Here is a 256,129-nt window from a genome sequence, read left to right as displayed (position 1 = left end):
TCACCAAGGTAAGAGCTCATCTCTGTCCAAAGCATTCTGAAGATTGACAGAGGGATGAGTGCTCACTTTTAGCCTCCTATAAGGACCACAAGACTTGACCTCCATGAGGATGTCACAAACTACCATCTTCCAGAGCTCTTTGCTGCTGCTGAGTTGAATATTATGATACATCCATTGTTTCCTTTAACTCAATTCTGAGAAGTCAGTTCTACGGGCAAGTTTTTATAGAATAAAAACTTAGGTCTTAGATAAGTTAAGTAACAAGGGGATATATGGCGGCCCTGGGATTGAATTCCAGGTTTCAAAGATCGTACTCTATTTACCATGCCACACTGGTTCTACTTCATCCAGACACTCGTCTATGCCTGCCCCACCTCCCCACCCGTGTTCTCCAGCCACGCCTTCTCAGGATCACTGGTGTCTTCTGCCTCCATTGTGGAGCTCTGCCTTGTCAGTCAACAACTGGGCTCGCCGGCCTTGCCCTCTCCCATACACTTCTGTAGCTCATGTGTTCTCAGGACACATACTTTTGAAGACAACATGTGTCCTGGGAATCATAATAAGTTGGGTGTCTAGACCCTGGACTCTGATCCCAACCATTCCGTGAACCAGTTACACAACCTTTGGAAATATTCTCTCTCTGATCTTCAGTTTCCTTATCTGTAAAATCGGAGTCGGGGTTGAGTGATACCATCATTTCCTGAGCTCCTTTTCAGTTTTAACTTTTCCTGAGTCACCTGATTCCCGACCATACTTTATTATCCACATATCACCACATCCCTTTATTAGCAAGTTATGGGAAGTTATTGCTGCTGATAGGCCAAGAGAGGCCATGGACCCTGAACTCTGCTCTACGGTACATGATGAAAGAGTCTATTGATAAACATAGCACCCCTGAAGTGCCAACTGGTTGGCACATACACAAGCTCATTTAAGAAGAAATTAACCGACAAAAGACGCCAACTTGATCTTCCACCAAATGTACAAACTAAAGAGGGTAGAGAATGAGGCATTATGGGGTGGAGAGCTCTGAAGTGACAGCCAATTTTATAAATATCTATTAAGCATCTACCATGTGCGTGTTAGCCAAAGGGAGTAGAGGTGGATATAAAAAAACCAGGTAAGACTGAGTCCCTGCCCTTGAGCAGTTCACCATCTAGCGGGTTATAACCAAGGAGCTAATAACAGCAATTTAGGAGTAATAGATATGCAGGGATCACTAGCAATGAAGTTAGGAGATTTTTGACCCACCTGCCTCCATAGAGAAGTAGGCTGAGGAAACTGGTTTTACTGTGATGCTTATCAGTCTGGGGACACAGAGAGCCTCAGGGGACATGAACGGCCTTGAAGTTCCATTATTCCTGAAGGTTAACTGACTTGGTTCTCTAGATACAAGCAAAGTGCTGGGGGACAAGGGAGCGAGAAGGAAGTGGCTCTCTTGTTTTTTGTTTTCGTTTCGTATTACTTCCTTAGTGTAAATCTCAGGGAGTAAAATTACTAATTTGAGGGGTAAAAATTTTAAGGCTTCTAGAAATTGTTGCCAAATTATCTTCTTAAAGATTCGTATTAATTTACACCCCTGCAGTTTTCTTCTCGCCTATCAGCATGAAGTACTTTCATTTTAAAAAAATAGGTTTCTTCCTACCATGGTAGGTGAAAAATGATAGCTCAGTATTCAAGTTCTCATTTATTTGACCACTAGTGAGGGTGAACATTCTCCATATATTTGTCAGGTTATTTGTAGTACCTGTTCATGACTTTTGCCTGTTGTTTTAAGGGATGGGTTATTTATAGTGTACTAAATAAAGTGTATGAGTTTTTATCTATTTTATAGATTAAAGTTACTAACCTTTGTGGGCCCTCATTTTCACCTGACCCTTCCCTGTTCTAAGTCCAGACACATAGGCTCTCACCCACAGTAAAGCCCTCCAGCCAGTAGCCTCCCGTCCCGGTGTCACCTGCCAAACGAAACCTCAATTCTGGGTCAACCCTTTGGCCCCTTCTCTGCTCTCGTGCCCACCACTGAGTTCTGCTAGAGTAAAATTATGTTACGTGGCGATTGTTGCCCCCACAAGTCCGCTGCTTCGGGTCTGTCCAATATAACTGCACGTCCTGAATCCGCTTCCTCCCGGATTCCCACACAGCTGTTTCAGACGTTCTCTCCTCCCCTCCTTCCAACCCCCACTTCCCACTTGCTTTCTCCTTTAGAAGACTTTGTCTTCTTTTTTTTTTCAATTAAGGTATAATTCACATATAACATTCCATTAGTTCTAGGTGTACAACAGAACAATTTGATATCTGTTTATATTGTGAAATGATTACTACAATGAGTTTAGTGAACATCCATCACCACATGTAGTTACAAACAATTTTTTTCTTCTGATGAGAGCTTTTAAGATCTACTCTCTTGCAACTTTTGTTATAACGTCTATCTTGTTAGAATGTGATTTTCAACCTGTTTCGTAGTTTAGGAGGTTGTCAGGAATATGATAAAAAAAGAAACATGGCAGTATATGAAACTGGTTACCTAAATCATGAAATTGAAGTCATAGTTCAATTGATTGGTCCACAGTTTGAACTCCAAAATGCTTTATGTTTAACAAACACTTACATAGCACTTAACTATATGTAAAAAACTGGTGTATGTGTTTTATAGACATTGACTCATTTAATTCTCATCACAACTCTAAGAGGTAGATTCTATTATTATTACATCTGAGGAAACTGAGGCACAGAGTGATTAAAAATAACTTTCCCAGAGCCACAGAGCTAATAAGTGGGGATGTGAACCCAAGAAGTCTGCATGAGTGGCCAGGGTCATCTACCCTGTCCTACTACCTTGTCAGCCTCTTTCTTCTCCCATCATGCCTGCAAGGTGGCCAGAGAGAAGGTCGTAGGGATGAGCAGGAACCTCTTTCTCCTCACACATTTTTCAAGTGAGCCTGGGAGGTTGGTTATGGCTCACCCTGAGCAGAAGAGCCTGTGCCCCCAATCACTGGCGCCTCTTTGCACCTGGAGCCCAGCCGGTCTTCATACAGACCCTCCTTCCCATCCTCAACTCTCTCATCTCTCCTGCTTAGCTCTGCTCAAATCTGACCCTGCACGACCCTAACCTCAATCCAGTTCCTTCACCCTTCCAAGTTCCTTGCCTCTCTGATGAGGACTCTGGTCCAAGAAGGGGGAAATAACTGGGTTGAGAGTAGGGAGGAACTTTCTAACAGTTGGAGTTACTGAGATACGCAGGGGGCTTCCTCAAAGCAAAGGAGCTCCCTGCTCCTGGGACATCTACTCAGATGAGAGGGAATTTAAGCACTTTTTTTAGGGTTGTTGGAATAAATGATGGCTAAGATCTCTTCCAAACCTGAGATTCTGGGATTCCATATTTTATGTTTCCTAGATTTGTTTTAACTCGTATTAACATTTTTTAAACTGAATGTTCTCCTCTCTAACGTCCTGAAACATATCTCTCCTTCAACATATCAGTTCTGCCTTTCGTGCTGAAGCTTACCACAAAGAAGGGTGTCATTTGGAGAACTTTCCCTATATCTTCTTCTACTAGAGACACTCTCTTCATAAATCCTCAATATCTACTTCCTCTCAGGCTAAGGGTCATTTTTGACGCATTTTCTTTCTTATCATGTCCAAGTCAATGCCAACTGCTGATAATTCTGCCTTCTGGCACCATATGTCGGGTGACGTCATGTGGAGTGAGAAGTTCCCTTTGTCTCTCCCCTCTAAGTTACAACCAGTCAGACGTCCATTGACCAACAAAGGACTCCCTGCATAGCCCACCAGAATGCCTGAGAGTTCCACGCATCCACACGTCACCACATGTCATTGATTTCCATGAAGTCGAATCATACATCTTGGTCATTCAAGGACTTCCTTCAGGTCCAGGGCTTCAGCTGAGGTGGGTCCTGAGGGTGAATTGAAAGCACACAAAGGTGGGAGTCAGACAGGTCAAGGCTTAATTCAAGGTTCACCTCTGAGTGGTTGGCAAATTACTCAGCCTTCCGGAGCTTCAGTTTACTCATTTGTGATATGGAGACAATGACTATCTTCCAGAGACAATAATGTGTAACTATGATTTTTTTTTTACTGGAACCATATTTTAATTTTAGAATGATATATTTTTCTGTTATAAAATATATTTTTAGTAATATATTACAAATAAAATTTGAAAATAAAATAAGGAGGGAAAAAACCCATAATCCTTCTACCCCAATATTGTTGATATTTTGGTATATCTATTTTCAAGCTTTTCTCTTACCTATTTTTACTTATTTTTTTAAAATTATAAAATCTTTATGAAAAAATTTCAAGAATACAGAAATATAAAAAGGGAAATCTTCCTCATTTCTTCACTCCTTAATCCTGATATCAAGAGGTATAGGTTTAAAAAAAAAACTATATGAAATAATATTTTCCTTTTTACTTCATATTTATAGAAAATGTTAATGATGTTATATAATATTCTATTAAGAGGAAAATAAACACTTGCCAATTTAGTTACATAAGTCTAGACATTTAGGTTATTTCTAATTGTTCACTTACAAACCCACAATGAACATCTTTTTGCCTGTAACTCTTTCCGTGTATTAAATTATTCCCCAAGAGAAGGTTCCCCCAAAGTGGAATGACTGGGTCATTGGAAATCAACATTTTTACGGCTCTTAATAAGTACTAACAGATTTAAAGGATTTTCTTAATTTACTCACCTGCTCGTAGTCTCTTACAAGAAGGAACTTTTCCACCATGTTCTCATCAGCATTGGGTTTTGTCAATTTCGTAGGTGAAGAGTTTGGTTTGATCAACACTGATCACTAGAGAGGCAGCCTGGTCAGTGGAAAGACCCTGGTCTTTGAAGCCTGACAGTTACGAGTTCAGTGCCAGCTTTACCAAGTGTTCTTGGTCAACAAGTTACCAAATCCTTCTGAACATCATTTCCTTATATACAACAGGCAGATTATGGCATCTAACGTGACTTGGTTGTGAAGATGAAATTTTTATCCATGCAACATGCTTGGCCCCCAGACAGTGGTAGTCTCCCTTCCTCCCCAGCTATAAGTGAGAGTTAACATTTTTCATATTGTGTGTCTTCTTGCACTTTCTCCTTTGTCAATCATCTGGGCATGCCCTTTGCCTACATATCTATTGGGTTCTTGGTGTTTTCTCTTCTTTTTAAAAACTAATTTGTATGAGTTTTGGAACATCAAGATATATTTACCCTCTTGTTATATCTGCTGTAAATCCTTAGTTTACCCATTTGATTTTTAATATTTTTCTTTATACACAGTTTATATTTTTATAACAACTCTATCCCTCTGTCAGAGAGAATCAAGAGGTCTCTGATAACACTGTTTACATTGGATAAGGGATTCTTTCTCTGAGATTTTAGAATTTTATGTAAATATATTTCAATAAATCAGAAGAACCTTTGAATAAGTAAGGAACCAATTTACCATAATTTTCAAGTGCTCTTAGGATGCTTTTGGTCTTCGGATCCCCAGGCTTTGTAAGGGATACTTAGGAGGCATGCCCAATGGTGATTGCCCTGTTTGAGTCTGCTCAGCATCTTTGACCACCCTTCCCGTATGTGGGAATCTCCATCATGAGTCCTACCTCTCTAAGGTACAAGCCAAGACCTCACTTTCACAGCCTCTCTTGTCTTTGGGGTGCAGGCTATGACTTGGAGCCAGAAACTAGAGGCACCTGCAGAGGACTTGTTTAGAAGACAGACATGAAGGGAACCAGTGCTGGATGGAGTTCACATTTCTGGCTTTCAGGGGCAGCAGAACCTGAGGTGCCAGTACCCTGGCCGGAGTCAGCGGTGGGAGCTGTGTGGTCTGTACTGAGCAGAGTGGCAGCAGGGTTGTCTCTACTGGAAGGCTCCTGCAGGGTGATCTGGCCATTGTTCCTGTCTAGAGAGCTTCCAAGTCTCTCCTGGAGATTATGTGAGCCACCTGTTATCCTTTAATAAACCAACCAGGGTGGATGCCCATCTCTGCAACTAAGAACCTCAACTATTGCAGGTGACTACAGTCAGGATTTAAGGCTCTTCTTCTCTCCAAGAAAGCAATAATAATAATATCTAGCATCTATTTAGTGTCTACAATATGCCAGGAACTGTGCTAGGCTATATCTATATCTTTCTATCTATCTATCTACCTATCTATACACACGCACACATCACTATATATATACACACACATACATACTCTTTCAACAATTTTGAAAGTTATATATTGTTGTCCTCATTTTATTTTTTAAATTAATAATTTTATTGTTCTATTAAAATGACATGCTTATTAAAATAAATTCAAACAACATGGAAAAGCATGAAGAAGAAAGGAAAAGCCACCCACAATCTAGTAACCATTGTTAACGTCTGTGGACACCACATGAGATATCTCTCCATGCATGTAGACTAATAGAAGGAGAGAGAATAGATGGAAATAGATAGATAAGCATATTTTTATAAGCATGAGATCACAATATAGATGCTATTTTTCAATTGGAATGACACTTAGTTGGCTTTTTTTTTTTTCAGCTTCAGTACGTGGTTGTATATCCTAGTTGTTAGTTTTTTAGTTCTCTATGTGAGCTGCTGCCACAGTATGACAACTGACAGGTGAGTGGTGTGGTTCCATGACCTGGAAACGAACTGGGACCTCAGCAGTGAGAGTGCCAAATCCTGACCACTAGACCATGAAGGCTGGCTCAACACTTAGATTTTAATTTGAATTAAAAGAAGAAAAATCAAGTGAAGTGAAAATGAAATGATGGCCAAACTTCAAAAAAAGGTTTCTTTACTGTAAGAGATAGTAGTTCCAAAAACATTCCTCTAAAATCAAGAAGAAAATATTGTGAAAACCCTTAGTAAGATATGCTATTTCAAAAAACTTATTTAACTTAAACAGCATGAATTGATCTACCTGCTATGAAAACGAGAGAGAGAGAGAGGTCAGCCCTGTGGCAGAATGGTTAAGTTCTTGCGTTCTGCTTCAGTGGCCCAGGGTTTTGCTGGTTCAGATCCTGGGCACAGACATGGCACTGCTCATCAGACCACGCTGAGGCGGTGTCCCACATAGCACAACCAGAGGGACCTACAACAACTAGAATATACAACTATGTACTGGAGGGCTACGGGGAGAAGAAGAAGAAGAAAACAAAGATTGGCAACAGATGTTAGCTCAGGTGTCAATCTTTAAAAAAAAAGAGAGAGCATCTCATTCTCTCACGTCTCCTGTTTTTTTTTTGTTACGTTATTTTTACTTTGTCATGGTTTTGTAACACTTGTATTCTATTTCAAAATCTTATTTCTTTCATTTTCAGTCTTAGTTCTCTATCTAAACTGACCCAAAACTTATCCCTCATGACTTCATTCCTAAATTCGGTGTTTTGATTCCTCTTTTGGTTGGCAGGATTTCACCACGTATAGTTTTTCTTGGGTGCTGGGTTCCCCGAAATCTTTTCTTTTCTTTCATGATGAAACGAATAATCTTGCAGATATTGCTTCACTGCCTTGAAGCTGTGCATGTTGCAGTGAAGAAGTCTGAGACCAGCCTGATTCTGTCCTCTTGAAGGGGACTCCGTTTTTAAACTTGACGCTACCCTAGTTTTAAAAATGGACAAAAACCAAGGACGACTAAGATGGGAGGAATGACATGGCCCTACCCTAGGAGCAGCTCATTGGAGCCCAGGAGTTACATCCAGATCTGTCTCTGAAGCCTGCACTCCTCTAGCCCACTGCATGGTGATGCTTCTGTCTTCAAAATACAAGCAGGGACATTAGGAAACTTTGGGAAAAGCAACTCAGCCTCATTGGGCCTCAATTTCCCCTTTTGTAAAATGGCAGGGCTGGACCATGTTAGTGGTTTCCAGATTTAAAGGTTTTTTAAAAACTAGTGATGTTTCCCAAACTAGTGGTGTGGAGGGGGACTGACACAGAGGTGCTTGTTGACTAAGCATGGGTACCAAAAAATAAAAGAAAACTACCATCTGCTATCACCATTGTTTCATAAAGTAAAGGACATTTTTATAACTAAAAAAAGTAGGAAGGACATTAGCTCATGAGATTGCATTTAAATTGAGTACATTTAGCTTTTTTACGTGTGAGGAAGATTGGCCCTGAGCTAACATCTATTGCCCATCTTCCTCTTTCTACTTGAGGAAGATTGGCCCTGAGCTAACATCTGTGCCAATCTTCCTCTATTTTGTATGTGGGACACTGCCACATAACGGCTTGATGAGCTGGGTATTGGTCCGTGCCCAGGATCCAAATCTGCAAACCCTGGGCTGCTGAAGTAGAGCCCAGGAACTTAACCACTATGCCACCAGGCTGGCCCCTTAATTTAGCTTTTTGAAAAACTCACTACTTATTTCATGCATTTGGCCTCAGCACAATGATGTCTTCTTCCTGGACTAGCACCTCTCCACCGGTGGGTTTTGTAAACCACTGGCCTTGATGACCTCACTGAAAAGCCTTTCAGGTCTCACATTCTACGATACCATGAGTAAAGGTGACCCAGTCCCTGGGTCTTTAGAAAGGAATGAGCCTCAATGTAGACCAATCAATAAGGAAGTGAGAGACAAGATATTCCGTGGTAGGGGTGATGGGTGTGGACAGTTAGGAAAGGTTAGGTTCCTCAATTAACCTAGTTATCACTGGGCTAAATATAGCTCAGGTTCTCCATGGAGTGTAAAATTAACAGTGTATTGCCCAGAACAACTTTTATCTTATTGACCGTACTAATATCACAGTGATAACGCCTTACAATGGGATTTGACAACAACTGTGAAGTAAGCAGGAGAGAAGGGCAGAGGAATTAATATTCTAGCTTTATGTGAACAAGGTAGCTGCTTCAAGCATGCCTGCTACAGAGACCAACACACATTTATTCAACGTCTGCTTCATCCTGGGCCCAGAGCTAAATGCTGTGTCCCAATACTCAGATATACTTTAGAGACATCCTATCATTTAATCTCCCAACATACCTCCAAATTAGGAATTATTGTTTTTATTTTGTAGAAGAGGAAACTAATGATCAGGTTGGTTAAAGAAATTCACCACGATCTCATAGCTAATAACAGTAAAGGTGAATTTCAAACCTGGGTCATTCTGGTTCAAAAGCTCATCTGTGTCACAAAGCCTCACATAGTAGGCTTGGCAAGTATTAGCCACTCAGTAAGTATTTCTGATTTGAATTCTTCTAAACAAACTTAAAACAGCTTAGTTGAAGAATATTAATGGTAATCATAAATGTCCCACGGCATTGAACGAGGAATCAAGCAATTCATATGAACTGCAGTGACTAGCGTTCCTTTTGGAGAGTTGAGCTAGTCAGGACGGGCTAAGTAATGCTATGATAAGCGACTCCTAAACCTCAGTGCCTCAGCAAAACAAAAGTGTATTCCCAAGTCCGGTTAGCAAGAGGCTATCTTCCTCTTAGTCATTTAGGGCCCCAGGCCAACAGGGGTTCCATCTCAACATGTATTTCCACAATTGCTGAGGCAAAAGGAGTGAATATCACACACTGGCTCTTAAAGTGTCTTCCCAGAAGTGACACATTTCACTTCCATTCATATTTCTTTGGCCAAAGCAAGTCATATGGCCGTATTTCAAAGAGGGTGGAGAAGTGCATACTACCCTGTGCCCGGAAGGAAGACAGATGGAAATATTTGGTGAACGGCAGAAATCCCCTTCCTCACCTCCACGTAACCAGTCACCTATTTTCAGTCCCTATAGTTTGTCTTTTCCAGAATGTGATATAAATGGAATCATACAGTATGTAGCCTCTCTTTGTCTGGCTCTTTTCACATAGCACATGCTTGTGAGACTCATCCGTGCTGCTGCCTGTGGCGGCAGTTTGTTCCTTTCATCTGCTGAGTGGTATTCCATTGTAGAGTTGTTCCACACGCATCAGATGAAGGGCTTTCTAGGGTATCTTTGGTGTTTAGTCCGCAAATGCCTGCTTGAGCTTTGCTATGAGAGATCTTTGCTAAGGGTTCTGTTCAGTTACATGTCATGGCTAGATATTTATCTGCCATCAGCTAGTCATCAGCCTGCAGCTACTTGAGGGGCTGGATCTCTGGCACCTTCAACTTCAACACATTTATTCTATTGGATGATTCATCTACCCACTTACTCACTTATTCTTTGTTTTAGTGAATGCCTATGAGGTGTCAGGCACTGAGCATATAATGTTTAACAGGACAGTCTTGAGTCTTATCCCTACAGAGTTTATGATTTTGAGTTCTTTAATCCCTCACAATATGGGGAGCAGGTGGGAGCAAGAAGGAAGGGGAAATGACAAGAACACTTTGACAGCAAGTCCAAGGTCTTCAGGACCAGTTAGTAGTGAATCAGCATTGAATTGATTTTTTTTTAATATTTTTAATTTTTTCATTTTTCTCCCCAAAGTCCCCCAGTACATAGTTGTATATTCTAGTTGTGGGTCCTTCTAGTTGTGGCATGTGGGACGCCGCCTCAGCGTGGCTTGATGAGTGGTGCCGTGTTCGTGCCCAGGATCCTAACTGGTGGAACCCTGAGCCGCTGGAAAGCGGAGCATGCGAACTTAACCACTTGGCCACGGGGCCAGCCCCTGAATTGATGTATTAATTTTGCAATTGTCTTTCTTTTGGTGACAGGAGGGCCCTGTTAAAGAGAACCAATAGCGTTACGTTTCTTTGTAGTTTATAGAGTGTTTTCATATGAATTCTCCCGTTTAATCCTCACAACAACTCTGTGAAACAAGAATTATTATCCCCACTTCACTGATCAGGACACTGAGGCTCAGAGAGCTGAGCAGACCTGACATCACTATCTGGGAAAAACAGCCATGAAACTGTCAGAGAGTGTCTTGCATCAGCTGTCAGAGCCCACGGCCTTCTGATGGTGCTATAAGTTTTTATGAGCTTATAAAAAGAAAGAAAACCTCATTTACAGTGGAATTACGAAGCCCTGAAGTGGGAGCTTTCATGCATGTACCGCTCTGTTGCAGCCTGTATAACCACCAGGAAGAAGGAAGACAAGAACGATTTCGACAAGCGAGGACTTGTTTCGCATCGGAATTTTTTTTTCTTGAGGAAGATCAGCCTATTGCTAACATCTGCTGCCAATCCTCTTTTTGCTGAGGAAGACTGGCCCTGAGCTAACATCTGTGGCCATCTTCCTCTACTTTATATGTGGGACGCCTGCCACAGCATGGCTTGATGAGCGGTGCCATGTCCACACCCAGGATCCGAACCAGCGCACCCTGGGCCGCCAAAGTGGAACATGTGAACTTAACCGCTGTGCCACCAGGCTGGCTCCTACTGTAGGAATTTTATCTCCTGCGTCTAAGAAAAGGAAGGAAGCTTCCTGCCTGCCCCAGCAACAATGCACTGACACCCCCTCCCCACTTACAGCCAATGAGAAACCACCACAACCTGCAACTTTTGTTCTCCTCCAATGAACTTTTATTCAAAACAACCCTCCCCAATTTCCTCCTAAAACCTGAGAAAAGCTAACCTTCCCCTTGTCTCTTCAGACTTGCCTATGGTTTGCCGTAGCTACCTTGTCCTGAATTGCAGTTCTCTGCTCTTCTTGAATAAATTCATTTTGCTGATAAAATAGCTGGCTATTTTATTTTTGAGGTTGACAAGGTCAATAAAAATCAACGTAAATATCTTTATTCCTGGCTTCTCTCTTGTATCTTTCTGGTCTGAAGGTCATGCTTGTTGCGTCAGGTGGCTGCAAGATGCCATGTGCCAGTTCTGGGGATTTACCACCGTCTTGGCCATTCAGCAGCCACTACAGGAGGACTCTGGACAATCTAATCTCTGTATTGCATCCCTTACCTTTCCAAGCAACTGGAAAATGACTTAGTGTGCATTGCTGAAGTCCTTTAAGTCCAAGGGTCTAAAAATATTGTTTAGTTCTTTACTTACCGGCAACTCAGATCCAGAGGTGAAGGCTCAACTTTGCCAGGTCAGAGGCATGAGCAGGACAAGCCCCCAGGCCAGCTTGTCAGTGGACAGCAGGTCCTCCCACCTGAGGCCCTGAACAGTGACCAGGGGAGTGTGGGTCTGGAAATTCTGTGATGCTTTTAAGGTCTGGCTGAACTGGGCAGGAACAAGAAAGGAATCAGTACTGGGTTCCTGTTACATGGGGACTGTTAACAGCTGAGTGGGAGGGAGCCGGTCAGGAAAGGAGAGCGCTGCTGGTCATCTCTAGTAAGGAATGTTTGATGGGCAGCCACCCTGATCTAATCTGCCAAAAGGTCACCTTCATGCCCCAAGCTGTCATCAGTGGCTTCTCCTATTGCCAAGGTTTCTGTAATAAAGCATCTGAGAGGCACCTCTATTGCTCCCACAAAAGGCACCCAAGGACATAAATCTAGCCAGGCAGCCATATTCATTGGCCACCATAAGTGTAAGGCCCATGGCCCACCATCTTAAAGTTCCACAGATTCCCCCCACCACGTAGACAGGCTTACTTCCTTCTCCTCCAAGACATGAGGAGCTGGTATGGAGTGGGAGTGGGGAATTGGTTCCTCATGTTCTCCAATCCACAGAGAGAAGAGTAAACAAAAGCAGGTGTTAAACATGACTTATCACGTAGGTCAATCTGTCCATCCATCCAACCTGTGTATTTCCTCACTGTGCTGGGCACTGAGGATACAGAAACGACTCAGTCCCTACATTTGCCATGCAAGAGGCCACTGTCCCACTGTTTAAGTGATGCCCGCATGAAAAATAACGTTGCACTCTGGTCTGGTTTGCTTGTTACAGAGAAAAACACACCATGAAAATATTTATTTTATTGCATCATTTTACTGACTAGAACGCCAGACTTATAGTGGATATAAGTATAAAAATAACCGAATTCTTACAAATAATACTTTGCTGCTACAGTACTGAATAATTAGTGGAGGTTGCAATTATAATACAACTTTAAATAACATTCTCATAATGGATTTAACACAATCAACCAGGGGCTAAGGTTTAAAGGTTTGCAAAGAGAAATTCAGGACAATGTGAACACTCAGAAAGTTAATATTCCAGCTACATGCTCCATTTAACCGTACATCTAGCAACACAAACATTAACAAAACTCACAGCAACCCCTGATAAAAGATCTTTTTTTAAAGAAACAGGCCAGGTAACACAGAAACCTGGGTTAGTTCCCCAGGTAGACTGGTTCCATCCCATCCCTGTCTGGTCCCATCCTTTCTACCCAGAGAACTCTGCACCTAAAGTGCATTATTACATGTCCAAAAAAAAAAATAAATAAAACCAGAATCTAATATGCAAATCCTTTGAAATCACCTCTTTGAAAATGCCGAGGGGACAGAGCCAGAGTAAGACCTCTATTTAGACTGTAATTGTCCCCTTCGGTTTTCACAGGCCTTTCTGTGAGCAGTTTACACTAAATAGGATGGATTGTAACACTATTGAAAAGAGACTTTAGCACAACAAATTAACTGACATGGAATACTTTAATGTTCCTAGTATTTTAACCAGTTTCCTTCTCTGGGGATTTAAGAAAAGACAAAGAGTGAAGAACACATATTCAAAAGCCAGCTCTACAAAACTGTATCTCTGTTTCCGAAAATGCACACAAGAACCTCAGAAGGACGCTTTGTCAAGGAGGAAATGAAATGTCCCTTCTAATCCCCACAAAAGTTTTCACATAGAAAAAATATCTCTGATTTAAATAAGATATAAAACACTGAAATACTGAACTTTGCATCCTTCCTCTCTCCAAAGAAGTGCTCTAGTTTCAAAATCAGTGTCTCTTAGAACTGTGGGTCAAAATCCTAGTTTTGGGCGTGTTAGGTTTAAGTAAGCCAGGAGCAACTGGACTGACAGCTCTAGTCTCTTCAGGTGAAGTTCAGAGTTACAGGGCACTCGGGCACTTCACCAGTGGGCATGATGGGTTAACGGAGGCCCCAAAAAGCCACGTGAAAGGATGACCGTGACGTGTCTGCCCTGGGAACCTTCACATCACATCATCACTCAAAGACATTTTCCTCGGCAGCCATCCAGCCTTGTATTGCAAAGGTGCTGCCCTCCAGTTTGGGCCAACTTTAAGCGTTACCTCTTCAAGAACTTAACAGTCACGTCTTAGTTTTCGACCTCCATTGCTATCAGCCAGCTTGATGACACCATCCATTCAGCAATTTTGGCTCTAAATGACTCAGCTGCTCCTGAAAATAAACTTCTGTCAAAGGGGGAAGATTTGTCAGCATTTAAGACATTTGACTGAATATGTTCCTGACTCTGATGATGTTCACAAAAATATGCTTTCAAGATGTGGGAGCCATGGCCTTACCACGGCAACCAGGCAAAGCGGCCCTCAGATGGACGTCTAAGTCTGGCTGTGTTTGCCAAAATCTCAGGTCATCACCTTACACCTCCTGCACCCAAAGCCATGTACCACTATGCTTCTTGCTAAGCACGAGCCAGCTACTATTTTCTTATTGATGACAAGTGTCCAAGAAATATACGTGACAAGAAACCTGAAAGGACTTTTTCAAAAGGGGATTCAACATTTTTTTTGCACTTCATGTCACTAGTTTAGTTACTGCTTAACAAGATGAAGGTTCTTTCAAAAAACATTCAAAGCCCACACTCTCATGGCCTCTTTGACATTTAAAGTACAAGGGATGGTGGAGCATCTGCCAGGAAGGTGAGGCAGGGAGGTACAGTGGGAAGTGCAAGCCAGGCACAAGAGTTTGAATCCTGGCTCGGCAAGGCAAAGCGTTTATCCTCTAAAGGTTCCCCCGTCCGAGAAGTGGGCGCTCTCATGCCCACCCCCCCAGGGTGCAGTGGGGCCAAGTACAGAGTGTGGCCGTGGGAGGAACAGTGAGATGCTAGTTGGGGCTGTCTAGACTTCCTAAATTGTCTCCAGTGCCCTGGGCTAGCTCATGGGGCAAAGGGGAAGGAGATGAGAAACAAGACCCTCTGAAGCCTAAACAAAACCCACAGATGCTGGGAGGCCAGCAGGCAAGCACCGCCTTGCTCTGAGCCACTGTGTGCTCTGGTATGCTATGGGACATATGGATCCCTTTGGCCCTGCTCTTCCCTACAGAAGTTTAAGCGTCTCATGGGCAGTTGAATGTCACGTTTCCCTTCCTCCCACCTTCCCCGAGTTGTGGGGCTCCAACGCAGGACTGTGGCACTTGTGTGTGCATGAATCCCACCTTCCAGGTGCGAGGCTGACACGGAGCACCTGGCCAGAGCTGAGAGCTTCTGCTTGCTGTGGTGCAGTCAGCCCTGTCCCCTCAGTCCAGAGGTTGCGCTGCCCTACCAGTTGGTTCCCCTCAGCCCAGGCAGGAGCCTTCTGGAGGTATTAGCCCCAAGCAGGAGTGAAGCTGGCCTCTCCCTTCCTCACTCCGGTGGGCACCTGGCACTGGGGAACAGTCCTGCTGTTTCCAGCCCTTCATCTTAGACCCTCATGTTCTTGAGATGCACCTTCCCCACCCCTACGAGCCTCCTAGTAATTGCAGACATGATGTGAACGCAACCTTGCAGGGTGCCTCCTTGTTTCACAGTGAAAGAAAAACAACATTCTTAATCCACTTCACGTGCACAGAACAACATTCTTAATCCACTTCATATGCACAAAACCCATTCACAGGAATGCATTCTGGAACTCACAGGACACTCTTTTTTGGACTTTAGGATTCTTCTCTAGAATGCTTTCAGGACAGATACTTCATTTTGTGGAGCTTATAGCTTCTGGCCTTGACCCTGGGGACGATTTGTCACCTGTGAGGTCAGCTGAAGGTGGCAAAGGTGTATGGCCGGGAATAGCCCCCCGCCATGGCTTTGGGTCCTGGGGATGAGTAAGGATCTGTGTCACGAGCCAGGAAGCTGGGCCCCCTGACGAGGGATCCAAGTCTGTTGGCTCAGGTGAGCTGAGGGCAGGAGCTCGAGCACTCCAGTGAGATGCAAGGCCCTGAGGCACAAAGAGCTCTTTGGTTCCACAGAGAGACGCAAGACCCACGATTTCAAAAAGGTAATAATGCTCTGAGATTTTAAAGTTGGCATCCACTGACAAAAACAGAATTCTTTTTATATCTGTCTCACGAGATGAGTGCAACTGAACCAGTAAGAGGCCTCGCACCTGACTAGCGTCCCTGCTGCAGCAGGTGGCAGTGACTGGGGGAGGCCACGGGACACAGGAGTTCGCACTTCAAACTGTTCAGACGAGGATGACATAACAATACGGATGAAATACACTCTGAACAGATTAGAGACCCTTGAAGAAACAACCACGCCCACGACAGAGCTGTTCCCAGAGGCTGCACCATTTCCAGAAATGTGGGTGCCACTGAGCTCCAAGCTTCAGGGTGGGAACAATCCTTTTACCTGTGTTCTCTTCACTTCATCCCAAACCAGGATGTTTCAAGAGCAGATGACGAGAACAATCACAGTTCCACAGGAAGCGGTTAAAGACACTGAGCACTGGATACGCGCCCCCCCCCCCCCCCACACCTTACAGGACCCACGTCACAGGCACAATAAATAAGACCCGGGGAATTCCCTTCCCAAAGGCAGACTCTTGACTCCCTAACTGGCCGGGAGTCTTCAGTTCTCCAACGCTGACTTGAATTATAACCACGTTTCTGTAGGGAACTATGTAGTAGTACAAAGAGGTACAAATCACTGGACGAGAGAAAATAAGTTATTTCTTCAGTGAATAAATAGCTTTGAGTGGTCGGCTGACAGTTCATACTGAGTGTGTGGACAAGATCAGGGAAAGAGTCAAAGATGCCGCACTAGCAGGTAGGCAGACTCACGTGTGGTTCTACCCCAGCTTCCTCAGGAGTCCACACAGCTTCCTAAAGCACTGGTGTTTTGGGAAACCCAACTTGCCTATTCTGCCCACTCCTCTGAGCACATTCAGCTGCAGCGACTACATCATGCTACTTTCCTTTAGTGGTGAAATACCAGCTGAGACCCAACCTGCATTCAGCTTTCCACTTCTACTCCATACGAAGCAGCCTCGGCCTCAAAGATGGAGGTCAGTGTCCCCGGCACCAAGCAATGTCCTCAGGGATGCCAAGCGCCCCACCGCCTGCGGCTGTCAAGCTTCCACCGGGGCCGTCGCCCAGCGCCAGCGCCCTCTACTGCCTGCTGGGCCTCTCCACGGGGCAGCTGGATGCCTTGAGCTAAAACCAAAGGGAAGTGGCTTTGCCCTGATCCAGACTTATTTGAATAAGTGAGATTTAACTGCAAAGGGAAAAAAGAATCGTAAATGTGTCACTCTGACCAAAAAAAACTGGAGTTGTGTGCTGTGCCCCACAAATTTCAATTCCTCATTTTGGGGGCTGCAGCACAAGAAGACCTAGCAACATACTAAAATACTGTACGTTAACCCACAGCATCTCCAAACCTTAGTGGTATGTTTATCAACATCATCGGCTGTTGGTTAGCTTGTAGGTACTGGGCAGAAAAACAACTAAAGAGCCAGTATTTTGCTGTAAATTCATCACCAAATTGAGGCCTACGGAAGTGTCTGAGGAAAAGAGGCCTTCTGCCTGGAACAGTCTTGAAAAAAAACCCAAAAAGAGACCTCCCTACTCAGTTTACTAAAGTGCAAACTAACGAAGAACTGGGTCCTTGCCATGAAACCTAGTGATCTGCCCTCGCTAACTGTCATCCATCGACTGGTGGCCACGCGCGTCACTCAGAGTCTCTCCTGGTACTGGCCCATGTTCACATTCACAGTAACAACGAAGGTGCCAGATGAGCAGCCTAGGGTTCCACGTCCACAGGTTCCATCTGTCCTCTTGCACGGTGTTCACGCCCCTCACGCCTGTCCCACTTTCTGCCTGCCACTCAAGTGTGGCTCCATAAATCATGGGGGCAGCCAGTGTTTGGTGCTCCCCCCCGGGTGCAGTCCTCTGAGCAACAGGGTCCCGGGCAGTCTGCTCAGAGCAATGGGTCCCTCTCTCTTCTGCACTTAAAAGTAGTCTCTTCTCCTGCTCTCATCACTGATGAAAGATGGGTTATACTGTCCAGGGAAGATGCAAGAATGCCGTGACCCCGGCAATCCAGTGTAGGCCGGGTAGAGTCCATTTCGTTCAAGTTCAGGATTCCTTACACTTGTGGGCTGGTGGCCAAAGAGAAGAGAGAAAATGTCAATTTATCAGTCAAGGATGGGAATTTAGTAGTTTTTTTTTTTTTTTAAAAAAAGAATGCTACATTTTAGTAAACCTAAGATGGAGGCAGCTATAGATAGCAGAGCAAGGTCTAACCTAGAAATCTGGACCTCCGGGTTCATCTCTTTGTAGAACCTTTGCCCATATTTTAAAAGGGGATTTAAAAAAACATTATTCAAGGGCAGCCCAGTGATTTTAGACCAACAGAGGAAAAGACCCGGGTTAATTATTATGTTGATTGTCAAGATTAATTATGTGATTATGATCTTGACTTTCTAAGAAAGTGTCTTTCTCTGTGGAGCACAAAGTCTTTAAATCCTCTCCGGCATTTAGTAGAAGGCTACTGTCCCTGCCATGAATGGCGACTGACCTTCGCAAGGTCATACGACCACCTGTTGGAGGTGGAGTCAGGACCTCAAGCAGGAGGCCAACAGCAATTCTCAGGTGTCTCGGACCAGATCCCACTCAGTGGATCGGGACTACCCATCCGATGTGCAAAAGCAGCTCCCTGGGAATGACAGGGCTGCTGTGAGGAGGCCCTTATTCAGGACCACCAGGGGCAAACACTTGCCTGGCAGAAATAAAACACTAGATATTGCATATAATAAACACAAATCCTGGGGAGCCCGAAGTACCCCTGAAACCCCTGTGAGCGACAGCTCTCTCCCTCAGGGAACAGCTTCGTGCCATAGCTTAGGCTCTCCTACACGCTGCTCAGCCTATTTTTGAAATGAAGACGGGGTTCGTTTCAGTTCTTGGCTATATCTATTTAAAGGCACTCTCTAGCTAACGCCATGGAAACGCGCAGCGCAGTCGGGTCCTGTGACGCGGCAGGCCTATTGTTGCTAAGCGATCTCGCCAAGCTGGGCCTGACACGTCCCTGGCAGAGGTGTGAGTGGTGGGCACACCTGGGTAAGATACCTCTCAGCTATGGCTGCCATTCTTAGAGTCAAAGGACTTTCCTGACAGAGACAGAACAAAGCAAAGCTCTTCTGCAGAAATATCAACGGAAGCATTTGAACCAGAGCTGAGCGGGTGCCTATGTTTATCGATCCCCTTGTTTCTTCCTGTTCTTCCTCCAGTTCCAAAGTTTGAGAGTCCACTGAAACAGCAGCTTCCTCCGTGTGAACAAACGCGCCCCTCCCATCCAAAGTCTGAGGCCTCGCGGTCAATCCCATAGCAACCAGAGGGGCTGTGGCTTCTGTCGCCGGATCACCTAGAGCAGTTAATCCCAGAGGACGAGGTTTCGTGTTTACTGCTGTGCCTCAAACAGCTCCCCACGGCCTGAGGAGTCACCTAGCATCTGTTTATTTTGCAGCTCAGATACTCTGCCTGTGTTTGCTTTCTGGCTGACGCCATGCGATGTAAAGTGAATTGGGCAGCGATGGGAGTAAGACATGGGTTATTAGAAGAAGCAAGGGTTCAACGTTGTCTCCCCTCTTTCCAAACGACACAGCCCAGGGCTGGACACAGCCAATTATTAAAGACCTACTGAGTCTATCACCTAAACCTCTGAGAAGTACTTGTTGAGGATGACACTGAATTGTTCTCTTTGTACCTTTTTTCCAATCTCCGGTTTTAACTACCCAACCACAGGAGGCAAAGCATGGCTGACCAGAGATAAAAATGAAGGGCCAAAGGCCAAACATCGCTAAGTTCTTTCTCTCTCTTTCAGTTTCCCAGCCTATAACTTTAAAGCAAGTTCAGTAACCGGTGGGTTACTGCTACAACCCCATAAAAGTAATGTGCTCTGCAGAAACACCTTTCATATCTCAATGTTGAAACTAATAAACACCAAGCAAAGAGATGGTAAGGAAACTGAATATGAAGTTACGTGAAGAAGAGGCTCATGCAGTCATTCTCTTTAACCATTAATTAGCTGTAGTGGTTTCACTACAACAAAACAGACTCCTTTTACTTCACAGAGAAAACTGGAGCCTTGAGGTCGCCCCGGCACGGGATACACACCGAGTAATACACATCTGTCATCTGGAGGAGGTTTTTGGTGCTTCCATTCTCATGCATCTCAATGGCTTCTCGGCCCCACTCTTGTGAGCGAGGGTTCTTGGGGTACTCAGCATATGGGGACATCTGGAAATCCCCACTTTTGAAGATGAGTTTGCTGATGTCATTTTTATTCTTTCTGTGGGGTAAAAAATATTTGAAACAATGTAAATGAATGAATTCTGGAAGAAATGGTATTTGTGAAAGCACGATCCATTACTTTACAAAGTAAATTAGACTCAAAGCTACCATTATATTTCTTTGGAGCTGTCCACCGAGGAATGTTATTATTTTCAGTATTTGCCTAAAACAAGTAAAATTTGCAATGAGATGCAAAAAAAATCTTCCAACTCAAAGGGACAGGTTAGAGAGGCAGAGAGGACAAACACAGCTGCAGGGAAGGAGAGGCAGATGCTCCTGGGGGATGGAGATTGCTGCATCTTGGGGGCAGCCCGGGAAACAGGAGTTAGAAATTCCCAGAAGGCTGGAGCTGGAAGGGCTTTCAGGATTCTATCTATCTATCTATCTACCTATCTATCTACCTATCTATCTATCTATCTATCTATCTATTTATTGAGGAAGATTAGCCCTGAGCTAACATCTGCTGCCAATCCTCCTCTTTTGGTTGAGAAAGACTGGCCCTGAGCTAACATCTGTGTCCATCTTCCTCTACTTTATATGTGGGACGCCTGCCACAGTACAGCTTGCCAAGCAGTGCCATGTCCTCACCGGGATCCGAACCACTGAACCCCGGACCAGTGAAGCAGAACGTGCGCCCTTAACCGCTGAGCTACCGGGCCGGCGCGGCAAGGTTCTTTAGTCTAGTGGTTCCAAACCTACTTGAGCATCAGAATTGACACAGAAGCTTCTAGGTCTCACCTAGATTTACTAAAACAGCAGCTCTGGGGATGGGGCAACTCTGGCTTTGTGATGACTTGTTCCCTGGGTCACATTTTGCTACTAGCAAAGCTGGGACTAAAACTGAGGCCTCCACCCCCAGCCAGTGCTCTTTTACTGTAGGAAGCAACTTCATAAACCATGAAAACCAGACCTTTTGTTTTGTTTGCAAAATGCACCTGTTTGCAGACCTGTACATATTCTCATTTCAGCGGATTGGGGAAACCCTAGAACAAGCTCCTGTCTATGATGGTTCACTGACTGAAAAATTCACCCATCTAATGGGCCTGGGGTCAGGTATGTTCAGTCATATCTGCCCCAGGTAACAGAATCTGAAGTTTCTTCCTTCTACTTCACTTTCCCATAAGTAAGCTTTTCTGGGGAAAGTTTCAAATGATTCAGGGTCATAAAACCAAATGTCCAGCATGTGGCTTAGGCACTGTCCCTCCTTGCAAGTTCAGAACAGACCTGCCACTGTGCTGCTCCCTGGAGGGTGGGCATCCGGTCTCAAACAATGACTTACTAATTCACAAGTACCTTCCATTCCCAGTGACCAAGAGTCACAGGCCTCTTCCCCTGGTACAGGACACTTAGCAAATACGAGGCTTACGTCCCTTGGGCACTCAGGTTTTACCTCTCTTCTTCTAGTCTCATACCCAGAATTTTATTTCCACTCATGTAGTTTATCTTTGATGATCTGATGGCAACTTTGTGAATAATGGCAAACGCTGTACCATGAGGCCTGCATTCCCGAATGGGTAGTTAGGGCAAATTGTTCTCTGCAGACTTACTGGAGACAGAGGACATCTGATAACGTCCCTCACAGCAATGGTTGAAGATAACTTGCTATTTGGTAGGTTCCCTCCATCTGTTATGTTGGGATAATTGGCACCATTTATTATCATCTAAGTCAAAGGTCATAATTTTCCCTTATCTGAACAGATAATCACAGAGAAAGGGGATCAGCTTCTTCCTTTCGCTTCCTTTTTCAGTAGAAACCCAATCCCACTGGCTTCCAGGAAGCTCAGAGCTAACTACACTGCTGAATATCTGTTTATCCCACATGCCTGCTACAACTTCTCGACTGCTAAAATATGTCAGGTAACCCCTTTCATCTTTGTCTGTTTCTTAATTTGCCCATTTAAAGTGTACAAGTCAATGGTTTCTAGTATATTCACAGTTGTGCGACCATCATCACAGTCAATTTTTAGAACAGTTTCATCACCCCAAAAAGAAGTCCCATACTTAGCCATTACTCCCAATTCTCCCTGCTGCCCGCCAAGCCCAAGGCAACCACTAGTCTACTTTCTGTCTCTATTAGATTTGCCTATTTTGGACATTTCATATAAATGGAATCATACAATAGGTGGTCTTTTGTGACTGGCTTATTTCACTTAGCATAATATTTTCAAGGTTCATGCACTTTATAGCATGTAGCAGGATGTTATTCTTTTTAATGGCTGAATAATATTCCATGGTATAGATATATCACATTTTGTTTATTCATCAGTTGATGGATATCACACTTTGTTTATCTATTCATCAGTTGATGGATAGTGGGGTTATTTTCACCTTTTGGCTCTTATGAACTTTCAAGTACATGTTTCTGTGTGGACATGTGTTTCCATTTCTCTTGGAAGACAGGTAAGAGTGCAAGTGCTGGGTGAAATGGCAACTCTGTTTAACTTTTGGAAGAGCTGCCAGACTTCTTCAAAGTGGCCGCACCATTTCACATTTCCACCAGCAGTGTATGAGCATTCTAATTTTTCCATATCCTCACCAACACTTGTACTTTTCTTTTTTTTTTTTTAATAGCCATCTTAGTGGGTGTGAAGCAGTGTCTCATGGCGGTTTTGACTGCATTTCCCTGATGGCTAATGATGCTGAGCATCCTTTCACGTGCCTACTGGCTGTTTGTATATCTTCTTTGGAGAAATCTCTATTCAAGAACTTTGCCCATTTTTAAATGGGGCTGCCTTTTTACTATTGAGTTGTAAGAATTCTCTATATATTCTAGATACAAGTCCCTTACTAGACATATGATTTTCAAATACCTCCTCCCATTCTGTGCATTGTCTTTTTACTTTCTTGACAATGTTCTTTGAAGCAGAGAAGTTTTTAACTCTGAGGAAATCTAATCTATCTCTTTTTGGTTTCTTATGTTTTTGGATATTCTTTTCTAATAAAGAATAAAGTCCCATTTGCTGTCCTTTTCTTTCCTCAAAGGCACTCCCTATCATGAATTTCTCTTTCTCCTTTTTTTAATGGTTCAGTCACATATTATGATTTAATATTGTAAACCACCCCAAATATTGTTTAAAAGAGTAAAAACTGACCCTTGCTCAGCACAGGCAAAGAAACAATTATAACGTGAATTCCTGTCACTCACCTGCAACAGGTGACAATCAGCGCAATGCCCAGGATGAGCAGGAGCCCGCCTCCGGCTGCTGCAATCACCACGGTGATGAGCTGATAGGCTGCACAAGTGGACAGCAAGGGAGAGGGAACGAATAAACAAATGAATATGTAGGAATGCCTCCCCACCGGACCCCACGGCAGCACCTCGGCTGGTGACCTCCCCTTTCATTTCCCGGGCCCCAGGCAAGGGATCCTCAGAGGCGCCTCCACATTTTCTCTGTTGAAGGGTAGCAAAATAGGCCACCCCAACATATTCCTCTCTGGTGTATTTACTGTTTTAAGCTGATTATTTTTGAGAAACTAGGGACCCAGCAGAAGCTCTGAAAACAGAGTGGAAGTTACCCTTTTGTAAGATTTTCATTAGAAAGGCAGCCTGACCAGGAAGAGAGCTGGTACCAAAGATAACTTTTCACCTGAGAGACTTGTCTGCCAGGCAGGGCTGCCTCTGTTTACCAGCATCTCCTCCTCTCAGCTTCCCACGAATCGCCTTCCCGCCTCTGAAGCCCCAGCCCCCTACGAGCACGTTTGACATTCTTTGGCAGTCAGGTTACTGGAAACTTGTGATGAGCTTATGGACAACACAACCCACAGATCTTTTTTTCTCATACCTGCTGTCAAGTCAGTTCATGAACTACAGCTAAACTTTTGGACCTAAGCACTGACTTTAGATTCATTACGAGGCCACGTGATGATGTCCAAGTCCACGGGATTTGAATCAATACCTACTGTAATGTTTACTGATCTGTAGGCGCTCTGAATGTCTATCAAGGTGAGAGAGAAGGCAATGAGTGTTGTCTTTGGTTTGTCTCTCATCCTTCCTCCTTTGAAGAGATTCTCCAGAATGATGAACTTGAAATTCTTAGTTTTACTTTCTCTCTGACATTTGCTGACATTTCATAGTCTTTCCCAAGCAATGGCTCTATCTTTTCTTTATTCTTCTTGTGGTTTGATCATAAGTTGATGTTGCTGTCATTGCTGTTGGCATTTTTCATTAAACCAACGCATTCTGGGCCTTAGCCTTTCCTATAAGCTATATTTGTCCTTGCTTACATGCGTATTTGGATGGAATCTACTGGACTGTCTGCTTAGCCAACCCCCTTCTGGAAACTGTTCACCCCGCTCCATGTGCAGGTTACGGTGGGCGTGGTCATGCTTGTACATGTAACCCCCTCCCCTGGCCACAGGGCATTGGTCTGGGAGTAAACACATCATCCAAGCTGGATCAATTAGTTCCTTCCCAGGAATGTCAATGTGGGAAAGAGAGAGACAACCTTCTCTTTCAAAATGGCTGAATGAGTGACTCACACTCGAAGCTGTCTGGCGAGCCTATTTTCCATCATGTTGTCTTGTAGGGAGACACTCGTGATGCGGGAATGCCACGACATACCCCAGAATCCTTCCAATAAACTGTCTTTGTTCCTCAAGCTAGCTAAGGCTATTTAGTCCAGAAGAGCCTTCGTCAACGGTGATATTGCGATTTATAAGTAATATACATCTGGTCTTTGTCCTCCCTCGCAGAGTTCCTAAACCCCCTGGAATTTCCTAAGTGTCGAGAGCAGAAAAGGTGTCTTTTGTTATGTTAATGGTGACTTTGGCAAGCCCCTGGGTAACCTACGGATGAAGGCTGGTTGCTAGGGGGAACCAACCACGTGATCAGAGCAGTGGAATTTTCAGTCCCCTCTCTGACCCCCAGGCAAGGGAGAGGGCCTGGAGACTGAGTTCAATCACCAATGGCCGATGATTTAATTATCCTGCCTGTGTAATGAAGTGTCCATAAAAACCCAAAAGATGGGGTTTGGAGAGCTTCCAGGTTGGTGAGCACAGAGATGGGGGCGAGTGCTGTGCTGGGAGAGGCATGGAAGCTCTAAGCCCTTTCCTGAAACCTTGCCCTACGCATCTCTTCTGTCTAGCTGTTTCTGAGTTATATCCTTTCATAATAAACCAGTAATCTAGCGAGCAAAATGTCTCCCGAGTCCTGTGAGCCACTAGAGCAAATTAATTGAATCAAGGTGGGGGTCATTGAAACCTCCGATCAGAAGCATAGGTGATGACCTGGACTTACAAACAGTGTCTGATGGGGGACGGGGCAGCCTGATGACTGAGCCCTTAACTTGTGGGGTCTCCCTGGAGACAGTGTCAGAATTGAGTTAATTGCTTGGTGATGTGGAGAAAACACACAGCAGAATTGGTGTCGGAATCATATAAACCAATACACTTTCCTTTAAAACTCTTAAACTCATTACAGACCCTTCCGAGCAGCCACATTAGTTTTATTTTAAAATTCACTCAGTTCTCCCCATTTTTCCCTCACTGATCAGGCTCATTAGTGATGTATGATTAAAATTTTGCCTTTTATTGATTTGATTTTATTTTGGTGAGGAAGATTGGCTCTGAGCTACCATCTGTGCCAATCCTCCTCCATTTTGTATGCGGGATACCACCACAGCATGGCTTGATGAGTGGTGTGTAGGTCCGCACCCAGGATCTGAACCTGCAAACCCCAGGCCACTGAAGTGGAGCCTGCAAACTTAATCGCTATGCCACCAGGCCGGGCCCAGAATTTTGCCTTTTAAATCTTCCCACTCCTCTTGCATCATCTTTCCTTTAGAATCTCTTTTCACAGCATTCTTTTTTTCCTCTCTGTACCTTTCGAATTTGCCTTCCTCACGTCTTCAGGCTGTTTGTGAACATACCTAACAGGGGGTACAGAGCAACAGTCCCCTCTCCCCAAGTCCTGCTTCCTTTCCCTTCCAACATGAAGTGAGGCCCGTCAACACTGAGTGAGATGCTTGCTCTTAGCTGGATGAGACTTCCACTGACTTCTGGATAGTTAATTATCTCTTCTTCCTCCTAAGCAGTTTAGTGCTGTCTTCCTGGATGTTTGCTATGAGTGACTCCTGCCAACACACAGCATCTCCACTGGTATGAATTTTTTAAACTCAATGTAACAACAAGTTTAATAGCATTACACGATACTATACACCTGCCACCGGACTAGGGGTTGGGGTGGGGAGACAATGCAGATGATCTTTAAGTTGAATGTTCTGGTTTCACTGGAAGAGGAGGAAGAGGGCCACACATGAGGAAAAGTGGCTCTACATCCTTGCTGGCCGGGCTGAGAGGCTAGTGGGGAAGGAGGCTCCACTGGAGAGATGCAGAATATTTGAAAGGAAAGGATGACCTAGAAAAGGGCATGTTGTGAACAAGAAAGAGGGATGGAAAAAAATGTCTGCAGCCAGAAAAAGGTAATCTAGGAAAACTATGTGAGCTCTGTAATCACAAAGTGACAATAACCACAAAACAGAAAAATGACTTAGAGGATGGGACTATAAAAAAAGATTCTAAATAAGTAATAAGAGGGGAATGGTTAAGTAAATTATGGTATATCTGCAAGGTAGAACTCCACAGAACTATCAAAAGTGACATTATAAAATTACGTAAATGAAAACACTGCACAGTTCACTAGGTTTAAAAGCAGGTTACAAAAAAGTATATTCTGTGTGATCCAATTTCTATTGAAAAGATACACACACACCCACCTCTGGTATAGCGCTTCCTAAACTTTAATACGTATACAAATCTGCATATTAACCAAATCTAGGGTTCCGGTTAAAGTTCAGATTCTGATTCAGTAAGTCCGGAGTAGAGAGGCCTGAGACTCTGTACTTGCAAACAGTTCTTAGGTGATGCTGCTGGTCCATGGATCACACTTGGTAGCGAGGATACACAGGTACAAGGATACCAGGGTATTAACAGTGATGTTTAATGGGTGAAGAGACTGTTTAGTTTTCTTCTTCCCTTAAGTTATATCTATTTTATAATTAATTTGGGTCAACAAAAGGAAAATTAACGGGTATGGGTTGTTTTGTGCTATGAAAAAACAAGATGCATTTACTGTAAAAAGAGAAAAGAGGGGCCGGCCTGGTGGTACGGCAGTTAAGTTTTCATGTTCCACTTTGGCAGCCTGGGGTTCGCCAGTTCAGATCCCGGGTGTGGACATGGCACTGATTGGCAGGCCATGCTGTGGCAGGCGTCCCACATATAAAGTAGAGGAAGATGGGCACAGATGTTAGCTCAGGGCCAGTCTTCCTCAGCCAAAAGAGAAGGATTGGCAGCAGATGTTAGCTCAGGGCTAATCTTCTTCAAAAAAAAAAAAAAAGAAAGAAAGAAAACTAAAAAAATAAAAAGTAAATAAAAAGAGAAAAGAGGTGAAGCAAACCAAGATGTCATGGGAGATCTTACAATGTGACATTCACGCCCAGGAACGTACGCCTGAAGAAAGGCTGGGGGCGGGGGAGGCGGGGGCATCTCTGATAACAAATCTGTAAGAGAATTCTGGGGCTGTTGGACAAGTGGGAGAAGAAGACAGAATTGTTGGAGTCTGCAGTATAAACAGAGTCATATTTTACATGGAAAGAAATGAAAAGGAGAGCAGTGATAAGACAGGTACAGATCTCAGCTGCCAGATGTAGGTGGCCTGCCAGGTACATAGGGAAGTCCAGCTGGGCCAGCACTACCTCAGGGCCTAAAGGACTTGAGAGAAGGGCTCGTCCTGCTCTCTCCAGTTTGAAGGATAGTCTCTGTAAGGAGTAAGGAGTGAAACCTGGGCACACCTAGAAAGCTAACAGGAACTTTTAGAAAGGCAGGTCATAGGTTATATCCAAACCCAGAACACAGTGGAGTTGGATGACTCCCAGGATTGTAGGAGTGAGGGAAAAATCTCAAGACCATGTGCTCAGCTGGACAAAGCTGGGCTCCCATCTCATCGGGCTTGGGTAGAGTGTGTGCCCCAAGAAGTCTGCATAGAGACAAGCATTTCTTGCCTATAAAACATCCAACCTGAGCCGCAGCCCCAAGAAGGCACTTACTGTCTTGGTGGAAATAGCAGAAGTGACAGCAGTGGGTGGTCAGGGCCCTGCTATTTGGCACATAACTCTGAGTGACAAGCCACAGACTTCACTGGGCATTATGACCACAGATGGGGATGAGATTCAGGTGTTCCCATTTCTTCATCAATACCCACGGCCAGTCTGAGACCTCAGAGAAAGGGGTAGGCGGCAGGGGGTGTCTATTATCAGCCACTATGAACCACTTTGCAACGCTAAAACTGACACAGATATCAAAATCATAAAGTGATATTCACACACCGCCACAGAGTTATTAACAAGTCACCAACAAAAGGTGGCGAGGAGCTAGCTAGCCATCCAGACAGGAGTCTGCCCTCTGCTGGACATAATGATTGTGACTTGGAAAAATGGGGAGGAAAAGAGTCTCGGGATCACAGAGAAATCCTGGCTACTTTCAGGACTCCATAAACACAAAGTGGAGACACAGGAACTCACAGAACAGCCAGTGGATGTAGGAGTATATCTAGGCATATATAGTATTTCATGATCTCTGAAGAAAAATCACTAAATGCCACTGAGAACAATGCCCTGCAGCTCACTCCCCTTTCTTCAACTTTTATAGGGTTTCCCCTGTATCCATCTTCCCTCTGTGGATCACGCTTCCATTCACTGAGAAATATGAAGCACTTTCTGGTAAAACCTATTCAGAGGGATGCTTGACCAAAGCAAGTCTGAGGCACTGGCTCGACCTGTGAGAGGCCTGTCAGGGCTGACGCCCCAGGAGGACTGTGCATATGGCATCTCTCGCCTCCTGCTCCCTGCTCACCTCAGAGCCGACCAGACCTCCACACTCCTCGCCTGTCTCACTCACTCTCTCCTTGCCTTCTGATGGGATTGTATTCAGATAAGTTTCTTGCACAAGTGGTACAGCTCTGCTGCACCTTCCTAGCTTCCTCAAATTACTCTGAAGCCATCATCCATGATATTAGTTAAGCCTCTGTTTTTAATACTTGGAATGTCTTAAGATAAGGTTCCCAGGCTTGTGGTGCAATCGCTACTGTTGTAGCCACAGGCCCTCTAAGACCAGTTCAACTGACCCCATCTTATCAACAGAGTAGTTAAGAGAGGTTTTTCTGGAACTCAGAAACAACCCCTTGTCCATTTCAGGCTGGTTGAGATCACCAACCCATCAACTGGCCTGCGCAAGCGCCCAATAAGTGACCCTTTTGACATTGAGGGGCTGAAAACTCCACCCTCAGATCATGGTAACATCACATTTTGTGAGCACGCGCCTATAAAGAGCCATGAAGCTTGACTACGCTCGCACAGACCATCAATTACCTCACTTCTCCTCACCGCCAGTCATCTATCTCCACACTTCAGACTGCCCTGCCCTTCATCCCATAAATTTTGCCCCAAGCCCTGGATCAGGGAGACAGATCTCAGAGCTCACACCTCCTGTCTCTGTGCAGATCGATCTTGCAATAAAGCCTTTCTTCCCTCAAAAGCCGGTGTGACACAGTGTTGGATTCTGGGCACATCGGGTGGCGAGCCCTTGCTCCGTAACAGTGTCAGCCCTAAAACTCTCCCTTCCAAAAGACTGTGCCGTTTAGTTCTAGTGTCCCGGCATTGGTGAACACGTCTCAAATATCTTCAATGTTTTGTCTGACTCTTCAGCCTCCTTCTTGCACATGGGAAAGACCCAGGCTGTCTTTGGTCAGTTTGTGTGCAGCAACCCCGTTCTCTGAGCGGTTTAACGGTGCGCTATGGTTCGGTTCCTGTTAGGAGCGAGGAGTGAGTCACACCACAAGGTGAGCGGAGGTATCTCTGTACCCCAGGCAGCCCCTTTAAAGCACAGATACCTTCCTGAACACAAAGGTACAATAACCCTGAGCCCAGCTGAGAAACTGGCTTGTCTAAACAGTGATTTTCAGGAGAGCACCTATCCTGCTACCCAGACAGTTTTATAGAAGCCAAACCTCCAAAAAACTGAAGCCTACTCTTTTAAGCGCTGACACCTAAAAAGAATTTTAACTACTTTTTAACTTTTAAAAAATGTAAAGTATGATGACTTTATCACCTTATTAAACTGAGTACCTGTGATATATTAAGAAATATCTGTCTGGTCTTTGTTCCCAGCTCCTGGCATAAGAGCTTCTAAAACCTTTGGAATTTCTGAGCAACGGGGGTGAGGGGAGCATCTTTTGTTATTCATAACGGGCCCCTTTAAATTGTCCCTGAGTTTATGCTAATGAAGTGACTCTTGGAGGATGAGGGCTGGTTGCCAGAGAAACGAAACGTGATTAGAGGGTTGGAACTTTCAGCCCCACCCCTGGACCTCAATGGCCAATGATGTAATCAGTCAATACCACGTGATGGAGCCTCCAAAAACCCCCTAAATGACGGAGTTCAGAGAAATTCTGGGTTGGTGAACACAGAAAGGTGCTGGGACGATGGTGTGCCCAAAAGGGCATGGAAGCCCTGAGCATCCCCCCAGTACCTTGCCCTATGCATCACTTCCATTTGGCTGTTCTTGAGATGCGTCCTTTATAATAAACCAACAATAGTAGGTAAAAGTGCCTTCCTGAGTTCTGGGAGCTGTTCTAGCAAATGATTGAAGCTGAGGAGGGGGTCATGGGAACCCCTGATTTATAGCTGGCTGGTCAGAAGTACTGGAGGCCTGGACTTGGGATTGGTGTCTGAAGTAGGGGCCGTCCTGTGGGGCTGAGCCCTTAACTTGTGGGTTCTGACACTAACTCTGGATAGTTAGTGTCAGAGTTGCTTGGTGTGAGGAAAAATCCCACACATTTGGTGTGAGAAGCATTGTGAGTAAAAACCGGGTCATATAACTGGGTAACAGTAACAGGGAACACCATTTGGTGTGTTCATCTATGACTCTGGTCCATCATAACAAACACCTGTGCTTAAATGGCTTTATGGCACCAGGGCATCCTTAAGGACTACTAAAGAGTATACAGTTGTTTATTCCACCACTCAGTGGCCTCCGGTTATGCTTTTTTTTTTTTTTTTTTTGGTGAGGAAGATTGGCCCTGAGCTAACATCTGTTGCCAATCCTCCTCTTTTTGCTTGAGGAAGATTGTTGCTGAGCTAACATCTGTGCCAATCTTCTTCTATGTTGTGTGCGGGATGCTGCCACAGCATGGCTTGATGAGTGGTGTGTAGGTCCACACCTGGGACCCAAACCTGTGAACCTGGGCCGCCGAAGTAGAGCGCACGACTTTAACCATTATGCCACCAGGCCGGCCCCAAGGTTGCTATTTTTTTTTTTACTAAATGTTAATGATGTGGGTTCCTCCCCTCTATTCAGTATGACTATAAATATATTAGGTTCTAGAAGTGTTTCCCTAGTCTTTCTCTTAGGCTCTCTACTGTAACCTCTTGCTTTTTTGCAGTCAGGACAAATCAGATGACCAAAGTCACCAGTGATCCTAGATGGATCCGTAATTCCAGATCTCCAGACTCTGGCCTGAGTGGCTGCATGCTGAGTACACTGAGAGCTTTATGTCAGTTTTGTACTCAGGATTGAATTTGTTTTATGTTATTTTATTATTTACACTTAAAGGAAGTTCAATAATGAAACTTGCTAATAGAGAAGCTTTACGAGCAAACAAAATACCACTGAGGACATAGAATGTAAGGTGTACCACTGGGGAACAGAAACTGGGGACTTCTGCACATGGCAAATAAAATCTTGTCTAATTTTGGTCTAGTAAACTGAGAATAGGAACTGTTGGCATGTTCATCTGTAGAAAGAGAGACAAAGCTGTCCTAAAATAAAGTATGGAGTGTTATTATTCCCAGTACATCCTATATCCCAGAATTTCTTCCAATAATTTTGAGGGTGATTTCAATTTCTTGGGATTCAACATAAGAAAATGTCAGTGAAAGTGGTCTTCAATGGAACACAACTGTTTTCTCAAAGGACAGGATTAGATTCCATGCGCACGTCACCACCATCCTACCCTCTGTAGTTCAGGGTGTGTCCACATCAGCTGGGAGCAGGTGACTCCGGGTCTGTCTCTAGCCCTGCGCCCCAGCTGGGACTTTGCTGCAAGTCTCTAACCTCCCGTGGTCCCTTCTGGCCAGTCCATCTTCCTCACTGCGGCCAAACCTGATTTTCTGCTTTCCTGCTCCAAGATGCTTGCTAGTTCCACATGGATACTGATCAGAGTCTAAACTCTCAGGCTGGCCATCAAAACTCCCAATGGTTTGGTCCTCATAGATTCTGACAACCGATTCCCCTTCTCTCTGCATTCCTCTCTTTCTATCCTCAGCCACACACACTGACGCACTGTCTCTGGAATACCAGGGACCCAGGCTGCCTCCAGACCTTTGCTGAAGTTGTTCCCTCTGCCCGGATTCCTTCTCCCTTCATGCCTGCCAGTCAGTCTTCCAAAACCTCCAGTTCCATCCCCTCCAAGAACTCAGAAGGTTCTATTTGCCATGGGTGTGGTCCCTCCCTCTTTGCCTCCCACCTCCCGCCTGATTTATCAGATCAGCATTCTGCAGTCAGGGCTGTGGAGTTTATCTCCCATAGTGTGTTTACCTCCCCTGCAGACCTCAAGCCCCTGGACTCTGCTTTCTCCACACCTCCCAGCCCAGGAGCTGTGAAGACGGCGGATTCGAACTGAGGGAAAGGGGAAGACCCTGAGCGCCAGCTGCTGTGCCAGGCCCCCGCCCACGCGGAACTCGAGACTTCTGCACACTTACGGTTTCCACAGTTGAGACCACCAAGGCCGAATGGGCAACTGCAAGCCAACAAAGAAAAAGAACAAGAGTTAGTTTCAAATATCAAAAGAAATAACTGACGCAATTTACCCAAGGAACTTCTAAATAAGGTTTGTAACAAATTCGTCAGAATAAATGAACATGGAACCTACCTCATACAGGTTTCATTTTCAAGCCTGTATCCATCTTCACATGCTGAAAAGAGAAAAGGAAAATCCATGAATGTGTCTATTCACCTCCCTTGACCCAAACTGACGGTTATTAAACACCAGCCACCCTAAAATCCACAAGAATATTCTAGAACCAGAGGACTACAAATAGCTTTAGCATTATCTATAACCTGGCCTAAATACTGTTGCCAGCTCAACTCAATTTTATCAAAAATATTTTCTTAATTTCTTAGTGGCTCTCAGTTTCCCATCTATTAAAAAAAGGATAATAATAATAATAACAATAATAATAATAATAATACCTACTTTATAGTTTCTTAGAGGAGATTAAGTAAAATAAGGCATGCAAATGACCTAACCTGGCACACAGTAACCATCAAATCAATGTTTGTAGTCGTAATTATTATGCAACAAATGCAATTCTTTTTGGAAATTCCCTTGGCCCCTGTGTAACATCCTTCCACAAACACACAGACAAATGCTTCACCTTTTTTAATGTAAGTCAAACCTCAAACCTGCTGTTGGCCCCATCAGCCCCCTTCCACAAGGAAGTGGGAGCTGCGACATCTTGTGGGCCATGGTCCTAGTGGGTGCCTCAGTTTTCATAAGAGAATGCTCACCCTATAGTCTGTGCAGCAGATTCTGGACATATCTAGATGAGCCCTAAAGGGCCCGTCACCCGAGAACATAACTTTGAACTCTGATGGTGCTGCTCATGGGCCGCTGCTTCCGTGAAGGGCTATGGCCCCGCCATTCCCCTGGATCAGCAGTTCCTGAATTTATTTGATCAGGGAACACTTTCAACACTACAATAAGCTGGGAGAACACCATAAGCATAATGCATGCTCGGATGAAAGCAGACAATAAAAAATGGCCTCATAGACAAAGTCACTGCTGCAAGGAATGATAAAAATCTGATTCATGATTAATGTACGATATGCGCTGCATAAAAGATCACAGGTAAGAAAAGCTACACAGCACAGAGCAGCAAGCCCTGAACAGACAGCACACACCCTAACGGCAAGATGTGAACACCAGCAGCACGCATGGCTCAGCAGGGTGTGCGCCCTGCAGGCTGGGTGGGCAGAGCCTTCAGACTTCCTGCATCCTCTGTTACACATTAACGCAGAATAACATTAACTACTAGATGTGCTTACTGTCCTTCTTCCTTCTGTTTTTTAATGTTAGACAGCTAAATGTGTCTAGCATCTATTTTGTCATAGACCACTGACGTATCATTAGAGTTTTGTAGAACGGTTTGGAAAACGTTGTTCTAAATAATCCCTAATTCTCTCACAGCAGATCCTTAGAGCTGTGAACCTGGGCTGCACTGTTTCGGTCCACGGAATCACTTTTCCTGAGCTACACTCTCTTATACTAAGGGCTACTATTAGCAGTTGTGGGCAAGTCCCTATGGTATTTATTGCCGGATGTCATGGACCACACTGCTCCACTACGACTCTGTAACCTTTTGATGAGGACGGCCCAGAGAAACTTCTCTCAGGCCCCAGGGCCTAGAGAGATGGGGATGTTTCTAAACTACTCTACTTTATTTATGATCCCTACCTATTTTCAAAATCATGTTTCTCTCTTGCCTCAGTGTCCAGGAAGCTCAGAACTTGAACGAGTGGCTTATCTTTAGCAAACACGCAGGTCCTTATGGTACATCTCTCTGTATTTTCACTTTCCTTCCAGCCTAAACAAAGTAGTCATTTTATTTCTCCTTCAACCTGATTTACCTTTTAAATTAAATCTCATTTCTGTTACAGGAATTTTCATTGGGTGCTTCAAGTCTTTTTTGCAATGAGGTGGAGCATAATCATATCCCATTTAGGAAAGGAGGAACCAGGCCCCTCTCTGAAATCGTTGAGCCCTTTGAGTGCTCTGCTGGCCTTACCCACACAGGGCCTTCTCTAAGGAACAAGCTGAGCATTCTTGCCTCCCCGGGCGTGGGACACACCGTGCCCTGGCAGCCCTCATGCTACGGCTGGCCAGGTGGCGGGAGCGGGAGATGCCACCCCCGGATGACCCACAGCTCTGTCTGCAGGGCAGCTACCCAGGGACTGCTGGCACCCCCAGTGACTCATCCCCACGCATCTCGGCACTGAGGCCGGCTGATGTCGCACCAGTGTGTTCTATCCTGAACACTTCTTCCTGGAAATGTTTTTACATCAAATCTCCCCACCCAACCCTCATCTGCTGGGTGGGGGCTTTCCACCCTGTGGCTGTCATCTCGCCAGATGTGAGGTCCATCTGTCATCCTGCCTGTGAGCTGATGGGTTGGGCTGTTTTCACTTAGCTTCGGAAGTGGCCTAACTCCTGGCGTACTGATATTTCTGTATTTCAAATGGGCTCGTTCCATTGTTCATCAAAGATTGAGTGCTAGTGTGAGCCTGGTGCTGTTCTAGGGGCTCTTAGAGGAAACCTTATTACAAGGCACTCCAGGGCACCTTAGGATCTAGCTCCTCATTGCCACACCCTACAGTGGCTCTCACCCAGGGAGCACTGAAGATGAAATCAGTGTGACAACAGCTAGCATATACGCCCAAACTGGGCTTCTCCTACAGACACGGAACACAAATTCAAGTCTTCTGGCCTTTTTAATAAAATAAGTGGTGGAATCTTAAAGACTCTTTCATTCCCTTGTGGGAAATTAATCAAGACCTGCCAATCATGTCCTATCATATTTGTTGCCCTATTATCCATTTGTTCATTCAACAGACATCTGTCGAACCCCACAATGTGCTAAGCATATTCTAGACACAGGTACTGCTCTCAAGACGTCTGTGGTCTAGTGAAAGAGACCTGCCAACGACAGTTGGAGTTCATCATGATGCCTGCATGATGGAAGGAAGCTAACACACCTATGAGAAGGACACCTTCTTGAATTTTATACGATGCTTTGAAAGTCTGGTAAAGACACTGTAAAGACATTTCATGTGAGACACTCAGAAGGGTACGTGTGTGTGTGTGTACAACAGAGAACAATATAGAATTGCAAAGGTTTAGAAAACACACACCCACACACCTCTATCCTCCATTTATACAGAGGACTGATTCTGGATTTGAGGTGTCCCAAAGGGGACTTGTTTTAAATGCTCCTGTGCCCCAGCACAATGGCCAGAAGATGTCACTGCTAACCCATCAGAACCCAGCCAATAAGGCTGTGGCCCAAGGAGCTCCCAAATCCATTCATCAGAAGCCTGATGGTCACCGATGAAAATCTAATCCACAAAGAGAGTGCAGAAAGGAGGCTTTTCAGGGCCTCGGCAACAAGCCCAAAAGCTAACCAAGGTTTCCTTATGCTGCTTCTTGGTTCGTTACCTGATAAACATAAGGTTGTTGGTGTCTGTGTCATTGCATTTGGAAAATTTTTGGCAGGTCTGCTCTTGCTAATGCTAGTCTGTAAGTGACGCAATTATGAAATCGCTGACTTGGAATGGAGGCAAGCGGCTCGGGCAAACCAAAAGCAAAGGTGGCAGGCCATTCCCAAGGCCGAGAGAAACCCCCGAGGCACAGCATGCAGGGGCCACCGCTCCTACGTGCCCGCACTTCTGCCCATTTTGCCTTTCTTCCCCCCGGCTGCACGGCACCCCAGCCCACATGGATTTTAGCAGAGGTCAATTTCCCACACGAAGCAGGGCTCAATGCCCCAGTTTCTAAGAAGGGCAAGGAACACTCTGTATTCAACCAGATAAGATGGAATTAGGAAGCATCGCCTTTTGCATCAAAGTGGCAGCCTGACATGGAAGTGAGAAACGCCATGAAGCTGTCATGCATCAGGACCGCTGCCCAACACAGAGTTGCCCCTCCTCCTCCAAACCCCTCACAGGGCCTGCGCGCAGGGCTGAGGGTGCACACTTCAAAGCCCTCTGTGCACACACCTAAGTCAGAGGGTCTGAAGCTCAGGAGGAGCGCATTGCCCTGAAATGTATTTTTATCCTCTCTCGGGAAGTCCTGACAGAATGAGTGGCATGTCACCTTGCCCCGGTATGCGATCTTTACTCAGATTCCAGTACATCTGTTACCAGCAGGCGTTGACTGAGCAGGAAAACTGTGCTGCACACGTTCTGACGTGAAGCAACGCTTAGAGCTACATTACAGCCTTTATGCTGCCAGTTTTTCTGGTGATCGCAAATCCTGGCAGCCTTTTATAAGTCAGGGCACACAGTGCTCTGGACTTGAATTAATGTTATTTTAAAGCAGCATTCTTGCACTCCACTCCACTGAGCAGCCTTTATTTCAGAGTTACTGAATTTAAGCCTCACCTAAAAGGTTAGTAGAATTAGGTTTCTGCCCTTAAATCCTTCAAGAAACCTTTAAAACTGGAACTCATGAATTCAACAACAGCCTGGGTAAAATACAAGAGCAAATACTGATAGTTTACAAAGTACCTCCATGTACACTGTCTTCTTTAATTCTCAGAATATCCACTAAAGTATCACTGTACCCATTTCAGAGAAGAGGAAACTGAGGTCCCACAAAGCTTGCACAAGATGACAGGTGGGGCAGAGTTGGGCTCTGACTCGGGTCTCCTGAGCCTCCTTGGCACCCTGTCTACCACCACTGAAAGGTATGGGCCTGACTCCATGCTTGTATTTCCATTTTAAAAGATTAGCAGACAATAGAATAAAGCTTTGGGAATTAAAACAGTGATTTTTCTAACTTCCTTTAAGTGGAAAAGAAAGAAAAGGCGTTGCTGCCACAGGCATTCCATTCTCTTTTCTTTTCCTTTGCATCTGATTGGCCAGACCCGCATGTACCAGTCAGAGATAACGCTATTATTCCAAGGAGATAACGTATTCAATCCGGCTGTGAGCAAAATAACAAGAACCAGTTGCCCCCAGTTTAGAACAGTCACACCCAGAGCAGAGAGAGAGCCTGGGCAGAGGAAAGCATCTTCCCTGGTCTAGCACGGACCACAGAAACCCTGGGGACCCTGCCAGTACCTCGGCAGGAGTGATCCATCTTGTTGAACTGAAAGTACCCCGACTTGCACTGACACAGCGCCACGCCGTCCAAATCAGTGCAGATGGAGGTCTCTTTGTCACATTCCGGAGTCTTCCGCTTGCACAAGCTGCCCGCTGAAGTGGAAAAACAAGACAGTGAAACAAAACAAAACGTCCTCCGCTTCAAACCTTAAGATGTATGGACTTTCTATTTCAAGAGGCTCTGAGAGCGGTTTTCAAAAAGGTCTGCCTGGGGCAATGCTCCTTTCAGAGGTGCATGCAGCACTGCCTTCTGCCACTCCTGCCCGGGTCAGCCCAGGGCAACTGACCGGAAGTTCACACGGTGTGCCACGGGGATGCAGAAACCGGACTGAGAAGAAAGAGTGCTGAGCCCAACTCCAGCGTCCATGCAAAGACGACGCCGGACGCTTGTGGCGTCTCCTGCACCTTCATGAGAAGGCACCGCAGTGGGAGAGTCTGCACAAACCCACAAAGCGTGACGCCCCGTCTTCTCAGGAAGCAGAGAGACTCAAGCTGAAGTGCTTCTCAGCTCTGGGTCTGTGCAGCCTACAGGGTCACGGCACACTCTTGGGGCAGGGCGGCTTGCTGCCTAACAGGCTTATTTGAAGGAGAGGTGTGGAAGATAACCGGCTTCCCTGGGACTGCCGTGTATTTATGTCACCCGTCTCCCCACTGTGCTGACAGGCCTGATTCATCTCTGCGTCTCCAGCGCGGTGCACAGAGACTGGGCCACACGCAATGCTTGATACGCACGTGCTGAAGGGGCGGTGGGACCATCAGTCAGTCCCCAGGCCACTACCAAGGGAGACAGGCAGGCAGAGGAGGAAGGCATCTTTCAGCCCAGTTACCTCCTTTACTTCAGGGCCTTGCTTCTTACCTGTACATCCACCTGGCTTTGCCCAGCCCTGGACACGTGGGCCATGTTCATTTCACGAATGACAAAGAACCATCTCCTTTATTATGAAAAAGCATTCATTGTTGGAGATGTGGTCCCCTCTGAGGTTGTATACAGTGGACCCCCTCTGAGGTTGTATACAGTGGACACAATGAGGGTGCATTTTACCATCTAAGACAGGCCCGACAAAAAAGACACATGTAAATGGGGTACACAGGCAGTAGGAAAAAAAAATGAAACCAACTGGATAGTGAACGGTAACTTTCTCACAGCCACCTACAGGCAAGGCAAGCCAGATACACACTGTTGTTGGTAGGCACGAGCGAGTTCAGATAGGGAAAGACGCATAAGGGCAGTGCGTAAATATTGTGTAGTGAGGCATGATCTCCTTGCCCACCTTAAGGAAGACATCAATCTTCCAGAAGATTCTGGAATCTTCCTGGTTCCAGAAACCAGGTACCAGCTCTGAACATGGCAAGACCGCCCCGCCCAGGCAGGTTCCGGTGACCTGTGCAGACACCAACACAGGGGTCCCAACATCTGTCTCCTTTTCTGAGCCCTGAGAACTGAGACCCAGTGGACGGCCTGGTCCCAGGGAGGTAAGTTTAGGACACAGCTTTAGTTCTCAACGCTGAATTTCCTGTCTTTATCAGTGGAGGCTGGCGTGTTAAATCAGACGTCTGTTTGTGTGTGTGATAGAATTTCCTTTGTTTATTGTGAAAAGTTTGTATTTAAGGGAGAAAAATAAAAAATGGAAAATCTCACCAGGCAAACAGTGCAGAGCTGGCACCAGAGAGGTTCTAAACTTCCACAATCCCTTGTCTGAACTTTCTGAAGGCTTCGCCAGTCCTCAAGCCTTCATGTAAAGAAATCACTCCAGGGCAGAAGGCTGCCCAGGCCAGCACTAGCCTTGTCCAGCAGCCAGCCTGAGTTGCCTGGGCTGATTAGATATTTTCTGGAAGGCCAATGTCGTGTTTTCCCCCCATCCTGCCCATTAATCCAGCGTTGCCCTGCTGAAGCCACCCTTCCCTGCACAGAAGCAGGTTCACGCAGAAGCAAGAAAAGCTGGCCCTGCCTCTCCAACACAGGGATCAGTCCTAAAAATTCTCAAAGAACATTCTGTCATAAATCCATCAAATGGAACCACGTATAATCCCATTTTCATTTTAAGCCTGGCGATGTGAGTTTTCTACATCCATAATTCCCATGGTCTTTCCTGGGCATAACATCCGCCGAACAGACAATGAGAATTTATGTCAATCTAAGGCCGAGACACTCCCTGGGGGATTTCCAAAGACTCTAAACCTCTAGAGACACTCGAGCTGCAGTTCTCCGCAAGGCGAGGAAGTGGATACTTTGTGAATCGAAGGGGAAAACCCGCCTTTCCAATGTCAGCGCCCAGCGCTGCCCACATGTTGGAAACACCCAGGTGTCAGAAGCTGACAGCTACTGCCCGGCAGGCCCACCTCTCTAGCGTTCAGAAACATGAGCGAGAGACAGAGCTGCGTGTGTTGGCAAAATCTGGAGAAGCCTGGGAGGAAAAGCAGAGCAGTGAGCCTGTTTTCACCACGATGCACGGGCAGCTTTGCTCTCACGTGCTCTGAAAGGAGAGGTCAAGAATGGGGACCAGCAGGTGCGGGGACAGGGGTACATGGGAAATCTCTGCACCTTCCTCTCAATTTTACTGTGAACCTAACACTGCTATAAAAAAAAAAATGAAGCCTTAAAAAAAAAAGAATGAGACCTCAGCAAGGAAGATGGGAGCTTTCCCAAAAGCCGCATCTGAGCAGCGGGAAGGACGCGGCTCAGAGTGTGCACAGGGCTCTGAGCTACGGGCAGGCTCTTCTAAATCCAGATGTCTGGGCACTGGATTTGCAAGGCATGAAATGCATGTACTGGGGACAAAAAAGCAGCCTGGCATGATGCTGCCCACACAGGATGTACTCCGTAAGTGTTTAGTGAATTGAAAGGCCCCCTTCCTACTTGCTGGGGTGGAAAAATTGGGACCCTTGAATTGCTGGCAAGAGAAACAAAGTAAAACCAAGGAGCTCTGGCTTCCCAGTCTAGAGCACCATATACCAGGCCATGAACTCTTTAGCTAATTCTCCAACGATGCTGAATGACAGCAATCTCAACTCCAGAAAGTTTAGCACCTTTTTTTTTTCTTTTTAAAAAACCCTGAAATGGGCCAAAGCTGCCGCATTTATCCCAGAGTGAAAGGTTAACTCCGGGCTCCCAGGCTCTGTGATGTCTGGCCCATGAGGAGAGCTCTGGGGACCAGCATTCACAAAGCACTGAGATACCGCAATGTCCTGCATCTACCAGCAGATAGAGCACCAAGCCTGCTACCGACATCTCTTGTGCAGCATCTGGACGCCAGATGGGGAGGCTCACACAGCCTGACAGCCTTCACCAGTCCTAGCTGTGCAGTAAAAGGAGCTACCCGGAGCCCCTTCTGATCACTGATGAGACGGCAGCAGGGAAAAGCCTCCTTGGCAAGGAAGCACTTTTGACTCCAGCAGTTTTCCCATCCCAGGAGCGAAACCTCCCCTCCAAGACCCAAATTTGCCTTCCCAACTTGTTGTCTCTAATCTCTTTCTTCAACTGCTTCACACTAGATGCACTGTAGAAGCTTTTGACAGCACAGATAAAGCAAGGACAAGAAAAGGGAAATGATCATGAACAGCACGGTGAGCAGTCTGGGCCCCATTCATCCAGTCTTGTTTCTGTGCATTTATAATTTGCAAACAAACAAAAAGACGGGTCACACCGCACATGCTTATTTTTACTTAACGGTATATCACAAGGAAGGTCTGGGGTCATTGACAAGCATGGACATTCTGTGTGTGAATTTCTGTCTCCCCAGAGAGAGAAGCAAGTTTTCAAGGGAAAGAAGAGTGACTTCTGCTTCTTTACGTCAGCTCCCATACCCCTTCCTGTACCAGTGCTGCAGAGCAGACACAGAAGAGGGAGCATGCCAAGGACCAGGTGACTTCAAGGCTGTGTGCACAGGACTGTGTGTGTGTGTGTGCACACACATGTGCACAACGCATGAATACACATGAAGGCCTTTTGCTTAACATCCCTTTCAGAAATAGGCTTGCCTGTGATGAGTTCTTGGGCCTGAGCCCCGAATGCCTTACATTTCTACCCCAGGTCTGTGCCTAACTGTATGGGGGGGGGCAGTCCTCCTAGAGGGCCTCTGTCTTACCTCTAAAGAGCCTCTTCTGAGATCCCAAGAGCTGACAGACCTCCGCGGAGGACCTGCAGGAGTTGACACACTTCTGCATCCTGTCAGCCAGGTCGAACAGCGTCACGTTGGAGGCCAGGGAGAAGGTGGTTTGTAGTGACATGGCCACCGCGCTGGACTCCCTATGGGCAAAGTGTGTACATTGTAATTGTCCTAAAATGACCGGTAGGCCCCAGAGTCTTTGGGAAACGAGTGTCTCCATTGTCCAGTGAGGGCATGGGAGAGCGTGAAGGTCCAGTGACCTTGGCCTGGATCACCCCAGGGTTCCATCAGAACAGGGCCCAGTTTTGCTGCTATCAGTCGTGCTGGAATGTCCTCCCCCTTCTAAAGACTGGTTCACAAACAAACGTGATTCCGTCACTTACCTAGAAGCGTGAACTGTGGATCGGGTATAACCAGGTAATGTGGAGAAACACAGATTTAACTGAAAGGAAGAACAGGTTTGTCGTTAACTGGGAGTTAAACAAAAGCCTTGGACCTAGAACCAATTTCATTTTTTAAGGATAAAATAGGCATTTTCCAGCCATCAAGTTACCAGCAGGCAGCTTTGCATGGGAGTGGTGTCCTTTTTTTGTTCCCTTCTTAAATGCCTTTCTGCTCTTACTCTGTTGTTCCATGAGTACAAAGGGAGAGAGGCACACAGTAAATCAGTGGCGAAAATCTTGGCAGGAAATGATGTTCAGAACAGCACCCTTGGATGCAAAAACATCTTCAAAGACCCACGGTTTCAAAAAAGTCAGAGGCAACTGTTTATTTGGACTTCGCATAGCGAATGGCCTCACTGAAAAGGCTAGGTTCCTGTCGGCTACCCTGGATCTGGCAGGCCCTACACAGACCTCTCATCATCTACAATGAGTTGACCTAACTCAAAGATAGGTCCTCCCGACAAAGGCTCTCCATGGGAAATTACATTATATGGGTCAAGTGCCCTTTTGTTGAGAGCAAATTAAGAGCGACTCTCCCTGTGTTTGCCTTGTGCCCTCGAAAAGAGCAGAAAACCCCTCTAGGGCCTGAAGGACCGTTCCTCACTCCCCCCACGGTAGGGGCTGGGGATTCCTTTCAAGCAGCAGAGGGTCTTGATACCTTGATCAATGCAGACTCACCTGTCTTCAAAGCCAGTGTGTCAGACACATCTCACCCTTCACAAGATGGATTCAGACACGGGATGCTATCAAACCCTTTTGGCTTTGTATGACATTCCTTTACATTCTGATAGGCCATGATTTATTATTATTTTACTTAAACTTTTTCCCCAGGTAAAAACAGAAATGGTACATTTAAGAACAGGATGGCGTGTTGGGAAAGGCCACTTGAGTGGTTTCTCCAGTCACTGCCTCAATCGTCATTATTTCTTGGGGGTGGGGATGCCACATCACTAATAAATTATATGCCGATACTGGGTAAAAAGTGACAAGTCAGAAAAGTCACTGAGCACTGCATAATGGGAAGGAGTGCACCTCTGCATGGGTTCTAAGCCCCTATACTATTTTGGAAGGAAATGTTGACCTACAGCACAACCACCAGGCAGCTGTGATGGAGTGACAAGGATACCAGGTATAGGGTTAGGAAATGTAAACCCCTGCTGTACAATAAAGAACTTAACCTTGCCCAAAGAGAGGCCTGGCCCTCAGCTCCTGGGAGGTAAACTCTAAGCCTTTGGAATGTCCTGTCTTTGTTTACCTGGAGGCGCTGGGCCACTCCAGGTAGTCTAACAAAGTGATTTATGGCCAGGGAATTTGGGTTACAAGATATCAGCTTGACCTCCAGAGGGGCCGGGGACTAAGCTCAGCCATGTGGGCAGTTGACTTTGCCTGCATGTTGGCTCTAGACACCAAGGCTCGGGTGAGCTTCCCTGGTTAGCAATACTCCATGAATACTGTACGCATCGTTGCCAAGAGGAGTTAACACTGCCCATGACTCCATGGGGAGAGGACAGTTGGAAGCACAGAATTTGGAAATCTCCTGGACTCTGCCCCATGCATCTCTTCTCTTGGCTGATTGCAACCTGGATCTTTTTAGTGTAATAAATGACAACCATGAGTATAACAGCTTTCAGTGGTATCTGTGAGCCCTCCTAGTGAATTATCAAAACTGACGGTGGTCTTGGGGATCCCCAAATTTGCAGTTGGTGTCAGAAGTGAGCATGGGCTTAGTGGACTGTTCCCTAAATTTGCACCTACTCTGTGTGCACTCAGGCAATGTCATTAACTTCCAGAGCCTCCCAGTTTTTCCTCTGTAAAGGTGTTGGCAATACCTCTAACAGGAGTGAGGCATCTGGTAAAGTGCCTATCACAGATTAGATGCTTAGTAGATAGAGAAAAGGAAGGGGAATCTAAATTTTACACAAATAAAATCCATAGTCCTATAAAATCCTATAGGCTTGGGCTAGTACACTAACTCTTACCCATAAACAACAAGTAAAATTGAAGTCAGAAATCAGTTAATCTCTAAAATTTATTTTAATGGCAAATTTCAATTTTCTGAACACCAAATCTTAGACGCAGGTAGGAACTGGGATGCAAAATTTACTATCTGAGCTTCATTATCATCTCTTCTTCCTTCCTCTCCATTTTTCTTTTTCTTTCTTTTTTTTTTTTTCCTGACAAAAAGTAAGCAAAAAGGGAAGGAAGAATCCAAGGCCCCTCGATAACCTATGCAGTGGATTCTCAACCCTGGGTGACGGGACGGACTGTTACGGCTTTGGCATTCTCTTGAGAAAAAAGGGCATCATTCTGCCCAAGTTCTGAATCACAGGGAGAAAGTGACACAGCATATCAACAGCAGATGGGACAGTAGGGTTTTGTGGGTCTTTCCTCGTCACCAACAGCTCTTGTTGGTACGTGTCATCCCAATGTCTTGACTATGAGTCAGCACATGGAAAAGAAACGCCAAGGCACTGACGAAGGAGGCACGTGAAGACACATTCAAAGAAACGCTTCCATTGGGCACCGCTAGTTCTCAACACCTTCCTTCTGTTTCCAAGAGGCGTTTTACTACATCATGAAGTTTACATTCCAAATATCAAAGAAAGGAACAGCCCAGGAGACACAGCTGATCCCCAAGAAGCTTCCAATTCTGAATAAAATCTGTTCTAGAAAAACAAAGGACTAGAAGGAAGATGCTTTTCAGGAAACTTACTGTTCTGGTGATCTCCTTTTCAGCTTCACGTAGGTCTGAATACTTTTCCACTGTGGTATTAAGAAATGTTTTCTTTAATTTAAAATCTGTCACGAAGGTTCTAACTGAAAATGAGAACATAACCCGTTAGACCACACAACAGGTCAACCTACGCAAGGCCAGGCTATGTTTGTAAATCTCTGGGGCATCCAGCTTCATTCCACCTTACAGGACAATCTCAATGTGTTTCTTTCTCCTTGAGGGTGGAGACCACCTCTCCCTCTTCTGGGCTCCTCTCTAGTAAAGTGAGCACCTGCTGAGTTGAGCTGAAGCCTCAGACAGAGTAAATCTCTGGACGAGAGGTTCCCAGGAGCCTTTTGTGTATGTACGAGGACTGCTGAGAGAAGGAGCCTTCTTGACATCTCTCTAAAAGCCTCCCACATAATAGATGCTCACTAAAGCTGTGACAAAGAAGAAAAAAGAGCTGGCCTAAAGAACATAATCCTACGAGGAGAGGAGGGAGATGTGGAGCCAAAAAATGCTCGTTGGTCCCTATAAAGCTTTAGAGGAAAGCTCTTGGTCTCTAGCTCTTGTATCAAGCTAAGTGCTCAGTTTCGAGGGCATGCTTAGTTTTCCTCTTCTCATCAGAGTCACCCCCACCTACCCCTCGTTCTCTTGCTCAGAGGAAATGCCCATTTTATCATTGACAAAAGAGGCTTCCAGAAGTCAGGTAACTTCCCAAGATTATCCAGCTCCCAAGGGCCAAAATTAACATATAAGGTCATGTGTGCCCATCTTCCAAGTTCTCCTTCCCTCCAAACACCCGCAGCCCCTTGAGGAATCTGATATTCTTAGGACAACCATGGGGCTACAGAGAAAGCTGCCAAACATGCGTAGTGGGACCCCGCTCCAGGGGGCTGCTAGACTCCAATGAGTATAAGCCACATAATGAAAACCACCCATATTTAAGATCTCGTTGGGTCCAGACATGAAAGAAAGCAGTCCCATTTCACACATAAAATCAAATTCTAGTTAACATCAATTTGTGCTGACTGGTCCTGAGGGGAATGGAACTTACAAATGGGCAGGCAACCAAAAATTAGTACGGCCTGCTTCATATCTGGCTCTTATCTTCCTTTATATTAAATTCTTATCTTTCCCTCTAGACAGGAAAAAAAAAAAAATAACCCAAAACACAGAAATCCATGAAGCTGCTCTTTCACGGAAAGCTTGCCTGCTGAATTAAGAAAAAGGCCCACAGATGAGCCAGGGAAAACATTTAACATCTTATACTTACTGTCTAAAGCCCTTAATCCTTATTTAACATCTTTTTGCTTGTTCTACAGTTCAGTGAAGCCAGCTGCTTAGGACTCTTTCTGAGCAGCAGGGAGCTCTTTGAAAACATTCTTGGCCAAATGAAAGCATTTCAGTTTGTGCTAATTTGCATGTTCCTCTGATGTTTATGAACAATGAAGCTAAATGACTTGAAAGGGAAAGATGATTGTTAACACAATAGAAGCACTCTCCTCCTGATCCGTGGTGCCTGTGGGACACTCCACACACAGGCTTCTAGAACCTTCACCCCACTCCTTCATCTTCATCTCACAAGTCTAGGTTGACACCCAGACTCTCTGTATAGAAATATACATATGGTAAATGTTAAGTATACGGATCTCTTCTGAATCATGACAGTAAATGTGGCCTCTGCTTTCAGTGTGACTATGAAGACAGCATCACACAGTGTCCTCTGGGCCCCAGCAGTCTCCCCAGGCACAGTTACATCTTCATGCCTGTACTTACATCATCTGGCTTTAAGGCAATTTTTCACTTCAAATGTAACTGCTGATTTACATAAGTTATCTAAATGACTTTTTTTTAAAGAGTCATAATCATTACTTCATATTCAAAGTCGTTTACTATTTTAGTTGGTTTCAATTCTGGTCCAGGAGGTTGAAGACTAACGTTAAATGATACTTCTCATCTGGAGAACTCTACCATTTTCAAAGCTTGCTCAAATACATATTATTATTATTATTATTATTTTATTGCAGTTTAATTGACGTACGATATCCTGTTAGTTTCAGGGGTACATCATAGTGACTTGGTATTTATGTACATTATGAAATGATCACTACAATAAGTCTAGTTACCATCTGTCACCATACAAAGTTATAATATTATTGACTATGCTCCCTATGCTGCACATTACATCCTCTTGACCTATTTATTGTATAACTAGAAGTTTGTACCTCTTAATCCTGTTCACCTATTTCACCCATCTCCCCACGCCCTCTCCCCTCTGGTGACCGTCAGTTTGTTTCCTGTATCTGTGAGCCTGTTTCTGTTTTGTTTTGTCTGATCATTCATTTTGTTTCTCAGATTCTACACATAAGTGAAGGCATACGGTATTTGTCTTTGTCTGACTTATTTCACTTAGCATAATACCCTGTAGATCCATCCATGTTGTTGCAAATGACAAGATTTCATTCGTTTTTATGGCTGAGTAGTATTCCATTGCATATATATACACCACATTTTTGTTATCCATTCATCCATCAACAGACACTTAGGTTGTTTCCATCTCTTGGCTATTGTAAATAATGCTGCAGTGAACACAAGGGTGCCCATATCATTTTGAATTAGTGTTTTCGTTTCCTTCAGATAAACACCCAGAAGTGGAATTGCTGGATCATGTAGTAGGTCTAGTCTTAATTTTTTGAGTAACCTCCACACTGTTTTCCATAGTGGCTGTTTTCCATAATTTACATTCCCACCCACCATGCACGAGGGTTCCTTTTTCTCTACATCATTGCCAACACTTGTCATCAAATACATTATTTAATGTTATCTTCACAAAAGCCCTGAGTGGGAAGCAGAGCTCTGATTTCACAGATGAGGAAACTGAGGCTCAAGAGTCACGTGCCATAGTTGGTGGCCCTGAAGCTGGAAGCCAGGCATCTGAGTTCTTGGGCAAGTGTACTTTTCACACTGTTTCAAAACAAAATCATTTCCATCTTCCCCATTCTTAAACTGAAAACCCCTGGCTTATCTCTTACAGGGTACCTAAAAGGGACAGTTTCCCCAAAGCAAATAAACTATTAGAATAAGAGGAATTCTTATTCTTATTTCACTGATATCTATATTCCTAGACTTTTCTTTCTTTAAGTAATCCTTTGACATGATGCTTATATTCTAAATAATTTTCAAAATTCTATCATTTAAAAGTAGGGTACCAATCTTCTCAAAAGGTCTGATGATTCCACTTAGCCTATGGGCAGTAGAAATTCATGTAAATAACACTTTTAAAAGACACAGACATTTGGTCAATCAAAAAATATTTACTGAGCACTTTTGTGTTTGAAGCATCACACTGGGTGATTTAAGATGATTCAAAGATGAGTCACTTTACCTACCAGTTTCCTTATCCAGCTTAGATAACAATATGCTCTTCACTTATAATTTCTTCAACAAGCTGTGTACTGAACTTGGCACGCTAACACAGGGTTATACCCTGTGTGCAAGAAAGCCCTGACGATTAACACGTTACTGTGTGAAGGGGGAACTGTGGCCTCTCATCAAGCAGTTGTGTAAGCCTGGCCACTTAGCACCTTGCCAGGGCCTTAGTTTTCATTTGGGTGGTTTGTTTGCTTTTTAATCTGTAAAATGGAGACTACATCTAAAATCAACCAGCTTCACGAATCTGTCAAATTAGGGAACAAAATATTACAAACTGTGTAGTCCAATTACAGCAGCAGCTTTGTAAAAACATATTTGTCTGTGGAGAAGAACAGGAAGATCATTTTTAAACATGAAAAGAATGCGTGAATGTGGTAGGGTAATCAGGGTTTTATTCTCTTTTTTTCTCTCCCTAAAATGTTTTATTTTTTTTTATGATGTGGTTAGAATACCCTCTTGGTATATTTTTTTCCTAACTGCAGGGTGGAATGGTTAAGCAAATAATGTTAAGCACAAATGATGGCATATTTATGCAGTCATTAAGATATCTATATAACATTTTTAATAACATGGGAAATGTTGAAGATATAAAGTTCATACAAATACCGTGATTTCCACTACGTAAAAATATAATGCACACTAAAAAAGATTGCAAATAAGGTGCTAAATCTCTGAGTGGTGGAATAATAGGTAGCATCTTTCACTTCTTTCTATATTCCTTAAGTTTATAACGTGGACAAATATTGATTTTGATTAGGGAGAAAAACAATAAACGTTATTTTGCAAAATATATTGCGGTGCAGAAAACATTCTAAGATAGACTAAGTCTCTTACCCAAATTGCATATTTCTTTTTCCAACTGGTACCCAACCGGGCATTTGCAGGTGAAGGATCCCTGAGTATTGTTGCACGTGGCCAGGGGTGGGCAGGGGTTCAAGAGGCATTCATTCACATCTGCAGAGGCAAGAAAACGAGGCCATATTGAATCTGTAGCAGACAGCAAAACCATAATCCATTACAGTAAGTGCTTACTAAGGGCCAAAAGGCACCAGGTGTGGTGGGGCCCCAGAGCTGAGTGGGACAGGACCCTCGTCCTCAAAGGGCTGCAGTCTACTGAGGGTGGAGGCAGCCACGTATACATCTAACTATAAATACAAGGCAGGATTTGGAAGTACAGAGAAAGTAGCAGATTTTGAAGGAAGGAGAATTAGGACTGTTTCAAATCACATCTGGATTAAGACTAGAAGGACTTTAATAAGCAGACATGGGTGGGTGAGGGGGTGGGTGGGGGGATTCTAGGCTGAGGCACCAGCACAGCGAAGGCCAGGAGCAGGAAACTGCAGGGCTGTTCCGGGAGCTGCGGATGGTCCAGTGTGGCAGGAGGGTAGGGAGCCCACAGAATGGAGCCAGATCATGGAGGCCTGTCAATGTTATTGCCTGATATTATTCTGCAGACAACATACAAGCAAGGTATTAATTTAAAAATCTTACTCCCTTACATTTTGGAGGAAAAAGGAGTTTACTGCCTATCTCAATGTGACATTGTAGTGTAAACCACTGGGGACTGCTCTTCTCTTACCTACACTGCAGTCATCTCCTTGCCAGGAAGGTGAGCACACGCATTGATACCCTCGGCTGGTGGGGTCCACAACGCACTTCCCGTCATGAAGACAAGGGTTAGTGGCACAGCTGTTAGCTAAAAACACATTCCAGGAATAAAGCAGTTAATCACACAGGAGATGGAAAGGCAGCTCCAGGTAAATATTTAATTCTCCCAGCTAATATTTGATTCTTGCTTATTTCTGTTTACTTGCTCTGAAAGGCCACACTACTAAAATAGAACGGGTTCCCAAGAGGGCAGAAGAGATGTGGTGGGACTGGATACCGGCACTAGCATGGGTACACAGACAGTGTTAGACAATTGAGTCCCTGAATGCAACGACTGGTTCAAGTCCAAACGCTGCCCACAGGTCGCCCAGTTCAGGACTGATGATTATACTGCCGTTGTGATACTTACAAAATTCTACCTGAATCAATGGCAACTTAAGACATGTTAAAGGGAAAAAGATCCCTGATCAACCATCCTCCCTCCTGCCAGATTTCACTTTATCCAAAAATCTCAAAATGTAAGTGGGCCTCCACGTGTTGTGCAATCATCTAGAAAAATGATCGGAGTTAAGTAGGACAATGCTCTCTCTCTATATGATGTGACAATGAACCCTATCTGATTCATCCAGGCCCTAATGATGCACAAGCTTCAGTGTCATCTTGGACTCCCAGCTCCTAGGGGCAGGGACCACAGCTCGCTGGAGTGGTCTGTATAACTGGCACCGTCACACTCCAGTTAGTTTGGAGTTCTCACTGTCTAATTCCAAAAGAATAACCCTGAAAACAAATGGGATAACCCTAACGATGGTGCTCCTATTCCTCATTGCTACTTTTATATATTTTAATGTACCTAAAATCACCTGTAGAAGCACAGCCCCTAGATATCCATGAACACAGTCACAAAAAACATATCAACAGCCAGCAACGATGCTCCTGATGATGCTCGTCTATAGTTATGAGAGCAACGGCTATCATTGGCGTTAGGGGAGACTTGTGAATCATGTTCCATCTGGTACTGGAATAGATTTGGCCTCTGGAAGTGAAGGCTTGTGAGCCCTGCAGCAGGGATCCCACAATTGCCAGGAGAAGGATACACCCTTCATCTCCCAGAGGTGCTGGGGCCCCTGGCACACAGGAAGCACTGGGGGCGCTGCGGGGCTGGTGGTGGGGGTGGTCCATGACCCTCCAACCGCCAGGGTGATGATGGCTGACTGGTTAGAACCTAACTGAGCTCCCTGCACTAGTCACTACAAAGCATTTCTCTTCCTTCTTTCTTCTTAAGATGTCAGTCTCTGTTTCACCCCTTCACCCATATCAGTGTTCCTTTCCTGGGTCTGGACAAGCCACATGTACAATTTTGAGCATGACATCAAGAGACACATGACCCTCCTTCCTTCCACCTTTCCTTAAATGATGAAGAATCACGTGGATGGCTTTACTGTTCACGCCCAGCAACGTCAGTGTGGATGTAAAGATAACCTCAAGAGGGACGTGAGGGAGCCCTGGTCACACAGTCACTCTGGGAAAAGGTTAGCTCATCATCCTTGTACTGAACATGTGCCCTCCTCCGCATTATCAATTAGCAACTTAACTTTAGGGGGACAAAAGGCCTGGGGGTATCAAGAGAAGCCTCCCTGGTCACTGGGGAGCCGGCTCACTGACTCAGAAGCTCGGGGCTCTGATCTGGGAGCAGGCACCTAGTGGCTCCGTGTCTCATACGCAATTTTTCCACCTTCCAGTCCCTCATCACTGGCCTGCTCTGGCCCTGGAAGAGTTAAAGGCATGCTTGAAAAGCTCTTGCAATTACGGGGCATTACAGGCTACAACTGACAATCTACTGATGTCACACACGGCCAATAGCATCCTCTCCTCTTTCTTCAGGAAGAATTATGTAACTCAGACGTGAGAAAAGTAGGTGCACCATGACATTATTTGATGCTTTAAGTGCTTCAACAGGAAGCATTTGAGATCACAAAACAGACACTGTACTACTGCAAATACCAGCGACTGTCACACATTCACATGAATCCCGAGCCTGTGGAGCTGTCAGGGTGCCTGTGCAACTGCGTTCTACCTGAGGCTGGAGAGGACAATGCTGTTGGTGACTGCGTGCTGCTCCGAGCAGTGGAGGCAGTAGATTTAGGAGGCAACATTTTAGCTGTAGAGACATCTGTGGTTTGGGGAGAAGGAGATGTTCTGAGGAAATGTGAAGTTGGGGTGTCCTCTTCTGTAATGCCAACCCCCGTGGTCAGTTCTTCTGCCGAAGTGGGTGTACTGGTCAGGGGGACCAATCGGATGGTAGCATCTATACGGACTTGGTTCCTTTCTGTGGTGACAGAACCTTCTGTTGAGATCGGAGGTGCTGGAATTTCAGGACTGGTTGTCAAGAGCTGTTTTCTGGTTGTAGTCTGTACTGTGGGGCCAGCCGTCAGAGCTGCTGTGCTTGATGCGGGGCTGGGAGTGGTCACAGGGGGAGAGGAGGTTTCGAGATAGGTGGTTGTCAAAGCTGGAGACGTTTGGGCTACGCTGGTGCTTGTGGCTGGCAGAGTCTGCTCAGTAGAGGACTCTGTTGAGGCTGGGGACATAGAGATCCCTGAAGTAGACCTCATTGTTACAGCTTCGGTGGCCTCTGTGGGCAGAGACTCCAGGCTTGGTAGCTCTGATTCCGTAATGATTTGCTCATGGTGTGAGTTGCTCTGGTTCTTAGGATCTGCTGTTCGACTACTGGGGAGGATTGTTACAGATGTCATTGTTGACATCCAAACTGAAGTCACAGGAGTGTCCCTTGCCCTGGGCAGGACGAGTGTAGAAGATGAAGGCGGTAGGGTTGTTTGGAAGATGGACTTCGAGGCAGGGGTAGATGCTGTCAGAGATATTGGTACAGGTGGTGGTGAGGAAGACAAAGGTATGGGCGCACCAGGAGTGGACTGCAGTGGGTGAGCAGAGGCCCTGGTTGATGGTAAGGTGGATGAGAACAACTGGTGGGATTGTGACACTGAGGGCAGAGGCAAAGGGGACCCTGATGAAGAAGAAGATGAGTCACCAAGCGAGCCAGTATCACTGTCCAGAAGCACCAAAGGGTCTGACATATTAACGGTGGGTGTATAGGACGGAAGGTTGGCTGTGCGCAGAAGCAGGGAGTGAGTAGAAGGCTGAGCATATTCCCCTTCGTAGGATGACACATTACTTCTTTCAGTCTGAGCCTGAGAAGAGGAAGGGTAGTCTGAATAGGAAGAGTTTGAGATCTTAATAGAAGAGGTCGAACTCTCCCTAACGTCCGAGGATGAGCTGTTGTCTGTGATGGACAGTAATGCCCGTTCTCCTTTGGGGAAAGTAGACGAAACATAGGTGTGGCCTGTGTAGTCGCTGGAAGTTCTCTCTTCAACGTCTGTGCCACTCACTTGATTCCAGGGACTGCCAATTCCAGTGACTACAAATGGAAAAACTAAAGTTAGGTCAACTAAACCAACAGGGAATCTCCTGAACACACACACTATAAAATAGACTCTCAATGTCCTATCCATGAAGCCAGCGGGTGAAACACTTTCTCTGGAGAGTGGTTTTCAATGGGAGCACTGTGGATAGAGACAACATGGGAAGGCAGGAAGGGCTGGAGTCTGCACCGAGTAGATTTACCCTCCTGCGAGGACAGAGGGTGGCAGCAATGGAAATGATAATAAAAGAGACGTGGGGCCAGGGGCCGAAGAATAGCGAATAGGTCCAAATTCCTTCCACACGCCTTTTTTGATAAAAGCAAACGGGTATCTAAAAAACTCTTAAGACCCCAAATAGAACAATTGTTACGCCTAAATGGAAAAAGGAAAACCCTCCCAATTTTCCATTCTGCACAACGAGATATTTCTTTCCCAGGAGACTGGCCTTAGCCACAGTGTGGCTGGTCTCCTTTATTTCAAGCATCCTGGCAGACAACACAGCAAATGCCTGAGGCAAATGGTGACGGGGTGGGTGGGGGGATGCGGGAGAACCCAGAAAGTTCTCTTCGTGAAGAGCTTGTAAGGTACTTTCTGGGTTGAGAGTGAACTTAATCATTCTAGGGCTGTGAGCAAACTGACAGATGAGCTGAAGGAACGTGGGAAGAGATTCTGCTCGTCACCTCCAAGGGCAGGCGAGGCCGCTGGTGAACCCGAGACCAGGTGGGCGTCATCAGTCATGGTCACGTTCCCCTGCTGGGTGGCACTCTCTGTTTCTCTGGGCGCCGCCACAGAGTGCCCCACGTCCCCAGGAGTGGTGCTCCCGTTGGTGAGAGACCTCAGCGTGCGCTCTCCGCTTCCAGTGAAAGTGGCTGAAGTGTGCGGGCTGGGAGCACGGGCTCCAGTCGCCCCCTCGGAAGTCCCCTCCTGTGCCTCGGAAATGACTCTCAGCTCAGGACCGTCTTCAGTGGCTACAAGAAGATAGAAAAGGAGATGGCCAGTCAATGCAGGGCAGAGCAACGGTACTGTGTATGAGTCTCAGGGATAAGCCTCACGTCCTGGACTTCGTTAGCCAAAATGCTCCCCTGAGCTTTCTCAGGGTGTTTATCTGGAACTTGCAACGTGTGTTGTTCTTGCAAACAACAACTTAACGGTCAGTGACCGAACCCTCAAGAGGCTCTGCGGGCCAGCATATCTGTTCAGGTGACTTGGATTTACGGGACAGCTTATTACTTCAGTGGACAGGATCAATACTGTACTTCTGCTTGGCGACACATAATAAAGAGAGTCTCTGTCAGGGAAACTGGGGGGTGGGGAATGGGTGTGAACGGTGGGCAAAAATTAACAACCCACTTGGGGCTTCAGATCCTCTGACAAGGCCCAGGAGGGAGGACCACACCACTCCAGAGGCTGTTACTCCTGGTAGGACCAGCCATACAGGAATTGACACCAGGCCTGTCATTATCATGGAATGTTAGTTCCTGGTCTTAACACATCATTGAGAAATGGTACTGGGATCAGAGATTAAAGGTGGACTGGTTTTTTGTTTTTTTTAATCCATTTGTTTTATTTTCTTGAGGATGGAATAAGGACAGGTAACTCATGAACAAATATCCTTTTCCCCCTTTCTTTGGCATATGCTTTACACTATAAGCTTAAAGTATCTTAGGTTACTATACCAGATTATCAAATAAACCTGTCTTTTCAGAAATGATGGAAATGAGGTTCAATTCTTCTTAGCCTAAATACTTTATAATCTGGCTCTATGAGAAAACAGGCTCTGCTCCCGGTTCTTATTCCTATTCCCAGACCAGGCTAGCTCTTGACACCCCATGGACACACCCTGATGGAAAACTGATGTTCAGCTGAGTGTTGGGTAAGTTCACTTCATGATAGGTTTGCATTAACTGACAGACAGGGATGAGCATGGGGACAAGGATACACAGTGACCTGGAGCAGCACTGAGAAAGCCAAGACCCAGACAGAGACGTGACATGACCCAGGCTGAAGGGCTTCAGAGACCCACGGAAGGTACACCAGGAGAGAGGTGAGAGTTGGATGCATCTGAGCACAAGTTCCCTGGGCAAAGAGGCACTTGCCTGGGATGGGAAGGTGGTAAAGGCTGTGTTAAATGACATGTCAAGCTTACAGACTTAACAAAGTGGAGGGTCATGACCTGAAACAGAGCGGCTGCCTAGGACCTCAAAAAAGGGAACAGCCTGAGAACTGAAAGGCTGAAGGGCAGGATAAGTCAGCTTGGGGTGATTCAGCGGGAACCAGAGAAAGCATCAGATCAACCCAGAGTGAGGTGGTTTCAGGAATGAGGCTACTCCTTATCCAGCTCTTTATAACTGAACCCCAAGATCTGCTCACCCTGAGATCACATTTTCCACATGAACCAACTGAGCATTAATGCAGAGTGAAGGGTACTGAGAGATGGAGAGGCAAAAGGCTATAGAACCTAAACATCTGGTCTGAGAGGGTAAAAATTCTGAGCCCCACAATGGTGAGGGGGGAACATGATTCCTTTGTATAGGAGACAGATAATGTGTTTTCCATGCAGAGCTATATAAGAGCATAAATATCCTCCACCCATACATGTGGTATTGTTTCATGATAAGCACATGCTTTTCCATACCACATGAGTAGCAATAAATGCTACTTTTCCTCATCAATTAGGATGCTCATATGGGGGAAATGCAGCTGCTATTACTAGTGGTGGAGGGGTAAGAATTTACACCTATTATAAGTTTAAATGATAAGTGAATGCATTTTTGCTTTAGTCAACACACACTTTACATTGACAAGCCTCCTGAGAATTGCTTTTAAAAATTAACCCAAAACATTATTAAAAGGAATATCAAAAGAAAAGATTTCCAAAGTTGATAAATTTGACTTCGCCAAAATTAAAAACTTCTGTACGGAAAATAATACCATCAAGAAAGTAAAAAGACAACCCACAGAACGGAGAAAATGTTGTCTGCAAATCATATATCTGATAAAAGACTAGTATCCATAATATACAAACAACTCTTACAGCTAAAAAAGAAAAGACAAATAACCCAATCTAAAAGATGGTCAAAAGATCTACATAGACATTTCCAAAGAAGATAAACAAAATGTGGTCTACCCATACAATGGAATCTTATTCAGCCATAAAAAGGAATGAAATACTGCTACACGCCATAACATGGGTGCAACCTGAAAACATTATGGTAAGTGAAAAGCACAAAAGTATATGGTACGATTCCATTTATATGGGATGTCTAGAATAGGCAAATCTATAGAGAGAAAAAGTAAATTAGTTGTTGCCAGTGGCTGGAAGGAGGAGAGACTGGGGAGTGACTGCTGATGAGCCAGGGTTGCTTTTTGGGGTGATGAGAATGTTCTAGAATTAGATAGCAGCGATGGTAGCACATCACTTTGTGGACATACTAAAACCCACTGCAACACATCGTACACTTTAAATGGGCAAATTGTATAGAATGTGAGTTATATCTCAGCAAAGTTGTTTGAAACAAGGGGGAGGGAGAATCTTCTCTTGATGAATGCCCAGACCTGGGGTGAACAACCATTCATAAGAAGGTGGTATTTTCACCTTCCAGAAGCTGTGTGATTGAGGCAGGTTTGGGGGTGTGGGGTGGGTGATAGGGAATGGAAGGAGGTGGACAGAGAAGTCCCTGAGCTGTGTGTGGGAAGGGCAGGTGGCAACAGCAGCATCTTGGAGATGTATCAGAAAAAACGGGGAATATACAGGTGTATCTGTATCAACCAGCTAGAAGAATGGGCTGGAAATAATGAAACTAGAGGGTCCTCTGGAGATGTTTCATTAAGCCTCAGGAAGATCCCAAGCTGAGGAAGCCCCTCTCCCATCCGTGTGGCACATTCTGGGAAGGGGACACTCACTGGAGCGTTCACCACGTGGTGAGGAGGAATTCTGGTTCTTTGAGGCAGGTGAAGACAAAGTCTCGGTGGCCGGCTCAGAGTAGCCCCTATCACCCAGTGCTGTGTCGCTTCCTCTAGACTGTGGGGCAGAGGCTGAGAACTGAGTCAAATCCGAAGCGTTCACAACATCAGGATAGAAAGTAGAGCTTCCTGTCACATCTGTGAATGTCTTGCTGTCGGTCGAGAACCAGCGTGCAGTGCCTTCTCCATCTGTGACCAATGGGAGTGACCTAGACACAGTCTGAGTCGGAGACATGGGGCTTCTGTTCTCTGCCTCAGAGCTGCTGGCAAGCTGGTGTCCTCTGGAGGCTGTAAGGAGTCAGAGAAAAAAATGCCGTTACATGGACCTGAAGGCGATCCCTCCACGAGGGAGACGTGAGTCTTTTCTAAGAAATGGTCCCCTTTGCAAGGACCTTGAAAAATATTATATGTGTAACCTGACATGCATTTTCATATTCTAAATAATTATTTCAAAACTCTTCAGTGTCAGTAAGACAGCAATACTAAAAATAAAAGTTGGTGCGGGGCCGGCTGGTGGTGCAGCGGTTAAGTGCGCACATTCCGCTTCTTGGCGGCCCTGGTTCACCAGTTCCAATCCCTGGTGCCACGTTGGTAAAAAGCCATGCTGCAGTAGGCGTCCCACGTATAAAACAGAGGAAGATGGGCATGGATGTTAGCTCAGGGCCAGTCTTCCTCAGCAAAAAGAGGAAGATTGGCAGTAGTTAGCTCAGGGCTAATCTTCCTCAAAAAAAATAAGTAAATAAAATCAAAAAAAGAAAAATAAAAGTTGGTGAAAAGGGAAGGTTCTAAACAGCTTGTGCAAAGTAGCAGAGTAACCTGAGTGTTTTATTCTCTTTCCCCAAAAAAGTGGTCAAGGGAGTGAGTGTGTTGTCATGTCCAATGAATACGATATGCCCAAATACAGTGCTTAGAAGCGTTTTTCTAAAACACTTCCATTGTTAGGAAAGATTATTCTAATTTTGAAATATAGCAAACAAAATATCACCTATAGGGGGTACACTAAAATCATGAATTTGGGGAATATATTTATATCTGCACATTTTATTTGTAAAGATGATCTGTACATAAAACACCGGAAGGTAGTTTTAAGAGGGGCCAGATGTCACTTTGAAGGCAATGCGGCAGAGTGACAAGATGCAGTCAACAGGAGGAGCTCCGAGGCTGGGGGCTCCGTCTGCTGTGAGTGAGCTAAATGACCGTGCACTCGTTATGCAAACCCTCCGAACCTTAGTTTGCTCATCTACAAGAAAGCACGAGGAATGATGCCCCTTCAACTAATTTCTCAACGTTCTCAGAAGGATGAAAACCAAAATGAGAGAACGTGGTATGCCAGATAAAGGAGATGGCGTAATGTTATCGAAGAGCACAGCTTTCTCTAGAGATTGCAAATGGTCTTGAAGCGATCCCTTGAGAAAATTCAACAACTTAAAAACATTTATAATAGATCAAATAAACATTGAATACTCACTCGGGGAATCATTTTGCCAAAGTCCCACTGAGACCTCGGAAGATGTAAGGCCAAATCCATTTTCTGTGAATGGCTCAGTGAACTCCCCATGCCCTGGATTCCCCATGACTTCATCGTTTCTTTTCGATTCTGCCTCAGAGGGTGAAGAATGGACTGATGCTGAAGTCGTGGCAATTTCAGAGTCCTCGGGGAAACTCTCTGTCTCGTTTAGAGGTCCCAGACTGACGGTTGAAGACTGGAGCATCCTTGGGACACCATCGGGGAACGTGGTGGCAACAGGCACTCGTTTTGTCTGACTGACGGAGGGGCTCTGGAGCACAGTGGAGCTGTTCACCTCCTCCATACTTTCAGAAGCTAAAATGGAAGAATATATGCTTCAAGACTACTCAGGGGTTTCAGAAAATCAGGGATGTATCTAGATACAAATAATGTTTATTACACTTTGGTAGATAAACGTAGATAATGTGGACCTGATATAGATACACATATCTGACACACTATTCTCTCTCCCACTGGCTCTAATTCTCACCGAGCTAAGTGGAGAAGCACTGAGGACCAAGCACAATGAAAAGCTTCAGCTCAAGCTAAAAGGAAATCAGGAGAAAGCCTTGATACATGATTTGCCGTGGTTTTTATAGAGGAGGGTTAAAAACTTGTACTCTTGAACTCTGCCTTATAGCTTATACAGGACAGACCATGTGATAAGATACATGTTTTTGATCTGTTTTATTATAGAAGTGTAATCCTTTTGTTCAAATGCTATTATAGTTAAAACTCATACATGAAAACGAAGAAAAGTAGAGCTGTTCCAGGATGCCCAGCCCCCAGGTCACCACGGAGGAGGCCGAGGGCTCTGCAGACCATAGCCGGAACAACACTGGCCTAGAACAGTGGTTCCCGGCCTGGTCACTTCAAGGCTTCTTTATTATTTCACACCTCACGGCCACTGTAAACCTCACGTTTTGAAAAACTATTAACTGAACTGCATTAATTAAGTAACAGAGCTTCTAATCAGCAAGTGATCCTCATGTTACCCCACTGATGTGATTTAGTTCCCATCAAAAGCAGGCAGGCTCCATTATTATAGTTAGCCTCTTTAGGCTCTGGAGACCGACTCTCAAGCTTACAGAGTCCTCCAGTGGGGCCTAGGAGATCGAGGACTCCGGGTTGGGAAGAGTTTTTCTAATGAAATGACGGCAGGCACTGGATTAACTGTCAAGAACCTCAAGAACTGAATTATACACCAATGGTCAAAATGCGCGATGTGCTCCACAGATGTATGGGCAGCTTGCTGATGGCTCCTTTCTGCAATGAACTTTCCAAAGGACACTGTAGAGAACTAACCTCCAGAAGGGCATATGGAAATCCTCATTCCAAACAGATAAACTGCAGGAAAACTTGGTGAGTGGGAAGAAACATGGCGGGCAATATGCAAAAGCAAGAAAAAAGAGTGCATTTTTTATTTTTAAGCCAAAAATTTAAAAAAGTACTCTATACCTATATAATGAAAGCCTTCAAAATGTTAATTGTGACCCAGGAAAGAGAAGAAGGAAGTTCTCATTATAAATGGTTCCTTGAAGGCCAGTCTTACGTGCAGCTGTGACCAAAAGCACAAATAAATATAAAATATAGTTGAGAGGGAGAGAGAAAGCATGAGTGCAGGAAACAAAAAGGTTCCTCTTACTCTTGTACAGAACCTAGAACACAGCCTGCAGCTCTGGACCTTAATCAGACAAAATGAAGATGCAGGCAATCCACACAACTAGCAGTTGAAACAAAGAAAGAGAAAGACCCAGACACAAAAATAGAGCCTCAGCCTACTTAAACCCACCCCTACTTAAAGACAAAAACACGGCCAGCCCTGGTGGCCTAGTGGTTAAGTTGGCACACTCCACTTCAGCAGCCCAGGTTCAGTTCCTGGGCATGGACCTATACCACTCGTCTGTCAGTGGCCATGCTGTGGTGGTGGCTCACATACAAAAAAAGGAAGATGGGCAGCAGATGTTAGCTCAGGGCAAATCTTCCTCAGCAAAAACAAACAAAACAAAAAGGCATTAGTCTAAAAAAGGAAAGCTTAATATAGATATGCCCCAAACCCTCTCTCACCCACTTAGCTCCTCAGGCCTACCTTCATTAGAGTTATTATCCAGATCCACCAAATTACAGCCTTGTGGGATTGCTGGGTGCTGTCTCAAAGCACTTTCATTCCCAGTAAACTGTACTATTTCATCGATTTGACGTACAGTGGCATTATATTGGACTCAGCCTGAATACCTGTCAGGCAGATCAGTGGCCACAGAAACACAACCACAAAAGTCACAACAATAAAACAGCTATGCTTTCCCTGCCCCAAGGCTCTGTGGAACACTGCTTCATCTTCTCATTATCATCATTATTAAAAGCTGCCACTTACTGACCAATTACTGTGTGCCAGTACTTTATAGCCACCTTTATACATTGTGCTGAGTAAGTACTTCATATGCACAATCTCATTTAATCCTCACGGTAAAACCACGTGAAGGCTGTAGAGCTGGTGCCCCTTTATTAAAAGGAGGCAATGTTTGGTCAAACTAATCTACAATCACCACTTACACTATTAAAGGAGAGCCCGCTAAATACAGCCAGGGGGAAATTCACCATGTTTCTAATCAACAGGCCAGCATTATTGATTATTTAATAAGTGCCCTTCCTTGCTCATTTCTTCCTTTGAAGCAGCCATTCAAAAACAGGAGGACCACCCATTTGGGAAGAGAAATAAGTCAAGTTCCTTGATCTTTACAACAGGAGGTGGAAAGGATGCCTGCTCATCTGGTAAACCATGTGCGTCACTCTCCAATCACAACGCGAAATACTGGAACCTCAGGCATGCATCCGAAGGCTCAGCCTTGGCTTGACTCCTCGTCAGAATCTGCCAAAAATCTAGCTGAACCGCTGATATTTGAGAAAGATATGCTAAATCTACACTCTTCTGAGTTATTTATGCGCTCTTCCTTTACAAAGTGAAATCACCACAAAGCAATTTACCTAGACCACATTAGCTCAGCTGCCCACAGAAATACTTTCACGAGTTGACCTCCATTATTACACCCTCAGCTCCTATTGAGAATCCTATAAAATATCGCCCTTTAAAGAACAGTAACACAATTTCCACAAAACAGCAATCGACGGCATTGATGGCATTTTCTAGTATGATTCTCAACATGCCTTACATAAATATTCCTCTTAGAATTTACTGCCCCCAAAACACTTATGCCTAGGGATGAAATGGCATCCTTGCTTTATCTGACAACAATCCCGTGCCCCACCCGGTTTCCCTTTGTGCCCTGGTTTCCAGGAAGCTCTGTACTAAATTTAGTGCTTAATTGTAGCCACTCTCACACAGATCAACATACACGTATCTCTTTCTGCCTTCAAAAGAGAACATTTTCCCTGTCAGTTGCTTTACTTACTTTTTTCCCCTAATGACCAAATACTACATGGTCATTATACAAAATACGGAAAGTAGAGAAAGATATAAAGCAGCAAAAGACGCAAAGCAGTGAGAAAAATGATTTCAAAAGGCTTCCCATCTCTTTTTTAAAATCTGATTTCGCTGTCTGGACCTGCGCCTGCTTTCATGCATACATTTATTGGCATACAGTTTATTTTGGGGAGCAGGTAACTCCTGGCTCCTGGAGCCTCAGAAGAGGTTGTGCTGGACGCCGGTTCTGCGTAGCAGAGCGAGGAGTGAACAGAGGCACAGAATACAAAGGCTGGATGTGTCTGGAATAACAGACACTGGAACTAGAAAGGAGCCTCAGGGATCATCTGATCTAACCCCTTCATGTTTCAAAGAAAGAGCCCCATTCTCCCCGGGCCAGGCTCCTCGCTCGCCATCCTAGTGCTCACCTAGTGAGCAGCATCACTCATCTGACTGGTCTAAGTGCCGGAACTTTCACTGGGTCACATTGACAGTGGATGGAGTGGCCCGGCATCAGAAGGCACATGCGCCCACCACATGCCCTCTTGGCTCCCCTTCTTCTACAGAGCCGGCCAGCCGGGCCAGGCGATGCCGGGTCTGCTCTGCAAGTCCTGCCGGCTCTCTCAGCACTCCCGCCGGGGTGCCTGGAGCTCCTGGATGCCGTGCTCAGAGAGGGACAGTAAAACCTCTAGATTTAGATTTAACAGGAGGGAGAAGGCAGATCAGAGCCCTAGTTAGCAGGTACCAGCCCAGCCTTAAAAATCGAGCAGAATGTTGTTTCCCCTGTGGCTTCAGGTCCTTGTGCATGTCCCTCTGCCCTCCCTCAGGGAGGAGTGGAGGCTGGCAGGCTGGATCCAGACGTTCCTAGATGCCTGGCTATCCCCTCACTTAACAGCACCGAAAGCTCCCTCCAGTATCTAAGAGGGAGGTGAGGCTCTGCAGAGCACAGAACACCCCGCTCACTAAGAAGGAAGACAAACGCTCAGTGAAAGACTCAAGGAATAGAAAAGATATGATTGTACTCTTCAAAAATTAGAAGCATAAGATTCTAAAAGGATGACTGCTCAAGGAATTTGAAGGCCAATTATTTTTTTAATGTTGAAAAATGTAGGTGACTATAGAGTCCAGCCCAGTAAAGTTGGAAACGTAGGCTGATTTTCAGATATACCACAGTAATGGGCTGAATTTAAATTACAAATATTAAATAACTCTGACCAGAATCAAAGTGTAGCTTCCTAGAAAACGCTTCCTTTACCACTTAGTAAAGCTGGTTGTAAATCACCGAACCACAGAACTTTGAAGCTAGAAAGGATCACAGCTTTTATCCAGTCTTACCAATGTTTAAGAATAATCTTAAAAAGCAATCTCCTAAAAACACGATCATAAATTATATCCGTACCCAGGCAGCAGGAAACTGTATACAGAGTACACGCAAGAGGAGTCGTCTGCTTTAAAGAGGCATTACAGAAAGCACCTCTGGGTTCAGTTTTTGCTTGGATGACATAAACCCAAACCCCTAGTCTTGCCAAGTACTTCTAAAAACCTCTGACCTATAAAAATTTTGAAATGGTAATTTCTGAAGCAACCTAACCTCTATTTCCCAAGAATGTTTCCACCCCTCTCTGCCCTGCTCCCCATGGCATGGGGATGAACAGACAGGCAGCATGCACAGCCCGAATAAAACCTCAGAGAAGGGAGAGGGCGGGAAGAGTTCCCCACATTCTCTTTGGCCTGTGGCTGGACACGCCCTGTGATATTTGGGCAAATGCTAATCCCCACTGCTTATCGACTGTACCTTGTTCTGGGGCAGTGGGGAACCGAAGACAAGTTACAGACACAGCCTGTGTCCTCAGGAGGATTACGGTCTGTCTGGGCAGACAGGCACTAGACAAGGTGTGTGGCTCAGAGGATCCAAGGGTTGAAAAAGGCTTTGTGGAGATGGAATAGCTGAGCGGAGACTTAACTGATGACCGGAAATTGGAAGAGCAGAAACGTGAGTACTCCACCACCGCAGCCTTGCAAACACCTGCACATGTGATTTTTCAAATGATGCCTAGAAAAATGTATACCTTGAAAGAAACATTTTTGCAACAACGAAGAAATACAAATCTAATTCTAATCAAATGACACAGTGGTCACCATTTCATTCACCGCAGAATGTGGCTTCTTGGGCAAGCACACATACCAACAACACTTAGTCTTTGTTGCAGGTGTATGTGTGTATATGTGGAAGGGAAGGGGATAGCAAGGATTAGTGGACAGAAAGGCCTAGGGCAGCCAGCAGACCAACTATTATTTTCCTCCTTATACAATTAAAGAAAACATACTTGAAAGAACTTCAATACTGAGATAAGTTGTGTGAGTGGTACTGAACTGCCGGATGCGGATGCCGCCTTCCCCAGGCTGAAAGCAGACAGCACCAATTAAAATTCCACCAGCAGACTTCCAAACGTCAGAATAATCTTTTAGTGAGCTCCCCTCTGACCTCTATAAAATAGATAGACATGAGAAGAAATTAGGGGCAATTATTCATTCTATGAAAAATTAACCCCTGAATGAGAGACCACAAACCGAGACAAAGAGGATCTTTGTTTTCTGAGATCACGGACAATGCTTTGCATTTTGTGGTAGAATTATCACAAAAGGGGCACAAGGAAGCTAAGTACCAGATGACATGGAATCAGAGATCGCTTTCTGATCGTCATGACTCATCACTGACATTCCACCAAGTCGGTCCCAGAATTTACTTGAATGAAACATAAACAAAATTTCCAATATCTGGATGACCAACAACGCAGGCAGTGTCATGTGCAGTCTCTAAGCTCTATACCCATTATTCTAGAATGGTACATAAAATATTTTTACATGTACTCTTTACATAACTCAGTCCCCCAACCAGACCTCCTGTCACTACAGTGTGAAACCACGGGGGCATCCTTGACTTTTCATCCTCTCCTTTTAGGCCGTTACCAAGTCTTATCAATTTTCCCTATGACGAGTCCCTGCCAATTCCTTCCTCTCCATCCCTGAGAGCTCCTGGCATCTGTATTTCTGTGTCTGCCTGAGCGGTCCCCCTGACCCCAGGTTCCCTCCACCCCATATCCCACCCCAGACATCTTATACTCACCTGCCAGGTGAATCCTCCCCAAATTTGTTTGCATAATGTCACTGCCTTGCTCAAAAACCTTCAGTGACTCTTCCTTCCACATCAGATCTAAATTGTCTGGTTTTCAAAGTTCTCCATGACTGTCCCTAACCCCACCCACACACTGGTCCTCTCCTCTGTGTGTGACTTACACCCTCCCCCAAGGGAGGCTCCTAGCCTTGCCGCCCCACAAGTAGCCATGCTCCTCTTCTTGCCTCCATATCTTTGCTCACTTGCTCCAGGCATCTCACTCCTCAGCTCCCCCTCCTACCTCACTCAGATACACAGACTGGGGCTCAAATCCCAGGTCTGAAACCTGTTAGCTGTTTGACCTACACATGTTGAATGAATTAACTTCTCTGAGCTCCAGTTTCCAAGTTCCTCAGATGAGAATAATGGGATCTCACTGGTCTGCAGTGAGAACTGAGAGACTAGACATGCTGGTATGCAGTAAGTACCTAATCAGTGTTCGTTTTCTTTGTCTCCCCTTCCTCAATCAAATCCTGCTTATCCAGCCCCAGCCCCTTCCTGAAATGCTTTGCTAAAAATGGCAAACCACTCAGCCGTGCAGACTGGAGCCAGAACAGCCCCGTGAGCCATGTCAACACAAACATGCAGTTGCGCATCCCACCAGACCTGGTACCTCTGAGACTGAGGGGTGTGGCAGGAGCACTGGATGAAGTGCGGATTCAATCCAGCCACGGAATGTAGATTCCACAGGATTGGTCAGGTCTCTCTGCAAATCTGCACCCTTGTCTGGTCCGTACTTCTGACTCCCTTAACCACAGCATGCCACAGACGGAGCCGAAGTCACGGGTCTGATCCCCTGTCCAGGAGCCTGGACGGGCACTGTGGCTCAGGATCGGGGTGGGGAGCAGAGACTGGCAGAAATTTTGTTTTCCAGGACTGGACATAGATGAGCGGAATGAGTATTATCAGCACAGACTCACCCAAGGAGCCGCTCTGGGAAGTCAGAGCTGTCGCTATCTCAGGCCCAACAGAGGAAACGGTGAAACCTGCTCTCCTTGAAGAGTTGTTCCTTCCTTCAGCACGTGCCGTTTTGGGTTGTGCCGTGGAGTTTCCTGGAGCATCGGAAGAAGCATGGCTGTCTCTGGGGGTCTGAGTCTCCACACCCTCGCTGGAGGCTGCTGTCGAAAAGTTCATTTGATTGTGATCAGCAGTGATGTTTTCTACGTGCAGGTCAGTGTTACTTTCTGGCGAGTCGTCCCTTACCGTAGCTGAAAGAATCAGAAAACGGACCCGTGAGAACTTGCCGGCTTCTGAAAAGAGAAGTAAACCTTTAGAAAAGACGCCATGAGCAGATATATCAGTAAAGAAGGGACTTCAAGTAGAATAATCCTACCCTTCTTTGTTTCCCCACCGTAATTATTCTTGCAATCCAATGAAAGAAATTATGAAGCAACTATACAATGTAGGATTAAAATTTACAGTAAGTGGAATAAATGATGAAAACGGATAGAAAGAGATGAACATGGGGGCTCGGGGAAGAGCACCTGCACTGCTGGAGTCTGGCAGGCTTGGAGAGCGCTGCGAAGGGCAGAGCTCGGGTGTGAGCAGAGGAAAGGAGGCACTTCATGAGCACCGAGGCTGGGACCTGTGCCTCCTGGGTGGCAGGAGGGGAAAAGTTGGCTTTTTAATCCTGACACCTATTTTCGTAGGCAGGAGGTGGGACATGCACGATTCTGAAAAAACATGTGAAGGGTTTGGCAATCTTGTCAAAACCTTAGTAATGCAAATAGGCTTGATGCAGTAATTTTGTTTTCTTTGAATCTACCCTAAGGAAATACTCAAGAACGTGGACAAAGATTTAGCTGCACAGATGTTCATCACATTATTGTTTACAATAGTCAAAAAGAATCCGAGGGAGGGAAGAAGGAAAAGAAGGAAGGAAGAAAGAGGAGAAAGAAAGGGAAGGAAGGAAGGAAGAAAGAAAGCAAGCTAAAAATCTCATAGAGATCAGTTAAACCACTTGCAATATATCCAGATAAAAGGATACTATGTGTCATTAAAATATTATAAAATAAAGATATTCTACAAGTATTATTGAGTTAAAACAATAGGCTTAAAAATAGATTTTACAGTATGATCTCATTTTGTTAAAAAATGATAAAAGCAATCACACATGTGTGTATGTGCCAGACAGTGATGTAAGCGCATGACATGCACTTATTCATATAACCCTTGCACGAAGTCAGAGGTCGGTGCTCTTCTTCTCCCCATTTTGCAGGGGAGGCAGAGGAGGCCCAGGGAGCTCATACCCCTTGCCCAGGTCACCAGGCAGCCTCTCCAGCCCAAGCCCCCCAGCTCTCGGCTGTGCTGAGCTGGAAGGATGAAGAGCTGGAGAGGAGTGTTAGAGCAAAGCCTCCTGTTCTCCCTTATGTCCAGTTCGGGGGAGCTGAGGAAATATTGCTTCTTAGTAGGGACTGTTACTTGAAATTCATAAATTAGAAATGAATTCATATTAGTCAGAAAATATGTTTAAATGATCATTTGCTCCTGTATCGCCCAAGATGAAGGCAAAGAGAGCATCAGTTAAAAACGTTGTGAGGATGAAGTTCCACTTGAGGGTAAACTGGGCACAGAAGAAGTCATCTATATCACTGAGTGTCATTTGTTAAGGCAGGGGGTTCAGAGTCAGAGCAGGTGGGTAGGACGCCCAAGTTCAACCTGAGAAAGCTACCCCGTTATGCACATGGCACGGCCACAGCTTGGAAGCCAGAGCCCGGCCACGGCTAGGGGTGCTGGGCCCCTGAAGGATAACACCAAAATCCAAACAGCATCTAAGAGCTGTTTCCCCAAACAGCCAGCCTAATATGGAAGTGAATATGGAAGACATGCTCACGAGTTTAATGAGTTTCTGAGAGAGCAGTGACAAGGACAAGGACCACTGGAAGTTATCACTGATTCCATGGCTCCTTGAAAAACACATTTTCATTTTCCCCATTTGAGAATGATATTTTTCTTTCTACTTAGGATGAGGAGCTGTGGGCACTGTAGAGAAACCTCTGCAGGGATGAATGAAGTCACTTCTATCTATATGAGTCAGGCAAAAATGGCCCAAACACCTGACCAGTCCAGGCTGCTGGCAGAACCTACAGTTTGGCTTAAAATATCACACATGCACACACACACACATACACACACACATAGCCCAAAAGGAACAAGCTATCTTCTAGATCAGCACTGTCCAAGAGATATATAAAGTGAGCCACAAATGCAAGCCACATATGTAACTTTAAATTTTCTAGTAGCCATATTTTAAAAAGTAAAAAGAAACAGGTGAAATTAATTTTAATAAATGTTTTATTTAATCCGATATATTCAAAACAGTACCACTGAAAAATGTAATCAATATAAAAAATTATTGAGATATTTTGCATTCTTTTTCTGGTATTAAAATCCAGTAAGTATATTACTAGCTAAACTTCAAGAGCTCAACAACCACATATAGGCAGTGGCTACCATATTGGACAGTGTAGTTCTAGATCAATGGTTCTCAACATTTTCCCACTCTGGTCCATTCCTACCAGAAGCAGTGGGGTTGGAAGGGTGGTGATTATAAAAACTTCCACAAGAGATTCTGACAAACTTTCCTAAGGGAATCATTTCCTCCCAAAGTCCCTTGAGAATTACTGTTTTCATGCTTCCTATTCTGTTTCCTGTAAGTGATAATTAACAGAAGCTTCCTGAAGGGGGAGGGAAGTTGTCCAGGCATCTGGGTTCCTCTGAGGCCCAGCCCCAGACAGGCAAGGCCCACATTCAGCTGGAAATGGGATGTGGAGGGGTGTTTCCAGGGGAAGCCTCCAAGTCCATAAATTGAACTTGAGACTCTGGGTTTACGGACAACAGTGACCCATGAGGCATGTTCCCTTTGTTCTTCCTATCTGAGCCACCAAGGCAAGTTGCCCTCCTGAGAGGAGGTGAAAGGATTTGAGGATGCTCTCTCTATCCTCTTGGTCAACTGGACACAATGAAAAAAAATTATTCTCAAAAGGAGCCAGAAATAAGTGATTGTGGGGAGGCAGAAGGGACTCAAAACCCACGCCGCAAAGCTGGAAAGCCATGAGCAAAGGCAAGAAAATGAATTTAGCTCTACTAAGCCTTAAGAAAAGTGTGAGACTTGGCCATTGGTGAGCCTGGCTGGGCCTCTGAGGAAGCAGCAATGTCCCCTTCTTCAGGGAACAAGGAGTGAAAGGCCCAGACCCTAGTCAGCTCTAGAAATTCCACTGCAGTCTCCAAAAGGAAAAGAATGGCCACACGAAGACAGCACGTGGCTAACACTGAACCATGCTCTCTCCCTGGAGGGGTGACTAAAGATGGAAGCAGGAAATAAACGCACACTATAAACAAAACCAAAAGGCAGACTATAGTCCTGCAGTATTCCAAATAACCCTGTCACTAAAAACAACTAAAAATGCTGAATAAAAAATTTTGTTTTAAATATTTCTAAATGCATTGCTGAGTTGCCAAGTAAGTGAAGAATCAAATCTTCTGAGGCCAAAAAATGAACCCAGAGCCAGAATTCAGAGAGGTGAGCTCACTGTGAAGTTGGCAGCTGCCCTGGGGCATCTGCTCAATACTTGTGACCTTGAACTTCTGTTCTGATGGTCACGGGGGTGCAGAAGATAGGAGATAAAACTCTCAGGAAGGGAGTCTGAAAGAAAATCCTGGATAAAGCAGGGACCCCCAAAGGCCATACCTTGGGTATAAAGCAAATAGAAACAAAGCCACCCTTTAGAAGGCAACAGCAAGGAAAGCTGGCCCTTCAAGCTTGGTTTTAGGTGAAAGAAAAATAAATCTCACCCAAGAATTTGTAACCATAAACCTAGTCCTCACGTGGGTGTGCAGCACAAATCACATTACCTATGTGGTCTAAACCTTAAGCCAAGAACTTATTTAAAAGTGGCTCTGAACCTTGTGAATATACTAAAAACCACTGAGTTATACACTTTAAACAGGTGAGCTTTCTGGTATGTAAATTCAAATACACACACACACATCCTGTTAACAGTGAGGAAAAAGTGGCCCTGATATACAGTGCCTCCAGATATTTGGCAGCAACAAATTTGAAAGCTCTCTAGATGAACATACCTTCAACCCAATTTTATCACTTACTGATAAAATTCTCAGGAATAAGAGATTACAGTCAAAAATCACAAAACATACAAAGAAAAAAGGCATCCACGAGCAAAAGTCAGCAAACTAGACAAGCAAAGACTTCAAATACTGGAATTATCAGACACTTTTATATATAAAACTACATGAAAAGAAATAAGAATAAATTGAAAATGAAAGAAAAAGAGACTATACATAATGACCAAAAAGATTTGAAAGAAATCTAAGTGGAAATGCTGGAAATGAAAAAATATAATAATTGAAATTAGGAAACTCAACAGCATATTAGATATGGCTGAAAAGAGAATTAAGAATTAGAAGACAGATGACAAGGGAATGCCCAGAGATGAAAATATAGAAAATATGAAAAAGAGGTGAAGAAACAAGGAAGATAGAGCGAAAAGGTCCAACGTATATCTAACTGGAGTTCTCGGGGGGGCGGGGGAGGGAAGGAAAAATGGCAATATTCAAAAAAGTAACTAATGGCTAAGAATTTTCCAGAACTGATAAAAAGTACGACTCCTCAGACCAACAAACCTTTAGGAGGCTAAATAAAAAAGACATATAACCCATATCATAGTGAAACTGCAGAAAACCAGACAAAAACTATGTCTTAAAAACAACCAGAGGAAAAAAATACAAACCATCTACTGAAGATGACAATTAGACTAACAGCTGATTTCTCAATGGCAACAATGGAAGCCAAAAGACAGTGGATAAATACTTTCAACGTGCTGAGGGAGAAAAAACTGGAATGGTATACTTGGCAAAACTATCTTTCAAAAATATCTTGAGATTATCTTTCAAAATAGAAACATTTTTGGTTTTAAATATTTTAATTATATTAAACTCCACTAAAGGAAATTATGGAGAATTTATTTCAAGTAGAAGAAGAGCAATCCTAGAAGGAAGTTATAAGATGCAAGAAAAGGGGCCGGCTGCATGGCTGAGTGGTTAAGTTCGCATGCTCCACTTTGGCAGCCCTGGTTTGCCACTTCAGATCCTGGGTACAGACATGGCATCGCTCATCAAGCCATGCTGAGGCAGGGTCCCACATAGGACAACCAGAAGGACCTACAAGTAAAATATACAATTATGTACTGGGGGGCTTTGGGGAGAAGAAGAAGAAAAAAAAAAAAGATTGGCAACAGATTTTAGCTCAGGTACCAATCTTTAAAAAAAAAAAAAAAGATGCAAGAAAAAATAACGAGCAAAGAAAATAGTAAATATGTGCAAATCCAATGAAACATTGAATTTATAAAATAGTAATTTCTCATTTGTGGGATTAATAAAAGAAGACAGAGAAAATTCTGGATAACAATAGCACATAAGTCAGGAGGGCATGATCAGAATCATGTTGCATAGGAGAGGGGTAACTTTGAGTTGTGTCAAAAATGCATTTTAAGGTTTCTCAAACTGACTGTAAAGAATAGAAATAGAGTGCATCAACTTCCAAACTGAGAGCTTGGAATGATGCAAAATTTCCATAGAGAGAAATCAATGAATATTGCCTAAAACCAAAACAAAGAAATCAATAAATAGCAATATAAGCAAGCTATTTAGAGATATGGACATAATTACTAAAAGAATCAGTTAAAAGGGTTGAAAGGGGTTGATTCTGGGAATCAGAAAATGATGATTGTAGGAGTGGTCAAGGTTTTTATAACAGCCTTATAAAATATACTTCATCTTTCAACTATGTATGAGTTTGATAAAAATTAAATTTTAAAAAAGTTGAATAACAAACCAGGGTAAATGTCTGCAGTACATGATAAAAGTTCAGCATTCTTTTTTTTTTTTTTAAGATTTTATTTTTTCCTTTTTCTCCCCAAAGCCCCCCCAGTACATAGTTGTATATTCTTCGTTGTGGGCCCTTCTAGTTGTGGCATGTGGGACGCCGCCTCAGCATGGTTTGATGAGCAGTGCCATGTCCGCACCCAGGATTCAAACCAACGAAACACTGGGCCGCCTGCAGCGGAGCGCGCAAACTTAACCACTCGGCCACGGGGCCAGCCCCCCAAGAGTTTAGCATTCTTAATACATGAAGAACTTTTTCAAATTCCTACAATGTACATCTCACAGACAAAGAACACGAATGTGCAATTCACAAAAGGAAATATCTGTGTGGAGAATAAAAACACCAAAGTATTTTTGGAAAGAAATGAAATACAAATCCAAACTAGAAAAGACCTTTTTAAATTTTATATATTTAATTCTTTTTGCCTAGCAAATTGGCAAAGATTTTAAAGACGATAACATCTAACGTCATTGAAGGTACAGAAAAGGGCCATTGTCATACAATTTTGGTAAGAATGCAATTGGTATAGTCTTTTTGGTGAGAAATTTAGAAATCCATTGCAAAAGCCCTAAAAATAGACATATATTTTGACCTAGGAATTCCATTTCTGGAAATTAATTCTAAGGAAATTATTAAGGAAGTGCACAACGTTTTAGGTATAAGGAAGTTTATCACAGCATTGTTTATAATCATGACAATTGGAAAAAACCTAAATTTTTGCAATAGGGAGTTGGTGAACTTAATTATGACAACAAAACTTTAGAGGACTGACCAAAGCATATTACTGATACATTTTTAGATATGTATTATGCTCACTTTATCTTGTTAAGTGAAAACACAAATTACAAAATGGTACATATATCATACGACCCCATGTTCTTAAAAAAAAAAATGTGTTCCGTAAGAAAAAGAACAAACAAGGCTGGTATCTTGGTAAAAGGATTCTAGGTCTACCTGGAGCAGCCACCTTGTAATGGGCTTTCTTTGGTCCCCAGGCTGCCCCCTAAGGTAGGTGAAGCCTGTAGACTTTAAACATAAAGTTGGTTCCTGCAACTTGCTAACAACACCGTGTGTGGGTTTAGGCCCCAGTGCCATTTCTGAAACATAAGCATGCGAGTGGCCTTTGACTGCCCAGCTGAAGGACGAGTGAGTGTTTTGCATCTGGGTCCCTCCGCCTCTGGATGCCTCACTACCCTCAGCACCAGTCATGCCTGTAGCTGGTGCCCCAATCAAAGAGAGGTGCCGATGACCAGCTCTCCAGAGCAGCCAGAGGCAAGGCACACCCCTGGTCAGTGCTGCCACTGCTGGCCCTGCTGACCTCGGAAACCTGCTGGCTTGTGGTGTCACCTCCACCCTGTTCCCCTTAGTTACAGGGCCACAGCCGCCTGGATTGGTGAGAAGCTCTTACCTCTGGTGTCCCTCTTTATCCAGGGATCTTTCTCTTTCTTCTCCCAGGAACACAGGAGGCAACACGAAAAAGTTGCTTGCTTTACCCATACCTTGTGAATCTGTGTTCTCTATGCAAAGTCCTCTCATCTAGAAGAAATAGAGCCTGCTTCCAGCTCCAGGCCTGGATCTGAAAATTCAGTTCTTAAGAAGAGAGGCAGTGGGTAACATAACTCGCAGGCTGTGGGTAAAGTCAGGCTGTCTGGGTGAGACTTCTGGCTCTACCACTTACACGCCCTATGAGCTCAGGGGAGATACATAACTTCTCCATGCGTTGGCTCCTTTATCTGTAAGACAGGTATAATAACGGCACCTACCTCACTGGGCTGTAACACAGTGCACCCCTGTGAGAGCTTCGAACAGGACCTGGTACATGCTGAGTGCTACATACATAGCTATCAAATGGATTTAGGTCTTTCAACTTCTAACAAACAGATTTGGGATGAGATTGGCAGGCACTGCTAGTTAATCATGACTCTATCTCTCAATCCTTCTCCAGGCAGCAGGCGAGAGCTGGTCCAGAGGTGAAAGCCCCTGGACCGCCCAGGCCCGCGGGCCCTCCTGGAAGCGAGGTGTGTACTCTGATGAAAGGAGTGAAGCTGGCTGAGTGGCTGTTGGGCAGCTTGTGCCTCCAGCCCTGCTCCACGACATTCTCCTAGGACGCGCAGGGAGAACTTAGGGGGCACAGGGTAAGACGGCGGGGCTGCCTCAATGCATGACAAGTCCCTGACGTCACTGACCCAGGCTTCTGAAAGAACACTGTCCCACTGCCCCCTGTTTAACTCTGAGTGTCCTTCTATGTCTTTTATGGACTATGAACAATTCCTCAGAAAAGGGATTAACAAACCCCGCAGGCTGGGGCAGGCAGCACCCTAGCCCACCACCTCTGCCTCTCAAGGTCTCTTTGATGGTGAACATTCAAGTGCTTTACACCATTCCATGTTGCATCTCCCGGAGAACAATGGCTCAAATGCCAAAATCTTCATCGAAGCCCTAAGGACTAATCCTTTCGGAAGCCCTGAGTTGTTCAGGGTACTGTGGCTCAATGCTGCTTGTGGTGTGGCTCCCTATTCAGCACAAGTGCAGACCCTGAGTAGGAGAATAATTCGGTGGAAAGTGAACAGGACTCAACAGGGACCTGCCACATGCGGAGGAAGGTAGCAGGGAAGCTGCTCTTACTCTTGGTGGAGAGAGAAACGGTCCTGGAGAAACGGAGAGAAGAAGGATGCCTCAGGCCCTGGAGCCTGAGTCAGATGGAGGACAAGAGGCTGTGCCACACTCAGAGGCAGTCTCTGGGGTGGGAGGCGGGAACTCTGAGGCTCAGTGGGGCTGGCCCTCCACACCTCACCCATCCTTCTCCCCAGATGGTCAGGGACGGTTGCTCAAACCCCACTCATGTCCCGTGGCACCTGAACCACACCAACCAGCCTCGTATTAGAGTTTAGATGCCCCAGTTTCTCAGGTATCTTTTGAGCTAGAAAGATCATCCTTCCCCCTGCGCTCAGCTCCCTGTGTCAGGCCATCACTTTCCCTTGTACCATGAATGGAGATTAAATTAACAAGAGAGTTTTATTGCTTTGCTTGTTTTTTGTTTTTTTTTTTTTCCCAGTTGAGAACTTTCACTTCTGTAGTGTCTTAATGTTCCAAAACATCTGTTTGTGAACCAACATCATCAGGGATGCTAGCACAGCCCGGGAGTAGGATTTCCTAATTAGCAGCTGCTACAGAGTCAGCTCCTCGCCACCCACCCCATGATTTTGGGTTTTTCAACTCGCATTGTTTCTGAGCAGTGGGGTGGGCGTGTACAGGGAGTGTGTCGTGTCATCCAAAGAGGCAATTTCCTCCCGGAGGGCCCAGCCCGCCCCCACACTGCACCATTTACCGCTGTAGCAGGCCCTGTGTCAAGTGCTGCCAGCTAACATCTTGTGTTTCTGGGGCACTGAGTTGAAGCATGAGCCCCTTATTTTCACTTCCCTCCATTTAGATTTAGACATCACAAACACCCATTCAGTGCTTACCAAGTGCAAAGTGTTTCACATGCATTATCTCATTTAATGCGCATGATGGCAGGTCAAGTGGGTATCATGGCACATGGAAACCAAGGGGCAGAAAGATTAAGTGTCTGTCACATGCTCAATGGTACAATCTGAACCCAGGTCTCGTTCCATCACACCCCACCTTATTTGGTGACACGGGGCTTCAAGGCACTGACCAGCGAGCAGAGCCAAAAAAAATTCCCACTGGCCTTCAAACTTCAGCCCTAAATCCAACTGCACTGCCCTGTTTTTCCCCAAGAGGAATGAGACAGTGCTTATCACGGGCTTCAGGATAGCACAGACTTGGTTCAGCAACAGCTGCATGCTATTAGCTGGAAGACTGAGCAAGAGGACTTCTAAATCAGCTTCCAACTCAGAGATGAATTCCATGTGTAATGAAAAGAATGATAATAAAGAAAGAGTAGAGGTAGAATGGAGAATGAGTTCGAGGGACAAGAAAAGCCTGTTTTCGAAATGTGAAGTTTGGGGTGAGGTGGTAACTTCCAAGTGGAAGTGTCCAACAGGCAGCTAAAAATTGGGGACTATTGATTAGGAGGAAGGACAAGGACATGGCTTATGAAGGGAAAAGCGAAGGTCAAGGACTGAATTAAGGGAAAACTTGAATTTGGAGGGAGAAGAAGAGCCACGGAAAGAGACACAGATAACAAGAGAAGGATAGGATGAAATTAAAAGTAGGGGCCAAGAAGGCGGCGAGGGCTGAGATGCAGTGGAGAGGCCATGGACACCAGGCCTGCGAAAAGGCCAGAGACTAGTCAACCAAAGTCTCCAGCACTTTCTAGAATGTCACTTGGCAGATGGAAGATGAAGGTCAGATTGTTAGGGGTTAAGGCTCAGGAGGGAGAGGTTCTGGAACAGTAAAACACTGACCCCAGCTGCAAAATTCCCATTCCTACCTCCCCCTTAGATCGTTTCTGGGGTCCTCCACTTGGGAAACAGTCTCGGGAGAGCTGTGGGGCTGGGTGCCCTGTATCTACAACCAAACTAAGAGCTTGTTCTCTGAAAAGATAAACAAAATTGATAAGCCTTTAGCTAGACCCACCAAGAAAAAAAGAGAGAAGACTCAAATAAATACAATCAGAAATGAAGGAGATGTTACAACTGATACCACAGAAATACAACGGATCGTAAAAGACTACTATGAGCAATTACACAACAGCCAATTTGACAACCTAGAAGAAATGGATAAACTCCTGGAAACACACAGTTTACCAAAACTGAATTACAATGAAATAGAAAATCTGAACAGATCAATTACTAGCAAAGAGATGGAATCAGTAATAAAAAATCTCCCTACAAACAAAGTCCAGGACCAGACGACCTCACTGGGGAATTCTATCAAACATTCAAAGAAGAATTAGTACCAATCCTTCTCAAACTCTTCAAAAAAACAAAAGAGGAGGGAACTCTTTCAAACTCATTTTATGAGGCCAGCATTACTCTGATATCAAAACCAGACAAGGACACCACAAGAAAAGAAAATTACAGGTCAATATCCCTGATGAATACAAATAAAAAAATCTTCAACAAAACATTAGCAAACTGAACTCAACACTACATTAAAAGGATCATACACCATAATCCAGTGGGATTTATTCCAGGGATGCAAAGATCATTCAACATCCACAAATCAGTCAATGTGATACACCACATTAACAAAATGAAGAATAAAAATCATATGATCATCTCAATAGATGCAGACAAAGCATCTGACAAAATTCAAAATCCATTTAGGATAAAAACTCTCAACAAACCAGATATAGAGGGAACGTACCTCAACGTAATAAACGCCATATATGACAAGCCCACAGCTAACATCATACTCAATGGTGAAAAGCTGAAAGCTTTTCCTCTAAGATGAAGAACACGAGAAGGATGCCCACTCTCATCACTTTTATTCAACATAGTATTGGAAGTCCTAATCGGAGCAATTAGGCAAGAAAAAGAAACACAAGACATCCAAATTGGAAAGGAAGAAGTAAAACTGTCACTATTTGTAGATGACACGATATATATGGGAAACCCTAAAGACTCCATCAAAAACTGTTAGAACTAATAAATGAATCCAGTAAAGTCATAAGATACAAAATGAATACACAAAAATCTGTTGCGTTTCTATACACTAATAATGAACTATCAGAAAGAGAAATTAAGAACAATCCCATTTACAATTGCATCAAAAAGAATAAAATACCTATGGAATAAATTTAACCAAGGAGGTGAAAGTCCTGTATATTGAAAACTACAACACATGAATGAAAGAAACTGAAGAAGACACAAATAAACAGAAAGATATTCTGTGCTCATGGGTTGGAAGAATTAATATTGTTAAAATGTCCACATTACCCAAAGCAATAGATTCAATGCAATCCCTAACCAAATTCCATTGGCATTTTTCATAGAAATAGAACAAATAATCCTGAAATTTGTATAGAACCACAAAAGACCTCAAATAGCCAAAGCAATCTTCAGAAAGAAGAACAAAGCTGGAGGCATCACCCTCCCTGATTTCAAACTATATTACAAAGCTACAGTAATCAAAACAGTATAACATTGGCATAAAACGGACACATAGATCAATGGAACAGAATAGACAGCCCAGAAATAAACCCATGCGTATATGGTCAATTAATTTACAACAAAGGAGCCAAGACTATACAATGGGGAAAGGACAGTCTCTTCAACAAATGGTGCTAGGAAGACGGGACAGCCACATGCAAAAGAATGAAACTTGATCAATATCTTACACCAAACACAAAAATTAACTCAAAATGGATTAAAGACTTGAGTGTGAGACCTGAAACCATAAAACTCCTAGAAGAAAACATAGGCAGTAAGCTCCTTAACACAGGTCTTAGCAATGATTTTTGAATCTGATGGCAAAAGGAAAAGCAACAAAAGCAAAAATAAACAAGTGGGACCACATCAAACGAAAAAGCTACTGCATAGCAAAGGAAACCATCAACAAAATGAAAAGGCAACCTACTGAATGGGAGAAAATATTTGCAGATCATATATCTGATAAGGGGTTAATATCCAAAATATATAGAGAACTCATACCACTCAGTACTAAACAAACAACCCGATTAAAAAATGAGCAGAATATCTGAATACACATTTTTCCAAAGACATACAGATGGCCAACAGGCACATGAAAAGATACTCAGCATCACTAATCATCAAGGAAATTCAAACAAAAACCACAATGAGACATCACCTCACACCTGTTAGAAGTGCTATTATCAAAAAGACAAGAAATAAGTGTTGGTAAGGATGTGGAGAAAAGGGAACCCATGTGCACTGTTGGTGGGAGTGTAAATTGGTGCAGCCACTATGGAAAACAGTACGGAGGTTCCTCAAAAAATTAAAAATAGAACTACCATATGATCTAGCAATTCCACTTCTGAGTATTTATCTGAAGAAAATGAAAACACTAACTCAAAAAGATATATGCATCCTATGTTCATTGCAGTGTTATTTACAGTAGCCAAGATATGGGAATAACCTAAGTGTCCACTGATGGATGAATGGATAAAGAAAATACATACTGGAATATCATTCAGCCATAAAAATAAAGAATGAAATCTTGCCACTTGCAACAACACAGATGGACCTCGACGGCATTACGCTAAGTGAAATGTCAGACAGAGAAACACAAATACTATATGGTCCCTCTTATATGCAGAATTCAAAAAAACAACTTCACAGATAGAGAGAACAGATTGGGAGTGCCAGAGGTGGGGTTGGGGGGTGGGAGAAATAGATGAAGGGAGTCAAAAGGTAAAAAGAAAAATAAAATACACTGTTGTACGTACCAGCACAGATTCCTATACCTACGAAAGCTATGTGGTTTTTATGTATTTTTAAAGACTTTCCTAAGATTCTAGTGCTCAGACAGGGAGGGGAAAGAGACTTAAAAAAAAAAGGAGACTGTTACCTGCCTCCCTTTTTAATTCTTGTTTTGCTGTAATGAATGACCGTAAACCACAAGAGGAGCGGGGCACTGTCCACAGGAACTCTGACTGCTCCTATGAAATGAAGCTACCCTTTTGAACAGCTTCAAAATGAATTGAAAGGCTCCTATTCTCAGAGATCAAATTAAGACACCCCACACGTTTACAATCTGCAAAGCACTTTTTACGGGATAATTGAGGGGTCCTACATTATCTTCTTAGATCTGGACATTCAGAGTGGCAGGCACATTAGGAATTCTTGCTCCATTTCATAGAAGAGAAGACTGAGGTCACTGCCCAGGGCAACCCAGAAAATAAGTGGCAGAGCAGAGACTAGAGCCCAGCTCTTTCATTCCAGTGTCTTTCCTAATTAACCACACTCAAATAAAAAGCAGTGAGGACTGAGAAGAGAGCGGCTCAGCCGGCTCTTTCGAAACTAATTTATGGCATGCAGCCTGCTTCACTGGCTAGCATCCATAGTGCTTTGCATCATTCACTTGGACGGAAGTCGAGAAATCGGCTGGGTTGTCTTTGGTGCCCCCATCTCTCTCTCTAGGTGATCTCCACCCTTAAGGACCATAGCAACAAACCAGTCTGATTCTCAGATGATAGGACTGGGGCCCAAGAAGCCCTAGCAACAGTTCCAAATCCACACTACAGCCAGGGAGTGGCATTTATGAATTCAAAAAATGCTTACTTTCACACTTATTAGGATGGCTATTATTAAAAAAAAAAAGGAAAATAAATGTTGGCGAGTTCAGGAGAAACTGGAACCTTGGTGCATCGCTGTAGGATTGTAAAATGGTGCAGCCATTGTGGAAAACAGTTTGGTGGTTCCTCAAAAACTTAAACATAGGGGCCAGCTCCGTGGTTGAGTGGTTAAGTTCGTGCACTCCGTTGCGGCGGCCCAGGGTTCGGATCCTGGGCGCGGACATGGCACCGCTAGTCAGGCCACGTTGAGGCGGCGTCCCACATCCCACAACTAGAAGGACGTGCAACTAAGATATACAACTGTGTACAGGAGGGGTTTGGGGAGACAAAGCAGAAAAAAAAAATAAAAACAAAAGATTGGCAACAGTTGTTAGCCCAGGTGCCAATCTTTAAAAAAACAAACAAACAAAAAAAAACTTAAACATAGAATTACCACCTGATCCAGCAATCCCACTCCTAGGTCTACATCCAAAAGAATGGAAAGCAGGGACTCCAGCAGATAGCTGTCCACCCACGTTCACAGCAGCATTATTCACAACAGCCAAAAGGTGGAAGCAACCCAAGTGTCCATCAACACATGAATGGATAAACAAAATGTGGTCTATACATACAACGGAATATTATTCAGCCTTAAAAAGGAAGGAAATTCTGACACATGTTACTACATGGGTGAACCCTGAAAACCTTACAGTAAGTGAAATAAGCTAGGCAGAAAAAGGACAAATATTACAGGATTTCACTTATATCAGGGATCTAAAATAGGCAAAGTCATAGAATAGAGGTTAGCGGGGGCTGGGGGAGGAAGGACTGGGGAGTAATCATTTAATGAGTTTCTATTTGGGGTGATGAAAAGTTTGCGGAAGTGGATGGTGGTCATGGGTGTACAGTATCGTGAATGTACTCAATGCCAATGAATTGTACCCTTAAAAATAGTTAAAATGGTAAGTTGTATGTTATGTATACTTTACCAAAATAAAAAATATATACATTTACTGAGCATCGACCACACAGAAGGTTAGGGGAAGCTGCTTCAAGGAGCATACTGCTTCCAAGAGAGCTGAACCATGTACATCAATCACCCCGATCCTGTGGAGTGTCGGGTGTGGGAAGTGGCCCAACAAGGCAGAGAGGGTGCCCTGGGAGTTTGGAGGGCGCAGGGCTGAGAGCAGAATCTTATTCTCCCGTCCCCGGCTGCTGCCGCCCTCTCTCCAGATCACAGCCCTTCCTCATCAGGGCCCTCCTGGCCTCAGTGCCTTCACCCCAGGAATGCTCCAAATGAGGGGGCTTTCAGGCCGGATGGCCAGGGGTGGGATATTCTGGGGAAGGCAGGAACCTTGCGGGCGTGGAGGGAAGGTGGCTGCCATCTCACCAGAAAGGCAGCCGCCTCCTCGGCTCAGCCGCTCTGGGCCGTGTTTTGAAACGCTGCTGCGGATGTAATGATTCTGGGTGGAGCACGTTCAGGAGCCAAATGAGTTTGTGTGAACAAAAGACTCGGCCCTCGATCTGGACTGTCCAGGGCTCTCGGGGAGTTTCATTTCCTTCCTTGTTCTTACCCTGAAAGGAGCAGCCCCAAGAAAAACCAGAGACGTTGAGAAGTGTTTGGACTTGAGATCGGATGATCAGATTTTTAAAAAAGGCTCCCCTGGAAGGGCCTCTAGGAATGAGAAGTATAAAGTTTATAAGGCGTATTATCCTCCCCTCCCTGCGACAGAGTCGGCTTTTGTCCAGAGAGCATCCTCTGGGGAGAAAGACAGACCTGCAGGACGAAGCGTGACCCAGGGAGGGCTGACCTGGAGCCCCGGAGTCTGGGGTCAGGCTTCCAGAACATGAATTGCCCGCGGTCTGGCCTTGGGGCGCCAAGCAGGGAGGGAGACTGCCCAGGCAGGAGAGAAAGATGATGGATCTTCATGTGACCTCGTGCTCCTCACTTTAAAAATAATTCTATAGGTTTAAATAAAAAAGGCCTCGAGAAAAAGCCCTAGGGTCGAAGGTCAGATGATTCCCATTCATGTGAGCAAGTAAACCGAAAGGCTTTCTGAGGGGGGCCCAGCTCGTTCTAGGGGAATCCACCTGGTGCCTCCGTTTTCTTTGCCTCTCTCATCCTTCGAAAAATAAACACCAGCAGAGGGGCTGAAGAGGAGGCTCTTTAACAAAAGGCACTTTTGAGAAAGAAGCTGAAGGGCAGCTCCTTGTGGCACCGGGAGGTGAAGTGGGGGACAGGGCAGGGGTGCGGGCCTCCTTGTTCCCCGCAGTGTCACCCTAACATCCACTAACACTCAGAGAGGAAGCCTGTGGCTGGGCTCCACCAAAGGAGGCCTGCCAGGTTAGCGAAACAATAAAAAGGCAAGGAAAAACATCCTGGTTCCGAGGAGGAAGGGGGAGAGCAGAGGGGGGCAGGAAGAGCTGGGCTGGTCCAGCAGCCTGGGCGAGCCTAATGAGATGTGGCCCTGGGCTTTAAACGGCCACTCCACACACCGGCAGCCGACTTTCATCAGGTCTGCGGTTAATTTATTCTACAGACCCGTGTGAAGTGGCCCAGGACTCTAAGGAAATCATAGAAACATCATTCGTCCAGAAAGTTTACAATGTTAGAAAATGTACACAGCGGAATGACGTTGGGGCACAGAGGGCCCCAGGGCCTGGATTGGGGAGGGAAGGGGCACAGGTGGGGTGTCACCGTGGGCCCACCAGGAGCCTGCCAGGGTGTATCAGTAAATTCTATTTAAAGAGATAAATTGAAAGTTCACTAGTAGGCTTTTAAAATTAAGATTGGGAAACCTGACACTCAATTCAAATACAACCAAAATTTTTTAAATCAGTTGTTTGCCATAGCCAGTTACGAAAAAGATAAAATAGAGGGAGAAGAAAGGAAGGGGGCCAAAAAGAGAAATAAAACAAAAGAGAGAAACTTGTAGAGGCAGGGAGAAATAAAGCTAGGGAGAATTAAGAAAGAAAAGACAGCCAGCAGAGTAAGGTAATTATGATTATCATTATAGCAGCCCAAACGTGTCCCAGTTCATCGTCATGGCAACCCCCTGAGGTGGGCATCATTCTTGTCCCTGCTTCTTTGATAAGGAAACTGAGGTGTCGAGAGAGTAAGTAAGTTGCCCAAGGTTACACAGCAAATAGCAGAATTGGACCCCAACCCAGGTCTGCCTGACTCCAAAGAAAGTCCAATTTAAAATCCAAAGAAATAGAGGAAGAACGAAGGATATGAAAGGAAGAAGCAAAACGAAGACAGAAAGCTTCAGAGAAACGGTAACACGTTCTGGAAGGCAAAGCAAGACAGGACAGAGGCAGACCTCCTGGGGGGCTTCCAGGATGCCTCCCTGAGGACACCCGGATCCAAAGTGCAGTTTCATGACCCAAATGGGGAGATAACATCCTGCCATCATATGTAGCCCACTCTCAGAATGGAGTCACTGTACTGATAGGATTTAGAAGAAGGAAGGAACAGCGGGAGGGAGGATGGGAGGAAAGAGAGGAGGGAAGAGTCCATGGCGATTACATGTGAATAAGAAAAGGCAGCAAGACAAAGATACTTGAGGTTTTGAATGCGTGTCTGAGAGATTAATGGGACCCTAAAAGGAAAGAGAAGTCAGGTTTTGGGGGAGGGAGGGGTGACAAGTCTGCATTTATAACTGTTGTCTGTTGTGTTGAAAGTGAAGCATGAAAAACACGTGTGAATGTCTGGCAGGAGGCTGAAGGCAGAGGACTGGATTTCTGGAGAGACGAAAGGAAGTTCTGGGAGTCGCCCCCTCAGAGAAAATGGGTGAAGCCATGCTAAGCTTCCCCTCCAAGCCTCTGATCCTGCAGACCTCCCTAGCTAGAATGCCCTGCTCCCTTCCCTGGGCCTTCTGGCAAAATCTGACTCATTTCTCACGACCAGCTCAGAGGCCACCAATTCCAGGAAGCCTTCCCCAGACAGAACTCTCCCCCTCTTGCTACTGCTTCACCTTGTTATCCAGTTTTAACTTGATCACATTTCTATGTCCCTCATGAGAGACTGTAGCTCATAGGAGGTGCTCAAGAAACGTTCACTGAACTGAGCCGGAGGTAGAAGGCCAAGGGCAGACTGTGAAGAACATCCTATTTGGTGGGAGGGAGAGGTGATGGGAGAGTCATGGCAACGAGAGGCAGCTGTGAGGACGAAGAGATGGAGAACTGAAAAGGGCTGCTGAGATTTCCTAGAATGTCCTCCCTCTTTCTACCTCCTCCGCACCTTTCTGCTCATCCTCCCACATCGACCTTCTTCACGAAGCCCCGCTCACTTCGTGTAAGGATGATGCCCGACGAGTTCCAAAGGAAGCATTAAGGACTAACACGTACACGGCACACGCCGGTTTACAAAACCTGTCCACGTGGATTAATTCACTTCACCCCTACAACAACACTGTGAAGTGGGCACAACTGGTATTGCCATCTCTACTTTAAAGATATGGAAACAGGCTCAGAGACAAAACACCCCGTGCCCAAGGTCAGAGTCAGTTCATTGTATTATGACTCAAATTACTTGCTATGTCTACGTTTAAAAGTGCTTTCACGGTCATAATTATATTTGCTCCTCCTCAAAAGCCTTGTTAAGGAAGCAGGTTAAATATTATTACCTCCATTTTTAGCGTGAGAAGAGTAAGACCCAGAAATATTAGGCAGCTGCCCAATGCCACAGAGCTAGAAAGTGAAGGGGTTAAGATCAAAAGCCCTCTGACCCCATCAGAGCTCTTGAGCCACCACTGGCATCTCTCTTTCCTAACTCTGCCAGCGGCTACAGACAGCGGCACTCCGTGACCACAAGGCATGCCTACACCATAAATAATTCCTAACAAACCACAAGAATTCACCTACCCAATGAGTATGATTCTCTTCAAAGAGGTCTCATTAAGACCATACTTATTCTAACAAGGCTGTTATTGCTCAAGCTGTTTTCTAAAATTCTCTAATTTTCAATAGAGCCTGCAGAACATTCTCTTGAGTTTCCCGAATAATGACAAATTTTCATTCGTTAATAATGGGTTTGGATGAATTTGAAACAGACAAAAATTCAAAGCCCAATCTAGTGATTGATGCAGAAAATAGAGAGGGGTGACCCCACTTTGGATTCAGGAGGAGGTTTAACTGCAAAAAAAAAAAAAAAAACCCACCAGTGCGTTGCTTGTGGCCCGCACACCAGCTCTGAAGGTGGCTCTCAACTCCTTCAGACACTTTTGAGGCATGTGTCAACAACCTCCAGAGGTTCTGAGCTGAAGAAGAAAACTCACTGGCCACAGATGTCCAAGTATGATTGATTTTTAAAGGCTTATTATTTGGAGTCACACCTCACACACGGTTCTTACTGAATCCTAATTGCTTTATGTGTGTTAATCTGGTCTCCTTAGATGATTACAGGTGAGAGCTGTGGCACTTAGTTTTTCTGACTTCAGATCTTCAAATCTTGTTCTTTCCTCTCTGCATCTGAAGCTAAGGATGGAGAGTTCTAAAAATACCAAGGGGAAAGGTTGGCACCTCCAAGGTGAGGGAGGACCAGGTAACAGAGGTCCTTGGAAGGTGGACATAAGCCCTTTGAATTCAGAATTTGTCCCCTATGCAATAAGCCTGGAGGGAAGGGGGTGTTGTCATCAATACAATGGTCAGTATAAACAGGCATTGGTTTCAGGAGCATCGTCATGGCCAGCATTTACAGAGCTCTCCTGCCAGGCACAGAGCAATCTGCTTTACAGGGGATACATGACACTATGTTCCCCGAGCAGGGGCCTATTATAGCCCACTTGACAGATAAGAAACTGAAGGCAAAGAGAGGCTGAATAGCGTACCAATGCCCCACAGCTGGCAAGCGGGACTCCTAGGGTTTGAACTGAGGCTGTGTGACCCCCAAGCCAGGACCTGCCCAGGTCTGTGACTGCAAAGCCAACAGGGCTCTCATCCACATCCTGTCAAAAGATGATCCCAGAAAAAGTCTCACCACATGGCAGCAGCAAACATCCTGGTGGCCCCAGGGCCTACAGGAATGAAACTCGTCCCCAAGTAGAAGCTGTTTCCATCTCCGCCTACCGGCCAGGGAAGGAAAATGGAGTGGTTTTCAATACTAGCCTAACATGCAATAATCACTGGTCACAACCTTGCACAAAAACCAAAAAGTCCACCAGATTACAACCAGGCGTCTCTCCTTGTATGCTCACTCCTCCTGCCTCCAATGTGACTGTTTCAGGTCAGACTGCCCGGGATGGCATGGGGTCAGCTGGAGAGCTTGACCTTGGCCTCTGCCCTCTTCTCATCACCTGTCTTCCTCCCTGGTCTTCTTCTCCCAACTTATCCAAGACACTGAGCAGAGACTTGTCAAACTTACCAAATCCGTCTCCTTGCCTCCAGCAGCCTGACTCCCTCCCAGCGCAGAGAGGTGGGGGCTGCTGTTATTCAGGATCTCCAGGGGGGTCAGTCCCTCCTTTCAAGCCCCACCCCACCCCCGACAACACAGGAACAGGGAACACAGGCTTGGCTGCCCGCCACACCGTCTGACCTGCAAGCCTTCTTCAAACACTGCGACATGACGGGAAAGCACCATGAAGTTCAAGTACCCCCAAACTAAAATACAGTGCAAAATGAACGCATCCATTTTGAACAGCCTCTGTAGACTTAGCAGACGGTCTAGCCAGCTCTTTAAGAGGTCTTCTAACAGGAGCCCTAGATCACGTGGTGGTGTGGGCGCGGCGGCAGCACCACCTGGGCAGCGGGTAGCCACAGGCTGGACAGATGCTCCCTGGGCCGAGCGGCTGCGCTAGGTGTTAGGGAACAAAGATGGATAAAAACTAGTGCTTCTTCTCAAGGAGCTGGAGGTCTACAGGGGAACAGGCAGAGCTACCGTGAGGCCCTGTCCTCGTCCCTCACACAGATCCTGAGCTAAAAAGCCAGGTGTTGAGTCTCCTTACACTGAGCCAGCCTCAGGGAAGGCAGGAGGCGTTCAGAGGTGAAAGACGGGCACTCTCAGAAACGGAGCTCTTAGCATGGGATGGACCAACCCATCATTTCATGGAGGTCAGAGGGGGAAGCAATCTGCCCGAAGTCCCTCTGTGACTAAGTGGCAGAGCCAGAACTTGAAGCCAGACCTTCTGGATGGGCGTTCACCTCTAACCACTCCAGGTGACTGGAGCACCATTTCCACCAACTATAGCTCTAACCGTCATGATGATGGTTGTGAAACTGCTTCACTGGTTTCCAGAACCTTTCCAAGAATACCTATGTCTGTGAGCGGCAGCCACCCCATCACTCGGGTGGGAGCGTCTGGATTTGTCAGATAATCTCCCAATCTAAAGTGATCTCGCATCTTGCATCATGCCCTGAGCAAAGAGACCAAAAGTTTCTGAGCACAGAGTGAAATTTACTGACTCTGGCTGGAAATCAACCAGGGTCGATGAGGCAAAAGGGAGGGAGCCCCAGAACTAAATGGAGAGCCTTCTTTTTCCTCCTTGTTTTGGAAATAAGCCTTTCTATCATATAATGAATAACAATGGATCTTTTAAGGTTTGTTCTAACCCTGAGAGTCTAGGATGCTCTGAACATATTCCCAAATGTTCTTATAGACCCAAAACAAAAATCTAATTTTGCTCAGTACGCCACAACTTAAAGGATCAATTATTGCCAATGAAATGGCTCTAATTTAGAAAGATAGAAGGTCCCTGTGGCATTCTCTTGCCCCATCCCGCATTCTGCATTCCAGTTCCTTCTAAAATACTTCTGTTTCCCTTCTGCCTGCTCACTTTGCCAGAGCACTCTGCTCGGTCGCCTCCCTGCCCAGACGTAGTCATTCTCGACACAACCACAGTGGAGAGCGCACCTGACTGCTCTGGAGGAACCCACGACCTCAGCAGTGGCCACCAAGCTTCCTGCTCATCAGACACCCTGCAAAGTCAGTCACTCACAGAAGTATCCTCTCTTCAACCTGCCTCAGACCAGAGGCTAAGGTGGAGCTCCAGAAGCTTCCGGAAATGGGGTTAGCAAAGAGATGCTGTGATTGACCACTCCCCCCGCCCAACAACACCCAGAACACACACCCTATCAAAAGATATCTGGGTGAAAAAGAAAGGTAGGAGGGGGTGCTTTGTTTTCAACAAAATGCCTGGTGACAAACAGGGTATGGTGAGTCGACAAAATTGTACAGTGCTGGTGAAAGTATAATTTGGCACAATTCTAAGGGACTATTTGGTAGTATTGTGAAGAATTTTAAAATTTTCCACATCCAGGAATTAACACTAAGCAAATAATCAGAGACAAATACAACAACTGATGCACGAAGATGTTTCTCCAGCATTATTTATTATAGTGAAAAAGTGGAAATAATCTATATATCAAATAAAGAAATAGCCAAAAAATATATATATGGTATAATGGAACAGTATTCTCGATATTCATATGGATATACACGTGGATTGGAGATATACATATATATATATATCTATATCTCCTATATATTACATATATTTTATATTATATAAAATAAATTTTATATTCCATATAAATAAGAAACAATAACAATTGCTAAGTTTTCAATATACTTCTAGTAGTTGGAATATAGGTGATATTTTATTTGTTGCTTTGACTTTTCTATAACTTCTAAATTGTGTACGAGAAACACATAAGACTTTTATAATTTTAAAAAATGTCATAATTTTTAAAAAGGCAAGATGACATGCAGCTTGGAAATACCACAAGGCTAGCACTTCATCCTGAGCCTGAGTCAGAATGTCAGCTCAAGGCCTCACTGCTGACTGATGGCAAGCCAGGCTTCTGTGGGCAGAGCATCCCTGGTCTGGCGGGGGAAGCAAACGTCAGAGAGGACGGGCCTCCTGCGTGAGGAGGGAGAAGCATCCTTACCCTCTGACAGCTCCTAGGCCAAGTGGGGAAGCAGGAACACAGTAAGCAAAAGGTGAACACTCCAGAGATGTATGTCCTAACCCTTGATTCCAGATCCTCCTGCCACAGCAGCACCCCAGCCCAGACACCCTGGACCAAACTCCACACCAGAGAGAGGATGCAGGCCTCTCTGCACCAATGGCAGCCCCTCTGCCTTCTCCCTCACCCAGAGAAGAAGAGTGTCCAGTCCATGGTCCTACTGCAGTGGGGGTAAAGTACGAGGAAGGTATTGGCTAGTTAACCCCATGTTTTGATGATCCAAGAACGTGAGGGCAGCTCAGTCAGAGAGGTTGCTATAAACATACATTCCTCTTTCCATCTCCGATTTTTGTATCTGGACCCATTTTCCCCTTTCGCAAGCATTTATTCAACAAATACCACGAGTGCTCACCATATTTCAGGCAACGAACTAGCCCTGGCTTCCCACCTTCACTTCCTCTTGTCTTCCCACAGTCTACTCTCCACCTCACTCCTCTGCTAAAATCCCTCCACAGCACCTGGAAGAAAACTGACCTCCTTAGGGAAGTCCTCATGGCCCTCCGTGAGCTGCCCACTATGGCATTCCTTCTCTTCAGTCATGAAACATGGACGCTCTGTCTGGCCTTAGGGCATCTGCAGTTGCTGTTCCCCCTGCCTGGAAGGCTGGTTCCACTATAGGCAGGGGGCCACCAGGCAGCTAGTCTCCGAGACAGGAAGGCGTTGGGCATGTGTAAACAACCGTCTGGTGTGGTTAGAAGTTGGGAGTGGACCACGAAGAGGCCAGAGAGCCAGCAGGGTCAGATCCTGCAGACCCCGTATTCCGGCACGGAGTCTGGATTTTACTCTAAGCACAATGCAAAGCCCTTGGAGGGTTTTCAGCCCCAGAGTGAGGTGACCTGAATTACATTTTAAGAAGATCACTCTGGCATCTACGAGCTCAGATTAGAGGGGGAGCATGAGCAGACACGGGGCAACAGAAAAGACCCGCGGAGTCCAAGAGGGCAGATTCGTGATATACTCTGGAAACAGAATCAGCTGGAGTCGCCAAAAAAAAAAAGGCGTAGAAGGTGAGGAAAGGGAAAGGAATGGAGGGTGGCTTCTAGGCTTCTCATTTAAGTAATGAGGTGGATCATGTTGCCAATTCCTGACAGGGGAAGAGTCAGGAGTCCTAACAAGCGTAGGGGGTGGCAGTCGAGGGTTCTGGTTCTCTCTGATTTCCCTCTTGTGTGTCACTGTTAAACTTTGCCCACAGAGGTCAGCATCTCCCACGTAGCACCCAAGCTTCTTCCTGCACTCTCAAAGAGTCCCTGAACTTCTCAGAATCAAATCCAATGGCCTTTCCTGGGTTCATTCTCCCCATCTTCCCCCCCCCTTTTTTTTTTTGAGGAAGATTGGCCCTGAGCTAACTGCTACCAATCCTCCTCTTTGCTGAGGAAGACTGGCCCTGAGCTAACATCCGTGCCCATCTTCCTCTGCCTTACATGCAGGACACCTGCCACAGCATGGCTTGCCAAGCGGTGCCACGTCTGCACCCAGGATCCGAACCTGCGAACCCCCAGCACCAAAGTGGAATGTGGGCACTTAACCACTGTGCCCCAGGGCTGGCCCCTCCCCATCTCCCTTTTAACTTGCATAGTACCCGGATGAGAGCACAGGTCCCCGCTGATACACGCTAACTCACGGGGACCTTCACAGACCATCGCATTTTATGCATAAACTGTGCTCTATATTCAAGTCATCTGTCAACCGTGGCCAGCCCCCTAACTGCCCAGCCTGCACTGCGCCTTCAGGCTGGGCTGGCTCCTTGGCTGGTGCGCCTCCTGCCCCACCGTCTACCCTGGGTGTTCAGAGTGGCTTCCTCTTCTCCCGTGGCTTCAGCTGCTATTGACGTTCACCCCTGCAGGCTGAAGCTGGCCTTGACTTCTCCCTAGTTCAGTTCCACATTCTCCGCGGTCTGCAGAATACTTCCACTGGGACGTGCTGCAGTGTTTACAGCGACAGCGCCTACCACCGAAGCAGCCTCTTCACCGGCAAACCAGTCCCTCTCCCTTCTCCCGTCATCCCCACAGCCAGGCCGGCACCGTCCTCCCGCCGTACTCCTTTAAACAGCCCTGGCAGTGCTCCCTTTCCATTTCCACAACCCCCATTCTAGCCCATGCCCTGTTTTCCGCCTTTTCCTCCCAATGCATGGATGCAATGCCTGCCAGCGCTCTGATATTTCTGAAATAACTACCAGGCTGCAGTAAGGGCAGATCTGCACGTGGTTCCTCCATGAGGCCCCGGCACCAAGAACAAATGAACACTGAACAAGCAAACTGATGCCTCCTCAAACCATCAGGGGCTCCTGTGTGCAGATGTGACCAGAACAAACGCCTTACACAGGCCTCGAAATCCCTCCACGACCTGCCCCAATCCTCTTTCCAGTCTTGACTTCCATGACTCCAGTTACTCTGGAGCCTGACTAGTGTGCCGAGTCCTCTCCCCCAGCCTGCCTGGCTGTTGACCACCTCCATTTAAAAAGTCTCGAGCTTTTCAGTATTTGGGATTTTGTTGATGTCAGTACCCTCCCCACCTCTCTGCCTATCCACGTCCTAGTCAGCTCCTTCCTTCTCCCTGCAGTCTCCCCGGACTACGGGCACCCAGCTTCTCTCCACCTCTGCACGCTGCAGCCCATCTCCATCCAGACCATTCCTTAGGTCGGCATGACCTTCTCATGACATTTTTTCAGTGATAAATCACTAAGGCATCATTATTTCACTTTTTGCAGTTTTGATGTTTGTGCTCCAACGAGACGGCATGTTCCCTGGGGGCATCGCAGACGTGCCCCGCAACCTCGGTTATCACCTGGCACAGCTCCTCACACCTAGAAAGGGCTCCGCAAATATTTCCTAATTTACAAATCAGTCAAACGAGACACCGACTGAGACATGTGCCACACTCCAGCAAAAGAAGAGGGAAAAGACAGGACAGAAATATCTTTGTTTTTGTCTACACAAGATGAACGTGAGCGGGTAGAACAGGACATAGATGTTAAAAAGAAAACAACTTTCCAGAATCTGAATGGGGTACCATTGAATCTCTCCTCCTACTGAATAGTTATTCATAACAACTGCCTCATAATATCAGCCATGTCCCCAGGAGACAGCCCATTAAGAATGTCACCAACACATTTCAGTTTCGTTGATAATTAATGTGGCTACCTCTGTCATCAATAACCTATGGATTGGCATATAAATAGGATATAATTCACAACTGCTATATAAAATACCATTTTATACATGTGTGAAGACGTGTGCTCTTGTCTTCTTCTTTTACATCTCTGCTTTGCAGGTTGTCCCATTACCACTGCCATCTCTTCATCCTGTCCCTCATCCCAATCCTAGTCCCTAAAAAAGGACAAAAGCAAGGGATCAAGGAAGAGAGGAAGATCAACGATGAGGTGGAGAGAATCTTAGGGATCTAGAACAACTCTCGCCTCATTTTGCAGATGAGAAAAATGAGGTTGCAGGGCCGGCCCCGTGGTGTACTGGTTAAGTTCAACGCGCTCCACTTTGGCGGCCCAGGTTCACGGGTTCGGATCCTGGGCACGGACATACACCACTTGTCAGCCACACTGTAGCGGCAACCCACATACAAAACAGAGGAACACTGGCACAGATGTTAGCTCAGGGACAATCTTCCTCAAGCAAAAAAAAGAAGATTGGCAGTAGATGTTAGCTCAGGGTAAATCTTCCTCACAAAAAAATGAAAATAAAAAAAAATTTTTGAATGAGGATGCATGATATTGTGGAAAGAGCAAATGAATTTGGGCAAAATCGACTTAAATTCTGCCTCCTCCATTTGCTGTGTCATCTAACCTCGCCAGGCTTCAGTTTCCACGACTGCAAAGGAGAAATAACACCACTCACGGGACTATCTTGAGGGTTAAATGGGATGAGGAATTCGAAAGCGCCGATGACACACAGGCGCTCAAAGGCTACAAGTCCAGAGAGGGATCCAAACTAATGTCCTTCCCTGCTGCTTTCCTAGGATTCTTAGAAGGGAGGGCCATTTGAAACACCCAAAACTTCCCATTCACAAGAAGGGGGCTGGTGGCAAACGGAAGCCACTGAAGGAGGCAATAAGTGGCCAAGGAAACTGCAACTGCCATCTGCTCTTTGCTTGCTTTCTGAGCATGTCTGTGACAAGTCAACTCCAAGAACACTGTCTGCAGCCAGCTGGGCAGGGCTGCTGGCAGGCAGAGGGGATCACTGGGAGGGCAAAGGCTCCGTCCCCACTCTCCAGGACTCAGCAGGCAGTAACCGCCCAGCTGGGCATCACACACCTTTCATTCTCCCTACCCACACCATTCAGCTCTCGGGCAGAAAATACCAGTTCAGCCTTTGCACAACCCATCGAAGGAAGCAATAAAAGGGTTCTTGCAAGGTAAAAGGATGTGGCTTTTAAACACCCACGCACACACCATGGAGAGTCCCTCTCCCCACATCCCTCCTTCTATTTGGGGTACCCTCCATCAAAGCAAGAGGGCTTCTCAGGAATCCCCACCCCCACCACCCCCAGCCTCAGGCAGGAAAGAGGCGACACACTCCTGGAGGAAAGCCCCTCTGCCTTCCCTGTGGGGCTGCCTCCTGCCCAGCCCAGGTCCTCCCTGCACAGGGCAACGGCTGTCCCAGGCTAAAGCTAAATGATGAAGTTGGCCCACACAGTTGCAGCAATTCTGGGCACAGCTATGTAACAGCCCAGAAGGGGCTGGGCTCCCAGCGCTTCCCTTCCTCTAGGGAGCTGCATTTTTCTAAGATTATTATTCCTTGGGCCAGCTGCTCAGCCACTCAACGTCATTTCCCCTTTGGGTGGGAAAGTTCTTTCCTTCTGCATTGATTTTCATTATGACTTGAGCCTTTCTTTCCCCTCTCATCTGCAGGTCTCACAATTAAAGCACAGCCGATGGATCTCAAAAATCAAGGTGGATAAACTGAAGCACTCAGCTTAGAACTGTGGCTCAGAAGCCCTGAAATGTTTAAAGCACGGGCGCACACGCGCGCGCGCACACACACACACCCCCCACAAGAAAAAGAAAACCTCCAGGACTCAGCATGCTGTCTCTTCCACTGGCTGAAACACCAGCAACAGACTTCAGCTGACCAGCCAGCAGGGTGATAGGTGGGCACAAAACTTTCACTATGGCTATAAAAATGGGGGGCTGGTGTCCAGGGACTTGCAGCCTAATGCAGGCAAACAGCCCACAGATGGAATACAAGCATGCTTACTCAACAGTAAGAACCTTCAACTCTGCCAAGAGGAAAAGGGCTAGAAATGGCCCCAGGGGAGAAAAGGACATCTCTGGTCCCTGCTGTTGACACCTGTGTGTTTGGAAGCCCTAGCTATGAGGACTGGCACTGACCACCAGCTTCCCCAAAGCAGAAGAGGTGGCAGGCAGTGTCCCCATCCATCAGATGAAGCACATTATTTGTAAGACTCAGGGCTCATTGCCCGCAGGAGCGAGCACATCCCCAAAGACAAAAACAGTGGTGCAGAGCCTGGATGGCCACCTGTCAGGGGTTCAGAGAGGGCAGACGTCCACGTGGGACGCAGTGTGGACCAGAGGGCCGGCCTCTGGATGCCCTTTCAGAGTTGAAATGTTGCTGCCTTAGGAAATAACCGATTGTACCTTGTGATACATAGTGGCCAATCAAAGCAGGCCCAAAGAAAATTCTCAGAGGTTATTAGGAAACTGGGACTCATTGAAATCCCTTAATGCTGGCTTTCTTGTTAGTTGTTTCTTTTTCCCCCTAAGTGACAATGTTTGAGCCACCACCAGAAAACAAGCACAGGTTATGCCTGGATCCTCAGCCATGTGAGTAGCTTCTAGGAGTTTTCAACAAGTCATCAATTTCCTCTCTTCTAATCTCACCTCTCTAACATCCCACCTGAGATCCAGCCTTCACTCAGCTGGAGAGCATATGCTCCTTGGGCACCAGGAGAGACCCTCCGGGTAAGAGAAGTTTTGGGCTCCGGCTCCTGCCTACCTGTTCCCTGGGACTCTCACACGACTCCTCCAGAGCCCCGTGCACCTGAAGCCCCCAGCGCTCCATCCTCCCCAAATGAATCAAACTGGGAGGGTTGCAAAGCCGAGACTAGTAGGATTACCTGCACACCTGTGAGGAAGCGTGCGTCACTTACAGCAGAGGGGGGTCCTGACTAGCAATACTTACCTGCTGAGTCCCCTAAGCCAGTTGCCTCCACTGTCCCTGTCTCTGTCACACCCAGCTCTCTGTGATGTGTGGGGATTCCCAGCCAGAAGGGAAGGAAGGAGACTCACGCACCAGCATCAGCCAGCGCCCTTGAAAGTCAGCATCCCTCCCCGCCAGCCCCTAACAAGATCAGGGCGCCACAGCTAAGAAAGCCTGACAACCAGCCAGAGAAAGCTGCCTTCAGTTCCCTGGTGTCCCCTCTGAAGTGGCCTTAATCCCCTGCACTCCACTTTCCATTTAGAAAACTCACAAAACCCCACACAGTTCCTTAGTTATTTTTCTAGTGAGAGAAAGCCAGGAAATGTTCGCTTTTATATTCTTGATTCCTTCCCGTGGAACTTAAAACAATGCACGTCGTAAGTCATCTACAGTCAGTGACTGCGGGTGTGTCTGGGGTCTTCGGAAGCTTCTTTCTCCTCTCCTTTCCCTTACTGTTCCTCAGTTTCTCAATCTTGCACCAGTGATTTAGAAACTCACAAGGACAAGGCATTTCGCAATGAAGGGAATACTAGTGAATACAGGGTTGAGTTTTCACTGGAGGATCTGATTATTTCTTTTTAAAACTTTTTTCTTATTTAATTTATTTAACCACTAGGTTCAATGAAGCAAGCTAACTGCTATACCAGAAAGTTTGTGCGACGTGAGGAACTTAAAGGATGCGTCCACTAGGAAGATGCAATCTTCTCAAGCTCCCCATCTAAACTCCAAATCAATACGTGGTGTTGCAAGCAACCTCGCTTGTCCGGGGCCACCCTGAAAGAGCGCATGCCCTCACAGGAAGGCAGTGGCTAACACCACCACGTTGCTGACTTTGTTCAAAGCTCTTTTCACTTATTTTTACTTTCATTTTGTCACATCATCACTAGGAGGCTAGGAGGAACAACGATCATGACTTCCATTTCACAGATGGACAAACCGAGATCAAAAGAGGTGACATTCCCAAGTCACAGTGGTATTATGGATGGAATTCCACTCAGTCCTTAGCATTTCTTCCAGACCTAAAGAAGGAACTGGATAAAAAAGTCCAGAGGAGAGAGCACAGGTCCCCCTCTGAGCGGGACAGGCAGTGGCTATTATGCAGCAGCAACTCTCTGGGAAACGAAAGAGGAGGAAAAGGCTCAGGGACAGTCCTGTGTCCGCGTTTGCCTGCCTCGAAGGAGTTCGACCTTGCCACCCTCACCCTACCACGTCGCCCCAGTCCGTGCTTTTCGAGTGAACCAGTAGTGTTTTGTTTCCCACCACATCCTTTGTCCTGTACAACCTCCTGAGGGTTGAGAACCCTTTAGAAATCAGTTATTTATATTTGAAAGTCAGCCTCTGTACCCAGAGAGGCCATTTCTCTATCTATAGGAAAAGAATGGAATTGGGGAAAGGTCGGGCCGGATGTGATCACCTCCGAGATGGGAGAGGCGCTTTGGAGGCTCTGGGGGTTTTTTTCTTTCCTTTTTTTTTTTTTTAAGGGAGATGTGCGGGGAGGGGCGGGGTACACGACGGGAGCTAAGTTTTCTTCCAAGGGTTAGGGGCAGAACAGAACAGTCACACCCCCCGGTCCGGCCACGAGGGAAAGCGTGTAGGAAACCCACTCTCCCTGCCCGCCCGCCGGCGCGCTGCCCCCGCTCCAGCCCCTGGGGCCCCACCGCGCGGCACGGTGCGCGGAGCCCCGGCCGGCCGGGGTCGAGCCGCGCGCGGGGGCCTAGGGCGGGGAGGCGGCGCCCGGGGCCCGGCTACACTCACCCGCGCTCGCGCCTGGGGGGGCCGGGCCCGAGGGTCCCCGCCGTGTCGCGGCGTCCTGCCCCGGGTCCGGCCGGCGGGGGCCGGGCGGCGTGGGCGGCGGCGGCTCGCGCTCGGGGCCCGCATCGGGCGTCCCCTGCAGCCCCGCGCCGGCGAGGGGCGTCCCGCTCGGCGCGCCGGGGGCCGGGGCGGCGGGCGGCAGCAGCAGCAGCAGCGGCGGCAGCAGCAGCAGCAGCAGGAGCGGCGGCGGCCCCCGCGAGGCGCGCGGCGAGGCCATGGTGGCGGCGCCCGCGCTCACATGCCCGGCGCGCGGGGCGGCCGCGGGCCGAGGGACGTGGGCGGCGGGCGCCGCGCGGGGCCGGGGAAGTGAGCGGAGTGGCGCCGCGAGCGCGGTCCCCGCCTCAAAAGTTGTGGGAGCCGCGGGAGGGCGGCCGGGGGCCGGGCGGGCGGCGGAGGCGGCCCCGGCGACGCTCCATGCTAATTAGCCCGGGCGGGTCGCGGGGCGGGCGGCTCCTCCTCGGGTTGACATCACCGGGCGAGCGCGGCCGGCCCGGGGGCGGGGAGAGGGCAGGAAGGGGGCGGGGGCGGCCGGCTGGGGACCACGGGGTGAGGTCCGCAGAGCCGGCCAACTTCGGCTGCACGCGCACGCACACAGACACACAGCCCGAGTCTTCCGAATCGGGAACCAGAATTTCCTAACTCCTTAAATACCCCATCAGTCAGTGATCGGTGAAAAGCAGGTACTGGGAAACGTGATTAGCACTGGCTGGATTGTACAAAGTGCTTTGCTATGCGGGAGGAGGGGAACCTGGTCCCCTGCTCCTCACACCGCGTGGTGGTTGTCCCTTCCTCATTTGAAGGGGCCCGTAGCGTCGCCACCACCACTGCTCCTCCAGGCCCCAGGACTGGTGCTAGTTCGCTGTTGCCAAGGCTAGCGCCTCACCCTGGGGCCGAGGTAGGAGTCATCTTCTTCCCCCCGCGCCTTCGCCTGGATTCCATCCCCTGCCTCTGGCTCACGCCAGAGTTCTGCAGAAATGTCACGGCCAGGACACCCAAACAGGCCGCAGGAAAAAGAAAACTGTGAATTCAGGCTGGGCTCCGCAAACTCATCTTCAGAAAAAAGGCCGCAGACGGCAAATTAAACAAAAGGACACACAAAGATCACTGAATTTTAAAGAAAAGCTTCATGGGAGCGATTCAAAGATTTAGTGTAAACAAATTTTCCTGGTAAATAAAGTTCCATTTGTGTCCACATCCCCTCCCTTCCCAGTAAATAAAGGATAAAATGTCTAACATTTAGGAGGGCAAGTCTCTTCATTTCCAGGTGAAGAAAGAGGGGCTCAAAATGGGAAAATAACTTGCTCAACATTCTGAAGCTGGACTCAAAGATTGAGATTTATCTCGGAGTGACCATGTAGCACCATTAATTCTGGTCCTATAATTCAGAATTGGCAATAATCCAGACAATGTCTCCACTGAAATGAACGCTGGAGCTCCTTGAGGATCTCATCAGTTCTGTTGGGGACCCTGTCTGACCACCAGACGCTCAGGCAACTGAGGATGGACTTCTGTTTCAGGCCTGTCTCTCCACTCTGTTTCCCTCTTTTCTGTTGCTCTTCTCTGTTGCTGTCTGCAGAGCTCCATCACCCACCTCCAGGGGAATGAGCAGATCATGGTGAGCAGGGCAGCTGCAGATGGACCCAGGCCCACTTTCTGGTGACTCAGTCCAAGTGAGTCACTAGGCAGAAAACCCAAAGGTTGCTCTGTATAAACAAGCTCACCTTAAACAACGAGGAGTAGCGATTTTTTTTTTTTTTTTTTTAAAGATTTTATTTTTTCCTTTTTCTCCCCAAAGCCCCCCGGTACACAGTTGTGTATTCTCCGCTGTGGGTTCCTCTAGCTGTGGCATGTGGGACGCCGCCTCAGCATGGTCCGATGAGCAGTGCCATGTCCGCGCCCAGGATTCGAACCGACGAAACACTGGGCCGCCTGCAGCGGAGCGCGCGAACTTAACCACTCGGCCACGGGGCCAGCCCCGAGGAGTAGCGATTTTGTTTTGTTTTTAAAGAACCACAAAACAAACCCAACTTTCCAGGGCTCTCACATGGAATTTCCAGGTCTTTCCAAGAAAGTGCCAGAGAAGGATCTCCCCGTAAGTAACTTGGTTTGCTCTCACGGCCCCAGCTCAGCCTCTCAGGATCCTGTTCTCACATTAACAGGCAGGACTGCCCAGCTGTCCAGACACAGACAGACGAGTCCCAACAAGCCAAGACCCTGTGCTGAGAGGTTCTAGTCACTGCTGCTCCCTCCCTTCCTTAGAGAATGTTTCACATAGCACAGGTCGCCCTCCCAGGCAAACAGTAACATCTAAGTGTCTGATGGCCCTTACAGGCTGCTCTTGTGGACTCAGAGATCCCACTAGAGAATCTGCCTTCGCTACCAAGGCCCAAGGAGCAAACACGCACCTGCCATGTGGCCCTCCCCTTAAGGCACCACAGACTCCTCTCTCTCTAATCTCCTCTCTGCCTTCCAAGAGAAATGACCAAGGTCAGCCAGCGGGGGAGGGCTTAACCAGTGGAGGAGGAGGGGGAGACACAGGAGAACCTGGAAAGGCTGACCACAGGGCAGATGGACCCCAGCACTTTTTCATCTCCTCCTAGGACAGAACAAGAGAAAACAGCAGAGAGCTGGAGGCAGAGAGAGCCTTGGAAAAAGTGGTCAGCTTGGTCTTAGAGCCCTTGCTTCCTCTCCTGACTTTACCACCGTTTGTGTGATCTGGGCCTCAGTTTCCTCATCAGTAAAACAAAGATGGTCCTAGATGATTGCTAAGGAGTGCGCCAGCTCTGCTGCTTTAGGGTTCAGCAAAAGCCTCTGACACAGCAGCAACGAGGTATGAAACAGGTGTCTCAGGACATGTAAAGTGTTTCCTTCCCAGGAGTATAAAAATCTAGACAAGATTTTTGATCATCTCAGATGGCTTAGAAGGGGCCCTATCTGGTGCCGGGGGATAAATCAGATGACGTCTCAGATCCATTCTAGCCCTGGGAGGCTTTTGATCTAGAAGGAAACACGTGGGAAGGCAGCTCAGACCAAATTCCTGGACTGAATGAGTTACGAGTCAGGCATTCCCAACCTCTCCAGAGGTGGGAGTGGGGACACTCCAAAGCCTTGACAGTGAAACAGCATTGAGCCCAGTGTCTCCACCACCAAATGCTGTATGTAGTCAGAGCTTTTGCAGGGGCTTTCCTGTCTCTACTTAATTTGTTAGATTGGGTTTAGGCCAGGCTGCAGTAACAAATAGGCCTCCAAATGCAGCAGCTTTGCGTGATAGATGTTTTCTTCTTCTTGTTCACTCAACAGCCTTAGGCAGTGATGTTCAGGTGGGTGGGATGGCTCTTCTCCACCCAGTCTTTCAGGGACCCAAACCCTGGCAGCTCTACTGTTCTCTACTGTATGGCTTCCAAAGTTGCCCTTGGAATTGACCCCCCAATCAGCCAGAGGTGAAAAGAACATGGAGACGTGAGCATGAGAGGTTTAAATGGGCCAGGACTGAAAGTGACATGTTCCACTTCCTCTTACATCCCACTGGAGAGGACATGGTCACATGGCTCACCAAACTGCAAAGGAGTCTGGGAAATATAGTCTAGCCATATAGGCAACGAAGGGGAGAAGGGATTTGCGTCAACAGCTAGCAGTGTCAGCCCAACACTCAATATCAGTAGGCAGGGAAAGGAAAGTGTGGCGAGGGAGAGTCATCTCTCTGGCCTCAGTTGCCTCCTTTGTAAAACAAGGGTGTTGAATCAGATGATCTCTCAGGGCCCATCTGCGCTGACATTCAGTGGTTCCAAGAGGTGATGAAATGTCCTTCTGCACCAAAGTAAACAAGCCCGCAGGCTCCTGCTGCAGCGCGTCCTCCGCCCGAGTCCTCCTCCTCTGCCAATTGGTCTGGCTGGTGGACCCCATGGAGAGCGCCTTGGGTTCTCTCCAAGTTCTGTTCCTGAGCTGTTCTCACTCCTGGGCCAAGTCAACTGATCTCTGTTGACCTCAGTCTCCCCAGCTGTACAGTGGGGAGAAAAATCCTCACCCTTCGCTCCCTCCCGGGGTTGGTCTGAGGATATGATGAGATCACTGTCCGGAAGGCACCAGCTCTTCTGACTGAAGTGCGGCACACGATGCTCTTATTGGAACCAGAGCCTTTAATAACACTGCATTCTGAACAGGCCCTGCTTGTGCCCAGTTCCTGAGGACAGTGCCTCTGTAGGATCTGTGGCAGGGTGGGGTGGCATTGCCATGGCTGGAATACAGAGGTGACTACACAGCAGTAATATCACAGGACAAGGGTCCCTGAGGGCTGAGAGATCAGTCAATAGACACCTGGGCTGAGCCTCATCTGGGGGCGGCGAGCTGGACCCAGGCATCACTGTCTCCTCTGGATTGCTCTTCTGCTCTGTGCTCACCACCTCGTTACACCCTGGGTCTGTTTACTTATCCTCTCATCGGCTTGTCCCTCCCACCCCAAATCTTTGAGCTGCTTTTGGGAAGTTCTGTGCCTTATTCATGTTTGTATCCCCAGAACCCAGTGTAGTACTTTCCTTTATTTAGTCATTCAACAAATATTTACTAAGTGACTACTCTGTGCCTGGGACTGTGCTGGGTATTGGGTGAGTCTCAGACCTCCTAGAACCTAAAGGTTTAGAGGAGACAGATAGTCATCAAAAGAACATAAATGTAAACTTGTCACTGTGGAAAGAGCTGTGAAGGAGAGAACTCAGGAAGAGGTTTTGGGTTTTCCTGTAAACATGAGATTGAGCTACAATCTGAAAACTTTGTAAGCCATTAATATATAGGCTGTTAATCTGGCAAAGGGGAGTGGCGGGGGGGGGGTGGTGGGCAGGAAGCAAGCCAAGGAACACCAAGGATGGCTGGCAACCACCAGAAATTAGGAAGAGGCAGGGAAGGATTCTCTCTCAGAGAGAGAGAGAATGTGCAAAAGCCCTGAGGCGGGAGGGATTGGAATAAATGTAAAGCCAATGTGGCTGGAGCACAGAGAGCAAGGAAGAGCATGGAGGGAAGTGAGGCTGAAGACTTGGATGGCAACTAGATCAGGCAGACCCTAACAGCCCATTTTAAAGATTTTTGCTTTACCTTAAGCATTTAGAGAAGTCATTTTAATGTGTAAGTTGGGGAGGAGCCTGAGGTGGGAGTGAAGAAGAGAAAGGGGTGGGAGTGACATGATTTGCAATTGGAAATCATCATTCCGGCTGTGATAAGGGGAATCATTTAGAAAGAAACAAGAACTGATGCCTGACTCTTGGAGTCCAAGGAAGAAATTATAATTCTTGGACAAAGATGATAGATACGAGTTCAGAGAAGAATATGGATTTGAGATTGTAGGAGGTGAAATCGACAAGGTACGTTGATGGGTTTGGATGATGAGGGAGAGGTCAAAGACTTCCTAAGTTCCTAGCTTTCATCACTGGATGGATGGCGGTACCATTCCCAGGGAGAGAGAACAGTGGATGAGAACTAGATGTTTGAGGTCAAGATCATTAATTTTGTTTGAGACTTGGGTCTGGAGTGACTTTGAGACGGTCGAGTGGCAATGTCAAGGGTGCATGTAGATCTGCAGCCTTGAGCTGAGAGGAGAGGTCCAAGATCTGCAAACAAGGGGATGAGATCACCTCGGGAAGAGAGTGCTGTGCTAAGTGGAGAGAGCCTCGGAAGGAGCCCTGAGGACACGACATGCAAAGGCTGAGGAGAGGAGACCGAGCCAGAAAGGAGACTGGGAAGGAGCCAGAGCGATGTGGGAGGACATCCAGGGGAAAGTTATGTCACTGGAGCAAAGGGAAGGAGGTTGCAATTAACATTGTGTCACGCTGCGGAAAGGTCAAGTAAGGTGAAGACCGAAAATACCCTTTGGTTTTAATGACATGGAAGTCACTGGTGACCAAAATAAGAAAGGTTTCAATGGAGTCATGGGAGCAGAAGTGACAATGGAGTGAGTTGGGAGGAGTGGGATGTGAAGAAACCAAGCTGGTCACAATAACTTTTCAAGAGATCTTGGCTCTGAAGGGGAAGTGTGAGTTAGGAAAGTAACTACAGGAGAATGAAGAAGTAAGGGGGCTTTTCTTGTTTTTAGTGGGAGAATTTGAACATGGAAAGGGTCTCCTTGAGAAAATCAAAAGTCTGAGGAAGAGAAAAGATGGTTGACCGGATAAGGTTTCTGAGCAGCGGGAGGAGATGGAAGCCATAGTCCAGATGGAGGAACCGGCCTCCGGAGGAGGGAAAGAAGGAAGGGTGGCACAGCGAAGGGGCCTGGATTTCTGTCTGAGGACTTCAATTTTCTTTGTAAAATAGCAATGACAAGGCTGTTTGCTAAGAGTGGAGGGACTGAAGGGGTGGGGCCTGAGGGATTTGAAATTTTGAGAAACATGAATATATTCCTTTCCTGGGGCTGCAGTAACAAAGTACCACAAACTCAGTAGCTTAGAGCAAGAGAAGTTTGTCCCCTCACAGACCAGAGGCTGGAAATCCAAAATCAAGGTGTTGGTTCTCTCTGAAGGCTCTGAGAGAGAATCCTTCCCCTCCTCTTCCTAATTTCTGGTGGTTGCCGGCCATCCTTGGTGCTCCTTGGCTTGTAGACGCCTCCCCACAGTGTCTCCATCAGCACGTGGCCTTCTTCCTTCTGCTGTGTCTGCGTCTTCACACGGACTTCTCACACGGGCCCCAGTCCCTGGATTTAGGGCTCAGCCTAATTTAGTACGATCTCATTTTAGCTTGATTACATCTGCAAGGACCTTTTCAAATAAAGTTGCATGCCCAGCTACCAGGGGTTAGGACCTGAACATGTCTTTTTTGCGAACACAATTCTACCCACTGCAATGAAGAAGTTAGCAAGGGTTGTAGAGAGTGAGAGCAATGTGCCGGAATGACCAGCCCTGTCAAGGGCTTGTAGAGATTCGTGGAGAGGCTCCAGCAGCCCCAGCTGTTCCCAGCCTGCTCCTCTCTGCTGACCAGCACCCAGCATCCTTGGCCTGAGTTGGGGCCCCTCAGCCCCCTCCCACTTCGGGGTAGATTCCCTCCCCCAGGAACAAAGACTTCTGACCTCTCTTGACCCCTCCTCCCTTCCCATCTCAGTCTCGGTCTCTGCATCCCACTCACTCCTTTCCTCTGCCCAGTAAGACATCAGGTACTCCTGCAGACAGAAGCTGCCACGCTGGCCTCGCCAGCACCAGGGCTATAACAGAAGAGAGAGAATTCAAGGCCTCCATGGGGCACTCGCTCCGCTTGCACTGTTTTGTTCAGGGCTCCAGGAAGACGCATGCCTTGGGATTTTGACAAAACGAGGAATAAACCCACCTCCCTATTTTTGACTGTCCCCTTCCTGGAATGTCAGGAATGGTTTCATTTTGTCCAGGCTGAGCTGGGCTGCTCGCTGGAGCCCAAGCCTCGGGAGCCGCTGCTGCTTCTCCGCTAGAGTCCTGGAGTCCTGGCTGGTGCAGGCCTCCAGGGACACTCGCCTGGAGGGCCAAGGTGGGAACGTAAACACGGCAATCCCTCTGCAAAGGGGCTGGGAGCTTCTCCAGGGAGGAAGCCTTGCTCATGGCTTGGCCAGGCTCCCAAGCATCATGTATAGCAACCCTGAGTTCCAACTTAGACCGCTTGGGGTGGGTCCTCGAATGACCTTCCGCTTCTTGTCTGCCCATCTGAGAGGACCATTCCATTCCAAACAACATTCCTCCGATAAAATCGGTTACACACTGTAAACGTCAATAAGCCAGGAACATTCTCCGACGCAACAGGATTCTGATAAAGCGGTCTTATTTTGTAATAGCTTCCAGCGTGAAAAATCCTCCCCAGAGCAGGCAGGGAAATTCCTGGAATGCCAGGACACTGCGCAAAGTGGCTGGGGCCCTAGGGAAGGAGCAGAAACCCCAGAGGTGAAGTTCCCACTGTGGGCAGAGAGGCTGGATTTGGGGGCATTGTTTCATTCCATCAACCAGTCAGCACATATTAGATGACACTTCCCGAGCGCCAGGGCCTGATCCAGAGTCATTGGAAGGCAATGTCTTCATGTGACTGCAGAACAACCCTGCCTTTCAAAAAGCAGTGATAACACGCTCCCCTCACTCCTGGTCCAGGTTAGCTATCTGGCATCATGTCCACACCTTCACCTCTGAGCCGACCCCCACCCCCCATCCTCCTTGCTGCTCCTTTCTGCCTCATTCTGTGATGCTGGGGATTTTCATCTTCCTCTACACCCCATTGGGCCTTCTAGTCTTTTGGCTTTTCTCTATGTCACTTTCTGTCCACAGGGTCTCCTCTGTGGGGTCATTTCTGGGTATCTCAGTCTCTCCTTGTCTTCATGACTTGTGTTGCATCACTGAGGGCCTTGCAGCCCACCCATTTCTCTACATCTCCATCAGCCTCTCTTCTCTTCTCTTTTTGTGCCTTTCTTCCAACCAACTCATGCCCATTTTTTTCTCCTTCTCTCGTCCATGTTTTCTCTTTAACAAACTGTTACACAGAACTAATCACTTTTTCTTTGTATCTGTGAAAGAAACTTTTACATTCTTTGGGTTTAACTTTTAAAATTGATTGAAGAATGTGTACTTCTCTGTGTTGTCTGAATTTCTTACAAGAGCATGAGCAACTATTTAAAACTTTTTATTAAAATATGATGTACATAGAAAAAAGTGCACGTCTAGTGTGCCATAAACGTGCCATGCAGGTGAATGTCACTAACAGAACATTTGTGTCATCAGCACCCAGATGGAAAGATGCCCATGTGCCCTTCCAGTCATTCTCCTCCACGGGTCACCACTGTCCTGACTTCCTACAGCACAGATTGGTATTTTTTGATAAAGTACAAATTACCTGGTCTGTATTTGTATACACGCTGTAATACGCACTCTTTCATGTCCAGCTTCTACTGCTCAGCATTATGGCGGTGAGAGTCGCTCACATTGTTGTAGGTCGTTATGGACTCTTCATTCTCCTTGCTCAATAGTATCCATGGTGGGGCTATCCCACAATCTATTTTCCCTCCTATTGTTAATGGGCATTTGAATAGTTTCCATCTGCAGCTATCACAAATAGTGCTGCCATTAATGTTCCTGTGCGTCTTTTGACAGCATGTACTGCTTTTATAATAAGGTGAAAAAGAAACGAAAACTATTTCCCTTTGGAAAGATGGAGGTGGGCAAGTGGGATGTTTCATAAAAGGACTCTGGAGTAGGAAGCAGAACACAGAAGTCCTTGTTCTGGCTTCTCTATTCTCTGGTTCTACAACGTTGAGTCAATCAATTAAGCTCAGTGAGTCTGTTTTCTCATCTGCAAAAGATGGTCAGTAATAGCTGCCATTGGTAAATATCACTACCTCATGGGGTAACTGTGACAATCAAATAAGATGATGGCTGTGAGAAAAAAGTGTCATGTAAAAATAAGGTACTATTACTATTTCTTTTATTTAAAAAAATTAACTAACAGTTATATTATGAGGCTCTTGATTTATCTGTTTTCAAAATTTGAACTTGTGGCTTTCAGTAGACAAAAGGTGTCCCCAGTCCCTGGCCGTCTGTGGGCAATAAAGGAGAAATGTCTCAAAGTATCCTGCCTCCAAAGGGCTCTGTCTCACATGGGCAAGTGGGAACATGTGGCCTCTGACATCTTTTGTCCCTTCCAAGTGACGTTGCCTTATAGCAATTGGGGGCTCCTGGTCTAGATGAGCAACAAAACAACCCTGTCTGAGCTGTAGGGACCTGAAGGCTAGGCCCAAAGGGAGGGATATGCCCGCAGAGGACACACAGACGGCCAGGACTGAACTCATCTTCAGACAGCAGCCCAACGTCCCGTCCACTACCCTGCACTCTCCCCCGTCATAAGGAGTCAGACAAGAGTGTGAGACAGGAAACAGGGCTAGAGGTTGCTGACCAGCAGAACAAATCTAAGGCTCTGTGCACTCTGCCAACACGGGGTTATTTGTGGTGCAGGGAAGCTGGCACTGTCCACACACTGGTGTGGAGGCAGGCTGGGCACCTGCCGCAAGCTCCCACCCCACCCCGAAACAAAGCCTGTGCTCTGAGGTTCACGCCCTGCAGGAGCTCCCGTGGCATGGGTGGCCCTGTGCTTGGTGCTCTGGGGATGCAAAGCTACTGGGTCCCTGCCCTCATCTGGGTCGAGGGAGAATTGTAGCCTGAAGGAGACAGAGAGCAGCCCAGGAAGGAGGCTGCATGTGCAAGAGGGCTTCTGAGCAGGAACTCATAAGGAGATAGAGGAATGAATGAGAGCCGTGAACACAAGGCACTAGGCTAGTGACTCTCAACCCTGGCTGGACATTAGAATTCCCAAGGGAGTTTTTACAAACTGCAGGTGGGTGGATCCCACCTCCCTAATCAGAATCTCTGGCCATGGGGCCTGGGCATCAGTGTTCTTTAAAAGCTCCCCAGGTGAGTCTCATGTGCAGCCAGGGTTTAAAACCACTGCCTTAAGCTTCGTGCAGAAGGAAACAGACTCAGTGTAAGCTCAGCAGTGGAGGGACTTGATCACAGTGGCTGCCCAAAAGCATTTATTGAGCACCTACTCTTTACCAGCAGTCACTGTGCCAGGCTCTGCATACATCTTAGAAAGGAGGGAGACTTATATAGTCCCTGCCCCTGACTAGCCAGCCGGCAGATTAGGAGAAAAGCCAGATCCATAAATAAGTGTAATGTAAAGTAAGTTATTTTACATAACCATGAACCAGGTGCTCTAAGAACATTGAGGATTTGCTGGAGAAAGCTTTCTTAGAGAGGGGACATTAGAATTCTTTCCTGAAGGGTGTTGAGGAGTTTACAAGTAAAGAAAACAGAGAAAATTCTAAGTAGAAGAAAGAGTATTATACAGGTGCGGAGTCCTGTAGAGACCCACTGTGTTCAGCACAGCATGGGGAGTGTGGTGAGAAAAGGCTGGAAGGAACAGTGAAGGCAAACACAGGGCCTGATCCTATCTGAGCTCTCAGCATTTGAAAAATGGGCTGGAGAGAGCAGATTCGAAAAGAGAGAAGCAGGTAGGGAGACCAGTTACACTGCAGTGATCCAGACATGAGGTGATGAAGGCCTGGACCGAGGAACTGATGGTGGGAATGAGGAAGACCCAAGAGATACTTCCAAAAAAGGCAACAGAATTTGGTAACAGAGCAGATGTAACGAGAGAGAAAGAGAGAGGAGAGGCAGAAATGGCCCCACAGTAACTAATTTGAGACAGCAGGATAACATGGGCTTAGCAAAGATGGGATGCGGGGTGGATCACTTGACTCGCATGTAACGCCAAGACATCCACATGGAGATGTACACAAAAGGCTAGCTGAAGGGCGGAAGTTGGATTGTAGGGGTGAGGAGGGAAAACATAAGTGGAATATCCAGGTATAAACCATCCATACCAGGCATTTGGCAGGCGAAGAAAGGAAAATGGAATGGCAGCTGGCAGATCAGGCACAGGTGTGTGTTTGCCAGGACTGACCCATGTCTGGGTGGAGACAAGAGGAAGAAGGAAGAAAAAACAGGTGGCAGAGGAGCGAGTCCACGCAAAAGCACAGCATCCGACGAAGACAGAGCGGTTACCTTCAGGAAGGACAGGCGTTTTTAATGGAGACACAGATGTCTGAGAAAACTCATTCCAAGGGCGTGGATCCAGATCAAAACTCTCTACAGTGGGGGCCAGGATACTTTTTCCCTAAAGGGCTAGCTAATCAATATTTTAGGCTTTGTGGTCCATATGGTCTCTGTCACCACTACTCAATGCTGTCACTGTCGTGTGAAAGCAGCAATAGACAATATGTGAGTGAATGGGTGTGGCTGTGTTCCAATAAAACTTTACTTTCAAAAACAAGCAGTGGTTAAAATGGTTATTTTTATGTCATGTGAATTTCACCTCAATTTTAAAAAAAGACAGGCCCTGGGCTTGATTTGGCCCACGGGGCTACAGTTTGCCAACGCCTGCACTAGAGGTGAAGGGCGAGAAGGTGTGGACTTACAGAGAGAACAGAAGGTCTCGGCTGGCCTCCATGAGGACTGTGAACAGTGATGAATGAATGATCTCCGTTGAAATCCAGCTCTGCTACTTACTAACTACGCCTTGAGTAAGTTACTTAACCCTCCTGAGCCTCAGTTCCCTCATCTCTAACGGGGGACACAACAAGACCTACCTCACTGAGTTGTTCTGAGGATCGAATAAGACAATGAATACGGGTGTCGAGCGTAATGCCTGGTTCAGTAAAGGTTTTTTAATTTTTTAAGGATTGACCACGAATTGCGGGCCCCCGGCTGCAGGTGGGTGCGGTGACCGTGGCACCCAGGTGGGGTGTGGAGCCCTAGCATCCTGAGAGGCAGGAGTGGAAGGAAGGGAGGAGTTGGGGTTGGGATGGGAGATAAGGGGACAGGCTGTACCAGTGAGTGGCAGAGAGAACAAAATGTGTATACCCTGGTGTATAGATAGATAGACTCACAGCTGCAAACACACTCACAACTGTGCACACACATGCACACCAAGGTGGTGCAGCCCAACTCTGCCGCTCGGTGGAACGAGGTTCGGAAGTGCTTTGTCTCTGGCTGGTCAGTGTGGCCCATGGAGAAGTGCCTCCCTGCAGGGTGGTTTATCGGACCCCAGCATGGAGCAGCCCGCTTCGCCAGCGTGTAGCACACGGAGCTCTGGTCTGGGATGGCAGCTGCCCAGCAGAGAGCATGGAGCTGCTGGATCGGCTAGTCTCAGACCCAGGTCAGCCCAAAGCCCTTCCACCTGTGCTTCTCAAACTTTAGGGAATCACCTTGGGGAGGCAGTACTTAAAAATGGATGTTCTTAGGCTTCACCAAGAAAATCTGAGATACTAGGTCTGGAAGAGCCCAGGAATCTGCATTTGAGCAACCATCCCAGGTAATTTTTTATGCTGGCGAACTGAGGGCTATACTTTCAGGAATAAGGCTTTCCCCGGTCGCCTCTGAAGGCAGCTGCATGATGGAAGAATGGAATCCCCAAAGCCTCTCCGGGAACTGCAGCCGTGGAGCAGGGGCCGCCCCTATCTCGTGCTTCCTCTACTGCTCACGAGGAAAGATATGCTCCGGTTGGGTGTCTTAGGGTGAAACGAGTAATTCTAAAACAGGTGTGAAGATGTTCCAGGGCACTAGGTTTATCCAGGAAGGTAAAACATCAGTCGGGAAAAGAGCTGGTCCAGTGCCTTCAGTCTGGAAGGAAATCTTACGGATAATCCCTCTTCTCAGAACACTTTGGTTGAACCATCCAAGTGCAGCCTATTCCATGCCCAGTTTCCTTTCTTCTTGGCCTTCCAAGAAGTCTGTGTCCAATTCCTGCTGCTTCTCCTACAACACTCTGCTCCCAGCACCTACAAACCGAGCTTCAGGCTGCTGGGGAAGCAATAGTTGTCATCTGGTTTTACAGTTTCTGAATTTAAAAAGTGGCTTTGCACACATGGACCTTCAATAAATATTTACTAAGCGAGTGACTGAATGTGTGATGGGTTGCATACTTGACAGAGCACATAAAAAATACTTAAAATCATAAATTGGAATGATTTATAACTGAAGATACACCTCTCCTACTGAGGCTCTTTCAATCCAGTTGGGCAAAAAATCCCAAAGCAGATCAAGAATAAAACACGGCATGTGAACCAAAACTACAGAGTCACTCACTACACGCACATACACACACACACATGCACACATGCACTCACGCATGCACATGCACACACACACACGCACTCACGCATGCACACGCGCACACACACACGCACTCACGCATGCACACGCACACACACACACGCACTCACGCATGCACACGCACACACACACGCACTCACGCATGCACATGCACACACACACGCACTCACGCATGCACATGCACACACACACACGCACTCACGCATGCACACACACACACACGCACTCACGCATGCACATGCACACACACACGCACTCACGCATGCACACGCACACACACACACACGCACTCACGCATGCACATGCACACACGCACTCACGCATGCACATGCACACACACACACGCACTCACGCATGCACATGCACACACACACGCACTCACGCATGCACACACACACACACACGCACTCACGCATGCACATGCACACACGCACTCACGCATGCACATGCACACACACACATGCACTCACGCACTCACGCATGCACACACACACGCACACGCACTCACGCATGCACATGCACACACACACACGCACTCACGCATGCACACACACACACACACACACGCACTCACGCATGCACACGCACAATTTATCGACATAAATGCTGCTCCTCCATATCAGCACCTTGAGAAGTCTTACAGAATTATTCCCATGACACTGTCGGTCCTCCAAATGTGTTGTGTTGGTATCTCATCTTTGGAAATTGCCTCATGAGTCAGTCTGCTTTATGGTCACACCTCAGTTTTGACCCAAAGAAGATAATTTGGCTTCTTTGGTCCCTTTATTCCCAGATTTGGTTCCAAACGGTTTCTGATGCTTCCAGAAATCAAATGAACCCTCAAAGGATAAAACATGCCATTCACGAGAATATTCAAAGGCTCTGAAGAGAATATTGAAAATGGAATTCCAGGCATGATTTAAGGAATGGCAGAAATCATTGGATCAACCATATAACTTCCCACAGAAGACAGAGCTCAGAAGGGGCCAACCTACTCAGGGCACATCAGGAGACTGACTCACTTGCCATCAGCAAAGAACTCAATCCAGCCGTTCTTATCCTGAGCACAGGGGCGGAGACTGTCCAGGTGCCCACCACACCTGGTTCCTCATCTTCCTGAGCACACAGCTGGCCTGCATTTCTCAGCCAGTCTTTCAATGAGACAGACTATTTGCCTAGTTCTGGCTGGGGGAGGAAGTGATATGAGCTCTTTTAGTCCTGGCCCCTAAAATCTCAGTGGCATCCTCCCTTTCTTCCCTCTCCTGCCAGCTGGTTGCTGAGAATTCAGGGGGAAGACTCTGAGGGCCTAGAAGATATTCAAGCTACTAAACAGAAGGAGCCAGGTCTCTGAATGACAGTGCAGAGCAGAGCTCCCCACCCGCTTCTGACTTGTGTCAAACTGGAACATGAGCCAGAAATGAACTTATAAAGTGTCAAGTCACTGAGATTGGGAGCTGTTTGTTGTAGCAACAAGCCCACCCTGACTAATACAAACGCATAGAGTTACACAGAGTCACCCATCTGACAAGCAGCTTAATTAAAAATTGACACTGCCATTTGGAGCATCTGCCCTTGCGACTTTCACTTTGGGGTTCATATTTGCAAGCAGTTTTGTTTTCTCTGTCTTCAGCCTCTTAACACATATGGCGTATGTCACGTTGGGCAGATCAGCATCCATTGAGCCCCCTTGCTGGCTGCTGGGGGATGACTGCTAATCCTTTGAAATGCCATTTGCCCTCGGGGCTTCCCAAAGTGAATCTGACGCAGACCACATGGCCCCCATTTTAAGCCAGTCTTCACATTTGGTGAGTCCAGCTTCTTTTCACATAATGCCTTTTCTAACAGACACAAACAGTCAGGAGAGTGCACGTGCATGTGCGCACACACACAGGTGTGTTTTTAAGAAACAATAAAATAGGGAAAAGATTCAGGCTCTCCATCATTTTAGTGACTCCCATTTAAAGAACTGCTCCTGCCTCTTTTAGAAGGAGGCTGTGGCCACCCTCACCTCAGTGAATGGTGGCGAGTGGTCAATGGCTATCCATCCTCCACTCATCCCCAGCCCATCAGAGCAGGGAACAGGGGAAGGGCGCCAGCCTCAATGCCGCGAGATGGGCTGCACGCCCAGGAGCACTAGGGACCCCCTGATGCTGGTGGGTCTTTCCTGCCATCTGCTTTGCTTTTTATTTGAATGTGACCTTCCCCCCCAAGAAGAGAACCTTGTCAAGAATCAGGAGCTTATGCCTCCTCTACTTGCTGCCTCAAACTGACCAACTGGCATCCATTTCTGCTCATGAGCCTCCCCAAAGGAGCCCAGGTCCATCTCCCAGATGCGGGGATGCTGAGCAGGGTGTGGTGACTTCTGCATCCCCCTGCCTGTGGGGAAGTGCAAACAGTGTGGAATGACCCGCAGCCTGTGCTACAGATCACGACAGCTGGTCCTCTCCTCTCGGGCATCTGTGTAGACGTCGAGGGGATAAGACATAGCAAGAAGTGGCTTATTTGCTGTAGAGTAAGCCTCGGTTCAAAAAAGCTGGAGAAAGAGGTAGGTTTTCAATGTTTAAGAAAAATTCCCCAGGCTCAGGAAAGAGAAGGGAGAAGCCTGAAGGAAGTAGAATAGGGAGGTGGCCAAACGAATTTGAAAAGCCAGGGCAGGGGGGTGGGGGGAGGGGGGGGGGATGATGCGGGTTCTCCTCGCTCTGATTGGGTGTGCGCAGATTTCCTGCTGGGGGCTGATGAAGGTGTCCCACCTTGCCTGTGGCTGACCAGATACACAGCAGCCTGCTGAAGCCATAGGACTCCACTCTGCTCTGAAATTTCAGGCTGGCAGGTGCCAGGAGTCACTGCAGTTCCCATGGATTTTTTTGTTTCTTTCTGGGTTGCCCACACTAAGTGACACAGAATCAGCAGGGGTGGTGGGAGGACACTTTTATGACACCTCTCCTACCTTTATTTCCTCCCCAAAAATGTGAGTCTCATTTAATTGAGTACTCACAACTACACTTGGAGGCAGGTAGGAATTATTATTCTCATTTTACAGAGAAGGAAATCAAGGCCCAGAGAGGTTAAGAAGCCTGCCCAAGGTCACCAAGCTAGTAAGTGGGGAGTTAGGATTCAGAGATTTTCTTCTCCCTACCGCATGAATTTGCAGCCATGCCAAACTCCCTCTCAAGTGAGCCCCCTGAAAAGTCAAAGGTAGGAAGAAGGGAAGACCTACATCCACTTGCTTTGGTCCTTCTGTCTCATTTGTCTTCCTTTACCTCATTCTCTTAGTTCACAAGCCTTTCCATATCCTCTGATCCACCTGGTTCAAAACCCGTTTCCTCCAAGAAGTCTCCTGGATTTCTTCCTCACTTGATGTCTCCTCAGCACATGTGCATTCAGTTTGCTGCGTGTTGTTTGGCTGTATGCCGTACGCTTTGCAGATCTGCTCCAGCCATTTCCCTGTGCACCTCCACTGTTCCCCCAGCATCCCCGCCCCCCAAAGATGGCCAGGTCCTAATCCCCAGAACCTATGAATAGTTACTTATCCTGCAAAAGCAACTTTGCAGATGTGATTAAATTAAGGGTCTTGAGATGGGGAGATTATGCTGGATTATCTGGGTGGACCCAATCTAATCACATGGGTTTTCAAAAGCAGGAGAGGGAGGGAGGAGAGTTAGAGAAGATGTGATGATAGAAGCAGAGGTGGGAGTAAATGTGATTGTTGATTGCTGGCTTGGAAGATGGAAGGGGCCACCACCAAGGAATGCAGGTGGCCTCTAGAAGCTGGAAAAAGCAAGGAAACAGATTCCCCCCGAGAGCCTCCAGGAGTACAGCCCTGCTGATGCCTTGGTTTGAGCTTAGTGATACCCATTTCGGACTTCTGACCTCTTGACCTGTAAGACAATGCATTTGTGTTGCTTTAAGCCACTAGATTTGTGGTGCTTTGTTACAGCAGCAACAGGAAAGTAATACAGCAGGACTGTGTGTTCTGTTCTTGTCTCCACACAATTCTCCCACCCAACAACCCACACCCACAAGCTGCCGGTACAGCTGCTGCTCAGCACACGGCAGGGGCTGTGTGAACGTCAGATGACTGGTCCCTGGCCCTGCAGCCCTCCTGGTTCCTCCGCCTGGCCGCCCACGGGCTCCGACCCCGGGAGTGGAAGCCGGCACTGGTCCTCTCTCCCCTCTCCAGCTTAGGAGAACAGAAACAGCAACACAAGCATCAGAAAAAGTGTAGATCCGAAGCTGGATTGTTGCTGAGCCTGGATCATGCTCGCTAATTCTTACAAGGGTCTTCTGATAAAGCCTTACAGACTGTTGAGGATGGATTTTTATTACCATTCTTCAGCCTTCCCTCCTCATTGTTGTAGCACACACAGTGGGGTACAAGGCCCAGGTGGTGAGGACTGGCCCTGCCTGCCTTTCCAGTGCTTCTCTTGCCTTGTGCTGCCTCACCCCTACGCCCCTGAAACCCTGAATTACCCATCAGCCCCCACACGCTGTTGATGATGCTCTCCCCTCTATAGGGAATGACCTGCCCCTCCTCTCTGCCCTCTAAGTGCTTGGATGCAGGTCAGATATCTCCTCCTCCAAGGAGCCTTCCCTGACTGTTGTCAGAGTGGCTTAGGGCTCCTCTGCCCTTCCACAGACCCCGCATTTGCCTCTGTCACTGCTTTTACTGCTACTGGGGTCCCTTCAGCTCTCCTTACTGTCCTCCTCTGCCCATGGAGAGGATGGAGCTACCACCCAAGAGAGAACACTTCTGCCCCCACCCCACCTGGTCATCCCACATGTGCTCCTCCCCATGGGAGGGGGAGGCCAATCTGACTGGTCAGAGGTGGGACGAGGTTTCATTGGTGGGCAGGGCCTGGAGTTGGAAGGTAATGTGTGGTCACCTTATGATCTCTGCCCACGCATTAGTGGGTGATGAGACCAACTGGTCATTCCCCCTCTTGATTCCAGCTCCTCTTCCAAGGGTCTTTGGAAGTGGATTCTTAGACTCAAGAGGAAGAAGGTTAGACACTACAGGCCTTGCTTCAACCTTCTGACCTCAGCTGCATTCTCTACTGCAGCTCCTGCACCCTTGTCCAGGTAGTAATACATAAACTGGCACACTGTTTCCCATCCTTCAATAGACTCCCTTAGTCAGAAACCTGGAGGGGAGGCTGATGGAATCCTGAACCTCAAACTTCCACAATGATTTATAATTGTTTGTGCAGTATGCACCTCTTGTGTAGGTTGGAGGACTTGTTAGCATGACTCTCAGAAACATCTGAGAAAATGACCCCTGTTCTGGGTACCAGCCCCAAGTTCAAGAATGCTCAAGAATTGGGTTGTACTGACTCTAAAAGTTTGAAGATGGTGGCTGAGTTCATTTCTGCCTGAATGGCCTGTGATCATATTTTTACATTATAAAGCTTTGAGATTGGTGAGGTGTACCTGGCTCAGGTGAGATGGTCTCAGGCACGGGTAAAGTTGTTCCAGCCATGAATGGGTGGGTGAATGGATGGGTCAGTGGGTGAGTGGGGAGGTAGACAGATGGATGGGTGAATGGATGGATCATTGGATGGATAAATTGATAGCATGGCCCGAAGGGGGACATTCATGGTCCCAGAAGGTCTGATACGACTCTAAATCATTCAGACATTCTCACCTACCACTGTGCACTCCTTGGTAAAAGCTTTAGGCCAGGAATCTGCCCCTCAGTCCATTTTAGCAAAGGTTGCTAGTCTCACTGCCATATATCCTGACTGTGCTGACTTTTTTGAGCATCCTTTAGATAAGTAAACTATCTGTGTCTCATCTTTCTGACAACCTGTACTTACTACTGGCCTTTGTCAATATATGGGCTGTATATGACACCTCTATGACACCACTTCAGAGCCTCTCTGCCCCACCCATCTCTGGGGCCAAGGACACTTGTTCCATCTCAGCTACCACTGCAGCAACCAATTCTGCTGGGCTCCAGCCAATTTCATGCAGACAAACCCAATGGCGCCTCGTGCCCACAGAGTAGCCGCTCCCTGCAGAGCTCACTAGGTACTCACGCAAGTGCCAATCACAAGTGCAGGGAGGGTAACACCCCTCATGGCTGACCTTTGACTCTGGGAAACAGGAACCAGTGGATGAATTGTCATCCGTTCCTCCCACTCCAAGGGGGTCTTGAGACACAAGTGTTCCTATCGTCTCTTAGTAGGGTCCCTCGAGATTAAGCTACAGAGTACATGACACTGAGGGGTCACTAACTCAATGACATGCCTCCTTCCCTGCTCCACTCCTCTTTTCTCTCATTCCTGCCTCCTGGATGCACCCCCGGGAAAGCAGCAGCACATAAACTTCTGCTTTCTGGGAGTCCCCGACTAAGACCTAATTACTGCTTTACTGATTACTATTTTTATTACACAAAATAGTTTTGGTTAAATATAGGATTTTTGGACCTAATTAAAGGCTCAGCACATTTAGCACCTGCCTCCCACACTAGACTGGGAGCTCTTCGTTTGGGGATCCCCAGGACCAAGTAGAATGGTGGAATTCTTTATCATACCCCATCCTTCTCATACTCATTTCCATAAAATTAATCATGCTGGGGAAGTTCTCACCCTGGATACTGGAATCTTCTGCTAGGTATGGTTTTCAAACTCAGCACCACGTTTTTCAGAGGAGTTGCTTTTTTAGCTTGTAATCCAGAATTCATAAAAGCAGAATTAGCAATGGCTTCTGTGGTAGACCAAAAAATGGTGCCCCACGAGGTATCTACATCCCGATCTTTGGGACCTGTGAATGTTACCTCATTTGGCACAGCCTTTGCAGGTGTGATTAGTCAAGGCTCTTGAGATGAGGAGACAATCCTGGATTATCTGGGGGACCCTAAATGCAATCACGTGTATCCTTATAAGACGGGGGCAGAGACTGACTTCACACACAGAGAAGAAGGCCATGTGACCAGGGGCCTTGAGGATGGGAGTGATGTGGCCACAAGTAAAAGAATGCTAGCAGCCACCGGAAGCTGGAAGAGGCAAGGATGGGATTCTCCCCCAGGGAGAGAGCTCCCCTGGAGGGGAGCATGGCCCTGCTAACACCTTGATTTCAGCTCAGTGATACTGATTTTGGACCTCTGGCCTCCAGAACTGTGGGAGAATAAATTTCTGTTGTTTCTAAACTACTTGGTTTGTGTTATTTGTTACATCAGCCACAGGAACCTAGTGCAGCTTCTTCTTAACAAGCGTCCTCAGAGATCACCAACTCAAGCCTTCAGGAACACAGTCCATCTTTAACAACGTTTCTCTTTCCCACAGGACTACTGTTCACTCAGTTTGCTTTCTTTAAGTCATTTCTAATGATGTTCCGAAGTCTGGTATTTGACCAAAACAGTACATAAACAGTACTAATAAACTAGATCTCATTGTGAAGAGTAATCATAAACTAGATCTCATTTTCTAGGAGAGACGCTAAGAGCCAACTGGCCCCTCATGACCGTCCCACCCCCCGGTTCGCTGTAAGCCCGTTCCATCCAACAGGTCAGTGTTTCTCCAAATGGGGTCCAAGGGTCTCCCACGCCGAATCACCTGAGGCACTCGTCTCATTAAAAATGGGAAGTCCAGGACTCTCCCCCAAACCCACCGAATAAAAAGTCTGCGCGTGAGCTGTAGAAATCTGCACTTTTAACAAGCCTCCCAGGTGGTTCTCAGCAGCCTGACTTCTGAGAATCCACACAACAGAAGACGGAGGTCAGAACTGACCCAATAGGATGTCCCCCATGGCTCAGTGGTAAAACCACTGACTCTGGGCCACGGGCTGACCTTATCCGGGGGAAGCCACTGCCATGGCCCCCAGGACTGGCCACTCGTGATGAATGTCACACTGAGCTCATAGAGGAACCAAAATCATCCTGTCCCCTCAGGCGTTCATACCGCAAAACAGCTGCAAAGGTGCTCAGAGAGCTGGGGACCACAAATGCTTTGAGAACATGAGTCACCGCTAGGTAATTCATGGTTATTTAAGTTTCTCATTAGAAAGACTTGCACTAAACAATAATAGCTTACAAATGCATGTACCCTTTGATCTTGCGATTCCATTTAGGGGAATTTATCCTACAGATATAACTTTATGCTTGGACATATGTACAAGATTATTCACTGCAGAACTGATTGTAATAGCAAAAGACTGGAAACCATCCAAATGCCAGCATTGTGGAACTGATGAAATAAATTATAGCACACTCATACAATGAGAAATAATGAGGAAACTGTGTATGTATTGATATGGAAATGCCTCCAAGCTAAGAGGAAAAGCAAAGTGCAGAACACATGTACAATATACTACCTTTTGTGTATAAAAAGGGAGTAATAATAATCCACATTCCTATTTACTTGCATTCCACAAAGAGATGCTGGAAGTATATATAAGGACAGTGGTTACCTCTGGGGCAGGAGACGGGAACTGAAGAGATGGGGAATAAGAATGGGAGGGAGATTTTTCACTATATATATGATTATACTTTGGGATTTGGGAGCATATTATTTATTCAAAAAATAAACAATAAAATAACATTTAAAATAACTATTTATTGTGGCCCTCAGAACAAGCAATCTGGTCCGGTTCTCCACACCTGCAAGTGTTGGTGTCCACGTGGAGCTCTTCAGCCGTTACCCTGGTTACACGTGGTACTGCAGACACAAATGCAGATTTCCATGGTCCAAAATGGCAGTGGGAGGACAGATCTTTGAGCTTCTTACCGGGGATAACCAGCTCCACAAAAGTTCTGGGATTTGGGTCCACTGTACACTCGGCAGCTCCAAGAGAAGAGGGTCCTAGGGCTGCCTAGTACTGAGGGCTCAGTACTCTAATACTCAGGCATCAGCTGCTCCCGACTCACAAGGGAGGAGTGGTGGTAGCGATCCCGGGTGGCAAAGTCTGCATTCTCCTGGGTGAGCTGAGTCATCTCCATGTCAACCCTAGCTAGGGACGGCGCCAAAATTATCTGCTCTTGGGGGCATCGCAAGCTCCTGTGGTGAGAGAAACACAAAGGATGGTCAGAAGGAAAGACCAAGTGCTACCAAGTTCGCAACCGGCGAACCCGGGTCGCCGAAGTGGAACGTGTGAACTTAACCACTGCGCCACCAGGCCGGCCCCTCAGGTGCCAATCTTTAAAAAAAAAAAAAGAAAGAAACATTAGACATCTAATGTTATAAATCTGTGGAACTGAAGCAGAAAGTTTCAACTGACTCTGGAAAAACGTCCTGTTACAGAAATTCAGGGTCACATGACTAAGGCCTTGCAGCTGCTTGATGAGAACATAGCTAAATTAGATAGGTTGAGGTTTTCTGGGAAACGAATTAACTTCTGTAAAGATTGAATCTTCAAGAAGTAAGATTAGGAAGTGACAAAAATGCCATACCAGTCAACACATAAGTGTTTTTTCGAATGCACTTTTTTCATTAATGCTTTAAGGTGAAACCACTGCGTTCTTCTGAGTTCATGGAAATAATATACTTCACTGTCTAGTCTAAAATGGCCTAAGAATTATCACCTGGGCGGTTGCTGGGACTTCGGGAAAGAAGGTCTTCTGAGGGTCAGGCTTAATTTCACATAATTGGGGAACCGTAAGTGGAACAGAGGAAGTAACATAGCCAAATTTCATTGCCCCAACACAAAATATTATTTGTCTTTGGTTTTGAAGAGCATCTGGGGCTAGGGGTGGAAAAAAACTCAAAACTACGAAATAGAAAATGCAGCTACCAATTTCTACTCTAACAGGAGTCATCATCTCTTGGTCCTTTAACCCTCCTGAATAACCACCACAAAACACCCGTCAACGGCCATGGTGAGTCAGCAAGGTGAGGCCAGCAAGTCTGGGGTTGAGAGTTAGCTGAGGCATCCACCACCCACTTCACGAGCCCACACAGCTATGAATAGCGTGGACTGGGTTCTATTTCAACCAAAGCACTATCCTTTCCTAAGAATAATTCTCTTCCTAATACATTCTTTTTTCTACATAGCGCCACAGTGACCTCCGAGGTGAAATTCCAGGAATTCAAAGTGCACCATAAGGAGCAGCGATCTCCCATGGCCATTTGTAGGCTTTGAAACCAGAAATGCCTAAAAATATTCCTGTACGTCAGGCAAGGCCAAAAATTCTCAACCACATACCATTTGCAGCTCCAGAATCTGTAGGCAAATTCTACACAGAATCTATTCCACTTAAACTCAACTCTTCCTCAAGATTATGTGGTAGGAGCAAAGAGACCAGTGCAGGCGTGTTGTGACCTGAGTCACCCAACCTGGTGCCTCAGACTGGAAGAGAGGCAGAAAGGTGACCCCATCCCTCCTACAGCTCCAAACAGGCCGTTCAGCCCAGCTTCCAAGCAGATGGCAGGGAGTGCTCCCCCCCCAGCCTCCCCTCAGCCCTCTCCTGGTTGGTTTTCATAGCACCCGCTCCTTTGTCTTCATCATCCCAGGCTCTAGCACCAAGGTTTCATTTCTTGTGCCAACTTGAACAGACTGGTGCTTATAAAGAGCTGTCTTAAAAAAGATTCTTGGGAGGGAGGAATGGGGAGTTATTGTTTAATGGGGATATAGTTTCTGTTTTGCAAGATGAAGAGTTCTGGAGGTGCATGGCAGTGACAGTTGCACAACGATATGAATGTACCTAATACCACTGAACTGCACACTTACAAATGGTTAAGATGGTAAATTTTATATTATGAGTATTTTACCATAAGAAAAAAATGGAAAAAAAATACATTGAACTTCCATCTGGGATCAGGGGAAAGGGTCCCCTAGTCCATGAGCAATGTCTGGGCATGGGAGGTGGAAAGATTGGCAAGTGCAACCCAGACATCTAGAGTTTCAAAAACAAACCAACAAGATGAAACCAAATAAACACTTGCTTGGGTTCTGCCTGGCGTTTCCCAGCCTGCAGCTTTGGCTCCTCACTGATATTGAAAGGGGAGGGACGTAACTCCTCGGAGTCCTGAGGCCTTCAAAGGGGAGGAAGGACTGGCACTGGAAGGGTGGCGGAGCAGGAAAGAGATTGCGGCACTCATGAACTCTTACGTTCCCTCTGAGGCCTTCTCCTGTGTCTCAGGAAAGTGTGTTCTTCCCTCTCCTTGTGTATTTGAACATGGAGGTCCCACAGAAATCCTCCAGGATCTCTCCTCTCTTTCTGGTCTTGGCCTCTGCAGTTTCGCCAATACAGTCATGTCAACTACCTCTGACTGGAGATGGAAGAATAGGAGTCCTTTTGGCCTTAGTCTTGTGTACGATTATGCAGTGATGCTTGTGTGTCTTAGACCGTGAACTCACTGAGAGTAGTTCCCTTATCACCAGCAATCAGATTCTAAATAAAGCTTCTGCTCATGATTCCTGAGGATAAGAAGCGAAGAGGACATGGGCCAGAGGAAGCTTCTGAATTGCTGAGGCTGGGGGCTGGGTGGTACAGGGCAGTGAGCAGGAGTGTCTGAGTCTCCTCGAGGTTCTCAGTTGTCAGCTTCCCACACAATTCACCAAGTCCAGCTAGGAATGGGACACCCCTTAGCACTCCCAGGGCTGCGGGGCACTCATTCGCCCCGGTCCCGGCCCCAGATTGGCACAGACCTGCAGGAAGGGATCAGAAGAGACCTCATCCATCTGAAAAAGCTGAAGCCGGAGGCTGATCCTGCAGGGAAGACATATACATAAATATTGATGAAGGCTCTACGTACGCATTTAGAAACTCAGTTTTAATAGGGTGGATATACACCTCCTGACACACACACAGAATTAGCCCAATGGGTTTCTTTCCTTTTTCAGTCTAACCAAACAACATCCATTATAACACTCTCTGACAGTGGCCTGCTAAGGACTTCATACTTGTATGTAGTTTCCAAAAATTTATTTCTAAACTCCAAAATTGCAGAAACTGAATATAGTGCTATAGAGAAAAAAGCAGAAGACTTGCTAACTTCAGTTTGGGGAATTAAAAAAAATTTTAATCATACTTTTTTCTTAGATTCATACTAATATGTGTTAAATACATGCTATAAAATCCCCTACGCGACCATACTCTCTTTGAGGACAGGAAACGCGTCTTTTCCATCCTCGTGACGCTCACAGCACAACACGCACAGGACCCGGCACTTGTTAAGTGCATCCCAGCGCTCAACATGCAGAAGGGCTAGAGCTGAAGTGTGAAGTGAGACTATGCTGATCCTGGCCAAACAGACACCACAATCAGAAGAGGGTTTATCAACTTTTTTTTAAAAAAAAACCCATCTCTTTTGGTGTGGCTTTTAAAAAACACACAATAAATTATATATAACTTCAGGAAACCGAATTAAATGTAACTTTATAAAATGCATTTCCAAATTATGCATACTCATTCTACCAAATATATGTATATATGTAAATGGTGGGTTGAAAATTGGTTAATTAGATAATGTTCAATGTATGATCAGGAAGTTAGCATTGTTTTCAGAGGTTTGTGTTAGAATCTTGGCTAACGTCAACATATGTAACTGATAACATGTATTTACTCAGTCTCACTTAGGATTCTTATGGTTAAAGGAAGGATAAATTTTAGATTCGCATTAAAACTTGCAGTCACAAAGAGGAGATTCCTAATGTATTTTGAGATTCTCAAAAGGAAGAAAATAAACACAAACATTTTATTAACTGACCCTACTTATTTGTGATCACTTAGATTCTAAATCACCCTGGTGGTCAAGCGGTTAAGAGTCGGCCTTCTCACCATTGTGACGCAGGTTCGTATTCTGGTTAGGGAACCACAGCACCTGTCTCTTGGTTGTTACACTGTGGTGGCTGCTGTTGCTGTGCCACCGGTATTTCAAACGTCAGTGGGGTCACCAAGGTGGACAGGTTTCAGCAGAGCTTTCAGACTAGACAGACTAGGGAGAAGGACCTGGCCACACACGTCCAGAAAACTGGCCATGAAAACCCTATGAACAGCAGTGGAGTGTTGGTTGATAGAGTGCCGGAAGATGAGCAGATGGTGACAAAGGCGGGGTAGGGTTCCGCTCTGCTGGACACAGCGTCGCTAGGAGTCGGAAGTGCCTCAAAGGCACTAAACAACAAAGATTCTAAATTACCTAAATTTTAGATGAAGTTTGGCCTGAAATTTGATTTCATACTTTCCTGTGAATAGATTTCTGGGAAATATTAAAATTTTTTAACATCAAACTAACTCCTAAGAAATTCAGATTACATCAGTGATTAGTGATGTAATCATTATGTTAATTAAAATATATTCTATCCATTAATTATCTGATATGGGGAGCCGGCCTGGTGGTGTAGTGCTTAAGTTCGCACACTCCGTGAACCCTTGGTGGCCCAGGGTTCCAGGGTTCAGATCCTGGGTGCAGACCTACACATGGCTCATCAGCCATGCTGTGGTGACATCCCACAAACAAAATAGAGGAAGACTGGCACAGATGTTAGTTCAGGGCCAATCTTCCTCAAATATGCACACACAAATTAGCTGATATGAGGACCTCTTCTTAGCATGACTTTTTCTAACGCATTATTTATTTTGAGAAAGATCAGCCTGAGCTAACATCTGCTGCCAATCCTCCTCTTTTTGCTGAGGAAGACTGGCCCTGAGCTAACATCCATGCCCATCTTCCTCTACTTTATATGTGGGACACCTACCACAGCATGGCTTGCCAAGTGGTGCTATGTCTGCACCTGGGATCAGAACTGATGAACCCCAGGCCGCCGAGAAGCAGAACGTGCGAACTTAACCGCTGCACCACCGGGCCAGCCCCCTAAAGCATTATTTTTAATGTACGTGTGATTTAAAGTGTTTAAAGTGCATTTCTTTCAAAAATACACATCAGAGTATTCTAATTCTGAAGACTTTATTTTCAGTTTGCCTGGATTGTTAGGGTTCATCCGATTTACTTAGGACTTGAAACCAATTGCTTCATTTTAAGTTGGGGCATCGTAGAATTTTGTTGAAAAGGGCTCTCAAAATGTTTTTGTTGTTGTTGTTGTTGTTTTGCTGAGTAAGATTCACCCTGAGTTAACATCCGTGCCAATCTTCCTCTATTTTTTAGTATGTAGGCTGCCAGCACAGCATGGCCACTAACAGAGCAGTGTAGGTCTGCACCCAGGAACCGAACCTGGGCTGCCTAAGCAGAGTGTGTTGAACTTAACTGCTAGGCCACTGGGGCTGGCTCTCAAATGTATTTTTTTTTCCTTAGGAAGATTAGCCCTGAGCTAACATCTGTGCCCATCTTACTCTATTTTATATGTGGGACGCCTGCCACAGTGTGACTTGATAAGTGGTGTGTGGGTCCACACCTGGGAGCCTCAGGCTGCCAAAGTGTAGCGTGTGAACTTAACTGCTATGCCATTGGGCTGGCCCCTCAAATGTATTTTTTAAAGACCTTTATTACTGAGGAGTAACTGACATGCAATAACAGAGTACTGACTATATTTTCTTACTTTCTGTATTCTTGATGCTCTAGCATTTGGGGCCTTGATTCTGGAGGTGGTACTTCCTAGAGATAGCAAATAACTCCCCTGTGAGCACCAGCCAGTCCAGAGCCCACGCCCCCGACCACCTCCTTTATCAAACTCTAGCACACCACGCCAATCCTCCCCTGCCTAAATTGCTCCAGGGCCGGGCACCCAACAACTAGAGACCACCCCTATAGTGCAGAGCCTGGCAAAATTGTTCAAACTATCCAATTCTAAGCTTGCTCAGTTACCTGCCCTCTCTCACCCATTCCTTCCCATTAAAACCCCAATAAAGGCCCGGGGCCCCGTTCTCCCCTCTTCCTCCTCTGCCTCCTGACCAACTCTCGTCCTTCCCCATGTGGTCCTGCACGGCATGCTGTGCCTCCTGTTTCTAGAGATCTGTGAGTATAAATTTCTCCCTTCATGAGAACCATTTTGTGTGTGTATGTCTTACCATAGCTGATTAAAACAAACCCAGGGTATATTTTTAGACCAAACTGCATGCATTTAAAGTGTACAGTTTGGTAAGTGTTGACACAGGTATACACTGTGAAACCATCACAACAAGCAAGATAATGAACATATCCATCATCTCCAAAAGTTCCCTCAAGCCACTTCATGAGATCTCCCCCCCAGGCATCCACACCCCTGCCTCCCATCCAAGGGCAACCGCTGATCTACTGTCATGATAGATTAGTTTGCATTTTCAATTATTACATATACGTATGAAATAATACACTATGAACTCTTTTCGTCTGGTTTCTTTCACTCAGCAAAACAATTTTTAACTTATCCCAGTCTACCTTTAAGTGATACATAGTACTTCACATACAGTATCAGAAACTTACAACAGCCTATTTCCATTTCTTCCCTCCCGGCCGCTGCACTATTGTTACCACCCATTTTACTTCCCCATGTCTTATAAACCTCATAGTAAGTTGTTATTTTTTATTTGTTGTCATTTATGTGCATCATATTTTTCCTCCTAGACTGTAAGCTACTTGAAAATGGGATTCACATCTGAGTCAGCGCATTGGCATTTGATAGGCGTTTACGACACATTTTTTTCAATGAATGCTAAAAGAGAAGATGGGAGGTGGTGGCAGAATGGCTCGGCTGCTTACCAAGATGAAGCCCTGGACTGGTCCGACCAATGTAGAAATACACAATGGCAGCAACACCCATGTTAACCAGGGTATAGACCCACTGGATCACAAACATGATGAGAAGGGACCCAACTGCCTGTGGAAACAGAGCAGGAAGGGCAAGTCACCCGATGGTGTGTCCCACAGTAAGCAAGCCACAAAGGGGGGGCCTTAAGGAATCAGAGTCCCTCTCATCCACCTCTGATCACCATAAAAGTCTGAATAACCGAAGTTCACTCACAATTCAAAAAACCACACTGAAGCAGGCTTTTGAGAAGACACACTCCTGAAAGCACTCTCTAGCCAAAACTATCAATAAATAGACATTCTATCCTACCTCCTTGTCCCACTTCTCCCTATAAGAAAAAAATGAGTGAAATTACGCTAATTTGGTGTACCCAGAAATCTGGTGACCCAGAGGTTATCAGAAATGATTATTTTAAAAGTAAATCATTGATTAAAATAAGTGGTTCATTAAATGTAATCTTGCCATATGTAGTCTCATCTAAATTCTAATATAATAGTCAATTAAATCACCTTGCTCCTAATTAAGACTCTTTCCTCCCCCCCAACCCCCTCCACCCAGAGATCACACACCTGAATTATGCCTCAAGGACAACTGAGATCAAAATGAAGTCACTCACCCCCAACAGGGAGACCCAGGGGTTGCACATGCGAGTGTAGAAAGAAGTCGGTCTCCCTTGGACATCTTGTTCCTGGAACCTGGACTTCAAGAAGAAATCTAAAAAAAAAAAATGAGCCAAATCCTTGGTTACAAATTTACCTCTTCTATTTTTACGAGCAAATACCTATTAGCTCCTCTTCTCTAATTTTGTAACTCAGCCTAAAAGACAACTCACCTCAACCATTAACTCCCTTGGCTACACTTGAGGCTTGTCTTTACCAGTAATCTTCCACCTCCGAAATCATGATTCTAATTTCCTCTCAGCCCAACACCTCCTTTTTTTTCTCATTTGCTCTGCTCTCCCCCACTGCAGCTATTCATAGTCCACAGAGAGACCTTCAGTCAATTCGACCTAGTATGTTTTTGCTTTCCATCACCTACTTCCTGTTTTCACTCCCTTTTACCTCTTAGCTAGCTTAGATTCCATGGTCCAAGACTATCTGTGCTCCCTTGCACATATCATCCTCTTCCACACTTCAGCGCTCCTCGGTGATCTTATACCTAGTCAACTCATTCTCTTTCTCCCCGATGTAACAAAACTACATCTCCTCTCAAAAGACAGCTTTCTTATCCTTTCATCACCAAATCTACCAAGCTACATCTACACCAAATCTACAACTTGCATCTGTACCCTCTCCTGCCTTCCCTCCTTTTACAGTGGATGAACAGCCCCAGCTCCTACCGAAGGCCCATCCCTCTACCTGTGTCCCACTCAAAAACTTTGCTTTTGCATCATCAATTTTTCCATCCTCTACTGAATCAGCCCTATCAAATACAACTACACTGTAATTTCTCCCATCTAAATAAATAACTTCTTGTCATCCCCTCGTTTTCTGCCCTATTTGTTTGTCTCTCTTTTAGAAAAATTCCTGAAAAGAATTGCCTGTGGTCTCTACCTCCCATTATTTCCTCAACCCACTTATAAGATTGTATATACCATTCCACTAAAACTACTCTTTGTAAGGTTGCCAATAACTTGTATCTTTTCAAATTCAATGGTCAACTCCCAGTTCCCATCCTACTTGACCTTGCAGTTAGCACCTGATACATATGATTACTTCCTTCCTTCTTATTGAAACATTTTCTTCTCCTGGTTCCTAGGATGCCTCACTCTCCTGATTTTCCTTCTATTTTACTGGCCACTTCTTCTCAGTTCCTTTTGCTGGCTTGCCTCCTCCTTCTAACCCCAAAATATTGGAGTATCCCAGCATTCAGTCCTCAGCACTCTTTTTTTTTTCCATATGTACTCACTCCTAGGAGATCTCATCTAGTCCCACAGCTTTAAATACTATCCACACACTGATGATCCCAAGTACATATCTCCCTTGAACTGAAGTTTTGAATATCTAGTTGTCTTCTCAATATCTCCCTTTAGATGGTTAACAAGCACCTCAAATCTTAACATAGCTAAAGCCAAAATCCATTCTTCCCAATATTTTCATCTGAGTAAATGACACCACCCCACCATTCACTCAAATATCTAAAATTCATCTTTGACTCCACTCTTTCTCATAGTTACATCTATTTCATCAGTAAATCCTGTTGATTCTATCATCAAAATATATTCTGAATATGACCACTCCTTACCACCTCCACTGTTCCCATCCTAGTTCAAGTCGCTTTCATCTTTCATCTGATTTACTGCAGTGTGCTCCTGTAGCAGAGACCAGAGCTGGAGTACACTTCCCAGGATCTCTTGCAGCTATGTGTAGCCAAGTGACTAAGTCCTTGCCAATGGAAGGTGAACAGAAGTGGTGAGTGCCACTTCTGCACCAAAGTCTTTGAGAGAGTAGGTGTGCCTCTTCTCTGTGCCTGAACTCTGAGAATGGTAGCTCACTCTTGACTTTGCACACGGCAAGGTCCTAGGGCATAGGGAAGTCATAACAATGGAAGGTGCCTGGATCCATGAATCAATGCATGGAGGAGAGCCTCCCACTGATTTAGAACACCCTTCCTAGACTCTTAGTTCAAGTAAGACATAAATTTCTATTGTGTTCGAACCACTACATTTTTGATTATTTGTTATAGCAGTTGCATGTACCCTAATTAATATACCTCCAAACTGGCCTCAGTTCCCTTTCTTGCTTCTATACAACCCATTCCTCACAAATCCAGTGATCTTCTTAAAGACTGAATCTGATCATTGCAGCACCAAGCTAGAATATTCCATGGTCCCCTATCACATTCATGTGGCCTGGATGGCCCTACACAGCACTGGCCTCCACTCTTCTCATCGTACTCATCTCCCACCTCTCTCCTCGGGCCCACTCCTCTGCAGTCTCGGCTGCACTTCTGCTGTTCTTGCAATTTGCCAGCCCATTTCCCACGTGCACCTCTATACACGCCATTGCCTCTGCCTGAACTCTCCCCTGACATGCCTGCATAGCTCACTACTTTATCCAAGTCAGTTCTCCACTAAAATAGCCCCTTCTCAGAGGTATCTTTTCTGCCAAACCTATCTGAAATAGCAGCCACTCCCCTGTCTCTCTCTATCCCATTACCCACTCTATTTGTCTTCATTGTGCTTATCACTTACTGACATTACAGTATACATTTGTTTGCTTGTTTATTATGTGTCTTCCCCTACTAGAATGCAAGCTCAGTGACAGCAGAGACCGTCCACATCTATTCAGCATGTTCCCCCAGCACCTAGAACAGTGCCTGGAATGCAGTAAATGTTCCATACCTGTGACTAAATGTATGAACAAAGTCTCCTAGCCCCCGAGAAGTCTTCACCCTCTCAACATATATGTGCCTTCATCATGTGCTCTTTCATACCTCCATACGTAAAGAGGGCCAGGACTATCTTTTATATCTCTAAATGCCAAATCTAGGCATTTATAAGTTTGTGTATAGGAAGTACTCGATAAAGCTCTCCTTATGAATTGTGGATTAAAATAAACTCTGCCAATGTTTATGATTGACTTGAATTGATGGCGCTATTACTTTTTTTTAAAAGAAGGAATACTGTTATGATTGCCATTAATTAAATGTGTAATTTTAACAAGCCCAATGCATGATTCATTTTTTAAATCATAGGCTTAGTGAAATACAGTTGCCCCCCTTGTAATTAAGGAATACTATTGGTTAAGGACTTAGATTTTTACCTCTTTGAGATTTGTCACATGTTAAGCTCACCCTTTCACACTTGATCTTGACCTTGTACAACCTCAATTACACTGTACCTAAGGGAATTGTGTGCGTGTGGGTGTTTTCTGAGGAACTCAGGGGGAAGTAGTAGGAAGGGTGGGTCCTCCAGGCAGGCACAATGCAGTTTCATACACGAGACATAAGGGAGAACTCACGAAAGGATGCTCGATGACTTTGAATAGGTATGACAATACAGACAACTGGTCAAAATTCTGAATTCTGAATAGAATTCTGAATTTGGAATTCTGGTTCCAAAATCCTTCCTAAGTGGCTAAGACTTTTTTTCTCTTATCTAGGATTTCACTGGGAGAAGCAAGTCTTACAGACTGGTGGTGAAAGGGGACAGTTCCTCATGTTAGGAATGCCAGAGTAATAACCAGGAAGGCAGCTTTACCAAGCCTCAGTCACAAAACAAACAGGGAAATAAAGCCACGCATCTGACATGTTAAAAATATCAAATATAATAAACATAATGCATAATCTTAAATTGCCTTTTAAAATCTAGAAATTAGAAAATATAGAACTTACTTAAAATAAATATTAAATCATCTCTGAAAATGCATACCATACCGTTATCAGACTAAATAAACATAGTTCTAATTAGAATGTACGAACCAGGAATGTGCATCGATTCAGTCCACATGAGATCATGCTTCAAGTCTAGGTAGTATTTTATGATGTTAATACTACAATTTGCTTAACCACTTTCCAAATGGTACACATTTAAGTTATTTCTAATTTGTCATTAGCACAAACAATGCAGCTGTGACAATCTTGTACACGTTTTATGGTTTGTTGTTTGGTTTTGGGTTGTTTCCTTGATAGACAGTTCCTCCAAATAGATTTACTAAGTCAGGGCAATTAAACAGTTTTATATTTCTTGCTACATCTTGAAAGATCATTCTCCAGAAAGAATGAACTAGAGAGACTTTCAGCTATGGCAATGTGAAGAGGTCGGTGAATCCTTTCTACAAGAAATAAGTAAACAACTCGACAAAATCCTCAAAAACAATCACTCAGGGCTCTAGAAACTTACCAAATGGAGACGAGTTGAGAAGTGTTTATTTTTCAAAAACTGCTGGAGCTGAGGGTAAGAATAGTGAGAGTCTGTGGCCTTCTTGTCTGGGCTGCTCCCATCCCCACCCCAGTTCTTACCAGCATGGAGCTGGTCAGAAACCAGCAATTTTTCTACCAGAGAGGGCAAACTTGATTTGGAGCAGGGGGAAAAAACCTGTGCCTTTATAAGCTAAATGTGGTGAGAGAGTAGAAAATTGAAGGGGGAAAATCCTCACCTTTGTTAGCCTGAGGTTGTAGACTTAGCTAGGGTGAGCAGTGGACCAGCCAGAAATTTAAAGGGAAGATTCTAGAAAGGAGAAAGCCACAGAGGGACTAAGGCTCCCCACATTTTCCTGGCCAACTGGAAAACTATGCCTATGCCTGGGGAGACCCAAGAGAAAGTGGAAAAAAGTAAAAGCCAGGAGAGACTGGAGAACTGGCTGCATCTTTGACTGTGCTTCCCAACCCACACACAGATCCACTGGCAGAAAGTGGAAGGCTTATGGGCCATGCAGACACAGGGGCAAACCCCTGGGAGGCCAGGCTAAAAATTAAAATAAGAATAAAAAACTGAGTAAAGACATCAGAAGCCACACACCACAGGGAAGACAGATTCTGCAGTTCAAATCCAGGCAATTTACTAAAACAAACAAACAAGAACTCAGAAACACACATCAGAATCAGGAGTTGCCACAACATATTATCTTAATTGTCCAGTTTTCAACCAAAAATTACAAGACATGCAAAGAAACAGGAAACTGTGACCCATGCCCAGGAAAAAAAGAAATCAAAGAAAATTGACTTTGAGTGGGCCCATATGTTGGGTACAGCAAACAAAAACTTCAAAGCACCTCGTATAATAAATACAAACAAAGAATTAAGTAAAAATACAATGTCAGCGACTTAAGGAAAATCTGAAGACAATGACTTTCAAGATAGGGAATATCAATAGAGAAATATAAACCATAAAAGAAGATCCAAATGAAAATTCTGCAGTTAAAAAGCACAGTAACAGAAATAAAACATTTACTAGGTGGCCTCAACAGCAGATTTGAGATGGTGGAAGAAAAAATCAGTGAACTTGAAGATAGATCAATAGAAATTATCCAAACTGAAGAACAGAGGGGAAAAGGTAGAAGAGAAAGGAAATGAGTCTCAGAGACCTGGGGGACAATGTCAAGTGTATCAACTAATGTGTAATGAGAGTCCCACAGGGTTGGCAGAGAAAGAAAGGGCAAGAGAAAATATTTGAAGAAATAATGACCAAAAACGTCGAGAAACTTTAATTGACTGATCCAGAAGGAATGAATCCATTGACACTGTTTCCAGCAATGTATGCATATACCTGATTACCACATATCTGCTATATTTTATTTAAATTTTTGACAGCTTAATAAATAAGCAATGATATCCTAAAGATGGTTTAATTTGTGTTCATTTAATTAACACCATGGCCTAGTTCACAACATATGCTGACAGCAAGCAGCATACACTTTGTGTAGTGATTAAGGGAACAGGTTCTAAAGTGAAATGGACCTGGGTTTGAATTCTGATTGTCTCGTATTCTAAGCAAGTGTTTAACTTCTCTAAGCCTCTGTACAAAGATAATAACAAAGCCTAACTGAGCTTACATGAGATAATCCATGTTAAAGTGCTTATCTCAGTGCTAGGAACATGGGACATACTCGATAAACACTAGCTATATTTAGCTACTAACAATATTTAACACTTAACAGTAAAAGTTAGTTTGTTGAATGGACAATGAATGAGTCTGGGCACTGATTTCTCAAATCTAAATTGCATATTCATGTCTTCTGACCTTTCTTTAGTGGAATCTGGATTTTGACCTTCCTGTTTTTAAAAATAATAAGCTTTGGAAGGTATGCTTTTATCAGTTGTGTTTGTCAGAATAATTATTTCCTTCTGTGACACAGTGTTGTGCAAATGTTTTTTATTTCTATTTAATCAGATCCTTTTTGTCTTTGATGATGCCTTCAACAGTCAGAAATATCTCTCTCGCACAGCTGTTATAAATAATGAATCTGTGGCTATATAAGGTATAAAATACAGCCCCACTTTAATTTTTTTGGTCCATATGCTCTCAACAATATTTATTCAATAGTGCTTTGGTTCTCATTATTTTATGGCACCTGGTTTATCAAAGATTAGGTTCTTAGGATAGTTTAACTCTTTCTATTCTCCTTTACTGATCGATGATTTGATCTTTTAGCCAATATTTCTTCAATTGTTCCTCCATTTAAGTAGCCTCTGTTTGTCGTGTGTCACATACTGTGTGGGAGTATTGTGATGAATACAAGGTAGAAAGACATGGTTTGTGGCTACAGGAATCTCACGGTCTAGGGGCAAAGGAATGAAACTAAAACTTCTTTTCCTTAAGACAGGCAGACAAGTAGGCCTGAAGACACATGTGTAAACAAATGTGATCTAAATGTATAAAACAATGTGATAATTATCTACACATTCATGTGAGTTAAATGTTATGCTTGCGCAGGAAAGGAAATCAGGGACTCCTTCTAAGAGGGAGGTGAAAATGGTCTGAAAACTCAGATGTATCATAAATCATAAATCGGACTTTTCCAGATGGAGAAGGGGGAGGTGAAGCAATTTGAGAAGGCAGAACAGCGTACGCAAAGGCAGGAGGGAATAAAGAACATGATGTGTTTAGAGTGCTCTTCTGGGTGTAGCTGGAACACACAGTGCATGGGCCAGCAAGGTAGGTCAGGGCAGGATTGGAAAGGACCTTGCAAATCACACTGAAGATCTTGGATTTTAAACGGAAGGTATTAGAGTCCAGCTAAGGTTTGTAAGTAAGAGAGACATGATGAGAGTTTTATTTTAGAGGATCATTCAGTGGACAATGAGAAGGAGGAAAAGAATGTGAAAGAATCTGGAGGCAGGAGTCCAGGTTGGAGACTTCACAAGAGTCTGGGTGCTAGATCACGAGGGTCTACACCAAGGTAAGGGCAGTAAGGATGGAGGAGAGGGAGAGGTCAATTTCTAAGATTGGGCAACTCAGTAGCGACCACTTCATTGATTAAACATTGCAAACTGACCACTCATCTCTCCTGAAAACCCACTGAGAAGACAGAAAAAGAATTAAACAGGCATAAACCCACAAACACGAGGAGAATGAGAGAAGGGATAAAAACAAGTCTTGGAAGATGGAGAGGTGACAGAGGAGCGGTAACAGACCAAGCAGAGCAGAGGAGGATGAAGTCTAGGGCATACAGAGAGGGTGCTGGCAGGGAGAAGCCCAATACACCCCCGTAGACCCCAGCAACGTTCAGGACCAGGAAGTACTATGCCCCTGGGAAGTGGTAGGGTGCAAGGGGTTGGTTGCATACGAAAAAGTTAGACACCAAGACCCTTTCCTCTGCCCATGCAGGCAGGTATCAACTCCTCCTTTGCCACACTCCCTCTCCAAGGGGAGTTTCCTGTGAAGAAATCAAACCAGAGAGTGCGTGGAGTTGGGACACCAGGCACAGTGAGAGCAGGGGAACAGAGCTGGAAACCAGAGAATTAAATGAAAGTCTGTACCCTCAACAGTGGGATGCCCCCAACTCCCTTATCTCATTCAGCTCCCTGAACGCAAGCAGCCATCAGGGTGACCCCCGGGCAAGAGATTAAAGGACTCTTCTCTGGAGGAACTGAAAACCCCCAGAAAAACCTCTAGATAGTCACATGGGGGGTCCTCTCATGAAAAAGTGAGCTTACTCCCTAATCATTCGACAGTGAGGTGTCCCCCTCAACAAGCCCTGCCCGGTGTGCAGGTCTTCTAAACAGCTTTGTAGTACTTCACTTCTAAGTAAGAAAAGAAATCAAAAGACCAACAGACATTTTAGTAAAGGCTCCAATATAAAAGAGAGAGCAAGACCAAGCCAAAGGGAAAAGAACTCAGAGAACACAGGACAGTAAAAGGAGCAGAAAAAGACTTTAAAGGGAGAATAAGTGATGTTACCAGAGAGATAAGATAGGGCACTGTACTCATAAAACAAGAATGAGATGATGATCAAATAAAAAAAAAAAGGATAACGACAAATCAGGTTACAAGAGCCCTTGGAAATTAAAAACAGGATAATTGTGGCACAGAGTGATAGTTGCTACCCAACGTCCCCTTCTTCCTCAGGAAAACACACACACACACACAAACATCAGTTGAAGCAGCAATATGACCAACTAAAAAGATATTTCCCAGCCTCCCCTCCAAGAATAGCTGGAAAGGCTAGTGGATCAAGTCCAGGGGTATGCAGCCAGGGACAACACTCAAAATTATATGTCAGAGCAGTCTAGTGGGGACACCAATGCTGTAAGCACCAAGGTCTAGACACTGCGGCCAGCCCACTGACCCTGAAAGCCCTGGACACTGGAGGCAGGAATGTAGTCGCCCTGCAGCTACCATGATGCTTCCAGAGAACTCCTCAAAGTTCCCATTCCTTCAGGTTCCCAGTTCCCAGTTCCAGGTATAAGGAGGGTTCCTCCGATTAGCAGAGCCTCGGTCTCCTGCCTGAACTCTGGCTGCAGAAGAGGCTGGGAAACTGCGTAGCTGACCTTTTCAGCTTTGAGAGTAAGAGGTTTGCTTGCCTCCCACCAGGACTCATAACGTTGGAAATTCTTTAAACATAGGGAGGTCATTCAACGCTGGGTAAGCAAAAAAAAAGGACAAAATTCTACTATAATACCGTATCCAAGAAATCTCTTGTTCCCTGAATTTGACACGGAAGTGTGATAAAGGGAGGAATTCCAAGATGACAGCTTTGTAGCAGGCCAACAGAACAGAGTCTAGAGTGGAATATGATGAGAGCCACAGGACAGAGGGAAAAAAAGAAATGGATATGATAGATTTCTGAAGGATTCGAGTATTTAGAAAAGAACATTGACAGGTGTTTGACACATCTGCCAGAGCATTTAGAGGAAAATGATGACAGAAAACCAAGCAAATAAAAAACCAAGGCAATTATTAACTCTAGGAAACAGAAAAAGTTGGACAAAAACCAAATATAATCACAGTATAATATATGGCGCAGAGTTAAGCAATATTTACTTAATCACAATAATATGAATACTTGCTCCTAAGTAAAAAACTGTGATAGAACTACACTGCTGACAATGCATGAGAAGTCAGGGTGGTATAAACGAGTTACATCTTCATTTACCATAATAGAAAGTCCAAAGGTGATATCTGAAACTGACATATCAAGAAGCAGCAATACAAATACATTATTTAGTAACATGAAGGTTAACAGAAAAAGAAACTTTTTGGTTGAAAGTGGGATTTTCTGGGAGTGGGACTAGCAGGTGGAGAAGGGGAAAAAGGACAGTACAGAAGAGCGGGGACTACTATTTCTGAGTATGTGACTTTTAATTCCACTTGGCTTATTAAACTGTACACTTATTACTTTGATAAAAATAAAATAATTTTTAAAATTTTAATAATGCCCCCACCATTAAAAACTTTCCAACAATTTGGAAGCAAAGAAGCAAGAGCAGGTGTGTGGGAGAACCTAAAGCATTTGTTTTTAGACATCTCCTTCTATGTCCCTCTGTCTCCTCCTCTTTGCCCACACTTGTCGGTACAGATCTCAAGGGGCACGGTAATAGAGGAAAGCACTGGGTTTCACATACAGGCAGACCTGGCTGCGATGTCCAGCTGTGCAAAGCATTGGCTCTGAGACTTCTCTGTGACCCCACTGGGCCTCAGGGTCTTCATTCGTAAGATGGAAAAGGCTAATATCTATTATATTACATGAAATAATGTAGGTAAAACACCTGGAATATGGAAGTCTCAAAAATTCTGAGTTTTCTCTTTCTCGCAGAATTTCTCAGGCTCTGCAAGCCTCTCTTTGAGAGTGTCTCTCTGTGTCTCTTTTTGTAGATTTGAGAAAGCAAGGAAAAGCTATGCTCCTTTGGCCACCTTCTCTCCATCCCCTCTTGCCTGGTTTGGGACATTCATCTTCCACAGATAAAACATACTGAATCCTTGCCAGGCAGTTTGCCACAACATTTTTCCACTTCTCTTGAAAGGAGAAACTGGTGTCATTCATGTTGGCATTATACCTCTGCTAATTTTTGAGCAAAATGAAATTAATACTCAATTATTAGCCATGGCTCTCAGCTCTAACATACAGGAGTAGTTAGAAATTTCTGTTTAAAATCAACTATCTATAACAGAGTCGAATTACGTATTCAGCTGATATCTAAATATAACTTTTCAAAATAAATATCAAAATTAACAAGGATTTAGGGGGCTGGCCCCATGGCCGAGTGGTTAAGTTCACGCGCTCCACTGCAGGCAGCCCAGTGTTTCGTTGGTTCGAATCCTGGGCGCGGACATGGCACTGCTCATCAAACCACGCTGAGGCAGCGTCTCACATGCCACAACTAGAAGGACCCACAATGGAGAATATACAACTATGTACTGGGGGGCTTTGGGGAGAAAAAGGAAAAAAAAATAAAAATCTGGGGCTGGCCCCGTGGCCGAGTGGTTAAGTTCGCGGGCTCCGCTGCAGGCGGCCCAGTGTTTCGTTGGTTCGAATCCTGGGCGTGGACATGGCACTGCTCATCAAACCACGCTGAGGCAGCGTCCCACATACCACAACTAGAAGAATCCACAACGAAGAATATACAACTATGTACCGGGGGGTGTTGGGGAGAAAAAGGAAATAATAAAATCTTTAAAAAAAAAAAAAAATTAACAAGGATTTTAAACCCAGCCAGAAAGTGAACCAGCTAAGGACTTGAAAGAGGATTGTGATAACTGGGTAGGTGAGGTAACCAGTAGTCACCCCAAATTAGGAGGCCCCCATGTGATTCCGAAGCACTCACCTTCTCCACTTGGCCTAAGCGGGCTACTTGGCTCAGGGACAAGTTGTTCTCCACAGGCTCCCCCAGGCCAATCCCCTTCACTTCCGGTACTCTGCTTGTTCCAGGAGGACTCCTGTCCCTGCCAGGAGGCAGTGGGCAATCCATCAGAGCCCTCAGTAGGGAAGGAAGCTGGGCACTTGAGGTCCAAGAGGAAGCTATCTTGTAGGGTTTGCTTGGTGGCCTTCTTGCGTTTCCCCTTCTGACTCTCCAGCGTCACATCACTCTCTCCTTGCCTGAGCTGGCTACTCTCAAGCTTCCTGGTTAGCTGGAGGAGCTGGTCCATGTCTTTGGTGAATTCTAGCAGAGTGCCCTCAGAGAGGCTTTGGGCAGTGCTCTCAGAGCCATAGCTGGGAGCCTTCGCCAACAGCAGATGCTCAGAGCAGTGGAGAGCTTCCGAGCCCTCCCTGTGCCCTGACTCAGGCACCTGGGGGAGGCTGCAGGGACCCATGGACAGGGAGAAGTAAGAGTAGTCCACCGCGATGTATGTCAGCATGAAGTTGATGGTGACGATGGGGGCCAGCACATTCACCTGACCCACAAGGACAAAGGCCATGGTCACCAAGCTGGTCAGGCAGATGGAAGCTACAGGTGTTTTATTTGGCCCTTTCTGCAGAAACAAAAATAACAGCAGGACTATGAAATTTCAGAAGAAAATCACATATGATAGAAACACAACTCATAATGGCTCAGCCACTTCTCCCATGTGATTCTTGGTGTGTTAATAACTGTTTGTCTACAAACTTGGGATAATATCCAACTCATGGGGTTATTGTGAGATCAGGGTTAGTGCATCTAAAATGCTTGACATGGCACTGACACACAGTGGGCTCCCAACACACCATAGGCATTAGTTGTATTAGTAACTATTAATGTAGGGCATTACTATAGAACTCGGACTTCCCAAATACTTCTCATTTTGTCTTTCGTTGGGTTTTAACACCAGCCTTGGAAATCAAAGAGGTTCAAAGTTGATTCTTCCCAGGCTATAATGGAAAAAATGACCTTAAGGGGACTGGTAGACCCTGGGAGACACAGCAGAATCATGGATGGCTGAGGTGAGAGAATTTTGATACTAAACATACACACATGCACATGCTCACACACACGCATTTATACATATCTGTTATTAATGGAGGTAGGTATGGTGAACTTCAGGAGAACAGGAGTGGAAAAATGTGCTAACTTCATATACTCTGTCACTCCACAGAACCTATTCATCACAGTCACTGAGTTCCTGGGCCACAAACAACAGTCACTTCTCAGTCCTCATCTTCCTTGACCTAAGAACTACATTTGACCCAGATGATCACTCTCTGGTCCTTGAAAGACTTTCTTCGTCTAGCTTCTCCTAATTTGTCTCCCTGTCACTGACTGCTCCTTCTTAGTCTCCGTTCCTGGCTCCTCCATTTCTCTGAAATCTACATTTCAAGCAGCCCAGGGCTCCATCCTCAGACCACTTCTCTTCTCTATCTATGCTCCCTTCCTAGGTGATCTCAACCAGGCTCATGGCTTTAAATACCAGCTTCTTGCTCTCAATTCCAAAATTTGAGTCTCCAGCCTGAAACATTCCCCTGAATCCAGAATTAAATATTCAACTGTTGGGGCCAGTCGGAGGCATAGTGGTTAAGTTTGTGAGCTCCGCTTCGGAGGCCTGGGGTTCACAGGTTTGGATCCCAGGTGCAGATGACCAGTCAGGGACCTAGGATCACTTGTCAGGCCAAGCTGTGGTGGCATCTCACATAAAACACAGGCAGACTGGCACAGATGTTAGCTCAGGACCAATCTTCCTCACACACAAAAAAGGAAATATTCAACTGTCTACTCAACATTTTTGGTTGACATCAAAAGGATCTCAAACCTACTATGTCCAAAACCAAATTGCTGATCCCCCCAATCTCCTGTCCGTCAAATCTACTACTTCTGCAGTCACCATCTCATAAAATTGCAAGTTCGTCCTTCCAGTTGCTCAGTCAAGCAAAATTCTTGATGCCTCTTCCATTCTCTCATTCTCCATCATCAAATATTGTCAGCTCTGCCCTCAGGAGATACACAGGATTTAACTACTGCTCCCACCTCCTTTACTGCCAGCACTCTGGAACCATAGAAGCTACTTCCAGATCTGACCTGTAAACCTCCCACATGTGTTCCTTCAGGTGTGTTCCCGCTTACTGAGGGCTGGAATAGAGAGCAACCTTTGAAGTTACAGGATGAAGATAGCAAAGTCATCACCAGTCTCAGTCTCTGAGGATCAGAGCTCATATTGACCTGAAACGCCTCACCTAGAACTTAAGAGTAAAATTATTTTTTAAAAAGAAAAGGAGTAAAAATACACTTTTATTGTTTTTGAGAATTACACTTTTGGGTACATTTGCTACAGTTGTTTAGCAAATTCTAACAAGAAAACTACAAAGAATAAAGTAAATCTGTAGAACTAAAGAGAACTCAGAAGGGTCCTAAGTAAGTTGAAGGAAATGCAGTCCAGGCCAGAACTTTGATAAGGGTAGGTTGAAAAGTGATAAAATAGTCAAATGTGAACTTCTGTCACCAAAAGATACCATAAAAAGACAAGCCAAGAATGGGAAAAGATATTTGCAACACATATACCTGTCAAAGGGTAACCCAGAATGCACAAAGAATTCCTACAAAATAATTAGGAGACAGACAACCCACTAAAAAAATGAGCAAAAGAATGCCTATTAACTACATAAAAGATGCCCAACCTCATTAAGTAATCAGAGAAATGCAAATTAAAATCATAAGGAGATACCATTAAACACCCACCAGATTAGCAAAAATTAAAATGTCTGGTAATACCAAATATTGGCAAGAATATAGAGGAACAGATGGGGCTGGCCCCGTGGCCGAGTGGTTAAGTTCGCGCGCTCCGCTGCAGGCGGCCCAGTGTTTCGTTAGTTCGAATCCTGGGCGCGGACATGGCACTGCTCATCAGACCACGCTGAGGCAGCGTCCCACATGCCACAACTAGAAGAACCCACAACGAAGAATACACAACTATGTACCGGGGGGGCTTTGGGGAGAAAAAGGAAAAAATAAAATCTTTAAAAAAAAAAAAAGAATATAGAGGAACAGAAATGCTTGTCCACTGCTGATAGGACTGTAATTAGCACAACTACTTTGGAAAAAGAGTTTGGCGTTATGTCAGAGGTGAATATATACAGTCATCCCTCGGTATCCATGGAAGATTGGTTCCAGGAGCCCTGCGAATACTGTACCCACGGATACTTAAGTCCCTTATATAAAGTGGCTCAGTATTTGCATATAAACTATGCACATCTTTCCATATACTTTAAATCATCTCTACATCGCTTATAATACCTAATACAATGTAAATGCTGTGTAAATAGTTGTTATACTGTATTGTTTAGGAAATAATGACAAGAAAAGAAGTCCATACATGGTCAGTACAGATGCAACCATCCGTGGGCCTTCCGATCCCAGGTTGGTTGAATCTGTGGATGTGGAACCTGCAGACAACTGAGGGCTGACTGTTCACACTTGACAGTTTAGCAGTTCCATCAATGGGTATATAGTCCGGAAGAACTCTACGAGTGCACCAGTATACTGGTACAAGAATCTTCACTGCACTGTCTGTAATAGTCCCAAACTGGAAACAACCCAAGTGTCCATCAACAGCAGAATGAATCAATAAATTGTAGCAAATGAGGAAATTCTATATAGGAATGATAATAAACAAGCTACTGCTACAGGCAAAAGTGTGGATGAATGTCATAAACATCATGTTAAGTGAAAGAAGCATGTGACATTTATATAAAGTTAAAAATCAGGGAAAATTAAACTATTTTGATTAGAGATGCATATGTAGGAAGTAAACATGGTCTGCAAACCATGGCCCATGGGCCAAATCTGGCCACCATCCGTTTATGGATGCCCATGAGCTAAGAGTCGGTTTACATGTTTAAACAGTTGGGAAAAAAAAAACAAACGAAGAGTAATATTTTGTGACACATGAAAACTATATGAAATGCAAATTTCAGAGCACATAACGTTTTCCTGGAAGACAGCCATGTCTATCCCATTAGGTATTGTCTGTGGCTACTTCTGAGCTACAGCTGCAGAGACAAATAGTTGTGACAGAGACCATAGGGCCTGCAAAACCTAAAATATTTATTATTTGGCCCTTTTCAGAAAAGGTTTGCTGACTCCTCAGTAAAGCCATGAAGAAAGCAAGCAAATTATTATCATAGAAGTCAGGACAGTAGCTACAGCTGCCACACTGAGAGGGACATTGCTCTGACCAGAGAGGGCGTGTGGAGGGCAGCGTCTGGGGACTGGCAGTGTTCTTGGGTGGAGGCTAGAGGGACATTCACTTCATAGTTATGCTTCAGACGGTTCGCAGTGGTGTGAAGCCCTTTTCTGTATGTTGAATGTATCTCAAAAGAATTTTTGTAAGCATATTCTCTTAAAAAAGAAAACATGCTAATGAAATCTAATCATATGTAAAGACGGTTTGAAAAAAGAGTTTCCAAGGTTAAAAGGTAAGTGACAAACTAGAGAAAATATTTGTAATACATGTCATAAAGAGTTAATGTCCTTACCAACAAAAAGAGCTTCCATATATTGAAAGAAACAACCCAACAATCACAGCAAAAATATATGAATAACTCTTAGAGGAAAAGATATTCAACTTCATCATAATAAGAGTAATGCAAATCACAAGTATCCTAAGATGTCGTTTCTCACTACACAATTGGCAAAAATTCACATTTGACAATGAGCTGTGGACGAACTCACTGCTAACACTGAGGACGAGCTCCCTGCTGACACTGAGGAAGAGCTCCCTGCTGACACCGTGGACAAGCCCACTGCTAACACCATGGACAAACTCACTGCTGACATCGTGGACGAGTTTATTGCTAACACTGTGGTCATACACATTGCTAACACTGTGGTGCTCAGGGCAAGGGTGCAAATGGCAGCCCACATGCATTATTTCTAAATATTTACAATGATAAACCAAGCTAACTGTTAAACAAATATCTTCTATCCTCCTTCCTTGGCAAAGATACCTTCAAGATGATGGGGAAGGCCAGGTTTAAGTTTAGAATCTTGCACTCCTCAGAGCTCCTCACTGAAGGATGGCCATGCACAGCCTCCAGCTCACAGCCCAGCTCCCTTCCCTTCCCAGACTATACCCTGGGGCGCCTTACACTCACATGTGGACTCCCAGCCCACACCCTGACCCTAGAGAGGACAGGCCCAGGGAAGAGGCCCTTGCAGACCCTGGATGTGGACTAGGGAGACATCTGGGCAGGGAATTCCTGGATGCAGCATTCCTGGACCATCTAGAAGGGGGTCACAGGATCCAAGCAGGCACATCTCCTTGACCTCATGAACTTCTTACCCCAAGGACTAGAACAGTCCTATAGAGTAGGGTCTCTTGGCCTCAGTCTAAGAGTGGTGCTGGCCGTGGGGAAACAGGAACTCTAACACATTGCTAGTAGAGTACAAAATGATGCAAATCCCATGGAAGTCGTTTTGGCAATAGCTATTAAAATTAAAGATGCATTTACCCTTTGACTCAGCCAACCCACTCACGAAAATTATCCTGTAGATACATCTGCACATGTGTAAAATTATACACACACAAGATTATTCTTCATAGCACTGTTTACTAGACGACACAATCTATAGGGAACTTGTTAAATAAACTATGGTATATCCATATGATGGAAAAAGGATGAGGAAATTCTCTCTATATTTATATGAAAAGACAGATTTCCAAGCTATATTAAATGAAGAAAAGCAAGGTATAGAACAATGTATATAGAACACTTACCTTTGTGTAAAAATAGAGGAGAGAAGGGTTCATTAAAAAACTAATAAAAACAACTACTGATAAAGCATGGGTGCAGGTGAGGAAAGAGTACAAAGACATATGATAGGAGTAAAAATCCTCAGGGTATACTTTTTATATCATTTCTATTTTTGAACCCTGTGCATACATTGCCTTAAAAAAATAAATGAAATTAAAATAAAATAAAAGGCACATACCACATGGAAGGTACTAGAGACCATAGTCATTGCTTCCATGCAGCCCATGCTGACTGATGGATAAGAAGTGGAGGAAGGTAAAGAGAGGAATTAAAGATGACTTGCAACTACGGGGTCCCAAACGAGAGGGAGGCTGGGGATGGGGTTCTCTCTGTTTATTTCTCTCTTGTCATCCCCTCAGTTTTAGGTATGTCTCATTTGATCATTCCATGACTTAGCCAAGCAATACTGTGTCAGTCAGGGTTTGGGCCATGATGAACAACAGGGAGCCCAGAGGCCAGAGGTGTGGGAAATCATCCTAAAGCGACCCCAGAGGGAAGGTGAATCTCGAGGAGAGAGTCAGAGCTGCAAGGCCCAGCTCCTCTCCTTATTAAAGAGTCTTTCTTCTCTGCTAAACTTGGAGGATCCCGAATTTATTGTTATGAAAGGATGTGGCACTCCCTTTCCCTGTGCACGGGGTCCAAGATGCTACCGTGACAGTTAGCTAACCCAGTGCTAAAGGGCCCAGGTGACATTGACAGATGCTTTGTCCAACCAACCTGAGTCTAAGGCAGCCAGAGGACAGGGGTGAGAGAAAGATTTCTGCATTCTTACTTCTCTCTCCTGGAGAACTTGACCAGTGGTTCTAATCAGAAAGACTGAAGCAATTTATTGGCCAACAATCAGGTTAGTGGAAAATGTACATTTCTCAAAGAAAGGGTCACTCACCCCTTGCCCCAGACAGGCCAGTGCAGGAATCACTTTCTCCTGGGCAATGCACTGCAGGATCCGGGGGGCTCCGTAGAGGCCTCCCATACAGGAGGCCAGGGATGAGATGTATAAGCCCAAAAGGAACAGGAAGCCCACTAGGGACACCTATATAAGGAAGGAGTCTCATTATCCAGTGCCAGAATCTGCTTCTGTCCCTTTCTGCTCCCTTGGCACTCACCCACTGGCACTCCATCTAATCATAAGTCCTTCTAGATTCAATCTCTAGAAGCCCCACTGCACTTCATTTGCACTGCCACTACTTCAGTTTGGCCCATCATCACATCTTGTATGGACTACACAGAGGTTCTCAAATTGAATGTGCATCAGAATCATCTGGAGGGTTTGTTAAAACACAGATTTCTGGGTCCATCCCAGAGTTTCTGATTCAGTACGTCTCGGGTAGAGCCTGAGAACTTAGATTTCCACGAAGTGCCCAAGTGGTGCTGATGCTGATGACCTGGGGACTATACTTTGAGAACCACTGGCCAGCAACAATGCTAATTGGCATGCTGTCTCTAAGCTCTGCCCACAATGAATCATCCCCAAGCTTCTGCCAGATTGACCTCTCTAAATTCAAGTCTGATCACAGTGCCCCTGCTGCAAAAATATCAAGATGCTGCCAGTAACCTGCTGCCCTGCAGGTGAATTCTCACCATCTCTTTATCTTTGCTTCATTCATTATATTGGGGGCATCAGATGGGCCGAGCCTAGGCCACATGCCCTACCAGGGCCACAAAGGCTCAGGCAAGTGTGAGTCTGGGCTTCCATAACATTAAATGGGGCTCATCCCTTCAAGACCACACGTAGGTGGAATGAGACCCAGATGGTAAGAGAGGCCAGAGGTTTGATGAACAACACTAAGGTCCACTACAGAGCCTCCTTGTCCTTAATTCAGTGTGGATTACTTTTCCCCAAATGCATTATCTCATCTTATCCCTGTGAATCTCGTCTGTCGCTTTTCCTCAACATCATGGGCTTCTTGAATCTATCCCACCCCCACTTTTCCTACCATTTAATTATTAGAAGAAATTAATGTCATCTCATGCTTCCCATCACTTCATTTGTGTGCTCTGATGGCATTTGTTATTTTCCACCCTGTGGTACGGTTAATCTCACTTATGGCTTTTCTCACCAGTGCACCATAAGCTCCCAGGTCTCACGCACCTTGCCCCCTACCCCACCCCCAACTAACAGAATCTGGCAATCAGGGCTCAGCAAGTGCCAGCTGAATTCATGAAGCTTCACGACTTCCCTGGAATTCGTGCCCTGGATGTCTTACAAAACTGTTAGATAAGCCAGTCCCCACTTATTAATCCCTGATGCATTCTGAGATGCCATCACTCATCATCCACCACCTTGGTTTCTGTCTTCTCTCCCAAATGCATCCTGTGCTGACTGGTTTAAATGAAAAATAGACTCTGTGATGAAACTGTATCAAAAGCTTTTTGAAAATCTAACTCAATAGCTCTCCACTCTGGTTATACATAAGAAGAACCCCAGAGATTCTGCTTTAATTAGTACAGGGGGGGCACAGACATGTGGACGCTTCAAAAGCCCTCCAGGTGATTCTAACGTGCGGTCAGGGTGGAGAACCCCTGGGCGCAGTGCACGGTCTCCACCGCGCTCTCCCCTCGGAGAATTCTCTAGGACAGTCAGGCATGGTATCTCCTTGCAGAAACGTTACTGCTTCTTACCCCAAAGGTTACTTATATTGGAGTTAAATAAACCTGTTTTTCATTTAAAGCCTGTCCATTTACTCGGAGTGGGAATGAGACTGCCCCGTCTGACATCCTTCTACTGCTGGAACTGACCTCAGGAACTTGAGGAGTCTCTGGCACCGTGAGGCCATGATACCACGCCTTCCATCCTTGGCCAGCCTTCCCACAACAGTCCCGTGACCCCTGCAGAACCCCTGGCTGGGGGCCAGCGGGGAGACTGCCCAGGGATAATGACATGTCCAGTTTGTCAATTGTGTTTAGAACGGCCTGTTCACTTGCCACTCTTTTATATAAATCTATTACTCTGTCAATTTTCTGAAAAATAAATGAAATGTTGGTTCTCATGTCTGGATAAATTATAAAAACTCCATTCTCTCTCTCTCCCACCTGGATCCCCTCTCTTCCTCCCCGTCATCTATCCACCCACGTAGGGAGCATTTACTAAGGGCAGGTTACATACCTGGCTCAGTGCTGGCACAGGGCACGCCTTTATAGGTGCAATAGTAAAGTATACAGCTTGGCTCCCAGCTTTTGCAGAATTTAATCATATTTCTCTACTGGGACCGTAAACTTGCTAACTGCCAGTGGAGGTGTAAGTGAGAATTTATTTGAGCAGATGTGTGTCAACCATTCTTTAGGAAAAAAACAAAGGTGCCCTTCTGTCATACACCTGTTTGAGTCATCACCAAAAGTCCTGTATCTTTCCAAAATATTATCTGGAGTGTGAACTACCCTAATTTCTTGTTTAGTACCTGATGAAAATCTTTAATTCCCTCTCTGCTCGTGTTTTATCCCAGCTCCCACTGGAGCTTCACTGAGGGATCCCACCAATGCACTGGCTGCCTGAAGGTCTGAATTGAAAGCCATTTGCAAGGTACTCATTCTGTCTTATCTATGTCCTGCGGTCCCTCGACATTACTGAGGACTATCTCCTGAAACCCTTCCAATCCCGAATTTATTAATACAGCAATGTCTCAACACTTCCCTAGTTTTCTCCCACATCATAGTCCCACCAATAAGAGTTTTCTAATACTGTCATTCCACAAACTGACCAACATCTCAACGTTTCGTCAACTCTTCCCTCTCACGCGATAGCCATTTTCCATAAGGAAACAAAGTTGGCTTCACTTCCTGAGATGCAGGGCTGTGTCCATGGTGGAGAGGAAAGGACAGTCAGGCTGGGCCGGGTGGTGGATGCTGAGCAGCTAGCTGGCTAGGCTCACTCACCAGCCACAAGCCAAGCCCCACCCCCATCTTCCCATGCACAGCCTGTGGTATGCGGCTTTCAAGGCCCCTCCTGAACATGTGAAACCAAGATTGTCAATTCTAAGAATAACTAGAGTTTACTCTGTGAGATACCCCATTTTTAACAAAGATGTTTTTAGGGTACTTTTCCTACTCAGTTTGCTCTTATTTTGCTAGTTAACAAGCCCCAGGGCTCCTAAAGGACTTGATCTTTTTGATGCATAATAAACATTTTTTTTTCCTGGACTGTATTCAAGCTTATTTTGAAACAATTATTCAATCTATTTAATTTTACCCCTACTAACACCTGTTCTTTATACAATTCCTTTTTCTAGAACTGAATAATTTTGAGATTGACTATTTAGGTTTTTCCTTATTCAGTTAAACATGGTGGATTCATAGGGAAAAAAATGTGTCTCTCAAATAAATATCTCTATCTGTAAGGGAATCCCCATAAGGAGTGTGGAAGGGAGTCAGAACTTAATAAGCACCTACTATGTGCCAGATATTGGGCTTTACATAGATTACCTCAGAGCCACCACAACATACTCCAGATCTTTGAGAAAGCATAACATTTCTGAGACTGACACCTGAAAGCCAGAAAAAAGTTCCCCTAGGCTACGAATATTAGTAAAAAAGAAACTTCTTAGGGAAACTGTGGGCTGGGAATCCAAATAATTAGAAATAGATCAGAGGGGGTGGCCCCGTGGCTGAGTGGTTAAGTTCGTGCGCTCCGCTTCCACGGCCCAGGGTTCTGCTGGTTCAGATCCTGGGCACAGACCTAGCACTGGTCATCAGGCCACGCTGAGGCGATGTCCCACATAGCACAACCAGAGGCACTCACAACTAGAATATACAACTATGTACTGGAGGGCTTTGGGGAGAAGAAAAAGAAGAGAAAAAAAAAGATTGGCAACAGTTGTTAGCTCAGGTGCCAATCTTAAAAAAAAAAAAAGAAAGAAAAGAAATAGATCAGAGAATATACAGGAAATCCAGAAAGAAACAGATGAACTGACCAGCTGCAGGTCAGTGGAAAAGAATCCAGGGCAACCGGCAGCCATTGAAGGCAATTGTTCTGGCAGAAAGCACCGGAGAGAAAGAGAGAGAAATGGATCGAGAAGCTTCATGAGAACCAGCACAAGGGGAATATGCTGGAGGACAGGCCTGGTCTGTGCCTGGAGGCAAGACCCTCAGGGCACCCAGACCAGCTGGAAGAGGCCTTGCTTCCCCAGGGCCGGGAAAGCTCAGAGATGGGCTGGCTCAGACGTACGCCATAGCTAAGACAGGAAGCTGACATGAAGAGTTTACTAAAACCACATCAGGGTGGTACGTTGTGTCGAGTGACCATGGAAGGAGACTGCGCCCTTGTACCTTCCATGCTCCATCCGTGGCACCCTCCCATTCTCCAGGCACTGTTAGTAAAATTGTTTGTGGCTCAACTTACTGCCTGAGTATAGGGCCTGCTACTTCAGCCGAGTCAGCCCCAAGAAGGGACACCAGAGAGCAAGAAAGGAGAAAAGCCAAGGGTCAAGGCTTTGTGGAGAAAATCCTGCATGGTCCCCATTGTGGGGGGGACAGTGGGGAGGTGGGGGGGGACAAAGGGGGGGCAGCAGCACACCGAGGCGCTGCTATTTTAGAGTCGCCCCGGTTGGTTCCATCACTGTACACTTACTTGCTGTGCCCGCCCCAGTTTGCTACTGAGAACCCAGAACAGTATCTTATCTTTCTTTACAGTCTTTACAACTGCCTGTCCCAGGAAACAGTCTCTTATCTCCTCCAAAAACTAACTCTCCGCCTCTTAACCTGGTATGTGCATAATGACATTCCAACATATTATTGCCAAGCCTGGTTTAGCAGGTGCCCCCCACTGGCTAAGTGCTTGCCTACCTGTGTCACCATCTGGGACAGGTGGCATTCCAAACCAACTTCCCCCAGTTCACATGTCTATTATGAGCGGTGGAATTTCCACCCACGATGGCTCTCCTGTGCTGTCCCTGGAGATGGTTTTGCTCTCTTGCTGCCGTGGCCTTCCTTGGACACAGGCGGTCTGCCCTCCCTCATACCCATTCTTAGCTTCCCCGCAAAGCAGGAGAAGGAGGGGAGAGAGGAGCCCCAGCCCAGGGCATAATATGCCTCGTTCCATCCTGATCAGAGGCAGAGTCTGGAATGGCTGAAAAGACCTCTGTGAGGGAATCCACTAGAAACGAACCAGCCCTGGAAGCAGGCAGAGCTGGCTAGCCCCTGGCAAGTTGCAGAAAGCAGCAGGTAGCTGCGTCTGGTCAAAGGATCAGCTGCTCCCTGAGGCCTTTAATTCCTCTAATGCAGCCAAGTTTTTCCTTCCACAACCAGAGAAGAGGGCCCTGGAGAAGAAACTCGAGAGGGAAGCAAGCACGGAGGTAGGAATGCGGGCCAGAGATTCCTCCCCTGAGGGCAGGCTTGCTCGCTGGGAGTCTAAGACCTTGGGCCCTGGAAGACGGATGTCAGTGTTCTCACTGCCTGCACTGCTCCCTCTTTCAAAACCTGCTTCCCTGGTAAGGTCAAGACCCCGGAAAACAAATATCACCTTTACAAGGGCATCTACATGCCTCAGAAAGAAACCTGTGCTAACATGAAAACCAGGCCCAAACGGAGCTCTGAAACGTAAGTTCAGGTTTCCTGCCCCGGGTCGCCCTCCAGGAAGATCAGCAAAGCTGTTTTGCAAAACCTCGCCCCAAGGAAAAAGGGTAGTTTTTCCTAAAATACGAGCAAGGATACTCAGGAGTTAATCGGACCACTACATTTCTCTGATAAATGACAGGAATCTCAGTGTCCGCTTTTCCTCCACGAACTTAAGGGAAAGTAGGAGTTTTTAGGGATTTCCAGAAAAGCGTCTGGAAATCTTGCTCTCCTGGGTTCTAGAGATGCCAAATGAGTGTCCTTGACTGTCCCATGACCTCCAGCCTGCGAAAGGGCGGCTGTGGAACGCGAGGAATTCACTAATCTTCTCTGGGCAGAGTGTCCAGCTCTAGAAACAAAGATGTTACAGCCAAACCAACCCAGCCCACCACATGGGGAAAGCCGCGGGGTAAGAGGCCTCTGAGGGCAAGGGCCTCCTGCCCTGCCTCCCCCAGGCCCTCACCCTGGCGCTGGGCTTCCTCCGTCTCCCTCCATCTTGCTGCCCTCCTTTCTGGCCATCAGTCTCCTTCTTACCTGTTTCTTGGGAGCAGTTCTTTCTGCTCGTGGTAGAAGGTGAGGGTCCTGGCAAAAATAAAGGGCTGGCTGAGCTGGGGATTTTGGGCAAACAGATTCTGTTTCTGTTCTGATTATCGAAACGAAGAGACAGTTGTGTCCCCATTAGTCAGCTATGAGCATGTGCTTTTCCAGGTGTTGTTACCTGTTTCTAGGGATCCATAAGAACCTGTACGTCTTCCATGTTTTTGTCCCCCTGTACCTCAGTCCTGGGCCCAAGGCAATACGGATTCCCAGGCAGGACTGCAAGGGGGGGCAACCCCAGCAGCCTGAGCCCTTCGGGCAGTGCAGAACTCACCCACCTTTTCGGCTATCAGGAAGTCATAGCGAAGGGCCTCTCGGGTGCAGATGGCGCCGAGCAGAAAGACAAAGACGATGTACAGAAACCACCTGCAGAAAACCCAAGAGTGGGGCAGAGCTGCCCCCCACCTCGGCCAACCCCACTCCAACCCACCCCACTCAGCCTTTGGGTTCCCACGGGGACCTGCCTCAAAAGGAAAGAGAAAATGGGACCAGCCCAGTGGTGTAGTGGTTAAGTTCACAGGCTCTGCTTTGGCAGCCCAGGGTTTGCACGTTCGGATCCTGGGCGCAGACCCATACACCGTTCATCAAGCTGAGCTGTGGCAGCATCCCACATACAAAATAGAGGAAGATTGGCACAGATGTTAGCTCAGGGCCAATCTTCCTCACCAAAAAATTAAAAAAAAAGAAAAAGAAAGAGAAAAGCCAGTTATGAAGCCTCCCCAGCTCACCTGGGGGTGCTTTCGGTACTATTTCTCCTTAGCATATTTCTTGCCAAAAACCCAAAAAGTATCATTGTTTTGTCTCTTTCTACAAAGAAGAAAAACACACAAAGGGTGTCCAGGGTAGGGGAGAGGGAGGTCCAGCTGGACTCTAGGATGCTGGGATTCAGGCAAGGTTGACCTGCAGCCCCACACCCCATCGTCCTGCAGCTGAAGAACAAGTTGATGATCTTTCAGGCCTCTCAGTCTTGCTGTTCCCTGGATTCCAGATGACAGAGAGCCAAGCCAAGTGTGAAAGGCCAGCAGTGACCTGGCTCTACCCCCAGATGCCCTGTGACCTTGAACAGGTCACATGACCCCAGTGGCCTCATTCCCATCTGGGCAGTGGGAGGCTGAGCCAAAGGCTCCTCCCAGGACGTCCCAGCTGTGACCAAAATCGACATGGGATTCTTTGCTTTCTGTCCTTCCCAGCACCCAGCTCTCTCTCTCTGTTGGGTTCATTTTCTTCCCAATGGGATTGCCTTATTTAGCATAAAACAGGCTGGTGCTGTGTGCCTGGCTAGAGGCAACGGTGCCATCACAGCAAGCCAAGAGCAAATTCGGCATTTGTGAAATAGATAACATTAATATTTTTGAAATATCACAAGTAAAATAATACAGGCCCTTTGACCCTCTCAAGTCATTGTCATGTCTGCGATCTCATTGCCTTTTACACCCACCCAATCACCCAATGAAGGCAGGCAAGCTTCTTCCCGTGGCGCAAGGAGAAAAACAGAAGATTCTAGAACGTCAGAAACAGACCCACGGCCAGTCAGCCTGCTGGCGAGGGCAGCACAGTGTGAACTGAAACCCAAGAAGATTGACAGCCTGAGGGGGTGCAAGGGAGGCTAGCTGGGGGAAAGAGGAGCCAGTCTCTGAGCTCCTACTATGTGCCTTACACACAGTGTGTCCTCCACAATCTAGGAGGCCCACATATTCTCACTCTGCTCATTTTACAGTAAAGAAAAAGGAGGCTCAGAGAGCTAAGTAAATTGTCCAAAGTTACACAGCCAATGGGTGGCAGAGCTGGGATCCAAATCGTAATCTGTCTGAGTGCAATACTCTTTATCTTTCCGCTCCCTCCAATGATCCTGGAAACTCAACGGTTAAAAAAACCCTCAAGTTCAAAATGGGGGCGGGGGAGGGAGAGGAGCGGGAGGCTGAGGAGAAAGGAAAAAAAAGGATTCAATCTGGGTAATGACACTCCTCCTCGCCCATTCCCAGGCAGGAGGTATGAAAAGGCAATCGTAGGAACGCACCAGACATGCATTTTCCAGCTGGCTGAGTGTTAAAAGGGGGATTGGAATATGAAATAGATTGGTCACAGTTGGGGCACTCTCAGAACAAAGGGAGCAATTCCCTCTTCTGCCCGGGGGTTTTCCCCCCTCTCTCCAGATGATTGCCACGAGGGGAACTTACGAGACGCCAACAGCTGCTAGGGAGCCCAGGGGGATGCTGGCAGCAGGCTCCCTGAGGTCGCCCCCCATGTTGAAGCCGGCCATGACTCCTGAAAGACACCCAAATGGGAAAGGGGTGAGCTGCGAACCTGGCGGGTCACCGTCCCTGCCCAGGGACCCTCTCCTGGAAGCTAACCCCTGTCAGGCCCTCCCCTCTGCAGCTCTGCAGACCACGCTTCTCAATCGCCCCTGGCAACTGGGGAGGCATCCGCGGGGCCTGAAAGGGACCTTTGTGGGTTGGGTGATGCTCGGGAGGAAAGCCCTACTGCCTACAAAAGCATATTATGGCCCAGCGCAAAGTAATGAGGGTGAGGGAGGCCGGCAGCACAAAGGTCCCGCGGGAGGCCATACGCTGAGCTCCGCCTTCTTGCGGGAAACACCCCGGAGAGGCTCAGCCTTAGTAAAGTTCCTGCTTCTGCAGCCCACTGGCTACACGGGTGTTCAGGTGTCCCGGGGGCAGGTTCCAGCCAACAGTCAGAGCCAGAGACTATTTTCAAAGCTCCTGAGCTGCCAAAGGGCTCTAAACAAACTCCAAAGAACAATGCTGATGCTACGAACACTGAGTCACAAACTCCTCTTCATCATCGCCTCTGCTCCCCAAGAACACTCGTGAAAAGTAACTGGTCGTGATAGGGAGGCGAAGGGGAAGACAGTGTGGGATGCTGAGGAGGGCACGTTGCCTCTGTCCGCGCATGCACACAGAGGAAGGCAACTAGACCACGTGATCAGAGCATCCAACGCGGGTCCAGCCCTCAAGCGCTCTGCAAGGGCTGGACCACAAAGCCTCACGGAGGGGTGGGTGCATCTGAATGTGGCCTTGAAGGAAGATTTGTACAGGCCTAGGGAGGGGAATGGGTCTAACCCCATCATTATGGATTTATGACACTTTCAACCTGACAGGGCCTGTGCTAAGTGCTTTCCGTGCATTTTTCATCTTGTTTAATCCTCACAACCACCACATCAAAAAAGTAGAATTATTACCCCCCCATTTTATAGAAAAGGAAACTAGTACTCAAAGAGGTTAATTAAAGTAGCCTAAGGTCACTCATTTAGTAAGTGGCAAAGCTAGGATTCAATCCTGGTCTGCCTGACTCTGAAAATTAAGCTCTTAACGTCTCTGCTACGATCTTCGAGGGAGCTCGAAGGAAGTGGAGTGAGGTGGAAGTTTGAGACTGGAAAGTTAAAGTGGGGCTATGTCAGAGAGTACCTTGAATGTCGGACCAAGGCTGGGTCCTGCATATACTTTGACCCGGCCATTCCACTGCTAGAATTTTATCCTAAGTCACCAGTCAAGGATGCAAGTAAAGATTTAGCCAAAAGTGTTTATAAGTACTTGTTTATAATAGTGAAAATTAGAAACAACCTAACGTCTAAAAATAGGGGATTGGCTAAATAAGTGATGATGCATCTGTCAGTAAATACCAGGTCTCCAATACTGTCAGGGACGTGTTGTGACATGGAAAGATATTCCAAAGGTATTGTTTCATTTTCAGATGCATATTAGAAAACAGAACATATGGTATGATCCCACTGTTGTAAAAAAAAACCTAAAGAGATAAATAGATGCATAGAAAAAGGAAAAAGGAACTAGAACATGTTTTAAAATGTTAGCAGTGTTATTTCTGGGTGATGGAAAAACAGATATTTTTTTTTATTGCTTGTCTATGTTTCCTCAATTTTCTACAGTGATCATTTTGAAATGAGGGAAAATGGTTTTTAAAATGGCATGTTAAGCACATTTTCTGTCCTCTTGTTCCCCACCCTCCCAAGATCCTACTAAAAGAGAGAGTAAAGGGGATGCAGGGACACACGCCTACAGGCAAAGAGGATCCCGAGGGGGAGCCTTGAGTAGATGAAAGGTTTCCACAAATGTCTGGAACATAGAAAATGATACAGCATGAAAGGAGAGGAGAAGAGAGTGCTGGAATGCTTCTCTAGAGGATCTGAATAAACCGCCCAAGGAAAACCAGGGCTGCTAGTGTGGACATTTGCACCCCAAGCGAAGCCTCCTCAAGAACCAGCCGTGCTCACAAACGCACAGCAGTCAGCTTTCCCGTGAAGGAAGAGCTCCATCAGGGAAACAGACCTGTACACGCTGTGGCAGGGAATCCACGCCAGCAACCCAGATCGCCAGGGGTGTGATGAAAACCAGCAACAAATACATAAACACACGCATGACAAAAATAGAACAACCTGGGCTGGAAGAAACATACAAATCAGGACACAGAAGGGACTTTTGAAGAAAACACTAATTAGTAGTTCCAGACACATACAAGAAGAATATTCTATCTAAAGCAAGATGTTATGAAAAACGAAACAATCCAAGAACAAGAATGAAATTTTGGAGATTAAAAACAAGATCACTAAAATTAAAAATGCAAAAGAAGATCTAAAAGATAAAGGTAAGTAAATATCCCAGAATTTAGAACAGAAAGATACAATGGTAGAAAATTTGAGCAAAGGACAGGAGAAATCTTGGAGTTACATCACCCAACTAACAAGAGGTCCAAAAAGAGAGAAGAAGAGAACAAAAGAAAATAATCAGATAAATAATAGAAATAAATGTCTCCAAACTGAAGAAGACACAAGTCTTCAGGTTGAACTATCCTATAAAGTAGACAGTACAAAGAAGAGAAAAAGCCCATATTTAAATGCATCATTGTGCAATTTCAGGAGAAATCCTAAAAATTTTCAAAGATAAAAACTGAACACTTACAGAGGAACGAAAATTAGACTGGCGTCAGACTTCTTATCAGTAACACTGAATGGCAGACAACAATGGAGCACTGATTTTAAAACTCTGAGCAAAAATTATTTTGAAACTAGAATTTTAGCCAGATTACCAATTAAGTGAAAGTAACGTTAAGCAAACAAGGGCTCAGAAAATTTACCTCCCACATATCATTTCTGAGGAAGATACTAAAGCATGTACTCCAGCAAAATGAGGATGTAAAGCATGAAGGAGAAAAACATGAGATTCAGAAAACAGTGGTAATAACTCAGGAATGGAATAAACTCCCAAAATAACAGTTGTACAGCAGAGAAATGAGGAGAGATTAAAGCAGAAAGATGGAGGCCCCCAAGAGGGATGTCTCTGGAGAGGAATAGGATTCAACACAATGGGCAGTTCAATTAAGAAACCGAATAACTTTAAGGTTATGCTGACTGCATATTATAGCAACAAGAGAAAAAAAAAAGGTTATTGAAATTCCAGGAAAAGTGAACAACAAAGTCAAGGTCTAAATATGAAGCAAGCTAAAATGTGACATGATTTTAAACAACTAATAAAATTAGGAAAAATTAACCCATTTGGCCACAATTTTAGGGACATTCTCCCCTAAATGGCATAAGGACCACATCAGAATTGAAGCAAAGAAATGGAACTCTAGCTCATAACTTTGCTCTCCAATGAACAACAGTTACATAATTATAATAGTGTATATATTTATTGTTCTTTTAACTTCTAAGATTGATCTATAGACAAAGCACAGAGGACGCAACTATAGCTATGAAATAGAATACAAATATTATCTGCCTTGATGAAGTAATAGTAAAGCTGTAGCTAACCATATAGAAAGTGAAAAGAGGGAAGAGAAAAAGCACTAATATTTTTGTCACAGTAGTGTGGAAAACAAAATATAAGCCCCACGATCTTCACTCAGGCCTGGCTTGAATGTTCCAAGCTTCAGTTTGTTTAACAAGAAAACTTGAAAGGTGAGCTAGCCATTAAATTTGTTAGGCAGATAAGGAAAGGCTAGCAAATGTTTATATACCAGTGGTAATAAATTTTAAGTTAACTCTGTACTTATTGTGTATCTTGTCATCATAAAAGAGAATTTCGAAGTGCTTGATAAGAAGAGCAAAGAAATTCCCAAGAATATTGAGCAGTTTTTCTTTGAAGTTACAAAGACTGTTGACTTTCAACCTTAACACAAAAACGTTTTTAATAGTTTTGAGTGTGTGTGTGTGAAACTGCGTTCGCTTAAAGTTGTAAACTACAGTTTTCATGGGATTTCGCCCACTCGCCTGCCAATAATCAACGCATTATGGCTTCCCTGATATTGCTCCAAAACGCAAACATAAAAGGATTCTGCAGATTCTCTTAAAATTAGGGATTCCCTTAAGATAACTAAAGCACTCCTTGTAAAAAAGTTTGACACATACAATAAGTATGACTCTAATACATTCATCTTAAAACACGACAGAGAATCTCACTTTCCTACACCAACAATAAAAACTGAAGGGTTGTTTCCTAGAATTGACAAAATAACAGAGATTTAAGTATATTATTTAAAGTTATAAAACTAAGCAAAAAAGAAACAAAAATAAAAATATAACTATCAAAAATTGGGAAGTGGAAGGAGGAGCATGTAAGGAAGCTAAACTCTCCTATTTCTTAGCATGGGGTCAACAGACAATGTCTGACTTTGACTTATCAAGTTATGGGGAGAAGCTTATTGCTTGGTGATACACAGCTAGCTCCCACAGGACTGAAAATAATGAAAAGTGGCTGCTCCTATGGAGGGGTAATTGGAGTGATGAGAACTGAGGTGGGAGACTGTTGCTTTATATTACAAGCACCTCTGCAGTATTTTATTTTTACTATGTGCAGATCTTATTTGCATCAAAAAAGGAATGTCCAGGACCTGCCTCACTCTGACCAGTGCTCTCGGGACCAGGTCCCGTTGCTGAAGCTCTGGTCAAGGGCTAGGGCCCCACTGCTTGCTGCCAGAACAATCTGGTGCCAAGGAAACCCCTGGCTGGATCCTCACATTGACCTGACTCCCAGACCCAACTAACTTCATCTATTAACACCACCCCTTCCTCCCTTCCTAGACCTCTCAAATTCTGACCCTCTGCCAAGGTTCCCACCTGTGCCCAGGCTTGCTGGTGCCTCACCTGCACGGCCACACTGCCTCCCACTGTCTGAAATGGCCTGAGTCTGCCCCCAAGCCCCTGGCAATTTTATGCCCATTCATGCAGCTTTGTGAGATTACAGACTGCTATTTATTCTTTGCCGTTTTAGTACCTCCTACACATTGTCATGTCATTTTGTACACTTTCCTTCAGATTGTTTACCAAAGTTAATAAATGAAGATCCATGTGAGCTCCACTTGCGTAAGTACTGTTGAGGAGGAAGAAATTTTCCTCTACCTAGATTTTTTCCTCTGTCTAGATTCTTCTGGCTCATCTAAGAATTAAATCGACATGAGACAGATTAACAGGAGGAACACGAAAGTTTAATAACACGTATACATAGGAGAAAACCAGGAAAACCAAGTAACTCACCAAAATGGCCAACGCCCTCACCTTAAATACCTTCCTCAACTAAAGACCAAGGAAGATGTTGGGGGTGGCGAGAGTCAGAGACTTTAAAGGGAAGGAAGGCAACTCACAGGTGGATGAAAAGGAGCAAATGTTTGGAAAGCCAGCGTTTGGGCACACAGACACAGAACACAGGGGAGCCCCACAAAGGGGCTTCACTGCTTCGTCCCTGCCCACCACCTACCTCACGTTACGCTAAGGTGATAGCTCGCTCTTGAGAGAGGTTTTTTAGGCTGTTAAGGGGGAGGTAGCAAGAAATACTTTCAGAGTCTTCTATTTCTTAAGAATAATCAGCCTAAAATAATTCTCATGTTAAAGACACACATTTTTGGGGTGGCAAATTTTGTTCCCCTTCAGCACACCCTATGATGTTTGCACAGCGATGAAATCGCTTAACGATGCATTTCTCAGAACGTGTCATCACTGTTAAACCACCATGACTATATATGCCTCTGTCTAGGAAAGTGACTGATTAATCCTAATTGTTTCCTGCTTCCAAACAGGTTCTGTATTCATAACAAACGCCCTTTTCTTCTCCCTGACAATCTCTTACGCAGTCGATGACCTAACTGATTATAGGTCCCACTAGCTGGCCTGGAGTGGAGTATGCTGAGATCCTGGTCAGTGGGAGGAGAAAGTGACGCTGACACAGGCCTCCCTAAGGAATGGGCCAGACCCAGACAGCCAGAAAGCTGGCTTTTGAGACAAAGTAGGTAGTCAGTACCACAGACCCCAAGCACCAGAGACAAGGAAGTGGAGGCACCCTGTGCTCCAGACAGGAAGCCTCGTGAGTGATTCCTGGTGGGGTAGCGTGTGATCTGTGCACACTTGCTAGATTGGCTTGCACACCGTGGCTGTCACTTCCAGAATTTTGCCTGCATGTGACTACACAATTCTTAAGCAGATGATCTCTAGTTCCGGTAAACTATAAATGCCTTGCTTGCCAGTTAGATTTAGAAAAATTATTTTGATTTAGTATTTTTTGCCCATGCTCGTCAAGTATTATATATAGAGATTCTCTAGTTTGCTCTCTGTCTGCGTCTGGTGTAATCTAAAAATATTATCACTAATGTTAGAGCTAGGTTTAGGGTGGGTACAGTAAAACAGATACAGTACCATTTCCCAGAACTTTCGTGTCCAGATGTTTTACAAATATTACATTAAAAAAAAAAGTTCCACAGTTTAAAAAAAGTTAGGCAAACCTTGATTAAACAAGATTAGAGAGGTTTTCATTGCTGGATTTACCAATGCCTGTAATAAATTAATATTCATTGTCTATCTCTGAGAAATGTGGAACATAGTGTTTCCCAAAACTTATTTGACAATTGGAACCTTTTTTTAATGTATATATATTTTTCTTAAAGATTGGCACCTGAGCTAACAACTGTTGCCAATCTTCTTTTTTTCTTCTTCTCCCCAAAGCCCCCCAGTACATAGTTGTATATTCTAGTTGTGAGTGCCTCTGGTTGTGCTGTGTGGGACACCGCTTCAGCATGGCCTGATGAGTGGTGCCATGTCCACACCCAGGATCCAAACTGGTGAAACCCTGGGCTGCTGAAGTGGAGCACATGAACTTAACCACTCGGCCACGGGGCCAGCCCCTGAACCTTTTTTTTCTTTTAAATGAAACATTTTATTCATTATTAGTGTTCCATGGAACACAGTTTGGGAAACACAAACTATCTGTTTCATACTTACTATTGGATCTTTACACTTTCCTTGGCAGGCTTCCTAAAATTGTTTAAAATGGCTACTTAGAATCAACGATTCTTAAAGCTGGAAGGTGTCCTGGAGATCATCTACTCCAGTGTTCTATTTTACACATGAGGAAACTGAGGCTCAAAGAGGGGAGGTGATTTTGCCCAATTTTTCAAGCTAACTGCTAGCAGAACCAGTACTAATCTTCAAGGTTCTGGATCTCAAATAAGGGTTCTTTCCACTACATCATACAGTCTCTCCATTTCCTTCTGAGACTCATGATTTTCTTGGGTTTCTCTTTTTAAAACAGAGTCACTGCATGATTAATTTGGGGTTACCACCCCCACCAGAAGGCTGAACTTCCCAGTTAGAATCAGCCCTACGCGTTGGTTTACCCACAGGTACTTCTGTCACCAGTTCCAAATCACTAGTCTCTGCCTCGTTGAGGGCGTTTCCCCTCCTCATAGGTCTTAAGGTGCCAGTTCCAGGAAGCAGTTGCTTTACCCAAAACCACATTTCCTCCCTGAATCAGGATGATGATCTGGTCTGCACATTTTTACCGTGTCACCTACGTAAACAGCTTGCTTCTTATGGTTAAAGCCTCTAACTTGGTCTTCCACCCTAGTCCTATGGCCTTTTAGCATATCTTTATTGTCTCAGCTTTCATATGGAAGTAAGATGGTGTTGGCCATCACTTGACCAGCTTAGGTTTATAAGGCTAAACCTCCAGCGCCATCCATAACCTCCTGGGCACTGACATTACGCCTGTAGTTTGGGTGGGTGGCACCGGGTGAAGAGGGGCCTTGGGCTCGGTATCCCAGCTCAAATGTCTGGTCTGACAACAGACATGGACGGCCAGGAGAGGAACTGATCCCTTATACATCTTGAAAATAAGCTCTTGGTTTAAATAACCAGCATAAACGTCAGGTAACCACTTACCAACATCTGCAAGTTAGGGGTCCTTCCCTTTTTTTTCTCCCTGCCCCTTAGTCACCCGTGGCGCCCACCGATCAAAGTCTTCACTGGTTGCCTATTATCATAATCCACTTCCCACCTTATTTTCTTTTTTGTTCCTGAAAACGAGAATTAGAAAGGGGAAAAAAGGCCAATAGTTTTTATAGGCTTTTTTGGCTTCTGTTAGCTGTTCATTGAAGGACTACTCACTCTTTCTCAAGGAACTTCCAAGCTTCCTCCTGGGAGCTTTTCAATCCAAGTCTGTGTCCTCAGAAACCTGCAATTTTCTCTTTCGATGTATAGCTTAATTGTGTCTCTGCTGCCTATTTTCTTTTCTTTCTAAGTTCATGACTTTATTATTTTTCTTTTTCATTAAGGTAGAACGCCCACGCACTAAGTGCCCAAATCTTCCCCCCTGCCTTTTTTGTTGAGGAAAGCAGTCTGTTACTGTCGGCAGGCAGTGTGGCTCTGCGTCTCTTCATCCACAGGCGGGGAGCAGACTCCTCATCTCGCAGGCCTCTTGTAATTAGAATGAACGTTTATGAGGCACTGAGCACAGGGCCTGGCACCCAGTAGGTGCTAAGTAAATGTCGGCTCCGAGCCCGGAAAGAATGGGCTCCACATCTCACTCAGGAATCCCTTGGGCTCCTAAGGACTCCGGCTGCCTTCCTTAGCTTCCGCCTGCTTTCCAAACCCTGCTCCTCCTCCACACCTGGCTTCCTGGTTTGTTTGGTTAGCTGTTCCTGTAGGGATCTTTCAGCCCCTCCTCACTCTGTTCCTGGAGGCAGAACTTGTCAGTCCCCCACCCTTTCAACACCTTAGAGATTCCATTGGGACAGACGGTGTCAAATAATGGGACATTCAAATGCCAGGACTAAAGGACATTTCTTGGCTTCTGGGTTGGGGTCAGCTCCAGACAGGTGTGTGTCCTCTCTTCCAGCATCCTCTCCAAAGTACGAAGGAAGAAATGGCATTCACCACTTACTGTCTGGGGGACCGTGGAAAATAACCTCTCTGTGTCTTTTTCTCCTCATCTGTAAAACAGATTAAGAATAGAACCCATGGAAGGATCTGGGTTCTATGAACCCGCCTGAAACTTTAAAAAAAATACAGTGATGAATATGAAATTAGGAACAAGGCTTTAGAAGGAGCTCATGCAACTGAGGGCCCCAGAAGCCTACGTTTCGTCAGCTTCGCGGTAAATCTGCATCTGATAGAAGCCCCCAGGCTGTGGTGAGGTTTAAGGGAAACAGCGTATATGAAGGGCTCAGCACAGTGCTTGACACAGGAGGCTACTGCAGTGATGAGGATTATTATAGATATTTATAATAATTTTGATAAAATTGTAAATTAATTCTATAAATAAAAATACAAAAATAAACATGGAAAATAATTATAAAGCTTCCTTCTTTCCTCCTGCTCCAGCTCACAAGTCCATCAGAATGCAGTGGGCGGGCCCCCCTTGCAGGTTGTCCTTCTTTGGGGCTCTCAGTTCCTTAAACCTGGGGACCCCCTTCTGGCCCAGAAGGTCTTTTTTCTCTCACCCACTAGACACACAACTTGTGAGGAGACCTAGGGGATATCTTGGGAGGGGCGGAAGGCAGGAGGTAGGCTGGAGCAGGGGGCTGGCACTGACGCCCATTGCTGAGCTGTCCTGAAGACAGCCAGCCAATCCAGAGGGGTCAGCAGATTTCCAGAGCTTCTCAAGGCACGTGCGTGTGTGCATGTGTGTGTGTGTGTGTGTGTGTGTGTGTGTGTGTGTGTGTGTGAGTGGGGAGAGGGAATCAGGTCCAGGGAGGTCAAAGAATGTCACAGAATAGAATGGCCCTTGACCAGGCCGAAGGTGACTATGGACATTCTGGTAAAGGCTATTGGTTTCCCTGCTGCATTTCTATGCTGGGTGTGGTCAACCACAAGAGGCCCTTATCCCTTCCAGTAAGAGCTTGAGATTTGGGGACAAGGGTTACATAACTTCACACACTGGTATGATTCCCAGTGAATTTCCATGTCTACGTATTGTGGTCCTGGATCCCTGGAGTGGCTGCATTTGAGTGTGTGTGTGTGTGTGTGTGTGTGTGTGTATGTGTGTGTGTGTGAAAACCCTGTAGGGAGAGATGTTTGTTTTTCAGGGAAAGTTTGGTGGCATAACTTGGAGAAGGAAAATGTTTTGACAAAGCAAATGCGGAGTCTACTCCAAGGTCCCAGCCCCACCCTGCAGCCACTACCACAGGGTGGGGTGGAGCACAGTGAGGACAGAAGGACTTGCTTTCAGAGGAACCACTGAAACTCAGTCTTCAGCTGCTCTTCCCAGGAAGTCTCCTGCCCTTGGGATAAAATCTCTGAGGTCACCTAAATAATACATCTCTGGCTGGAGATGGGGACACAGGGTAAGGGGACTGACGTGTTTGTTCTTCCAAACTCCTCTCCCCTCTCCACAGCCTGAAAGTTCTCTTGTTCCAGAAGAGGATGGTGTTGGAGGGGGCCCCAGCCGTGACTCACTCAGAGCTAATCCTTAGCAAATCCATCACCATGGAAACTGTCAATCATCCATACTTTTCATAGCTTAACGGAACATCTGCCAGGGGAAAGCTGAGTGATACAAATTGTTCGTCCTGCCTACCGTGTTTACACTGGGGCCCCTGGAAAACAGAGAGAGAGCCAGAGGAGGGCAACTCCCCACAGCAGGAAGGTGGCCCGACTCTGGGCACTAATTATTGGGGTGACCTTTGGCGAGCCTTCATCAGCTCCTCTGTGCCCCTCCTTTCCCAGTTGGTAAAATAAAGGATCAGATCAGTGATTCTCAACCCAGTTGGGCCGAGGTGGGAGGGACAGGGAAGCACATCCCCTAAGAAGGGCAGAGTAAAAGAAGCCTGTGTAGACAGTTCGTTCAACGCTATAATTTTATATTTGGAATATTACAAAATAATATTTTCATAATTTAAACCACAAAAAATAAAGTTAGACTAATATTCTTAGGCAGCAATCTTTCTCAAAGGAAGGACAAAGACACCCCTCTCTGGTCTAGGGAGGCTGATCAGAATTTCCAGTGTATCTGAGGTTTTTAAGTATGATTGTCAAAAATGAATATGGATTAAAAGACAAAAAGTTAAGAGTTGCTGGACGCTGATCTCAAATGTTAGTCCAGTTCAAACTCTGAAGATGCCACTTGGTGGCATCTTCAAACCTCAGGCTACTGCTAATTTCTTACTGGAGGGAGAAGTGTTGGAGCAGAGGCTCGCCACCTGCCCGCTCTCAGACCAGGCCTCCCCTCTCTTTATAAGATGCGGGGCCTGGAGAGGCAAAGGAGGGAAGCCGTGGGAGCAGCACGGAGGGGGCTCAGGAGGGTCACATTACTGAGACAACCTCCTGGGGGGTCTGAGAAGAAGGCCCTCTGGAATGCTGCCAGCCAAGGAGGCCGCAGCCCCACCTCAGGTGTAACTGCTACCCTGGCACCTGCGCCCGGGTCTCACTGCCAGGCTGGAGGAAACGCCCAGGTGGGAAGCCTCTTGAACACGTGCTCCGTCCGTCTGGTGGGGGTGGGGGGAGGTCAACTGCAAGCGAGGGCTGGACAATATTTTCAGATGTTAACTTTTTAAAATTCCCTCTGTTTTATTTTCCCCCTTGCCTTTACTGTCCATTCAAGAGGAAGCTGACCTCTATTTTATTGCCTTAGGGGAGATACTTGGCAGAGAGGAAGCAGAATTTGCCTGCACACTGTTTTGGCTTCCGTTTCTCAAAAACCTGGGCCCTTAGGAGATTTTGGAAGATGAAGGAAGTAGAAAAGATGCAGCGGAGTGGCTGGGGAAAGCATGGAGTCAACAAGAACAGAATTTGCTACACAGTTTGCAGGGCCCAGTGCAAATAAAAATACAGGATCCTGGGCTGGCCCCATGGCGCAGTGGGTAAGTTCAGCGTGCTCCACACCACACGTCAGCCACACTGAGGTGGCAACCCACATACAAAGTAGAGGAAGACTGGCACAAACGTTAGCTCAGGGCTAATCTTCCTCAAGCAAAAAAGAGGAAGATTGGTAGCAGATGTTAGCTCAGGGAAAGTCCTCCTCACCAAAACAAAAAAAATACAGGATCCCTTGTTCAAAAATTAGTAAGAATTTTAGCAACAGCCAAGCATTAAACTAAGCATGAGGCCCTTCTGAGCTTAGGACCCAGTGTGAATGCATAGGTCCAGGCCCACAAAACTGGCCCTGGACAGGAGTGTCTCCCCTATTAGAACAGAAGATTGGCCCTGGGGTCAGGGAGAGAAACGCCCACAGAATCTACAGCAACGGGCACCTGGGGCCCGCTCCCTGGCAGCATTGGGGGGGATCCAGCAAGACACCAAAAAGAAGGGTCTGAGAAGTGCATGGACTCTAAGCATAGGGTTCCCGGGCTCAGCAGAGTTCTGCTCTCCAAAAGTGGCTCAGAAGCAGCAGACGGCATGAACCTGACGGGATCCGCAGACAGGACAGTGGGAGGGCCTGGCTACGTGCACAGATGCTGACTAGCCAGAGTCCCCCTAACGTCCTTGGTACTGTGCAGGACCCTAAGACCTGGGATAGAAGGGCAGGGCAAGATGGAGGCATGACGAATGACTGACATCAGTTTTCAGTCATCTTACAAGAATGAAGGCTTAGAATCAGAGATTGACTGTCTTTTCATTTCAAAACAATGAAAACGATGCCCTGTTGCTGGCACACCTGGCTTTGTGGATCAAGATTCTACCTGCCATGACTGAGGCTGAGTGCTAGGCTCATTCCTGTGGCCAAGGCTCAAGAGGAGTCAGGTAGGAGGCCGCTGCAGTGACCCAGGTGAGAGATGAAGCTTGGACCAGAGTGGCCAGATGGTAGAGATGGAGAGAAGTAGAGAGAATCCAGTGATCTTTAGGTGGTAAAGTGACAGGACTTGGAGGGGACTGGTAAGAAAGAGGAAGGTATCATGAATATCTCCCCATTACTGGCATGAGCAATTGGCTGGATGGAGGTGCCACTTCCTGAGACCAGGAGTAGAGGAGGAGAATCAGTTGGGGGGCAGGTAGGTGGGATGGGTTAGATTCTGAACATGTTGGATCTGAGATGCCCAAGAGAAGATGTCAGGTAGGCAATTGAATACATGATGTGAAGCTTAGAGAAGTCTGGGCTAGAGGTATAAACTGGGAGTCATCAGCTTTGTGGATGGTTATTGAACAGTGAGCATGGATGAGTTTCCAAAGAAAACAGCAGAAAAAGAAGAGAAGAGGGCCTAGGCACAACCTGAAGAACCCCAACATTTAATGGGCAGGCAGAAGGGGATGCGCCTATGAAGGCAAGTCAGAGAGGTCGGAGGGAGACAGGAGGGTGCTGCGTCCTAAAACACAAGAGAAGAGAAGGAGGGGGCGGCATGCCACTGAGAGGGCAAATACATGGAGAAATTTAAAATGTCCACTGACTTGAGTAACGTGAGAGTCACTGATGACTGTGGAAAGCACCATTTCCTTGGAGAGACACGTTTGGAATTCCAAACGGAGACAGTGGAGGAGTGGAGCAGGAGGCAGGAAAATGGAGACGAGGAGCTCAGACAAAGCTCTAGTCTTTGGCTCTGAAGAGGCGAGAAAGGGGCCATTGCTGGAGCAAGAAAATTGAAGGATGAGGAAAGTTAAAGGCGATTAAAGTTGTTAATTTTTTTCATTTTAATAGCTTTACTGAGGCATAAGTAACATAATAAGCTGTTTAAGGTGTAACAAGCTGCAAAATTTTGACATGTGAATACACCTGTGAAACCACCGCCATAGTCAGGGATCTATTCTTCATCCCCCGAAATCTCCTCGTCCCTCCCTCCTGCTCCCCTCACCCCCAATTCCAGGCATCCACTGATTTGCTTTCTGTTCCTATAATTTGCATTTCCTAGAATTTTATATAAATGAAGTTTCATATAATTTTATCTCTTAAAAAAGTTACTCTTTTTTGTCTGACTTCTTTCACACAGCATTATTATTTTGAGATTTATCTATATTGTTGCATTTATCAATAGTTCATTCCTCTTCATTGCTGAGTAGTTTTATACTGTATGGCTGCACCATAATCTGTTTATCCATTCACCTGTTGGAGAATATTTGAGCTGTTTCCAGTTTGGGACTATTACCAATTAAGCTCCTTTAAACTTTCGTGTACAAGTCTTTATACGGACACATGCACTTGTTTCTCTGCACTAGATAACTAGGAGTGGAATGGTTAGGTGTATGTTTGATTTTTAAGAAACTGTCAAACTATTTTCCAAAATGTTGTACTATTTTCCATTCCCATGAACAATGGATGAGAGCTCCAGAGTCTCCACATCCTCGCCAACATTCGGCATGAACAGTCTTTTACATTTTCGACATTCTAGTAGCTCCTCCTCCTTTTTCTACACCTGTCTTATTTCGGGAGAGGATAATGAGCAAGGAAACGGCCACATTTTGGAAGGCAGAGGGAGAAGAAGATAAGGAGACAAAATCAGCCACACTCCAGGGCATCAGCAGTGCCTTGATCAAGAGTGAGTTCTTTATATATTTTGGAAATTAACCCCTTATTGGATATATGATTGGCAAATATCTTCTCCCAGTTGGTGGGTTAAAAGCTTGTCTGAGTCTGTGCCCTGGGGACAAGCTCAGTCCCTGGTAGATGTTTGTTTCCTATGGATCACCTTGTCAACATGTTAGGTTACTGCCTTCCCGGCCAGGGCCCCAAGCATAAGACAAGAGTTCTCCCAGGACTGCGGTTGTGGAAGGCTCCTCTCTGGCCACTGTAGAGTGGGACAGGGGGAGGCCAGGTCAGGAGACTCATTCATCGCCCATAGGATCTCACTTTCACCCACGTCCAGTGTAGCAAGAAAAGAATAGCATTTCTCTGTCCTCCGGGAGAAGACTCAGCATTGGGGAAAGAAAGAGAAGTTTCTAGACCAAGTTTGCTCCTATCCCAGGGTGGAAAGGGCAGCTTGTCTTGCTGGGGAATCCAGCCTGTTCAGCCCTAAGAGAAATATGTCCCCTCTATCAAGTTGGCCAAGAAGTGTCAGTATACAAGTGTGGGGGGGAGAGGAGGATTAAATCATGTCGGGGGCCTTCAGGAATCATGAACAAGTAAACTCTCTGTCACAATAATAGATTTTTAGTTAAAGCTAAGGCCATCTCTAAGGTCAGAACCACACCCTAAGAGCACACGCAGGCCACTTATGATACTGAGTTTTGGGAACCAAGCCTTTACACCCCTAATGTGAGAATGAAAAAGAATCCAGATTACTATACCTGTAGCTGCTGGGAAGAACACCCCAAAGACAGTGAAAAAAGACTCCCCAGGGCTGTAATCTGGCAGAGTGTTGTTCTGCAGCAGTTCTGGTGAATATCCAATAAAACCATGTTCTGAAATAATACAAAGAGAAACATGAGCCAAGCGATAAGCCATAGTGCAGTTGTCCCTAGATTACAGTCTTATTTATCTAACATTAAAAGGTAGGGGGATGGGGGCCAGCCCCAGAGACCTAGCAGTTAAGTTCAGCGTGCTCCGCTTTAGCAGCCTGGGTTCAGCTCCCAGGCGTGGACCTACACCACTCGGCAGCAGCCATGTTGTGGCAGTGACCCACATACAAAGTAGAGGATGACTGATTGGTATGGACGTTAGCTCAGAGCGAATCTCCCTCAGGAAAAAAAAAATGTAGAGGGGTGTGTGTGTGTGTGTGTGTGTGTGAGAGAGAGAGAGAGACAGAGACAGAGAGAGAGGAGGTCTGACAGAACCATCTTCCTTTCCACTTCTAGCACTGGACTTTTGTGTATCTATACAGGTAAACACAGGCCAATGAAATGACATGAAGGGGAACAGAAATTACCTCTGGGAAGGGGAGCATTTCCATTTTTTGCTTCATAGACTTCAGCATAACTAAAATCTTTCAATGAGCATGTATTTATGTGTTGGCTTTTAATTTTAAAAATTAAGATACCTCCCTGTTCAAAAACTTTCCCGTGGGTCCCTTGGAGCTACAGAACCAAGTTCAAACTCCCTCCACAACCAGGCAACAGCCCACCATTTCCTGTCATCCTTTGCCTCGCCTCTCCCAGTCACACAGTCACACAGATGACTCCTCCCAAGAACACCACGAATGCCCATCCCTGTGTCCCCTGCCTTCCAGAACCTTCTCCTACATCTCTATGCATCAATATTGTGCTCAATCTTCAAGCCCATCTCAAATGTTGCTTCCTTTGGGCTTTACAGGAACTTCCTAATCAGAAGCAATTCCTCCTAAGTGCCCGGGGCACCATGACTGGCCACGTGAGGTCTTTCCCCAACTAGACTCCTTGGGGCAAGAAATCCAGTCTTCCACGCCTCTGTCCCCCAGAGTCAAGCACTGCACCTGGCACCCAGGAGGCAGGTGGCAAATATGGGTCACACTGAGAAGAATCTTCTCTCAGATCTCTTGGCTATGAGCACATCTCACATCCATGCTTTCGGTTTGACTTGTCCACAGACCACGTTATAGCAGGAAGATCTCAGATACGACTTCTTCAAAGCATTTTGCACATTTGGTACATTGACTTTAATAGAATTGTCAGGTGCTTTCAATCCTACAGGCTCTTTGTTTCTTTGTCAAAGGAGGTCCCTTTGAACAGCATCTCTGGACACGTTAGTGGGCTGAGGAATTTTAAGATACAAGTCGAATGTTCTTGGGCTCAGAAACACCCAGGATACCCAGCCTCTGCTTTCAAATCTCATCTCTGAGAAGGAGCTGGTTTGTTCCTGTTAACTAGAGTCCAAGAGAAGCCCATCCTGCTCCTTTTCCCTCAACCCCCGTAATCATGGAGGATGGGCACTCAGCCATCACTCCGGTGGGCCCCCAGGGCTGTGGGGACAGAATCTCCCTCCTGCCTGTCCTCCACACCCGCTCAGGGCTTAGCTTCTCTCTGAGCTTCCATCCACAAAAGAGCTCCTGCTCGCTCACGAGTCCAACGAGATCGCCAGCGCTTCTCACGGCTTCCAAGATCCATAACTTCATAGGAAAAATATTTTTCAAAAAAATAATAAAACGAAAGCTCAGTGAAGCACAAGGCACTCTTGGGAGGCCGGTCAAGACTTAAAATCATTGTCGATTGCTTTCTTTTGCCTGAACACAGAATCTGTCCTGGGATATGAAATCTCAAGGACTGTGCAGCATTTCTGAGAGGTTTGGCATCCTCATAGCTGGTCCTCCCCTCATTAACAGAAAGGCAATAATAGCTAAGTTAACTTTAGTTTATCCGCTGGCTGACCCCACTGACTAGCCTTTCTGAGGAGAAAACCAGCCCAGCCCGCCTTGGAACGGAGCTCAGCCAAGCTGGGATGACGCACAGGTCTGAAAGCACATCTGAGCGCTGGGCTATGCGCGCGCTGGGCAGGCCAGCCTGCAGGACATAAACACTTCATCAGGCTCCCTTGATCTCTGCCGGTCCTAAGGCGGCCCTGACACAGGCGAGTATTTGGTCATCCTCTTGAAGGGCTTTGCCCTGGCCAGCCTGAGGGTCAGAGGGATTTCAAGTCTCATAGATGAGTCACTGGGAGGCCTTTTTTCTCCCTCCATCCCACCAACAAGACCCCGAGATGAGAGGATAAGTCACTTGGCTCCCACGGGGGTCTGTCGGGGAGGCCTGCCTCGGTCCCGTTTCTCTGCAGAGCGGATGACAAATGCAGCCCCCAGACTCCCACAAGCACGCGCTCACACTACATGGCCGCTGCCCCAGCCTCTCCTCTCAAGGCCAGTTCTTGATCTTGCTCAAAGAATCTTAACTTTGAAAAGAACTTTATGGGCCAAGCTGTTTGTCAATGCTTTATTCATAGCAATGTAAAAAGGAGGGGGGCGGTCTCTAAATGTTTAACTGGGGTGACTGAAGTATTTTAAATCCTCATAAAGCGTTTTTATGACCATAGAAAATTGTCTGTTATATATACGTTAATGAAGAAAACTGGATACCACTTATAGTACAAACACACACACAAAAGTTTTAATTTATACATGTAAGAAAAGACTAGAAGGAACTATACCAAAATACTAACTGTGGTTGTCTGTATAATGCAATTATGGGCAAATTCTTTTTCTTTGTTTTTTTATGTTTACAGATTTTCCGCATTGTCTTTAATGAGCATAATCGACTTATCATCAAAAAATAATATCTTTTAGAAAAACAAACAAAACATCCCACAATTGAAAGCCCACTTTCTCCAGACAGCTTTTCTATAAACAAAGGTGTTTTTTTTCCTTTCCATTTATACTCTCCCTGCTTCTCAAAATGATTTCAGTGGTTTATGAGAAAAACATAAGTAAGATAGAGCAAACAAAATAAGGACGGAAAAAAAAAAAGAAATTGTGCAAGAGAAGAGGGAAACACCCACAGCCACAGCCCTACCTCTGCGGAACACAGCCTGAGGGCTCTGAATGAGCCTCTGAGGAAAGATCCTGCCGGGATCTCCCCCAAACTAGAATTCGAGCCCTAGAGAGGTCTTTTTATGGATTTTTGACTAAGCCCCCTCAGGCAGGAACAGACCCCAGGGCCTACCCCTCACACAGGCCACTTTCCCATGATAAGAAGGCGCCCCAGAGGTTTGCATGGTGGACCTGCCACATTTCCTCTGCCCCAACCTTCTCAGGCCCTTGCGACTTCCAGCCCCTCAAAACCCCACCATCTTAGGTCCCCAGTCCTGAGCCAGCCCCCACAGAGGCTTGGCCCCACTGGCCTTCACCCCAACTCCTGGGGCCCCAGTCTCTCTCCTACACCCCAAATCTGGGGATCCAGCTGGACCTTGAGCTTACACAGAGCAGGAACTCTGGGCAGGCACCGATGTCTTTGACTGGCTTGTACCTGCTGGCTGAGGTGTGGGTTGAGGTTAGCTGGTCAGGTCCAGGGTGCCAGGCTGAGCAGACACCACGTGCCATGCCCTCTTACAGTGAGCCTTGATGCCTGATTTGCTGATCAAAGTTTCTTAATTCTTCTAGTCATGGCTCTGTTCAAGAATCTGGTGGAAGGTGGGGCCCCTCTCCCCACAGACAGCACATTTTGCACACAATTTGGGAGTTCGCAGGCCTCTGAAGACGTTCGGTGGGGCATGGACCCCGAGGTTCAGGATCTCTACTCTAGGGGCGGCCTCCGCAGCGGAGACTGTTGAGCCAGGCCCTGCCTGCACCTCTGGGGTCCCAAGCCCTGACGGCCACCACGCCCTGCCTCCGAGTGGACAGTGACCCCGAGTGATGCAGCCAACAAGGTTTCCTGCTCCAGGCCCTGCCAGGCCACGTCAAGTCTCTGTGTGCGTGGGCACTGTGCAGGTCCCCCGAGGACATCACAGGGCAGCCTCTCTTCTGAACACAATGATGAGCAGCCATTTATTGAATGCCTCCTACATGCTGGTCACTGGGCACTAAGTCCTTCACAATGTCATCCATGATCCTCACAACTACCCTGTAAGATCCGAGGGGAGGAAACCAGGCTCAGGCAGGTGCCGAATTTTGTCCAAGGTCACACAGCCAGACCTGCCTGTATTACAGCCCCTGCCTCTCCTCCAGGAGGCTGGTCCCCATGTCCCCAGGTCTCCAGCACTGCCCTCCCTCACTGAGAGATGCACACAGCACCGGCTCCCTTCAATCCTGTGAAACACGCCCCCAGAGATTACAGCATCTCCCTCTCTGCATCTGTGGGGGGCAGGTAGGGAGCCTCCCCTGTGGAATGCCACCCGCCAGGGGGTATGTGACTGGCTGGGGCTTGCACAGCTGGGAAGAGGCAGAGCGCAGTCTGGAGCTTGGTCTGTCTGAATTCAAAGTTTTCCATCTATCATACAGTGCCTCTGTAATTCATCCCAGAGGTATTTCCCCAGAGCTTTCTAAAGCTTGTTTCTTTGCCTCTGTGAGTCTTTCAACTCCTCTGCTGATAAAACTGGGAAGCCAGGCTGGGGGCCTCTGAGCTGACATCTTCCAACTCTGAAAGGCCTGGGATGCCCCGTGCCTGCAGCTGATGTATTGAATGTACCTGGGTTTGACCTGAATATCTGTTTCTGTATCCATGAAAAAAATACTTTGGTCTCATTTAAGCTGGGTGCTTTCAGGAAGAACAGAGACACAACAGAGGCAGGAAAGAGAGAGAAACAAACCATAGCAAAACCCAGGCAAGAACAGGCACAGGGAAAACACTGGAAGGTCTGTCTGCAGAAAGCCCTGGCCTTTCCCCCTCTAGAATCCGGTAGCACAGCTTGTTGGGATGGCAACAGAGAGCTGTGGTTCTGTAAGACCCACTGTCTGTTCCCAAGGCGGGCTGCCCGTGGGACACCACCCACCTCGCCTCCACCAAAGGTGGTCAGCCTTGGTCACAAGTTGCAACAGAGAGCAGTTCCCTCAGGGCTGGGCTGGGTCCCAAACCCTCCAGTAAGGTCACTGCTGGGAAGCTCTCTGTGGCACCTGTGGTTCCCCCACCTCTGCCACCCCCGCATTTGGGGTCTGCTGCAATTAGAAGAGGCGGTCGGGAAGTCATCAGCCCCCGTGTGTGGGTGTCAGATTGTGGCTAGTGACTAGCTTAGAAATCCAGACTTCTAAAAATGATGCTGGCACTTGGAGGCCACTGCCACCCCACTGCAAGCCGTGGGCTCCAAGTGGGCGGGGGCTTCCGGCACTGGCTTTCTTCTTGACCTGGGTCCCCCCTCCCTCGACCAGTGAGACACCCTTTCCTGGGAATGGACAATGGGAAAGGCTGGTCCCACCAAGAATAGAAAGAGTGGAGGAAGGGCCCGGGAGAGAGGAAGGCAGGGAGGGGCCCGCAGCCCAGACCCAAAGGGCAGGCTGGGGCCTGGGAGATCACAGGAAGAGCAATTCTGCAAGGAAAAGGAAAGGAGAGGCCGAGGTTCTGGGAAGGGACACACCCCCAAAAACAACGCCTGGGGGCGGGGAGGGCAGGAGAAGGCCACCAAGAGCAAGCTGCGGATCCCCAAATGAGCAGGACAGTACAGCAGGGTGTATGCTAAGGAAAACACGACTGGGGGCCTTTGCCAAGGGTCAAGCATCGTGCTGTGCACACAGCTCCTCGGAAGGTCCTCCCCATGGCGGGACTGGCTTGGAACCCAGGAGAGTCTGCGCCACCTCCGTTACTGCCCTGACCACTGTGGGACATTGCCTCATGGGGACAGAGATCTGCAGCGTGGGGGAGGGAGGCCAAGTCCGAAACAGCCTGACACAGAGAGATCAGCGAAAAGGGGCAGAAACGGAGTGTCCAGGGCCCCATCCTGTCACGAAGTCCCCCACAGAGATCCTGCCCAAGCTGCCCCCCACACTTACTCAGATACTCCCCAAGCCCCCATGGTCTAAGGCGGGCACAGATGGGCAGTTAAACCCAGCATGCCCCAGCGCTGGAGCTGGCCAGTGGCGTCTGCCTCCTCTGGGTTAGCTCCCAGGAGCTGCAACAGGTGAGGCACCCACAGGTCACAGGGAGGAAGCATGCACCCAAACAGAGCCCAAAAAGCATGGATTTGGGAGAAGTCCAGGCTGTCCTCCTCCTCCCCGGGTGGAGCACAGGGGCCCCTTTCCAGCCTGAGGATCCTGAGGTCTCTGGGGAGGAAGGGAAGAACTGAGGCAGGATCAAGAGTCAGGACACCTGGTTGGCCCTGGTTCTGCCACAGACTTGCTGTGCGACTGGAGGTGAGCCCTCTCCCCTTCGAAACTCAAATGCTGCCTCTGTCCATCTGGGATGGGCGAGATTCTGCACTCCTAACCAGCACCCAGGCAATGCAGATCACCCTCCCGGAAGCAAGGCACTCAATTTTTCAGAACCTGTCTAATTCTGACAGTTGCCCAACCAGAAGCGCATTCTCAAGACTCAGGGTACATCGTCGAAATACACCACTGATTTCCAATGGCAGATGTGAAATCCCAAACTGGCTTCCAGAACATATCAGCACTGCCCCTGCCTCCTTGCCACCCCTTCCCTTCTCTGGGCTGTTCATACAACATGTGCTCCAGAACCGTGAGACAAGCTCACCATCACATTTTTAATATGTGAATGAAACAAAGCAACTATGAGTTACAATTACTGTCACGAGGTCTTTCATTAGCACGGTGTCATGGGTGCCCTCCATGAGTGCGGACGATGAAAACTTCACGGTCTAACTCATCGGCCCACTTTAATAGAGGAAACTGGAGCTCAGAGATGGAAGCCAGCTGCTCAAAAGGCATGGAAAGCTGAAGGTGGAACAGTAACCCTGGCTTAGAGTTCACTTTGGAGTCCACAGAGTACCAAGTCCAAAAGTGCTGGGCTGTCCCACTGACATGGGTCATAACAATCCTGATCCACTACAGGTGCCCCAGGAAAGTATTCTGAAATTGAACTGAACCAGGCTGTGCTGATTTGGACTGTATTGATCATGGACTGGAGAGATGGAAGGGGAAAGATGAGAGGTTCAGAAGAGGCCCCCCAGGGCACCCGCCCATGGCACAGCTTTCCTTCCCCACAGGAGCTCTGGGCAGGGAGCTGGGAGCCGTCCCTAGACCACAATCTCTTCTCTGGCTTCTAGTGAGTTTGGTCCTCCAAAGAGAGGGTGGGGAGAGGATGTGAGCAGGTTTCCAGCTCCAAGGCCCCCACCCAGAGAGAAAATACAAAGAGAGGGGGCTGGGCATTCCAGCAGTGGCCAGAAGGGAAGTCTGAAGTGGGGCTGGGCCTGCCCAGAGGGCGCAGGGAGGAGCAGCCTGGAGCCTCTGGGCCCCTGGGGAAGGCCTCCACCCTCCGGGACAACTGGCTGGCAGGAACAGCAGGAAAAGCCCCCAGGGCCAGACAACCCAGGCAATGAAGGGCCAGGGGGATGTCAGGGCAGCCCCCTTGGGAGGGGTGGTGAAAGCTTCCAGTAACAAAAAGCTTCCAGTAACTGCCAGCCTCTGCTATCTAGGACTCTAGGACGGGCAGTCGTGTGGTTCCTTCTGAGCAAAGGATTCTCTACTTGCAATGAAAACTTCAAGGGTGAGGACGACCCTTTTCCTGATGAAGAATGGCTTCTAATAGCCAAGAAACTGTTCCATCAGCTGACCTGGGCTCTATTTTAAATGTTCTATGAAACTTTTCTTACAATGGCCTTGCAATCAGCCAGTTGAGATGAGAAGAGATTTTTGACTGGAAAAGGCTCTGGAGGAAAGAGCAGTCAAATGCCCCAGAACGCTGAAGAGCCTGACTTTGGTGGGAATTCGGGGCTCCCCTGGGCCCATGAAACAAAGAGGTATCTTGGGATAACAACATGCTGAGAAAGGGTTTGTGCCTGGCCTGTTCCAAGGGCTTTAGGTATATTAGCTCACAGCAACCTGATGAGGAGGCACATTTTTCAGGTAAGGAAATTGAAGCAGAGAGAGGAGACTGGAGTCAGCCCTTGGCTGCCACTGCTGGGCTCGGTGCTCGTCCAAGGATGCAGGGAGTGCGGGAGGGGAGCCAGGAGCAGGAGACAGTCAGGCGAGGCCCCAGTGAAGGGGCTACACCCCGTGCAGGGCCGCCCCACCCCCGCGCTGGCCAGCAGAACCCCCACTGGCCTGCCCAACGCAGCTCTCAGCTCAAAGGAGCCCTGAGAAAGGAAAATCTGGCCTTCTTATCTCCTGGGGGAAAGGAATGCACTCTCCCGCCAGGATAAGTGGCTGTTTTGACAGGAAGTCTCCACCCTGGCTGTGGGTTCCTCCCAGCCACCACTTACTCCTTCTGGCTGTCCCTGCCTCTGGAGTCCCAATTACTCTCCTGTTTCAACCCCAGACCCCTAACACCCCGCAAATAATCCTAACCCAACTGGCCATCCCCCAAATCGGCTGCCCTTGCCCAGCTCCAGCCTCCCGTAGTGGTCAAGAGTTCTGACCTGGGAGTAACTCCCAGCCTGGACATTCTCTTGCCTGGACATTCTCTCCAGGCAGGCAGCTGAGAAGAGGGTAGGAGGTCAGGAGGCGCGCGGCAAGGAGCCATCAGCACGACACTCACGGTTATGCAAGCAGGGCCACCCTCCTGCCAAGCATCACGCTGGAAATATTCAAACTCCCACCCCCCAGGCCTGCTGCCATGGGCAGCTCTCCCAAACCACAGGTCCTACCCAAAAAAGAAACAGAGCAGAAGGTCTCCTAGGATCCCACGGGAGAAGATCAGCATCATAGGACCATAGAATGCTAGAGCCAGAGGGGTCTTGAGCCTCAAATCCATTTTACAGATGCTAAGGTTGAGGCCCGAAAAAGGAGAGCCCCACACCACACAGTTAGGAGTTGGTCAGGCAAGACCAGAACCCAGTGTGGCCAAGCCCCCACCCATAGTGTCCTGTGGGTCCCCATGGGCCCTGTGATGGCATTCATCTCTCTGTTCTCACTACCTGGCTACCCACTCAGTGGCAGGAACCATGCTATCTTATTTCCTGGTGTGTCTTCATTGCCTAGACCCAGGGGGCATGGAAAAATATAAAACATTATTAATAACAAACAATGGAAACAACCCAAATGTCCATCTGAAGACGAATGGATAAACCAAATGTGGTATATCCATACAATGGAATATAACACAGCCATAAAAAGGAATGAAGCACTGACATATTGTACAACATGGGTGAACCATAAAAGCATGACGTCATGCGAAAAAAACACAAAAGGAGAAATACTGTATGATTCCACTTATATAAAATATCGAGAAAAGGCAAATTCATAGAGAGAAAAAATAGAATAGAGATTACCAGGGGATGAGAGGAGGGATAGGGAGTTATTGCTCATAGACATGGTTTCTGCTTGGGGTGATGAAAATGTTTTAGAAGCAGATAATCTTGATGGTTGCACAACACGGTGACAGTAACTAATGCCACTGAATTGTACATTTTTAAATAGTTAAAATGGCAAATTTTGTGTTATATATATTTTACCACAATAAAAAAAAAAAATAAGCAAAGCATTTCTTTCCACAGTGCCCCAGGCAGGGACCCCCTCCTGCATCCTTGTTTCCGGCCTGGTCTCCTCTTCGCTTTGCTGATGTGGAAATAGAGACCAAAGGGAGCTTCCTGGCCAAGGCTGATCAGAAAGCCAGGGGCAAACCACAAGCACAGACCACTCTTAGATGTGGATGCCGACTCTCCGCCAGAGCAAGCTGCTTCCTGGAGGATGGGGTCAGGGAGGTCTGGTTCTTGGCTGCTGCACAGCTAGTGGGGCACACTAGTGAGCCCTCTGACCAAAATTCGGCCAGGGTGATTTGGGCAGAAAGCACCCATGTTCTCAGGAGTTTAGGCAAAAACCCTGGCTCCCTTTGCTGATGTCCAGAACCTACGGGGTTTTTATTCAGGGGTGAGGGGTGTGGGTGGGGGGATTTGAGGCAGAGCTGTCAAGAGTGCAGACTGCAGTTTCTCGATATCAACCACGTCCAGCTCCCACTGAAAACTTCAGCAAAGTCAAGGGCACAGCTGTCCCAGCCTTGCTTTTGGCACATGTTCCCACTTTCATAACTCTCATGGTCACTGAGACCCCAGGCCTGGGAGCAGTATCTAACACAGGTCCAATTTGATGAGAGGTGGCCTTGAGTGAACATGCCTTTAAACTGGGGCTGCCCTGGGCTAGTGCCCATGCTGTGTCCCCGCCTCCCTTCAGGAGGGCTGGCAGGGGCACTCTGCTCTCAGCACCCACAGCCTTCTGGCTCTGCAAGGGGGAGGCAAGATGGAGCACCTGCCATCTTCCCAGGTTGCTGAAGCCCCAGAGAGGATGCAGTTTGTTCCAGTATGTTCCTGGACGGCAGGCTCCTCGGCCTGCGTGGTCCTTTGCAAGCCTTTGTGTGCCTTTCTGCAGGATGCTAATGGGGAACAAGGCATGTTTGGACCATCTCCCCATCAGATCAGGAGCTCCTCAAGGTCAGGGACAAGTCCCTCCCTTGGAACACCCTCCTCCTCCCCAGATGGATACAATCACTGAGATGCTCCTTGGGTAGCGGGAACCAAACATCCTGCCTGGGATGTTCCCAGCTTACACCTATTGGCTGGGAGTATTTGTCAGTAGAGCCTGGAAGTGTTCTGAAGACGAACTGACGAGGGGTGGGGTAGGGAAAAGAGCAAAGCAAAGGAAGAAGGATGACACTCCTCCAGGGGACTTGGTTGATGTGGCCCAGGGACCCACCTTGTTATGCAAAGTATGGTCTTGGACCAGCAGCATCAGCATCACCTGAGAGCTTGTTAGAAACACAGAATCTCAGCTCTCTCCTCTCCCCTCCCCATCCCCCAATCGGAGAAATTGGTATCTTCATTTTAACAGGATCCCTAGATCTTCAGGCTTGAGAAACACTGTCCTGGAGTATAGTCCAGGGGCCTCCAGGGACCTAGTCTTCCAGAATAAACAATGCTAATGATAATAACTATTTACTGAGCACTCACTTTGTGTCATCTATGACACGAGGCCTCTTACCTATATGGTCTTATTCTATGCTTTGACAACCCAACAAGGTGGACAATATTACCTGCTTTTTAGAAATGAGGAGGGCAGTCAGAGAGGCTAACTTGACCAAGTCCATGCAAAAGTTATAGCTGAGCTGGAATTGGAACACAGGGTCTGACTCCAAAGCCATGGCCCTAAAACTGTAGTAAATATGACACAATCTTTCAAATTGGGCCAGCAGTTACAGCCACTTCTCAACCGTCTACAGGAACCAGAAGTTCACTGGCAAATGCAATCCCCAGGGAAGTATTGTAGGGGCTGCCCCATTGCCTGGTGCCGGCCTGGGCTGTGGGTGCCTGTGCGCCAGGGCGGGGCTAGCCCTGTGGCAGAGGGCTCACTATTTCTTCAGACACATCCCTGAGGATGAACTTGCATGGTCTGTCCCCCAGTGAGCATGAAGGTCTGGGACTGGAGTGACAGGTACGTTGGATGGTGAGCAGATCTTCTACCATAAGCTTGGGAGCCTCTGGCACTGACTTCGTCTGGTCCCTGGAGTGAGGGCAAGAGGGAGAAAAGCCAGAGGAGGCCCACCCCGGGCCTCATTATAGAACTTTCAAATTTAGGATATGGGGCTTCATCTACTGCCCGCCCCCAGGAGGCAGCACTCTCCTGAAAACTGCACCCGTGGCAAAGTCTACACCAAGCAACATCCACAGGCTCCTCAGGTCACATAGCCCAGGCCAGCTTCACGGAGCCTGGCCTGCAGCTGGTCCTCTCTGCACCATCCACTGTTGGCCTGGTCTATCTGGTTCTCCACATCTGTAGATGGCCACCTCATTCCTCACCCAAATCTGAGTGACCTGAGGGCACATCTCCCAGCCTTTGTGTCCCTCACAGACCCACTATACTACCTCTCAACCCAGCAGGTGGCCCCAAAGTGCTTGAGCCAGGAAGTGTCATCACGTGCCCTTCCAGAACCACGCGGAGGTTGTTCTGCTCACTCCTCACAACCAGAGGACACCTTCTGTGTGCAGTGAGAGGAGCGCACGGCTGGGGCTGGAGGAGCTGGGGGCACAGGCCAGCATGTTAGGCCATCCCTCAGCATGTCACCTCCACCTCCTTGGAACTCCCAGCTGCTCCAGGCTGAGGCAGGAGAGGCCCAGCAGTGGGGAAGGGCCCTCCCAAGCCCATGATTTCATGCCTCAGGCATCCGTCCCCAGGATGCTGGCCAGAGAGCCCGGGTGCCAAGCCCCCTCCTGCTCACAGAGCCGGAGCCGACACAGGGATGGAACGGGGCAGTGCCAGCTTTTGCTTCCTTCTGTAGCCTTGACTGGGTCCCCACAGCCTCCTCAACCCAACAGTTCCTTTCTCTGCTTCCCACAGCCAGAGGCAGCAAATGAAAATAGCCCAATGGAGACGCAGGAGGCCCTTGGAGCGGGGGCCAGGACTGTAGTCAGGCACTCTTCGTTCATCAGAGTCAAACTCAGAACAAGAGGAAGGCCTGAGGAGTGCCTGCTCCTGCCCCACCTCCAGCCAGGAATGAGGGAGGACCACTGCCCACAGAAAACCTTCTGTCAAGGGCCAAATCCAAAAAGACAGGAATTCAGGGTACCTAAGGTAGTATTTTCTCCCTCTCCCAGAGAAACACTAAATGTTTAACTCATCCGATTTCAAAGACAAGAACCACCAACATAAAATATTATTCCATTGCTAGAACAAATATACAAGCATGCTCTGCTTCCTATTGAGGTCAGTAAGGGAGAGGGCGAGAGAGGGAATGGACGGCGAGCAGGGATGGCAAGATGGCAAGATGGGGGCAGAGAGGAAAAAAAGGAAAAAAGACTGGGGAGGAAAAGCAGAGAAAGAGACCAACCTAAAGGAAGAAACAATGTGGCAAGAAGGAAAGAGGAGAAGCACAGTATGTTTTGAAGAATGCCGGAGATCACAATTTACCGTTGGCTCAGTTTGCAAAAGCTTAGAAATCCTTACCAGGGCAGGAGCCTTTGTTTATAATTCCTCATCATTCTAATCTTTAAAAATTCCTCTGTTGAATACTTAATCTTTCTCCTTTTGGGGTCAAATATGCCTTTGAGAATCTGGCAGTAGTTCTGACCATCTTCTAGAAAAATACACTTATTCACATAAAATTTTGCATTCACTTTCAGGGGCTCATGCATCCTAAGTTAAAAACTACTTATTCTAGAAGCTCCACTCAGATTGGGAGATCTGTAACGGCGAAAACACCCCAACTGCCAGGTGAAACTAAGACAAGGGCGGGATGCGCTGAACCTCATGTGTAGTAAAGCCATCTTAGCAAGCTTTTCATTACACCATTGGCTTCATTGACAGAATTTTTGGGCCTAAACACCCTTCCCTAGTTACTACCCCAGATGTGTGTATGGATGGTTATCACGCAGTACAAGGTCTGCCTTTGACCCAGGTAACAGTCTGTGCTCACCTTGAAATTAACCCTTTACGGATCAATGGGATTATTAAATCATACATATGCAGTAGTTCCCAAATCTGAATATGCATAAGAATTACCAGGGTGCAGGTTTAAAATGCAGATTAGTAGTCCAAAGTTTGGGATTCAGACTGTTTTTCTAATGAGCTTCTCCGTGATTCGGATGCAGGCAGTCCCTCGACCAAACTCTGAGACACACTGTTCTGGTAGAAAATTGCAAGCCTGGGAGGCTGAGCTTCTGGTCCCACAGATTGGTAGACTCCCCACTCATTGTAGTGTCCTCATACATCAGGGGCAGGACTGGCACACATGCAAGGGTGCTATGTGGCTAGGTTTGGACCACTGCACCAGAAAGGCTACCTTTACAGGGCAAAAATGTTAAATGAACAAGGTAGGACATAAAAGGTATAGTGCCGGGTAAAACCCTCCAAGAGCCTTTAAGGCAGTGGTTCCTAGATCTAGTGGCACGTAAAGAATCACCCGGAGCACTTTTCATAGTTGGGATTCCCAGGCCTCAGGCTAGTAGGGAATATACATATATACACATACTAGTAAGAAGCTTTCCCAGTGGTTCTGACGCCTGGACGGGTATGCGAACTTGTTGGTCTGTGGTACCCACAGGCCCAAGGGTATTTTGATCAAGACCGTTATTATAGAAATGCTTTGAAAAACTAAAATGCCCTTAAAATTCTCCAGCAAAAACCAGTGAACATTACCAGGGCTTTCTTCTTCTTTTCTCTCTTTCTGCTCCCCTCCTTTTCATTGTAGAAACTAACTGGACACGGTGGGCCACACTGGAACGCCCTGAATGGGCTCCAGATGGTGAAGATATTGGCCCCTTGGCCCGATCGCACCTCCCTTTACCCTGGAGTCCTACACAAATATTATCATTTTCTGGCTGTGCAGGGACACGAAAATGATTGAGGGCACCAGGTCAGATGTAAAAGAAACTCAAGGAAGGGGGGGACTGCTCAGTCCAGAAGAGATTGCTGAAGTATCTTCTGACTCTCTATAAGGTGGAACTTCCACACGAAAAGGAAGCCACAATGTGCCCCAACTGGTCCACACTGGGCTTGGCATCTGATTGGGGTGGGGGTGGGGCATCCAGAGAATGCTGAAAAGGCACCCCCATTTGAGACTGCTTGGCAGAGGGGCCGTACAGGGAAATCTGGGACAGACTGCAGCTCCTCCCCCACAGAGAGGACGTCCACAATAGTAAGACTAGAATCCCCTCTCAGCGGCAAACCACTCTTATTTATTGTATTTCCTCAATTCAAGTAAGACTTTTTTTTTTTTTTGACATTTTGACTTCCTGAAACTTGGGTGTCTTACCACCAACATGTAGACTTATAAGTTTTTTTCCACTTGAAAATTTGGCATGCCTTAAAATTGATGGTGCCTTGGAATTGATGAAATAGGGTTTATCACCTCATTTAATCTCAGAACAATCTGTGAGGCAGGTACGATTATTCTCTATTTTCCAGAGAAGGAAACTGAAGCCCAGACAGGTGATTTGCCCAAGGTCACGGAGTGAGGAAGTGACAGGGTCAGGACTGGGATCCAGTCTTCCAGAGCCTCCACCCACACATGTGAGCACAGTTGTCCACACAGCAGGAGCTGGGGCCTGGGGAGTAACTGCAGGGGAGAAGGGCTCTGCAAAGTGGCTTCCACCCAAAGCACTGCTGCACAACAAAGCAAAAAGCGACCTTCCTCTTACTTCAAAGAGAAATCTGAGAAAATGGGCCGGCCTGGTGGCGCAGCGGTTAAGTGTGCACGTTCCCCTTTGGCAGCCCGGGGTTCGCCGGTTCGGATCCCTGGTGTGGACATGGCACCGCTTGGCACGCCACGTTGTGGTAGGCGTCCCACATATAGAGTAGAGGAAGATGGGCACAGATGTTACCTCAGGGCCAGTCTTCCTCAGCAAAAAGAGGAGGATTGGCAGCAGATGTTAGCTCAGGGCTAATCTTCCTCAAAAAAAAAAGAAAAAGAAATCTGAGGAAACAGAGGAACCTATATAAGGTTTGTTTGGTTGCTATTGTTAGTTTGTTTTAGGCCATAACTAAAGTCCTTTTTGACTTCAGGAACTTAATGTGCCATGCATCTCTACTCACATAATGATCACATATGGCATGTTTAAGTTTAAAATGGTGTTCATTTGAACAGTAATTACAGATTTACTGTTTGAATTTATTATTTTATTTACTTTTGAATGTATTTAATGATTCTAGCAATTGGGATTATAGGGTGTTGTACCTTAAGAAATCTAGCGTTTTGGTTTCTGCCAGTTTAAGAGGAGCAGGAGGAAGTTTAACGGAAGAAATCATCATCAAATTAATAACACCAAAAAATTATTCTCTACAAGATGCAGTAAGTGTTCATTTTCTGGAAAGCAGCTGGGGAGAGAAAGAGACCACCCCCCACCAACACACACAAACTCAAGTTAAAAATAGCCACTATTGACATACAGTAGTCTCTCCTTGTCCACCTAGAATGTGTTCCAAGACCCCTAGTGGATGCCTGAAACTGTGGATGGTTCTGAACCCTATATATGCTACGTTTTCCCCTATACACGTACACCTATGATAAAGTTTACTTTATAAATTAGGCACAGTGAGAGATTAACAAGAATAACTTCTCTTTGGCATATTCAAATTGCCAGCATCACTACTCTTGCACTTTGGGGCCATTAGTAAGTAAAATAAGGGTTCCTTGAACGCAAATACTGCAACACCATGACCATTCATCTGATAACCAAAATGGCTACTAAGTGACTAACGGGTGGGTAGTTAGATCCACGTCCAGCATGGATCCGCTGGACAAAGGGCTGAGTCACGTCCCAGGCAGGACAGAGCTGAACAGTGCAACATTTCATCACGGCTATTCAGAATGGCATGCAATTTAAAACTTATGAATTATTTATTTCTGGAATTTTCCATTTAATATTTTCGGACTGCAGTTGACCGCAGGTAACTGAAACTGCAGATAACAGGGGATTACCGTATAATATTATTTCTAATCCTTAAAAATGCCCTTCTAGGGGCCGGCCCCGTGGCCGAGTAGTTAAGTTCGCATGCTCTGCATTGGCAGCCCAGGGTTTTGCCAGTTCGGATCCTGGATGTGGACATGGCACCGCTCATCAGGCCATGCTGAGGCGGCGTCCCACATGCCACAACTAGAAGGGCCCACAACTAAAATATACAACCATGAACTCGGGGGATTTGGGGAGAAAAAGGAAGAAAAAAAAAGATTAGCAACAGTCGGTAGCTCAGGTGCCAATCTTAAAAATAAAAAGCCCTTCCAGGGAGGTATTTATTTTCATTTTACAGATGAGCAAACTCAGAGGGTTTCAGTGACTTGCCTACAGTCACACAGCTAATAAGGAGCCTGCGTTCTGGTAGCACTTACCGTAAAAGCACATATTCTTGTCATTAACAATGATCTTCTCTAATCATCTCTATATTTCATGAGTACAGGGACCATAGCTATTTAATTCTCCACTGTATCCTGCAGCCTAGTTCCTGGCACCCAGTAGCTTCCATAACTGGTGGCTAGGTGCATGGTGGAAGGAAGATAGAAAGGGAGGCAGGAAGAGGTGTGTGTGCCTGTGTGGCCGGCCCCTCAAGCAGGTGCTCTTGCCCCCCGACCACTCCGCAATCTTTGGAGATTGTGCTCCGACAGTCTGTTCAGTCGGCTTCACTCTCCTACAACTCGTATCACACATCCACAAGCTGCTCTGATTACTGTTTTCTAGGAGTGTGTCCATCTGCCTTCCTGGAGCCTGATCTACTCTGGTTCCTTTCCCAGTCAGTCACTCAGCAAGTGTAACTGAGCCAGCCAGGCACCAGGTACTTTCTAAGATGCTGGAAAAAAGTCAGGAAGAAGCAATTCCTGTCCTTGAGGCTCTTACAGGCTAAAACAATGACCTCCGTTTGTCCCACTCAGCTCTGTGTGCCCTCAGAACCCAGCGTGGAAAGGATTTTCTGAAGCTGTCTGCCCAACTCGCTCAGCTTCTGCCAGCACTTCTGCTCTTTCTGATGCTTTGTTTCGTTCTTTTCAGAGACATCGAAGGATGGCCCAAATGGAGATTCTCTTCTTTACTTGTTTCACGAGCTGGGAGGCATGAGAGAAGCGTGAGGGGTTAGGCAGGAGCGTCAGACAAAGTTCCACCCCAAGCTGTGAGATGGATAGGACTGGAGGAACCTGCCTCAGGAGCTGGAAGAAGCCTCTTTGTCTTACAGGAGAGGAAATGTAAGGTAAAGCCCCCACCCAATCACTGGCAGAGTGAGCTGTTCCTGGCCAGTGTCCTTCCATGACACCTACTAGGCTCACCAACAGATGAGGGGTTAGGTCCGGAAGGGAGCACGGCCTGCTTACTTCCAACAGACGATAAATCTAAAATCGTTTTATTATGAGGCAACTGAGACCAGCAAATGTTAGGGTCCTGGCCCAACGACCCACAGACAGTGGTTGAGAGGACCCTGGCTTCCTGTCTCTCAATGCAAAACACTAACTATAGTCCCCTTTCATGTCACTACTGAGCAACATCTCAAAATGCCTTGGAAATATCACTCCGTAACTGTCCTGATTCTTTCGTTCTTCAGTCAATGGCACGGCTAGGAGTAGTGTGAGCTTGATGGTTAAGGACATGAACCCTGAGGTCAGAGGCCAGCGTTCAAATTCTGGCTACATCGCTTACCAGCTGTGTGACCGTGGGCAAGATAACCTCTCTGAACCTCAGTTTTCTCATCTTTATGGTAGGGACAATAATACAATAGCACATGGACCCTATGGATATTGCAAGGATAAAGGCAGATGGAATGTGCTCAGCACAGCGCCTGGCAGACAGAGAGCTCGGTAAACATTAATTAGCATTCCTCCCCTTGGTCACTATGTCCTCTTCAAATCTTAAATTCAAGAAATCTGTAGCAATGTGAATTAACCCACAACTTTTTTTCTCTTCTTAGTAAATTATTTCACTTAATTTTTTTTTTCTACTTACAAGCAGAAGTAGATTTAGTGCTTCAAAAAGTATTAATTGTGTCTGGGCCCTCTGATAAAGACTGTCTAACAAGGGCACCGCAGGATTGCTAATGCACTAACGGATGTAGACATCTGCACAAAAATCTCATGGCCTATTCGAAATAAGTTTTTAAAGTATTAAGAGCTGAGCAACAGTTTATGAGCCACTTTTCTTAATCATTAGGTTTAATCTTGCAAAAAAAAGCCTTCATAATCCAATACTTACAACATTTTGGAAAAGTGACACAAATTCTTGGAGAAGCAGGGGAAGATTTTCCCTTCACCTGTTTAGACCCTGTGTTTGGGGTGAAAGAGACTGTTGTTTGGGCCACAGACTTGTGAGACAGGCATTATTTTCATATGCAAATGATATGGCCACATAGAGCCATAGCCCAGGCCTGGGGCAGGCGGAGACCAGCCCAGGCTGTCTAGTCGGGCTCTCAGGGTGCGTGAGGGGCGAGCTTCGCTCCTGCGATTAGGGAACCAGCTGTCCAGTGGGAGAGGATATGTGTGGAAAAGCCTAGAAATACAAAACATGCTAGAAACCATGCAAATGAGTTTAGTTCAGCGTGAGAAGGCTGTCACTGAATTGTGGATGGCGCTGGCCAAGATCTATGGGAGGAAGAGAAGTGTTTGGGTTCACGTGCCAGGCACTGTGTTGGGTGCTTTTTATAGAGCATCTCAAGCGGCCAGGTCACCCGTGCACGTGACTCTGTGTGTCCACTCACACAGCCAGTGGTGTGAAGTAAGACAAATATTCATGGCAGGATTTTGGGAACTTCGTTTATTATTTTGGATCATACACTAACGAGCAAAATCCATCAAGGGTCTCACTGGTTAAAGTAAATCTTGTTTGCTTGAGTTTAAGGAGTGCAGACAGGGTAGGACGTGGGGTGGGGAGGGAGGGAATGGAAAAAATAAGGAGGTATTTAGAATCTAAGAGAATGAGATCACAAAATTGTTTCCCAAGTTGCGTCTGGCCTTTATCTCTACCCACTCTGCTAGCACGTCAGTCCAGGCTGTGTTTTCTCTTGCCTGGACAATTGCAGCTGCCACTGACCAGCTCCCCCCGCCTTGAGTCCCTCTCGTCTTAGCAGTTGCTGTTGAATATGAAACTGAATCCAAAACTTTAATTTTTCAGTTTTTATGGCTCCCCTTGCCTTGAGTCCCTCTCTATTTGTAACCAAGATAACCCCAGGCAGGGTGCTTCTTCCCTACTTAAAAGAAAAAGCTATCAACCTTGCTCAGCTTTTATGACTCCTGCATCTTTAAAACTCATTATTCCTGGTTATTTTGTTTGTTTATCTGTTTGCTTTTCTAACTAGAAAGACTAAGAAAATTCTCACGATAAGGCATGTCATCAAGCCTATGTTTATCCTACATTCCATCTGGGACTTCTGAATGTTGCTACATTAATTTTAACTTTTAAAATACTATGTACTGTATGAGCTCAATTATGAAAAAAAAATGGATGGAAAAAGACCATAAGGAAATAGCCTTTATACTCTATATTTTAAAATTAAACATGTTATTCTTAATAAAAATAAATTAGAATTATAATTTAGTATATACTACCTATTATGGACTGAATGTTTGAATCCCTGCCCCACCCCCAAATTCATATGTTGAGCCCTAACCCCCAGCTATATTTGGAGTTGGGGCCTCTAAGGAGGTAGTTAAGGTTAAATGAGGTCAGAAGGGTGGAGCCCTGATCAGATAAGAATAGTGCCTTTATAAGAAGAGACAGCAGAGGGCTAGTGTGCTTGCTCTCTCTTTCTCTCTCCCTCTCTCCCTCCCCAACCCATACACGCACTGGCACAGAGACACACAGACACACAGACAGACATACACTGAGGGAAGGCCATGTGAGGACACAGAAAGTGATTATGTGCAAGCCAGGAAGGGACACCTCATCAGGAACCACACGAGCTAGAACCTTGATCTTGGACTTCTAGCCTCTAGAACTGTGAGAAAATTAATTTCTGGGTTTTTTTCTGTTTGTTTTAATAAGCTCCTGCTTTTTTTTTTTTTTTTTGAGTGAGGAAGATTGGCCCTGAGCTAGCAACTGTTGCCAATCTTCCTCTTTTTTTTTCCTCCCCAAAACCCCAACACATAGTTGTATATCCTAGTTGTAGGTCCTTCTAGTTCTTCTATTTGGGATGCCATCACAGCACGGCCTGATGAGTGGTGTGTAGGTCTGTATCCAGGATCCGAACCAATGAACCCTGGGCCACCAAAGCAGAGTGAGCGAACTTAACCACTCGGCCACAGGGCTGGCCCCTAATTTCTGTTATTTAAGCAACAGTTTTCAAATTGGCTAGTTTCTCCTGGCCCATGGGATGAAACCTGGCCCCTCTGTCCTGGATAATCCAGGAAACCCTTGATGTCTGCCGTGCTTATGTCTTTTGAGGATATGGGCCATGTGAATTTATTTCTACCCCAAGATCTCCATGCACCCCATGACCCTGACATCCTGGACACAATCTCTGGGGGCCAGAGATGGGAGCTTGAACCAAAGGTGACACATAGAGGCTGGTCCTGAAGGAGCCCACTGTCCAAGAGATTTCCCATGAGACCTTGCCCAGCTAGATCCCTGTCAGTGAGAATGAAGAGGGAGACTCTTACAGAAGGCAGCAGGGAACAGCAGGTATCACCTATGGCTGTAATCTCAAAAACAAGCTAATGCTTCATGTCTCACCAAGGCCTGTGGTAAAAGCTGATCTTGGAAGCACTGGGATCCCCAGGGGCTACACAGCTGCTGAGCTTTCTGAGCGTCCCTCTGTCTCCTCACATTCAAGCACGATCTCCTCAGAACATGACTCTTCCTTGAACCTGAAAGAGCCTTATTTCCTTCTAGCCCTCCCTCCTCCACCCTGCCCCAGCACCCTAAGATCCACCATACCTAACTTCCTGCACTTTCTAGAATTTTCCATGCACTCTCTCATCTCTGCCTCTTCACATTCCCTTTCCTTGGGATCACCCTTCCCAGTTTAGCACCGGGTAAACTCCTGTGTAACTTCCAAGGTCCACTCAAATGTCATCTCCACCTCTTTGAAACCCCAAGGTCCTTTCACTATCCTCCACCAGCAACTTCTATATCTTCCTTTATAACATTTAACCAACACGTGGTGATTATTCGGTCAGAAGAGAGGCTGGTTTTATTCTTGTGCATATCTTCAACTTCTAGCATTGGGTCTGCACATAGCGGCACTCAGGAAAAGCTTTTGACTAATTGATTAGAGTGGGACAGAGGGAAATAAAGGCGGGCTGGAGACGATGAGAGATAGAGATAAAGAGACAAGGGGGCAAAGCATGAACAAGGCGGCAATGAAGGAGTCAGGGAAAGAATGTTAGCAAGACGAAACTTGAAAACGCACAGTGAAACATCTTTTCGAGAATAAATGCATTTTCCCTTTTCTGTGTAAGGTTTCATTTCTATGTAGACCACTTCGCTGCTTATTTCCACTCCTGGTGAGCCCTGATACCCATCACAGAATCCTCCTTAGATGACTTATGCTTTTTCCTTAGACACAATTCCCACATATTGTAAGCATGGGGTCACTGTCTTCCCCAGAGCAATATCTAAAACTTGTTTCTCTACAGCCCGAAAACTCTCCAAGGTGGCGGAGGAAAGCTCTGACATTCACTTGGGGGAGTTTCCACAGGCCTAACACACAGTTTCTGACTGCTGTGATGATGGATCAACCCATAAGCTCACCCCTACCGGAGATAACACGTATTCTCGAGTATTTATTGTGACACTAGGTCACAAATCGTATTGCAGCAATCCACCAAGAGAAAAATACCTTCTTCATATCTCCTCTACAATATCATCCCAAGACACTTCCAAAAAAATGTAGAAGCCTTTTGTTTAAGGAGTGTCATTCAGGTTTTCACAAATGGTCCCCAAAATCAGAGGTATAATCCACACAGTGATTATAGTTCTGAATACAGGGCTTTAGAGGTTGCTGGAGCAAGAGACACAAGGATCTCTTACAAAAAGATATACTAATATTCCTTTACAGATGAAAAAAATGCTAATTTTTGGAGGGGGAAAAAGCAAATAAAATTCTTTAACTAAAAAAATTTTTAAATATGGTGAGTTTGTCACTTAAAAATATTATTTAAAATATTTTTTAAAATATTTAAAAAACATTTTTTTTTAAATGTCATTTAAAAATATTAACCCCATAGGCCATGGCTGAATGGTTAAGTACACATGCTCCACTTCGGTGGCCCAGGGTTTTGCCAGTTCGAATCCTGGGTGTGGACACGGCACCGCTCATCAGGCCATGCTGAGGCGGCGTCCCACCTACCATAACTAGAAGGACCCACAACTAAAATATACAACTATGCACTGGGGGGATTTAGGGAGACAAAAGAAAAATAAAATCTTTAAAAATATGTGTATATTAACCCCAGACCTCTGGGGTAACATGGCAGACTGAATACATGCACCTAATTTTGTTCCCTCCTCACATCTCACTAACATATAGTACAGAGGTTTTTAAAGGGATATAAATTCCTAAGAATGGGAAAAACAGCAACAAAATTTTGGAAGCTAAAAAAGTAGATGGTCCAGTGGTACTAAGATCAGACCTGAGAAAATGGAATCTCAAGTCAGCAGAGCAGAAAGCTGAGAACCAACCTGATTCACCCCACAGGATTCTGCAAGGTCTCAGGACAGGCAGCTCCAGGTGTCTGGGCACAGGAGTGAGAACTAGTGGGTTAAACAAGGAACACCAAGCTGGACACTGAGAAGTTACTCTTGCTACCAGGCACCGGATGCTCCCCAGCCAGCAGAGTCTGGAGGTTTATTCTCTGGAGAGGGTAAACCAAGGGCTTTGACTGGGGATGCCAGACTCAGCTGAGGGAAATCAAGTCAATATGTACCAAACACTGAAAGCAGAGACCCCCCCGCCCCCACCCCATCCTTTTCTCCAACTCTGCTGCCAGCACAAGGGCAGCCAGGCTCGTCCTTCAGGCAGATTGCAAGACTCCTCTCTGGAGAGAGTGAAATGATTCAGGAAGCACGTAAAGGTGTAAACCTGGGAAAGGGTCCCTACAACTAGTCTACCCCAACTATCCCCCCAGCTCAAAACTGACAAGACCCAAGGATGTGCTCAGTACTTCCAATCAGCTTTTTATTCCCTACTCTTCATCATGAGCAGAAAGCCAAGAATTACCAGATATCTGATAAATTCCTCTAACATGGAAGATAAAGACCCAAACAAAGAAGAAAAGGCAGCTTAGGGGAAACAGAAACTATGCAGAGATAAGAAAACTTTAAGAAAATATATCAATAAATCCTCTGAGAGAAGATATTGCACCCATGAAACCAAAAAGAGGATGTCATTAAAACAATAAAATGTAACTTTCAGAAAACTAAAAAAAGGGGTCTTATTGAAAACATGATAGCAAAGTGAGGAAGTTGATAGAAGTCATGGAAGATGGAGCTAAGGGAATCTCTCAAAAAGTGAAGATAAAATTAGGTGAAAAATAATAAGAAAATCTAATATCCAAATATCCAGAATCCAATATTCAAATCCAGAAGTAGCAGAATGAGAGAACAGAAAGTGGAGGAAAAATCATCATTGAAATAATTCAAGAATATTTCCCAGAACGGAAAGGTGTGTTACCAGACCAGAAAGGGCCCACCCATTGCCTAACACAATATAAACTGACCTTCATGGGAGCAAATCATTTTGAAATTTCCGAAAACTAGGGATAAAAGGAACTTCCTATTAGTTTACAGTTACATATAAAGGATTAGTAATCAGAATGCCTTTGGACGACTCAACAGCAATACTGGAACCAAGGAGAGCAGCAGTCAGAGGTCTAAGAGAAAATCGTTTCCAACCAAGAATTTGATACCCAAACTATCAGTCAACTGTGAGCACAGAGAAAAGGATTTTCAGACATAGAAAGTCTCAATTTATCTCCCAGGTGCTCAGTAAGTTACTAGAAGATGATCTCCACCAAAACGAGAGAGTCAATCAGGATGACATGAGATTCAGAAACAGGAGATGCAACAGAGAAGAGAGATAAAGGAGAGGGAATGGAGATCCTGAGACGACAGCTGCGTACAGGAGTAGATGGTGACCATCCACCTTGGACCAATGTGACTAAGGACAGGTTGAAGGCTGTCATCACCAAGATCCCTGCAGCCACTGCACCTAGTTTTTAACCTGAGGTCAGAAGCTGGGGTGAGCCTACCACAGAGTCCTATCTGTACTGGTCTCATCTTGACCATGAACTTGACCATGAAGTCGCTGTCCTTAGCCTGCTGCTTCCTCCCAGGGAAGTGTTCTGTTTTGATCTACTCCTGAGGGCTAGAGATAGGCAATGATGAGCTTAGAGGTTGAAATACAGAGCAGCCCACTCCACCAGTGCCTTCCTCCAGACATATAGTACCTGATGCATTTTACAGCCCTGAGAAAGGCAGAGACCTGAATAACCACAAGTCAGATAATGATGACTTTCGATGGGAAAGGAAGGAGGAGCCACAGGGATCTCCCATGGGAGAAGCAATCTTCTATTTCTTAACCTGGGTACTTAGATGACAGTTTGCTATTCTTTAACCAGTATGCATGTTTTATACACTCTTCTATATGTAAAATACGTTTTACAATAAAATAATTTAAGAAATTAATTCTAAAGTAAATGTTGGAAGCACCAATGTTTACCCTCCTGTTTAGGGGTAAACAGCCCCCCGCCACGTTCTTTCTCTGTAAATTGCTGCACTTCATGATACAGAGGAAAATCTAATTATCTTTATGAAGTGATATCTCCATTTTGTGAGATTTGGGTATACTTTCTATAAAGACTTGGAGAATCTCCTTTGCATTTTCACAATTTCAGGCATAAATTATATCATGTCTTAAAAACTGATGTGAAGACCAGATTAAATTAAGTCAAGGGCCGGAAGTTCCCCATCTCAGACTGAAGGCCTAAGTCTAGGGTCATTAGACTCTCAAGAGGCATAAAATGTAGTGGTTAAGAGTCTGGGGTCAGGAGCTAGACTCTCTGGGTTTGATTCTCAACTCTACCAACGATGCAACCTCAGGCAAGGTACTTACCTCTCACCACCTCAGTCTCCCCACTTTTAAAATGTGAAAAATCATAGTACCTACCTCTTACTGTAAAAAGCAAATGAATTAATAATGTACAGCACATACACTAACCGCTTGAGAAAGGTGAGTTATTATTATTACTATTGTAGATAAGCTGCCGTCTTACTGTGCTTACATGGCAGCTATCTTTCTACAAAAGAATCTATTTCCATCCAAAGGTCCACAAGAGCTGGGCCTTGCTGTGGTTCAGTCCTCCTGGCCCGCTGTGTTCTGCAACTACCATCATCCTTCAGTCAGCCACTACGTGCAGATGCTGGTTTGGATGACGCAGGTGGTGTTTGTAACAACTTGTCTAAGCCTTGTCATACTTGGCATTGAGACATGGTTCCCTAGGAGTGGCAGGCTTAGCTTGCAGGTGTGCTGTCAAACAGCACAGCTTCTTCCTTCACCAAATGGCATCATAAGGGGCCTCCTCACAGCAGAGACGCACACAGGTGTGAGCGATGACTCCCTGTCAACATAGGTAGTCACATGGGACTCAGGGCCACGTTAGGGTACGGGGCAAACAGCACTAGATTTGGGGCTGGGGGAACTGGGCTCTGACTGCAGCTCCGTGTGACCCAGCAAAGGCCACTCAACCTCTCTGTGCCTTAATTTCCTCATCCATAGAATCAGGTACATCACCCAGATTCAATATTCCCAAGTTCTGGGATTCTAAGTGCATGTTGGCTTGCCCTTAAATCCCATATAATTCGTGCAGGGGGAAAGGGCGGTCAGTCACGGGGCAGTGAGTCTTCTAATAACACAACCCATCATCCAAAACTGACTTCAGCGCTCATGCTGACCCACTTGGGCTTCCATCCCCACGTCTAGGCAGGGCCTGTAACAATGTTATCACTTTTTAAAACATAGGCCTAAACTAGCTCCTATTGCAGACAATTGGCAGGTGCCCAGTTAATAGATTATTCCACCAGACAGTTGAATGCATTGGCCATTAGTCAAAAATGAGGTCACTGCGATCCTATGCGCCGTAACTGGAAAGCCTGATGAGAAACAATTGTCTGTTTTTTAACAAATAGGAATCCATAGTCCCATACTCCTAAATTTGCCATGCTTGGTGTGTGGTTCAGGAGCAAAGGAAGATTTTGTTCAAGGTCAAGTTGGCTTTGTTCTTCGACTCATCTGTTGTGTGTGTGTCTGTGTGTGTTTCCCATCAGCAAATCCGACCAGATTCCAGCTGACCGGCAGGAATTTCTAGCCAACTTCGCCAGATCCCTGGTCTTTCTCTTAAACCTGCACAGTCGGAAAGAACGGGTCAGGAGACTCCTGTCCCAGCCATCTGGACACGCATGCTCAGTGTGTATGCATAATATGAAGCACATGTGCTTTTCTCAAAAAAAAAAAAAAAAAGGATACCGAGCTGCTATGACCAGGGGCTGCGGCACCCTGCCAGCACGCAGGCGCTCCCAGACAAAAGCGGCCCTGCTGACCTGCCCCAGGTAAGCTGTCACTCCAATTTTACCAGCGATCCATCCACACTCTTGTCAAGTATTTAATGCCTCCCTAACCATCTCTACCACTTGCAAACAAAATATCCAGGAGGAAAACTTTCAAAGCCACCGTTTCTTCTCGGCTGCAACCCTTCCTTCCTTCCTCCTTCCCAAGACAGTCTGACTGAACTTGCAGCCTGACCTCACCCTGGGCCGGGCCCTCCACGCAGGCATTGTGGTTGCTCTCGCCAGCTGCAGCCTGTGCAGACGGAATACCTGAGAACCGCTGCCAAAACAGGAAGGTCGGCGCCTCTCTGAAGGGAGGCCTGGGGAGTGTCCATCTCCCAGGCAACTGAGATAAGAGATGAAGGGGCTCCACTTACGTTTCAGAGCCTTTCCCTGTACTTTCTTCAATCTATCTGACTCATTCTTCGTTCATTCACTCAACAAACACATTGAGCATCTGTCGACACAAAGCCCTGTGGTGGAGTTGGGGACACGAATGTGACTGAGATGTATCTCCGTCTCCAGGAGCACTTATGTTGTTGTGACAGGCCACTCGAGGGGGCAGCCCTCGCACCTTGGACTCCTTTGGAGCCCCCAGTGACGCCACCTCTCTACAATCCCAGCAGGGATCCCACCAGCAGCGTCCTGGACACAAGGTCATGACAAAGCCAGTGGAGGGTCTAAGTAAGGGAATGGGCAGTAGACCGTCCAGCGCCAGCCCCATCTCCCTGAGCACAAGCAGGGGCTTCCAGACCCAGGTCCACTTTCTGGTCCCAAGAACGTGTCTTGTCACAGCCAAATGGCAGGCTGGCCATGGTCACTGGCATCTATGTTGGGCTCTGATCTAGTGAATAAATAAATTTTTCAAGACTAAATCATCAACGCCACCCACTTCTGGGTCCTCCAAAAGCCTCCTCCTTAGCAGTCTACAGTGGAACAAGTCTTTAACTTATAACTTACGTTCTTAACTTACAGTAACTAACTTATATCCATGATGGCACAACCTGTGTTTTACAAAGAGGGATTAGGGCAGTAATAAGGACCCCAGGCTGGGCCAGAAACCCCCACAAGGGTCCAGCCATGGATAGAGTAGAGGGAAAGACAGAAGGAAATCAGAGGAAGAAACAGAAAATGAAGAAGGGAAAAAAAGGAGTCAGAAGAGATGGGGAGAAAGAAAAAAGAAAGAAGGTAGGAGGAGAACTCTGAAAGAGCCTTGAAATGCTACTCATTGCTTCCCATCCCTTCTGCCATGGCCACAAATTCCAGTAGATGGCTTGCTGCCCCGACCAGGGGTCCTGTGGCCCTGGTACATTTCTGAATTAACACAACCTTCCAAGGAATCACCTAAGAAAGTGGCAGAAATTCTCACCCATGCTAGGGTCAGTCTGCGTGTGACAATGTGGAGGACTGAGGGCTGAGCAGCCTGGCTCCCATCAGCAGGGCCCCTGAAAGGACCCCCTGTACACAGGTTCCCCCTCTGCTCTCCAGGTAGAGCGGTGGTGCCTGAGGCCCCAGAGGTGAGCCTCTGGCTGTGCAGAGAGGCGGGGAACAGCCCCCCGTCCGGACCGACACCCTGCCCTGCCAGGCTTGGGCCTTGAATTCGGCCCCAGCCAGCTCAGCTTGCCTACTGCTGCTGTTCCTCGGGGCATTTGGGAACCACGTTTTAGCCACTTCACTAGCTGGATCTGGCTCCTGACCTTGCCTCACGGTCCTTCATCTCATCTCCTGCTTCCCCTTCAAGCTCTGAGCCCTGACAGTTCTGACGAGGCACAAAAGGGCCCAGCAGGGACTGGCAGGTTCTCGGACCCTCTCCACCTGAAGGAGAAAGGGAGCAGTAAAGGATTCTCAGTGGAGGAGAATGGCTCTACTACTTTCCTCCAAGGGCATGCCGGAGCTGGGAAGGGCTTGGAAACACCTGGAATAGCGCTGGGTTCAAACTATGGCTGAGCCACTTGCTGTGCAACCGCGGGAAAGCTGCATAACCTCTTGGGGCTTCCTCTCCCTCGTCTGTAAAATGGGAATCATCTCACCCACATCGCTAGGTGGCTTCAAGGATAAAACAGAATAATAGACGTAAAGTGCCTGACACAGAGTCGCTGCTCATGACTATTCTCTGCTTGTGTCTGCATACACAATGAGCAGGTTGTCGGTATGGATGGCCCTTAACTGAGTGCCGATCAAGTAAGAAACGCAGGGGAAGGGGCAGCCAGTCCTCACGGTCAGCGGCTAACTGAAGTGTTCCCATCCCCACCCTGAGCTCGCTCCCAGGGCAATGAGTCCATGGTCTTGTCCAGGATTCTGCCAGCCTGAGCAGTGAGGCCTGGTCCTACTCTGCTGAGCCTGAGTCAGAGAGCAGAGCAGAGGCCATGTGAGCAGGGGGCCGGGTCCTCAACTCTGGCTACACAGTGGAATCACTGGGGGCATTGAAGATGCAGGCCCACCCGGGCGCTGACTGCCTTGGGCTGGCGTGGAGCATGGGCTCCTTTTATGCCCGAGGCTCCCTGGGGCTTCTATGTCCAGGCAGCGTTGAGAACCCCAGGGCTCCAGGCTGGGGCTCTCCCCTAAAGCTCTCACCACTGTTCTGAGAAGACACTGTTCCTCTCTGCCGGGCCAGGCAGGGGACTGGGTTCTTGGAAACCACCTCAGCCCTCTGGATCTCTGTTCCTGCATCCGTGGGATGGGAAAAAGGACCCGATTGGCCTCCCTCACAGGGTCATTTGTGAGGGTCACGTGAGATGGTGTGTGTGGACCCCCTGCTGTCCAGCACCACCTACTCGACCACCCATAAGTAAAATGCAAGCGCCAGGACATCTCCGACCGTTCCACACAAAGGAGTCCGTGTTTCCTTCTAGCACCTCCTTGGGCAGAGAGGAAAGGCTGAGCGAGCTGCCCCGGGACAAGGCTCCAGGCCCTGAGAGGCCAGAAAACAAACAGCCAGAATCATGACTCCACACAGAGGCCATCCTGTGCACTGCAAGGCCATCCAGGCAGGCCTCGCTCCCTGAGGCCTGGAAAACCCTTCCCAGCAAAGCTGTGCAGAGATGCCCTTCCATCAGAGGGGCAAAGGAGCCCACAAGGAAGGCTCGGGAAGACGCCTGGCTGGGAAGATGATTCTACAGGGTCACGGTGGCAGCTGGGCCACTGTCTTCATTGCAGGAGGAGGTGGTGGCCCCAGGAAAGGGGGGCCCCAGGCAGATATGCCAGGGCCAGAGTGTCCACAGACAAGCAGCCTTCACCTGCTGGGGCAGAAGAGGCCACAGTCTGGCCTCACCATCTTTCACTTAGTGTGTTCGTTCCTGCACAAATATTTACTGAATGCCTGCCTACTAGATGCCAGGGACCACACATTCCAAGAAGACCTAAGTCTTGTCCTCAGTATCCACAAGTGCAGGCTGACTCTGTGCCCCAGAGGAGCAGCCCAAACACTTATGTGTTCATTACACCCTGAATGGAACAGGGCATAATCACCTGAAGACATTCTGGGGTGTACTCTTGGGTAAAGAATATTCATCTTTAACATATCTGCTCTGCATGGTTTTTTTTTTTTTAACACAGAACTGAAGGGTTTTTTTTAATACAGAACAGTGAAAAATGCCTCTTCTGGTGAATTAAATTCCATCTTAATAAATATGGCTCTATTGGCCATAAAATCGGCACACTCTCCCCAAACCACTTCCGCCCGTCCTACTGCTCCACCCACTCCCACACTGCTTATGACCTTATCTCCAGCCCCAACCACACCTCAGAGCCCTAGGCCGTCATATTTGCTGCCCACTAGTCATCTCTACTTGGGCCTGGCTGGAGCTCTTAGGCTGACCTCACCCTCTCCCCCACATCTGTTCCTGCTGCCATATTCCTCCCGGATCCCAGTGCATGACGCCACCAGCCAGCCAGCCTTGTGTTGGCTGTGTCTCCTCCCCCTGCCTCACCCCCGTATCCCATCCCGCCACCTTCTCTCTTTATTCTGTGCCCTCTTTCCCATCCCCAGAGGCACTGCATCATCCCTGCTTTCCTAGATCACCACAACAGCCTCTCAAATATGTTTCCTGCCTCCGTTCTCCATCCCTATCTCAAGCCAGTGATTTTCCACACTGCGGCCAGAGCAATTTTTCTAAAATATAAAACTGACGTCACATTTCCCACTGCCCCAAGATAAAGCCCAAGGCCCTCAGTGCGGCAGACAAGGTCTTCCGTGAGCCGGCTCTGCCTGCTCCTCACAGCCGGGGCTCTCTTATTTTCCAAGCACTGAGGACTCTTGGGTCTTTGTATAAGCCACCCTCGCTGCCAGACGTGCTTCCTTCTCTTCTTCCTCTGGCGAAATCCTCTACTCCCTTAACCTCAGCTAAGAGGTAATCTCCTCTGGAAAATCTTTCTCGACTCTTGAGCTGGGTTGAGAGCCCCCCCACCATGGAAGCCCCCAGATATAAACCCTTGTCACAGTGCTCGTCACTACTTAGTAACTGTTGACTTCTCTGGGTCTCCCAGGACACTGTGAGCAGTTAAAATGAATGAAATGGCACGGCATGCTGAAACATGGATAAATCTCAAAAATATGTTGGGCGAGAAAAGCAAATTGCAAAATAATTCATTCATCCACCATTCAAATATTTATCAAATGAAAGGGTCCACACAGTATGATAAATGTATGCACAATTTTCAAACACTAAACCATAGTAGAGATTGATGGCGGCCATCTGCATTTGGTAGAACGATAAAAACACATGGGAAGGACATTCATCAGCCTCAGGATAGAGGTTGCCTAGGGGAGAAGAGGGCGTGTGTGGGTGAAAGTGCAGCTTAAACTGAGTTTGTACTGCTGTATTTATTTATTTTTTTTTTAAAGATTTTATTTTTCCTTTTTTTCCCAAAGCTCCCCCGGGTACATAGTTGTGTATTTTTAGTTGTGGGTCCTTCTAGTTGTTGCATGTAGGATGCCGCCTCAGCATGGCTTGACGAGCGGTGCCATGTCCGCGCCCAGGATCCGAACTGGCGAAACCCTGGGCCACCGAAGCAGAGTGCGTGAATCCAACTGCTTGGCCATGGGGCCAGCCCCTATTTTTATTTTTAATAGAGATCTGAAGCAAAATGGGCAAAATATTATCCATTAAATCTGAGAGATGGCTAGATGAGGATTTGCTTTATTATTTCCTGTATATTCAAAATATTTCATCAGTACATTTTTTAAACTTTTAATGAGGAACCAGAGTCTCAAATGTCCTCACTAACATCCCTGGGGGCCTGAGCAGACTACTGCAGCCGCTCACCCCAACCCATCTCCGTGGGCCAGGCTGCCACACTGAGATAGGCAGGAATGCAAACTGGAGATGTAAAGTTTTTTCTTTTTTTCTTTTTTTTTTTTTTTTTTGCTGAGGAAGATTGTCGCTGAGCTAACATCTGTTGCCAATCTTCCCCTTTTTGCTTCAGGAAGATTGTTGCTGAGCTAACATCTGTGCCAATCTTCCTCTATTTCATGTGGGGTGCTACCACATCATGACTTGACGAGTGGTGCTAGGTCTGCGCCCGGGATCCGAACACGCAAACCCCAGGCTGCCAAAGCGGAGAGCCCAAACTTAACCACTATGCCACCAGGCTGGCCCCGAGAGGTAGATATTTTTATCCTCATTTCTACTGATGAGAAAACTGAGACTCAGAACATGTAACATTGCTCAAGACCACACAGAGGATCCTGGATTTCAGGCTACGTCTTCACGTACAATTCCCACTAACTATTTCATCCAAGAGCAAGAACTTAGGTTAAACAGAGCATGGTGAAGAGAATTCCAGAAATAGGAGCAGAGCTATATTCATATATATTTATAAACCAGTATGTAGATATATTTTGGAGAAGAAAAGGATTTAGAAAGGTACAAAGCTGGAGATATAACCAAATGAGTAATTTGGGGATGGACCATGAAGCTTATTGAATGGAAACCTAATGGGTTTGGATTTTGTCCTATGGGCAGTAGACAGCTACTAGAAATGTTTAAGCTGGGGAGCGACAGAAGCACAGCACTGTTTTTGGGAAAGTAATCTGGCTTCATGGGAGGGGTTGGTTACCCACAGGAGACGGGTGGGGTCAACCGAAGGGAAGATCCTGGCGGGATAAACTTAGATTTGGAAATCATCTAAGTGATGCACTTAAGAAATGACATTTGCTAATCTAAAGTGAGAGCTGTGGGATTAAAAAGGATAGGAGGATCTAATCTAGACAAAGTGAAAGTTAACCCTAAGCTTGCTAGGCTTGGGGAAATGGTGTAGACATTCAGAAGATAGATGATTGTTTGCTTATTGTTTTTGGGGAGTGGGGTGGAGTGTGAAGGAGAGAAGGTAAATAAAGGGAGGAGGAAGAAATTGCTTGTTTTTAAGCCAAGGTGATGCTCAGACATCCAGTTGGCGATCCAGTAGGAGCTGGTGATACAGGAGGTAAGTTCAAGAGAGCTGGAGAAGCAGATGAGGGTCGCCTGAGCAGCACGGATGGGGGAATGCTCTCTCTGAGAAGGAAAGCCCAGAGAGAGGCAGTGCTGAGGACTGACCCCTGGTCCCCTGGCCCACAGCAGGGGACAGGAAGATGAAGAAGAGAGTTGACTGTGTTGTGTCATAGAAGAAATGGGAAAAGACAATTTCAAATCGGCACAGTTGGTTGCTATAGAATGAAGGTTTGTGTCCCCCCACAATTCACAAACTGAAACCTATTGCCTCATGTGAAGGTATCAGGAGGTGGGGCCTTTGGGAGGTGATTAGTCATGAGGGTGGAGCCTTCATGAATGGGATTAGAGACTTACAGAAGATACCCCAGGGAGCTTCCTTGCCCCTTCCTCCCTGTGAGGACACAGTAAGAAGACGGCCATCTATGAACCAGGCAGCGGGCCCTCACATGACACCAAATCTGCTACTGCCTTGATCTTCGACTTCCCAGCCTCCAGGACTATGAGAAATAAATATCTGTTGTTTATAAGCCACCCGGTCTACAGTATTTTGTTATAGCAATCCAAACGGACTAAGACAGTGGTCAATGGTGCAAAAGGGGTCAAGAATAAAAAATAAGGAAAGGTTCTGGATTTGGAGATCAAGAGGTCAGTGGGACCTCAGGTAGAGCAATTTTAGCAGAGAGCAAAGTCAGCATGCTCGACCCACGCCTTTTAAGCTCCTAAGCAGCTCCTCTTACAGCCAAGCACAGCCCCCCAACCCCTTACCAAACAGAGCCAGCTCCCACTTGCTGGACTCAGCACGTGGTGAACCTACGCCTGCTCCCCTGTGCCCTGTCCAAGGAGATGCCCCAGCAGAGGCAGCAGACCCAGGCAGAGCAGAGTGTGCAATATGAGCTCTGGAGTTGAGGAGACTACAGAGCCGAGCGAGGCAACAGTCTTCCTAGATAACCAAAAAGTTAAGCTTGGAGATGCACACTTTCATTTTTAAACACAGAGCAGAGAATTAAAATGCACCACATGTCACTTTATTTTCTAAAATGTATTTTCTCTATAGTTGCCTGACTTCTATGGCAATAAAATCATTTTGGCATGACACTCATCTTACATAAATGAAAATATAATCCAGCAAAATGGCATTTTAAGAGCTTTAAGCCAAACAAATGCTTAAGAGGGTCTTGTTTAAATTAAGTTGTCGTGCTATTTAACTTTTTACAGTAACGGAGCTCTGTGTCTCCACAGAGCCTTGTGAAATGATGCTTATTTTGGAAGAGACAGGACAGCAGGTGGGGAAAGGATGAGGGGCCCCTGTTGCCTGCCTGCAGGCTAAGGAGTCAGGAGGTGAGGAAATGGAGGTGATCAGTAAGATCCACTGTTATGGGAACTTTGGAGATGAAATGAGAGATGTCACTGAGTGGCTTGAGATGGAAGGACACAGTGGAGGGAAGGAGGTGCCAGGTGAAAAACGAGACTAAATGAAAGTCTGCACCCTGACTATGAGACCACCAAACCCTTCTCCCACCTCCACTCTGCTCCCAGAACCACGGCAGCCGGGGGTGCCCCCGGTGGGACATTGGGAAATTTCCTGGAGAACACAACCTGCACCCGAGGAAAGACCTACAGAAGCTGTGGGGAGATTTCTGATGAAACAATCCAGCTTGCCACAGGATCACCCAACAGTGACAGCCTCCTGCCACAGCCCTACCCACTCTGATTGTGCAAAGAACTTCCAGTCGCCTTTCAGTGTCTCGTTACCAAAAATGAACGAAAAACCAAGGACTATCAGACATTGAAGAAAGCTTGGGGCAGTTGACACAGAACAAAACAAGATAACATACATAAAGAAACCTGGAAAAAACAGATAATATAGAGAGCAGAAGAAAATCTCAAAAGAAAAGAAAACCCGTATAATTTATAGCCTGAAAGAGTCAAAAGGGAGATTTTATATCTATGAAACAAGAATAAGATGTGATTTTAAAATTAACAATCAGAGAACAACAAAGAGCTCCTGGAAATTAAGGAGAGTCAAAACAAAAAATTCAGTAAAAAGGTTGGAAATAAAGTTGAGGAACTCTCCCATGAAGCAGGGATGGAAAAAACAGAGAAACTATAGAAGAGAGAAGATTAAAAAAATAATAACAGAAGGTTCAAATCAGGAACTCCAACATCTGACTAAGAATTCAAAAAAATTTTTTAAAAAAATTTTAAATCAGAGAAAACAAAGGGGAGAAAACGGTCAAAGAAATAATTGAAAATTCCAAATGGAAAGTGCCGAGGCCAACGAGTAAGAATTTTCATTATGAAATTTTAGAACCTCAAGAGTAAAGGGAAGGGGACGGCCTGGTGGCATAGTGGTTAAGTTTATGTAGTCTGCTTCCATGGCCTAGGGTTCACAGGTTCGGATCCCAGGCATGGACCTACACACTGCTCATGAAGCCGGGCTGTGGCAGCGTCCCACATACAAAAGAGAGGAAGACTGGCACAGATGTTAGCTCAACAACAATCTTCTTCAAGCAAAGAGAGGAAGATTGGCAACAGATGTTAGCTCAGGGCCAATCTTCCTAAAAAAAAAAAAAAAGAGAGAAAGGAGCAAAGGGAAAATCCTATGCACTTCAAGGAGAAGAAAGAGGTTAACTACCAAGAGCAGAAATCAGAATAGCACCAAACTGCTGGATAAATGCCACTGACGGCTAGAAGGTAGAGCAACAATGACTTCAAAACTCTAAGAGAAAATGATTGTCGGCCTAGATTTTTATATCTCCTATCAATCGCATGTGAAAGTGGAAAAGTGACATTTTCCATCATAGACAGAAGAGGATGATTTGGGATCCAGACAACAGGGACCAACACCTGGGACCAGCGAAGGCAAGTACGAGCACAGCCGGTGAGGTCCAGGCCTGAGATCGTGCATCCAGGAGAAGGACAGTATGGAGGGAGTCTCAAGGACTGGGGAAAATGCCTATGAGTATTTGAAGGCTCTTTGGAGCATTTTTTTAAATGGTGACAAAAACCTAGAAAATAAAGCAAATGAAAAAAAAAAGGAGTATAGGGGGTTGAATGGTGGCCTTCAAAAAAATACGTCCACATCCTAATGCTAGAAACCTGTGGATGTGACCTGATATTAGTAAGGATCTTGAGATGAGATCATCCTCAATTACCCAAGTTGGACCTATTTTCAATGAGAAGTTGTCTATAAAATGCACACAGAGGAGAGACAAGAAGCGGAGAAAGCTCTGTGAAGACACAGGCAGAGATGGGAGCTAAGCTGCCACAAGCCAAGGAGCTCCTGCAGCCATCAGAAGCTGGAAGAGGCAAGGAAGGTTCCCCTAGAGCCCTTGTGGGGGGGTCTGGCCAGGTGGACACCTTGGCTTCAGACGTCTGGCCCCCAGAACTGTGAGGGAATAGAGTTCTGTTGTTTTAAACCTCCCGGTTTGTGGGAGTTTGTTAAGGCAGCCCCAGGAAACTAACACACAGAGTAAGCTTAACTTCAGGAAAAGCCGAAAGATACACAAAAAGAAAGCAATCAGAGCACATGATTTGGCTCAAAAATGAATATTTTTACCTATCCGTATTACTTTAACCACATATGAAAATTAGTTTTAAAAGAACAATGACATATTAGGAAACAATTTTCAACATATATAACAAACATTATCTGGCATCAGTGCAAGCTCAACAAACATTTACTGTATGGTGAATTAATTGCTAAGGTAGAAGAGCTATAAATTATTAAAAAGTAAGCAAGTTACAGGAAAAAATAGGGAAAGATTACAGATAATTCAAAGAAAAAGAAATACAAGTGGCAACAAAAATATGCATAAAATAATCCTCATTAGTGATTGAAGAAAAGCAAACGAAAGAAAAAAAGATCAGAATTTTTGCCTATCATCTGGCAGAAATTTAAAAGATTGAACACATCCAATATTGTCCAGGGTGTGGGGAATCAATAACTCTGTTTTTGTTTTTTTGAGGAAGATTAGCCCTGAGCTAACTGCTGCCAATCCTCCTTTTTGCTGAGGAAGACTGGCCCTGAGCTAACATCCATGTCCATCTTCCTCTACTTTACATGTGGGACGCCTACCACAGCATGGCATGCCAAGCAGTGCCATGTCTGCACCCGGGATCTGAACCGGTGAACCCCAGGCTGTCAAAGCAGAATGTGCGAACTTAACTGCGCCACCAAGCCAGCCACAATAACTCTTATATACTGTCAGTGGGAATTCAGAATGGAACAACCCTATCAGAAGGTAATTTGGCAGAACCCAACAAAATTTAAGATGTGCTTGACTTTTGTCCTATGAATTCTATTTCTAAGTCTTGATCCTATAGAAATAAACTTCAAATTCTGTGCAAGGATATTCATGTCAGCAATATTTGTAACAGGAACAAACGGGAGAAACCTAAATATCCATCAATAAGTTAATGTTTAAATATAAAGTATTTTAGATCTGTAATATGAAATACTATGCAAGTGTTAAAAAAGAATGAAGGAATCCTAAATGTACTGACATTGAAGGATGTCCACGATATGTTATGGAGTGGGAGAGGAGAAGTAGCAAAACAATGTAGAACTTAATTACATTTTTACAAAGGACTATGTTGCATGTGTTAATGTACACATGTGTGCATGTGTGCTTGTACATGCATAGAAAATAGACTGGAAAGATATTTATCAATCTCCCCCTGGGGAGTAGGAGTGGGAGAATAGAGTCAGGGGAAGAAATTTTCACTTTTTACTTTATATTTCAGATTTTTAAAAAACTTTTACAATATAAAACGTTTATTCTGTCTTTAAAATAAAGGGAAACATACAGTTTGACTTAAGTGTATTTAAAATTTTTTCTGATTTTAAAACTAACACTTGTGGTTTTAAAATGTATCTTCAAATTCTTTGACATTTCTACATTCAAACGGTGCAAACTAATTCTCCTCTGTTTGAGTGAGGGCCAGACTTAGTGACTCATTTCTAAATGATCCCTTTTTTCTCTCTCTCTCTCTCTGTGTCTCTGATTGCTTGCTTTCGGGGCCAGTCACTCCATGACTTGAGGACATTTAAGCAGCTCTCAGGAAAGGACCATGTGGAGAAGAACTGAGGCCTCCTGCCGACAACCAATACCAGCTTGCCAGCCAGATCCTCCAGCCCCGGTCAAGCCTTCAGGTGACTGTAGCCCCTGCTGACATCTGACTATACTATATGAGAAACCCTGAGCCAGAACCCTCAGCCAAACCACACCCAAATTCCTGGCCCACAGAAAAGGTAAGAAATAATAAATGTTTATTGTTGTTTTGTGCCACTAAACTTTGGGGTAATTTGTTCAACAGCAATAGATAACTAATACCTGTAGCACTCTCCCTCTGGAGAGTAGAAGTGGGAAAATGGAGTTTTTTTACTTTGTACATTTTTACTTTATACATTTCAGGATTGTCTGGATTTTTTTACTCTTTTATATCTAGAGAAAAGGAAAGAAATAAAGATAGGCTTAAGCATATTTTTAACTTTTTTTTCTGATTTTAAGAGTAACACTAAGTGAAAAAGGAAAGAGTTGGAAGACTGACACCACGCAACTTCAAGACTTACTATACAACCACAGTAATCGAGACAGTGTGGTATTGGAGAAAGAATAGACAAACAGATCAATGGAACAGAATAGAGAGCCCAAAAACAGACCCACACAAATGCAGACAACTGATCTTTGACAAAGGAGGAAAGGCAATTCAATAAAGACAGCACAGTCATTTCAACAAATGGTGCTGGAACAACTAGACATCCACATGGAGGAAAAAAAATTAACCTAGACACTCTACAATTTTTCACAAAAATAAACTCAAAATGGATCATAGACCTAAATGTAAAACACAAACGTACAGGCTTACTTTGTTTTATTGCGCTTCTAAGATATATATTTTTTATAAGACCCTTCACCAGCAAAAAGATTACAACTCTGAAGACTCAGATGATGGTTAGCACTTTTTATCAACAAAGTATTTTTTAATTAAGATATGTACATTTTTTTGACATAACGCTATTGCACATTTAACAGACTACAGCAGAGTATAAACATAACTTGTAGATGAACTGGAAACCAAAAAATTTGTGCAACTTGCTTTATTGGGATATTCACCTTATTGCAGTGGTCTAGAACCAAACCCACAATATCTCTGAGCTACGCCTGTAAAAAACTTCTAGAAGATAACACAGGAAAAATCTAGGCGACCTTTGGTTTAGTAATGGGTTTTTAGGTACAACACCAAAAGCATGATCCATGAAAGAAAAAAATTGCTAAGTTAGACTTCATTACAATCAAAACGTCTGCCCTGCATAAGACACCTTTAAAAGAACGAAAAGGCAAACCACAGACTGGGAGAAAATATTTGCAAAACATATATGTGATAAAGGGCTTGTATCCAAAACATACAAAGAATTCTTAAGACTCATCAATAAGAAAACAACCCAATTAAAAATGAGCACCTCTATAGAATGGAATATTATTCAGGGATAAAAAGAAAGGAGCTATCAAGCCATGAAAAGACATGGAGGAACCTTAAATGCATATTACTAAGTAAAAGAAGCCAGTCGGAAAAGACTACGTAGCGTATGATTCTAACTCTATGATATTCTGGAAAAGGCAAAACTATAGAGACAGTAAAAAGATCAGTGGTTGCCAGGAGTTCAAGGTTGGGGGAGGGCAGGACTAGGTGGAGCACGGGGATTTTAAGATATTAACACTGTTATGTATGAGACTGTAATGGTAGATACATGTCATTATATATTTGTCAAAACCCATAGAATATACAACACGAAGGTTAATCCTAATCTAAACTATGGACTTCAGTTAATATTACTGTGTCACTCTCAGCCCATCAGTCGTAAGAAAGGTACCACGTGAATGCAAGATGGTAATAACAGAGAAAACAGCAGTGGGGAAAGGAGAGAGGAAGCATACAGGGACGTCTGTACTCTCTGCTCGGTTTTCCGCAAACCTAAAACTGCTCTAAGAACTAAAGTCTATTAATTTTTTTAAAAACACAACATTAATCAATTGAAGGAAAAATAGAAATGAAATAATACAGCCACCCATAATCTCAGCAGAAAGACAATCCCTATTAACACTTAGCATAGTTCCTTCCAGTCTTTTTTCAAATGTCTACGTGTATGTCATTTTTTAAGAGTTGAAGTCATTCTGCTAAATCCATTCTGAAGGCTTATGGTCTAGTTTTAGTTTGGATTTTGAACCTCAAAGAAAATAGCCCATATAAAACATCAGTGATACCAAAAACAGATTCTGGAGGGGCCAGTTGCTATGGGGATGATTGAAAATAAATTTCATTTCACACTACACCCTGCTAATGTACTGACCAGAAGGAAAGAGAAATATTTGGAGTAACTTAGAAGAACTGCCAAGAAAAGTTCCCATCAAGGAGGAAAATACATCAGCCCAGTGAGATTTCAAAGAGGCCAGCAGCATCGGCCTGCAATTTAACTAATTACGCCCTTTCGGCAGCCATATAGGTGGAGGGGGAGAGCACCCAGGAATTGGAGAGTGGAGCAGACTCTCTCTCTCACGGACAGTTTGATGGCCAAACAGCCAGCAGGACTCCCACAGGATGTGGGCCATCTCTGCAGGGTGGTGCAAGGTGAGGAAAAAATAGTCACCCCTTCCCTTCAATGGAGATGCCCCAAATATTTAGCAAGCTGCAAGGCCCAGGCTTCAAGCGACCAGTTGGAACACTGCATTGGCCCTTAGCATTGCAGTAGGTCCTGGGCCCCTTCTGTCCCGGGTTAACCCTTTAGAGGCTGGATCATGGGACAATCTGGACGTTCTAGAGGAGGGACCAGGATGCCAGAGGGTGGGGCAGTCGGGGAGCTGAGGGGAGTCACTATTTTCCAACAGAAGAATTGTGATACTTGAAGACGTGAAAAGGCCAGATCAGTGTGCACCAAGAGAACTCTGACCTTCCTTCAGCCAACGTTTTTATGAAAGACAAGCCTTTATGGAACACACAGCAGGGGCAGCCTTGAAAGGGAAAGGCAGAGCCGCTATCACAAAAAGACCACTGGTCGTGTGAAGACAGGCCCAGCTTCCCACCACAGGAAACAGCTCAGCTTCAGAGTCAAATAAATCTAATCCCCTTCCCAGCTCTGCCATGTATTGTCATGAATTATGTAATCTCTGAGCCCCAGTTTCCTCGTCTACAAAATGGGTATAATTGCTCCTCCCTCCTGAGGTTACAATATGGATGACATGACCCAAGCCATGGGAGGTGCTGAGCAAAACCCCCGGCACTCAGCAGGTGCTCAGTCCAATGCAGTGGCCACCTCCACACCACCGTTAGAGATGATTGTCTCTGCTGCAGTTTTCTTTTTCTTTTTTCTTTTTTTTTAAACACACCAGTGGCCCCATCTCCCTTTCCCTGTCCATATTCCAATGTACATGCCTGGTCACTATTGCCATATAATGACCGAGTCCCTGACGTGTGAAATATTGGTTACCCTTTTCTGCAGCATCCTAGGGAAAGTTCTGTACTCTGGAGAGAAACAAAGCCTTCTGATGCCAAACCAACCCAAACCACAAAGCCATGAAGTTATGGATGCTCTGGGTAACAGCTTCTCACTCAGAGCACAAGGATCTAGGATTGCAGTTGCCAAGCATCCCCAGGGCTGAGGAAAAGCCCAGGTTCAACAGAGATGGATTGATTACAAATACAGGATACCATTTCCAAATGGTGCAAACCTGGCTGTTTATTTTCCTTCTTTAAACTTAGTTAATGGATTCATATTTTTATTTTGAAAAAAAATTTTAATATAGAAAACTATATATCAAAACTATATCTGTCCTCGTCTCCCAGAAATGATCACTGTTAACATTTGTTATATTTGCATCAAGTCCTTTCAAAAAAGAGAGAGAAAATATGACCAATGAAATTAAATCTATTTTCCTCCTCACTCCCAAATCTATTTCTTGCCCACTCCCCTAATCACCTAATATAAGATCAATTATAAATTTGATCTTTTGTATCCAGTTCTGTCTTATTCTTTGTTTTATCTAAATTTTCCAGTTTTTTTTAAATAGAAAGAAAACAAAAAGAAACAGGGAAATGTGCTAAGTGGCAATGTCTATGTGAAGAGGGGCCTTTGGCCTCTCACCAAGATGCCCCCACTCACTTCTCCAGGAACAGCCCACACTAATTATAGGGAAAGCCTATCGGGGCATAGTCTGGCAAACTCACACCTATAAACATCTAGAAAGCAGGGCAGACCCCCATAAGGCCATCTGCTGAACTCCAAAAGGCTTACCTGGGTCCAGGTGTGTGAAGGAGCCCACCACAAAGTCCAGTGTGGACACAGCCAGCAGGAACAGCAGCAGCAGCTGGAGGCGGATTATCCACTTGACACCTGCCAGGTTGATCCCCAGCAAGGCCAGAAGCACCACCACTGAAATTCCTCGAACAGCCCAGATATTCCTGAGGGTCAGCAAATCTGAGATGGATTCAGCGAAGCCGGTGATGTACATGGCACCTGCAACACACTGAGAGGCCGTCCTGGGTAGGAAGAGTCAGCAAGAGAAAAAAGCGTCAGGAGCCGGTGGCCAGAGCTGCCGGCACTGAGGACGTGGCTTGGCCCTCTCAGGGCTCAGCACCTGGGAGACAGCCTGGGGTTAAGTTAAATAGGCCCTTCCCACCTGGGAACCCTGCCTCCCACCCCATTTCTTCTGGTCTGCATCTCTACCTTCATGCAGAGGGGAGAATGAATGCCCAGCTAGCTGACTGTCAGTGGGAACTAAGATGAAAAGATCACAGGAGGAAGAAGATGGGACTCTGGGCCAAAGATGCCCTTGGACTTCTCTGTCTGAGTTATTCAAGAACTAAATAGAGAATAAAAACACACAAGGGCTCCCATCCCAGAGCCACAGAAGGGCACTGAAGCAAACCCCAGTTTTTTCTCCATTTCTTTGTAGGTCAGTATTATTTTAGAAATTATCTAAAACTTGGAAGTTAGAAAAAAAGTGGGCAGCACATCCTTTTAATGTCATATAGAACAAAGGCTACCCAAGGACCATGTAGGTGAATGTCTTAGTTCTACTCACCATTTACTATGGATTAAAAGTATTAAACATCCCAGACTTAGTGAAGTTGCATGTTAACTTATGGATTTTCTTCCAGCAGAGATGCAAATAACTTCTGTCCAGTGGAACAGATAACCCAAAAGATTCGGATTTGTTGTCCTGTAAGACATCACCCAGTTTTGCATCTAACCCAACAATCTTATCCTTACATCTGTTTATTAAATTGCTTAACCAAGAATTTATGGATTTGATCTGTATCCATCCAGTATCCATTCCTAGCTTCTCAACTGCTCTTCAACATCTTCCTGGCTCCTCCATTAATCAATGATGTAAATAAAATTGTTGGCACGTGTTTATATTTGCACGAGAGGCATGATTTTACCTTTTTAAAAACATTTGAAACAATTTCAAATAAATACTTGAAAATAACCCAGGCCTCACTTTCCATGATTCTTCAGCCCCCCTTCTCTCATGAAGTTTGTTCCTTTACCATCCCCAAGGCCAGCGGGTCCCTCCCATCACTGTCGCTCTGCCTGTGTGGCTCTCCCAGGGCACAAATTCTACTCGGGCCTCTGTCAAGTTCCTCCTTTTCCATGAAGCCTCTCCTCATCTTCCTCTTCCGAACAAATATTATGCTTACTGTCAGTGCCAAGCGACTAATTACCTGGTGCCATATTCTATTATTTCATGCACATGATTGTCTCCCTACCACGACCAAGAATGTAAACATCTTAAAAAACAAACTTTTTATGCTGATTGCACCTCTTAAAATCCCCTGCATTTGTTAAGCATGTTGCAAGCATTCAATAAATACTTTGTGATATGTTGACGGTATGAAAAGTGCTCCAGGAAGCAGGCACCATTAAGTTCCAGCCCTTTTCTGTAAAGACCAAAAGGATGGCACAATTTCTGTATCTGAGGGGAGCTCATGAAGGGGGGCCCATTCTTCACTGGGATCGACTCACTTTGCAACTAGATATAACATCATGTTCCCCAAATTTACACTAGGCATTCCTGTCTATATTTGGGTAAAGGAGAAGCCCAATACATGTGAGGGAAATACCACCATCTCTGAGAGGGAGATGAGAGAGAGAGAGGGAGAAATAAACCCATGTTTTCCTGCATTCACCTCAGAACTCAAACTTACTCTTGACTAAATACCAAGAGTGTGATGGTGATAATGATGCTATTTCATCAGTGTTTGGCCAGATCAACAGGACTCTCCACGGGCAGATATATCAGAGTTTAAAAAACAAATGATAAGGGGCAGCCCTGTGGCATAATGGTTAAGTTTGGCTCATCCCACTTTCGCAGTCCAGGCCCATGGGTTCAGATCCTGGCGTGCCATGTTAATGAAGTATGTTAATGAAGTGACTTTTGAAAGCGCCTAAGGATCGGGGCTGGGAGAATCAACCATGAGTACAGGGTTGGAACTTTCAGTCCCATCCTGTGATTTCTTGGGAGGGGAGAGGGGCTGGAGGCTGAGTCAATCACCAATGGGCAATGATTTAATCAATCATGCCTTTGCAATGAAGCCTCCATAAAAACCCAAAAGGAGAACTTCCACATGCCACTGTGCCAGGACCCCAAACTCCAGGAGGACAGAAGCTCCTTTGTTGAGGAACACACCCTATGCATCTGTTCATCTGACTGCTGATTTGTACCCTTTAATATCCTTTGCAACAAAGCAACAATCTCGTGAGTAAACTGGTTTCCTGAGTTCTGTGAGCTGTTCTAGCAAATTAATAGCAGCCAAGGAGGGGGTCACGGGAAGCTCTGATTTATAGCCAGTTGGTTAGAAGTAGAGGTGACAACCTGGACTCGCAATTGGCATCTGAATTAGAGGACAGGCTCGTGGGACTGAGCCCTCAATCTGTGGGATCTGACGTGTTCTCCAGGTAGATCGTGTCAGAACTGAGTTGAATGGTAGGACACCCAACTGGTGTCGGAGAACTGCTTGGTGGCATGGGGGGGACACCCTCCCCACACACGGGAGTTGGGTGCAGAACCCTTTTAGGAGGGAAACCAACTTTTTCTTTACATTCTCTCTGATGTGTTAACCGGTTACAATGAATATCCTTTTGTAATTTTAAAAGAATTTTATAAAGGAAAAACAACGACAACAAAAACATATTAAGAGTATTATTCTGTTTATGCAAAAACTACATTTGGGTGCATGTAACCCCCTGCGTCTAGGACTTGAGGCCTCCCCCACACTCTGCTCACTGCTGGCGAACTCAGGACTGGCCTGAGCTCTGGCCTGGGGTGTGGACACCAGCGACTGCTAGCCCTTCCCCAGGGCAATCCAACCGCCCCACAGTGGTCTACCTCCCAACCATGAACACCACTCTTTGGTGGAAAACATCCCAGTCATTTGTTTAATGTATAAATATGTCCAGAGTTTATTATATTTTAAAAGTATTTTATCTCCTCTTAAAGTTTATAATCACGGGCATCCTTTTCCCTTTTCATTCTCTACAGAGAAACTTCTAACCCCCCGCCACAGGAAGCAGGGGGTACCACTCACCACTTTAAAGAGAGAAGGGCACCTATTTTCAGGGCGTAATGACTCCATTTTAAGGTATTTGTTTTAGAAAAATTGCACTTTCACAATTATAGGCATTTTTCTTTTCATCTCTGGGTACCTACCTAGAAACCAGAGCTGCCTGTACATGCCTCTCCTGACACGAAATCCCTGGTTTAAGGTTCAAGTTAGTTGATTGTATGTCCTGCCTACGTGTTAATTCCCATAACAAAACCCCCAGGCCTATATCGGGTCTATAAAAATCCTCCATTGTTTCTTCATAGAGCCCAGTACGTGCACATGGCCATTAATAAATGCTTTTAGCAATGCTATTGCAGGCTGAAGCTGGATATTTTGGTGTCCAGGGTGAGGAGCCCCAAATAAGCCCTCAGACCTACAGAGGTCAGTGGGGCGGGGAGTAGGGAGGGGCCTCAGTCCATCGTCAACTCCCCTGGCCAAAGGGTCTGGCACCACACAGCAGACCTGCCACCAGCACCTCAGAGAGATGAGTGGGGAAGGCTTTTGGAGGATGCAGGGCAATGAAAAGATTTTGCAAGCTTTAAAAATATTATTTTAAGTGCGTATACTTTCTGAATTTTGACGCTCTAGAGGAAGGGTTGGCAAACTTTGGCCTCCTGGCTAAATCCTGCTCACTGTATGTTTTGGGAATAAAGTTTTATTGGAACACAGCTATGCCCATTTTTTCTATTGTCTGTGGCTGCTTTTGCACTACCAAGAGCAGAACTGAGCAGTTGTGACAGAGATGTATGACTTGCAAAAACTAAAATATTTACTATTTGGCTCTTTACAGAAGTTTGCTGACCCCCTGCTCTGGGGCAAACCAGATAATCTGCTCTGGCGATCATTAAAAATAAATGAGTGCATGCATGCCCTGGAAAGAAGGGGTTAGGGGTTAATAAGAACCAGGAATCGTAGGTTCAGATCCTGGGTGCAAACCTACTCCACTCATCAGCCATGCTGTGGAGGCATCCCACATATAAAGTGGAGGAAGATTGGCACAGATGTTAGCTCAGGGCTAATCTTCCCCAAGTCAAAATAAAAAGAGGAAGTTTGGCTACGAATGTTAGCTCAGGGCGAATCTTCCTCACACACACACACACCAAGAGCCAGGAAGAGAGACCCTAAGAAACCCCAATCATAGCCTGGAAGAATAAGGATGACCTGACCTTCCACCTTAAGAAACTAGAAAAAGATAAGCAAACCAAACCCAAATAATAAAATAAATAAATGAAATAGAAGCCAGAAAAACAACAGAGAAAATCAACAAAACCAAAAATCAGTTCTTTGCAGACAAATCTTTAACTAGACTGATCCAAAAAAGGAGAGAGAAGACTCAAATTATTAAAATCAGGAATGAAAGGGAGGACATTACTACCAATCTTACAAAAATAAAAAGGATTATAAGGGAATCTCGGAACAATTATACACCAATAAATTAAGCTAGATGAATTGGGATAAATTCCCAGAAAGACACAAACTACCAAAACTGACTCAAAAAGAAATAGAAAATCAGAATATGCCTATATAAGTAAAGTGATTGAATTAGTAATCAAAATATTTCCTACAAAGAAAAGCCCAGGACCAGATAGATGGCTTCACTGCTAAATTCTAACAAACATTTAAAGAATTAACATCAATCCTTCACAAACTCTTCCAAAAAATAGAAGAGGGAAGACTTCCCAACTCATTCTATGAGGCCAGCATTATCCTGATCCTGAAACTAGACAAAGATATCACAAGAAAACTACACATCAATATCCCTCATGAATATACACAAAAATCCTCAACAAAATACCAGCAAACTGCATCCAGCAACATATAAAAAGGAGTACGCAGCATCCACACCCTGGTCAGAGAGCCCCGCCCAAGTCAGCTACAGACAACACAGAGGCAGGTCTAAGATGCTGACCAGAGGGGCGCCGATGTTTCTGACCGAGGCCCAGATGGAGAGAAGGCAAAGCAAGCAGGGATGCTGATGCAATGGCTTCTCCAGTGGTGGCTGCCAGCTTGTAGAAAACATCTCTGTGAACATCGTTCCTTCCAAGTCAGCCCCTCTACAGGAGACTGTCAACATTCCAGCTCCCTCTCTATCAAGGGTCCTTTCCACCCGTTCAGCACTGGCCCCCCCATCTGTGGTATCTGCTTCAAGAGACAAGCGTGTTGTCCACCCAGGCAGCGGGAAAAGTGAGAGCTGCTGTTTGCCCATCTTGCAGCCTGCCTGGCTACAAAATAGCAGAGAAGGAAAAAAATGGCTATACAAATCCCCAGGGTAATGAAGTGAACTGATTGTTTATTACTTTACTATGCTTAAAGACCTTTCTCCAAGAAAGTCAAGAGGGTTTCAAGAACGCAGTCTGCCTGCCTTCCATGCATCTGCCCTACACACACACACACACACACACACACACACCGTGCACGTACACAGCTCTGTGCCGTTGGAGACTCAGACGTATTTGTGGTAAAATACCCCACCCCTGCTGCTTAAAAATAAAAGAAGCGAAACGAATGCTCTCTTTGAGAAGACTCTGGTGCTCTTATTTAGACAAACTTTTTTCTTTAAGCCGTTTTTGCAAACACCCACCACCCTTTGCACCATCATAAAAGCCCTTTTCAAGCCAAGAAGTGCTTACAAAGAGCCGCTTCTCAACGTCTGCGCTCGGTTTCCTCGGCATTAGGTCACCGTCCCTGTGTTTTAGCTAAACAAGCCTCGCGTTTCTCCCTGCTCTCTGGTTTCCTGAGTCCCCCGCTCTGATGAAGCAGCCCCCTCATTCGTATTCTCCTCCTCAGAGGGCCCGTCCACACCGGGCTGTCAGCCTCCGGTTAAGGCCAGAAGGCTGTCAATGCCTAGAGTGCCAGCTCATCTGAGAAGTGCCTGCTTCTAGGAAAGTCCTTGACACAAGCAAAATGTCCCCTCTTCAGTGCAAAAGCACTGCAGGGACGGGGCCACTGGCTGCCACCTGGGCTCCCACCACCGTCGGGCACTCCGCTCCCTAGAATGGGCAGCCAGAACAGTCCCAGCGCAGGTCCGCCTCCCTGGTCCAGTCAGGACTCGCTGAGGCAGAGTCTGGCAGAGGAAGGAGCACTGGACCAAGAGGCAGGGCTGGACATGGGCCCGGCTCTGCCTCTGAGTCCCTCTCAGAGCCTGGTCTGCCCATCTGTAAAAGGGGGCAGTTCCCCCAGCTTGCCTCTCAGCAGGGCAAATGAGGGCATGGACGGGGAGATGGTGGCCAACAGCACGGCAGGGGAAGAGCTCCGGCCCGAGGTGGCCTCAGGGCACAGCCCCCCTGCCCCGGCGGCCCAGCTCACCTGTCCGAACACGTACAGCAGTCCCACCGTGCCTCCGGTCTGCCCCCCGAGCGCCGAGGAGATCATGGAGTAGACACCGCCGCTGCCCACGCCGCAATGCTCTCCGACCCCGATGCCAGACAGCACGGTGACGAGGGCCACCAGGATGACGACGGAGACCAGAAACACGCCCACGAGGACGCCCGTGTTGCCCTGCGGTGGAATAGGAAGGAGCAAGGTCAGCGGTTAGGATAAGGAGCCCTGGTCAGGTGCGGCCCCTCCAGGGAGTAGTGACCACCTCCCCCCACACCCCCAGGGTAGCAACTGGGGGAAGACTGGGAAGCTGGGCCGCAAAGGTGGGGCCACTGGAAAAGGACAAAGGCAGCATCACAAGAATACGGCCTGGAAGAAATTCCACATGAAGGGAAATGCCCTTGCTCCAAACTCTTCAATGACTTCCCATCACCCATGGGGTAAAGGCAAAGTCTCTTAATACATCCATGAGGCTCCTCCTAATCTGACCCCTGGCCACCCCGCCCCCCCAGTCCCTTTCATCCCTCTGCGCATAAGCCCCCAGTACCCCTGCTCGTGGCCCAGGTGAAGGCACCTGGTGTGTCCTATCCCGTCCCCCAAGTGCTGACCCCTGCTCATTCCACTTCCTGGCCAGGTTCACTCCAAAGCATCCTTTAAGACCATGTTTAGGAGATTCCGCCACCAGGCAGCTGGCCCTGTGACCCCTCCTCAGGGCTCCTACAGTACCCAGGGCTTAGTCCTTATCACAGTACTTATCATACTGAGTCTGTTTCCAAGCCCCTCTTCACTCTGGGCTGTGAGCTCCAAGAGAGCATGATTATGTTTTATTAGGACAGTTACTCATTTTGCTGATTTTATATTTTTAAGGAAATTACAGAATGACTATTTTCTTCCTTTGTTTGTGCTTTTAAATTGTCTGCATGTGATAATAAAATATCCTGTGCCAATCTTTAAGTTTTCATACCAAAACCACCACTTTAACATTTTCCAAACATAAGTATGCTGCCAAATTATTCTTTAGAGTTAATATTGTCTATTTAAAAATGATTTTGGCATGACCTCTACTTATTTTTGTTTTATGCCATCTCCTAGAAGGTCTATCTTATTTTTGGCATTTCACATTCACCTTTTTTTCATGATCAAATATGATTTTTCAGGTAAAACTAATGTCAGAACTGAAAAGTAGAGATCCTTTTAGGGCAAAAGGATGTGTTTGTGTGGTAAGCTGCCTCAGAGGTGGCCCCAGGGATCCCCACCTCCTGGCATTTGTGCCCTTGTGTAATCTCCTCCCTTTGAGTGGGGTCTGGACCAACTCACTCATTTTTAATGAGCGGAATACTGCAGAAGTGATGGGCTGTCACTTCTGAAATGAGGATCTAAAAAGACTGTGGCTTTCATCTTGCACGCTGGCCCTGGGGGAAGCCAGCTGCATGTAATGAGGCAACCCTATGAAGAGGCCACGTGACAAGGCCTGACAACAACTACACAAGTGATCTCGGAAACAGCTCCTCCCCTGGCAGAGTCTTCAGATGAGACTGCAGCCCTGACTGACAGCTTGACCGCAGCCCCATGAGAGACCTCGAGCCAGAGGCACCCAGGTAAGTTGCGCCCAGATCCCTGAACCAGAGTAACTACAAGGTAATACATATTTGTTGCTTTAAGCTGCTAAGTGTAGGGGTAATTTGTTATGCAGCAATAGATAACTAATACAAATTGTACTTTCACTTTGGATACTTCTGGATAGCCATTTCTCAAAAAAAAAATCACCCAGTGGAAGGGTTAAAAGGAGGCCCTTAAAGACTTAAGAATCAAAACAGAAAGAGCCTGCCCTTCTCTCCTCCCAACATCCCATAACCATCCACTGCATGAAGCAGAGCCCAGGGACCCAGGCAGTCAGCGGCCAGGCTTTCCTCTGCCACCGTGATCAGGTTGATGGGTCTCCCTTGGAGACGGGCTGGAGAAGTGCTGGGCAGTGAGGTGGCTCCCAGGAAGGGGAAAATCAGAGGCCAATCCCAGGAGCCAGAGACTGCCTTCCAGGACGAGGAGGCTGAGCTGGAGGCTTTGTGCTTTTGTAAGTGGGAGCCCTGCACGTCTGGGAGGGGTGTGAGAGGCAGGAGTTCTTAGCATCTGCATCAGAGAGGTTGCTAACTCTGCTATAAGCTTTCCACACATTAATAAAGGAAAATATCAGACCCGCTGTGGCTATGGCTAAGGCTGATCCCTGAGCTAAGGGCCTGGATATGGAGTAGAGCAAGAGCTTAGGAAGGTCTGGCATCACCCAGGCCTCTGGAGGGGACTAAGAACCCCATATGCCCCACCACAGTGAAGCTATAGTCCCTTGGAAATTGCATATGCGATGGTTAATTTTATGTGTCAACTTGGCTAGACTACAGTGACCAGTTGTTTAGTCAAACCCTAGTCTAGAAGTTGCTGTAACTGTATTTTTTAGATGTGATTCACATTTGCAATCAGTTGACCTTAAGAAAGGGAGATTACTCTCCATAAGGTGGGTGGGCCTCATCCAATCAGTTGAAAGCCTTAAGAGCAAAGACGGAGGCTTCCGAAAGAAGGAATTCGGTCTCCAGACTACAGCTCAGAAATTCTGCCTGAGTTTCCAGCCTTTGGACTGAAAAGTGCTACATCAATTCTTACCAGCATCTCGCTTATCCCATAGATTTTGGACTTGCCAGCCCCCATAATCACATGAGCCAATCCCTTAAAATAAATACACACACACCTCTCTCTCTCTCTCTGCCCTCTGTGGGATAATAGAAAATATATATTAGTCTCTATCCCAGGTTCCTGGCACAGAGCTCCTGAAACCCTTGTAATTTCCTAAATGACAAGAACACTAGGAGCATCTTTTGTCCTATTTAGGCAACTCTGGGACGGCATCTGGATGGGGGCCGGTCACCAGCAAGACCAAGCCATGATGAGAAGCTTGGAATTTTCAGCACTCCTCCTTCCACTCCTTTAGAGAGGGGAGGGGACTAGAAATGGAGTTAATAATTGATAATGTCAACATGAGGAAGCTTCCATAAAATCCCCAAAGTACAGGGTTCATAGAACTTCCAGGGGGTAAACACTCCCAAATACCAGGAGGGTGACGCACCCCTACTCCATGGGGCAGAAGCTCAGCTCCTGTGCTCGGGACCCTCCCAGATCTCGCCCCGTGTATCTCCTCATCTGGCTGTTCACCTGTACCCTTCATCATAACCTCTAATAAACTGGTAAACCTAAGTGTTTCCCTAAGTTCTGTGAGCTGCTCTAGCAAATTAATCGAACCTGAGGAGGGGGTCCTGGGAACCTCTGATCTACAGCCAGTTGGTCAGAAGCTCAGGTGACAACCTGGACTTGTGACCAGCATCTGAAGTGGGGTGGGGGGGACAGTCTTGTAGGACTGAGACCTCAAGCTGTGGAATCTGATGCTATCTCCAGGTGGACAGAGTTAGAATTGAGTTAAATTGGAACACCCAGCTGGTGTCACAGAACTGCTTGGTGTAGGGAAAAAAATCACACATCTGGTGACAGAAGTGTCAGATGCGAAGTGTTCTCTGTGTGAAAGTAAAGGAGAAAGACAGGAGGAGGACCTGGGTTTTTCCAGTATCCTCTCCCTCTGCCTCCCCGTCTCCCTCTCCCTCAACAGCCTGTCTGGTTCACTGAAAGCTCTGTGTGAAGGCTGAGAAGGTCGCTCAGGACACACATCTGTCTGGAAGGTCCCAGGAAGCTTTCACATAAGACAAAGAGGCCCTGGCTCCTCCCTGCACGGAGGAAGACAAACTGACCCCCATGATCTCGTGCGCGAGGGTCTGCCCCAGGGAATGGCCCTGAGCGGTAGGCAGTCTGCGCCTCTGACCACCTTCCCCCGTGCACAGCCTTACACACAGGGTCCGGGCATAGGGCGGGAAGGCAACCATGTGGGTGAGGAGCTGGTGTCTCCAGGAGGCACCAGATGAGTTGAAGAATACCAGGAAAGCTGGAGAGGGTCTCAAACTGGAGGCAAACTCGCCATCACTCTGCTCTCTCTGACTCACCTCTAGCCCCACCCATGATGGGCCCTGACTTCTGTGCTCACATTTCTGTGGTTAAATCCACGGTGAGGCTTCCATTGGAACCTCTGTCTGAGGCCCAGGTTCTCAGGATTCTCATTGAAAAAGCAACGCTAGCTGCTCAATGTACTTCATCTCATTTCATGGTTCTGGAGCATCTGTGCTTCAGGAGTCTATCGCCTGCACTGAGGAATGCCCAAGAGTGACGGAGCTTTCCACGTTACAGGCCCACAAGAGGCTCCAGGGCCACCAGCTCATCACTCACCACCAGCCAGCCAGTCCTCAAGAAAAGGACAACCCCAAAAATGTTGATCATGCAGGACGTGAACACACCATCCCAGGTCCCGAACAGCACTGGCTCCCATACGAACAGCTGGCTCTTCCACCAGGGCTGGGGCTGGGCCAGGGCCCCCTGAAAACAGAGCACACAGAAGTCAGCTCAGCAGCATTCAGGAGGGTCAGCAAGGGGAGAGCAGGGGAAGTGGACAGGGGGAGCGGGGAGAACTCAGCTTTAAACTGCGCCATCCCATGTGCCAGGGCAGGCGTGTGTGCACACACACGGTCCTGAAGACTGAGTCTGCAAAAGGGTCTCTGCTCTCTCCAGCAGCAGTGACTCCCGTACCAGAGGAATGTCGCAGAGACTGGCTGTTCAGCTGGCCATTCAGTGGTCTACGTTTTCCAGCCTCTTTACAGGTGGATGTGGCCACGGGACTGAGTTCCGGCCACTGGAATGTAGGTAGAGGGTCTGTATGTCACTTGTGGGTGAGTGCCTGAGGGATCCTGGGTTCCAGCTCAGGCCATGGTCACGAGCTCTGGGTAATGCCGTTTTCCGTTTCAGTCCTCCAGTCCTAGAGGGGACAGCAGCTTCCAGCAGTTACTAATCTTGGGGTAACTTTACGCTTTTTGCTCCTCTGGGCCCTCTAATACTTCTGTAATGAATTCTGCGTATTAAATTCCCACATTTAAAGTACCTAGGGCGGTTTCTGTTTTCCTGACGGAACACTGGCTGATACGGTGATCTGAAGGCCCCTTCCACTCCATACCCAGGATTCTACGGCATCCTTTTGCAGTTGTCTCGAATCAGAGGCTAATAAGTGGTTAAACAGAGGCCTCCCTCATTTTTCCAAATCAAAAATAACAAAGGCACTTATGGAATGCTCAAATGGAAACGCTTTACTAAAAAGACTAAACCTGTGGAAATACTAAAATGATCTTAAACAAAACCAGTAGCAGCTCATGCTGTGAACTGCTCTTGCACAGGCTTGGTAATTAATCTAAATTCAGACATCAGAAGAGTCTTCCACTGCCTTCAAAGTACCACAGCAGTGACTAATGAATCTCAGCTGGGCGGGAGGAAGGGGGAGGCGCCCAACTCAGAACCACCGTGGGCAGTGAGTCTAACTGGTGTGTGTACGTGATCTATAAACACAGCGAGAAGGCAGAAAAATCAAGAGGACAGGAAAAAAAAATCTAAGGTCAGAGGCACAGGGGCATGGCTCCTGAACGGCTGAGAACAATGGACGCACCCATGATCCAGGACCAAGGGCCTCTGCCCTGGTCAAAACCAGGTCAGCTAGGCCTGGTCTAAACAACAGGAGGATCCCAGCTCCCCTTCTTCCCTCACATCATATACTCAGATCCAGAAAGGGCCTTGAGAAATCATCAGGGACGTCAACGAAACCAGCCAGATGGGCCAGGGGACTCTGTGGTGTCCCCCATCACTCCCTGACTCCTTTTATCTGTGTACATTTCTGTTTGCTTGTCTTTCACAAACCACAACTGAAGAATCCCCTGAGAGTCAGTAAATGTGAGAACGGTCATGGTGACTCACAGCGAAGACCCTGCCAACCTCTGCTTGTCCTTGAACAAATGGTACCAAGGGACCTGTTTGGTGAACATAGGATTGTTTTCTAGGATCCTAATCTCAAAGTCAGGACATGGCACGACTTCCTGTCTCTGCTTGTGTTCAGCTTCCTACCATGGCTAGTTACAGGCGGATTATTTATTAGAAACAGTAGTAACAATAGCAACAATCAGCAACAGAGAGTAATAATGCTTCCACATCAGTTCCCTCCTTTGGTCCTCACAACACCCCTGGGAGGCAGGAGGGCGAGGGCCCATTCACGGGCGAGGAAAGAGAGGCTGGGAGGAGAGACACACGGCCCCGAGCCCCACAGTCGGGGTTTGAATCCCCCTCTCCAGACTGTAAAATCTGTGCTTTGCCCTCAGCCACAGGTTCCTTCCCTTTTCTTTTCTAAATTTCAATGTTTCGGCTTTCAATTTCTAACATCCTGGACTTTGCTTAACTGTGAAGACATCTGCCTTTACCCATACAACTCCGCTTATAATTTTAGAAACTGTATTCTTCTTTCACCCCAGCCTTCGTGTTTCCACTCTGAAGGCTGTTTCGCTTGTTTGTTTGTTTACCTAACGGTGTATGGAAAGCCTTTCACTCCCTGGATCTCACTGGACTAAATCAGCCAAAAAGGTGCTTCACAGATGAATGAGGTGGAAACTCTGGGAGACCCTGTACCCTGCGAATGAAGGTATAAAAGGTTGGAAACGGTGACCGAGCCATGACAGCTTATTTCGGGATGTCTATGGGAGCGTGCCTACCTTTTTTTACCAAGTGACAAAAGACCGTAACTAAGTGTCCCCAGAGTCTGCTCTTCAGAGGCTGGAGGAGGAGCCTGAGTTTGACTCCTTGGTTGCAACCCTGATGTTCTTAGAGAGAGACCGACTAAGCCCAGTGAGAGAGAGAGAAGGAAGAAGAAACAAAAGCACAGAAAAAGGGAAAGAGGATGAGACAGAGAACGCTAGAATAAAATGCCAAATAGGGAATCTAGAGCTCGCAGGGGATATTTCCGGGCCTCCCTGCACTGACCGGCTGCCCCAGGCATCAACACAGAAGCGCCAGCTTGGGTGACCCGTTCTTTCACCTCTCCCTCCTCCACCACGTCCTCCAGCCTCACTACTTAAGGATGCCCCTCAGCCTTTTACTACTGCCCCAGAGTTGACCTTTTAGGAGAGTACTGGCTAGACAATTCAAACCAGCTACCTCCTATAGTGACTACTTGGCCCATGGATGGTCCGATTCTGATACCAATTCCAGCATGTGGGGGTTTTCCCTACACCAAGCAATTCTCCAACACCAGCTGGAGATCCTACAATTCTAACACTATCTACCCGGAGACAGCGTCAGATCCCACAATTAAGGCCTCAGTCCTGTAAGACTGCCCACCCACTTCAGACACCAATTGCAAGTCCAAGTTGCCACCCATGCTTCTGACCAATGGGCCATTGATCAGAGGTTCCCATGACCTCCTCCATGGGTTCGGCTAATTTGCTAGAGAGGCTCATAGAACTCCAGAAATCAGTTTACTCCCTAGATTACTGGTTTATTGTAAAAGGATATAATCTAGGAACAACCAGATGGAAGAGATACCTATGGGGAAGGGGCATGGAGGTTGCATACGCACTCCAGCCACTCTCCCAGGATCTCCATGTGTTCACCAACTCAGAAGCTCTCCGAATCCTCTCCTTTTTGGTTTTTTGGAGGCTTCATTTATGCAGGCATGACTAATTAAATCATTGGCCATTGGTGATTGACTCAACCTCCAGCCCCACTCCCCTCCCCTGTGAGTTCTAATCCTCTAATCAGATGGTCGGTTCCCCTGGCAACCACCCCCATCCTTAGGTGCTTTCCAAAAGTCACCTCATTAACATAAACCCAGTTGTGGTTGAAAGGGGTTTATCACTTAGGAAATCCCAAAGGTTTTAGGAGCTCTCTGCAAGGAACTGGGATGAAAACCAAGTATCTATTTCTTATTATAAATCCCAGTATCACGACTGGCTACTCTACAACCCTGCTCTTGCTTGGCCCTGCCGGCTCTCTCTAGTTCCCCTTGGCTCCTGCCCAGAGAGGCTGAGGGCAGAGCAGTGGGTCTGCAGCATAAGCAGACATCCAGGAGGAGGACAGAATATCAGCTTCTCCTCCACTTTCCCGGACCTCATACCCAACTCCCTCCTCTACAGGAGGGTGAGCAACCCCTCTCATCTCAGATACGCCCTCCTGCAAAGGCTGTGGCTCACAGTCCCCCTCTACACCTCTGCCCAGTCATTTCTGTCGCCAGAGGAGGGGGAGTGGAACGGCTGGGGTGAGCAGACATGATAGCTGGACCAGCTCTGGGCTATCTTTTTTAGCCCCAGGGGAGAGGTGGTCCCAACTGTTGACAACTCTCTTAGAACCTCATTGACCTCCGATTTGGGTCCCGGTCATCAATTCCAAAATAACAAGAGTCACATTCAACATTCTATGACATAGACACAGCAGGTTGTGCGGAAAGGGAGGTGACAATAGGACGTGTACTGTGCCAGGTCTGGAGTCTACTGGGAAGCAAGGTGGGGACTAAGAAATACGATAAAGAAGAGCGAGGAACGAAGCAGTCCCTCAGAATGGGCACCATACACGTGCTCAAGGCTAAGTTTCCTCTATTTCCTGAGCACCCTCAGCTTGGCAGGGACAACTTGGGAGGTCCCTGGTCCCTCTGAGCCCAGGGGACTGCAACCCACACTGGAAACACCATGGCTGCCCAGCAGGTGTTTTAGTACAGAGGTAGAAGTCTTGCTCCTGTGAATAGAGAATCTCTACTCTTGAGCATCTAGAAAGGTGGGGAAGTTGCACCCGAAACTTGCCCAGGGGAGGAAATGTTCACTTCCTACACCCAGCAAGCTGAGCTGAGGAAGAGAGAAGGGTTTTGCCCCAGGCAACGAGACAGGCTCACTCACGCCCAGGGGCCCTTGTCTCAAACATCCATCTACCTCCCACAGGCCACCTGCCAGGCCTTAAAGAACACTTCTGAGATGTGAGATGACACTTTTTCTCTCTTCTGGCTGCTGGAGGAAAAGAAGCCAGGTGAGAAACTCTGCTTCTGCCCACTCGGGTCGGGAGTGGGTCAAAGCAAGACATGGCCTGCCCCCTACTCCCAGACAAAGCGCAGCCAAGGAGGCTGCTCTGCCTGGAGGATACACACGTGAGCCGGCAGTTTGCTCTCTGAGAGCTAATTATTTAACTGTTAATTACACCTCAGAGAGTATCCCAAGCCGCTGCTGAACTGTGACCCACTGGGCAAAGTGGGCGCACATTGCTTTCCTCTGGCTCTGAACGGGCGCCTGGAGCTGGAGCCGGCATGGGGCCCAGCAGCGCCACGGGCTCCAGGGGCCAGAGCCCACCTGCGGTACCTGTATAAGATGCAGAGAGCTATATACCTGCATCGTGGGGTTTTTGGACAGTTTGGATGAAATGAGAATTGTAAAAGCTTTTTGTAAGCATGAAGCACAACACACAATTTTAAATACGAGTGAGGATTTCTTCAGGGAAATTGGGAGGAAAGGAAAGAAAAGAGGTCTTCTTGACCGTGCATTTGCTATTTTCCCCTGCTAACTCATCCTCACGTTTCAGGTGCATCCTTGCTCTACAGCTCAGCCCTGAAAGCTGGCTCTCTAACCTCTGCCCAGTGCCAGCGTCGAGGGAGCCAGCCCCCTCTGTATTGTCCTAGGAGTTGTGGAATGCACCTCCAGTGAGCACTCTGCCACCCCGACTGATACTGGAAATGGAAACAGCTCAGCAGTGGAGGAGGCAAGGACCCACATGGTGTAGTCAAAGTCTGATTCCCCTGGATTCGAATCTGGGCCACGCCCTTGGTCAATACTGATGTCGTCATTCCTAGAAATGTGAGATCTTCCTGGCAGTGTGCGTTTCTTCTGCCACAGGATGAGTTCAAAAGCCAGTGTCTACATACAGTAGTTCCTACATATGCTGGATCTGTGGTTTTTCCATGCCTGTGCATCCTACTCCGTGTCCAATGCTGGGAATCTCCCAAGACACGACCTGCTTACAAAACCACACAGCCCCAGGAGTGGCAAGACCCTCAGACGCTGTGAAAACATCGATGCTGATGGGAAATCCCTGCTCAAGGTCCGCCTCGTAAAACCACACATCAGCTCCTTCCCCGCAGAGTAGCCACTTCTGCCCCTAGGACTCAGAGCCCAGAGACAGTGCTCTGGACCCCTGGTACCGTCTCACAGCAGCAATGCCATGGCCACATGTATGAGCTTCCCCTTCCCCTCCCAGCCTCCTTGGCAAAAGGGCAGAGCCTTTCCTGCAGGACTCAGGCTGCTGCTGGAAAGTCTACCTGCGTTTAACACCAGGAGGAGAAACACCAACCCTAACGCCCTCCCCCAATAACAGGCAAACCAGCTAAAAATCAGTGGCAATAGGTTTATTCTTCTAGGTGCTTCAGTGGATCACTCAATACCATATCCACTTAAGAATTCTTAAGTACTGAGTAGTTTTGACTTGTAGAAGTATGTTAATGTTTTACGTACTCAAAATAAAACAAAATCAAATCAAAATCAACAAGGATGAGAAAGAAAAATTAAAATAGAATGCAAAGAGAAACAAATTAACCAAACTGTATTTTAAATGAACAACATAAGCACACTGAAGGTGGAAAACAAGCTGAGCAGAGTAACTTTTGAATGTGCTACTTTGACTATGAGCTGTCCATCTAAAGATAAGAATAACTACAAACTGATTTAAATTCTAGACAGAAAGTGTGTTTTTTGCAGGGGTAGGAATTACCAATTCTGAATCTGATTTCTGTGAATTGTAAGATTGAGCAAATAAGTAAATATACTGATGGGAGTCAAGTTTCTCACTATTAGAGAAGGGAGTTGCAACTAAGGAAAGAGGAAAAAATAGAAGAATTAACCCTGGGGTGATAAATTGGAATTAGAGGTACCCATTTGAATTGACAGTTTTTAATATATATAGAAAAATACACAGCTAAGTAAATATATAGACAGTCATGTATCACTTAATGACAGAGTTACGTTCTGAGAAATGTATTGTTAGGCGATTTCGCCATTGTGCAAACATCACAGAGTGTACTCACACATAACTAGATGGTATAGCCTACTACACACCTAGGCTGTATGGTACTAATCTTATGGGACCGCCATCATATATGCGGTCTGTCATTGACTGAAACATTGTTATGTGGCACATGACTGTATACATATTTCTAACTATATTTATATTCCTTCTCTCTGTTCACTTAAGGGTCTATAAGCAAAGACACCCCAGTTGCAATGAACATACCTGACACCCAGATCTTGGTCTCTAAATACCATTCCTCAGTTTAAGGAACCAAAGCTCTTTGGAGAAATGGCTGATTCAGGGCTGGGGCAGAGAAAGTATAAAATGAGCCTGGACTATTTAGTACCAGAACATAAGGAAGTGCTAAAAAAAAATAATGAGGATGTGTCAAAAGGACACAGGAGCCAGCTTGAAGGGGCTCCTGCTGGCCAAATCTGAAATAATCTGAGCGCTAAATAAATAATAATACCAACAGAATATTTGTGAAATAAAATAAGAATCTGAGTCCATATAGATACTAATTAATTAAAATATGAAGAAGAAGGGAAAGTCCTTCTGTATAGTAGATGATCAGTTAATATATGTAAGAGGAATGATGGTATTAGAAAATCATCATTTTGCAACCATCACAGTAATATATACGGTCATGCGTCACTTAACAATGGGGATACATTCTGAGAAACGTGTTGTTAGGTAATTTCATCATTTTGCAAACATCATAGAGTGTATTTACACAACCTAGATGGTATAGTCAACTATACAACTAGTCTATATGATACTGATCTTACGGGACCACAGTTGTAGATGCAGTCCTTTGCTGACTGAAACATTGTTATGTGGTGCATGATGGTAATTGATTCTGCTAAGAATCATCCATGGATGCCAAAGCTAGTGGGTGAAAGATTGATGAGGAACAAGATATTCCCATAGTCTCAAAGTACCCCCAACAAATTATTTATTAATCACAAAGTGCAAGTTAGTAACTTTAGAGTGAATTAACCTAGTGGACACCACCTTAAATAAGTAACCAAATTAACATCACCAATAATGAGACAAACAGAAATCCTGTACTTCATAATATGATGCCTTGAGAAGAACACAATATCACTTCTATGGTATTCCTGCCCAAAATACAAAACCTAAACCCAATCATGAGGTGTCATCTCCCAAACTGAGGGACATTCCACAAAATAACTGGCCTGTGTTCTTCAAGAAATGTCAAGGTCGTGAAAGACAAAGAAAGACGAAGGAATTGTTTCAGATTATAGAGACTAAGGAGATGTGATAACTAAATACAATGTATGATCTTAAACTGGGGAAAAGCTATGGGATGTTAGGGGGATAATTGGCAAAATTGGAATGCGGAACTGTGGATCAGATAATAGGATTTACCAATGATCTTGATAGATACACTGTGGTTAGCTGAAAAAAATTCTTGTCCTTAGGAAATACACATTGAAGTTCTTATGAATAAGGGGACATGATGTCTACAAATTACTTTCAAATGGCTTGGGAAAAAATATATATATTATAGAATATAATCTGTATTAGAATATAGAATATATATATGGAATAGAAACATAGAGAGAGAGAGAGTACACAAATGATAAAGCAAAAAGACAAAACGTTAATAACTGGTAAATCTGAGTCAAGAATATATGGGGCTTCTTTGTACTACTGCAACTCTCTGAGTGTGAAATTTTACCAAAATTTAAAAAGTTTCAAAATAAATAATAACTTCAATAAAAGCTATTTTCTTTTAAATAAAAGGAACCCAGACACTTATAAAGAAAAAATAGCTTGTTCACTCTTGTACTCCAAATGCCCAACATGGAAGAGGTATTTACTAAATGTGAGTTAGTTGAATGAATGAATGAATGTGTTTTAGAATGTGCTGACATTAAGCACCTCTTTTTTTTTTATTTTTATTTTTGCTGAGGAAGATCTGCCCTGAGCTAACATCCATGCCAATCTTCCTCTATTTTTTAGTATGTGGGCCGCCAGCACAGCATGGCTTGCTAACATAGTGGTGTAGGTCTGTTGCCTGGGAACTGAACCCAGGCTGCTGAAGTGGAGTGTGCTGAACTTAACCACTAGGTCACTGGGGCTGGCTCCTAAGCCCCTCTTTTAAGATGGCAGAGTAAGAGCTTTTCCACCTTCCCAGTTACCATGAAAATGACAGAAAAGATGTGGGGTTTTTTTCAAGTATGAAACTATAATTATAACTAAAAAGGGAGGAAAACAAGTGCCGCCAGCAGATTAGACATTTGGAGGAATCCCTGCAGGTGGGCTTGGAGGGGTGAAGCAGAAGCAAAGGATGCCCCAGCCCAGGGCCGCAGAAAGAAGAGCCGTCTTCCGAGGCACCTGAGAAGCTCCAAGTCCGGAGCTCATCCCTGGAGCAGACCTGGGCCACAGGCCTTCCCTGGTGTCACATGATCTCGAGGGCTTCCTCAGGTCTGCGGAAGTAACAGATGCGGCACGTACAGCAGGAAAGATGGGAGAAGAGGGTTGACAACAGGGCCCAGATCACTGCCACGTTCCTCCATTCTACACGAAGTAACTCCAAATAAACTGTGAAGAGTTTAAAATGTATATTCAGTCGCTAGAACAGCTGCTCTCAAACTTTTTGGTCTCCAACCTCGTTTACATTCTTAAAAATTATTGAGGACCCTAAAGGAAGATGTTAAAAACAACACAATAATGGTAGGGGACCTCAACACCCCACTCACATCAATGGACAGATCATCCAGACAGAAAATCAACAAGGAAATAGTGGAGCTGAATGAAAAACTAAAACAATTAGACTTAATAGACATATATAGATCACTCCACCCTGAAGGAGCTGAATACACATTCTTCTCAAGTGCACATGGAACATTCTCTAGGATAGACCATATGTTGGGAAACAAGGCAAGCCTCTACAAATTAAAAAAAATTGAAATAATAGCAAGCATCTTCTCAGATCATAGTGCTACAAGGCTAGAAATTAATTACAAGAAAAAAGCTGAGAAAGGCACAAAGATGTGGAGACTAAACAACACACTACTGAACAAGCAATGGATCATTGAAGAAATTAAAGAAGAAATAAAAAAATACCTGGAAACAAATGAAAATGATAGCATGCCATACCAACTCATATGGGATACAGCAAAAGCTGTATTAAGAGGAAAATTCATCGCAATACAGGCACATCTTAACAAACAAGAAAAATCCCAAATAAGCAACCTTAAAGCACACCTAACTGAACTACAGAAAAAAGAACAAATGAAGCCCAAAGTCAGCAGAAGGAGAGAAATAATAAAAACCAGAGCAGAAATAAATACTATTGAAACGAAAAAGGCAGTAGAAAGGATCAATGAGACAAAGAGCTGGTTTTTTGAGAAGATAAATAAAATTGACAAACCACTAGCCAGACTTACAAAGAAAAAAAGGGAGAAAGCTCAAATAAACAAAATCAGAAATGAGCGAGGAGAAATAATAACAGACTCTGCAGAAATACAACAGATTATAAGAGAATACTACAAAAAACTATATGCCAACAGAATGGATAACCTAGAGGGAATGGATAAATTCCTGGACTCCTACAATCTCCCAAAGCTCACTCAAGAAGAGGCAGACAATTTGAACAGACCAATCACAAGGAAAGAGATTGAAACAGCAATCAAAAACATCCCAAAGAATAAAACCCCAGGACCAGATGGCTTTCCTGGGGAATTCTACCAAACTTTCAGGGAGGATTTAATACCTATCCTTTTCAAGCTATTCCAAAAAATTAGGGAAGATGGAACACTTCCTAACACATTCTATGAGGCCAACCTCACGCTGATACCAAAACCTGACAAGGACACCACAAAAAAAGAGAACTACAGGCCAATATCACTGATGAACATAGATGCAAAAATTCTAAACAAAATTTTGGCAACCAGAATTCAGCAATTCATCAAAAGAATCATACATCAGGATCAGGTAGGATTCATACCAGGCACACAGGGATGGTTCAACATCTGCAAATCAATCAACGTGATACACCACATCAACAAACTGAGGAATAAAAACCACATGATCATCTCAATAGATGCAGAGAAGGCATTTGACAAGATCCAACAGCCATTTATGATAAAAACTCTGAACAAAATGGGCATAGAAGGAAACTACCTCAACATAATAAAGGCCATATACGACAAACCCATAGCCAACATCATACTCAATGGGCAAAAACTGAACGCCATCCCCCTGAAAACAGGAACGAGACAAGGATGCCCTCTATCACCACTCTTATTTAACATAGTACTGGAGGTCCTGGCCAGAGCAATCAGGCAAGAAAAAGGAATAAAAGGAATCCAAATAGGGAGGGAAGAAGTGAAACTCTTGCTGTTTGCAGACGACATGATCTTATATATAGAAAACCCCAAAGAATCCATTGGAAAACTGTTAGAAGTAATCAACAACTTCAGCAAAGTTGCAGGGTATAAAATCAATTTGCATAAATCAGTAGCATTTCTATACTCCAGTAATGAACCAACAGAAAAAGAACTCAAGAATACAATACCATGCACAATCGCAAAAAAAAGAATAAAACACCTTGGGGTAAATTTAACTAAGGAAGTGAAGGACCTACATAATGAAAATTACAAGGCCTTTCTGAGAGAATTGGATGACGACATAAGGAGATGGAAAGACATTCCATGTACATGGATTGGAAGAATAAACATAGTTAAAATGTCTGTTCTACCTAAAGCAATCTACAGATTCAACGCCATCCCAATCAGAATCCCAATGACATTCTTTACAGAATTAGAACAAAGAATCCTAAAATTCATATGGGGCAACAAAAGACCCCAAATTTCTAAAGCAATCCAGAGAAAAAAGAACAAAACGGGAGGCATCACAATCCCTGACTTCAAAACATACTACAAAGCTACAGTAATCAAAACAGCATGGTACTGGTACAAAAACAGGTGCACAGATCAATGGAACAGAACTGAAAGCCCAGAAATAAAACCACACATCTATGGACAGCTTATCTTTGACAAAGGAGCTGAGGGCATACAATGGAGAAAAGAAAGTCTTTTCAACAAATGGTGCTGGGAAAACTGGAAAGCCACATGTAAAAGAATGAGAATTGACCATTCTTTTTCACCATTCACCAAAATAAACTCAAAATGGATTAAAGACCTAAAGGTGAGACCTGAAACCATAAGGCTTCTGGAAGAAAACGTAGGCAGTACACTCTTTGACATCAGTATTAAAAGGATCTGTTCGGACACCATGCCTTCTCAGAGAAGGGAAACAATAGAAAGAATAAACAAATGGGACTTCATCAGATTAAAGAGCTTCTTCAAGGCAAATGAAAACAGGATTGAAACAAAAAAACAACCCACTAACTGGGAAAAAATATTTGCAAGTCATATATCTGACAAAGGCTTAATATCCATAATATATAAAGAACTCTCGCAACTCAACCACAAAACATCAAACAACCCAATCAAAAAATGGGCTGGAGACATGAACAGACATTTCTCCAAAGAAGATATACTGATGGCCAATAGGCACATGAAAAGATGCTCATCATCGCTGATCATCAGGGAAATGCAAATCAAAACTACACTAAGATATCACCTTACACCCGTTAGAATGACAAAAATATCTAAAACTAATAGCAACAAATGTTGGAGAGGTTGCGGAGAAAAAGGAACCCTCATACACTGCTGGTGGGAATGCAAACTGGTGCAGCCACTATGGAAAACAGTATGGAGATTCCTCAAAAAACTAAAAATAGAACTACCATACGATCCAGCCATCCCACTTATCCAAAGAGCCTGAAGTCAGCAATCCCAAAAGTCCTGTGCACCCCAATGTTTATTGCAGCACTGTTTACAATAGCCAAGACGTGGAAGCAACCTAAGTGTCCAGCAACAGACAAATGGATAAAGAAGATGTGGTACATATATACAATGGAATACTACTCAGCTGCAAAACAGAACAAAATCATTCCATTTGCAATAACATGGATGGACCTTGAGAGAATTATGTTAAATGAAATAAGCCAGCGAGAGAAAGATAATCTGTGTATGACTCCACTCATATGAGGAATTTAAAACGATGGACCAAGAATAGTTTAGTGGATACCAGGGGAAAGGTGGGGTGGGGGGTGGGCACAAAGGGTGAAGTGGTGCACCTACAACATGACTGACAAACATTAATGTACAATTGAAATTTCACAAGATTGTAACCTATCAATGACTCAATAAAAAAAAAAATTTTTTTGAGGACCCCAAAGAACTTTTGTTTATGTGAGTTATACCTATCAGTATTTACCATATTAGAAATTTAAAGAGAAATTTTTACAATATTTATTAATCATTTAAAAATAACAATGATAAGCCCATTATCTGCTAAAATCAATGATATTTATTTTATAAATAAATATATTTCCATGAAAAATAACTACTTTCCGAAACAAAAACATTTAGTGGAAAGAGAGGCCTCGTTACCCAGTTTGTGAATTGTTTTACTGTCTGGCCTGATGGAAGACAGCTGGATTCTCATATCTACTTCTGCATTCAATCTGTTGCAAAATGTTGTTTTTGAAGTACATGAAAAAAATTTGGCCTCCCACAGTTCTATAGTTAGAAAAGGAAAGAGTAATTTACTACCACTGATCCATATATGAAAAAAATTACTGTCACGCAAAAGATAAGAGAATCACCAAAAAAAGAGTGACACGAGATATAAGAAACAGCAGTAGCTGCATATGAACCAAAAGAATGAAAAGAAACTTGAAAGAAATTAAGATCCTGTTGCTCAGAAGCAGCAAAGCTTTAACAACTTAAGATTGTTTCTTCTCCAAGAGTCCAATAACGTCACTTGGTTATTCAGTTAGACACACACACACATCTTATTATTGTAAATGCTATTTATAGGTTTAAAATTTTTATAACCAACTATAACAAACTTGGAAATGTTCATTATAATGACAGAAAAAAGTATAATTTTTTGAAATCTTGACCATGTAAAAATAATAATCTAACAAAAAATTAGAAATGAAACAAGACAAATGGAAGGAAGAGTAAACGTGCCAATGTCCTCTTTTTCCACATCAGGAAGCAAGAAGTGAACTGATAATAAATTGATAACGTGGTCAAGAAATTGAGGTATGAATAGATTATTTACAGTTATAATAATAACCGCTAGGGAAAATGAAAACCAGAAACCATTGGCAGTGACTGTTTCTGGGGAATGGTGGTGAAGGAAGAAAGGATGAAGGCTTTTCATTTTACATCATTCTCTATTATTTAAATTTTTTATTGTATGCATGCAGTACTTTTATGACAGAACTATTAACATTTTTTATTTAAAGAAAAAAATCATCACTTTGTTAGAAATATTTTAAAAAGAGAATGCTGACCTAGAGTCAGTAGTACTCTTTATAACTCAACTTCCTTTTATGCAATGGATGGATTCACCAAAGACGCCTGTGATTCGAATCACATTTTAACGTATTGGATGACAGGACACTTAAAGATAGTGAAGCCTTTTGTAAAATTGATGTCTGTCCTTAAAATTGCATATCTTTTTTAAAAAATTAGAATTCGTTTTTGCTTTGCATTGTTCTTTACTGATAACCGACTAAAATACAAAGGGAAAGTAACTCAAAACGAGTTATGGCTTTCTGTTTTCTTTTAAGTTCAATTCCATGAACACTGGGATTCATGTTAGAGCAAATTTATCATCTGGATGAGACACAACTATTTTTGGCATAGTAAGGGTTGCTAGGCCACCAGGGCTTCAAGTTCATCAGTAGGTACCTAAATCTTGTCCCTGCTGACAGGGACCCTGGATGTGATTTACAAGCTATCTGCAGGTTAGGAAAAGAACATCAAAGAATTTTTCACACAGAACAGTGGTTTTTACTCCACTATCTTTTTTTCTTTCTTTATGCCTGTTCATATGAAAACGAAAATACTCATACACCAAAACAGAAACAAAGGAAATGTAAATAGGATCTTTCTTCCGAGAATCGGTAACGTCAAGCATTATCCTATTAGAAACGCATCAAAGCCTGAATAAGTGCTACCTCTGAAGACTTTTCGTGCCAAGCTATGGTAAAGCACACCACCACCACTATAACCACCATAGTCTTTTGATTAAGGTAGGAAAACTCAGGGAAAAAAAACAATTTTAAGAATCAGATTACATTATACTTAATGATTGAAAAGCAAAAAGATAGTGAATTGAATTATACTCAGGTATGTATATTTCTTTCAATCTTACTACAATTATTTGATGTCGTTCTATGAATATAGAGCTATCTAGTGTTTAAACTGTTATCTTGAAGAGATACATTTTGGTCAGAGAAAGTATAAAATGAATGGAAAAATAAGCTAAAACTGCCCTCCACCCCTATAGGAAACCAGGATGTTCAGACCAGACCAGAGTCTGAGCACCACCTAGTGGCACCTTCCTCAAATTGCAAGAATAGTGCTTCAGCGTCATCAACACAGCTTGTAGGATTCTCCTCGCAAACCCCAATATATTAAATGATGGCCAGGACTATATTTTTTCTATATCTGGCCATGGATGAAGTATGCCCTAAGGCAGTAAGAAGCTTTGAAGTCACCTAGTCCTTTCATCCACAGCTAGGCAGAATGGATTAATCATGTTTTTTATTTTCCGTATCTTATGATGTTAGGGTATCTTAAACATCTTGCTGGCTGAGGAGAGATTGATCCTGCCAGGGTTAACCAGTTCTTAGAGATTAGCAAAGCGCTGGCCAGGAGCATGTTTTTCATTTGCAAACCAACCAATTTCAAGTCTATTCCCCAAACCACCCCCTTTACCTAATTCTTACACACCAAGCCAATATTCCCCCAGCCCTAAATCATCCCAGGGCCAGGTACTAGGCAACTAGTGACCACCTTATAGCCCAAAGCTCACCAGAACTACTCAAATCAGCCAGTCCTGAGCAGTTTACTCTGCTCCGCCTTTCCCATGGAAATCCCAATAAAGGCTCTGGGCTAGGTTTCCCCTCACTCCCCTTTCTGCCTCCTGACCAGAACCCCTTGCTTCCCCTGTGGCCCTGCATGGTGTGGCATTCCCCTTTCTCATGGGAAATGTAAGCAGTAAATTCTTCTTTCAATGGCATTGATTTCTGCATGGCATCACTCAGTCGTGTCCATAAATGAAGATCCTCTGGGTACAAATGAGAGAGAATAATTCATTTCAGTGAAGAATCACTTTCATCCCAGTTTCTGGGACACCTTCATCCAGAAAATGTCTCCATTCCACTTTTTACAAATATGCAGCATTTTTGGCCCAGTTCTGGTTTTTGGGGATGACCTCCTAGGCTAAGTAACGAACAGGGCTATAAAATGGAAAGACAAAGGAGAAAGAGCAGGAAAGGGTCACGGTGCCCCCACGAAGGTCTCAGACTCAACTCAACCCTGAGGATGATTTTGGCCCCTTCTTCTCTCCCAGATTCCAGAACGAGAAGCCTCTCTTCCTCTGCCACCTCCAAAAGCGGGTTCTGTCCAGGTACCATTGGTGGTTTTGCAGTGAAGCTAACAGCTTAAGCTTCAAGACCCTTCACTTACATTGAGACCCTCACAAAGATTATACCTAATTCTTTACTGGTAACTTGTAACCTTTTTACTAAACAGAATCTCTAAAAATCCTACAAGCTTCAGGCTCTACAAAAACTGGGAAGGTGAGAGGGGTCATGGCTCCAAGAAGCCCGGATGTGAGCCCTTCTCTTCCACCCAACTATTCTCGGCCGTAGTTTCTTTATCTGTAAAAGGAGGGGCTAACAAGACAGTCTTGTCTTAGGTTCCCTTTTCCTTTCTCCTCAGTTGCATTCATTTCTCTATGTACTAATAAAGCAATATGCTATCACCTCGCATGCAAAGCTCGCTTTGCATATTGGCTTTAAAAAAAGATGCCAAAATAGGCCTGAAAAATGAATAGCAAAAATACAAATTGTTTCTTAGCTGTACACTGGCTAATGAGGGTGCAGGAAACAAGAGCAAAGCTTTTGCAATGAAGCCTGACACCAATGCTCAAGATCACATTATAACCTAAAGACTGGATGCATTAAGATCAACCCAGAGCTGTATGGTGGGGTCACTGGCCGTGGTTCCAGCCTGGCTCTGCCACTCTTTGCGTGTGTCTTTGGATAAGTTATGCAACATCTCTGGGCTTGTTTCTTGACATGCTAAGCAAGGGCACTGGGTCAGAGGATCTCTAAGGACCCCTCTGTCTCTTGACATGTTCACTTCTATCTGCCTCTCTTGCCAGTGCTACCTCCCTGTTCACCAGTGCCCACAGCTTGACTGGACTCTCTTTGTTAATCTTACTGCGCCAAGCTAACCTAGATAAGCCACTGAACCGAGGAGGAGGAGACAGGGAGAGAGCAAAGGAGGGGAGGACAGAGGGAGAAAGGGAAGGCAGGAAGTCAGGCAACGCTGGGGAATGGCACAGGCCAGAGGTGGGTCACACCCTGGAAGCCAACCTGGAGATACCACCTTCCACACTTGGGCCAGAAGCCACGGTCTGACAGGGCACCCACTCCCTGGGTCTGCTTCAGGCTCTTCTCTAGGGTGATTAACTCAGGCCAGCCAGACTTTAGCGCACAGACTTCCCAGAAAAGGGTCCTCATGGACCCACTCCTGCTGGAGCGCAAGTCTCTGGAGGAAAGCTGGATGGAGAAGATGACTACGAGTCACTCGTACTAGGTAAACTGTGGCCTTTGGTGACTCGTTCTCGTGCCACAGCATGACACAGCTTCCCTTTAAGTTTCTCTGACGACCATCCAACTCTGGGAGAAGGAAGACAAAAGCCTCAGATTAGTTAGAGGCATTCCTTATTCCATAGCAATTAAGAGATTTCAGTTTGAACATTTCCAGCAGGATCTGGAGATCCTGGCAAGAACAGGCACTCAATAAATACCTGGTAAGCTGAGCTGAATTTTCTCACTATTCCTGACGCTAAAGGAATTGATCCTGCTGGACTTCAGACCTCACACAGCCTACCTGCTTGCCTTCTCTCCCTGTCTCAGGCCACCCGCTCTTTCCCGCCAGTATAATCTTCCTGACACAGCATGTCCATCACAGTCCTCTCTGTCCAGGGACTGGCAGAGACAAGCTCAGAATCTAAGGTCATTAGCCTTCCATCCACCTCCCTCTGGCACCAGCTGCTCCTTAGCTCTCCAGCCCCATGTTTCACAAACAGCCTACTCTACTGGGTTTCAGTGTGAAATGTGCTTCATCCAATCATTGAACACGCATTGTGTTTAGTGCTCCCCATGTGACAGGCACTGGGCCAGCTCCTTCCACGTATGGCATAAAAGCCCTGAAAATCAGGTGCGCTCACCCCACCTCACAGTTGTGGAAACAGACTGCGAGCCCTTGAGTAACTTGCCTCAGGGCCCAGCACATCTAGTGGCACAGTCAGAATTTGGAACCCAAGTTCCCAGGTCCAAGCCCACCACCAAACCACATCGCACATTAGTGAAGGGCCCGAGGGTGGAGGCTCCTGGAACAGGACTTGTACCTGCTGGAAGTTCAGTAGGTCCTCAAACACACACACGCACACATTCCCAAGCCACTGCAGACCCATCTAGGCCTAGAAAGGGCCCATCCTCCTCAGTGGACTGCCCACCCAGCATGTTGTCCTGGGCAACGTCCCACTTTCTGGTTTTGGCAGCTGGAATCATCCTGGGTTTGGGACCCCCGTCTCAGGTCTCCTGCCTGACTTTGCTGTGCTGAGTCATGCATTTATTTTCCAACTGAACCTTCTGATCACTTCTGATATCACTACCTTATGGACCAAATACGCACTCCCCACCTTAGTTTTATTATTAGCCAACATTTACTTAATGCTTGCTATGAACTGAGCACTATACTAAATATTTACACGCCTTCTCTCTTTAAACCTTCATAATTCTCTAGGGTAGGTTCTCTTATTGTAGCCATTTTATAGGTGAGGTAACGGAGGCTTAGCGAGAGGTTCAGTAACTTGCCCAAGGTCACACAGTGTTAGAGCCAGTACTTGAACCCAGGCAGCACGTGTGCCCTTGACTGCCACCCATTAACCTGCATATCGACAGCCTCTTCTCAGCCGTCCCACTTATTACTGACCAACACACACACACCCAGACCCACACACACACACCCACACCCACACACACACACCCACACACACGCAGCTACCCCATCTGGTCCTGATAATTAAAGCCAGACCAAGAATCCACTCCTTCACCTCTCCACATAACCCACAATCTCTGGACAGATTTCCTGAGAGCTACTTTCCAGCTGCAGTGCCCGAGAGAAGAGCAGCTTTGAACAGAAGGGTTTGGTGAAGCACCCACCAGCCTGTCTTCCCATTGGGCACTACCTTCTTAATTCCATGTTCTTCAGGCTCCAAAGCTCTTGGCAGAATTCCTGACTCCCGAGACTGGAGTAAAGGTAGAAAAAGGTTCAAGGGAAACTTCTGGCGAGCCAGTCGCTCCCAGAGTTCAGCTTCAGACATGTTAGCCGCCCAATCTGCTATCTGCTCTCCACACAGGCCTTTGATTGACCAACTGGGTAGCTTTGCTCATGCCATTGGGGCAGGAGGCAGAGAGCAGAAAGGAATAAATCCTGGGCCTTGGCAACAGACAGGCCCGGTTCAAAGTGCCTCAGGTTTTCATCTGTTGAACCAAAATAATCATCTCTACTTGAGAAAGTTGTTGTGAAGGTTAAAGGAGGTAATGCACATCAAATGTTCGGCACGAAGGCCCAACCATTGGTAGTTATTGCCATTTTCTTACCCTCTCGGCCTGGGATGTGCCTCCCAGCTTCACCACATGTTCTACTTCCACCATTTGAAGACCTGATGCACATGGCAGCTCCCCAGTCCCTAGCCAGGTGGGTCCTATTAAGTAGAACCAACATTGGCTGAGCACCCTCCATATGCTGAGCACTAACGGCAGGTATCGAGGATGCAAAAATGAATGAGACACGCCCCTGAACTTAAGGAGTTCACAGACTAAAGGGAGATAGAAAGAAGCAGCTCATTCCAATGCCACACGGTAAGTGCAGTGATGGAGCATGCCGAGGGAGCAGGGGAGGTCAGTCAGACCACGGAGGGCCTTGGGGGCCAGGAGAAGTCCAAACTGATGCCTGAAGGCAGTGAGAAGCCACTGAAAGGCTTTAAGTAGAGGGGTCAAATGCACAGATTTATGCTTTAGAAAAAGATCATTTTAATAGCAAAGTGGAGAAAGAAGTTAGGAGGATATGAATAAATCAATCAAGAAATGGTACCTTGGACAAGACAGTGCAAGAGAAACAGAGAAAAAGGGATGGATTTCAAATGTGTGTCGAGAGTGCACACCAAAGGCCCTGACATTGAACACTGTCCAGTCCCTCAGTGTTTGGAGACTGAGGGGGAGGGAGATGGAGACGGAGGTGACACAGAGGCCTTTGCATCCACCACATTTTAAAAATCAACTCTCTCTAGGGCACTTAGGACAATTTAACTTGCCTTGTGGTTTTCTGTTGCTTGGTCATCTGGTTAGTCGACTAACATTTATTATCCACTTAAACGCCAGGCACTGCCTCAGGTACCTGGAGGGTTCCAGGGACAAATCAGTTGAGAGAGAAGTATCAGCAAAGACCAACGCAGGGGAAAGATACAAGCAGAGAGCCTGGGGAATGGCGAGCTTTGGCTGGAAGGTGGTGCACATAGAGGAGGATGCAGGGCCCAGGCTCAAAATAGGCTGGACCAGACCATGTAGGGCCGAGGCTAAGGAGTTTGAACTCTGGGTGGTAGATACAAAGAGCTACTGAAAGTTTTAAACATGGAGAGAGAATCACAGCTAAGCCTTAACAGATCCCTTTCACAGAGATGAAGCAACAATGTCTTACTTGTCTTTGTTTTTGGAATCCCTGGGGACAAGAGCCTCATGTTTTCCATCTGTTCATCTGGTATCTTGTTCATGCTTAACACAGCACCCATTATTTAAGAACTAGTCCACAAATATATGGTAAGTGCATAAACACTCATGTATAGTCTTACAGACCCAAAGAAAATTCATGGGAAGTATGATGAGAGACTGATGAACCTAAATAAAATGTAAGACCCCTGACAAATCAAGGTGTCTTTCAGGGACCTCAACCACACTAAGAACGTGGCCACAGGCCTTTCTACCCAGAAGTGAGCAGCTGTGGGCAAGGGTTCTGAAATACCTTTGAGGAGCTATTCCGAGTCTCCAGGCACTCATTTCTAAGCAGCCTGAACACTTCTGGGGCTAGTTACGAGGAACTCAGTCCAAGGGAGCAGGAATACAGCCCTGGGCCTCCCAGGGGAAGGGGAGCAGTACCTTCTGTGGAGCACTCCCCCCGCCAGCCACCATGCTGCTTTTTCACATGTACCTGTGTACCTGAAGAGGGGATAACTAGCCAGACTGGACTCCTCCACCAACTCTGAACCTCATCTCCCTCACCAGCCTCTGCCCTTTGGCTCAGGACATCCGGGTTCTGGACCCTGCTCTTTTGCTATTGTGTAAGGCCTTGAATTGATTCTCCCCCCTCTTGGGGGGGCTCATTCCCCATTATAATGCCGGGAAACCCTCCTGCCCCTCTCTACAAAACATGAGAGAAATCCAAGGGGCGGTGAAAACTTCAAGGTTGCATAACCATTAAACAGCAAAGCCCCTGGGTGCAAGAAATTTGCTGATGAACACTTAAGTATGTGTTTTACTTTTTAAGGAATTAACTCTCTATTTCTGGAGAAAGCCACTTCAGTTGCTTAGCTATGTTGAATATTTACTATAACCAAGGATTAATAGGGAGAGGACAAAGAAAAAAAACCTGCAAGACATCAGGAAATCCAGAAATCCATTTGGCTTCAGCATATGAGTTTTTCAGAAATAAATTTACCCTCTTACACTGATTTGATTCAATATTAAAGGGAGTCCATGTTATCTGAGACCTTACTCTGACCGTTCACAGAAAACCTCCATGGGGCTGGGGTGGGGGGGTGGGGGGGGCAGTGTCTAGGATTCAAAATCCACTACAAATAATACTAGAGATTTTCTGTACACAGATGGTTAAGAGTTGGCTATAATATTTTCTCGATTAAGCTGGAATACCAAAATAAACTTCTGAGATAATTACTTTTAAAATAGCACACGGTAATGTTTCCATTCAGCTTCCCATCTGGTAACCCCTTGCCCACAGGCCTCCAGCAGTTCTCTCATAGACTCCCATGGCACCCAGGCCTACCTGCTGGGCGGCCTCGTGGAAGAGCTCCTGCACTTGAGACATCCCGGCCATTGTCGTGGAAATGGGGTCCTGGCGGTCTGGGTGGGGAGACCCCTCTGGAAAGTAAACACCATCCTTGGTCAGGCTAGGTCCTCCTTCCCTCGCTGCTTATCGTCCATCCTTCCTCTATACCAGACATGGCTCCAACTGAGGAAGAGACCCTGTTCCGCTTCATGTGAAAACATCCCCTTCCCCTCTTTGGTACCCGGATAGATCCCACTCACCCTTCAGAGCCTTCCTGTGCCCTAATCTTGCTGTCCTAAGGCCACAGCTGCCCCCAGCTCGCTCTTTCTTCCCTGAACTCTTTCAATATGGGGGGCAGAGCCAGCTGCCCAGCCCTTAAGGACAGAATTTTACACTCCTCACCCATCCTGGGAACACAATTGTCCAGGGCAAGGGCACCATCAGTTCACTAGAACTGGCTGCAGGTGGTGAGTGAATGTAGATTGGACCACGAGCAGAGTGGGAGAGTGGAGGTTAGGAGCAGGGCCAGAAGGGGTAGGGGAGTGGAGAGGGCAGGTAAGAAAAAGATGACTGAGCATCAGTATCAGGGCTTGGTTCTCATCAGACCGGCAGAGTCTTCCCTTGGCCCTGGACCCCACTTTCCTTGGGACAGGGACCTTGTGCCCCACTCTGTGTGCCCCCTCTGCCCTGCATAGGGCTGGAACACAGACAGGGCTCACGACATTTTGGAAGGAGGAGGAAAAGGGAGAATGAGAGAAGGGGTAGAGCTTGTGTCATGTGAGAAAAAGAGGATTTATGAGAGTAGCCAGCGAAGGCGCGGAGAGGACAGCGCACTGAGGAGCATTCAGAGCAGAAGGGCTGGGGTTGGGGGAGAGGGCTTCGCTCAGAGAGAAGCTGGGGAGACCACAGGGATTTGGTGGGCTGTGGAGACCAGCAGGGTGCGAGAGGAGGCCCGGAAAGGTCCCTGCGCCTCCCGGCCCGCTGCCCACGCGCACCCCCAGCGGGTCCTGGGGTGGCGCGCTCGGCCTCGCCGACCCCCGCTGCCCGGCCTACGGGAAAGGACCCCGGGACGCAAAGAGTCAGAGCCTGACCCTCTCGGGTCTCGGTCGGCGCTAGGATCCGCGCCTCTTCTGCACCCCGCCCTTAGGCGAACCCCAGATGGAGCAGCCCCTGCCGGGGACGCAGACCGAGCCCTCGGGACCCCCTGGGAGAACCCACAAATCCTCCTCCGGGCCAGGCGGGAGGCGCGCGTGTCCCCGTGTCCGTGTGCAGACGCGCGCCAGGTGACCGGGGAAGGGGGGCTCTACCCGAGCAGTGGGCAAAGGCGCCCCAGGTCGGGCCCCCTTACTACCGGACAGAGCTGCTCCCGGGCGAGGGGCCGCCCCGAGCTCCCCCTGCGCCGCCGTCCCCCAGCCCCGTGCGCCCTCACCTGCTCGCGGGCCCGCGAGCTCCCAGCGCCGGCGGCCCCGCCCGCCGCCACGTGGCTGACCAGGTGTCCGCCGCGCCTCCCAGCTGTGCCCCCGGCGAGGCGGCTGCGGGCTCGGGCACCCCAGCCACGCCTGTACCCTCGAGTCTGGCGTGCAGGGGGAGAGAGGAGGCTGCAGAGACTTGCCCTCCGTAAGCGTCGGCCCGCGCACCCACCGCCGCCCAGGAGCGCTCCGCGCTTGCAGACAGCGCTGGCAGGCCCGGGGAAGGGGACCGGGATCTCGACTGGGGAAGGAGGGGATGGGCGAGGAGAAGGGGGAGGGTCCGCAAGCCCTCGGGCTTGACTTGACCAGCCCCTGCCACTACCGCCCTCGACAACTAGTTCAGCGCAACCAGCTGAGGCGCCCAGCCCCGGGATTAGGGGCACAGAGACGCGAGCCCCCTCACTGCACTCCCATCTAAGATTTGCACCCAGCACTGAGAAAGGCGGGGAGGGGGAAGCCCGCGCGGCTCCCACACTGGTCCCGCGGCCTCCTGGGCCGGTGCAGAAGCCTCTGGACAGGAGACTGAGACTGCGCCCCAGGATCCCAGCGTGCGCCCAGCTACCGGACCAAGTGACCCTCAGACGCGCAGGAAGTAGAAAGCTTTTGCCAAGAAAGTGCCGTCGGGCATGCTGAGGTGGGGGGCGGGGGATTGCCCTCACCACCTTCAGCAAGACCCGCAACTGGCTTTCCCATGGGTGAAGTAAGGTTTCCAGGGCCCCAGCTCGCAGAAAAAAACTAAATTAACATACAGAGAGATTAAATTATCTCCATTTCCAATCTGGCATATTTCCTAAACCTTAAATAACTTGCTAGGCTTCCATGTGGGCTTCTGAGAAACAGGAGGGCAGCTGGGAGTACTTCCCACGCCCACATGAGCCTTTGTGTGAAAATCCCTAAAAATAGAGGTGGTTCTTTTAAAAACAAAGGGGAAGGCAAAGCCATGGGAACACTGACAGAGCCCCAGCCTCTCTCCTGCTCCAGCAAAGAAGGGTGGTTTTTTTTGGTGTGGAAAGATATATAACATAAAATGTACCATTTTAACCGTTTTTTAATTAAAATTTTATTTTTTATTTTTATTTATTTTTTTGAGGAAGATTAGCCGTGAGCTAACTACTGCCAATCCTCCTCTTTTTGCTGAGGAAGACTGGCCCTGAGCTAACGTCTGTGCCCATCTTCCTCTGCTTTATACATGGGACGCCTACCACAGCATGGCTTTTGCCAAGAGGTGCCATGTCCGCACCCAGGATCCAAATCGCGAACCCTGGGCCACCGAGAAGCGGAACTTGCAAACTTAACCGCTGTGCCACCGAGCTGGCCCCTAACCATTTTTAAATGTATAATTCAGTGGCATTAATTACATTCACTATGTTGTGCAAACCACCACTGCTATCTATTTCCAAAGCTTTTTCATCACCCAAAAAGAAACTCTGTACCATTAAGCAAAACTCCCTATTCCCCCTACCCCCAGTCTATGGTACCCTCGAATCTACTTTCTGTCTCTATAAATTTGCTCTTCAAGATATTTCATGTAAGTAGAAGCAGACAATATTTGTCCTTTTGTGTCTGGCTTAGTTCACTTAGCATAAATGCCTCTAGCATGTGTCAGAACTTCATTCCCAGCAAAAAAGCTTTTAATAACCCATCTCTGCACAAGGAAAGAACCCCCGATTAGCCATCTGTAAACAAAGGTTGGATAGGTGGGCAGAATGGTACAGTCATATAATTGGAATCCACTATGTATCCACCTATTACATCTGTATGGCCAGTAGAGTCAACTCTATTACTTATTTTGGGGTCACAGATGACACTTTGGTTTTTTGCCTCAAGCTGGTTTCCTGTTTGCTATCACCTTCTCGAGTCTCTCTCTCTGTGTCAATGTGAACTTTGAAGACTCCACAGTCAATTCCATATTAGCCTGTGCTAAAAAAATTAGAAAAGGAAATCCAGCTCTCTGTTCATCATCACCCACTTCCTGTCACTCATCATTTTCTACATAAATGAGAATTTCCCTTCAAAGCTTATAAGCATCTTCTAAACCTAAGAACAAATGTTTGTTTCTTTTCTCCCTGTTAAGGCTAGAGAAAGCTGCCCATTTGCAAAGAAAAAAAAGTGTCTCCTGCTTAATGTGGATTATCTTATAACAACGATACTAACCTTAAAAAAAAAACCCACTTTCGTTATATTGAAAAATGGCATCCTGCATATCCTTTACCAGAACAATTCCATTTTTAAGATCCTACCTTACATGACCTAGTATAAGGATGTTCATTGCATCATTAATTTGTAATAGTTAAAAAAATTATAACCTAAATGTCCATTAATAGAAAACCATTAAATAAGTTATGGCACAGCCATACTATGATAGCCAGCATTAGAATTAAGTGTTTTTATATGTACTAACATAGAACTCTGTTCATCACATAATAGTGAGTAAAAACATCAAGTTTCAGAATAATGTGTATAGTTTGTTATTTTTTAAAAAGCAGTGTGTATATATATATACATACATATATATATATATATATATAGTTTGTATGGGAAAATACACATCAAACTATTAATAGTGGTTATCTCTAGGGAGTGAGAATAAGATAGTGAGTAAAGTAGGAGAGGAAACTACTTTGGTGTACAAATTCTGGATTTTTATTGAAATTTTTTTCTTACAATGAGCACATGTTACTTTTGGAATGTGAAAAAAAATGAGTAAGAAAATTAAAAGACAAACAATGTGAGGCAGATTGTATTTTCCAAAGATGGCTACACTAACATATCCTATCCCGTATGTTCTCCTTGCAATGTGACAGTGACATTCCTTCAAAAAGAAGTGGGGTCTATGTTCCCTGCCTTTGAGCCTGAACAGATCTTTCTAAGTGCCTCAACCAAGAGGAAAAATGGAAGAAATCGCACTGCTTGATTTCCTAGGTTAGGTCATAAAGGCAGTAAGGAGTCCAACTGGCTTCCTTTCTCTCAGAGCACTTACCCTTGGAATTCAGCCACCATATTGTGAGGAAGCCCAGGCCACATGGGGAGGCCACACTCGGGTGTTTCCACCAACAGCCAGCATCAACCACTAGACATGTGAGTGAAACCATCCCAAGCTGGGATTCCAGTCTCCAGCCTCAGATTCTTCCAGCTGAGGTCCCAGACATTGTAAAGCAAAGACGAGCTGTCCTTCCCGGGCTCCATCTGAATTCCTGACCACAGAAACCATGAGCTATAATAAATTATTGTTGTTTTAAGCCATTAAGTTTTGGGGTCATTTGTTATTCAGCAATAGGTAGTGAATACACAGTATATCCAGCCAAGGTAAAAAATATTTTGTTTCACAGTATTTCTATTCATTTCATTGTTTGAATTCACTGTTATTGCAGCCCCATTATATAAAAAATCACAATATTCTTCTTACACTCACCTTTTTTCTATGCAGGAATGACTCCAGCTCAAGTGGAAGCCCACAGTATTGAGGTTGCTGCTCTGTGGGTCTTGCCCTGCTCAGCCACAGACAGAAGCAACTTCACCTCTTTCCTCTCCAGTGGTAGGCGATGAGAACTGCCTTCTGTGTGAAGGTTGGAGAAGAAACCATGTCTTGAAAAGTGACCTCATTTGTCAGAAAATCTGAACCCTGGGGAGGGATCAGAGCTTGGACAAAGTCAACCAAAACAGAAATATGAAAACATTAAATCATGATGTAAATACGTATATATACAAAAACGTATCTCACAGTCCAGGCCCTAGAGCCAGAGTCAGAAGGGCCGCGGGAGGTGGGTCAGCTGGTCTGCAGACTGCACTTTGTAGTCACCTGGGGGCAGTTTCAGAAGACACCAATACCTGGGTCTGGGGTGGGGCCTGGCATCAGCATTTTCTTTAAACTCCTCAGGTGATTCTAAGGTACAGCCAAGGTTGAAAGGCATGGACTATCGAACTCAATAGTTGTTGGGTTTTTTTGGGGTGGGGGGGTGCCCTTCTCCAAAATACCTCAAGTGAGAATACATCCTGCCTGCAGCTGTGTCTTACTCCAGTTATAATTGTCAATGACAAGGAGAAGGTGTGAAATATATCACTCAGGGAGCACAGGTAATTTACTAGACATATTTTTTCTTTTTCTTTTCTTTTTTGTTGGTCATTGTGATGCACCTCCCTGGGGCATGCCTGCCTATTTGAAAAAACCGCAGGAATTCTGCACACACTCAGAAAAGTTTGCTGGCCCTGAGGACGGAGTCAGGATTTGAACCAAGGTCTGGTTTCGGTCTCTCCTCTACACAATGCAGCCTCTCTAACCCAGGTGACAGAAAATGGTTCTCCTTCTTCCTGAACTTTGAGATGCGTTTCCAAGAGCTCAGATGCATGAAGGAAGTCTGTCAGAAAGGCCGCCAGGCACTACTGGGAGTTGGAAGGGGGCGACTCAAGAAGAAACCTGACCAAGGCACAAGCCCCTCACACAGCCTGAGAGCTCCTAGTTCCCGAGGGGGCGGGCAGGACCCCAGGAAGACTAGTCTCGCTCTGGCTTCCCAGGGGAGGGGTGGGGCCGCCACTGTCCTGCTGGCAGGTGTCCCCAGCTCCTGTTGAGCAGGTTTCTCCTCCAGGATCTAAGTTATTTGTTGACTCTAGGGTTTTGCCCTCTGACAAGAGAAAGGCTTTCTCCCTCTATCAGCCACCTGGCATCTGACGTGAGCCAGGACCTGGTGGGACCATGAGAAAACATGTGATGCAAGAGAGAGGCCTGATGAATAGGGTCCAGTTTATTTTATGGATGACAGCAGCAGCCTTACTGGACTGTGCCAACAGTGCAATTAGCATCCAGCATTTGCTTAAATATCATATACGGAAGACCCAGTGACAGACCTTCAAGAGTCGAGATGAGAGAAGTCAGGTCTAAATTAGAGTCCTGGTTCTCCCTTTTCACCATGTGACCTCGTCCAAGGTCTTGAATGTGCCCGAGCCTCAGTTCTCTCATTTCTAACATAAAGTTAATAAGACTTGCCAAGCCTACCATAGAGTTGTGATGAACATTCTAGAATTTTGCTGGGGATTGCAGTCCAGCTCAGCTATCTTTTCTTTTCAAAATCCACCATATTTCCTATTTTGAACTTCACACGGCCAGCTTTCTGATGCCACTGCTGCCAGCTCCCCAGCAGTGCTTCTGCAGCACCTGCAGGTCTCCGTGCCCCCTCCGTGTAACTAACAGGGCCTGGATGCCCTCCTTCAGCATATTCACCAGACATCTGTTGATCACCAAGCACTGTGCCCAAGACTGACACACAATGGGGAGCAAGACGGCTCTGGATGGGTGGGCAATCAAACTCTCACACTAAAAAAGCAGACCACATAGCCATCTATGTTAGGAAGGAACAGTACAGGGTGGTTCAAGACTCTGAAACGGTTGTGGGGTGGAAATGGGGAGGGTGGCTGTGACCTTATCAGGGAGATCAGAATAAGCTTTTCTGAGGAAGTGATGCCGGGACTGAAATCAGGGTGGAGGGTTTAATAGGTAAAGAGTGTAGAGAAAACTGCATCTTTGTGGCGGAAGAGGGCATGACCAAATATGGGAGGTGGAAAGCAGTTCAGCAGTAAGAGAGGATGAGAGGCTCACTGTGGGGGTAGCTGGGGGTATGGGCAGTGGACAACCATGCAGACCAAGGCAAGGAGCTTAGTGTTTACCCAAATAGCAACTGAGAAGCTTCTGAAGGGGTTTTGCATGGTTGTTACCTGGAGAAAAGAGTGGATGTGCAGAAACTTGCAGGAGCCCAGGCAAGACTTGAGAGTGGCTTGGGCTGTAGTAGTGGTAAAGGGAGGGAGGTTTCGAAAGGATTTGAGAAATATCCACAAGCCTTGCCCCTCGAGTTGCCTGTCTGGTTGATCAGATCATAGAACATTTACTGAGCCACATCCAGCAGTGACCAAGGTCATTTTCTATTAATAAGCCACACATGTCGACATGGCTCTTTTTCGCTTTTTCCTCTCTTTGTTCCTATGATACTGGGGTGGGGAAAGGGCTGGGGCCCACTTGTCCATTGATGGAGTCCTGGCTGTCCTGCCCTTTACTCACTCTTCTCATATATGGAGATGCTGATTTCTCTGCAGCCAGAGGGTAGCATGGTACCAAGAGGAAGGAAATGGCTCTAGAGGCCTGTAGTTCTGCCCCATCCTCTGGCCCATGTCTACGCTAGGGTTTGGGAAACGGGTCCAGCACATATTAAGATACCTTGTTCCCACTAGCCACAGACCCTATGTGTGTCTTCTTTGGGAATATTTTTTAGAAGTTTGTGGTCAAGTGCAGAAATCTGGTATTTCCAGGTGGGTCCCCGATCATAGTGTCATCTTAATGCCATCAAATCGCCACCATTACTTCTAACACCTTCACTCCTAATGCCTCTTTACCCTACACAATATTATTCATTCATACTTGCTTACGTGTGAGGCACTGCTCTATATTCTGTGAGTAAAATGCCCTCAGGAAGCTTACAAACTAATCCAGGAACCCCACAATCTTTTCCTGGTGGACCATTAGTTTTTAATTTTCCTGAAATATTACTACTAAAAAACACAAGATAAATAAACCTAGCTTGCATGAGAGGTCGGGCATCACATACCGTCAGACAGCTGTTTCCGGTTGCTGTACACCTACCATCGCACTTATGGTCTAGTCATTCAGGAGGAAGGAAACAAAGGACATAGCAAAGAATAAAGAGAAATGGTGAAAGAAAAAGGTGAGTGAGCAGGCCCACCGCACGCAGGCAGACATGCACCCCTTCCTCCCACCCGGTGAAGCTGGCTGCAGCGCTCCAAACCTACTGTCTGTGACTTTTGCTTTTGCCTCATGGGCAACCAGGTTCCTGTTCATGACTAACAGCTCGAGATTGAGCAGTTCAATATATTCTTACTTTTGTAGAATGTTTCTGCCTCTTTTCTTTATCCCAGCAAGCCTACTGACTTCCGTTTCTCATTCACGGAAATATACATCGTTCTCCAGAACGTTCCATCCCTTCCAGGGTCTTTGATGACGGAATCATAAATACAAAACTGCTGTCACTTCCACCTCACTAACTAGTTATTCCTTGCTGGTCAATTAAATCCAGACAGACAGACCCTATCATATCTTCTTCAATCTTTTGAAAGATGATCTTGTCAGCAAGTCAGGAATTTCTTACTGCTTTGCTTTACATGAAATAAGGCTTCCAACACTTGTCCAATTCTGCTCTCTTGCCTTTGTACCACTTCTAAAATCTCAAGTAGGAAGTTTGTTTAGTGCTTTATAGTTTACAAGTTATCTCAAATAATTTGATTCAGACACCTTACACATGAAAAAACTGAGGCTCAGGAAGTGACTTGAACACGTTACACGAACAGATCAAGGTAGACCCGCAACTTAGAAGTTCAAGTCTAAGTCCCTTACTCATTTCCCTGCTCATCTGCCCATACAGGCTGGAGAATATTGCCGAACGACATCCCTGCTGTGTCACAATCGTCAACAAAATCACACGCAGCTTGTTTACAGCTGCCCCAGGCAGCACTGGCTAAGCGGCCTCAGAGCCATCATCGGCTCTCTAACCACGAGGGCAACTCAGCAACCCGAACAGCATGGGACAACTGCTTTCAGCCAACGTCTTCTGCGAAGTCCCGAGTTGTTCTCAATGCATCTACTCAGTAGTCCTGCCATTTAATTTTGTGCTCTAGCATTCAGTCTTTACCCTCATATTGTCATTGACAAAAGTTGCGTGGTAGTGCTTGAGTTCTTCTGTAGAAACAAAGGAAAATATCATACTGAAGGTTTAAAACGGTACGTTTTACAATGGCCCAAACACCTTGAAGGAAACGGCCAAGGAAAAAGGAATATCAGCTAATTAGGGGCGAGTGGAAATTATGTTTCATAGAGAATATCATAACCATAGCCTGGGAATAGTGACTAGTAGTGTGTGACTCCAACAAATTTAAAATAACATTCCACGAAGACTGTGCTAGAACCTATTAGCATTGGTTCAGTCAGTTCTTCTACTTCCAGGAAAGCATCCTCCAGCATCCACTTCCAAACCCCCAGTGAGGTATAGGTGACCTTCTAGTGTATTTTTACCCTCAGTTTGTGAATCCCTATAAGCGCTAATCTCCCACTCCTGTTATAGGTCAGTTCCTTCTGAATAAAGCCTACGGTCTCATTTCCACAGTCCAGGTTTGAATCCTCTTCCTAAGTTTGGTATTTTAATTAGGAAATAATATTTAACAATGTTCTCTATTTCCACTCTATTGGTCTGTATATATTTCCTATCTTCTGCAACCAATTTATTAAAATGATATTTTCTAGCAAACTATCCTAATATAAGAAATACTACTACTTACCCATTTGTTGAGGAATGACATATAAATTACTCAGCACAGCACCTAACACATCTTAATACTCAACATTTGCTTTAATAATCTAAATACTGTATGCTGCAACTGATATTAGAAATACCTTTCAGATGCTCAAATAAAGATGCTAGCAGCCTCAACCATCTATTATTTGCATCTAGCACAATGCTTATTACTAAGTAGGTGATTAATGCTGAATGACTACTACACCCCAGCAAGTAAGGATTTGAATCCATAAAAAACACAATTACTATCACAGGTAATACATTTCTTTGGCCCTCTTCGCCACCTTGACACAGGCATCATAGTTTCAGAATCTTACTAAGAATGGGAGAAGCTAGGGAAAATTAAGACAGTTACAATTTTAAAAGTTCATCTGTATAAATGGGTAAATATGCAAAGACTCTAATGTTCTCTACTTTACAACTCAAGTCCATTTCTAAACCTGAGTTTCTCCAGCAGTTTGAAAATCATTTTGAAAATGTCATTCTCATTTACAGTATCACATTTCACATCCCAGCTCTTACACATATGCATATACATCTGCATGAGTGTGTACGTAAAGTTTTACTATAAATGTCCTTTTGAAGGACATTTGAAAACGACAAAAAGAACTAAAACTACGAGACCCAAATTCTACCTTTAGTTCACTTAAACTTTCTGCTCCATTGATTTTTTATCCATCAAAGGGATACAACTTATCCTAATACCTTACTAGGTTCACCAAAGGAGAGGAAAACACACACATACACTCAAAAGCCAGCACTCTGAAAAAAACTTAAAACTCTATCCAAACATATAATCATAAAAATCTCCATATTCCTTTTGTGCATGATAAATTGTCAAGACTCAAATGACACACATTAATCCAAGTGACTTCAATTTTATTTTTTCTTGTAGTCTGCAGAAGGTGGGAAAAGTATCATGTAGACTGTTTCCCCACCTATCTCCCTACCACTCCTAATCACTCAAGAAAAACTGGGATCTAGGAAATGGATTAGTAGACTATCAGTGGTATTATTACGTGTAATTATAATTGGTTAAAGCACTATGCTAATAAAGCTAGGGTCCTAGGATTAA

General features: G+C 45.9%; 2 protein-coding genes and 1 long non-coding RNA gene across 12 annotated transcripts; all 3 read right to left on the bottom strand.

Annotated features, from left to right (window-relative positions):
• Nucleotides 1-12,788: 12,788 nt before the first annotated feature.
• On the bottom strand, nucleotides 12,789-98,389 carry HEG1 (heart development protein with EGF like domains 1). Of its 2 annotated transcripts, XM_070582610.1 has the most exons (17): nucleotides 97,973-98,389; nucleotides 66,957-67,244; nucleotides 59,402-59,755; nucleotides 57,874-58,221; nucleotides 54,651-54,938; nucleotides 52,611-53,966; nucleotides 50,508-50,624; nucleotides 49,763-49,882; nucleotides 45,494-45,597; nucleotides 42,721-42,779; nucleotides 42,317-42,477; nucleotides 38,190-38,324; nucleotides 33,223-33,265; nucleotides 33,053-33,090; nucleotides 23,446-23,533; nucleotides 20,124-20,298; nucleotides 12,789-18,106 (listed from the first exon to the last, which is right to left on the bottom strand). In XM_070582610.1, the coding sequence occupies exons 1-17, from the start codon at nucleotides 98,244-98,246 to the stop codon at nucleotides 17,957-17,959; spliced, it is 4,098 nt and encodes a 1,365-aa protein (XP_070438711.1). In that variant the 5' UTR covers nucleotides 98,247-98,389; the 3' UTR covers nucleotides 12,789-17,956. The 2 variants fall into 2 exon arrangements, with proteins under 2 accessions (XP_070438711.1, XP_070438710.1); XM_070582609.1 differs by lacking the exon at nucleotides 50,508-50,624 and having other exon boundaries at nucleotides 97,973-98,366.
• A 21,821-nt stretch (nucleotides 98,390-120,210) lies between these two features.
• SLC12A8 (solute carrier family 12 member 8) lies at nucleotides 120,211-247,285 on the bottom strand. 9 transcript variants are annotated; one of them, XM_070583651.1, is made up of 16 exons: nucleotides 246,667-247,285; nucleotides 245,235-245,329; nucleotides 223,300-223,446; nucleotides 218,974-219,165; nucleotides 212,354-212,585; nucleotides 169,486-169,599; nucleotides 154,217-154,304; nucleotides 152,318-152,405; nucleotides 151,977-152,024; nucleotides 147,636-147,857; nucleotides 145,783-145,929; nucleotides 139,003-139,648; nucleotides 127,913-128,010; nucleotides 127,248-127,365; nucleotides 123,262-123,322; nucleotides 120,211-120,671 (listed from the first exon to the last, which is right to left on the bottom strand). In XM_070583651.1, the coding sequence occupies exons 2-16, from the start codon at nucleotides 245,283-245,285 to the stop codon at nucleotides 120,509-120,511; spliced, it is 2,415 nt and encodes an 804-aa protein (XP_070439752.1). In that variant the 5' UTR covers nucleotides 245,286-245,329; nucleotides 246,667-247,285; the 3' UTR covers nucleotides 120,211-120,508. The 9 variants fall into 9 exon arrangements, with proteins under 9 accessions (XP_070439752.1, XP_070439753.1, XP_070439754.1 ...); XM_070583652.1 differs by lacking the exon at nucleotides 246,667-247,285 and adding an exon at nucleotides 246,589-246,659; XM_070583653.1 differs by lacking the exon at nucleotides 147,636-147,857.
• Nucleotides 247,286-249,333: 2,048 nt separating this feature from the next.
• On the bottom strand, nucleotides 249,334-250,262 carry LOC103549814 (uncharacterized). Its single transcript, XR_544620.2, has 2 exons — nucleotides 250,119-250,262; nucleotides 249,334-249,900 (listed from the first exon to the last, which is right to left on the bottom strand). It is a non-coding gene; the product is annotated as an uncharacterized lncRNA (long non-coding RNA).
• Nucleotides 250,263-256,129: the final 5,867 nt, after the last annotated feature.

The sequence above is a fragment of the Equus przewalskii genome, chromosome 18 (assembly GCF_037783145.1).
Source record: "Equus przewalskii isolate Varuska chromosome 18, EquPr2, whole genome shotgun sequence".
NCBI classification, from domain to species: Eukaryota; Metazoa; Chordata; class Mammalia; order Perissodactyla; family Equidae; genus Equus; species Equus przewalskii.
Note: the sequence above shows the minus strand (reverse complement) of the source record. Positions and strands in the feature narration are given on the sequence as shown.

Excerpts from the sequence above, each read along its gene's own strand:
- SLC12A8 (XM_070583651.1), bottom strand. The coding sequence starts at position 245,285 with ATGGCCGGGATGTCTCAAGTGCAGGAGCTCTTCCACGAGGCCGCCCAG. Across the intron at positions 147,858-151,976 it reads GAACTGCTCCCAAGAAACAG|AAAATTGACAGAGTAATAGA; the intron begins GTAAGAAGGAGA and ends TTTATTTTTCAG. Across the intron at positions 139,649-145,782 it reads TGGCCTGTCTGGGGCAAGGG|AAAGGGCCAAATAAAACACC; the intron begins GTGAGTGACCCT and ends TTGTTTCTGCAG.
- HEG1 (XM_070582610.1), bottom strand. The coding sequence starts at position 98,246 with ATGGCCTCGCCGCGCGCCTCGCGGGGGCCGCCGCCGCTCCTGCTGCTG. Across the intron at positions 54,939-57,873 it reads ACCACGTGGTGAACGCTCCA|CCACTGAAGACGGTCCTGAG; the intron begins GTGAGTGTCCCC and ends ATCTTCTTGTAG. Across the intron at positions 23,534-33,052 it reads TGGTCTCAACTGTGGAAACC|CCTATCAGCTCATCACCGTG; the intron begins GTAAGTGTGCAG and ends CCACTTGTGCAG.